This window comes from Manis javanica, chromosome 6 (genome assembly GCF_040802235.1).
Source record: "Manis javanica isolate MJ-LG chromosome 6, MJ_LKY, whole genome shotgun sequence".
In the NCBI taxonomy this organism is placed as follows: domain Eukaryota; kingdom Metazoa; phylum Chordata; class Mammalia; order Pholidota; family Manidae; genus Manis; species Manis javanica.
In genome coordinates this window covers 146879131-147167488 of record NC_133161.1, presented here as the reverse complement: position 1 = coordinate 147167488, position 288358 = coordinate 146879131, and the positions used below count along the sequence as shown (strand labels likewise).

General features: G+C 49.1%; 1 long non-coding RNA gene across 1 annotated transcript; it reads right to left on the bottom strand.

Moving 5' to 3' along the window:
* Nucleotides 1-101697: 101697 nt before the first annotated feature.
* Nucleotides 101698-243839, bottom strand: LOC108387632 (uncharacterized). The gene is made up of 5 exons (XR_005054370.2): nucleotides 243744-243839; nucleotides 242329-242512; nucleotides 226934-227067; nucleotides 150364-150480; nucleotides 101698-101839 (listed from the first exon to the last, which is right to left on the bottom strand). It is a non-coding gene; the product is annotated as an uncharacterized lncRNA (long non-coding RNA).
* Nucleotides 243840-288358: the final 44519 nt, after the last annotated feature.

The following is a 288358-nucleotide window of genomic DNA, read 5'->3' as shown; positions in this document are numbered from 1 at the left end:
CATATTTGCAATTATTTTCCAAGGTATTTAAGCCATTTTGCATTTCTCCCAACAGTGTATATAAGTTCCTGTTGCTCCAAATCCTTACCAGCACTTGGTATTGTATCTTTTTAATTTTAGTCATTTTAACAAGTATATGTTTCTCTTGTAGCATGATTTTAATTTGTTTTTCCCTAATTACTAATGATGCCAACCATCTTTTCAGGTGATTACTGTCCATGTATATATATTTTTTGTGAAGTGTCAAATCTTTTACCAACTTCTTTTTGGTTTGCTGTCTTCTTATTAAGTTGGTATAAGTTCTTCATATACTCTAAATTAAAATTCTGTGTAAGGTACAGATATTGAGCATATTTTTTTTCTTGTCTTTGGCTTACTTTTTCATTTTCCTAATGGCTTACTTTGAGAAGCAGAAGTTTTTAATTTTAAATTAGCAAATTTTCCTTTAGGGTTTATGCACATGTGTTTATGCTTTCTGTATTTTATGCAAGAAATCTCTGCCTATCTTGAAGTCATGAAGATTCTCTCCTACATTTTCTTCTACATCTTTCATCATTTTAGCTTCTATGTTTAGGTATATGATCCACATTGAGTTAAGTTTTGTGTTTTCATGAATTAAAGGTTGAGGTTTACTTTTTTCCATATAGATATCTAGTTACTTCAGCAACATTTGTTGAAAAAATTCAACTTCCCCCATTGATGTACCTTGTTACCTTTATTGAAAATCAATTTACCATGTATGTGGAGGTCTATTTCTGAATCCTCTTTTCTGTTCCATTGATCCTATAAATCTATCTTTAGATGGATACTGGTGTGTTACTATATCTGTATAGTAATATAAATATTTCAACCCTGTTCATCTTTTTCAAAAACACTAAATCTAGGGCTATTGCATTTCCATATGAATTTTAGACTCAGTTTGTCAATTTCTACGAAAAGAAGCATGCTGAGATTTTGATAGGAATTGCTTGAATCAAAAGCTTAAATTGGAAAGAATCAATATCTTAACAATATTGAGTCTTCTTATTAATGGCCATTGTTTAGGTCTTTTTAAATTTCTGCCACCGTATTTGGTGGTTTTCAGAATACTGATCATATGCATATATAGTTTCATTTATTGTTACATCTTTTCATATTTTTGACACTATTATAAATGGTATTACTTCTTATTTAACTTTCAAATATTTTATTCCTAACAAAAATATAATTTTTATTTTTATATTATACTTGTATCCTATAAACAAGCTAAATTATGTAGTCTAAGTTTCTATTGTAGAATTATTAGAATTTTCTAAATGCACTGATGTCATCTGCAAATTAAGTATTACTTTCATTTTAATCTATATTTCTTAAAAGTAACTTTATTGAGTCATAATTGATATAAAGTAAACTATATTTAAAGGGCACAATTTGATAAATTTTGACATATGTATACAACCATGAAGCTATTGCCAAGATCAAGAGCATATAGTTTATCCAGTATCCCCAAAGTCTCCCATCCAGCCTACCTCCACTCCCCACAGATTACTACCGATCTGCTTTCCATCAGATCAGTAATATAATCATGAAGAGATTGAAGATAGCCTTTCCTGGGGCCTAAAACCTGGAAGTACATAGTATGAATTTTTTTTTTTTGAGATTCACCCATACTGTTGCATGTGCCAACAGACTGTTCCTTTTTGTTGTCGAGTAATATTCTATTGTACACCACAGGATTTTCTCCTGTTTTCTTCTAGAAATCTTACAAATTAAAATGTTACAGTTTGGGTTTACACAGTTAGGACTAGGACATATTTTTGCATATAGTGCGAGATATGCATCAAAGTCCACTTTTTTTTTGCATAGGGATATCCAAATATTCTAGCATAATTTATTGAAAGAACCATACTTTTCCCACTGAATTGCAACTACAACATTGTAAAAAACATAATTGTCCATATATGTGTGGGTCTATTTCTGTACTCTGTTTTAGTTCATTCATGTGTTTGTCTATCTTCTCACCAATATCACAATACCTTGATTACTGTAGTTTTAGACTAAGACTTGAAATTGGAAAGTATTAGTTCTCCAACTTCATTTCTTTCCAAGGTTGTTTTGGCTATTTTATGTCCTTTGCATTTCCATATAGATTTTAGAATCAGATCATTAATTTCTTCAAAAAACTTTGCTGAGGTTTTGATTTGAATGGCCTTACATGTATTTTGTCAACATGCTTCACATTTTCTTATGCAGTTGTAAAGAGCATTTAAAAAACTAATTTCTACATCAATTTTTATATTACTAGAATATATAATTGATTTTTGTATATTGATCTTGTATCTTTCAACTTTGCCAAACTCACTTACGAGTTCAAGTAGCTTTTTTGTAAATAAATGATGATGTCATGTGAAAATAAAGACAATGTTTTTCTTCCTTTCTAGACTGAATATATTTTTTTCCTTTCACTTTAATTATACTCACTTAAAACTTCTAGCTGAAGAGTAGTGATAAGAACGGGCATCCTTCAGCTGTTCCTGATCTTAAGAGAAAAGCGCCAGTCTTTTTGTCATTAAGTATAGTTTTAGTCATAAGTTTTACATTGATAATTTTTATCAGGTTGCTGTATTTCCCTTATATTCTCTTAGTTTGCTCAGAGTCTTACAAGAGGTGGATATTGGATTTTGCCAAATACCTTTATATGTCTTTGTGATGATGATACAGCTTTATTTTTAGTTTGTTAATATAGTTGTACTGTTTGATTTTTAAATCTTAAATCAACCTTGCATTCATGAGATAAAAATTACTTGATCAAAATATATTTTGTTTTTTATAGATTATTGGATTTGATTTGTTTAAAAGGTAAGAATTTTTCTACCTATGTTCATAAGGTCTGATACTGGTGTGTTGTTTATTTTCTTTGTATTATCTTTTTATGGTTTACATATCAGGGTAATGCTGGCCTTGCAAAATGAGTTGGTATATATTTCCAATTTTCAATCTCCCCTTCTATTTTCTTAAATACTTTTTGGGTAATCAGTATTCTTAAATATTTGGTAGAATGAAGCCAATGAAGCTACCTAGTACTAGAGTTTCTCTGTGGGAAGATTTTTAACTACAAAGTCAGTTACTTTAATAAATACAGTGTTAGTCACATTTTCTATTCATCTCTAATGAGCTTTCATAGTTGTCTTTCATCAGATTTTTTTTCATTTAACTTGTAGAATTTATTAGCATAAAGTTATTCATAATATCCCCTTATTATCATTTTAATATCTGTAGTATCTTTCATTCCCAATATTGTTAATTTGTGTCTACTACCTTTTTGTCTGTTTAGTCTGAACTGAGGTGTACAATTTTTTTTTTGATTAGTGAAAGTACCAGCTTTGGTTTTGTTGATTTTTCTCTATTGTTGTTCTCTTGTCTATTTCATTGATTACTGCTTTGATCTTTGTTATTTCCTTTCTCTTTGTCTGAATTTAATTTGTTATTTTTTCTAGTTTCTTAAGGTCTAATTTAGATCATTTATTTGAGAACTTCTTTTCTAATAGGCATTGAGTGCTATACATTTCCAACTAAGTGCTGCTTTAGCAGCATCCCACAAATTTTAGTATGTTGCATTTTCAATTTCATTCAACTCAGCATACTTTCTAATGCCTCTTTTGATTCAACTTTGACCCATGAGTTATTTATAAGAATGCTATTTAGTTTTCAAATATTTGGGGATTTTCCAGATAAATTTCTGATCTTTTCTTCTATAACATTACTTTGGACAGATAAGTATTTTTAATTCTTTTAAGTTTTTGACACATATTTATGGCCTAAAATATGATCTATCTTGTGAAGTATCCCTTGTACACTTCAAAAGAGTTTGAATTTTGCTGTTTTGGAACAAAGTGTTATAACTCAATTTGGTCAATTTGATTGGTAGAGTTGTTCAGGTCTTTTATATTCTTACTGGTTTTCTGTGTACTTGTTCTATTAATTATTGAGAGAGTCAGTCAATAATAAAAATACTTCTTTATGCTCTCTCTGTGTAGGTCTCTCCTCTTCAACACTCTACTTGCCAGCTATAGTCTCTCTGGTCTTGGGTGCTTAGCTTCATCTCCTCAATTCAGGAAGTACCCTGGCCTCTGCCTGGATTCCCTCTCCTTGTCTGGAAACCCTCAAAGCAGAAGCTGGTGCAACTATAGGGCTCACATTATTTGTTCCATATCTCTTCACATTCGCTGTTGTTTGATGCCTGATATCCAGTGTCTTGAAACTGATGCTTCATATATTTTGTCAGCTTTTTATTGTTTCAGGTGAGAGGGTTAATTCAGTTGCTATTATTTCCACTTTGGCAGGAAGCAGACATCCTGTAGGCCATTTGTTTGTTTCTGCATGCCTTATTGCAGTGGCTCAGACATTCAGTGTTAAATAGATGTGGCAATTGTTACCATCTGTATTTCATTCCCAGTCGAAGGGGAGAAGTATTCAGTATTTACCATTAAGTATCATGTTAGCTGTAGGATTTTCACAGATGACCTTTGGGAGGTTGAGGAAATTCCCTTCTATTTTTAGTTTGCTGAGAATTAATTATTAATTTTCATAAATGGCTGTTGAATTTTTTTTCATTTTATTATTCTTAATCTACAATTACACCAAGAACATTATAGTTACTAGAATCCCCCCTTCACCAAGGCTCCCCCCAAAAACCCCATTACACTCACTGTCCATCAGCGTAGTAAGATGCTGTAGATTCACTACTTGTCTTCTCTGTGTTGCACAGCCCTCCCCATGCCCCCCCCACATTATATATGCTAATCGTAAGGTCCCCTTTCTTTTTCCCTGCCCTTATCCCTCCCTTCCCACCCCTCCTGCCCAGTCCCTTTCCCTTTGGTAACCGATAGTCCATTCTTGGGTTCTGTGATTCTGCTGCTGTTTTGTTCCTTCAGTTTTTCTTTGTTCTTATACTCCACATATGAGTGAAATCATTTGGTACTTGTCTTTCTCCACCTGGCTTAGTTCACTGAGAATAATACCCTCTAGCTCCATCCATGTTGTTGCAAATGGTAGATTTGTTTTCTTCTTATGGCTGAATAATATTCCATTGTGTATATGTACCACATCTTCTTTATGCATTCACCTACTGATGGACACTTAGGTTGCTTCCATTTCTTGGCTATTGTAAATAGTGCTGTGATAAACATAGGGGTGCATCTGTCTTTTTCAAACTGGGCTGCTGCATTCTTAGGGTAAATTCCTAGGAGTGGAATTCCTGGGTCAAATGGTATTTCTATTTTGAGCTTTTTGAGGAACCTCCATACTGCTTTCCATTCCCACCAGCAGTGTAGGATGGTTCCCCTTTCTCCACAACCTCACCAACATTTGTTGTTGTCTGTCTTTTGATGGTGGCCATCCTTACTGGTGTGAGGTGATATCTCATTGTGGTTTTAATTTGCATTTCTCTGATGACAAGCGATGTGGAGCATCTTTTCATGTGCCTGTTGGCCATCTGAATTTCTTCTTTAGAAAACTGTCTATTCAGCTACTCTGCCCATTTTTTAATTGGATTATTTGCTTTTTGTTTGTTGAGGTGCATGAGCTCTTTATATATTTTGGATGTCAAGCCTTTTTTGGATCTGTCATTTATGAATATATTCTCCCATATTGTAGGATACCTTTTTGTTCTATTGATGGTGTCCTTTGCTGTACAGAAGCTTTTCAGCTTGATATAGTCCCACTTGTTCATTTTTGCTTTTATTTCCCTTGCCCGGGGAGATATGTTCATGAAGAAATTGCTCATGTTTATGTCCAAGAGATTTTTGCCTATGTTTTTTTCTAAGAGTTTTATGGTTTCATGACTTACATTCAGGTCTTTGATCCATTTTGAATTCACTTTTGTGTATGGGGTTAGACAGTGATCCAGTTTCATTCTCTTACATGTAGCTGTCCAGTTTTGCCAGCACCATCTGTTGAAGAGACTGTCATTTCCCCATTGTATGTCCATGGCTCCTTTATCATATATTAATTGACCATATATGTTTGGGTTAATATCTGGGGTCTCTATTCTGTTCCATTGGTCTGTGGCTCTGTTCTTGTGCCAGTACCAAACTGTCTTGATTACTGTTGCTTTGTAGTAGAGCTTGAAGTTGGGGAGCAAGATCACCCCCACTTTATTCTTCCTTCTCAGGATTGCTTTGGCTCTTTGGGGTCTTTGGTGTTTCCATATGAGTTTTTGAACTATTTGTTCTAGTTTGTTGAAGAAGAATGTTGCTGGTAATTTGATAGGGATTGCATCGAATCTGTATATTTGGGCAGGATGACCATTTTGACGATATTAATTCTTCCTAGCCAAGAGCATGGGATGAGTTTCCATTTGTTAGTGTCCTCTTTAATTTCTCTTAAGAGTGTCTTATAGTTTTCAGGGTATAGGTCTGTCTTTCACTTCCTTGGTAAGGTTTATTCCTAGGTATTTTATTCTTTTTGATGCAATTGTGAATGGAATTGTTTTCCTGGTTTCTTTTTCTATTAGTTCATTGTTAGTGTATAGGAAAGCCACAGATTTCTGTGTGTTAATTTTGCATCCTGTAACTTTGCTGTATTCCGATATCAGTTCTAGTAGTTTTGGAGTGGAGTCTTTAGGGTTTTTTTATGTACAATATCATGTCATCTGCAAATAGTGACAGTTTAACTTCTTCTTTACCAATCTGGATTCCTTGTATTTCTTTGTTTTGTCTGATTGCCGTGGCTAGGACCTCCAGTACTATGTTAAATAGCAGTGGGGAGAATGGGCATCCCTGTCTTGTTCCCGATCTCAGAGGAAAAGCTTTCAGCTTCTCGCTGTTCAGTATGATGTTGGCTGTGGGTTTATCATATATGACCTTTATTATGTTGAGGTACCTGTCCTCTATATCCATTTTGTTGAGAGTTTATATCATGAATGGATGTTGAATTTTGTCAAATGCTTTTTCAGCATCTATGGAGATGATCATGTGGTTTTTGTCCTTCTTTTTGTTGATGTGGTGGATGATGTTGATGGATTTTCGGATGTTGTCCCATCCTTGCATCGCTGGGATGAATCCCACTTGGTCATGATGTATGATCCTTTTGATGTATCTTTGAATGGCTGTTGAATTTTATCAAGTGTTTTTCCCTGCAGATGTTGTGATGATCATTTTTTTATCATTTAATCTGTTATTTTGGTGAATTGCATTCATTAATCTTCAAATGATAAGCCAATTTTGTATTCATGATGTATTATCCTTTTTATCTATTGCTGGGTTCAATTTGCTAATATTTTGTCAATGACTTATAACTATATTTTGGTGGGATATTTGTCTATAGTTTTATTTTCTCATAGGCTCTTTCCTGGATTTCTGTATTAGGTGATTCTGCCTCATAAAATGAATTGGGAAGTGTTTCCTCTTGTATTTTCTGAGTTTTGTGATAATGGTATTATTTCTTCCTTAAATATTTGTTCAAATTCACCTGTGAAATCTCTGTGCTTGGAAATATTCTTTTGGGAAAGCTTTTAATTACAAATTCAATTTCTTTAATAAATAACATTTCAGATTTTCTATTTCACCTTCGATCAGTTGGTAATTTGTTTTTTAAGTTATTTTCCATTAATCTAAGCTGTTTAATTTATTAGCATAAAAATTTATACTTTTCCTTTATTTTCCTTTCACTGTCCATAGACCTAGAGTGCTTTTCTCTCTTTCATTCCTGATATTGGTAATGTATGTCTTCTCTCTCTCTCTCTTTTTTTTTTCCCCTTTTATCTCAGCTGGTATAGCTAAAGGTTTGTCAGTTGTATTGATCTTTTAAAGAAACTGGTTTTTTTTGTTTCATTGATATTCCTCAATTGTTTTCTCATTTCCTGATCTTTGCTACCCACTTATCTTCATATTTCCTTCCTTCTCCCCACTATGGGTTGAATTTGTTCATTCCTTCCTCTCCCACCTTGACTCCTTCAGATAGAAGCTGAAATAATTTATTTGAGATCTTTCTTCTTTACTAATATTTAAAGGTACAGATTTCCCTTAAGGCCCTGCTCAAGCAGTACTCCACAATTTTTAAGTCATGCTATTTGAGGTCTCATTCATACACAGCCAAATTTATACTTTTTTTGGTGCACAGTTCTACAAATTTCAAATGTATGGTCATGTAGCACCATCTGATCATATAGAATGTTTTGATCACCTCAAAAATTTCCCTTGTGCCTATTTGTACTTAATCTTTTTCTTTTTTCCCCAGGCTCTGACAGCTCCTGAGCTGTTTTCCAGCCCTATAATTTTGCTTTTCCCAGACATCTTAAAATGTTATCACAGAGCATACATCTTTTCCAAACTGCCATCTTTCACCTTGTATAATGCCTTTGAAATTCTCCCATGTTGATGTATATATGAGTACTTCCTTTTTACTGCTGCACAGTACTGTGTTATATGAATATACCACAATTTTTTTATGCATTGACCAATTGATGGACTTGTATTGTTTCTGGGTTTTGGTGATTATGAATAAAGCTGCTATAAAACTTCAGGTACAAGTTTCTACATGAATTACAATTTTTAATTTACTTGGGAAAATATTTAGGAGCAGAATTGCTGGCTATTATGTAAGTGTATATTTAGCTTAATACAAAAATACAAACTATTTTCCAAAGTACCTAAACTATTTTGCACTCCAGTGTATGAGAGAGCCACTTACTCCACATGTTCAACATCACTTGGTATTATCAGATTTTATTCATTTTAAAACTTTAGCTATTACAATAGATAGAGGTATCTCTTTGTGATTTTAATTTGTTTTTCCCTAATGTTGAGCATATTTCCAGGTGCTTATTTGCTATCATATCTCTTGTTTGGTACAAAGTTTGTTTAAATACTTCCTGCTTTTTATTGAGTTGTTTGGTTTCTTATAATTGACCTATAAGAAAATTTTACCTATTCTGTACACTGGAATTTTCTCTCAGTCCAGGGGCTTTTATTGTCATCCAACTTAATATCTTCTTAAGAGCAAAACCTTTAATTCTGATGAAGTCTAATTTATCTTTGTATTTCTTTTTAAAAATTTTATGCTTTCTTCTTCTGCATCCGTGGATGTTTTGCTGCCCTTGTCTAGCTCGGATTAGCACACAGTCTACAGGCACACACCTGATCATCTACATTTGCCCTCTTACAGCACTAAACTATGTTTTCTACCTTTATCTTGCATCTACCTACCACTTCAGCATTTTATTAAAAATAAAAATAATAATAATAATAAAGGGAGAAATGTGGGATCCACATATAAATCAAGTATAAAAATCAAACGAATATTCATATTTGACCTGATTGTTTATAGTTCATAATGCGTGATCAAAACCGAATGTTTCTGTGATGACTGCCCTTGTACTGTTCACCATGTAAGAACTTATTCACTATGTAAGAATTCGTTCACCATGTAAGAACTTGTTCGTTATGCTCCAGAAGATTGGAGACTGACGAGAATTAGGCTTGAGATGGATTAATGATTGTGCATTGAGCATTGACCCCCCCTTATACTGAATTTTATTGTTGTTAACAACCATTTGATCAATAAATATGAGAGATGCCCTCTCAAAAAAAAAAATTTTATGCTTTCTGTGTTTCACCCTATACATGTGAGGAGTGGTTTTCAGCCAACAACTCAAGAGAATTCCTATGCTGGTTTCTGGAGCTCTTCATCTGCAAAGCTTCCCCTCTCCAGTACTCTGCCTCACCAATTGCGGCCACTGGCCTCTGATACCCACCTTCTCAACCCAGTGAGACTATCAGGCTATTTCGGTCCCTCTCCACACTGGCCAGAAGGTGCTTCAGTGCAGAAACTCAGAGTGATGAGGGGCCCACCTTTTGTTTTTCTTCACTCAGAGTTTACAGTCTTGCCTGCCTTTTGTTCAGGGCCTGGAAAATGTTGTTTTACATGTTTTGTCCAGTTTTCCAGTTGCTGCCCCAGGAAGCTAAGTCTGGACTCTCTTACTCTTTCATAGCCAGAGTGGAAGTTGTGAGATTGTATGTTCATATTTCACTTTACTAGGTGCATTGCACAATTGCTTTCCATCTGCACTTTCCTAGGAATGTTTTAAGAGTTCCTTCATCCCTCACCAACACTTATTTTTGTATATTGAACAGGTGTCACTTCACAGTTGATTTTTAGTTTGCATTTACTGATTACTAGTGAGGATAGGCACATTTGTTGTAACATATTCTCTTTTTTAATGTAAACTTCCCATTTATATGCTTTAGCCATGGTAACCATATACCCTTGCTCACCTGAGATAATCCCAGGACATATTGAAGGATATGTAAATAGCATTAGATGTAGAGTATTTATTGTGTTTCTTGATATTTTGATTTAATTGTACTTTTCATGGGTTTATTCTTCCACTGACTTTCCTGCTTTCTATTTCATTAATTGCATTTCTTTTTAATTTCCTTCTTTTATGCATTATAGTTCTATTTCTTATGTGTGTGGTTAGCTTTACATTTTTTAACATGCCTGCTGACTTGAAAATTCTGAAGTTAATCAAATTTCTACTCTCTTCCTGAACAAAACAGGAAAGTTTGAACATCTTAGGTTCCAACTATTATGCTCTAACTATTTTACTTGGTATTACAGTCTATTATGTTCTCTTCCACCTTATTTTTATGAACCCCAAATCAAGCATTTTCATGATTATTCTTTTACATACTTAATGTTCACCTATGTTACCTGCATATTCACCAGTTTCTTTATTCACTATTACTTTTTGTATCTTACTCTTCGCCTCTGGGCTTAATTCCTTTCTGTAATTCTTTTTTCAGTGGGATTCTATGAATTATAAAATGTATCTTTATTTATTTATCTACTTTTGAATGACAGTTTATATCAGGATGGAAGTTTAGATTGGCAATTATTTTTCCTCATTTTAAAGATACATTCCATTATCCTCCAGCATCTATACTGACGTGAGAGGCCTGCTGCCAACGTAATCATTGTTTCTGTGTAGGTGATTCTCTCCTCTATTTATTTCTCTTTGACTTTTGTATTCAGCAGTTTTACCATGATGTGTTTGGTTATAGATTTATTTATATTTATTCTGCCCTATCATTATGCTTTTTTAATATGATTAATCAAGTTTGTTCAATTCTGGACAACTTTCTTCTTATACTTTCTCTCAGTTCTTCCCTCCTGGAACTCCTCTTAGGCTAATTATTGTGGATTTACCATTCCATTCTCTATTCTTACATTTTCCATATTTTCCATCTTTTTCTCACATTATATTCTACTTTGATTAAAGTTTTGTGATTCACCTTCTAATTCACCTACTGTGTGTTTTCTCCTGTTTCCAACATGTTTCTGTTGAGCTTTTAGTTTCAATGGCTATATTTTTCATCTGTATCTGGTATATTTTAAAAACTGTTTGTTCTGTTTTCATAGCGCTTTATGCATTAGGGTTTTTATTTCACTTTAATCATATTCTATTTTATCTCTCAGATTGCTATTCTATTATGTCAAGTTCCTAGTGCTCATTTCTTCCTGTTGGTGGTATTTGCTGATTCTCACTCATGGTAAACCATTTCCATATGTCTTCCTCTGATTTCCCTAGATCTTAGTTCCCTATTTCATTTTCTCCATAGCTGCTTCTAGTGCGGATTTTTAGGTTATAAGGGTTTAGCATCTTGCCAACCAAGTTGTGATTCTTCTTTCTTAATGACCACGCTTCCCCCCATATAGGTAATCAGATGGGAGCAAAGGGTGCCACTTTGTCTTAACTGGGTCATTTCTATCTTTGAAAACTTCAGAACTTGGTAACAACTATCTCTGTTGAACTCTGATTTTATTTTTAGCGAAGTTGTTCTTGTTTGGGCATAAAAACAAACCAAATGCTTGATAGGGGGTAGAGATTATTCCAAGGGCATGCGGGTATGTCAAGGACCTTGAGGAGAAAGAGCAGCTGAGCCTCAGGATGGACTGGAAAGCTGCCAAGGGCCCAAGCAGGGCTCACCCTGGGCGTCTGGCCTCACCTCCCTGCACATCTGCCTCGTCCTTCTCTGCCTTCTTCTGCTTGGCTCCCCTGCTTCCCTGTTCCACACCTTCACATGCACATAACCAAACACTGCTGTGGGTTTGATGATAGCCAAGCTCCCCAGGTTACTATTCTTCCTTTCAAGGGGCCAGCTCTGATCGAAACTGGTCTCTTGGTCTCCTTTCTCAACTCCTGGGGGAGAGAATCAGATTGGCTCTGCTGGGTCATTGGTCTATGGACCAATCACGGTCCTCTTACCTATGGACAAGGGATCATGGCTACATAATAGGAACAAAGTTCTGGACCATTGTCCTAAGACAGGAAGAAGTCAAAACACAGGTGACTGTGTATTGGGAAGACAGTTATTGCATCCCTGAGCAGAAATGTTATCCATTGCATCATTCCTCACAGAGTGACCTGGAGGCTCATAGATGACATCCATTAAGAGAGGTAGAAAGAGGTCTTAGCAGATGCTAAGCCTCAAATAATCATGGGGCATTTCCACATGAGAGAAGGAAGAATGACCTAGAAACAGACATGGGGAAGTAGCAGAAAGTTGACTCTCAGATCCCCACCTTGTCTAGATGCTGCAGGGTGAGTGGAGAATAAGAGCTCCCACTGAGGGGCCTACGGAGGAAGCCATGACCTCTGGGACTGGGCTTTTCTAGAGCCAGAAGCTAGGAAAAGTGTTGGTGACAACATCGAGCGTATGGAATTTTTTGTGTTCTTACATCATTAAGTCAGTATGGGTTAGAGGGGAAAGCACTGGGGAAAAATTCAATAATGGGAGGTGGCTGGCAGGGAGGGGTGAGAGATGCAAAGCAGCAGAGAGAGAATTCCCAGTTGTACCTAAGCTGAGACCACCGAGGAACCTGGTGAGAGCTGCCGACCGGCTAGATCTAGATAGATGCTCGGGGTCACTGTGTTCCATTGCCTTTGAATATGTCTATATTTTATTTCTTTTCTTTTTTTGTTCTGTTTCCCTATTTTTATCAACCCATCCTTTAAGATCTGGCTCAACTCCCACTCCCTATGTCAGGCCTTCCTGGAGCACTACAGTCCACAACCATCTCTCCTGCCTCCTGCGGTCCTTCTGTTCTGCAGCATTCTCTTGGTGATTGCCTCTGGACCACCATGTGCTGTTGTCCTGAACTACTGTATATCTCCTTTATCATCAGTTAATACCCATAGTTTGTGTTTTGTTTTACCAACGAGGCTGCAAGCTCCATGAGAGAAGAGCATATCTTGCACTTCTTTGTATCCATGGAACATAGTGGGTAGTGACCCTCACATAGCATGTGTTTAATATCTATTTATACTGACTACCTGGGTTACAACCTTTGGCATATCGCTCTGTGACGTTCAGTTTACCTAACTGCAAAGTGGAGATAGTGACATACACTCTCCGCTCATCTATCTTGTCTCTCAGAGGATACTTCTTGAGCCCCTACTTTGTGTAAGGGTGAGTTTGGGATGTGAAAGCTTATTAACAGGATCGTTGCAAGCATGAATGAGATGATGGATGAGAAAAATGCCATGAAAAACAGGAAGCACTTACAAAGGAAAGGCATTATTTAAACACTCCCATCTAGTTATTGGAGCATTAACTAAACTATTTCCTAAGCTCACTCCTGAGTCCCTATAGCACTCTGAGCATACAGTACCTATATTATAGCTCTTATCACATTATATTACAGTTATTTGTATATGTTTCCATCTCTCCCCCAGACTGTGAGTTTCAACATCGAATCCCAGCACTTAGCACAATGCCTGCCACATGATAGGACTCAGCAAATATTGTAAATAAATTAATGAATGAAAAAAATCAGCATCCAAGCATTCTCAGACTCTGAAGAAGCATGCAGAGTGTTGTCTGACGCTGACGAGGCTTCTGTCCTAAGCATCTTGTGAAAAGAGTTACAAATGAAAAAATATATATGGATTTTGCCCTGAAGGAGTTTGTAAATGGAATTGAGAAGCAGAGCATATGTATATGAAAGAGGCTTAAGTTATCAAATTACCTAAAGGCAGTTGTATTTTGAAACTATGACAAGCATTGATGGACTTCAGGAGACTAAGAGGAAGGAGGGGTTACCAAGAGGAACTTTTTGGAGAAACAGGGAAATACATATGGAGGCACTGGCAATAGAAGCAAAATTCACAGAGGCCACCACTTCATGGAGGCAGGGGGTGAGCGGACCCCTGGCTATTTGCAAGGGCATCTGAGGGCTCTAGAGCCACGGTGCTCATGGAAGATGTTCTGTCCCTCTGCTGGACACACACACGCATGCACATGCACGTGCACAGGCGTGCACCAGCCCATGCATAGGGAGCAGGGGCCCGATGTGACCCCGGAGGGAAGGCTTCATATCCAGCCTGCATCACGGAGTGGCAGCTGCTGGACAAGGTCTTATGAGTGATGAAACTCCCCATATGACCCTAAACCTTTCACCTCGCCTGAAACATAGGACTTGAGTGGACAGATTGTGCACCATCCGAGAGGCTTCCTTCAGAGAGGTCAAACCTGACGGAAAGCTGCTCCTCTCTGTGGGCTCCTGAAAAACCCTGGCCAATAAGTGGAAAACCGATCAAGACTTTTTATCTTATCGGGAGTTACCAAAAATAATCAAAGCCATCTCAGAATTACTCCAAACATACCAGGGCCTCTTCTGCATTGAAATACTTCCTAATAAGCATCTTGTTTTGCTGGTGTATTCCATTGTTCTCCTCTCTGGGGGTTTTCCATTTGCCCAAACTCTTCCTCTTATGACGTGGCCTAGCTTTCCCCCTGCAGGTGCAGAATGCTTGATCAGGAAGGCATCTTAGAGGACATCTAATCCAGCCTGCTGCTCATAAATGAGTGACCTGAGATTCAGAGAGGGCAAGTGCCTTGACAAGGAGCATGTAAGCCAGCTCTTTGAGTCTCACTCGTCTCTCCTTCCGGCGTACTTGGCCTGCACGGAGAAGGTCAAGCTGGGTAAAGGTGGACTAGCACCCCAGTTCAGAAAAAGTCCCCCCACATAGTCAACTTTTAGTCTTGAGACTGAGACTCTGGGATGCGAACATGGGTGCCTGTGATTCAGTGGATGTCTCCCCAAGCTCCAGAATCTACAGTTCAGAACCTCCAAAGTAAGGGGGAGAGTGACCACAGGGGCTGAAAATCTCATCAGTGTTTTCACGTCTGCAGGGGGTTTCAGGTAAAAATATTTGGAGTTGAGAGCAAGAGCTTGTTCTTAAGTTACGGGATCCAAGCGGCCCACCCTGGGGCCAGGGCAGGCAGAGCAGGGCAGGGGTGGGCCAGCTCTCTAGAGGTGACGGGGAAGGGCCCTGGCAATCCAATGTCCTCTTGGCGATGCTCAGCGCTCCAGCCCAAATCCATCTTTGCAAATGAACCAGGTGACGGGATTAAATGGCCCCTAATTGCAGTGCCCCGGGAGGGGCTGTGCCAGCTGTCTCTTCCACATGCCCAGCCCAGCAGATGGGAGATCAGATATCGAAGGGTCACTTCTCATGGCCCAGAAGGCAGCCCGGCTCCTGGCCACCTGGGCTGAGTGGAAGGAGGAACAGAGGGCAGATTCAGGTGCCCTAGTGGGCCTGAGAAGCTGAGTACCGAGTGCCATAGACGGGAGGCCACCGACTGGCCCCTGGGCCTCTTTGTAGTAAGGTCCGTCCCCCTCTGTGGCTGCTACTTACTTGTTCTTCTCATTCACCAAGACAGGATCTGCCTGTTGCTCCCAACCCTCCTGCCCGCTGGAACTTGCCACAAGAAATGCATTTCTGTCCCAGGAAACTGGATAACCCCAGGGGTACGCAGACATCGGCCTATTCCGGTGCCTGCCTCTGGGCCAGCCTGCTTCTCCCTGAACCCTGCAAGCAAGGATTTCTCGTCTGTCCTTCCCGGGCTCCTAGGAAGGACCCTCTGCAGGTATGTTTGGCTCTGTATTTCAGCCTCCTGGGCTTAAATGCAGTGCAGATTCTCCAAATCCACTGAGCACCAAGCAAGAAGAAAAAATGGGACTTATCTTTTCGGCTCACGCTCCCAGCTAGGGGGAACCGGCTGGGGGCTCTCCGCTGGCCAGACAGAGAAAGTTCATAGCAGGGGGAAGGGCAGGGTGGCTTCTGGCAGGCGCCTGGCCCTTCTCCTCTATGAGCTTTTCATCTGGGAACCCTGCTGCTGTCTCCCCTCAAGGCCACTCTCACCAAAATCAGCCCCCATCAAAAAGAGCTGGGCAGTTCTGTGGGCATAAGATGCATTTTCCTTTAATCATGATATTGCAAAATCAGCAAGAGCAGGTACAAGCCAAGAATAGTTCTCCATCCAGGGAAGGTGAGACGACAAGGCAAGAAGGTATGCGTGCCAGACCTCACCGAGGCTGCGGCAAGCGGGCATCTGAAGGGCCACCCAGGACCTGCAATGAGGGGATTGCAAAAGGCTCTTTTGCAGAGACATACTATTACTGAAAGTGGCAAGACCTGAAGCCCTGGCTCAGGCTGGTTTTCCTTGGTAAAGCTGGAGTCAGGGTCGTCAAGCCCTGGACTTAGAAGAGGGCCTGATGCTGGTCCAGCTCTAATGGATTGTGTTTCTTTTCTTCATATGTTTGTTCATTCATTCATTTAATAAATATAGCTTTTTAAAGGACCTACTGTGTCCTTAGAAATACGCTAAGAGCAAAGGTCACAAAGCCCATCTGCCTTTGCCCTCAGGGACATGTGTCTGTCTGCCTCAGGGAAGTCGCTACTGCATTCCTCTGAACGTCAGCCTGCTTATTCATCAGACCCACCTTGTGACACCCACCCTAGGAACTTTGTAAGGTTCCCGAGAGGCTTACATGAGATGACCATGGGAAAATTGCTCTGGAAAAGCTTACTTTTATAGATACTATAAAAGTAAGCAGTATTTGCAGTTTGCTTTAGCTCAGAGAACAATATGGCGAAGTCACCAGGGAGCTGACTTACCTCCTTCCCCACTATCTTCCTTTGCTTTCCCCTCCCCTCACTCAGGCTCTAAACAGAGACTTAGTCCAAAGAGAACCATCCTATGCTTGATGATAAAAGGACAATGGGATTTCTGGGTGGTCCTCTGGGCCCCAGACAGGAGGCGGACAGTCCGGGATGCCAAACAAACCAGGTTATTTTGGAGCGAGTCAGCAGCAGAACGATAGGCAGAGCACAAAGGACTTGGCCCATTTCTGCATCCCTGTGGTGGTCATGCCCCAGCTGAGTACATCACTCTCTAGTTGTGTCCCAATTTTAGGAAATCTGTCCCCATTTTAGAAATCTGGAATCTCAGTTTACCCTTCCTCCCTGAAAGCTACAGAAGGTTGGAAGAAAGTGGTACCTGGTTGTGTTACCATATAGACCAGAGGGCCCAAATATTAACATTTCCTGGAAAACTTGTCAAAATTCAGACACCCAATTTGTACCAGGAGAAATTCCAGTTTTGAAGGCTTGGAGTAGGGCCCTGAGAAAGAAATCTGATGCACCAGAAAGCTTGAGAACCCTCGTACAGAGGTAATCCATGTGGGCTCATATCTTGTCTGCTTTTATTATATGTTCAGGATAGAGCACAGGGTAGGCCCTCCATAAATGTTAACTGAGTAAATGAATTCATTAAAATATATCCAAATGCACTCAAGGAAAAAACAATGCATGGCCGAAGTCAGAATTTTTTGGGTGACTTGGAAGTCTTCTAGGATCCAGTTGTGTCTGATTGTCTTTCTGACTCTATTCTCAGGGTACAAAATTGAGAAACCTAGAGATGACCTTCTGTGCTTTCCATCTGGTTAGTTCTGAGTAAACAGAACCTGTAAGATTAGTTTCTCCTGTTTCTTCTGTCATCATTTATTATTACTATTGCATTATCTGTATAACATAATAGTAAATGCTTTTACTCCCATTATCTCATTTCCTCATTAGGGATCTTATGAAAGAGATAGGGAATTACTATCCCCACTTTACAAACGAACCAACTAATGCATAAAGAGGTCATATATGTCATGTACCCTGCAATCGCCCCTTTGGAAAATGGCAGGATCAGATTCCTGACTGAGAACTAAGCTTTCCAGAAGCCACTGCAGGTTTGAATCCAGGCGACCTCCTAAATGTATCATTCCAAATGTGCAAAGCAGAATGACGGAATCATTCACAAACCACCAGGATGTGTCCCTTCACCACAAAGAACTCTTTTTACCAAAGTTCATCATTTTATGTAGGATCACTAAGAGGCCAAGTAAGAAAGATCATGTGAGCAACCAGTCTCTGCCAATTAAAATGCAGGAAAATCATCTCTGAAAAGATAGTGTAAATGAACAGGAAAACGGAATTTGTTATAAAGAAATCTGGTTTGTATGTGGCATTTCAGGAGTATTCCTACCATAGGAAAGGCAGGTAAATACATACATTCATATGCCAGACTTTTGCCAGAAATCCAGTCGTGACCTGAAATAAATTGCTTTATTTTCTTCCAGAACATTCCAGCATCCAAGCAATGGCACTCAGTCAGACTAAGGGCTCATGTATTTTCCAACCAAGCAACTTGGTCTGAAAGAAGAGTTCAGTGGAATCCAACTGGATCAGCACAGCCTTAGGCTGGATCTAAATGAGGCCCAAAGAATGAAAAATGATGGCGATTTTCTAAATATTCTAAACTTCCAGATTTGGAAAATGTTATTCACTTCATATATGAGGATAATGACTGAAAATTTAGCCCAACCCATTACCCTGAATATTTTAAGCAATGCCTAAATTCATGACTTTCTTTAACCCCTGGCTTTGGCCATTTTGAGCAGAACTGATCGATTAATTCATCCTCAAGTCAACTTGATTAAATAGCCTATCAATTCAGTTTAACATCTGGCTGTTCCTGTGAATTGGCTAACTGACAAAATAGACCAATAATCTTGACAATGGTTCTTGGATCCTGTAGAAAGCTGGGGTAAGAAGTAGAAGTGACCAGCTTCGATGCTCTAAGGCGAGAGCCAGTACAGACATAGCAGAATAAAGAGGGCCTGTTCTCTGCGGGTCTCTGGGCCCCCAGAGAGATGGACCATTCTTGTCCCTGGAGAATCCTGGTTGCCCTTTGGAGCAGGCTGGCTCCCCACCAGCTCTCTGGGCACCCACCCCACCCTCAGCCTGCAGGCATCCAGGTCCCTGTCAGCTCTAACAGGGCGTGGAGATTGGTCAGGCCATTCATTGGTCCTGAAGTTTCTTCTCCTTAAACCAATTTGTTAGGTGCTTCGTGATTTACAGCCACAGTGGGAAATGGGGCTGGGTATTGATTCTGGGCCTTTTCTATTGCAAATGGGTGTCATGTTTTATGGTATGTCAGAATAATAGCAGTGGGCACTCTATCAATGTCAAATGTTAAAAATGATCAGCTATTGTGATGTAGGAGATTAAATATGAAAGCTTGATGGGTATATAAAAGTGAAATGGCAATAATAAAGGGATTTTTATGTTCGGCTCATTGCTCTCTGGAATCTACCTGGGGAGCTATTAGAGCCAATTGCGCAGATCAGTGAAATATCACCAAGGGTTAAAGGACGGGACAGGTGGGCACCCCCTCCCCCAGTACTGTTCAGCCTGACAAAGTGGAGTGGGAGAACCAAGGTGCAGAGACCAGAGCCCATCTGACCCCCACCTTTGGGAGCTCGAGTGCTACTTCAAGGATGACTGGGAAGGGAAGGTACAAGGTAACTGAGGCCAATCAGAAATGTCAGAGGTCACTACACCCCTCCTTATTCTCTCCTGCCATGTGGCTCAATCACTGAAGCCAGCCTAAAGGATTCATCCTCTTCTCTGGCGTCATGGAAACCCCATTCAATACAGACACAGTTACAACCGGAATAGCTCTCATTGGTCACCTTGTATAGTCACCCTTCCCTTTTAAAACTCAGGGAATTGAGGCCTGGAGAAGTATAGAGATATGCCCAAGGTCACGCAGCCAGTGAGTGGCAGAGCTGGACCAACCCCAGGTCCAGGCTGGAAATCTCACTGTCTGTCCTCAGCGGCCGTAAGTGTCTGATGTTATAATCCTCTCAGTCAGTGCGGCCCAATAGAAATACAATGAAAGCCCTATCCATGGCTTTAAATATCCTAGTAGCCACACTAAAAAAGTATTAAGAAATGAGTGAAATTAATTTTAATGTATTTTATTTAACCTAACATAATCAAAAGCCTTTCAACAGGTAATCAATACAAAAATTGAGATATTTTACATTCTTTGTTCCATCTAAGTCTCTAAGTGTATTTTACAATTGCAGCCCATCTCAACTTTGAGTAGTCACATTAAGTGCTCAATGGCCACCTGTACCAGGGGCAATCATATTATGTTGGCAGGGGAACATATGCATAACCTCTAGGGAGAGATGTAGGGCTTAGAGGAAAGCATGTGCACTTTGAAAAAGCAAAAGTTGGAAAAAATTTTTAAAGCCTGGTTTAAAGATGCAAAGTACAGGCAGTAAACCTTGACAGAAATCTTAGTGAGAACACATTGAAGCAGACGGCCAGTCACACAGGAGGCTTCTCAGGGAAGGATGGGGGTGTGTTAGGGTGTCTGAGGATTGGAAGGGGCCTGAGTAATTTCTTATGTTGGCCAAAAGTGAGGATGAGTTTACTGACTAAGAAACACACTAGCCCTCTGGGGTAGAGCAGCTTCTCAGAAGATGTCATTATAACATAAGTTACTAAGCTCATTTTCTGAGAGAAGAACTAAGTTCAAAGACTGCAGTCTGAGGCGGAGGTTCAATTGAGTCTTAGGCTATAGGAACACAGGTGACCCTCGGGGCACCCCGTTGCCTGAGTCACTGACTGCCCTCTCTCCAACACACAGGGGAGGGGCGATCTTGCAAGCACGTCGTTTGCAGATGGCTCCCTCTGTGCCCTGGACGTCTACTGGGTATGACCACGGGTGGGGGAGAAGCCATGGCTGCCAGCTTCAAGCTGGAGACTGGGCTGGTCAGGCTGTGGAGATCACCCCACGGCCAGTGGGCTGGGGGTCGGGAGCTGGGGGAGAGCAGAGATCCGGAGCCGTGAGCTGCCTCCGTGTCGCCATTTCTGGGAGCAAGTCAGCCATACAGTGCACACCAGCCAGCCTGCGAACTAACACCAGAGACTGACAGCTATCAAGCCAGGCAGAAGGGTAAATTAAGGTGTCCTTTTTTTTTAACTTTTCTGAGGGGCAACGGTAGTTAAAATGCTGATCTCCAAGTGACAGGTTTCTGAGCTGAGAGGGAGCTGTCACTGCAGCCATGCTCACGCCCGAGCCTCGCAGGAGGAGCCTGTCAGGGAAACCAGCAGGCCCCCTATAGACCTGCTTGCTCCCCCCCAAGGGCACCCTGGTGCAGTTAGTCCTGTCTGATCTGTCCCCTGGGACCTAGAGGGCCAGCGTGTGCCCTGCACCCATTCCCCCCTGCAGTGGAGCCAGGGAATAGCTTTCTACTTTGAGGGGGAAAAACTGCTCCCTCGCCCCTCAATTGCAGCATTAATAATTAAGTGGGTGCTTTAACGACATGCATGTCTCATTACAGAGTGACCTGGAACACACACATGAAGGCACAGACTTCCATGTATATGCACAGACACATATGCTGGAGGCCTGGCACCAAATCACTTAAAAACATTGTAAGCAAAAATTCAACATAAAATCAAACAAGGGATGTATATGTGCTTAGTTACAAGAGGACTTTATTAGCTGGTACTAATTAAAGCATGTTATAAAATCTGATAAATGTCTAAAATTACTCACTTTGGTAAACACTTTAGATGCAAGTAGTTTGTTTAGAACTAACACTTGGTGGAAAAGGTCAAGCAATTTTATTCTTGCCTGGATAGCATATTAGGTGATGTCTAGGGAGATAATTAATGATCAGCGGTTGAAGGCACATGGACCATCCTGTTTCTCTGCTCCCACCAAGACTTTCAGGCCCAGCAACTCAGGCCCGCTCCACCTCCGAGACAGCTGAGCCCACCCCCACCCTGAGCTGAGCCCATTCCACTGATGGGATATGCTGAGGCCAAATGGTGGCTCTCTCTGGTCCATCCGAGCTCGCAGACGTGTCCACGATGGACACTGCCCACCCCTCACCGATGAGAAGAATGCTCTGGTCGGCATGCTCTTCATGAGCCCTTGGTGCAGGGGTGTCCCAGGGCAGCGGCAGGCCCCATTACAAGCCTGCTGTTTGGGCCTTCCCCCCAACAGAGCTGTGAGGCCCACCAGGGGAGAGCAACTCCATCCCAGGGTAAGGAGGCCTTCGGCGGCCCTCTTGCCAGCCCCTGTCTGCTGGTTTCCTCCCCTTCACTCCTGTCTCCTCACCCCACCAGGGCAAGAACAGAGCCATGCAGTCAGCCCCACGCACAGTCCAGGTGCCGGGGCCTGACTCGGACTCCAAATGATCTAATTTCTCTGCAGCCAAGTATGTATCTTCCAGGACTGCTCTTCGCCTCGGCTTTCGCTCTGGCCAACACACTTTTGGGGGCAGGGAAATGGACTACTGACCTCCTGGGCTCCATCTCATCTGTAAACAGAGCTGTGAGGCCCACCAGGGGAGAGCAACTCCGTCCCAGGGCGAGGAGGCCAAAGGAAGTTCACTTCGTAGTCAGCCCTGAGCTTGCATCCCATGTTCTTAACCCAGGTGTACTTCCTGGAGGCAAGAAGAGGGGCTTGGCCGAGGTTGCAACGTAGAGAACCTTGTCTGCTTCATCACACAGGCCCACAGAGGATTCCTCCTCCTTTTTTATTCTTGTTCTTAAAATTTGAAGCTAAATCCACCGTGGGCCAAAGGAGGTGCTTTAAACCTCACTTGCATCGAAGTTTAAATGGGAAGACTTGACAGGGACGCTAATGCTCCTGTATTAAGTCTGCAGAAAATGACATTAAAGGTATTGGCTAAAGACACGGCTCAGTGTCTGAGCCATTTAATGAAGTGTTACACACAAGCTGACCTTGTAGAGCCAGACGCTCGCGGCTCTCTCAGCGTTTCGGGAGGCCCTGGCCACTCTGTTTGACACCTGAGCTTGACACCAACCCCAGACTCATTACTGTCCGGAGGTTCTGGGAGCCGCCAACGGGAGACCAGCCTTTGCTCGTAAAGTCCAGCGACAGAAGGAGAGGCAAAAACTGGCTCCTGATCCTCGGCTGCGCGAGGCCAAAGGTGCTGGTTTGAATGACATGTTCAGTTTTCAAAAACATGCGCGGTGGTCCCCGGGGGAGCCCGAACCGGAGGGAAGGGGGGCCCGTGCAGCGGGCAGCATGGACAGCATCGGTGGAGTGTGAAGGCCAGAGCTTCCAGCGGCATCTGATCACCGGGCGTGCTGCTGGCGCTCAGGGGTCGGGGTGGGGTCTCTGCCCCACAAAGTCCAGGACAAGGTGGCCGAGCATCCAGAGATGGAGCCCCCGGAAAAGACAGATTCCCAGGACCCTTACAGTGACCTCATTCACCCACCAAATGTTACCGAGATGCGTCACCGCCGCTCCCGTCACCTCTCTCTCCAGCCGCTCCCACCCTCGGTGCTCCAGCCCCTCTGGTCTGCCGGCTCCCGGGGCAGTTCAAGCTCCTGCCCGCCCCAGGGCCTGTGCACGTGCTTCTTCCCCTTTGCCTGCCGTGCTCTTCTGGGACTTTCATAAGGGAGCCGCTTTAAGCCCTGTGGTATCAGCTGACATCCACTCTCATCAGAGAGGCACCGTGCGGTCCGTGGAGAGCCACAAGGCTGTGGGTCTAACTGGGTACCTAATAACTAGTAATCACTGTATTTATTATGCTCGTGACCCTTTACCTTTGGTTCTGACTAAAGCATTATACCTTCCAAAGTTCTCTCAGATGTTATTCCATTTGAGGTTCCGAGCAACCCCCTAAAGCAGGCGGAAGACTTCCCGGCTACTCTCACGCAGCGACATGTAACATCAGGCCAGCAGGAGCTGGGAGTGCCTAAGGAGACCCTGCGGGACCCAGACCAGGGCCACGCCAGCTGACTCGCCCAGCAGGGCGGCCGCCATAGCTGCAAACGGTCCACATGTCTCTCCTCACTGATGAGGGGGGCCGCACACTGATAGGCCCAGCCTGGGAGGAAATGGGGGATGAATGCCCAGCATCAGGAGCAGCTGCCCCTTCACCAGCCCCTTGGGGGTGGGCATCCACGTGCACACTCACACACACACGGGGGCAGCTCTGCCCTCAGGGACCCATTACTCCAGACTGAGCCCAGGGCCCGTGAGCCGCCCTCACCAGCCCCTCTGCTCTCTGCTGTGTGTTTTCCCTACCACCTCCCTCGGCCTGCGCTCATCACCTGCTCCATCCCCCTGACTGCTTTGGTAAAGGTGGCTTGTTTAGGCAGAATCCTCTGGAGGACACGAGTCCAGGCTTTACAGGGGAGAAATTCAGGGACTCGAGGAACATCTGCTGAGCCCTCTTCCGGGCCCTCCCCTCTGTTCAGGCTCTAACAATCATGGGCACCACTGAGCGCAGGTCCTGTGCTTAGCCACATGTCCCTCCACTCCACAGCTGTCTGATGAGAGGTGCAGTCACATTCCCATGTTCCAGGCATGATGACCAGGACTAGAGAGGGAGATGGCTTGTCTAAGCTCACACGGTAATGGTGCTGGGTGGTGTGACCTGGCTGTGGACGCAGGGCTGTCTGACTCAGGGGCGCTGGCAGTCAGAGCCCCAGGAACAGTGTGCACATCATAACCTGTGGGAATGGTGCTGCCAGAGGTGGGTAGGGCACAAGCCGGGCGGCTGCACCCAGCAGTACAGGTGGGCTCCAGAGACTGGGGACTTAGCCTCCATGATATTCGATCTCCTGGCAATGTCTGCTTGTGAGTCCCAGCAGCACAGCCAGAGAAGAGAATGGGGGGACCTCAGTGACTGCTGAGCCATGTGGTACAGAACTCATGGGCACCTTCAGAAAAGAGGGACCTTCAGGTTTGCAGTCACACAGGTCTTCATGGAGAAAGTAGAGCTTGAGATGCCCAATCTCAGATGGGTTCTAATCACTCTGCACTTCACAATGACCCAGTGGTAAAGTTATTGTCATTATCATGAAAGATTGTGTGCCAGGCCACATTGTAAATATGCTACATCATTATCTCATTTCATTTGTATAATAACCCTGAAAGGTAGACGAGGGAAGAATGAAGCTCTCACCCTTCCTATGCTGTTCTGATTCCATGTCCAATGTGATGCAGTAAAAAGAATAAGGGCTTCGGGTCGAGCAGACCCACAGTGCAATCTCATAGGGCTGCTGTGAAGGTCTAGGAAGGAGTGGGGGAGAAGAGAGAGCAATAAGCAGGAAATAAACAAGGCAGAAACACATTTAAGGCACTAATGCACACTCTTAAAGTCAGACTATTGACTGCAACAAAAATGATGATTTAATTGTTCTAACTGGACTCTAAGTCTCAGGTGCAGCTTTGGGGAACTTGGTGTAGTGGGTGGACCCCCAGGCTTCAGCCCTGGACACCTGGGCTCAAATCCCAGCTCCACTGCCTTCAAGCTGTGTGACTCTGCACAAGTGGACCCACTGAACTTCAGCTGCCTTACCTCGAAAATGAGGACGACTGCAGCATCTCCTCGCAGGGCTGTCGGGAGGATCAGGGTCACGCATGCAGAGTGCTCGCAGCAATGCCTGCGCCCCGAATGCGTAATGTGTTGGCTGCTGTTAGTCTGCTTATGGAACACCTCTTCTGCACCAAATGCAGTAGGAAACACAAAAATGAACCAAGCTTAGCCTTGCCGTTGGTCAAATAATGAACGCATCCCAGAAAGGGACCACATAGCATCTCTGAAGAACAAGTAAAGCATTTACAGAGACACATCTGTAATGTCCTGACTGGGTGGGGTCCATGATGGAGAAAGAATTTGTTCTGGTGCATGAGGCAATGGGCAGGATTTTCATGGATGGGGATAAGGGATGGAAGGGCAGTGGACAGGTTTAGTGTTCTCACCCTGCCCATTGGGTGTCAGCCAGTAGGGTGCCTAATGCACCCTGGATGACACATGCCAGGAAGAGAACAGTGAAACCAGCATTGCCACTGGTCAGAGAGTAAGGCTCCAGTCTAGCCCCAGGGAAGGGCTTGCCAGCACTTGTATAAATATAAGCCCAGGCCTATCCCTGTGTGCTTTTCATGCTGGAGCCCCTCTGCAGACCCAGGCTTACCCCCCACTGCATCCAGGTCTTTCTGCAAAAGGAAGTGTTAAACCACCATGAATGGCACCCACTCTCTTGGCTTTGAGTCCACAGCTCAGGCATGATTAGAAATGGGACACAAGGAGAAAGTTTCCTCAGAGGCAGCATGAGCCAGAATCCTGGGGCCCAGTCCATATCCCACATGGCTCCCCTAGACTACGAATGCCTCTTCCCTTCTCTCCCAGCCCTTCCTCTCCTCTCTATTCTCCTGTCTTCTTCCTGCTCCCGTCTTATTTTGCTTTCCTTCCTCCCTCCTTCTCTAGCTGGGTGCTGTTTCTGGACTGTGATTAAGAACCCCACCCGCACCCCACAAACATACACACAACATCTTCCCCAACCTTCTTCATGAGGCTGAGACTCAGTTTCCCTTTTTCATGGACTGTGGATAGATAATGCAGCTGGTGGCAGCAAAGAGAGGGAAAGAAGGGCAGCCATCACCCTCGGGCCGGGAGACAGGCGCCTCTCCTGAGGAGGAAAATGAAGTCAGGCTGGAATTCACTCACGCACCTTTTGAAGGGACATGGGGAAAGTGCAGAGGTTTTTTTCTTCTTCTTCAGGAAAAAAGCTTTTAAAATAAATAGCTGACAGCGTCTCTTATTCGAGCAATTCTTCTCTGGTTATAAATGTGCCACTCTAGGGTGCTTTATTTAGAAGTTAGAAAAAAAGTGTATTCTCCAGAAGAAGCTCAGCGTCACCCAGGAGAGCAAAGCTCCTTCTGGCTCTCCTGACGCCTGGCTTCAGACAGTCGTATATTTTCCTATAATCTGATCTAGGTTACAAAAATTTTAAAAAATAAAAAAATAAAAAGAAAGAAAAAGGTATGGGGAGAGACAGCTGGTTCTCCCACACATCTGACATTTCCTTTTATGCCTGGTTTAACTTCTCATGACAGCCTGGGTTCACTCCGTTGGAGAATTTCTCTCTTCAAATGAGCTTTGTGTTTTATGTTTGAAATTTTTCTTTAGACAAACCTGGTAATTTTTCAAGTTAAAATGTGTACACTTAAAGCACTTAGGAGGTGTAAGGATCCATCTGATTGGCACATGAATCTGAGGTTACTTATGCTAAAGTCCCCATATCTAACGGCACTCTTAAAATTTTTTTGAAAAGCATGTGGCATATTTTGATTTGTTTTTAAGCAAAACTCCCCAGACTATCAGTTTCCTAAGCAATTGATTAGCATCTCCGCAGATGCCCCACTTTTTCCTGGTGACACAGAGTTGTGAGGCTGTGTTTGGAGGGAACCGGAGCTCACCTCAGAGTGGGAGGGAGAACCAGGGATGATTTGTGTCCTTCCTGTTCCCAGTAGGGAGATAGATTTCCTCCTGGCTGCTGGCATCCACTGCCCCGTAGGCCAGGGGCTCCTCGCTGGACCCACGTCTGACCCACGGACTTCTGAGCTCACGTGGCATCCTACAAGATGCAGACTTTGGAGCCCAGGAACTGAGTTTGAGCTTGACTTGCCCTTTACTGACTGAATCACCTTAGGAAGCCTGCTTGACTCTGTGCCTGTTTCTTTCATCTGTGAAAAGCAGTTAACAAAATGTGCTATGGATTATAAGGAGTGGGATAATACGTGTGAGGTACATAGTAAACAGTGCATCCTGTGTGATTTTATTGGTTGATTTAACATAGTGGGAACAGATTAACAACCCGCCCCCCTCAGGCCCTTAAGTTCCCAGCCAGGGGCAGGCAGGGCATGGGGCTGGAGCCCTCATTCCCACCACAACATACCCTAAATTCCAGACAGAAACTGTGGTCAGGGCAAATGTGCAGGCATGCCCTCCGCCAGCTGGCCCCCTAACCCTACACACTCTGAAGTTTCAGGGGCATCTCTGACCCACGTGGGCTGCATCCCTCACTCACACTGTACCTTGGGAGCTGTGCACACTGAGACCATGTAAGTGATCGCAGCCAGCAGCGCGGTAGGGGTCTGTTATCTCTAGCTACACCTGTAGTGTGGTCCCCAGTCCAGCAACGTTGGCATTAGCTGGGAGCTTGTTAGAGGACAGATTCTGACTCCCACCCAGACCGACAAAATCACATTCTGCATGTTGACAAGACTGAGGGAAGTCACATGCCCATGATAGCTGGAGTAGCACAGCCCGGGACTATAGGATGTACAGGACCACCGACTACGGCAGAGGGACAGCCTGACCTCCACAGTATCCCCCTGTGGGGCCTGGGGTCCCCAAGCCAGAGGCACGGCCAGGCAGACCCCAGCTCCCATGGCAGTAATTTGGTCACATGGTGACCTCCAGCCCCCTTTTTCTCTGACATGTGCCACCGCAGGCACCAGGTTTGAGGAGAATGGGGTAGTCAAGGCTTGGGACGAAGGACCCAAAGTTAAGCTGAGTTCTGGACGAAGAGCCTAAGCACTTGGCTAAGATTCTTCCTTCTCTCCTGCACTCAGTTTTGAATATATCCCACCACTTGATCCTCAGAGTATACCTGGATGGAGGGGGGCAGGCAGGTATCCAGAGACGTAAAAGGATCTGCTCAGTGTCATGAGTAGACGGTAGGGCGAGGAAAAGAACTGTGGCCTGGTCTGCAGAGGGATTTACAAATTTGTGTTGCTTTGATGAAACCCAGATGGAATTTGAAGGGCATCCTCGACTAAGAGATCTGTGGGTTCTAGAGATATTGGACAGAGGTTTGCAGCTCAGTCAATAACAGATCGATTGATTTAGCCGTCCAAATAGCCTCGTCCACCCCGCCAGGGCTTACAGACTCGCCTCCTGGTGTGGAGTCTACACAGCGGACGCCACTCACCAATCAGCCCTCAGCATTGACTGAGCACCCACTGTGGGCCGCACACTGTGCCAGGCCCGGCGGGCAGGGGGCGAGGGACACAGTAAACGGATGTGCTTTTGGAACTGTGAAGGCGGATGGTGTCCAAAACGCTGTCCAGTGTTCTGAGAGAGAGAATGATGTCCAGTGGGTGTCTCCTCGGGTTTCACGCCAGCAAAAATAAATTGTTCCGACACATGAATGTGTATGTTTTCTTTTGTTAGGAAATAAAAAACTATCTACCTCAATGAATACCCCCTCTTTTGCTTTGCTTGCCAGAAAACCCAGAGTAAATCTGCTCAAATGGTGTAATCGGCTCATTTCAGAAGCCTGAGGAGCATCGCCTGCTCTGCCTCCCTCCTTTCTGTTTTGCGTTTTGGTGTGAAACCACTTTGAGTATTTCTCTGAAAATAGGTAGGGCACAAAACGCTCACACGCGACTCGGAGGTGTTTTCTGTTCCGTTTTGTGACAGAAGAAAGGCATGCACGCACCTCATCAGGTTGGAAGCCCAGACTTAGCATCGAGAGGCTGGGGGCTCGGGTATTCCGATGATTCGAAGGGCGATGTTGTGCAAACATTTCACCTTTCTGGGCTTTGGTTTCCTGCATTCACAAACGGGGAGGTTAGATGAGCTCTGAAATTCTGCCAGGAGGAAAAGGGAAACTGCAGAAGGGAAATAGGCACGAGTTAGTGGAGATGCAGAGAATGAACTGCATGAATGTAACTGGGTGCTGTGTTCAAGAGGAAGCTCTCCTGAAGCCTTGGGCCAGACATGAAATCAGACATCAGTGTGTGAGTCCTGCTGGGGCCGGAGAACGGAGGGGGGAGGCTGTTCAAGTCGACGAAGGAACAGATGAAAGAAAAAGTGGCCATGAATTCCCTTCTGGCCTCTGATGCAGAGGTGGAGTCGGATGTCTGTCCCTCCACCTCCTGACCCGAGTGGGCCACCCCAGTTTCTCTGGCCAATGGGGCCTTAGCAAGCAGGACGGAACAGGGACTTGGGAAGCTCTGGGCTCTCGGCATTGGCCCTTTCTGCTTTGGGCACCCACTGGCCTGCTAGATAATGAGAGACACATGGGCCCCTCATCACCATAGCCAATCACCTGCCAATCAACCCCCAGCCAACCCACCTGCCCGCCAGTCAGCCTGGCTGACATCGGCCAAACCCAACCCAGGTCAGAATTTCCCAGAAGAATCATGACCTAAAGAAATGGCTATGGTTGTTTGAAGCCACTAAGTTTCGGGATGGTCTGCTGTGCAGCAAAAGCTACCTGATAATGCCAGTTAGGAGGGCATGGCTGTGTGAAGACCTGTGAGAACTGGAACCAGCAAATCCCAGCTGAGGAGCCTGCTGGGACTAGCAGGCAGCTGGGGCCTTTTTCTCTCCATTTGCAAGCTGGATGACGTCGCACCCTCCCAGCCTTGCGCCTGTGCCCACTCCTGGTTTGTCTTCTGATATATCACGCTTCCAGCAGGGGCAGGGAGGACGCTTCCCATCCTGCTAAAGGGAGAGGATTAGCCGTGGAGGACCAGGCAGAGGAGCGGGATGCACGGTGGATAAGTAACCCATCCTCTTACCCAGCCCGGCTTCCAGCAGAAGGAGCTGGACAGATGGAACCAGGAAAATTATCGGGTACTAATCTCCCAGCCCCTCCCTATTGCTGTCCCTCACTCGGCCAGCACCTGGCAGAGCCTGTTAAGCCGTCACACTCTCTCCCTCCCCGCCACTCCCCAGCCCTGTCCCCACTCTCCTTTTCTCTCTTTCTCAAGTTGTTACTGCACAGGCATCATGGAAAGAATCAAACAGGGACAGGTCCTATTGTTCGGCAAAGAGGCAAGAAAAAAATAATCAAAAAACCAGGGGACTTAAAAAAGACCAGAATTATTTCTCAAATAGAATGGGAAAATCTAACATGCCTTATCACTACGGAGAACAAGCACTGTGCAAACACCCAGCCCTCTGACTGGCATGCGGTTGTTTTGAATAGACGCATGACATTGTCAAGGAACCTGCCATTGTGTTGCTGAAAAGCACTTGCAACATTGCATAAAAATCAGGCATTCGTGTCACCCTCACACTAGTCAAACCTGAGGTTTCTTTCTTTCTTTCTTTCTTTTTGAAAGAAGAAAGAAGGAAAATAAGAAATGCCCTCAGAATAAGACCTTCAAAGCCAGATAAACGCTATTTTTGAAAGACATCGGAAACTGGGCACCCGAGCAAGCCACCAACGAAAGAGGCATCCTGTTTGGAAAAGATGCCGGCGGGGCAGGGGGAAGTAAGAGGTTGCTTTGGGGCTAAGAGTCGTGGCTTTTTTCAGTTAGAATTCTTCAGGCTTGACTTGTCCAGTCCTTCTAGACCTGGCCAACCCTCTGCTGTCCTCCCCTCTCCTCTCCATCACTTCCACTGTGGGCTGTTCTGTAATGTACACATGTTGTTTTCCAAGACCTCTAGCCTGTCTTTCTCATCTCTTTCATTTCTCAGGGAGGAAGTGAAGTCTCAGATCCTCGGAATCCCAAAGGATCTAAATTCATCTCCAGGGACCATGCTTGCCTCCAGCCACCCTCGCACCTCACTGGGGAACTCGGGGGTGCTGAGCAGGGCTCTTGCTCAGGGGTGAGTCTACACTGGAACAGCTGCAGCTTTCCCGGGATGCCTGGAGTGATGAGCAATGACTGTAAGTAAAGGGTGTGGTTATCGTCCAGGTGAGCTACGTCAGTTCTCTTCTGGAACTCAGAAAAGACATCAGAAACAGGCATGGTGTGTTCTGCCTGGCCATTGCGTTGAAACATTTCCAGCCTCCTAGTCTTACTGCAGGAGAGGGTGAAATGCAGGGGTCTGGGGAAAAGTTAAGCGATTTGTACGTGCCCACAAAGCCGTACTGTGTTCTAATCAATTGCTGTCCCTTGCAGTTCCACACACTCAGCCTTTAAGAAGGGGGAAGAATTTCACTCTAGTATTGATTTGCCTCCCTGTGCTTCCTATGAGGAAGGGAGACGGCTGGGCAGGCAGTTCTGGGCAGGCAGTCTGGCTGGCGGAGGCTCTGATTAGTTCAGCTGCCTCTAGGTTTCTGGCTCCTAACAAATGGCCCTTAGTCTGCGCCTGCTGCCCTCAGAGAGAAGAGGAGGAGCTTCTCCGCACCTAAGGGCTGCCCCTACAGGCGGCCAACTTCCTCTCACCAACGGAGGGGTGCCAGGAAAAGAACTGTGCGTTGGAAGGGGGGACCCTGGCTCTGCTCTCCCTGCCACGGGCTCTAGGGTTGGCCACTTAGCTGCTTTGAGTCTTAGCTTCCTCATAGGTAAAATTTATTTAATTTATTTATTTATTATTAATTTATAAATGCCCCGCTTGTTCCAGAACAGATTTAAGGTGGCTTACCTGTAAAATGAAGGGATTGGACTAGATGATCCCTCTAAGGTATCGTACTGGCCCCAAGGACGCTCTGGCAGTCCTGCCACTTGACTTCGCAAAGTCTTCAATTTAATTCCAAGGTAGAGAGATGCCAGCTGCCCCTCAAGGGGGAGTGATTCCCAGTCACGGTGGCACTGGGGAACTGGTGGGGGAGATGTATGCTTTGTGACGTGGTAATACTTTGTACTTAGGATTTTTCACATCAGCGCACTAAATTCTGGGTATTAATCAATTTCATATTTACACACCTTTCACAGCAAAAAATTTCTTGTACATTGGAGTCACTTCTAAGTAGTTCCCTACAAATAATAATTCTTTTTTAAATACACAGCAAAATAAAATAGACCCTCACCAAATCTCTCCCCGGGGAGCCTGTCTATGATGTCCCCAGCCCCACCTATTCCTCACAGGCTCCAGGAGCCTGAAGTCTGAAGAGTCCATCTGGGGCACTTTATTCTAAGAGAGACATTGACAAATGGGAGTTTGTCCTGAGGAGTGTGATGAGGAAAATCAACGTCTGGAAAGAGTATCTGATGGGGAACCGTAGATGAGGCTGGGGAGGTTTAGCTCAGAGGAGAGACTTCACAGGTTTGTAGAACTGCCGTCATGAAGAGGGGCCTGTGGTGGCCTCTGAGGAACTGTTGGAGCTGCCCAGCAGGGGCAGGTGGTGTTCGGGAGGTGGTGAGCTAGAAGCACAGCAAGTGTCCAACGTGGGCCAGGTGAGTGCTTGTGAAGGTCCTTTGGGAGGAATGAATGCGTCATTTGGCCCAATTTAGCAAACATTTGGGGAACATCTACCAGGAAGCAGTCTCTGCTAGGAGGTACGTACAGTGGGAGATACAAGAGTGGACAACACTTCACTACTAATTACGATTCTTCTGGTTACAAGCAACAGAAACCAACTAGAGATGTTAGTAAAAAAATGTGGGCATTTATTGTAAAGATGCAGGGATGACTTTTATATAAAGGTACAAAGTGTTGCTGAAGCAAGCCAGAGTCGGGTCCGCAAACCCCAGCAGCATTCACACCCTTGCTCCCTCCTGCCTGTCTTCTCACTCTCCCTCCTTCTCTTGGGAACCCGCTTGGTCTGCTTCTCCCATCCTCGTAGTTGAAAACATGGCAGTTGACATATTGCATGTCTAACTTCCTCTCTATCTAAAACCCACAGTTTTCAGGAAGGGATACTAATTGGTCCAGCTTGGATCAGTTGCCCAGGTACTTGCTATTGACAAGCATGGTTCCCGGAGAGGGCACCGCTGCCACCTATGTGTTAGACTTTAGTCCAACAGCTGCCATAAATGGGTAAAGATTTGGAAAGCAAGCCAAGAACGTTCCTTACAAAGGCACAGCTCCTGGACTCAAGGAGATTATAGTCCAATAAAGGAAAGCAGATACATAAACGATTAGCTCTAGTATAGGACCCACTATGGCACGTGCTAGAGCAGAGATGTCTGGTCCACGTGGTGCACAGGCATGGGGGTTCTGACAGACAGAAGCAGGGGCTGCCTAGGAGAAAGCTTCCCACCAGCACGGAGCGCCTCCCTCTGTTGCTGTTGGTGGTGGTGAATAGTGGTAATGAATTTTTTATTTCACAAATAATAACATAATATATTCTTCTTACTTAAAAGTTGACCATCTTTTCATAGTTAATCATGACACAGATTCTTTCATATTATGTCCATAAATTTACACTGATGTGATGTCTTGTATAAAAATATATGTGATTATTTTACATATGCTTTACGTAAGTGAATACTAGGCATATTATTTTACAACATCCGTTTTCCACTCAGTATTGCTTCTTGCAGAGCTACCCAGAGAGTATATATTAGAATTTATCCTATTCTTTTTAAGTAATGAATATCATTCTATTATATGACTATAATACAACTTACTTGACTGTAATAAAATGTATCTATTCCTCAGTTGATAGGAATCCAGGTTGTTTTCCATTTTTCACTTAAAAACAATGCTGTAATGGACATCTTTGCAGCTACCCATTTGTGCAATAGTGTAAATGTTTCTCTAAATACAGAGGAGTGAACTTGCTGGGTCATAGTATATGCGCGCTTCAAATTTAATGACGATTGAAAAGCTGGACTCCATAGCAGGCATTCCATTTTATTCTCCATCATCTTATCTCCAAAAATCACATATATTTTTTGTTTATTTATTTATTTATTTATTTATTTTCGCTATCATTAATCTACAATTACATGAAGAACACTATGTTTACCAGGCTTCCCCCCTCACCAAGTCCCCCCCCCACACCCCACCCACTACAGTCACTGTCCATCAGCATAGCAAGATGCTGTATAATCACCACCTGTCTTCTCTGTGTTGTACAGCCCTCCCCATACCCCCGCCCCACAACACTATACATGCTAATCGTAATGCCCCCTTTCTTTTACCCCCTCCCTTCTCCCTCCCTTCCCACCCATTGTCCCCAGTCCCTTTCCCTTTGGTAACTGTTAGTCCATTCTTGGTTTCTGTGCTTCTGCTACTGTTTTGTTCCTTCAGTTTTTCTTTGTTGTTATACACCACCTATGAGTGAAATCATTTGGTACTTGTCTTCCTCTGCCTGGCTTATTTCCCTGAGCATAATACCCGCTGACTCCATCCATGCTGTTGCAAATGGTAACATTTGTTTTCTTCTTATGGCTGAGTAATATTCCATTGTGTATATGTACCACATCTTCTTTATCCATTCATCTACTGATGGACACCTAGGTTGCTTCCATTTCTTGGCTATTGTAAATAGTGCTGTGATAAACATAGGGGTGCATCTGTCTTTTTCAAACTGGGCTGCTGCATTCTTAGGGTAAATTCCTAGGAGTAGAATTCCTGGGTCAAATGGTATTTCTATTTTGAGCTTTTTGAGGAACCTCCATACTGCTTTCCATTCCCACCAGCAGTGTAGGATGGTTCCCCTTTCTCCACAACCTCACCAACATTTGTTGTTGTTTGTCTTTTGGATGGTGGCGATCCTTACTGGTGTGAGGTGATATCTCATTGTGGTTTTAATTTGCATTTCTCTGATTACAAGCGATGTGGAGCATCTTTTCATGTGTCTGTTGGCCATCTGAATTTCTTCTTTAGAAAACTGTCTATTCAGCTACTCTGCCCATTTTTTAATTGGATTATTTGCTTTTTGTTTGTTGAGGTGCATGAGCTCTTTATATATTTTGGATGTCAACCCTTTTTCGGATCTGTCATTTATGAATATATTCTCCCATATTGTAGGATACCTTTTTGTTCTATTGATGGTGTCCTTTGCTGTACAGAAGCTTTTCAGCTTGATATAGTCCCACTTGTTCATTTTTGCTTTTGTTCCCTTGCCTGGGGAGATATGTTCAAGAAGAGGTCACTCATGTTTATGTCTAAGAGATTTTTGCCTATGTTTTTTTCTAAGAGTTTTATGGTTTCATGACTTACATTCAGGTCTTTGATCCATTTTGACTTTGCTTTTGTGTATTGGGTTAGGCAATGTTCCAGTTTCATTCTCCTACATGTAGCTGTCCAGTTTTGCCAGCACCATCTGTTGAAGAGACTGTCATTTCCTCATTGTATGTCCATGGCTCCTTTATCGAATATTAATTGACCATATATGTTTGGGTTAATGTTTGGAGTCTCTATTCTGTTCCACTGGCCTGTAGGATTGTTGTTGTGCCAGTACCAAATTGTCTTGATTACTGCGGCTTTATAGTAGAGCTTGAAGTTGGGGAGTGAGACCCCCCCCCCCACTTTATTCTTCCTTCTCAGGATTGCTTTAGCTATTCGGGGTCTTTGGTGTTTCCATATGAATTTTTAAACTATTTGTTCCAGTTCATTGAAGAATGCTGTTGGTAGTTTGATAGGGATTGCATCGAATCTGTATATTTGGGCAGGATGGCCATTTTGACGATATTAATTCTTCCTAGCCGGGAGCATGGGATGAGTTTCCATTTGTTAGTGTCCTCTTTAATTTCTCTTAAGAGTGTCTTATAGTTGTCAGGGTATAGGTCTTTCACTTCCTTGGTTAGGTTTATTCCTAGGTATTTTATTCTTTTTGATGCTATTGTGAATGGAATTGTTTTCCTGATTTCTCTTTCTATTAGTTCATTGTTAGTGTATAGGAATGCCACAGATTTCTGTGTGTTAATTTTGTATCCTGCAACTTTGCTGAATCCCGATATTAGTTCTAGTAGTTTTGGAGTGAAGTCTTTAGGGTTTTTTATGTACAATATCATGTCATCTGCAAAAAGTGACAGTTTAACTTCTTCTTTACCAATCTGGATTCCTTGTATTTCTTTGTTTTGTCTAATTGCCGCAATCACATATATTTTTATACAAGGCATCAAATCAATGTAAATTTATGGACATTATCTAAAAGGATCTGTGTCATGATTAACTATGAAAAAATGGTCAATTTTTAAGTAAGAAGACATATTATTTTATTGTCTGTGAAATGAAAAATGTATTGTCAGTCTCACCACTGCCACCCAGACAATCAGCCCAGGTGGGACGTGCTTTGCAATATTCACACTTTACAGATACTTACCATTCTTGTGGGTGAAAAGGGGTATATCCTTGTTGCTTTGATACCCATTCCCCTGATTACCAGTGCACTGGATATCTTCCGTTTGTCCCTTCAGATCCACTTTCCATGTTTCTCCCCTTTATTCTCTAAGAAGCTTACCTGTAAGGACAATAGGCTCTGTGTCCTTCATCTTCTGACTGGATTCAACCCATAGAAGATCCAGAGGACAGGCGGAGATGAAGTTGAGGAGCTTATTTCCTCTCCTTCTTCTCTACCAGGTCCCAGTGGGTTAGTGCAGCCTTATTCCCAAAGCCACAGTTTCTGTCTTCTCCATGTGGTCCTCTCAGGTGCCTGCTCTTTCTCTTGAACCTTCAAACCTTGAGGTGGAAACAACTCTTTGTTTATCAAACCTTCTATATATATATAGAGTTGGTGTCTGTTACTTGTTCTATCAATTACCAAGGAGAAGTTTTTACAATAAAAACTGTATTTGTGTATTTCTTTATTTCTCCCTTTATTTTGTCAACTTTTACTTTCTATATTTGAAGATCTGTTATAAGGTACATACATATTTATGATCATCAAGGTTTTTTCGGATGTACTGACTTATTATTTAATGTATTTTCCCTATTTCCAGTGATATTTTAGTCTTGAAATATGTTTTTTATGAAAGAAATATAGCCATTTGAGCTTTTTTATGCTTATTCTTGGCAGTCTACATATTTTATTTTCAATTGTCCTTGTCTCTATATGTAAATATTTTTAAACACCATACAGTTGGTGTTTAATGCCTTTTTGGAGGGGGAGAAGGTACATGATATTTCATTGTGGTAAATATATGTAACATAAAATTACTGTCCTGGGACACTATACCACTCCTGCTTTATTTATTTAAATCCAGCCAACACTTTTATAAATACTTGGTTCATTGAACTTTCCTCAAATTGCCTAGTTTTTAACCTCTGTTTCCTGCTGGGGCCTTGAGTGACAAAACCAGAATGGCTGAATATCTCTTCAGGTTTCTGTTGGCCACAGTAATGTCTTCTGTGCATTTCTTGTCCATACTTTCTGCTCTCCGTTCTATTGGGTTTTTGTCTTTTTCTTGTTAGAGTGACTCCTTAATTTGCAAGGAGTCTTCACATAACCTCAATGCTAATAATAATCTACTGTCTCTTACATATGTAGAAAATATCTTCTTCAAGTCTGTATTTTGCCTTTTGAACTTTGTTCATGGCATCTCTGTGACTTATGAATTTCAGTTTTTGATGTAGTCATATTTATTGGTCTTTTTGCTCGGTGTCAGGAGTCAGCCCAATTTCTGTACACAGCCAGATAGTAAATATTTCCAGTTTTGCAAGCTACATAATCTCTGTCACAACTACTCAACTCCATCACCGTAACACAAAGGAAGCCAGAGATAATATATAAAGAATGGATATGCCTGTGTCCCAAAATTTTTGTGATATACAAAAATAGGTGGTGGGTCAATCCCTGCTCTACCTCTTTAGCATATTTTCATTTATTAAGAAGGTCTTCCATGTTCTAAGTTCATAAAAAATATTCTATTGTCTCTTCTCATATTATGAATAGTTTAATATTTAGGGTTTGAAGTTATTTCAATGGACTTTCATGAATGTTAGAATCTAGCTCCATTTCTTTGCCTCAATGAATAGTCAATTGTCCCACCCCAACATATGTGAAATGCCACATTTATTTATGTAACAAATTTTTATTGTCAAGCATGTACTTATTTCTGTATTCACTATTCTAGTCTATCAACCTGTTTGTCTCTAAGAGTCAATACCACAGCATTTTACTGTTTTAAATACTATACACTTACTGTTTTTATCTGAGAGGGAAAATCCTTCTTTCCTTTCTCTTTCTTTTAATCATCTTTATTTTCATGATATTTATTTTTCAATATGGATTTCAAAATTAGCCTGTCAAGTTCTATGAAAAAATTGTTGGGCTCTTGATTGGGAGCACATTAAATATTTATAGACCCACTTGGAGAGAACTGACATCTTTACAATACTGAATCTTCCTTATCAGGAGCATGGTAAATGTCTTCATTTTTCCAGGTTTTTCTTTTTATGACAATACTGCCCAGAATATTCTTAGGAGGAAGAAAACGGGTTTTCCTGACTTGTCTGCCAGCTGTCAGTAACCTCAGCCTGACAGGTGAACTTTGCACTATCTCAAACTTTACATTTTTTAGGACCATCTAGGAAATCAGTGCAAAATTAGTGGATGTGTAAGAAAAGACTTTCTTATTCTAGGATTATTCTGCATCTCAAAGAAAATGTTTGCATTGGTATATACAGTTCCAGGCCAGTGGGCAAATGTTTCCTTTTATATTCATAATGGGGGAGGAAGAAATTTCCTCTACCCGTTCAGGTTCTCCTAGCTGGGTTAGGAATCAAACCGACACAAGACAGATGAACAGGAGAAGACAAGCCAAAGTTTAATTGCATATGTAAGGGGAACCGACGACATGGGTTCCAAAGACAGGCAAGCAGAACGAGGTACATTTGTCATCCTGAACCTAGCAGAAGTGGGAAGGGATCCGAGACCTCAAAGGAAAAGGGAAGCAATTCACAGGAATATGCAAAGAGTAAATGGTAGACAAAATACTTGCTGGGCCACACAGAAGCAATGGGGCACAGAGAGAAAATTCAACAGGCTTGGCCACGGGCCTCCCTGTCCACCACCTCCAGTGTGCACTGTGACACAGTTGTCTAAGGGGATGGCTCTGCTCCTGGAGCAGGTCCTCCAGCTCAATTCTCTTTATGCAGCTGTGCAGGGTGGAATTGGTAGAGGGGAGGTCCAAGTATCTTCCTGAGTCTTTCAGGCTTTGATGGTGTTCAGGTCAAAATAATCTGCTGGTCAAAGTGGCACATCTTGGGGTGGCCTGCCCCTGGTCTCTACAATAGTGTCAGGCATCACGGAGGATCTGTGATTAGGATTTTGGAGAATACAATCATGCGTGTAGAGTCATCAGCTAACTGGTGATTTAAAGACTTTCAGCAGACATGTAATGAGCAATCACCGTGAGCCAGGAACTGGGTTAGCTGTGGGGAGACAGAGGACAATCTGGTCTCTGTAATGAACTTCCAGCCCAGGACTAGAGGGCTGGACTAGAGGTCACAAACACGGGGGCAAGAAGTACTTGTCCTCTAGGGCAGTGCACAGGGCCATACTGTATCTCAGTATAGGAGACTTACGCATGAGATGCAGCCAAAGCTTTCTGAAGAGGGTGATGCCTAGTCTGAGCCTTGATGAAGAAGTTCATCCAAATCTGGCAAAAAGAAGGGGAAAGGGTACTCCAGGGAGAAAAAATCACGCATAAAAACCCAGATAAGAAGCTTCCTGGTGTTTGCAACAAAGGGGTTGTAAGCAGTTTAGCGTCACTGTGGAGCCCAGTGCTGGATGGGGTTGTGGAGAAAACAAGCAAGGGGCAGAGTCCTGGGTCCAGGGCTCCATGCAGCGTGAGCTTTTTTTCCTGTAAGTAGTCGAGAGCTATTGGGTTTTTCTTGGATCCTGGAAACAGCTTTGTCAGAGCCTGGAACAGTTTTTTTTCTTTTCTAATTTTACTTAAAATTTTTTATTAATATGTTTTTAAGCACAACTTTTTTGAAACTGGTCAACTGTTGTATAGTTGTATTATATATTATTGTGAAAACATTCTTTGCTTTCATATATGATTAACCATCTCAGTTAGATGGTAAGTTCTGTGACATCAGGCACTAAGTTTAGTGTTTCTTTTTTTTTTATTTTGGTATCATTAATATACAGTTACATGAACAATATTGTGGTTACTAGATTCCCCCCGTTACCAAGTTCCCCACACACACCCCATTACACTCACTGTCCATCAGCGTAGTAAGATGCTATAGAGTCACTATTTGTGATCTCTGTGCTGTATTGCCTTCCCCGTGCCCCCCGCCCACCTATGTTATGTGTGATAATCGTAATGCCCCTTTTTCCCCTTCTCCCTCCCCAGTCCCTTGCCCTTTGGTAACTGTTAGTCCATTCTTGGGTTCTGTGAGTCTGCCGCTGTTTTGTTCCTTCAGTTTTTCCTTTGTTCTTATGCTCCACAGATGAGTGAAATCATTTGATGCGTGGAACAGTTTTTTAAGTTCCCCACTGGCTGAATATAGGAGACAGATTCAATAGACATTAAGGCCAAAATCAAGGAGACCATTAGGGAGAGAGTTCAACAGCCCAATTCAAAGATGAAGTCAATCTCCACTAGGGAGGAAGGAAGGACAAATGACTTCGACCAGCCCTGTGGTGTGGTGGGTAAGAACAGGGGTGCCAGGCTGGTAAACCTGGGTTCTAGTCCTCCCTGGAAGTAAGGACTTGGGCAAGGCTCTTTGTTTTCTGCTCTAAGTCCAAGTTCTTCAGCTCTAACGTAGATTTAATAATAGTTATTTCACTAATTTATTGTGAGGCCTGAATGGGGTAACAAACACTGGCACACAGCAGATGTTCAATAAACATTCGTTGAGAGAACGCTGAGAAGCGAGACAGGAGCCACTGCCGTGTTTATTGCATGTGTCAAGGAATTCGTCTTTATTTTAAAGTAAAGGCAGTTAGGTTCCTCATTGGTCCTAGATGGAAAAGGTTTGGTAGACCAAGGGAAAGAAATAATAGTCTGTAGGGCACGCCACACTAACCTTTGCAGATCCCGGGCAGGGTTTGAGCAGGGGTTTGGGTTCATGCAGGAGGACCCCCGTAAGACTCCGGCACTTACAGCTCTAGAGGTAACGCACAGGCCTGGACTTGTGGGAGGGAGGGAGGGTAGCCATCCTCTCTTCTATGGACCCCTGGGGGCCACAGAGCCAGGACCATGTGGGAGTTGGGGTGGGCAGGAAATGGGTGTCTGTTTGGATGAGCAAGAATCATGAAACCAGTCTCAGCACACCCGGACCTGGATCTCGTCTCTACCACGTTACCTGTTGTTACCTTGAGCAGCGCTGGGCCTCCATCTCATTTGTAGAAAAAGAATGATACATAATAACAATAACGGTATATAGTGGCTTACTTCTCCTAATTGTAAAATGCAAAGGCATGGTGGAGGTAGAAGTACCATTAAATATAAAACGGTGTTTAAATGTGAGTTATTATTTTGCTAAGTGAAGACAGGGCCCTGGGGCAAGGCTGGGTATTTGGAAGCTGCTCCGCAACATAGCCCAGCTAGCTTCAAGTCCAGGAGAGAATTCAATTATTGCAGCGTGTAATTTTCTGTTTGCAAAGCTCATATTGTGTATGTAATTGAATCAGAATAAAGAGATTCAAGGCTGTGGGCTTGGGATAAGGCTTGGGAGCTGGACTCTGGGAAGCCAGGCCGGAGGGGGAAGCCGTGGGAGGGGGAGGGGGAGGGGGAGGGGACTGGAGGCAGTGCCAGGACACTGGGGAGCAGGGCACAGCGCCGTGTTCAGGGTCTCCTGAGCCTTGCTCTCCCCGCAGACCCAGAGGCCCTCTGGCCTGGGAGGCATCTCAAGGTGTCGGTGTCCCCGGGCTGGACATCACTTTTTTCTTTTGCTGGGATGAAAAGGCCACGCCACTCGTGTCTGAAGGCTCCTCCCTCCTTCACCTCAACACATGCTCACGCATCCTCCTCGCTGCCCATCACCTGTCCCAACAGGGCGCATTTAAAGTCAAGGACGTACCTCTTGAGAAGGGACATCAGAAGCCAGGTCAGGGTCATGGGGTGATGGGGGCCCAGGAGTGTTCATCACTGAGGGAAACTCCTCAATTCTGGGCATACCAGGTGGCTGGTCCCTCTAATTCGGGGAGAAGGTGGATTTCAGAGCAATGAACAGGGAGACTCAGGAACCCCGCAAACCGAATGTCCCCCTGTTGGATGGGGCCAGCCAACATTCTCGCGAGGCCAGGGGGCAGCACCCTCCCTGCACCGGCTGAGGAGGCTTTTCTCAAGTCTGTGCTGCTGAGAGGACGAAGGAGGGAAGGGAAGAATACCTCCCTGTTCTCTCTGCACTTGTCTGTCCCCGGGGGTCTGGTTGCTTCATGCCAGCCTGCGTGCAGCCGGTGCCCTCATGCCTGCCCCAGTCCAGGCCTCACACCCTCTCTCTCTGCCAACGTGCCATAGCCCTTCTATGCCTCTTCAATCCTGTGGGGAGTGAGTAGGATTTGGCAGCTGGTCCAAGCCGGGGAGACTAAGGGACTGAACTGAATGCCAGGTCGGGGTCCAGCCGCCTTTCCTGGGCGCTAACGAATTTGAGTCCAAGACAAAGAGGCAGGGCCCGGGAGAGGAGGAGCTTGGGGATAGGGGCGGGGCGGTGGGGAGGCAGCCGGGCTTGGAGAAAGACAAAGCAAGACAAACGCAGCACGCTCAGCCCAGTGGCCCAGAATCTCTCCCACATCTGCAGAATCAGAAACACTTATTAATAGCCAGCAAATGGCAAAGAGGAAGTGTCTCATTGTGTGCCGCTGTCACTCCGCACTCTGACGAGCACTTAAAATGTCAAGACCCCTTTCAGCAGCTATGCACAAGCAATCAGGCCCTCGCATCGGTCAGTGCGACTTCGCGGCCGCTGCATCTCAGTCCCGACAACTTATTTCCACGCTGTGTTTGGAGACAAGGCCTCTGCGAGCAAGTAAACTGCCTGGTCCTGTGGAAGCTCAGCCCGTGGGGAGGGGTCCGGGAGGCAGACCAGCCCCCACCCTGCTCTGGGAGGCGGAGACAAGGTCGTCACACACGGACATGTGGAGGATTGAATCTGGGCAGGAGGCGGTGGCTGAGCACTGAAGGCTGACCTTGTTCCAGAGAGTGGGAGAGTCAGCAGGGGAAGGAGACTCCACGTGGAACTGCAGGCCACAAAGCATGGCTTCTGGAGGGGGGATTCTGGCTGATCAGTGTCTCGTTTGAGGGCAACAGAGACAAAGAGTGATGGTGGGGCAGCATGTGGGGATGGGTGGGATGGAAGGAAGGACCCCCCCCAACACACACACACACAGGAGCAGTTAGGAAGCTGAACCAACCGTGAAAACCACTTCCCCTGAGGATTCTTACCTGCTGTCACAGTCCCTCTACGAAACATACTTTGTGCAAGGGGCAGGCCGGGCCGGGGGCTGCAGATAGAGGCATGCCCAAGATACAAGGCTTTCTCCACCATCTCTTACTGCATTAGTTTGTTAGGGAATCAGCAGCAAAGTTCCCCAGACTGGGTGCCTAAGAACAGAAATGTACTGTCTCACCGTTCTGGCGGCTAGAAGTCCAAGGTCAGGGTGTCAGCAGGCTTGGTCCCTTCCGAGGGCTGGGCGGGGGCATCCACTCTGCGCCTCTGACCCCTCTCCTGGCCGGCAGCCTTCCGCATTCCTCTGCTTGTAGAGGCACCACCCCCAGGCTGCCTTCACCATGGCGTGGCTTCTCTCTCCACGAGGGTCTGTGTCCAGGTTTCTTTTTTTCCAAGGACACCAGCCATACTGCATCAGGGACCCACCTACTCTAGGATGACCTCATCTTAGCTAATTACATCGCAACAACCCTATTTCCAAATAAGGTCACATTCAGAGGGACTGGGGGTTAAGACTTCAACAGATGAATCTGGAGGAACACAATTCAATTCATTAATTCATATCAATCAAAAAGAAAGAAAGAACTATTGAACGGGTGGGTGACCCGGAAAGTCAAGGGTTAGAAAAAGGATTCCAGCATCAACTCCCCAAGGCCCACCAACACATGTCCCTGCGATTCGTCTCCTGGGGGAGCCAGGACCTGCTTCTCAAACTCAGATCTTTTCTCGAGCCCCCCTCGCATCCGCCAGCAGGAGACAGTCCTGGAAGCTACTGCTGAAGGGAGCTTGTGGTCTCCTTAGCCTCAGGTCTCAGCTCAGGTTGGAAAGCCTTCCAACCACGAGAAAAACTCAAAAGTAAGAGAACACACCTCCAAATCCCCCATGTGTATATATATATATATTGCAGCTTTCAGAAATGACTCAGTGAATCTGAGAGAAAGTAAAATTATTTCATATTTTGCTTTATGCTCACCTGACTGGGACACAGCCCAGGGAGCTGGTTAATGTTCAAAGGAAAATTAGTCTGTTGTTCAACGTTGTCCATAATGTCCATCCGATTCAATTAGTTAATACAATCACGAAATATCAGTGCTGGAAGTGTAGAGATAATTCAATCTAAGCTCATCATTTTTTAGATGGAGAAAAAAAAAGGTGGAGAAGAGGTGAAAAGTTGCCCCCACACGTGGTCACGTGGGAACACTCAGGTCTGAGGGCCCCCGGCCCCGGGCTCTGCACTAGCGAACATTCATCAAGCACCTGCTGTAACCAGGGCCTGTGCAGGGCGCTGTCTGGAGGAGGAGGGGGTGGCAGCCTGGATGTAGTGGGACAGGAGGCAGCCCCACCCTCAGGGGCTGTCTGGTGGGAGTCACAGGGCCGCACTGCTGGGACCTCTCCATGGTCTTTTTACCTGTGCCCATGGCATCTAAGGGCAGGGGCTCCAGTCCAGCATGTGGCCTGGACTGATGTGCCTCTGAGCTGATGTGCAAACAGACCCTGCGACTCGGGCCTTGCAGGCCCCGTCTTTGAAGAAAGGAGCTAACGAAACAAAGTCTATGAGTAGGAGCAGTGGCCTGGCCCAGCCTCCCTGCTCCCTCGTGGCAGCTGACAGTCTCCCTAGCCTTCCCCCACCAGTCCCGAACTGGGCAAGGGGCCAGGTGGGTGTCTGAGAAGGTGTGGAGGCCCACCCAGCACAGCCTGGGCCCAAGCTCTGTCACCCACAGTCCCCTCCGTCTCCTCTGCACCGCCTGGGCTGGCAGGGTGGCTCCTGCGGATCTGCAGCTTCCACTCACTGCGCCACCTTCTCTCCTCCTGCCAGGCCCAGGCAGGAAGCTAATCACAAGCCAGGCCAGGAGATCAGACCCAAAGACAAAAAGGAGGCCACCCATCTTCACAGAATGCTCCAGCTTTCTGGGAGGGCCCCAAAGCACCCCCGAGCCCCCTCACCCACCCACCGAGGCCTCTGGATTTGGGAAGGGGAGTGGTGTGGCAGCAGGCAGGTGACCTCCACCTAGGCTCCCCCTGGAGACTGGGAGGGAGTTGGGCTCTCCCATCCTGATCTAAGGGGAAGGAAGCACCAGGGGGGCGGGGCTGAATTTCAGGAGTGGGTGTCACAGGGATGGGGATTTAAAAGCAAATAGAGGCATCACGCAGCGTCTTTTTAGCCATAGCCATGGCAACGGACACTGCTCGAATCAGAGCCACACGGGGCCTGCTCCCAAGGCTCCAGAAGTGTATACAGCGTGACAGCCTCCATCCCCCTCTGCTGTCACTGCTGCTGTTTTAAATTCTCCAGGGTTGTGAGCACAGCAAACCCAAAGGCTGGAGGGCATCATGCAAACACTCCTGGACATTTCCCTGTGCAAGTCCCGCTGCTTCTCCCACAGACCTGCTCGGGGAGCCCCACATGCACCCACAGCCACCCAGAGACACGCCTGTGCACCTGTCCTCACACTGACAAACACACGTGTGTGTCTTTGTTCATTCCTGCATCTGTACTGAGGATGTACTACCATTGTCAGAGGCAGGCTGGGCCCTTGAACCAGGTTCCCCGATGATTTACGGGGACATTCTCATGCAGAAGAGCCCTCACAGTTCCCTGACATCTTTTCCACACATTCACAGTCTTGACCGCAAGTGAGTTTACATTTTATCTTGACTTCGTGGATGTCTTTACACTGAGGTCTCCCATGATGTGCAACAGGTGTGTATGTCCGGACACATGTGATTGGCATATGTCTCCTAGACATGTGCTCGAGTATCCACCTAATTGCGTTCTGTGTCCGCTTCCACAGATGCAGGCTCTTGACCCAAAGCAAGCGTGTGCCCCAGCACATTCCCTTGCGTCCATGGGAATGGCTTCTCAGAGCTGCAAATTGTGTGTTACAACACACACACTCCAGCACAGACTGGCAAAGACGCGTTACAGAGCCCCCTTCACACCCTCCCGTTCTCTCTCTACCTCAGCAAAGCACAGGAGTCAGGGCCTTTCATATGCCCCACGGAGGTGAGGGAAGGCACTCCAGCACAGTCCCAGACTTGGCTTTGAGGTTCCTCAGCAGGTAAGACTGGGCAGCAATGTAATACCAGAGTCTGTGCGTTCTTAAAAAAATTTGCAAATCTCCCAAGGAGGCAGAAAAATCAAAGCCTTGTCATTTAAAAATCCCCACACACCCGAAGAAGAAATAAACACAGAGCTCGCAGAAAGGGCTGAGGCCCTCCCTCCCCAGAAGAAAATACAAACAGAAAACAAATCAAAAACCAAATCCAGACTGAAAGGAGCAATTGTCGAATGAATGGCCCCGGGCTTGCTTCTTAGCCCTCGAAACGCGCTCCCTGAACTGCATGACAGGAAGGAGAAGGACTGTGTTCAGGAGCTGGTCCGAGGGGCAGCCTGGGTTAGGCCGACCCAGGTGATGGGTCCTGGCTCCCGGGGAGCGGGGTGGCACAGTTGCAGGCTCGGGAGGGCAGCAGACCAGTAGCAGAGGCCAGAGTCTCCCAGTTAGCAGGTGGGTGACCTTGTACAGGACACCAGGCATGTGAGCCTCAGCTTTCTCACTTGTACAGCAGGATAATGCAAGGTGCCTGTGTCCAAGCCCGGTCATGAGGATCAAATGTGATGCCATAAAATCATTTCATAACTCTAGTAAGTGTTTAGAAAAAGACCAAAAAGACCTCAGGATTCTAGAACATGGGAGGTCTCCAGATTCCTGCGTTCAATCACAAGGGTGCAGAATACCCCCAAAGTATGGCCAGTGCCTCCACTCTTGGGCAAGGAAAGATGGCTAAGGAGAAAGGGGGCATGAACTTCACTGGTTCCTTTGTCCACACTTGACGGTCTTACCCCAAAACCCCTCTCCTTCCTCTTGCAGTGAAGGTCCCTCAGGAAATGAGGTTTGTGTTTCCACCTCCTCCTTGCTTGGCCCCTCCTACAGCCCCTCGCAGGACCCACAGGTCTGACGGCATCTCTGTGCCAAGTGCCGCAGTCCAGCTGCCGAGAGCAGACGCTCACCTGTGAACATGGGAGCACCCTGTGTCAGTCAGCTTGGGCGGCTGCCTGAGGCCCCGCAGGCTCGATGACTCAAACACCAGAGGCTTGTTTCCCAAGGTTCTGGAGACCAGAAGTCCAAGGTCAAGGTGCTGACAGACACAGTTCTTGGTCAGGGCCCTCCTCGGCTTGCAGACAGCCGCCTTCCCACTGTGTGCCCCTGTGGCTTTTCCTCCGTGTGCACGCAGGGACAGAACCATCTCTCTGGTGTTGTCCTCTTCCTCAGGACACCAGTCGTGTGGGATTAGGGCCTCACGTTTATGACCTCACCTAACCTTCATTTACTTCCTTACAGTCCCTCCCTGCAAATACAGTCACATGTGATTTCGGAGGGGACACGATTCAGTTCATAATGTTCCCTGTCCCTCATGCCTCTGTCACTGGTGGTGGAAACCTCAGAAAGCAGACAAGGTCAGGAGGGGGCTGCCTGGGGCAGGTGGCTTCATATGAAGAAGCACGGAGCACACGATGCCACACAAGGGCAAGGAGAAAAGCCCTCAGATTTAATTCTCAGGTTATGCATACACAGCTGGCAAATATGACTAAAGATGGGGCTGGACTCCTTGCTGCTCCAAGAGCACTCGGCCCAGCGAGCAGGTGACCGGTAGGGCCAATTACCGGCCTGCACAAAGAAGGGTGTTAGAAGCAAAAAGTAACACAACCCTTCCCTCAAAGAGAGCGACTGTGTGCACAGAATGCTGTGCGGGACTGAGCATGAGACTCAAGAAGGTGGATGTGAGCAACCTGCCTTGTCTGTTAGAACTCCTACAATTCTTTCACTCCCCGGCTCAAATACCACCTCCTCCAGAGGCCATCCCCTGCCCGCACCCCCCCAGACACACATACACATGTGTGTGCACATTTGCAACAACCACTGCCTTTCATTCTAAGGATCCAGAGGAGTTGGCACCACCTTTGTATCAGCATGCTCAGATTGGCTGTTCCTTTTTCAGTCATTTCCCACTTTTTAAGAAGTAAGCACCTTTGAAGGCAAGACCTTGTCCATCTAGTTCATAACTTTAAGTCCAGCATATAACAAATGGAGCCTGAGACTAGAGTTACCAACCTTCCCAGTTTCCCTGGGACTGGGTGTTTTCCCAGGGCAGTGGACTTTCAGCTCTAAGACCAAGATAGTATGAAGCAAACAGGAATCACTGGTCACCTTATGTGGCACATGCTGTTTGGCAAATGGCTAATAGGCAAAAACTGCAAAAGATAAGGAAAAAACCCAGGAGAGAATTATAGAATTACCCACAGGCTACAGGTGGTATTGGGAAGGACCCTGTGCAGACTCACTGAAAAGATGAGGCTTGATTGGCCTAGGAAGGAAGACGCTCAAAGTAGATATGATCCAAATATACACTATCAGGAGCTGGAAATACAAGAAGCTTTAAGAACGTCTGAATGTGTTACGGCTTACGGGCCATCATGGCAGAAGCCAGAGTGCTTGTGGCTGTCCACAGCTTTTTAAGGCTGATACGCAGGACAACACATTCCTCCAAATCTCCCTGAAGAGAGAGACCCTTGGCTCACGAGCTGAAAAGAGCTATTCCTTTCTCCACATAAATATTATCATAACAGCACAAAAAGGAATTTTAAAGAAGGAAAACAAATCATTCTAGTTGACTAACATGAGCCGTACAACTAATTTCCCTTTTGTATATTCACTTTTGGTCCTCGCATATCGTTTTTCATAATCGGAGTGACGTACAACTTTGTCTACCATTTTTTTTTAACAACCATAGGTTGTGTGGGAAACATTTCCTGTATTGTTACATAGTCTCTGTAGTCATTCCTTTTAATGCCAGTAAACAGTCTGTAACTCACTTAACAATTCCCTTAAGTTGGCCTTTAGGTTGCTTCGAGTTTTCTGATGAAGATAATCCTACGGTACATACCTATGTGCACATTTCTTATTCTTTCTTTTATAATATTTCCTTAGGATGAATTCCTACAATTGAGATAACCAAGTCAAGGGACAGAGTAGTTTTTATGTCTCATCCTTGCTGTCACCAAATATTTATTGAGTACCTACTGTGTGCCAGAGTGCCAGGCACCGGGATGCAAAGATACTGCCAGCCTGGGGCTCACTTTCCCACTAAGGTGAGGGTGCTGTGTGCATCTTTATCTGTCATCAGACTGTGAGGGGCCTGAGGGCGGGGACCAAGGATCGCTCATCTCTGAGTCCCGCAGCACCTGCCCAGAGCCTCCACCTATAGGTTCCACCAGATATTGTTGAATGCTTGATAAACATCTGGTCATGTGACAGACCGTGCCAGGGAGAGAAACTGTGTCGTTTCCCTTGGAGCTCCGAGGATTCTGGCACCTGTTTGCCCCTTTTTCCCTTCCCTAGGTTTCCTTCTCTCTGCCTCCTGTTACTCTTCCCCTCGGCTTCCAAGGCCACAGTTAGGCGCCCGCCCAGATGCCTGCCTGCTCAGCTTCCTGCCCACCCTGGAGCTGGAGCGGGGAGGGAAGCCGAGGCTGGCCAGCCGCAGGGTGGTTCCTGCCCGATTCTAATTCCTGACCCTTATTAAATTCAGGGCTGATTTGGGCTGTGTGAGCTTTCTTGGACCACCTGCTGTCTGATCAATTCCTTTTCTTTCTCACCCCCTGGTGACTAATAGCTGCTCTTTCCTTCAGAGCCTCTAAGTGTCCCTTGTCCCCACCCCACCCCCCACTCCCCGCTCAGAGGCAGTTGAGTCACGGTGCCTCCCCCCAGCTGGATTCCCTGAAACACAGATCTGGGGAGAAAGGCCAAGGGCCCAGCCAGCTCCCTTGGGGCCCAGGGTCCCTCTCCTTAGGGAGGCGTTGCTGTGAAAATGTGAAAACGAGAGTGTGGAGGGAAAGAATGGGACAAATAGAGAGGCCAGGGCCGCCAAGCAGCTCGAACAGGGGACAGAGCCTGAGCAGGACAGGGAGCCCAGGGCAGACGATAGAGCCCCAGAGCAAAGGAGGGGGGAACAGGGGAGATGGAGACTGTCAGGGCCCTGAAGAGGGGCGTCAAGGAGGCCCGCGGGTGCGGCGTGGGGAACCAAAGAGGGAAAAACCACCATGAAACATTCTCACACTTGAGAGTGTGCACACTCTGGTCATCTTCCAAGGAGAGAAAGCACCTCAGAATCCACACAACGCCCTGCCCAGGGGTCCCTTGCTTACAAGGATCAGCAAGCTGGGATTCTGGGAAAGCTGCAGCCAGGCACCTGGAGCCAGGCAGGGCACAGGATGGTAAGGTGTTCACAAGCACTCACGTGCACCCAGGCCTGAGCCTGAGGCCAGCCTGGGGATCCACTCTTCACTCTGATGGGGTCCCGCAGTCTACTGATCACCCCGGCGCCAGGGGCGGGCATCTGTACGCACCCCAGCAAAGAGGGACCAGCAGACCGGGAGTCGGAGGACCCGGTTAGTCCTGAGCCTCAGCAGTGCCCGTGCACAAGTCCGCCCAGCTCGCAGAGCCTCTGTGCTTACCCACGTCCACACCCCCAGCTCTACCGTTTGGGGTAACTGATGCAGAAACGATGACAAATAGACATGAAAGCATGTTGCAAACCGGAAAGGACTCCAAAAACAGTAGCGGTGAGTGTCCCCCTCCCTCCCAGTCAGGAGCTTGCAGGAGGGACCAGAGGGGAATGCAGGCACCCAGGTCGTGCGCCCCGCCTGTGGTGCGGGGTCTCCCCCACTTCGTGCCCTCCCGGTCTCGGCTCCCTCAGCTCCTGGGCCTGGAGATGCTGCCTCCCTCGCTCTCACCTCCGGACCTTTGCACACTGTTCCCTCTGACTGGAATGCTTCCCCACCTTCTCTTTACTGGGTGAACTCCTGCTCGGCCTTCTGATCTCAGCTAGACATGCCACTTCTTCCAAAAGGCCTCCCCAGAACCACCACACATTAGTGTCCACGCTGCGTGCTTTTACGGAACCCTGTGCTTGTAGGAAGTGTGTGCGTGTGTGTGACAGAGGGAAACGAAGAGGGCCTGCGTCTGTGCAGGAGTCGGGGGAGGTGGGTGGGAGACCCCCAGTCCCGGCTACAGCCCCCTCCGGAGCCCCAGGCCCGCTGGGGAGAAGGACCAGAGCTGAGTGTGGGCGCTCTGCCACCTGTCCACCAGCCGCCACCCTCTCCCAGCTCCGGGGGAGAATCCACGGGAGTCTGAAGCACTTTCTGGGTCACTGCCGAGCAACCGATACGTGCGGCCTTCTTCCCCCACACTTGTCTGGCGCTGAGTAAGCCCTGAAACGCCGCACCACGCTGACAGGCTCCCGCTGCATTCAGAACCAGTCTGTTGCTATGGCGGTGAGGCTGCGCAGCACAAGCCGCCTTCCTCTCGGAGCCTATGGAAGGCCCCCAGCTCACTGCGGGCACCAAGGAGCTCAGGCACCGACTGGTGCTCCTCCCTCTGTGAACAGGGGTCCTTTCCCAGAGGGGGTCTGCACGCACACGGGGCGAGGGAACTCCAGGCCCGCTCTGCCTCGGCACATGTGGAGTCATGCTGCAGGGCCAGCCTCTCTGGGTTCCACCTCCCTTTGCTGCAGCCAGGCTGCCAGGCCCTTAAGTGGGGGCCAGCAACGAGTCCCCCGCCTCGTTCAGACCTATGCACAATGTCACCCTCGGAGGCCCCCCGGCCACTTGACTTTAAAATAGCTCCCCTTCCACAGTCACCTCTCCCCCTGCCCTGCCCTCCGCCCTGGCGCTCAGTGCCATGTTATTGTGCCATCTCCCTTTGTCCAGCTGGTTGCTGTTTTATTTTTACTTGTTTATTTTTTGGTCTATCTGTTGTCTGGCTTCTTCATTAGAGTGAAAGCTGGAGAAAAGCAAGGATCTTGTTGATTGTGTTCCTACTGGGCTGGCTATTCTCCACGGGCTCCTGCCCCACTCTGGTCCGTGCGCTGCCCTGCCCCGGCCTGACCTGGGGAGCCTGTCTGCTGGGGGAGGCACCTCCTAGGCTCCTTGGATGGCCACCTCCGCGGAGGGCGTGGCCAGTGCGGCCGCAGACAGAGCTCAGAAGGCAGGGGGAGAAAAATGGGTGTTTCTTCCCCACTGTGTCCCTGCTTTGACGCCAGGTTATCTGGCAGGAGAGCCCTTCCAACGCTGCCACTGTCGCCAACCTCTCCCCCACGACCCCAGCGCCCACCGGCTCCGGGAACGTGACCTCCCCGGACTGCCCTGGTATTCCTGGTTTCAGATCTCTTGCGGTGCTTCGTTGTTTCCCATGGCTTGCCCACATCTCTGTAACTAGTCCCTCTGTCAAACCTCTTCACCTGAACCATCTGGGGTGAAAACTATCTCCTGTTGAGATTCTAATACAACTGTGGTCCAGCACAACAAACACTGCTGAATGAATGAATCAATGAACAGCAGGGGCTCCAAGCTGACCACCATTCCCTTCTCCCCACCCCCAGAAGCCCAGGTTCTGCTACAGAAGGATAGGGCAGGGGGCAAAATGGAGTTCAAGGCAGACAGGGGCTCTCTCAGTAGGACAACTCCAAATTGCCCCCAGACCAAGAGGAGCGCATGCATTTTTAAAGGTCATAAGAAAATTCCAGAGCCTCCCTCAGTGGCCTGTGTTTATGACTTATAACTCTCCGAGGCAGAAATAGCTTCCTAATGTCTGACCCAAATCCCTTTTATTATAGTTGGAAAAGTCTTTTTGAATTTGTTATTCTAGGAAACCATCATACTACATTAACACGTAGTATTCTAGAATGCTAACATATTAAATAGGAAGTGCAAAGAACACAGGCTTTGATCCCAGAAAAACTAGAGTGTTGGTTCTGATACATCGCGCTGAGCAGCTTCAGTAACACTGAACCTCCTAAGTGACCTCGGGTCATCTGTAAAGTGGGAACAATGGTGCGCCTTCCCCTGCCTGCCTCCTGCCCTGTGTTCAGGGACACCAAATGTGAAGACTACAAGCAAGAAAGCATCCCCCACCCAAACATCAGCCAACATTCTCATTGTCTTCAGAATATTTGAACCCATGGCCTTGGGATTGTTTTAAACTTCTCTTTTTCAAATCTTCCTGAAACGGAACCAAATTTTCCAACGGGTTCTTCCTGGTATTGCATACTCCCTGGGCACAGAGTGGGGAAGGGGACCTCATTTTCTCTCCCATGACCTTATATTCGTGGCCCACCTGAGCGTGGTAGGGAAATGAGTGAGGCCACTTGATTTCTTAAGAAGATGTCAATCCTGCCACCCAGTTGGTTGATCTGTGAAAGATACACGCTATTTTGTGTTGGTAACACAGAATAGCAATACTCCAAACCCTCCCCGGGAAACCGAAACTTCAATGGTCTGCTGCTGGCTGGCACGAAAAGCCCGGTGCAAGAAATAATATTCATGGAGGATTATCTGAAGGACATGCAGCCACCTACTCCTCTAGACATTCTAGATTTTATCCCTAGATCAAGCCAGACGATCAGAGAGCTGTGTATCTGGACCAAATTGCTTTAGCTCCTTGTGGAAGCAGATTTACTGACTTGTGTTTAGGTATATTGTTTTAAGTTTGCACTGGGAAAATGCTTGAAGGGAAAGCTGTAAGTCCAGCTACTATATTTAATGGAAGAATGGTGTCTTTTAAATTGACTGTTCGATCTCTAGATGTTCCTTTTTGAAGTCCCCCTTGGGAAATTTCCCTTGCTTCAGCTTCTCCAGGGAAACTGGTATCATTTTGCATTCATGAAAAATCTGTCACTGATGGCTTCCCTTTTGTCTTTGGTTGCTAGGAAGCTCAGATTTTATGGCCTGAATTTCTGTGGTCTAGCTTTTCCTAGGCCTCATATTTCTATTCCTCCTCAATTTTACTTTATCCCAATCACTTATATTTCTGTGTTGTTATAGTATATCATTATTACAAGCAACCTCCATTTCCTCTTGTAACTAAAAAAACAAACAAAAAAAGGACCAAGGGTTCAGAATAGGATGAAAAGTTGGCGAAGGGGTTTGTTTAGACCAAAGCAAAATAAACATATGTGTCTATTGAGATACAGACACCAACAGTTTTTTCATTAATTTATCACATATCCATTGTGATTAACTGATTGTTTAGCGTAATGCTAGGCCCTCAGGATATAAAAGCAAATAATATTCATTCATTTAACAAACACTTACTAGGACTTGCCAGGTGATAGAAATATAGCCGTGAACAGCGTGGGTGTAGCCCTTGCCCTCATGAAGCTTACTGATGGTGGGAGGCATGTGACTTTGCCAAAACCCACCCTAACGCGTGAGGAACATGTTAGTGAAGGAAGTCCTGGGTGGGCAACCTGATCCTATCTAGCGTCTGAGGGGCCTGCCTAGGGAAGGGATGTATAAACTGACATCTGAAGGACGATAAAGAGTCGCACAGGCAAAGAGGAGGAGGGTGGAAAGAATGGCCCCATCAGGAGAAATAACATGCACAAATGTCAGGAGACAGAAGGGGCCGTGTCATCAGGTGAGTGGATAAACAGACCAGTTTTCACCCATGAAAGGGAACACTACTCGGCCATTAAAAAGGAAAAAAATCCTACTGATACATGCAAGAAGTTGTGTGGATCTCAAAATATCATACCTAGCGAAAGAAACTACTCTCAAAAGATTACACACGGTATGATTCCATGGATGTCACATCTTTAAAAGAAAACTACAGCGATGGAGAACAGATCTGTACACATTAGGGGCCAGGGAAGTGTGACCCAAGGAAGATTCTTCAGGAGAGCTGGGGCTGGTTTGTATTCTGATTGTGATGGTGGTGTGGACATGTGCACAGGGGTTACAATTCATAGAACTGCACGCCAAAAACAGAAGTCAGCTTTACCACTTGGTAATCAAAAATAAAATAAAATTTACCGTCACAGAAGAAAAGTTGATAGCTGAAGACCTCAAGAAAAAAAATGGAGGTGGGGAGCAGGACACAGAGGATTTCAGCAGCATCTGCAACGTTTTGTTTCCTAAAAGATCTGGAGGGGAAAAAATCAGCCATGCCAAGGCAGTATTTGCACATTATCCTGATGGTAGTGGGGAGCCACTGAAGGGTTTTAAGCAAGGGAACCACGTAACAGGATTTGCATTTTAAAACAATTCCTCTGGCTGAGTATATAGAGTGGATTAAAGGGAGCCCCAAGTGGCTGTGAGGAGGCTAGTGAGAGGGTGGTTGGGAAGGTCCAGGTGGGCGCAAGTGGCTTTGAGTAGGAGGATGAAGAGGATCAGGTTCCCTGTGCACAGGTCCACAGGGAACGTGAGGGAGGAAGTCAGAGCCCAGGGGCACTGTGGAAACGTGGAGGCTGCCTCTGAGCCAGAGGCCACACCCAGCAGAGCCCCAGGGCCTCGCCTATCTCCTGATGCGCCGTACAGCCCCCTTTCTCCTCTGGTCACTTGAGGTAGAGCCCTGTGGCTGTTCCAGCTAGTTGGTCCCATCTCCCCAGGGCTGGGTAACAGCAACCTCTGAGGGACAGCCGGTGTAAGCAGGGGGCCTGGCCTGCGAGGGGAGCAGCTGCTCCCTCCGGGGTCCCTCAGCGTTTCCCTCTCATGCCCTGCCATCTCCTTCCCCTCTGGGGCCAGCTTAAGTTTGGGAGGGGCAGGGATGGGGGTCCAAGGGAGAGGAGGGAGGAGGAAAAACAAGCCGTCATAGAGCTCCTCCTCGCGTCCCGCTGAGAAACGGCTCCTGGCGCTTTATCTGCCCTGATATCGGCCACAAGGATCTTATCAAACTGTAATTACCCAGCCTGGGTCTGTGCTAATTGGTTCTCTGGAGTAAAGTTTCCTCCGATCTGTGTGTTATGGGTGCACAGCAGGAAGTGATTTCAGCCAAGGAGGCTGTCTGTGATGATGTGTCAGGAAACCTGTGGTGGCTGCAAGAACACAGGGCTGGGACCCAGTTCAGAGGGAAGAAATTGTTCCACAGGTCCCAGTTCTAACCTAAAGTGACCAGCCGCCCTCATGTCACCTAATGCCCAGGGCCCTCTTAGTGGACAGTGAGTATGAGATAATTTTCCTCCATAAAAAAAAAAAGAGAAAGAGAGAGAGTGAGGGAGAGAGAGAATGGTTGGAGGTGGGTGGGGGGAAGAAAGAAGGCAGGAAAAGGGAAGAGCAGAAAAAACCCTCTGACTCCACTGACTCCCCAGTTGCAAAATTCTTCACAATTATCTCAGTTATAAGGGCTCCAGCCACAACCTCATGTCCTTACTCCCCACGCTGTCACTTGGCTTCTGTCGTGACCCACAACAGAAATCCTGTTTGTCAAGGCCTCCAAATACCTAGAACGGAGGCATCCGAGAATTACCATCTTCAGTGTCTTAAATCCATGACTCCTCAGAGCCCACCAGCACCATCCACAGCATATCGTGGACAAGAATAAGTATGTGCTAAATGAATGAATCAGTGGGATTCAATGTGCCCCTCAATGAACCTGTCACTTTCCTGTCCCCACCCAGCTTCCCTGTGGTATCCCTTTATTTTTCTGTCACTGTCATTCCTTTCCTTCCATTCAGTCACTCTTGTGAACTTCCAGTCATTATCTTTACCCTCTCGGTCCAAAGAATATGCAGAGAACAGTCATGGCGCCTCCCCACCTACAGCTTCTCCCAAGGTCCTGACTGCAGCACCTGGGCTGTTTCTTATCATGTGACCCAGATTCTGGCTCCCACCCCCCACCCAACAGCAGCTGATGGGCCCAGGAGTGGGCACTGGAGCCAAGGCCAGCCAAGCCATAGGTTGCCTGGCAACCTACAGCACTACGTTTAACAGGTATGGGGAACCCAGGCAACCATATCCCCTCTCCCAGAAGTGTGAGGAGGCACAGATTGAGCACCTGAGTCCCTGAGCAATGGTGGTTGACCTGGAGAAGCCGAAGTCACTGAGGGAGGAAGAAAAATGATGCTAGAAATCCAGGGGGTGCAGAGAGTGAGCAGAGCTCCATAGGAGAAGAAGGGTGGCACCCAGGGTCCAGAGGGCAAGACCAGCCCTTTCTGTGGCCCAAAAAGGAAAGAGACAGAGATAGAAAGGGGAGCCGGCCCCAGGGGCCTTCCTGGGCTCCTCATGACCCCTCAGTCCAGCCCCATTCCCATCATCGGTACCCTCTCAGTATCCCCAGCACCCCTCACTTTAATCTGTGGCTCACTGTTAAGCAGTTGGAGCAGCCCCCAGCTTATCCTGATTCCTCCCCCTTAGGGTCTCTCACTCCTGTCCCTTTCATTCCAAGGCCACCAATTGGCCCCGAAAGCCCGAATCCCTGGTTCCCCTTGCTGGTTCCACTGCGCACACTCTCGGGTTTATGCTCTGTCTTCACGGCATGTTCCCGCTCAGGAGTTCTGGCGGCTTCCCAGTGCTTACCAGAGAAAGTCTGGACTCAACAGAGATTCAAGGTCCCGCATCTGTCAGTTCTCGGGGAAGCCTGTGATGTCTCCTGACATGAACGCCAAACACTAGCCAGGTGAGGCTCCTTCCCGCCCAGCTCTCCCCGTGCCTGCACGCCCTCCCCTTGGAGTCCCAGAATCACCTCTTTTTCTCCCACTTTATTTTTCCTCTTCTATCTCGTCACCTATGCTTCTCTGTTTCCCTCTTGTCTCTTCCCTCTTCTTACCCAAATTTAACTTCATCTTTCAAGGTTCAGGTCAAGTATTTCCTACCTACCCCAAACGTCTTAATTCTGTTTGAGAAATACGGATCTTGTCCTCCCCACCAAATTCCAAGCCCCTTGAGGGCACAGACTCTGTATTCTACCACTTCCGTATTTCCCATGGCACCTAGCAGTGTTCCATGTACCTAGAAGATATTGAAAATGTTCTTGTTCAGCTAATTTCATTTATAAAGTTAATGAGTGTGGGTGTGAATACACACTTCATTTGAAGAAGGGGATAATGTTGGAGTGTCAAGCAAATCATTGTGTGTGTGAGTGAGGGGGTGGGTGTGCCCTTTGGCATCCCACAAAGCCTGCTGGGATTCAGTTCTCCACTACTCGTCTGAACAGCAGCAGTCCGGCTAGTGTTTTTCTGCATATTCTTCAACAGAATGGAACTTCAGAACTCATTTTTAAAGAACTCTTTAGATTAAGGAACTCTATCACCTTCAGCTCATACAAACCGAATTAAATTCAAAAAGCACTTCCTAAGCATTTGTGGGAAATACAAAAATGATTAATATGACCTCATCTCTTCCTTCAAGATGCTCACAGTCTGCCTGGGGGATAAGACAAATGCTTGAGCAGCTCTAGTCTGGGTAGGGTCAGACCTGTGCCAGAAGAGAGGTCAAAGTGCTCTGGTGGGTCAAAGAAAGAGGAGCTGTGGAAGGAAGGCAGGAGCTGCAGAAAAGCTGGAGGAAGAGCCGTCTGGGACGGCAAAAGAATGGAACACAGTCAACGGGAGGCAGTTGGGGAGGGAGCCTTCCAGGGTGCAGTCAATGCTCAGTGCCTGATTAGCAATCTTTGTCATTTGTAGAAGAAGAAAGTTCCCTGGCCAGGAAGTCTCACCAATCCACAACCACCATGCGTGTGCTGAGCATGTTGACTCGGGCATGACAGACAAGGACAAGGCACCCTGGTGATCCATCGCTTGTCAAACTCGCTTGACAGGGAATAAACTGCCCATCTTCTCCCTCACAAAGGCACAAAAGCATAGAAGAGTGTTTTCCACCCAGTGGAAGTTTGAATATGATTATGACATTTTATTAATAAATGTTTTGCATATTCATTAAATACTGATATAAATAATGAAAACAAATTCTGTATTTTATTTTTATCTCGTTGAAAACATGGTTTCCTTTACTCCAATCCTACCTCTCACACAGGCAGACTAGATGCTTTTCTTGTTATCCACTGCCTAATTTTAGCTTTAAGACTAAGGGTATGTATTTACCAAGACAGGGAGAGAGGTTGACTGCTGTAGAGCCACCACATCGTCACTCGATTCGGTGATGGGAGAGGCCTCAGCCGGTGACATGCGGAACCATCTCGTGCCGGCTCATCAGAGCTGACCATGGGCAGCTCTTCCCGATTTCGTGTTTGGTAGTCTCAAGCTGGCAGCTTGAAATTGACCACGGGGGGAGTATTTACACCATGGAAATTGGCAAAGACTACACTAAAGGTCTTTCCTCCCCAGAAAGCTGGTTAGATACTGACAGGCACACCACTGGATCTCACCATACAGAAGAGGAAACGGAGGCAGAGAGGTGCAGCAACTAGCTCAAGGTCGCAGCGCTGGCGCTGGCCAGGTCACCTGATGTCTACGTATTATTACTCTTTTCACTGGGAGGCTGCAGCACCAGTTAGGATGTAGAGGGTGCCTCTAAATAGATAAAGATGTAGACAACAGCACAGATTATTATACAAAAGAAACAGATGCCATGGTCTTCAAGTTAATAGCTTGCCAGGGCTAAAAGAGGAACGTCCCAGCTTCTCTCTCCAGATGGCTCTTTGGCACCCCCACCCCCGCCCTGTGCTCCCCTTCTCCTGAGAGGAGGGGTTGCTGAGAGGGAAGGAGCAGGAGAGGAAACTTCCATTTCTTCCAGCATCGCATTGGAAGGAGTGACGGGAGGCATTTCTCAGCCAAGTGCCTTGATGCTTTGGACTCCGCTTTGCTCTGTAATTAGTGTCTGTTTGTCTCCTTAACTCAAACTGGTTTTTAGCAATTTAGAGCCAGGAAGCCCATGTTATTTCAGTGAAGTGATAAAAAAATAGATATGTAATTGAAATCCTGTTCGACTCCTCCGGGAACCTAGTATGTTGCTTTACTCTGTTGAATGATAAAGATTTGGGACCCTGATCACAGGCAGATGAGTGGGCTGGTTGATTAGGAGGTATCCCACAGGCAATGGCTAATCTACTAGTCTGTTAACTATCTGTTTTCTTAGGATTTGGTTTGCATAATATAATATAATAATGTGCAAGCTCTTTAAAGGTGGAAATGAGCCCAAAATGAGGCCAAAACTACCTCAGCTGGCACCTGCCCTTCCTGCTACAACAGATCAATTATCAATTAGCCACCAGTTTTCATTGAGTACTTATTGTTTGCTCAGCACTAGGTTAGGGAAGAAAAGGTGTCAGACGTCCAGTTCCTGGCCTTGAGGATCTAGCAAAGGCAATAAGATATGCCCACAGGAAATTAGTTAACACTGTAGGCAAGTAAATGCTTTGCTATTAAATGTGTGAATCGGGCCTGGGAGCTTCTGTAATGGGAACTTGGAACATGAGGGAATGGAGCCATGCAACTCTGCAGAACCCCATAGGGACCCCCTACACAAATCCTCCTTTGTAAAATCACTAAAGTGTCTCGCCCACCGTCAATGTCTGCAGCTAAATGGTATTTTTTTACACCAATGTGGAGTGCTCCCTGCCCCATCCTGGCTCCTCCCTGGCCCCCTAGAAGGGGCCTGTGAAAGTGGCTTCTGACTTCAAGTTTCCATTGCACTTCCATAAATGTACCAGGAATGGCCACCGCCCCCTGAGCTCCTGTACACGTCAGACTCTGTGCTAGGCGCTGTACGCACGGTGTTCCTATGTCACACCTCCCGCAAGTGCAGGAGCACATGCAATAGGAAACTATTTCGATGTGGAACCTTAAAAAAAAAAAGCCAACTTCCTAGAAACTAAGAGTAGAAAAGTAGTTGCCAGGGGCCAGGGGTTGGAATATAGGGAGAGGTTGGTAGGAGGGTACCAACTTTCATCCGAAAGATGAATAAGGTCAGAGGATTTAATGTAAATATGGTGACTATAGTGGATAACACTCTATTGTCTAATTGAAATTTGCTAAGAGAGTAGAACTCAAATGCTCTCACCAAAAAGAAAAATGACATAAATTAGCAAGGTGATGGACGTGTTAATGAACTAGATGGGGGAATCCTTTCACAACATACATGTCTATCAAGTCATCACGATGTACACTTTTAATCTTATTTGCCAATTATACCTCAGTAAAGCTGGGAGAAAAACAGAACTAAAGTCCAAAGAGATGCAGGGCCTTGTCCAGGTCACCCAGACAACATTCTGGCTCCAAAGTGCCTGCTCTTTTCAGGAATCCTATCCAAGTAATTCGGTGATTGCCCAATAGAGTCACATCTCATAATATACAGATGCCTGGACCCCACTCCGTAGATTCTGATCCTCACCATCTGGGCTGGAAGACGGGTATCTGAATTTTGAACCAGCTTCCCACGTGGCATGGCTCACCAGTGCGAGAGAACAGGAGTGGCCACCTACTCACATGCTGTCCCTGTCCCCTCCCTTCCCCAGTCCAAGAGCCCCTGAAGGTCAGCGACTGGTCTGAGTTCACGTCTGTCTGCAGCCATCAGCGCCATAGCCGCCGCTGCATGTATTTCCGTGGTGATGCTGAGAAGCATCACAGGGCTTTGCTCTTCTTGCGGCTCTCATGCAGGAGGGGCTTCTCATCTCTGCTACAGTTCCCGAGACTCCGCTCAGGCAGGGCCTCGGGAGGCCAGTGTGTGACATGAACAGCATGCCAGCCCCTGAGGCATCCTCCTGGTGGCCCACTAGGGGCTCCCAATCTGCCAGGTCCCCTGCCCCCCTGCCCTGTAGGGTGTGGCCTGCTCGGGGGAAGCTGGCTGAATGTCACACAGCCATGAAAAGCAGAAGGGGAACAAAGCTGCCAGCAGGCACAGTCCAGAACAGCAGGGCACTGACCACTGGCCAGTCTTCCCTGTGAGGAAGGGCCCAGCACCCGCCCCCAGCCTGTGCCCCTCCCTGCTCTGGAGGAATCATCCTGTGGAGGCGGTACACAGTGTCCAGCAGGCGATGACCCAACAGGCCACTCTGCACACGCTCACCGAAGCACGTTCCTGGGAGCACCGACATCCATAGGATGTCAACAACAGTGCTGCAACATTTGGACCAAACCAGCTTAAACAAAGACAGTTCTTCCTATGATAGGCCTTCTCAGAGATGTATTATGCTAATCTGCACTCTGATTATGTATTATTTGGCATTTCTCAAACTTCTTCTCGTTTTTTTCTGGAACTCTTTTCTTTGTTGAAATTTTTCACAAATGCTTTGAGGAATACACTGCTTGAAAAATCACAATCTGATACCATTCTCTTTGCTCCAAGCCCCATGCCCATTTTGCAGAATCCAGAAAGGAAAAACAAGATGCTGGGACCTCGCAGCTGTCTGGTTCCAGAAACAGGCCTGGGTCCAGGGATGCTGAGTTGCTCACCCGAGATGCCACATGCCCGCAAGATGGTCCTTTTAGCCAAGGTCAATGCGCCCGCTTTAGATGTCAAGCTTCTGGAAACAGCCTGTCCCCAGCACCCAGCCTGTCCCTCTGCCCAAGCATGGGAAACAAGATGAGCTTCTGCAGAACACGGAGTCCTTTGCGCTGTGCAGCTTGCCAAGCGGTTCCACAAACTGCACCCCTGAGAGTCTCTCCCTGGCCCAGGGAGGAGAACGCAGGATTCCTGGGCTTCAAGGCGCCAGAGTCTCTGAGCTTAAGGAATACATATCATCCGGCTAGTAAAATGAGAGGCCTGGGACTGGAATCCAAAGCTTCCAGGCTACTCTCCATCCACCCTTTGAAGACAAGTCATCACTGGTGCCAGGAAGCCAGTTCCCAGCTCACTGTGCGGTAAGCGAGCGCCGCACACCAGGGGCAGGGCTTGCTGACCTCGCCCTCCAGGGACAGGGAAGCAGAGGGAATGATACACTCCCCCTGGTGTGACTACGTGTCTAATTCCTTCTCGGGGCCTTCTTAAGCCCTTGGCCTCAATTACGTTCCACGACCAGCAAGTGACACAAATTAATTATCTGCCAGGAAAAGAAGGGCTTTCTTTTATCTGTTTGAAACCCATCACCTTCTCATTTCAAGGATCGGCCTCATGAATTCCAAGGAAGTACAAAGAAGATGGCTGCAGGAGGGAGGGAGGGAGGGAAAGAAGAAAGGAGGGAAGAAAGACAGGTGGAGAGGGGCAGGGAAGGGAAGGGCGTGGGGGCAGGGTGGGTAAGAGTTAGTGCAGCGTTAATGGCATTACTATGGAGAGACCCTGGCTGGGTACAAGGCAGGAGGGGCTCAAATCTGCCAAGGGAGGATGGATGCCAGGGAGGGCTCAACTATTTAGGCTGCGTGTGAAATCGTTCAGAAAGTGTAAGCTCCAGGAGGAGAGGAAACGCCTTTGTTCTGGTCACCACAGCATCCGCGGTGCCCATCACAGTGACTGGCACACACTAGATGCTCAATAAACATCTATCTGCTGAATGGATGGAGTCATGAGCAGACGCTGGTTCAGCAAATGGAGCAGGCAAAGCCGCTCAGGGTGGAGCAAGCATGTGCGTGAAGATAGCTGGGATGGCCCGCAGTTCTCCGGGACCAAGCACCGTGTGTGCGCCGAGCAGAGGAAGGCTGATGGGAGGTCGGACAGGCAGGGAGGGACTGAGGCTCTGGCTGGTCTGTGCTGGGGGGTCCTTGATCATAATGGAGGATTTTACATATAAAATCCCATTTCACCCTCACAGTCACTCTGCGGAGCATACAAGGAGGCTCGGAAGGCCTACAGAACCACAGAGAAGGAACCAGCCCCGGAGTTTGAACCCAAACCCTTCCAGTATCTGCTGGGAGTGACTCACACCCCTTAGTGGTTTTCCTTCACCACTGATTCATCTCTGGGCTGAGTTCAGAGCACAGACATGTGTTTTCATGGCAAATAATCATGGCAACTTTGCTAAAAAGAAAATCCATACGATTCATTCCAAAAGCAAGTAAGCAGCCGTTTCTTTCATCCCACACTCCCTCCAGCTCCCTGTACCCTTGTAGCTACTCTTTTTGCACGAGGTTAAACACCCTCAATAAGCCCATAGACCAGCCTGGGCCTCAAGGACTGGGCACTCACCTAGGCAAGGCCCACTGGAAAGGGTGTGGAGGGCAGTGTGTAAAAGGCATAGAGGACACAGTTTCTGGCCTCAAAGGGCCTGCACCCACCCGAGGCAGGAAGCCAGGGGGTGCCAGAATGGATGACATGGGAATAAACTGTTCTTCACACATGGGCAACAGGAAGCAGCACCGCGGAGGAGCCAAGAAGCCAGACAGACCTGGGTCCCATCCTGGCCCTGCCACATGCTGGCGCCGTGAGGTCAGCAATCATAATAATGCCAAACGCACGTACAGAGCTGTGCAGTCCGGCACATGATCTCATCTGAGCCAAAGTCCTGGGGGGTAATGTAGGAGCAGCACATGCTGCAGATCCCATTTTCTAGATGAGGAAATGGAGGATCAGAGAGTGATTTGGCTGAAGTCATCCTGAAAACCGTAGACTTCCCCTCCAACCCCACCGCCTCCCACTGGGCGGCACCGGACAGGAAAAGCCAAGTTCTCTGAGCAGCACCACAGGGCTCTTAGAAAGAACCAGACAAAAGCCAGGGTACGGGCTTTAGAGCCCCAAGGTCACGTGTCAAGGGGCCTAGGAAAGGCACACAGCCTCATTAACATAGAGGTGGGCACTCTGGGACTCCTGGGCTGCCTTCCCAGCTTCCTGCATCCTTCGCCCACTGCCCTTCTCTCCCAGGTTGCTGCCTAATTATAGAGATGTTGATGCAAATTACTTTAATAACTGGTGCTAATTTATACACATTTACATATAATTTGCAATTCATTTGCTGTCCACATTTAGTTAAATCTCACTAATTCAGACCAAAGTGGGGAAGCCTACACTGAAATAAAGGGTCTGAATTATTAAAAATTCAACAGTTTAGGGTTTACTAGTTTGAAATCAAGCATGAGAAGAAAAATAGGTATTGTCAAAAATTAAAATCTCCAACACATGGGCTCTTTGGGGCTCAAAAGCCAAACATTGATTACTTTTTATTTCTCTTTGAATTTGAGCTGAAGAAGAGAAGATAGGTAGGTAAAAGCTCCTCTCTCTCTCTCTCTCTCTCTCTCTCTCTCTCTCTCTCTCTCTCTCTCTCTCCCTCCCTCCCTCTCTCTTCCTCCCTCCATCCCTCCCTCACTGACTTTCTAGGATGGAATTCAGGAAGTTGAAGTTCATCTATGTGAGGGGATTTCATCCACTAACTGAGTTTAAACTAGTAAAATTTTCCTAGTGCAAAATTCTTGATCCCAAAAAACATGTGCACTGGAATTACTTAACTGAGACCTGAGAAATTATAAGGTAAATGGGACTTAGGTACATGTGGGCCATGTAGTTAATGATTTGGGGAGCGCAAATATCACAACTATGTCTTGAGGTATACACTAGACTGGAGAAAGAGGTCTTGTACTAAAAAATAATAAATACACACAAAGTAATGTATATATTGTCTTCGGTTGAGTGCCCCAGAAGCAGATCCCTAGTAGGGGTTTTTGCTCAAGTCGTTACTGGAGGAGCATTCCTAGGACTGAGGTAGGCAGGATGGGACAGGAGGTGTGGGGGCAGCGACGTGCAGATGCAGCCTCGGCTGGGAAGCAGCTCCAGACCAGTCCCATCAGGAAGCTCTGACCTGGGGCACCGAATGCACCGCAGAGTTAGTCCCACTTTGAGGACCTTTGTCCCGTGCCAGTTGGTTGTTGGCTGAGATCAGCTCCCAGGGGGAGGGAGTTCATCTCCCAACTCAGGTAGCCAATGCTCACGGCTGGTAAAGGGTGTCTGGGTCGGGCGCCAAAAGCATCCACTACCTTCCACTTTGGGGAGCTCTGATGCTCTTACTTCTCCCATTATGTTTACTGCAACTGGACCCCGCGGCTCCAGGACTCAGATGGAAGTCCGTCTCCACGCCAAGGGAGCGCTCACTGAAGGACCCACAGCTCCACTGCTTCCTCCCGAGGCCACTGCTGCTGCTTGGCGTCCCCTCCATCACGCATCCCAGATTCCCGCACATTTAGCCAGCACTTCTGGTGCCCACGTGATTTGCCTGGTGGGTTGACTGACTTTTTTGTCCAAGCTAGGGGCCTTCCAGTGTCAACTGATGAATGGGCTGCAGCAGAACCCCCAAGTGTAGGACATGCTGTGTCCAGACCCCAAAGCAGCCTACTTAGGTTTTACACCTCTTTCTTAGTTACAGAAGGTACAGTGACTTGTCCTGAGAGGGGTTCTCCTAGGCCATTAGTCCCCTAGAACCTCAGTGACATGGTGGAATCCTGAATCTCAAGGGTTATCCCCAGCCCTCTAGATAGCATGTATCTTTCCATGGCATTCAGTGCATCTGTCACTTCTTCGCATCGGATCCAGATAACGGCATCGATGCAGTGGACCATTCTGATGGTTTGTAGAACGTCCCGATGGTCTAGGATTCCTTGGACAGTGCGATGAGCAGAGAATTAACAAAACCCCCAGACAAGATAGTTAATATAAACTATCGTCATTCGTATGAATGCTAACTGCTTTTGATCCTTCTTGCCAATGGGTATGAAAAAAAGAATACATTCCCCAGATCCGTAACTACATACCATTTGTCCAAGACTGTATTACTGTGCTCTATAAAACATAGGATGAGTAGTTTAGCAGCTACATTCTATGGGGGTATGAAAGTTTGGGGCTACTTCTTGGTCAAATTTGCAATAGCCTGCTGTCATCTGTCATGATCCCCCTGAGTTTTTCAGGAGCCAGACTGGTGAGTTATGTGGGATTATGACAAGGAACCGCCACCTCAGAATCCTTTAAGTTGGTTAGGCTGGCACTGACCTTCGCCCTCCTCCTTGGGATGTGATATTGTTTTTGACTTACTATCTTGGTGGAGGGAGGGAATTTTGGGGGTTCTCTGGCCTTTCCTGTTGGCTAGTTCTTGCTCTCTAGGTCAAAGGACCAACTATACATTACACCTTCTGCTGATGTCCATTCCAAGTATATTTCAGCAACTGGGGAAATAGCCATCAAGTAGATATTTTGAGACACCCCTGAGCCAGATCTCCATTTGTTCTCTGGCCTCCTCTAACCTAACAGAGGTGCCATAATTATGCTTGGGGGTCCCAGGTCCAGGTATCAGTGCAGTGAGATGGTGTCTGTGCACAAGGCTCTGAGTATTCCTTTTCTCCAGTGCCAGGTTAGGCTGGTAAATAACTGTAGGTCCTTTGGGGAAAACTGGGGGGAGCACTTCCAACTACACTGTGCTGCTGTGAACACCCACAGCAGCACCGCAGGGTCCCTCCCCACAACAGCTTGGTCCCACCTCTGGACAGTGCATTCTGGGTGTGAGAACTGGCTTGGAGCTGGAAACCAGGCAAAGAATTATGACTTTCTGTTGGAAAGTCTGAACTTGGCCTGTGTCCATCCATTTTTGATCTCTTTGGAATGTATAAATATAAGAGCATCTCTTTGCTGGCTGCCCATCTATCTTGCCTCTAGGGACACCATGATCTGTACACCACTTCCAGATCTCTGCGGGCCAGGATCTCCTGGCTACCATTCCAACCTCACTGCCCATCGCAGTAATTATGCTTATCTTGCCTCTGTTAGGGATGGCTCTCCTGGCCTCTGCTATTCTGGGACATCCCCATTTCTACAGGAGAGCCCAGTTCTGTAGCAGGGTGTGCATCAGTCCTACCACTGAATGTTCTAGTGATGTTGGGTCCCTTATCACTTTAGTGATTTGCTCATCATCCAGGCCCCATGAGGGGCCCGGTTAGTGGGTGGACTTTCCAGATCACAGCACAGACCCATGCTAGCGTGCCCACTTCTCAGCCTTGATTTGCTCCCACCTGGTGCCTCTGTCATGTTTGATGACAGCCACCGCTGTAGCCAAGCCTCCAGGAGCAGTTTCAGCCGTGTATCAGGGGCAGCATGAAGGGCCCGTGCCAGGGTGTCACACCATGTCACGAGGAAGTGTCCTGTACTGGACAAGTCTCCCCATCCAGCTTTCCATTGTGGCCCTCTCCCCGTGAGGCCCTCCTGGATCCACCCCTGGTTCCGGTCACTGTATCACAGCCAGGTCCTGCAGCTCTAGATGTAATGCTAATCCCTTAGCAGGCCCACCACGTCCCTGGGCCGGCTATGCCGAGAGCTGACCCCAATCTGTGATTCTGGTGGTGAACAAGGTAGGTAGGAGCCAATCTGGGGAGGGCAAGCATTGTCTTGAAGGCCTCAGTATCATCTTCAAGCAAGTAGGGTCCCTTTCTTTTTAACAAGGGAGAGTGGGCCATTTGTGCAGCTCCAGTGGTTCAGGGAATTCTGGGTAATTAGCTCTCAAGTACCTCTATGCAGATATTCCCTCCCAAGCGTCAGGGCTCCACACCTTCCCTGCTTTTAGCATAGATGGCTCACCTTGGCAATGAATTCAGTCTTCTCTGAAGTTCTGTCCTCCACAGTGAAGCCCTGTGCCTGGTTCCTGGCTCTGCCTGCCTCTGGCTGTAGGAATGGGAGTTTCCCTTCAATGCTGCCACTTCACTTGACATTGTTAAGGAATAAAGTCGAGCCTGCCATTTTCTCTCTTCAACAAATCAGTGGTGCTTAGCAAAAGGCACCTATTCCATCATCTTTACAGTTGTTATTCTCCATTCCTTCTGCTGTGGATTGAATTATGTCTCCCCCAAAAATCATATGTTGAAGCCCTAAGCCCCAGTGTGACTGTATTTCAAGGTAGGGCTTTGAAAAAGGTAATTAAGATTAAATGAAATCATAAGAGTAGGGCCCTAATCTAATCATTTGTATCTTTATGAGAGAGAGAGAGAGAGAGTCCAGAGATGTACAGGAACAGAGAGAAGGCCACAGCTGACACAGAGAGAAGGTGGTCATCTGTGACCAGAGAGGGAGGCTCCAGGAGAAGCCAAACCTGCTGGCCCCGTGGTCCTGGCCTTCCAGCTACCAGAACTGTGAGAAGATTAGTTTCTGTTGTTTAAGCCCCGCAGTCCATGAGATTTCATGATGGCAGCTGTAGCAGACTAATACGCCCCCCAAATCACCAAGACGCTGAACAGCTACCACATCTCTTTTCCAGTTCATCTAAGTGAAGATCTAAGAGGCTCTCAGTCTTCCACCTGCCACCAACAGTGGGATCCATTGCAATCCAGTTCCAGAATCCCACACAATGGGATGCACCACAATCCAGTTTCAGAATCCCAAACTTAGTGTCTGCTTTTGTGTTTTGTTTGTTTGCTTGCTTGCTCGTTTTTGCAGGACCATTCTTGATACCAGTGTCTGAGGTCAGGCTCTCCAAAAAGCAGAGCCTAAGGTAAGGACTTTCATTCAAGTTATTTATTGGGAAAATATACTCAGGAAAGGGAGTTTGAGGGAGGCCACACAGGGCAAGGGGAAAGAGCTAAGCACAAATGTGCTCTTGGCTGAAGACTAGCCCCAGTCTGATCTCACAGGGAGCTCTGCAGTGCAGATTCTACTACGGAGTCTGTACCACCTTGAGGCAAGAGGGCTGCCCTGTTGCCCCGTGCCAGTCAGTCATTGGCTGAGGTCTGCCCCTGGGGAAGGGGAGGCAGGTGCACAACCTCCAGGATGAAGCACCTTCTGCGTGGCTAAAGGAAATTCTCCAGAAAATGGTGCAGCTCTGAACTGTTATGAGCCAACAGCTATAGCAGCTGAGAGATGAGTGCACCAGCCTGTAAAGGGCACATGGATGGGGCTCCAACAGGATAGATGAAGATAGATAGATAGATGGTAGATAGATAGATAGATGATAGATGATGATAGAAAAATAGGTAGACAGATATATGATAGATAATAGGTATAGATAAATGATAGATGATAGATACATAGATTGATAGATAGATAATAGACATAGATGATAGATGATATAGATAGATGATAGATATAGAAGATAGATGATAGATAGATGATAGATATATAGATGATAGATATAAATAGATGATACATAGATATAGATGATAGATATAGATAGATGATAATATAGATGATAGATAGATAGATGATAGATAGATAGATAGATGATATATGATAGATAGATATAGATAGATGTTAGATAGATGATAGATAGATAGATAGATAGATAGATAGATAGATAGATAGATAGATAGATAGATAGATAGATGATAGATACAGATAGACAAAGACAGGTGGTAGATCGTAGGTAGGTAGGCAGGCAGACAGGCTTTTGTAGCAGTGAGCAAAGCATAAGAAATGTGGAAAGGATCACATCAACATATCTCTGCAGATGAGAAAACATAAATGTCCTCATTATCACGTCCTTCCTAAAATGCCTCTGTGGGCAGCATGACGCTGCACACCGACAATGACGGCCAGAAAGGAGACCACGTCACCGAGGAGGTTCTCTGTTACAGGTCGAGTTGCCCAGCAATCAGACCCTGAGATGGAGATCAGCTGCGGGAAGTTCATTCATGGGCACTTCTGGGATCATCACCTTGGAAAAGGGAAGGAAGCAAGACTGGGCACAGGAGGAGCTGGGCTGCGGCAAGACCACAGGGAACGGAAGCTGGAGTAGCATCTCCCTGTGGCACCAGCTGGGATGAGGGCCCTGGCCTTGTGCACAGTAACGTGGGCCAATCATTGCATGCTGGCGGGCCCAGGAAAGGGGATGCCTTTGGACAAGGGGACTCTTTCAGGGGCGCAATTCCTAGGGAGGCTTAGCAGATAAGGGCTGCCAATCCTGGCAGCAGTGGGCAGAGTAAGTCCTTCAGTGGTTCCGAAGGTTCCGAGCTGCACAGCACAGTGCTCGCCCCATCTGCCATAAGCACCTCACCTGGTCTCAGGGAGCCGGGAGGCGTCCAGAAGGTGGCAGATGAGCTGGGCCTGGAGCGAGAGTGGACGTGAGGCTGGGGGCCGCACAGCCCTGCTCAGCTCTGCGGTGCCAGATTAGGAAGTACGCAATTAGGCTGTTCTGTGGTAACGACTTTCCCAGAAAGAAGCCATTAGGAACCATTAACTAGGATACCTGTTCTCACTCATTTGTTTTCCCTTTAAAAAACAAGCTGGAAAATATGCCTTAACCTGCCTTTCATTTGGAAGACAGTCGCAGAGCTTCGGAGCATGGCCGCCTGCTTGAAGATGAAATGGAAGAGAGCCCATCAAATATCTCTCTGCAAGGGCAGGGAAAGAAAACCAGAAGGTGGGAGGCTGATAGGAGGGTGGCTCAGGCTCAAGAAGCCACCTGCAGGGCACGAACTGGGCTGCCAGACTGTGCTGGGGTAAAGAAGAGGAGCGCCGAGAAGCGGACTCGCGGCAAGTGTCCAGGGGCGAGGCCAGGAAGAGGCGCCGCCCGGCCCCCTGCCCAGCAAGAGCCCGAGCATTAAGCCGGGTTTCAGAACCAGGCCAGGGCAGCGCCTGGAGGCTGAAGCCCATTGAAGTCCCTGTTCCAGGCGCAGGTGCAGGCACACTTCTGTCCTGGCCCTGCCTGCACCCTACCCTTCAGCACCATCGTGCTGGGGGACGTTGCTGCAGCGGGAAGGAGATTCCCAAGGAGGAGGCTGAGGAGGAAGATGAGGGAAGGAAGCTCCCGGAGGGGCTCCAGAGGTCAAGGCCGACATCGTGGATGAAGGGCAGGGACAGGAGTGAATACTGCAAGGAAGGGCAAAGGTCATTCCCAGCTCCAGGCAGAAAAGAGAGCTTAGGATAGGGAATGGGGAATGGGAAGGTAAAGAGAAGGGCTGGTTTTTCCAGCTCATTCCCTACTCACTGCTTCTCCACGTCACTTCTCAGTAGTTTTCTTAGAAAGTTAGGTGAGTCACGCAATGGGAGCCCCCCCATCTCCAGGCTCAGTGTTCCCCACTATTGCTCTCTGACTGCTACCTGAGCTGTGACCCCAGTGGACAGCAGACAAAGCTGCAGATCATTCAGCCTCCGTGGCTAATTCTGTCTTCTCCTCCCTGGCTCTTTGGTGAGGGAACTCCCGAGAAGCCAAGGGTTCATGTTCCCCATGGTCTGAACATTCTAGCAGAGACAGGCTTTGTCCGAGGATCTGTCATTCATTCATTCATTCATTCATATTTTTGTGCATTTATTAATTTCTCTAACATTATTCAAGGACCTAGTGGGCCTGGCATGTTAGAAATGAACACTCTCCAGCTCCCACGTTTTGGCCTCACATCTAGTGGGAGGGGTAGCACTGTAAGCACCTGGGCTGGAGGACGGGAAAGGTTTGGTAGGAACTGGGGGCTTTAGGGTGGAGTAGGCATTGACCAGACATTAAAGAAAATGAGAAAAGAGATTCCAGGCAGCAGAAACAGCATGCACAAAGGTACAGAGCCATGAAAATATGAGCTACATATGTAACCCAAAAACAGCCTCCCACCTTCTGGTTTTTGGGATGTCGGAATATACTCTGTCCAAGAAGTAATGGAAGGAGGCTGTGGAAGGGTAAGCTTGAGCCTATTTGTTTTAGACGCTGTCTTAGTCAGCTGGGGGCTGCCATACAAAACACCAGACTGGGTGGTTTAAACAACAAAAACTTATTTCTCATGGCTCTGGAGACTAGGCTTTAAGGATCAAAGCATTAATATGGTCAAGATGCTGCCAGGCTTTACCTCCTGGCTTGTCACACACCTGCTTGCTGTGTCCTCTCCTAAGGGAGAAGAGAGTAGTCTCACCCACTACCCCACCCAGGACCCAGGGCATCCGTGATCACGTAATTAAGTGACCACATATCCTGGTTCACCCAGAAGAGTCCCAGTTCATATTTGTGGTTCAGGTATCATTTTATTAATGCTGTCAAATTATTCTCAAGTATTAATTCACTCTCAAAAGTGTCCCAGGGTGCATGATAGAACAGAAGTCTACCTTATACATCAACTGCCGCCTTCTTTCCCGCTGAACCCAGATGCAATCTCAAAATCCTTCTCAACTCGGCCTGCTTTCTAAGCAACAACTATCGATCAGGCATTGAGATCTACTTGCCACCTTTGAAAAAAGCAAGAAATGGCCCAGTGTTGGCGGGACGATCTCAGGCACGCAGTTTGTCCTCTCTGAGCCTCTGTGCCGTCACCTGACGATGGCAATGACGGAATCACATGTCCCCAGGGCTGCTGTGAGCAGCAAGTGGGGGAGTGCATGGGAACACCAGTGGTGCTTTTTACGGTCATTTGGGAAGTCGCAGGAGACCAGGATCCTATCTGGGAAGGAGGCTGCCGATGCCCACAAGGCCTCCTGCAATTTAAACCTCCCCTCCCCCAATCCTCTCCGCCTTTGGAGACAAACAACAAGCCCCGGTCACCCCCGCCCCTCGGATCAACTCCGTCAAGAAGCAAGGCGTCTCTTTGTACCGCAGCAAACGCGCGCCTCTCACCGCCTCCCCCCTGGGACCCTCCGCGGCAACGCGCACACAGCTTTGAGGTTGCGAATGTGTTTAATGCGCCAGGGTCCCGTCTCCGTTCAAGGACAGTATTTTAAGTCCCTGCGAAGACGAGAACAAAGTTTCAAACGCGGAAAGAAACAACAGATTCTTAACAGACTTGAATGATAACACATCACAATCGCATCCAACTGCAGCAGCCAGCTCCGAAGGGAGAGTAAAGCGAGAAACAATTGATTGGGAAGCCTGGCTTCTGTCTCTGCCATGAGCCAGATGCCTCACCTTTACTTGTGACAGGCACAGAGCTAAGCATGCAGGGTATAGGATGCTGAGGACAGCAGGCAAGGTATGGAGGATGGAGGCGTGGTGTGGGGAACGACCTTTGCAAGAGGACTGCCTGGAGGAGGGGCCACCTGTCCAGATCGTAAGAACCCAGAGCGGGATGCCCTCGGCTCATCACGTGGCCCCACACTCACTGGTAAGTGTGTAGGCGTCTTTTCTCCTCTTCAAATGAGCTACATTATTTCAGAAATAAACCATAAACTTAGCTGCAGGTGCAAAGGGAACCCAGGCTTCAGGAAGGAACAACTGACTCCGTTTTCTGGGAGAATCCGGAGGAAAGAAATAAGAGGCAGATGGCTCCTGAGCCCGTGGTCTCCTCATGGATTCCAGGAGGGCCTGGACCAGACCTGGGTGGAGAAGAGGCTCAGCGTCACCGCACCCATCACCTCCTGGGCTGCAGGCACAGGGGCCTAGGACAGTCGCCCCAGTGGGAAGCCAGGCTGAGCCTGGAGGCACCTGAGATGTGGGACTTGCCTATTCTTCTGAAGGGGGCAAGGCCAGCAGGCTGGGCCCCCAAGGGAAGGGCACGTGAGAAGATCATATCACGGTGTCATCAGGCAGCTTGGGTCTCATCCCGATCCTCAGATTTGCAAAATCAGGAATACAACCCCCCTACATCCCCCAGAGGTGTCCCTGTGCTGGGGGATGGTTGGCATCGAGCGAGGAGCATCTCACTCAGTCTGTATCTCCAGGAGGCAAGCTCGACGCACGGCATACAGCACGGCGGTGGTGTCCGCCTGGCTGCTTGTGGGAACCTGGGACGCTGTACGGAAGTATCAGTGCCTGGGCGCCACTACCAGAGCCTCTGGATTCATCGGTCTGGGGAGGGGCCTGGGAAGGTGTTTCCTTAGAGTTCCCCAGGCGTGTAAAGTGGGGCCAGGGAATCTGTGAATGTGAGCCGCACAAACGAAAGGGCCAAAGAATGGACCAAAGAGGCGGAGGTGGACGCCAGCGCTCTCACTACGGCAGCAGCTGGACTTGCCCCCCGCCGCCGGGCTGTGGGCTGTTGAACCGGTCTGCTCAGGAGGCCACGGCCTCCAGCAGAAGGCTTTCTGACAGACTCAGCATCAGCAAAGGGAAACAGGCTGATGCTGAAAGAATCTTCACAAGAAACCCTGTGGCTGGGCATATTACCCTCTCCTTTCTGCCGAATTCTGTCCAGATGCCCGGCCGGTATGCAGGTATCTCCATTTCATTCTCACAACAAGCCAGGATCATAGGCAGGGTCAGTGTTCTTACCTGTGCTTCGTGAGTGACTAGAAGGCCATGCCCCCCCAGCCCCCAAGCACTTGGTTCCCTGGCGCAGAACCAGTGCCGGACTGGGCTGGCCTGGAGGCTGGGGGCTAACTGGGAGCGTGCCCTCTTCTTCCCAGCATCTACCCAGGCCTGTTTCCCATGGGGCAGGCACACACATGGACAGGGGCAGCACAGCTGGCCACCCAGTTACGCAGCTAGCAAACTCAAGAGGGTCCTATTTCCTCCACTGCAACCTTGCAGCAATGATAAGGAAACGCAGGAGCCTGAACGTTGAAACACAAATTTAATAAACACTCCTGCCATTGCCTGGAGCCGGGTGCCTGTCTAGGCTGTGACCTCTTGGACTAACTCACTGAGTGACTGCAAACTTCTTTGAGAGCCTGATGGGACAGCCTACTCCGTGCAGGGGAAGCACACACACAAACCCGGGCCCGTGTGGATGGGCACCCCAGCTCGTGGTTTTTTCCTCTCTCTCATGTGCTCACATGCACACACCCTCCTCACAATGCCCTAATATCTATGTAAATTGGATCTTTAATATCCTTCAGATAAATGGCTTCAGAAAGAACATGGATACAATAGTCTGTCTCTGCGTTAACATGATAGGCTCTGCCTCCCAAATAGGCTCAGAGAAATTAGCAGGAAGGAAGGAAGGATCAGAGGAAATAATAAACCTGCTTACCTGCTCATTAATTTAATCACCCCCCCCCCACCCTCTCTGCGCCTTGTGGTTTTAGTACCCAGAAAATAACTAGATAACTTCCAAGTCCAAGATGAAAGGGAAACTAGGTCTGGAAGCTCTAAGATTAAAGGAGAATTTTTAGGATTAGTCTTTGATTTTCTCCTTCTTGCTCTTTGTCCCTCTCTCTGATTTGTTCTTTTTATTTCAGAGGTGACTGAGGAGGCTTCCCCTCCATTCTCTCTGCCAAGCTGGTCAACCCAAGGCCTCCCCTGGCAGAACCCACAGGCCACATGGGGCCTGGGACAGAAGGCACAGCTTGAGACTGCTTGGAGGGAACTTGCCTGCCAGGGGCTCCCCAGGGGGCACTTCTGCTTAGATGATGTGTGGGTGCAGGGACGGCTCCTTCCTCATAGTTTGGTGGGATTCTCGGGTATCCTCTGTACCCCCCCTTCCTGGTAGTGCTTATGGGCTGGAGATGAGGTAGGGAAAGAGCCCAACATACTGGCCTGCAGAAGCTTAGATTGCATCACATCATGATGTCTGCCCAATCCTGGGAGCAAAACTGTGCACGTCCCCAACCTTGCTCAACAGGATGTGTTTTGAACAATCTTTACTTAAGTCACACAGATCCCTCCCAAGGTCAACCCCAACCCCTCAGTATAACCAGCAAAGATGAGGCGGGCCGCTACTGTACTTTAGCTCCAATTCAGAGAGTTTGTTCTCAAATTTCCAGTCTTTGGGAGCTCCCGGCATCTCAGGTAGTGAGTGCCTGCCTGCCTGTAGGTGCTGAGGAGCCAGGTCTGTATTCATTCCTCTTGCTGTAAAGGTATCTTTTGCATCCTTTCCAAAGTTGAGCAAGAAGAAACTGGACAAGTACATAGATACTACATTCAACCTGGAGACCGTGCAAGCGACCTGTTTTAAGGAAGAAGGGAGGGCAGATCGGCAGCAGACTCTGCTCAAATGCTGAGGAGCCCAGAGAGAGGGAGGAAAGAAATATAAACTTGCCCTGATGCCCACAATGGGTGTCACAAGAATGGCCCCCCCAGCCTGACCAAGACCCCCTCCTGCACGGGCACCTACAGCTCCCTCTTGGGTTGGACTTCCTCAAACCTGTTGTCGGTGCTAGGGTTCAGCAAAGCATGGGCGTGTGGCGTCAACAGCTGGGCTGGGCTGTAAGAAACGAAACGGGACAACTTTCTCTTCCTTCGGAAGGCTCTTTAGACATCTGAATGAAAATACTTAGGAATTTTAAAACCCCTGATACAGATGTACCCACATGGCTGATATGCCAAAAGACCTTACCCACTATTCATGTTCAAAATCATGGACCTCACATTTGGAAGGAAAACTTCTCTAGTCTAGAGCAGAAGCACCCAAGGTTTTTCATCCTAGCACCTCTTTAGAATCTTAAAAATTATTGAACACCTCAAAGAGCTTTTGTTTACATAGATTTTATCTATTGATACTTACTGCACTAGAAATTAAAGCTGAGAGAATTTAAAAATATGTATTAATTCATTTAAATGTAACACCAATAAATCCACTATAGGTTAATAGAAGAAATGCTTTTTTTTTTTAATTTCCCAAAACAAAATTAATGAGACCAATGACATTGTTTTACAGTGATACAATTTTCTTTAATGTCTGCCATGCTAGAAATTAGCTGGATTCTCTTATCTGCTTCTGAATACATCCTGTTGTGATGTTATTTTACTGAAGAATATGAAAAACATAGAGGCTCACACAGATGTATAACTGGTAACTTGATAGCCTTTTCTGATAATCATGAATACTCTTAGATATTATATCAAAACTCAACAAATGGTAGTTTTCCAAGTTAGTTGCAGGCTGGAATTAGGAACCTTTTCGTTTCTGGCTACATTTAAATCCGCTGGTCTGCCTCACACTTTGAACGGAACTTCCACGTCACGCATCGATCATTTGGAAACACTGAGTTATCCAGGCCTTGCAAAAGTCAATACTTCTCATTATATAATTTTGTAAAATCACATTCATTCATATCACCTCTGATATCATCTAAAAAGTCTTTAAATATCTGGAAGTTCACAGTGCGAGTGCCACTGTGATTCAGGTGCCACTGGATAGGTGTGGTGACAGCCCGCTCCACGGCATAGAAGTCTGCTGGGTTGCCCTGGACCAAAGCTGGACCGGGTCACGGGGCTGAGGTTGGCAACTGGGGGACTGGAGGGCAGGCAACTCCCACGGGGGAGCTGAGGAAATCTGCGGGGAAGCCATCTGCAAGAGGCGTGGTTGAGCACACGGGTGAGCCACGTGAGCAATCTCCGGGACTCTCCAGAATGGGATGCTGCCCGTTAGGAAGTGCCGCACCAGTCCGGGCAGCTTGCTCGCCAGGGTGCCAAAACAGCCCCCTGTGGGGAGGTGCCAGGCTGCTGGGATAGCCCCCATTATCATTTTATATATAAGTTGTTGGTGATTAACCTCACCATTTAGTCCTCAGGTATTACTTAGTCATGCTGCAGCTAAATTTAATGAGCAAATACAGCCAACAGTGGGTATAAGACTGTTGGGACTGTGCATCTGCTTGTTTGGGGAAAGGGTGAGAACTTCACTTGTTCAAAGAACAGCTGTTTCTTATTAGGTGGGAGGAGAATTTTTCAACATTGCACAGAAGCTCAGAAGCAGGCAAAGGGGTGGACTGTACCGCTTATCCAGTTACTGCTGCACAGCACCAAGTCCACTCGTGCTTGTGGTAGTGAGGCATTTCTTCCTTGCAAGCTGGCACAGGTTAGGTCTTGTCTCTGGGCAGCACTGGAAGGGCACTGGAGGACAGAAAAGTATTTCTTCTGGTTCCAGTGATCTCAGCTTGCTCCAGGGCACGTGGTAGCCAGCAGTGTGGGTGACACTGAGTAGCATGACACCCAGTGTCTGGCACCCCTCCATTAGCAGCTTCCCTTGGCACCCCAGAGAGTGGCTTCCCAGGAAGTGCTGCCCACAGTACATCACCCCCCATGGGCAGAGCCCTGGCACCCCAGAGAGGAGCTCCTGGCGAGTTCTTCTGGGACCTCAGCTGGCTTCCCAGCACATGCAATGTCCCTACAGACATGTCCCGGGCAAGTGAGGTCATAGAGCTGTGGCGGTCTGACCTGGAGCCCTGAGCTCTTTCACCCGGTGCTCGGAGGTTTTTGGAGAAAGAGTAGCCAAGTGGATGAAGAAAGCAAGTTCCAAGGACAGACTGCTCCGCAGTGCACCCACTTCTGACTCCTCTTCAGAGGGCACCCCAGTAAGGCTACACATCCCTTCAGAGAATGTCCCTTCACCTCTCAATGCAGGTGTGAGAGGACGGCTGCGAATAGACCTGGTGGACCTGAGACCTCTAACTAAAGTGCCTTGTGTTTTCACTGAGCCGCAAAGCTGGAGTCAGGGCGGCTGGCTGGAGGGAAGTGCCTCCTGTCCTGTTCTGCAGGGCCCTCTGGAACGCCAGGAGACACAGCAAGCTTTTCTCAGCAAGGTGGTCGGCAGGAAAGCCTGCGACACAGGCAGGTGCTGAGCTCGGGCCCCACGGTCACAGCATGGTTCTCTGGGAGCTGCTTCCATGGCCAGCCACGCTTAGCCCCCAGCTTTAAACACTGTCTCATAACTGCTCAGATGGCTAACCCGGCACGTGACGGGGCTGCTTCAGCTTCTTGGGCTGCTCTTTTTCTTCCTCAGTCTTTAGAGGAAAAGGACACTCCACGACAATACATGTTAATTGTTGTCAGTTAATCCTCAACAATAAATGCAATGGGTGACACTTACTGAAAACGTGCTTCATTCCGGCATATGCCAGCCACTGTACTAGTCATTAATTTCATTCTCAAAACTCACCATCTGAGTACAATTTGAGCCCATTTTTTAAAGATAAAGAAACTGAGTCTCAGGGAGGTTCAGTTACATTTGCACAATAGTAAATGTCCAATTCTGTGTCTCTCTGACCCCAGAGCCTGTGCTTACGCCACTTCAAAGTGAATTTTCCCAGGAGGTGAGTGAATGTGCTCCTCCTTTAATCCAGTACTTTGGGTCACAGTCAACTTTGCTGGTTTATCTTGCTTCCTTACCAGCCCAAAATTGGAGGGTTTCTTTCAGGGCCTGTGGCTCCTTGTGAAGATAGCTTTCTACGTATTCCTCACACCGTCTTACTCCAGAAGTCCTTGAATTCCTTGTCTCTGCTCATTGGCTTTCCTGACGTCAACCTGTTTGCCCACAGCTGTCCTCCACCCCTTCCAGCACACGTCTCTCCCAATGGCCCCATTCCCCACTGTGAACTCTCACCCTACCAGCATGGCGCTCCACGCAGTTCATTTGTCTGCCTCCCCCTCACCTCTCCAAGCCCATGGCTTCTTCCCCCTGCCTTGTTTCCTAGCTTCAGAGTCAGGAGTACATCCCACGGCCTCCACAGGGACTGTGTCTTATTTCTCTGTGTGTCCCTGGTGCCTGATACCCTACCTGGCACATACTAGCTGTTCAGAACATGCTGTTGAAGGAAAGAATGATGAATGGCTGCACAGATGACTTTTCAGCAGCACTTCCCTCATGCCTCCTTGAGACCCTGCTCACTGGCCCTTTCCTGAACGTCGATTTCCAAAAGGTTTGGAGTCCCCTTCTTACTGGTCTGAGCACCCCACTTCCAGGTTGTGCTAGGGTCTCCCAGGCATCTGCGTCCCTTCCAGCTTTCCTAGGGAGTGGGCAGCTGTGCCTCTCTCATCAGGATCGCCTCTCACGGGCTCTTCCCCAGCTTTCACTGCCTTGTCCCAGGTGGCCTTCCGGTCCTCCTGTGCTCAGACCACAGCAGGTCAGGTTTGCAGAATGACCACAGCCTTCAAATTCTCTACCACTGGCTCCTGTCTCCCTGCTGGCAGCCCCCAAACCTCCCTCACTTCAGAGAGACTTCTTCCTAAGCTATCATCATTTGACGACAGTCCTAACACAGCGCGCATCCACAGCTCCATTCCGCTCCCACCCCTCCGGCTCCAGCCAGGCTGGGAGCGCTCCCAGGCCCATTTAGGAATTTTGCCTTGGGTCGCATGGAGGGAAGAAGCAGACAGGTGTTAGTGTGACAAACAGCAGAGATGCCGAGACAGGCACAGTACTTGTCAACATCACACTGTCCTTGAGCAGCGTCTGGGCAGATGCCGTTTCTAGCGGACACGGCAAGGGTATTTCCAGCCCAGAAGTGTTCCTAGAGCCCTGAACGACCCCCTGGAATGCCTGTCTGTCTACCAAAGTCAGCTCCTAATCAAGAGCCCAGACCAACACTAGCCTGGGGGTGGAGGCGGATAAGGCCAACATCAAAGACACAAAAGGGGTGGCCCCTGCCTGAGGACTATCCTACCCACAGTGCAGGCGTCACCCCAGACCAGAGGCAGGGAGTCATGCCGTGGGCAAGTGTTCTGGGAAGGGAGAGCCCTAGAACCCACAGCTGTGGACTAAGCTGGCGGCGGGTTCCTGGGAGTCAGGGAGAGGCAGGGGCTGAAGGAGCTTGCATGCAGTGAGGACCTCTGTCTGGTCTGAGCCTTGAGAATTCTCCAGTGGAGAAGGCCAGACTTGTATAATGATCCCAGCTTTCAAATTCTCTTTGGATAGATGGTCTTATCCAGCCTCCCTGGCTGAGTGCTGCCTGAGAATCCCTCAAAACAGCCCTCTAGAATCTCACCAGCAGTCACTGTGAACTCCAACCCGAGACTAAATTCATTTACAATCCTTGAACCCATAGCAACAAGAATAGTGAAGAAGGACTTTGGAAGTTATCTCAAGAGGGGAATAAAGGCAAGTGAAAAGGTGCCTTTGGGAGGTGAAGGAGCAGATAAAATAGGTCACTGCTTCTTTTTATACCTCAAGTACTCAGTACATTTGCCAAACAAAACTTTTCCACCATTTATTTTATGCGACGTTTGCTGTCTCACTCAACCATAAGTCCCTTGAGGGTGAGGAGTGTCTTGGTTTTCCTTTTACCCATAGCATTTAGCACAATATCAGTATCAACACACAAACATCAACACACATAATGAATGAATGAAGAAAGGAATATTCTCTTCATTCCTCAAAACAACGGTGATGCCACTGACAGACACAGAAGATGAAGAGCCAATGTAATAAGGAAGTTGTTTAAAAAAACCCAGTTTTCATCTCAGTATAATGAGAACTTTATAGAGGCCAAGAGCGTCTGCAGATGAACCCTGTTTCATCAAGAGGTGACGACAGTGCAGATAAAGACAGTTCCCGTTTATCGCGTGTTCATCTTGTGCAAACTCACCACATCCCAGTGCCACAGGACCAGTCGCCATCCTCGTCGGCTAGTAGAGAAAACCAAGCCTCCGAGAGCTTTTACCTAACTTAGCCCAGCAACACAGCTGGGGTCAGGAGACAGGCTTTACTTCCCAGACACACCTGATCACGGAACCTCATTGCACCTGTGCCTGGAACCTCTGTGCACCTGCTGCCTCTCAAATAGCAAACTTCCCCTCCCTTGGGAGGAGCATCTGACAAGCTCCACGCCCTCAGCCGACCTCCTCTCCCCGGTGTCGTGTTGTCTCCTGGACAATCAGCCCCCTCCTCAGACTTCCTGATGGCACAGCAGCCCCTCCCCAGGTGGACAGGGCACTCCAGGGATTTTTCTGGGCCCAGGTGCTGACATCCCTTCCGACCTGTCCCCAAGGAGATGGGGGGTGGACAGTGTCTTGCCAATGGGTTTCAGCCCCCAGCAAGTTTGCTATGGATTCAATGTGACCAAAGAAAATGACAGTAAAACGTTCTTGGGGTGAAGGTAAGAGAGCTGCTGAAGACTGAGCTAGCGTTTCTGCGAGGCACTGTAGCAGAGGAGGCACTCGGGGGAGTGGAGAGAAAGTCATCGCCAGCTCCGGAAGTGGAGGAGCTGGGGAGGATGAAGGGGTGGTGCCGGGGGCCCCTCCTCTACTGAGAGCACGTTCACCTGCCACCGTGGAAATAAAGTTGGGTGTAGCCCTTTCACCCCAAGAACATTTTACAGTCATTTTCTTTGGTCACACTGAATCCGTAGTGAACTTGCCCGGGGTTGAAACCCATTGGCAAGACAGAGGAAGGCGGTTTCCTTCCAGGCAGGCCTAGACCCCCATGCCCTTTGGGGCCTGTTCTCCTCAGACTTCTGTCTCTGTACCTATGCCCGTTGCCATTGACAACCATACCTTTATCTCTAATAAACTATACCTGTGAGTGTCAGCACTTTGCTGAGTTCTGTGAGTCCTTCTAGTGAAGACTGAACCCAAGAGTGGTCTTGGGAACCCCTGACAGCAGTCCTGTTGACCCCCATTGCTCCTACCTGCTTCTCTGGACATCTTTTGTTTCAGATCTGGGCCTGGCTCACTACACGTTCCCTTGTACCTGCCCCATGGACCTCTTTGTTTCCAAGTTTGCATTGTCCATGGGTGGCCTGTGCGGCATCTGGGAATCAGCCCCAGCTGTGCCCATGGCTCATTCTCACTCCCAGAGAACCGCAGCCCAGGCCAGAGCACGCAGTCCTTCCCTCCCCAGGGAAGGGGGTCAGAGAGTGGAAGCTGAACACCTGCTGGGTAGAGGCTCCATAGACACTACCCAGGTGGGGGTGGGGGCTTGAAAGGGCAACCAAGTGACCTTCAAGTTTCTCTGAAACCCTGAAGCACTGGTTGGTAGGCGTGTCCACTGGGTTTGCATGCTCACAGTTGGAAGCAGTGCCAGGATTTTTAGGTGGAAATGTCCTCTTGAATACCCACAGAGAGGGCTGGGTAGACACATGCGGGTGGGAGAGCATATTCTCAGGATCGGGCCTTGCTTGGGAGGGGAGCGGCAAACAGGGAGCTCAGGCTGCAGGCAGGGACTTGGGGGCCCAGGAAACTAACTAGTTGGGCTGCTTTTCAAAGCTCAGCTTTGGGCTTCCAGAATTTGCTGGGGAAGTTTCTCCTTTCCTCCCTGCCAACGTCTCTTCCCCACCTGACACCAAAAGGCCCAGCCTCAAAGTCACAATTACGAGAGCTATGCAAGGATGCTAATTGCCGTATGTGACCTCCCTTCAGATAACAAGGGAATCGCTCTTCCTAATTAGCCCTGCCACCGGAAGACCAGTAAAGCCAAATGTTTATTATGGGATGAATGCACTTACTGTAAATTTTGACATATGCTGTGGAAAGATGTTGGATAAATAAGACTTCAGAGGCACGGGTTGTTTAAATAATGAATATCCACGGCTGCGGGTGGGAAGGGTGGGTGGGGAGCAAGGCAAGAAGAGAAGCCAAGGACCCTGGAGCAGAGCTCGGAGCGGAGGGACGGACGGGGCTGCCCAGGAGCAGAAGGGGCTCTCTGGGGTGAGGGCGCGGGGCTGGCTGCGGGAAGACAGGTGTGCCCAGCCTCCTCAGCTCACCGCCTGGAACCGCGGTGCACCTGCTTCCTGCAAAAACTCCCTCCCAGGCCGCACACCCACTTGCACCCATCCACGGTCTTGAGAAACGATGACAAGCAGTTTGTGAAACAAAGGCGGAGGAAGGTCGGGAGAAAAGTGCTGCCCTTCCCCCGCGGACTCTGAAGGGGAGGGTGAGAACCTGGGAGCCTGATCCTGCGCCTGGGCTTCCTGGCTGGGCCAGGATACGCAGAGGAAACCATTCCTCCCAGTCAGGTATCCAAGCTTGTCAATGTCCACCTAAGCTCCTGGGCCTCTGCAAATAGGGGGGCTCACTACGCCCACCTCCACTTCTGTCTCTCCCAACTAAATGACTCTCGTGTGGATCTTAAACACCAACTTGAAGAACTTACAGAAAACAGAGGTTTGTTTCCCATTCAGGACACCTATCCCACGTGGTCGGCAGGGGCCTCTGCTCCACTGAGAGACTCAGGGACCCAGGCTTTGGGATTTGTCCCGGCAGGGAGGTGACAACAGGGGGACATCTGTTGGCCCTCTATGCTTCAGCTCCCAAATGACACACGAGCTGCTCATACTCATCGGCCACAGCTAGCCACGCGGCCCGGCCTTTGTGCTGGACGGCTGCCACTTGGGGAGCAGTACTATTTATGCCTCAGATCATGTCCAAAGGGATGGCAGAAATAGGCAGCCCTGCCTTTCAACCAATCTTTCGCCTTCTCACACACCTGCTCAGGCACTGAATCAGAGACCTACGGGGTATCAGCCTTGGACAGCCCCTCAATTCATAGATGGGGAGACTGAGGTCAGAGAGGGCCTGTGATAGGCCTGGTTACCCAGGCAGCCGCTGCTACGCGGCCCCACAGGTGCCTTCATGCGCAGCAGGGACCCCCTGGCGCCATCCATCTAGGTTTCCACCCCACCCCACCCCTCACTCCCGTTTGCTCCCCGGCTCCCCTCCTGTAATTTTTATTTCATTATTCGCCTCCTTCATTCCAGGAACTTCCAAATGTCATTCTCTAGTTTTTCGCCTCCACAGCGCCCCTCCTTTTCTTTGTCTCCCTCCCTGGGGCTGACTTTTCTGCAGTGAAGGGCGCCTTCCTCTGCTCCCACGGAGCACCCTGACCTTTTCCTCTTCTCTGCAGGACAAAGCCGGGCCTGGCGCGCTCCTAACGGGAACTGGCTATGGAAGCCCCAGTAATTGCTCCGTCCTTATTATTGAGTCTGAGAAGCCCATCCTGGCCAGGGCAGCCCCTCCTTTTCACCCACACACTTGCTAGAATCAGGCTTCAGATGGGCTGCTAACGAGGTGACCAATTAACAAACTGCTAAATAACCCCAAAAGGCTTATTTTCCTCCCCGGGCGACCTCGTTTCCAGGCCCCTTTGTCCCTCCTTGGGAATCTGTCCACTGACAGGACCAGAATGGGACTGGCTTCAGGCCTGACCCTGTGAGAAGCTGACCCACTCCATCTGCAGTCACAAGACACCGTTACCCAACTCCTTTGCTTTGGGGGGCATGGGAGCAGGGAGGGAGCCTGCCTCTCAGGAATCCTGATACAGCTACCCCCGCATTACTGACCGCTTAGCGTGTGTTATATAATCCTCATGTGAGCTTTCACTCACTTATTCAAACAAACAGGAATGGAGGGTTTCTGCTGTGCCACCCGCCCGACCTGAGATCTGGGCCAAAGGGGCTGTGCCCCCAGCCTCGTGCATGGGTGCGGCTTCCTGCGAATTGTATGTGTCTCTCTGGTGCCCAGTCCTCACTGGAGCTGGCACTGCTGACCAGGCAGGAAACCTGACCCCACATGAGTCCTTCCCTGTTTCCCTCCTACAGGGTGTCACCTAGCCCTCCCCACTGCCTCCCCACCCATCTCCCATATGCACACATACAGGGTTGGCCAGATCCTCTGTGGTGACTTACACCCATAGGATCTCTTCCCAGAGTGGGCACTGTGAGCAGAGCTGCCCCCAGCTGCGGCAGGGTCTCTGTCGTGGGACCCTGTACGGTTGGTCCATCAGAATGCAGCTGACATGCTGACTGTGTAGGTCTCAAGTTGATTATATAGACACAGCCCCCCACCCCGCCAAAAAATATGTCCAAGACTCTACACACCCTAGGGGTGGCCCTGGTGCTAGACATATGGGAGTGAGCAAAACAGACACAGTCCTTGTTCCACAGTGGCTAGAGTCACAAACATGTGCCCAAAGAGGACCAGCCAGAAGAGCAGGTGGAATTCCATCCTGGCCTGCAGTGCGAGGTCAGCGTTATTACCAGCTCCATTTCCCAGATTAGAGAACCGAGGTACAAAGGTTTTAGACACCTGCCTGCTGGTCACTCTGGGTAGAGCCAGAGGCTGCAGGCAGAATACTCTGGCCTAGAAGCAGGAAACGGTAGTTATGAGGACAGTTTTAGTAGCAAGTGAGAGAAAACCAAGCACAAACTGACTCCAGGGAAAACGGAATTAACTGGTTCTTAGGAGGCCCAGGAGTGTTTGTCTTCAGGCACGGCTGGGTCCAGGCACTCAGATGATATCCCAAGATTGAATCTCTCCCTTCTCTTCACTATCCTTTTTTCTTTAATTGGGGTACAAGTTATACACTGTAAAGTATACAGATCTCAAGTGTCCACTTCAGCAACTTCTACCCACAAAATCACCACCCAGATCATGATACACAATTTCCAGCACCTCGTGAAGCTCTCTCGCCACACTGTAACCTAGGCCCTTAAAGGAAGCCCATGTGCTCACTTCTATCAGATTAGTGGTGGTAGCATAACTTCCTTTTTTTTTTTTTTTGAGGTATAACTGACACACATTATATTAGTTTCAGGTGTACCACATGATTTGGCATTTCTATACATCACAAACTTATCACCATAATAAGTCTAGTTAATATCCATGGCCATACATTTTCACAATTACTTTTCTTGTGTTAAGAGCTGTTAAGATTTATTAGCAACTTTGAAATAAGCAGTACAGTATTTTTAATAATAGTCACTGTGCTGCACATTCTATCCCCAGGACTTATTTTATAACAGAAGTTTGTACCTTCTGACCCCTTCACCCATTTCACCCACCCCCAAGCTCCTCTCAATAATCTCTTCTCTGTATCTGTGAGTTTGCTGTTTCTATTTGTTTGTTTGGATTCCACTGTAAGTGTGGTAACTCAGTATTTGTCCTTCTCTCTCTGACTTATGTCACTTAGCATAATGCCCTCAATATTTATCCATGTTGATGCAAATGGCAAGATTTCACTGTTTTTTATGGCTTATAATATTCCTTTGTGTGGGTGTGTATGTGAACCACATCGTCTTTATCCATCCATCTATCAATGGACACTTAGGTTGTTTCCATATCTTGGCTACTGTAAATAATGCTGCAACAGACATGGGGGTGCACGTACTTTTTCAAGTTGGTGTTTTCATTTTCTTTTGATAAATACCTAGAAGTGGAATTGTTGGATCCCATGGTAGTTCTATTTTTAATGTTTTGAGGAATCCCAGACTGTTTTCCACAGCGACTGCACCAATTTACAGTCCCACTAACAGGGCACAAGGGCTCCCTCTTCTCCACACCCTCGCCAACACCTGTTATTCCTTGTCTTTTTGATATTAGCCACTCTGACAGGTGCAAGATGATATCTCATTGTGATTTTGAAGTGCATTTCCCTGATGGTTAGTGATGTGGAGAATCTTTTCATGTCTGTTGGCCATCTGTATGTCTTCTTTGGAAAACAACATCTATTCAGACCTGCCGATTTTTTAATTGAATCTGCTTTGTTTGTTTGCTAGTGAGTTTAGTCTTTCCTATCTTGTTTTCGTATAAATCAAACCATAGAGTGGGTATTTGTGTATGGCTGGTAGCTCAGTTGGGATTATGACTGTGAAATTTATATTTCTTGGCTATCATGGGAGTTTGCTCTTTTTCATCACTGGGCAATATTCTGTTTTTATGAATCTACCACAAACAACTGTTGACAAACACATAGTTTGTTTCCAGTTTTGGCTACTATGAATAAAGCTGCTATGAGCACTTTTGTATACATACTTTGGTGGACAAAAGCACCAATTTTTGTTGGGTATACATTCTCAGGAGTAGAGTTGCCAGAAAATAGAGCATATGTATGTTCAGTCTTAAGAGATGCTTCAAAATAGTTGTCTGGAACAGTTATGCCAATTTACACCCCTGTTAGCATTTTTAGTGGGATTGTCTATCATTCACTTACTGGTTTATAGGAGTTCTTCATATATTCTAGACATTGTGGTCCTTTTTCTGATATATGAGTTGCAAGTATCTTATTCTAATTTTTGGCCTATTTCTTCTCTCTCTTAATAGTGTGTTTTTCATGAATAGAAGTTCTTCATTTTAATAAAGCCCAATTAAAGTTTATTTTACGTTCACTTTTATGTGTGTGTGGAGGTGTGGGGGGGTGTATATCTTGAAGAAAACTCTGTTTCAAAGGCATGAACACATTCTCCTTTGTTTTCTTCTAGAAGCTTGATTGTTTGAGCTTTTGTATTTAGATTTACGATTTTTTATGCATTAACTTTCTGTGAATGGCATGACATAGAGGTCAAGGTTCATTTTTTTCCCACAAGAATATCCAATTCACCCAGCACCATTTATTAAAAAGTACATCCCTTCCCCCCACTGCACTGTAGCAGGCTATTGTTATAAGTCAGATGACTGCATATGTCTCCACTATTCTTTGCTCTTTATCAGCCTCTGATGTGACCACTCTATGCGGTATCAATATAGTCAAGAATGGCCCCAGTCTTACCTGTTATCAATTTAGCAGCCCCAGGTACGAAGAATGCCGCTTTCCCGTCAGTAGGCCCAGCCCTGGACTTGGCTTTCCATGCAATCCCTGGACGGATCACTACAGTCAAATGTTGAACGGCCATATTTGGTCATACGTGCATCTGGGAAAGCAAGGAGGGTGGTAAGGGGAGGAGCCCACCTGACCTCTCAGCTGGGGTAGGAAAGGCCTGGCTCCTAAAGGAGCTTGGGACTCTGTTCCCAAAAGAGAGGGGAATGTGTTCTGGGGGGAACCAAAACAAAAACTACTTGGAGAGACTCGACAGCCTTGGAGGACCCTCGGCCTTCCTAATAGCCATTCCGCTGCATGGACGTCATCAAGTGTTCCCGGGCGCCAGGCCCGTGGGAACCACGGCAGGCGGTACAGGGACGCTTTCAGATTCTGCACACATCCTCCTCTGATGGTCGGTAAGATCGAGGAACCCGAAGAATGACCCAGCGGTATTGGGCCCCTCATGGTGCCCGGGGAGCCCTGGGAAACGCTGGGGCCGGGCTGCCACCGCACTGCCCCGGGGAGGCAGGTCCGCAGACTTGAACGACACGCCTCATTCACCAGGTGTGATTTCCAATGAGACATCGCTCCACTGGGGACTGATGACACGGGGAGGTCAGGCAGGGAGGCTGTGATTTCCAATATGCACCACCAGTCATTACTAGCAGGAAATGGATTTTTGCCGGGTAATCAAAGTCAAAGCCCTCACTTTCCCCACCCCTAAGTGCTCCCCCATGCCAGCCTCTGTCACACAGAAGGTGCCCTCACTGTAGCCTGCCCCCTGAGTCTTCTGCAAACCAAAGTGAGGCTCCCCTCCATCCCCTCCTCCCAAGGAGACAAGACACCATCCTGTCCTGGGATGGGTGGATTGTGTGCGGGCAGGTGGGGTGGTCGGGGGAGAATGTGGAGAAGGACAGAGAAGCAGAAGGGCTGAGGGCACGAGAGGGAGGTCTTCACCTGGCGGGGAGCGCTGGAGAAATAAAGCAACAATGTCAGAGGTTTAATCAACCTTTGAAGACTTCACAGTGTTTGGACAGGAGTGTGTGAATAATATTCATTTAGATTGGCACCTGTGCACACCACTGAAAGGAAAATAGCATTTTGTCGCAGTTGTGATGAGGAGCAAGCCGTCTGGGGAGACAGGCTGAGCATCTCCTGCAAACTGTGAAGATGGCTTTTCCCTTTTGTTTCCGTTCCGTGTGACCCTGTGACTCCTTGAAAATCCAGTGGCTCAGAGTCAATGCCTGACATTCCTTTTTCTGCTTCTCTAGACAGAGAAGGAACAGGAACTATCTGGCAAGGGCATTCAGACAAGATGTGGGAGGCCAGGTTTCTGGGCCGGGCCCTGCTACTGGCTGTTCTGGGACCGTGGGCAAGTGGCGTTAGGTCTGGGGGCTCAGCATCCCTGGGGGCAGCCTGCAGAGAACTGCCTGGCCCACCAGGCTTCCCATTTTGTGTCATGAGCGCAGTAGGAGAGGTACCCTGCGAACCATGGGGCATTTGAGAGTGACGCCCTTCCCCTTCTCCTGAAAGCAGCCTGAGGACATTCTGTCGCCTCACCCAACAGGACAGTCATATAAGGGGCATCGAGAGGCTGGGTGCCTATGTGAACCCTCCTCCTACTCAATACGTGGGTACCTTCTCCTCCCCTGAGTCTCGGTCCCTCTCCCAGCAGGACGTCTAGCCTTAATGTTCAAGAAGACTGCACCCCAGCCACAGGCATTTGGAAAGTTGGGGCTTGTCAGCCTTTGCCCCCGGCTTCAGGTCCAACGCCCCAGGCCCAGGGGATTCCGGCAACCAATCTCAAGTCCAAGCTGCCCCAGACACCTTAATCCTAACCCCAGGGGCACCCCAACTTTTGTAGTCCAGAACCCTCCTTCCTACCCATGGAGACTCCCACCCTCCACGGCCACAAGGCTGGTGACACGGGCTCCCAGACGCTGCAGCCTCCACCCGCCACCTGCCCCTCAGGTGTCCTTGAGACTTGTGTGGCCCTGGCCGGTGGTGCTCTCTCTCCTGCTGGCCTTTCAGTCCCCTCTGTGAGATGGAAAATCTTCCTCTGCACCCCCCTGCCTCCCTCCCCTCTCCCTCCTTCCTCTCTGTCTTTCTTTTCCTCCCCTCCTCTTCTCCCAGCCTTTGCTCGCCCACTCAGCCCTTCTCCTCCTGTCTTAGCCCTTTACCGCCCTTTCTGTCCACCCCAGCTCCGATCTCATCTATCTTCCAAGACGACCATCTCCAGGGAACCAGCACAGGCCCCACCAGCTTCTCCAGCCATGCTAGCATGCAGGACTTCCTCAACTACTGCCCCAAACGTCTCCTGCACACACGCCATACACCATGCACACACCACTGGGAGGGCACATGGTGGGAAGGCGTGTTGCACAGTGCAGACGAGCCTCCCTAGTCACCCAGGTGTGGCTGTCACCAGCCCCTGCTCTCCTTCTGCGGGCAGCCAAGTGGATCGCTGGAAGTTAGAGTAGAGGCGCCCTTAGAAATTCATTTCCAGCTCTGGAATCCATGTGATCCTAGTTGATACCAACAATATAGCTTGTTTGCTATTCAAAATAATATATTATTAGATATTAATGTCTACATAATGTTAGATATTGGATAGTATCAGTATTATAGCACCATACACTATAGTATACATATATATCATATTTATATACACACACACATATGTAACACAGAGAGCATCAATAATAATATAGTAAGTTATTCATATTATAGTACTAGCTAATATTTAATATTAGATATTAATGTCTATATAGTATTAGATATGGGATAGTGTCAATATTACAGTACCATATACTATACTATAGTAGATAGTATAGATAGAATCAATAATAATATAGTAAGGTATCCATATTGTAATACTAGCTAATATCTAATATTAGATATTAGTGTGTACTTAGAGAAAGAATAAGGCTGGAAGAGCCACAAAATTTCTTAACTAGAAGAATAAGAGGAAAGGATAGCTCTACAAGGTATTAAAAATATCTTAAAGCTATCATAATTAAAATAGCCCACTATTGGTGTGGGGGGGAGAGACAGTCCAATGGAAAAGAACAGAGACCAGAAATAGGCCTAAATACAAAAAAATATTTAGCCTCCGATAGAGGTGGCATTTCAAATCAATGGAGAGAAAGAAGAACTCCACAACTACCATCAAGGTTATCATTTAATCCTGAACCATCCAGTCTGACAGTCACTAGCCACATGTGGCTCTTGGGCACTTGAAATGTGGCTGGTCCAAAATACATGCTAGATTTTAAAGACCTGGTATAAACAACATAAAATAACTCATTTATAATTTTTAAAGTGGTTGTATGTCAAAATCATATTTTGGATACAGTGATTTAAATAATATGTGTTACTTTAATTTCTTCTACTGTTCTATTTTTTTCCATTCATAAAAGGTAAAATCAAATTCCTATTTCACTCCTTGTGCCAAAAATAAAACCCAAATAGATCAATACTTTAGTGTAAAATATGATATCTAGAAGAAAATTTGCATAATTCATTTTATTTAATTTTATTTTATGATCCTAGAGAGGAGAAGACCTTTGAAAACATGACAAAACTCAAAAGCTATTATTTTAAAAAGATGGATACATTTGATGTCATAACAAATAAAATTGTCTGCATACAAACTCCTTTAATAAGGTCAAAAGACAATAAGCTTAATACAAAAAATATTTGTAATACATAATTGCAAAAGTTTATGTAAGTAAAGCTCTTACAGATCAGTTTTTTAGAAAGATGAAAAATCTGCAGAATTAATAAAGCCTATAAACAAGCTGTTCCAAGGAAAAAAGAGTTAAAGATCATCAATACACATTTAAAAAGTGTTCAACTTCATAATTAAAGGCATGAAAATTTAAAAACAGACACATGGCTATCATTTTTTCCTAACCAACTGAGAAAACTTAAAAAACATGAGCGTGGCAAAAAACTAGGCCTCTCATTGGTAGGATGTAAATTCGGGTTACCTCTTTAGAAATTAGCTTTGGCAGTAACTATCAAAATTTTCAGGCTGACTTTACATGCCCCAGTGGGAGGAAGGAAGGATTTCTCTTTGCCCAGCAACAGCCCAGCCAACGAGAACTCAGCGCAGCAGCCCCTCTCAGCTTGCTCCTCTCCTCTCCTCTCTTCTCTGGACAGGTGTGGCTCACCAAAGGGCTGGCTTGCTTATTCCAAATTGCAATTCCTCTGATATTCCCAAATAAACTTATTTTACTGGTAAATTAACTGGCTCTTTTGTTTTTTAGGTCAAAAATGCATTTATCCTTTGACCCAGGAATTCCACCTCTAGGAATTTAACTGACAAACACTTCTAGGAATTTAACCGACAAATACAGTTGTAGAAGAAGGCATAAATACGTGTACTAGAATGTTCATTACAGTATCACAATAATGAAAGCCGACCAACAAACCTAGAAATGACTTAGATATTCATCACCAGGGATTGGGGAAGTAAATCTTCATATAGCCATGACATGAAATAGTATGCAGCCATAAAAAGAATGAGGTAGGTTTATGTATATCAATACAGAAATATCTCTAATCTGTATTAGTAAATGACAAAAGTAAATGACAAAGCCAAATATATGTATGATAGAATTGTGTGTGTAGTGTTCAAAGGCATAAACGCATATGTTGTAATCACATAAAACATTTCTGGAAGGATCTATAACTTGTTGAAGGTAGTTACCTCTCAGCAGTAGGAAGAACTCAAGAGTAGGGAAGGAAACTGGTTATCTTGTTGGTACCCTTTTTTGCTGTTTGAACTATTCTTAAAAATACCGTGTTCACCTACTTTTGGTTTTCACAGTATAAATTTTAAAATTGTCTAGTTAAACCCTTCATTTTAAAGAAGAAATTGAGATCAGAGCGGTTGGGGGTAGGCGGGCAAACAGTGCTATGACTACAGCTGCAAATGACTCCAGAACTTAGTGGCTTACAAACCTTCTTCTGGTGTTTGTAATTTTGCAGGTTAGGAGTTTGGCTTGATGGAGCAGGGTGCTCTCGCCTGGTCACTGCACTCAGCTGTGGGCTGGCCTTCTAGGCATCGGAAGGCCCAACTCGGCTGGGTGGCCAGTGACGGCTCACTGCCCTGGCCGGGCGCTCAGAGGGGCTGGAACACCTCGGCAGCGTGGCAGTCTCAGGGTAATTGGATTTCCTCCACAGTGGCTGGCTTCCCTCAAAGAGAGTCGGGCAGAAGTTGCATGACTTTTTCTGACCCAGCCTTGAATGTCACACAGCATCCATGCCACCATTTTACATTGGTCGGAGTATCGGAGTAGCCACAAACCTACCTACACTCAATAAGAGAGAAGAATGACCTTCCCCACCCCCCAACCACTGCCACCATCACCTCTCACTGGGATGTGTGTTGAAGAAATCTGTGGCCATGTTTTAAAACCACTACAGGAAGTAACTTGTGTAACGTAGTATGTAGAAAGCGGTTGCAGTCAGCGGAAAGCAAGTGGGGATTCCACGGGCTCCATCACCGCTCTGAGCTCTTCTCCTACCTCCAGTACCCGCCACCCGACCAACTCCCATGTGCCAAGCGCCCCCATGCCCGCCACTGAGCTCCCCCAGGCCCAGTGGCTGGGTCACAGGCTGCCATTCTCACACAGCCCCTCCCCCAGAAAGGTCCAAAATGGGACTTGGGCCCTGTTGTGTACAAATGTCTAATCGTTCTCAGGAGGCGTCCGCAGGAGCACACCCAGAGCCGCCAGGCCTGCGGGAGCCCCCTCCCGTCTCCTGTGTGTTCATTCCGGCTGTGCAGGGCTGGGGGCCCTGGGCCTTCTCTGCTGGCCTCCGTGACAGCTTGATTACTGAACCGGTCCTGCCTCACAACCCCCACTCGCTCTTCCCCTCCTCTGCCCCATCTCCGCTCACACCTCTTCTCCTTTTTCAAGAGCGTTGGCAGAAATTGTCAGGGAGTTGATCAGATTTATTCAATTTAGACTTAACAGACCTGGGACTCCTATTTCTCCTTCAGGTTCATAAGGGTTTTGATTCCATTTACAAGCGTATTCATTTATCAGATATTCATTTCAATTCACTTTAAACACCAGGCATGGGGAGATGGGTTCAGCGAGATGCTCACCATTTGTCGCTCTGGCATCTCAGAGAGCAGCCTGGCTGCCCGGCCCCATGCCCGCCGAGGGGTCAGGCAGGGAGTGCTTTAAGGGAACAAGGCGCCTGGCGTGTGTCTGGGGGCAGGATGGCACTCACCTGTTCCGCCTTTCCTCCAGGTCTCAGCCTCCTGGGGCTAAAGTGACACAATCCCAGTAGCATCTCCTCTGGTTCTCCCAGGAATGAAGAGCCCCATCTTTCGTCTACTGCCCACCTGCCCTTCATCGCTGTGCCTCTTCCTGTATGGCGGCCCTAAAGGCTCCAAAAGAGCAAACAGTCCTCCGAGGGGCAGGGGTGCAGGTGAGAGGGAAAGAGCAGGCCTGGGGGAGTCACAGTGAGGACCCACCGGCCCACAGACCCCTAGCCCAGGGCCCGAAAGCCCCCTCACGGCAAGGAAAACCCCTCACCCATCTCAGCCCTCCTGCAGGGATTTAAGCCCCATTTTGTCCTCCATTTGCCATCTGCCCATCATCTGCTGAAAGGAAAACAGGGGGAAAACTTTTAGTTATTTAAAAAGAGTTATTAAGCCTCTTCAGCCTCATTACTACACTTAATTTTGCCAAAACATAACTGCTGGGTCTTCAGCATGATGGACGCACGTCTCACTGTTTCCCTGTCCCATCTCCCACTGCAAAAGGACAGACACAGACTCCACAGCTCCCACCCCCAGTATGTGGCCAGGCCCCTGCTAATCACCTGCTCCCACCTGGGCCCCTGGTTCTGGGGGGTGGGGCAAAGAGAGCAGAGCCCAAGGACCCTCCGCCCTGGAGAAGGGGTGCAGGGAGAGGCGTCCAAGGGAGACGCTCCCACTGCAGGGTGGTTGTGCTCACTGCCTTTCACCGGTAGGGCCACCTGACCACCCCTCAGCCCAGTCAGGCAGCCTTCCCAGTGAGCCCCTGATGTCATTCCCCAAAGTCCCTTCTCCACATATTCTATCCAGAGCCAGTCCTGCCGGCCTGCATGACTCTTGCTCCGGAGGCACAGGAGGCCTGGCCACTCTGTCTCTGGGGCCTGAGCAGGCAGGGGACAGGTGCTGCCCTAGCGGCACCCTGCCTGCCCCAGAGCAGCTCTCCTGAGGGCCAGGCTCTGCCCTGGGCACAGACGAGTAGACCTGGGCACCAGGGGTCAGCATGCCTCTAAGCTGCCTGGGTAGCTCCGTCATCGTGCCTCTAGCTGGTCCAGCTGCTTGTGGGTTGACACTGTGACCTTACTTGGGAGGGCCTGGGACGTGAAGAGTCTCAGAATTTTTAACAAGATGACACGCACAGAGAGAAAACAGCTACATTGCTTCCCCCTTCAACCTTGAATCTGCCTCGCACATACCCCAAACACACACACACACACACACACACACACACACACACACACACACACACACACACACACACACACACACACACACACACACACACACACACACACACACACACACACACACACACACACACACACACACACACACACATGTCTTCAGAACAGACAGGCAATAGCCCGGGCTCCAGTAAAAGCCCGCGGAGGGCATCGGTGCGGGCCTTCTCTGCCGTCGGCCGTGAGCTCCGGGAGGGCTTCACCCTCTCCCCGCCTCAGGCTTCCTGGCTGGAAGGAATCCTTCCTGGCTTCCTCTCCCTTGGCTGTGAGGAAAAGCTGGGATGGAGGGAGGGGTCCTCAGTGTTGTGTACTGAGTGCCTCCGGCAGCCTCGCCCACCCCAGGGCCCGGCTGGCGAAAATTAAAGTCCTCGGAGAGGCTGCATGGGAAATGCAAACAGCTGCTCGGTCTTGCTGACCTTCTTATGGAAATAGAGAAGACAATTTTTTTCTTCTTGTCCCTGAAGCACTATATACGTGGGCTCAGAAAGAATTACAATGTAACTATTTCTCCTTTGAGACAGCTCATTCCAGAGAGGCCAAGAAGGAAAGGGGAGATGTGACCACAGGAAGAAATTTCTAGAAAGCAACATTTCAGAACACAGGGAGGCTGCAACCGATTGGAATGAGGTGGTGTGTGCTGCATCTGCCTCTGATCTCATGACCGTAAGCAAGCCATTCAACCTCACTCGCACTCAGTATGCCCATCTGTGAAATTGGCATCATAGATTTACCATCTGACTTAGAGTGGCAGGAGGGGATTTCTTGGTTTCTTTAAAACCCTCCTCACCCCCCACCATACCCATCAGAAAAATCTGCACTTTGCGGGTACTCGGTATGTATGCATATATTTATCTAGATCCTGCCTTGCTTTAAAAAGACTTGAAGTGCCTCCTGTGTTCAATAAATGTGCACAATGAATGAATCAATTAACAAGCTAATGGATGTGAAAATGCTTTGAAAAATATAAGATGAAGGAGATTTTTATTATCAGAACAGTGACAGAGGAAGGCTGAGTGGTACTTTCAAAAAGCAGAAGCCCTCCTAGGACCTTTGGCCTGAGAAGGGGCAAATTCTCCTTAACGACAGGGGGATGGGCCAGTTAACGCTGAAGGTGACACCTTTTCAGCATTCCTTTTTGAAAGGGGTTCCAACACCCCTGTTCTTAAGATGCAGCTCTGAGGCTATTGACAGTAAGTCACGAGTTCCTGTAGGACGTCCAGTTTCCAGACTCAAGCTGTAGGCCACACTAAGAGAAGTGAAGGATTTTCTCCAGATACCTTCCCACATCCACCTTAAGGGGGTAGGGAGGTACCTGCCACTCCCGACCATTCTCTGGTCTCACTTCCTGCCACCTAGACCCTCTCAATTCCTGAGGATGAGTCCACCCTGGTCTCTCTCTGAAACCCCAAAGCCATGACTGGAATGTCCATTCTGAGGGACTTCAGCCTGGACTCCAGGGACATGGGGCTGGGGGCTGGGGACAGCTGGGACAGAGAGGGGATGCTGTATGCAAGGCCCCCAGTGAGGGTCAGCTCCTTGGAGCGAGTGCAGTAGGTGGCCAGGTCAGTCAGAAGCTGTACCACAGCAGGGCACTCCAAATGACTTTATAGTTATTGTTCCTCAAAGTGGACACCCCCTTGGAGCTCACACAAAGTGAGATGAAACAGCCTGTGGGAGGTTGCAGAGAAATGGGACACAGCTGGGCTTTATTCCCCACCCAAGGGAAATGCTCCCAGCACCGCCACTCCCTTCCCCGCCCCACCTCCGTTACTGCCAGCCCGTCCCTAGACATTTTTATCTGGATGGGTTCCCTGTGTCTGCAAGACTGAAATGGACCACTTCCCCGGACTCCTGCCACCATAACTGGTGGGGTGAATCCAACACTTCAGGAGGGAAGGAGGGGTTAATTAGGGAGAAAGGGAGAGTTGCTGCCGCAGGGAGCCGAGCGTGCGCCTGTGTCTACATGAGTGTGTGTCTTTGCATGTGCAAACCAGCATTGATATCTGCGTGTTTATACTGTGTATGTGAATCTGCGTGTGTGCATATGTGTGTGCATATAAATGTGTGGGATGCAGAGTGTGTGTGTGTGTGTGTGTGTGTGTTAGAGAGAGAGACAGAGATAAAGAGGTAGGGGGAGGGAGCATCTGTCCCAGCCTCGTCTGGTTCTGGCTACAGATCTGAGCCTGGTTATTGCGCTCCAGCCAGAGCCCAGTCATTACCACCAGCTGGAGATGTCATTTGTGTCATTTGGCTTGTAGGTCTCCTGTACCAGTGAGAAGGCCCAGGAGGGAAAGTTCTTGTGGAGAAGAACAAAAGTGAGAGAGAAGCAGGAAACAGAGGAGGCAGAGGAAGGCATGACATGCTTCTTACGGAGGCAGAGACAGGGAATGTGTGGGGGTGACAGTGCCAGTAAACCGAGGCAAGCCTGGGCGGGTTAGCCGACCTCTGGGCAATGTACAGCCTGCATCTCTCTTCCATAAAGGAGAATTTCTATTGTCTTTTGAGTCATTTGAAATCCCACCTTGCCACTTTACATCTCACAAAACAGCAAAGCTTTTGGAAAAGTCCAGAACACTGGGAAAAGTTTGCGAGGGGATATTCCCCCCAAAGCCCCAAAAAGATTTCCAGGTTTAATCCAATCGGTTCTCCATTCGGCTCTGCTTTGGAGCCGCCTCTGTGCGTGGGGCTTGGAGGAAAGGAGGGTGAGGAATTGGAGGGACCCCATGTCCGCAGGCAGGGCGCAGTGTGAGCAGGTGTGTGACTCTCCCTCGGTGAGCTCTGCATCTCAGGCCACAGATTCCCTCCCTCCCCCACCTCCTGCATCCAGTCAGGACAATGGAAGAGGCCGGGTGATCGGGTGGCTGGATGGAGGATGGACAGACAGGAATTGGGTGTCAGCCAAAGACCACACACTGGGGGCAGAGGCCCCTGTGGCTTGTCACGGAGTCAGACCTGGAAACGGTATCTTCATTGCTTGACTCCACAAATCTCTCCTGCTTTTGTAAATTCCCAGCAATGGAGCATTCAAAACTGCCTCGTTAACTAAGCCTCAACTGCCAGGAATTCTTAAGTCTGACTCGGTTAGCACTGGTGAAGACTCGTAGAAAGGACAGCTTTTTACTTTGGTAATATCACACATGCGCAGAGCTCCTGTATCAAACATGGGATTAGACATGGTCTTTCATAATGTTTACCACACACTTAAGTCTGTTCTCAATTTCTTCTTCATTTTCACTTAAAGTAGCATGGAATACTGTCCCTCATTAAAAGGAGCAGGAAAATCCATTGCAAATTCAGCCACGGGGATGAAAGCGTAGTTGACTAGGAAGAGCTGTGGCTTGCACATAATTGGTGCCCTATAAATGTTGAGAAGACAAATGAATAACTGTGATACAGAAGAGGTAATCAAACACACACACACATTGCTTGTGTATTTTAAGTGTACTGGTCCTGTGGAACAGATGAGTGAACTGCACGCTCAGACCACTTGCATCAGAATAAGCACAGTTCCTGACAAATATGTGGATCCCCAGCCCCAGTCCAGACTGACACAATCCGAATCTGCGTGGGGGGGCAGGGCTCATGATCTTGTATATTCTAACAAGCATTTCAGGAGGTTCTGAGGAACAGCCAGGTGTGGGGATCACTGCCTTAGATGGCATAGGCACCGTGGGAGACCAGCCCAGGGGCACTGGCGGTGCTGCAGGACATCTGCACCAGGAGGCAGGAGATCTCAGCTCACAGATGGAGACCCGTGCGTGTTCTTGAGCAAGAACCGGCAGACACTGCTCTTCCCCTTTCTGCACCTGCAGACGGTCTGCCATAGTGGTTGAGAGCAGGTTGACAAGGCCCCTTCCAGCACAAAGCTCCTCATTTTCCTAACAGATTAGCAGGAACAGACCTACGACGGGTTCCAGGGCCCATGGGAGATGTCCTTCATGTGCCGAGGACCTTCCTCCTGGCCTCTCAGCCTCCCCAGTCCACCTGGGGAAGGGGTCTAGAGGCAGCAGGTGCCTGGATGCAGATCCTGGCAGCTGTGTCACTTACAGAGCCTCCTGGAAAAAGGCAGGGTGCTCAAGACCCAGACCCCAGGCTCCCTGCCCCTCAGGCAGCCACCTAGGTCCCCCGGAAATGGCACGGAGGGGAAGCTCTAAATCACGTGTGGATTACAGACGTTCTGTTTGCCTTTTTCCGCAGTAGATCCGATGATTTAAATTAGGTCTCAATTCTTGTTTAAATTATAGTTTACTGTTCTGCACCCCGCTCAGAAGTGAATTACCTTAAGCAGCGGTATTAATAACATGGTTATAATTAAGCCTCATTACTGCAGGCAGTTTGCTGAAACAAATTGCTTCTTCATTATTATTATAGCACCTTTGGTAAAAAGACATTTCCCCAGAATGCGACCTTGATGCTTTATATAGTAAAAGCTGAGATATGATAGAGATGTAAGGATGAATTAGCATCTTTTGCCTTCTCTATCCGGCTCATTAGGTGGAAAGGAACACAAGTCATATCCAAACAGCCTTGATGGCAATTTTAACCTGTATGAAATGGATAATGAATAGTTCTGAACTTTCCACGACATTTTTGTAATGGTGTTTTATTTATATGATGCTACTATCAAAATGAATAAATAAAGAAATATAATCCCAGGAGGACAGACAAGGAAAGACAAGAAGGTCTCACCAGACAGCCAATGGCACTGAACTTGATCTTGTTATCATCAATAGGTCTGAGAGTTCCTGGCCCAGAGCTCGGTACACTGGAGGAAAGAAAAGAGAGGAGGATCTGGCTATTTATTCTAATTTTGCTGCCTTACTCTGGCCTCAAGGCTTGGGAGAGAACAGGGCCGGGAAGGAATGACCTAGAAACTTTGCAAACCAAGTTTGAAAGACATGCAAACTTCCGAGAATGTGTGGAAGCCTTAGGAAATTTGTCATGCCCATTGGGACTGTGAGAGCTTCGGGAATGCCAGGCCGCTTCTGTCTCTGCCTCCCCCTCCCCACACGAGTGTGTACAGGGGGGCAAAGCACATGTTTGAGGGCTACAGGACTCCGCGGGGTCATTTCCTGTTTCGCTTATTAATTACTCTTTCTGGTGATAATTAAGACTCTGAAAACTAATTTTGTTTGGTGATTTACTCTTTTTTCTGTAATTAGATGTGGTGATTAGAATGTGCTTAAAAAGAGACAAACAGAGGGTCATACATGCAGGCATTCACATAACAGGAAGGAGAGCCCCTTCTAACGGGGACAGGAACCTCCAGCATGACAGGCCGAGCCTCCGCCCTGCCCATCCCACCTCCCATGGATCGGGGCCCTGGCTGCCCGCCTCCTTCCTCTGCTGCCTGAGATCCTGGCAGGGTCTAATCCATCCCTCCTGACTTTATCTCCAACTAGAGACACTCTAGTCCCTGCAGTCAGCTATGCCATACAGACACCCTTTATTGGCATGCCATGTTTCTGTCACACAGGCTGCCCCCAACAGAATGAGGGGCATAATCAGTAGAATAAATCCTCCCTCTCTCTCTCTCTCTCTCACACACACACACACACACACACACACCAGATACTCCAGGGTTGAGAACAACCCTTACAAACCAACCGCCCGTCCAAAGCCCCGGGATGGGCCTCCGAGTGACAGAGGCCCTCCTTGGGGCAGGCAGAGTTGCGGGTGCCCTGTCCCACCCAAGACTGTAAAATGCAGTCCAGGAGAACATGGACTTCCAGAGTCAGACCTGGGTCCACGCTCCAGCTCTTCCAGGTACTAGCTGCGTGGTCTTAGGCATGGGACTTGAGCATTCTGGGCCTCAGATTCTTATCGTTCGGAAGTCACCGCAGAGCCGCAGGAGTAAATGGGGAGCCCGTCTAAAGCTAAGCAGCGCTCCTGGCTCACTGCGCATGTTCAACTAGCTAAGTCATCAGCACATCTTCTGCCTGCTTCATCCCCTGCCCCCAGGGACGGATCTCTCATGCTTTGTACAAGGCGCTAACACCGCCTTCAGTAGGCCCAGGGAAAGGTCAGCGGGCCAGTCGGGGATGCTCTTTATGACACAAAAAGCCCCCAAGAAGAGCTGCACCCACTTGGAACAAGCCTCCAGGCCTCAAACTCTATATCCCTCAGTGGCAGGGCTGCTGAGCTCAGCCAGGCCAATGAATAATGATAGTAAAGGAGAGAGACACAGGAGCCCTTGTCACCTCTGTGCCACCTCACCCTCCCCGGGTTAACGTTTGTGGCTTGGTACCACTCACCCTGAATGAGTGTTCACTTAGCCACTACCTGCTAGGCGTTTGCTAGAAGCCTAGCACTGAGTGAGGCCCTGTGGGCAGCACCAGGGGACACTGACATGGTTCTTGACCTTAAAAAGCTGATGGCCTTGTGGGTGGGAGCATCTCCAGTTAGAGCAGAAGTCAGCAGATGCAAGGAGCCAGAAATACTCACCTGGAATCAGGCATGGCTTCCCTCAGCGCTTGAAACATAGGTACAATGTCAATGGAAAGGAAAAACAGTGAGACACAGAGAAGACCACCTGGACCAAGCCAAGTGGTTTGGCCCAGCAGCACCCAGCACACCCAGCCTCATAGGAGGAAGTGGGGCGGGTGGAGCTCCAGGTGTGCGGATGGTGCAGGCGTGGGGGCTTGCAGGGGGGTGGAGCTTAAAACCAAACCAAAGTCTGGACATATCCTGTAGGCCTGTGAGACTTGCTGAAGGATGGAGGAAGGTGATGGCTGTGCATGTTTGACAAAGGTCACCATGAAGCAGGGACAGCCAGGGTGGAGGCAGGTAGACCAGGCTGTGCAGAGCCCAGTCATCTCAGCAAAGTGGCTCTGGGGCCAGAGTCAGGCCAGGCCAGGCCGGCCTGGGACAGGAGCTGAACGTCGATCGGCATGGGCTCTGCTCCCTCCGGGGTGCCTCAGCTCAGCCCCTGCCCCTGGGTGGCGTGCTTGGGACCCTGGCACCTGCCTGCCTTGCTATTTTCAGATGAACGCTCAGGAGGCAGCCAGGCACTTTCCATCCTGCTCTCCACTTTGCTTCCTCTGATGAGGACCCTGCTCAGTCACCCCCTCGGGGGAAGGCACCCCAACACCAGGACACAGCCTGGTCGCTGCTTGGGTTCCAAAGCTCCTCTCAGTCCCCCCTTTGTGGCATCTCAGCACTGGAGCCCCGTCCGCAGGGTCCTTCTGCTCTCTTCCATCCTTCTCCCCTCCTTGCTGCAGCTCCCACCCCCTGGCACTCCCACTACTGGGGCATCAAGACTTCAGAGCCCTGGTTGGAGGGGCCTAGGGGGCATTTGAAGCAAAAGCCACAAGCCAAGGGCTGAACTTTCACAGCCCCTCAGTCTCTTGTCACTCCCCCACCCTGCAAAGAATGGTGCATGCAGCTGGGTGACGTGGAGGGTGCAATCAGACCAGAGGTTCCTGCACGGAAGAACCTCTGCCATTGTTAAATGAAGACATAAGCCAGCCAGGCCTCCTGTAACCTTTTCTTTGGGAGTTTAACTCCTCCTGGCCCAAGTTGTACAGAAGGCTAAATACACTCCTCACAGGCCTGGTCAGCCTTACAGAGGGGGGCCAAGACCAGCAGCCCTGCTGACCTCACACCCCACCAGCCCCCAGGGAGCCAGGCCAGTCCACCCCGAAGTGGAGGTTGCTAAGTGGAGAAGGGGGACAGAAACTTACTCTGGGGTTCTTTCTGCATTGCAAGAACCTCCCAGACCTTCTTATCTGTGGGCAGAGCACCAAGCTGCTTGGGGTAGGAAGGGGGAAGAGTCAGCAGAGAACTGAGCCATGTGGCTGGTGGCCTGGAGACGGCTCTGGTCCTTGGCAGGGCCAGGGAGGCGCTACAGCAATGACAGTGGAGAGGGAGGGATGACCGCTGACAGCCTCGGGTTCCCCAGCACAGCCCTAATTGCATGCAGTGATAGTATTAAGTGTATATAGTAAAATGCTATTCAGTGTGCATCACATTGCATTTCTACAGCAGAAAAGAGAGACCTTGTGTCGTGATGAAAATCATAGCATTATAGCACTTAACACGCTGATTTCTGCGCTGAGACCATCTCACACCCTAGGCTGAGCTAGCGGAGCCCAGAAACTGCCATATGCCTCTTGGAGTCTCAGCCACTAGCATGGTGCTGATACACATGGTAGGTTCCCAGTTAATATTTATTGAATTAATCAGTAAACAGAAGGGAAAGGGAGGAGGAAAACAGTCACATTTTTGTGCATATATTCTGTACCAGGTAAGAGCACAGGCATTTATTACCCGTGAATCTTATACCCAGAGAGCAGCGTCTTGTTGCTCTCGGGAGGGAAATGGAGCTCCAGGACATTGAAGGCGTTCGCCCAGATCACATGAATATTTGAACCAGTGGTCATTTGGCCCCAAAGCCCATTTTGACCTGTCCAAGACAGCAATCACTGGGAATGCTTTCCTGGCTCCTGAATATCCCTCTTTTAATAACAATATCTCAAACCACCTTCCAAGAGACCCCCTTCCCACTCAGTCCACGTGCTTAGGGAGGAACTGACCCAACGTCCAGCCTCAGAGGGTCCAAGGACTCACGTGGTCCTTTGGCACAGCAGATCCAGATCCCACCCTTTGTTTGGGGTATAACCGAATCCTGCTGAAGCCAGCAAAACAACCCTTTGCAAGAGAATTACTAGGAGAAGGGCTATTGCTGATACTCAGTATTGCCCCCCACCCCACTCTTCCCTGGCACATGGAACTGGAGCCAGGATGTTGCCCCTCCCAGACGCCCTGCCAGCCCAGTCTCCGAGAGCCCACAACTGGGAGGCAGCTGCACAGTGTGTGAACGGTGGGAGGGAAGCAGCAGCCCCTTTTCTCTGCTGCCTGGGGTTCAGCAAGCTCCTAGGCATCCCCTTGCGAGTCACTTACTCGGGTGCTGAGGGCGCCTGAGACCGGGGGAGGCGCACCTTCTCTGAGATCCCTACATGCAGGTTTCTGGGACGCTCACAGCTGCCCCCTCGTCCTCACTCCCCTGTCCTTCCGATGCGTGTGTGTTACTTCCTGCGTTAAACTCGCCGTTCCTCCCTGTGCCTAAAGTTGTTAGGCAGAAAGACAGAAATGAGTGGGATGGAAAGGAGGAAGCGCCCCCCAAAGATGACTCAGGGAGTTGATCAAATAGAGCCAGAAAGCCAGAAATGACTCAGAGAGTTATCAAATGAAGCCACAGTGTCTAAGAGTGACTCAGGAAATGTCCAGGGTCCCCCCAGATAAGAAGCTTCAGAGGCACGGGCACAGCACAGCCCATCCTCATCCCACCGCTCAGAAACAGCCTAGAGTGCTGACAGCTGTCAATCAAGGACCTCTCTGCCCTGCCAAAACCACGTAAAAGAAGCCTCAGAATGAGCATCTGGGCCAGTCTTATCTTAGGCAGGCCCGCTCTGCTGCTCTCTGCAGAGGCATTAAAACTTACTTTGCTTTCTTGACGTTGGTCCCTCGTCTCACTGCATCTGACAGCCTGTGACACCCAGCCGGGTCCTCTCCTTCCTAACAAAGTGGCTTCTGGTTTCCTGCCCGAACCTTGACGGACACAGGCAGGGATCCTCTCCTGCTACCCCAGACTGCCAGCAGCAAGGACGATGTTCTCCTGGTCCTGCAGGGGGCATCCTGGGCAACGGGGGAGTGAAGCCAGGGAGGGCAGCTGTGAGAGACGGAGATGAAACCAGACTGGGTGTCCTCATGTGAGCCCCTGAAGCCCGCTTTGCCTGAGCGGGGCTGGCCCAGGGCTTCTCAGCGGCCAGGCTAACAAGAGTCCTCTTTAGAATTAAAGCCATTTCCTCTTGCATGTGGCCGGGGATACTGCAGCCGAAGTTTCTGACAGCATCACCCTCCAGCGTCCAGGCCGATGCCCGGTCTTCCTCAGTAGGTGTCTATGCCAGCTTCCCGTCTGCTCTGGAGCTCCTCCGGGACCTGCAACCATCCCAAGCCCCTCCAGGTTCCACAGATCCAGGTCTGCACCGGGGGCCCCGCGAGCCTCAAGACCCCCACCTCGGCTCCCTTTTCCTGGTTGGGATGTCATTCTTCTGAGTCAGTTCAGAGCAAGAGTTTCTTTAGGCCCGTGTGTCACGATTTCAGAAGCAGCAACATTTTCCTCTCTCCATCACTGCTGTCCTTTCAAACCGTATCTCCTTTTCCCCAACTCACTGCCTCCTACCGCCCACGTTCACCCATCCCCCAGGGTGGGCTTTTATGACTGGGCATTAGGTATTCATACTTGTGTGCATTAACGTGGGACCTCTGGTCACCATTAAAATGTAAATCCCTTGGAAGAGGCAAGGTGATCCCGCTGAGCACCAGCTCAAGTAACGGAGAAAAACAGGAATTCTGGGCTCCACCTGTTCAGCTCTTGGGCTAATTTTTCTGAGCCTCAGCTCCCACTGGCACAGGGGTGGCCATGCGCCTCCCCGCCTGGGAGCTGTGCGGGGGCTGCGTCAGCGCCTTCGTTCGCTGGGAGCTGACAGTCCTTGCGACACTCGCTGACTGAGGGTTTACTGTGTGTGAGACCATTAGAGCCTTTCATGCATTAGGTCCCTTCATCCTTACAAATCCCTGTCCAAGGGCACCATGATTGTCTGCATATTACAAATAAGGAGACCTCAGTGCCCAGGAGATGTTATATTACTTTACTGAATCGAATAGGGAAATAGTAATTGAATACAGACAGGCTGATACCAAACCCCACACTCCTAATGTGTTATTTCATACGTGCCCTGGTCAGACACCTCAATCTTCTTTTTTGTTTTTGGTTTTTAGACTGTGAAAAGTAGGTCCATCTCTGGGGACCAGGAAACGGGGCTTGGCTGGGGAGAGAGGTGCTGGGGGCTGAAGGCCAGAAGACAAGCTGCCTCCGGGCTACCTCCCATCCCCCCTGCACCAGCCTAAGGGGCTCACATGTTCCCTCTCTTTTCAATTAAGTGAAATTTATTGAACAACTATTGCCCTAGATTTTTGTGGGAGACACACATATGACTGTGTAAGAGAAATGAAACTTTAATAAGATATTTTTTAGGAGAAGAAAATGTGTCTACCACATATGTTCAACAGCTGCTGATTTGTGTGTGTGTGTGTGTGTGTGTGTGTGTGTGCTATCTCACACTAACAATAAAGAATATGTAATACATATGGACACTCCTGATTCTGAGGGGCAACCCCGGGAGTGGAAGGGGTTGTGTGGGAAGAAGGGAGCTCGGGCGTGTGGCTGGCACCTGGGCCTGGCCAGGCTGGCCTCCCAGTCCTGCGTCTGCTCCAGCCTCCCGGGGGCAGAGCAGGACCAGGGCTGAGGGATGAGGTTCCTTCAGCTGATTTCTGGGCCACTAATGGTTTCCGGCCTCTTCATTTGCATTCATAATTGACAGCTCCTTAGCAGCTCATTAGGAAAGTAGGGCTCCTTGTGACCAACAAAAGAGGGGAACAAATCCCTGGGGGTGGGATTTGAGAACCTGTTTAAGAATCTCAGAAAGACAGCAGACAGATTCACAGGAACCCAGAGCATGAAGGAGTTTAGCGCTAATCGGTGGCAGGAACTACTGCTTCCGTTACTCCGCAGGGGCCCTCGAGCCTGCAGGCAGGGTGAGCAGAACTGGGCCTGGAGAACCCGGGGATCCTCGGGGGCCCAGAGCGGTCGCCTCCCTGCCTCTCTGGGCCCAGGCTGGGCCCTCAGGTCCTCTTGGCATCAGCAGGCAGTGGCTGATCCCTTACAGTATCTGAACCCCCATGCTGAGGAGGCTTTAATGGGAGGAGAAAAGTAGGCATTCGTTCTGTAACCATTTGGGGACACTAACTGTTTATTATCTGTACCCCATACACTAGGTTGTTTCCATTATGACACAATCTCCCTCTGCTTTTATTTTACAAAAAAGGAAATCAGCACAGAAAGGTTTACTAATGCATTAAAAGCCACACAGGCTTTGAAGCCAGAATTTAGGAATCCTGTTTCCCTGCAGCAGCAAAATGAACCCTTAGACAATGTGCTAAATGCACAAAGAGATGGAGGGACAGCGGATTCTACAGGCAATCCAGGTAGGTAGAGGTTGCCCTGAACTAGAGCAGCAGGTAGGCTGCCTGAAGGGGCTGGTCCTTGAGATAGTCCTCAGAGGATAAGCTACATTTTGAAAGAGCAGAAAGTGGGAGAAGGGCCAGGGGTAAGAGGAAGAGGTAAAGGGTGGGTCAAGCAGTGGTTCCACAGCAAAAAGCATCTGCATACTCTGGAAGCAGGTAAACCCTGGGGCAACTATAGCAGAAGACGTAGGTGGGTAAAAGCAGAAGACAAAGCCTTTTGTAACCAGCTTCCAGCCAAAAAGTCTCTCCCTACACCCAACCTCAACACTTCCTCCTGCAAATTAAACTCACTCTTTTTCTGTTAATCTCTAAGTTAAAGGCAAATTGCCATCGTGTGTCACTTTTTTTCCAGTGTTCTTGGTGAAAGCAGGGGTGGGGAGCTCATGCTGGGCCACAAAGAGAAGGAAGCTTAATAGGGCCAATTCCTTTCACCCCCGTGCTCAGATTAAATGCCACCTGCTCAGAATAAACTTTCCCGACCTCCCAATCCAAATCATGTCCCCCCAACACCATCGCTTCCCCCCATTATTCACCAGCACTGTCACATTCACACTCCATTTACTTCATCTGTAGCAGCTATCACTATCTGTAATTAATTGTTTGTTCGTGTATTATTTGGCTCCATATACTTTTTGTATAGCTGCTGTAAGAAATCACCATGAATTTAGTGGCTTAAAACAACTCAAATTTATTGTCTCAGAGTCCTGGAGGTCAGAAGCTCTAAACCAGTCTCACTGGGCTAAAATCAAGGTGTTGGCAGGCCTGTGTCCCTTCTGAAAATGCTAGGGAAGGATCCATTCCCTTGCCTTCCTACCTTCTAGAAACTATCTGCCATCTTTAGCTTATGGCTCCATCCTCCATCTTCAAGCCTGCAGTGTTACGTCCTCAAATGTCTCTCTGACCCCTGCTTCTGTCGTCCCGTCTCTTCTCTAATTCGGGCCCTCCTACCTCCCTCTCTCTGACTGGGACCCTTGTGATTATACTGGGTCCACCCGGATAATCCAAGATAAGGTCCTTAATTTAACTACATCTTCAAAATCCCTTTTGCCATGTAAAGTAGCATGTTCACAGGTTTAGGAAGCAGGACATGGGTGTCTTTGAAAGCCATTATTCAGACTTTCACCAGAATATAAGCAGCAGGAGGTTATAAACGTTGCCTGTCTTGTTTATTACAGGATTATCAGTGCATAATAACCAGGAATTCTGCACTATAGATGAACAAAAGAGAGAAGAAAGAGAGCAAAACATATTTGGTAGAAGGGAGAAGAGTGGCTCTTACCCTCTGTCACCCCAAGGGGAGAGTAACCGTTTAGGTTTCTTTGCCTTCCTTATCCAAATAAGAAGGCAAAATAAACCATGGCATAAAAAATATGATTGGGAAAATGGAGTAGGACAGAGGGAAAAGTTTCTGGCAGGGAGCAAGCCACGCTCCGGCCCTGGGGAATACACTCTGGGCATCCTCAGAGTTCCAACCCAAATCAGTCCACTTGGGGCCTCCTGATAATAAAGTATGCTGCTATCTCTCTGCCCCTCCTGACATGCACTGGTGGCATCTGAAAGGACAAAGGATGACCTCCTTTTCCAGCCAATTCGAAGTAACAAGGAATGGATACAAAAATCTCTAACGTTCAACCAGGAAAAATTCATAACATCTGGCATCCAATAAGAAACTACCAGGCATGCAGAGAATCAAGAAAATACCACCCACAAGGCAGAGTAAAATCAATCAATGAAAATGAAGTCAGAACTGGCATGTATGACAGAATCGGCACACGAGGATATTAAACTGGCTATTTCAACTATTTCATACATGAAAGAGATGTGAAAAACTAGAGATGTGAAAAATACAGAAAAGATACCAAATGAACTTCTAGAAATGAAAATTCCACTATATAAAATGAAAAATACAGTAGATAGGATTAATGGCAGAGTAGACATTGCAGAAGAAAATATTCGTAAACTCAAAGACATAGCGACATTACCAAACCAAAATGAAACACAGAAAGAAAAGGAAATTTAAAAAATGAACAGTAAGCTGTTGGACAACTTCAAGTACCCTAATATATATGTGTTTGGAGTCTCCAAGGTAGGAGAGGCAGAAAAAAATATTTGAATAATGACTGATAATTTTTCAAATTTGATAAAATTATAAATTGGTGTATCCAGGAATCTCAATGAACCCCAAGCACAAGAAACATGAAGAAAACTATAGCAAGTCACATCATAATCAAACTACTCAAAATTAATAAGAGAAAATTATTACCAGAAGCTACGAAGAAAGCCGTCTTACATGCAAAGGAGTAAAGATCAGCGTGACAGTAGATTTCTCACTGGAAACAAGGCAAGTGGACTAACATCATTAAAGTAGTGAAAGAAAAAAATGATCAACCTACAATTCTATACACAGCAAAAATATCTTTCAAATACAAAGACAACATAAAAACTTTTTAGATACAAAAAAGCTAGAATCATTAATCAATGGCAGACCCACACTACAAGAAATATTCCTTTAGGCAGAAGGAAAATGATACCAGATGCAAGTACAGATCTGCACAAGGAAAGGAAGAGAACCAGAAATGATAGGTAAATAGGTAAGTGTTTTCCCAGCTGTTTAAGTGTCTTTAGAAAACAATTGACTAAACAAAAATAATAGCAGTGTAGCATAGGATTTATGACATAGGCAAAATGTGTGATAATAACAGCACAAAAAGTGGGAGGGGCTAAATGGAAGTATACTGTCGGTAGGTTCTTATATTGTAGATTAAATAATATAGTATCATGGAAATTAAACTGTAATGAGGCAAATATATTGTAAGCCCTAATGTAACCAATTAAAAAACCAGTTATAACAAATGACACAGCACAGGAAATAAGATGGTATTTTAAAATATATTCAAATCATCAAAAGGAAAAAAGAAATATAGATAGGGTAAATTGAAAACAAAGAGCAATATGATAGATTTAACATAACAAAATCAGCATCACTTTAAATTTAAATTGACTTTAAATGCCACAAGTATCAAACTAGATAAAGATATAATATCTAACAATACACTTTCAACAAGGAAAGCATGCCAAATATAAAGACACAAATAGTTTAAAATAAAAGGATAAGAAAAGCTACTATGTTAATACTAATCTAAAGAATGCTGGAAACAGATGTACACTCCTGGGGAGATGGAGCAGATGTAATTTCCCATTTCCTTCCTGCTAAGTACTATTAAATATGCTGGATCTTGTATATAAAGCATAGCACAACTCTGAAAGGTAGAGAGAAGAAAGCAGATGAGAAAGGAACAGAGCCTCAGAAGTCCAGAAGATAATAACAAAAGATCCAAAATCTGTGTTCTCAGAGTCCCAGAAGAAAAGAAGAAAGAGGGTGGGGCTCAGAAAGTATTCCAAAAAATAAGAGCTGAAAACTTCCCTAATTTACCAAGAAACATAAACATATAGATGCAAGGAGCTGAGCAAATCCCAAATAGGAAATGTGAAGACACACTATAACTAAAATTCTGAAAACTAAAGACAAAAAATTCTTGAAAGCAGCCAGAAGAAATTGACACCATATCTGCAGTAGAAAAACCATTCAAATTATGGTGAATTTCCCATCAGAAACCATGAGGCCAGAAGGAAGAAGCATAATATTTTTCAAGTGTTGACAGAAAAGAACTGTCAACCCACAATCCTATTGCCCAACAGTGTATATCCTGTATCTGGCAGAACTATCCTTCAGGCATGAAAGGGGAAATAAATATATTCTCAGAACAAATAGAACTAAAAAAAAAAAATGAAATGTTTTCCAGAAGACCTAACCTAAAAGATTGCCTAAAGGAAATTTCCTCAACAGAAAGTGCATGATAAAAAAAAAAAAAAAAAAAAAAAGGAATCTTGGAACATCAGAAAGGAAGAAAACACATGTTAAGTAAAATATGAGTAAATTCAATAGGTTATTTTTCTATTAAATGCTCTAAATTATGTTTGACAGTTGAAGAAAAATTTATAATATTGTCTTAAAAATTATAACATTAGAACATAGTAGTTCTAAATATATGCAGAGGAACTATTTAAATAATTACTTTACAAATGAGGAAGATAAAGGAAAGGTGTCTATACTTCACTGGAACTGATAAAATGATGGCATTAGTAGCCTATGGTAAGCTAGGCATATATAATATAATACCTGGAGAAACTGCTATAAAAGCTATACAGATACATTCAGAAACACTATTAATAAACCAAAATAAAATTCTAAAGAAAAGTTCAAGTAACCTAAATGAAAGCAAGAAAGGGAAAACAGAGAAACAAACAACAAAAACAAGAAAAGGCCAAGCAGTAAAAATAAAATAAAGTAAAAGACCTAAGCCCTGACATATCAATAATCACATTAAATATAAATGGTATAAATATGCCAGTTTAAAGAGTGGATTCATATGCAGACCCAATTACATGCTGTCTGCAAGAGACACACATTAAGTATGATATAGGCAGGTTGAAAGTAAAGGATGAAAAAGTATACATATTACAAACATTAATTTATGGAAAGTAGGAGTAGTTATAATAATTTCAGATAAAGTAGACTTCAGAGCAAAGGAAATTATGAGATATACAGAGGGATATTACACAATGAGAGAAGAGTCAATTTACTAAGAAGACAGAGCAATTCTAAAAGGGTTTAACCCAAACAGCAGAGCTGAAAAATACATGAAGCCAAACTGGTAGTGCTGAAAGGAGAAATAGAAAAAACACAATTATAGATGAGGACTTCCAACCCGACTCTCAGCAATTGATAGAACTACTTGATAGAAAACCAGCAAGGATATAGAAGACCTCAACAGCACCATCAAATAAAAGGATCTAATTGACAGTTGTGGGGCACTCCACTCCACAACAGTAGAACACACAATTTTTAAAGTACCAGAGAAACACTATACCAAATAGACCATATCCTAGCACATAAAGCAAACCTCATTATATTTAAAATAATTGAAATCATACAAACAACATCCTCTGACACAATGGAATTAAACCACAGATCAGTAAAACAGAAATATAACAGAAAAATCTCCACATACTTAGAAACCAAACCACACATTTCTAACTAATATGTTGATTAATGAGGAAGTACAACCAGATTGGTTGTTTCAGATTCAACAGCTTCCACACAAAAAACAACAGAAGGACCACAAAGAGATGGGTAGTAAAGATGGGGACACAGTAATGACAAGAACTCCACCCCTGCAAGACTGGTTCAATATTCAGAATTTAACCAGCATAATCCACCATGTTAACAGACTAAATCAGAAAAATCATATGGTCATATCAATACATAAATAGCATTTGACAAAATTCAATGTCTGCCCATGATAAAAACAGAACAAAACAAAACAAAACTCTTGGAGAAATAAGGAGACCTTCTTCAATAAGAGAAAGAGTAATTACGAAAAGCTACAGTTGACAATTAAATGTTGACTGACTGAATGCTTTCCCCCTCATATTGGATACCAGGGAAGGATCTCTTCTCTCACCACTCTAATTCAATATAGTACTGAAAGTTTTAGCCAGTGCAACGAGGTAGGAAAAGGAAATAAAATTCATACAATTGGAAAAGAATAAATAAATCTGTCTTTATTTGTGAATGACATGATTGCCTATGTAGAAAATTCCAAGGATCTACAAAAACCATCAAAAACTAGTAAGTTCAACCAAAAAATTACAGGATGTAAGATAAACATACAAAAATCAATTATATTCCTACATAGTAGAAATAAATATATAGAAAGCAAAATTAAAAATACAATACTATTTGCAATCACTCTTAAAAAAAGAAATAGATATAAATCTGACAAAAAAATATAGAGGGCCTGTATGTTGAAAAGTACATAATGTCAATGAAATAATCAGCAAGATCTAAATAAATGGAGAAATATCAGTGTTCATGAATTGGAAGACTCAACAAAGCTGAGTAAAGATATTAATTCTCCCCAAAGTAATACATAAGTTTAATGAACTCCTATCAAAGCCTCACCTAAATTTTTTGCATAATGGTAAGATTATTCTAAAATTCATAGGGAGAAGGAACTAAAGGAACAAAGGAACTAAAATAGCTAAAACAATTCTGAAAAAGACAAAGTGGGAAGAATAAGTCTACTTGATTTTGGAACTTATATACCTATATTAACCAAGATTGTGTGGTACTGGCAAAGGAACAGACACAAAGATAAGTGGAACAGCATAGAGAATCCAGAAATAGACCCATACAAATATGTCAAATTGGTCTATGACAAAGGTTCAAAAGCAATTAAATGGAGGAAAAATAGCCTTTCAACATATGGTACTAGAGCAACTGGACACCCAAAGGCAAAAAAAGGAAAAGGAAAAGAAACACTTGAACCCAAATCTCATACTTCATACAAAAAGTAATTCAAACTGGATCACAATCTTAAACACAAATGTAAAGCTATGAAACATTCTTAAATAAGAGAAAATCTAGGAGTAGGCAATGTGTTCTTAGACTTGACACCAAAGCAAGATGGAAAAAGGAAAATTTGATAAATTAGACTTCATTGAAGTTAAAAATTTTTGTTCTGTAAAAGACCTTTGAAAAGGTTGAAAAAATAAGCTACAGTTTAAGAAAAAATATTTGCTAACCTCATGTCCAACAAAGGATTTTATCTAGAATATATAAAAGACATTCAAAACTCAACAGTAATAAAAAAAAAAACAATTAGAGAGTGAGAAAATGATACGGAGGTGTCTTATCAGTGAGGATATATAGATGTAAAGTAAGTATTTTTAAAAATCACTATCATTATCCTCTAGGGAAGTGCAAATTAAAACTACAGTGGGATATCATTACACACATTAAAGTGGATGAAATATGAAAAACAAAAACAGAAAACACGAATACCAAATGCTGGTGAGGATGTGGAGAAACAGGATCACTTGTACATTGCTAGTGACAAATGATATAGATACTCTAGAAAACTGTTTGGCAATAAATTTACAACTAACATACAGCCCAGTAATTATATTTCTGGCCATTTATCCCAGAGAAATGAAGGCTGATGTTTATATAAAAACCTGTATATGAATGTTTATAGCAACCTTATTTATAATAGCTGAAAAGTAGAAATAACAAGATTTCCTTCAATGGATGAATGGTTAAACAAACTGTGGTGAATCCACACCATGGAGGACTACTCAGCAATAAAAAGAAACAAATTTATTCCTCACAACAACCTACATGCATCTCCACAGAATTAAGGTGAGTGGAAAAGGTAAAATCCCAAAAGATTACATACTGCATGATATCATTCATGTAACATTCTTGAAATGACAAAATTACAGGAATGGAAAACAAATTGGTGGTTGCCAAAAGCTAAGGAAGAGGTAAGGATAGGAGGGAAGTGGGTATAGCTATAAAAGGGCAACATGAGAGATATTTGTGGTGATATAAATGTCTGTATCTTGATAGTGTCAATATATAAATCTTGGTTGTAATAGGGTACTATAATTTTACAAGATGTTGCCATTGTAGAAAACTTCTTAAAGAGTAGTGTGCTCGCTCTATACTAATTTTTACAATTGCATGTTACTCTACAATTATCTCAACAATTTTTTAATTAAAAATAATTTTTAAAATCCCAAATATAAAGACTGTTTATTGTATGATTCCACCTGTATGAAATGTCTTGAATGGACAAATCTGTAAGAAGTGAAAATGGCTGCCTAAGGTCAAGAGTGGGAGAAGGAAATGAAGCCATCTGCTAATGGGTATGAGGATTCAGACTAATTAACCTTCAGGCCTATATAGGTTCATTGGTGAATTCTTCCAAATACTTGCAGGAAAATAATACCAATTTTACAAAAGTCTAGAAAAGTGAAGAGAAAGGAATATTTCCCAAGTCATTCTATGAGGTCAGTGTTACCCAGACATTAAAATCACAGAAAGATATTACAAGAAAAGAAAGCAACAGATCAATATCATAGATGAAAAAAAATTCTAAACAAAATTTGAATGAGTTAAATCAAACAACATATACAAAAATATGTATTAATCATGACTAAGTCAAATTTAACACAGGAATGCAAGGTTGGTTTAACAGTCAAGCTGTATCAATGTAGTTCACCATAGGTGCAAATAAAAAAATGAAAGGACATATGATCTTTTCAATATATATAGCTAAAGCATGTGACAAAATGTAATATCTATACAGGATAGAAATTCACAGTAAAGTGGGAATAGAAGGGAACTTCTCAACCTGATAAAGGGCATTTATACAAAAGATTAATGTGCCCCACCCCATCTCCCACACACACCCACCAAGACCAAGAATAACACAAGACTGTCAACTTCTGTTCCACATTTGCCAGAGGTTCTAGCCAAGACAATAAGAATAGAAAAAGAAAGAAAATAAATCAAGATTGGAAGGAAAGAAGAAAACTTATCATTATTCACAGAAAACATGATTGTCTATGAAAAATCCCAATGCAATCTATTAAAAGCTACTAGAACTAATAAGTGAGTTTGTTAATGTTGAAGGATACATGATCAATATACAAAAATCAGTTGTTTTTATATACTAACAATGAATAATCAAAACTGGAAATTAAAAAAGCACAATATCACTTACAATAGTAACAAAAAAATAAAATACTTGGGGATAAACTTGTAAAAGATGTGAAAGACAGGTACACCAAAAACTATAAAACACAGCTGAATAAAGTTTTTAAATACATAAATAAATGGAGATGTATACTATGTTCATGGATTGGAAGACTCGCTATTATTGAAATGTTAATTCTTCCCTAATTCATCCATAATTTCTGTGTAATCCCAATCAACATATGAGCATGCTTTTTTGTAGAAGTGGAAAAATTGATTCTAAATTTTGTATGGAAATGAAAGGATTCTGGAATGGACAAAACAACTTTGGAAAAGAATCATGAAGTGGGAAGATTACGTTAAAGTTATTTTAAGAGTTACCTTAAAGAGTTGTTTTCAAGAGTTATTTTAAAGTTGCAGTAAACAACATAGTGTAGTATTGATTTAAAAACTAAAATAATAAGTCAATCAATGTAATAGAATGGGGTGCAGAAAGAAACCCAAACATATATAGACAACTGATATTTGGCAAATTTATAAAGACAATTCAATGGAAAAATAATAATGTTTCCACTAATAGCACTTAAAGTAATTGGATATCCACATGTAAAAATGGAAACTTTGATCCATTTCTTGTACCAAAAATTAACTAAAAAAGGAACATAAACTTAAATGTAAAACCTAAAAGTTTAAAACTTCTAGAAGAAAACATAAGAGAAAACTTTAATGACCTTGAGTTGGGCAAAGATTTCTTAGATACAACTACAGAAAAGAACAAATTGGTAAACTGAACTTCATCAAAATTAAAAATCATTCTTCAAAGACATTGTTGAGAGAATGAAAAGGCAAGCCACAGACTAAGAAAATATATTTGCAAATCATATTTGATGAAGAAATTATAGCCATGATATATAAATTGCCCTCAAGATTCAATAGTAAGAACATAAACAACCCTACTTAAAAATAGACAAAGATTTGATGTTACCAAAGAAGACATATAACAAAGAAGCATATGAAAAGATGCTTGGTTCATTAACCATTAGAAAAGTGCAAATTAAAATCACAATGAGATATCACCATATGTCTACTGGAATGGCTAAAATTAAGAAACCCTGCCATACCAAATGTTGCCAAGAGAGTTGATTAGAACCCCCTTACACTTCTAGGGGGAATATATAATGGCATAACTGATTTTGAAAGCAGCAAATTACCATCTACCTAATGAAAACAAATCCACCTAATAAAAAATAAATAAATATACCTAATAAAAAAAACTAAATCTATCTAATAAAAACAAATTTAAACATCTACTTAATATAGGATCCAATCATTCCTCTTATGTATTTGTCCAAGGGAAATGAACATGTATGTCCATACTAAGACTTTTACGCAAATGTTAAGAGCGCATTGTTTGTAATAGCCAAAAACTGGAAACATCCCAAATGTCTATCAACTAGTGAACAGATAAATTGTGGTGTCTTCATTTAATGAAACACTATCCGAAATGAAAAGAATGAACTTTTGATATATACTACAACACAGATGGATTTCAAAATAATTATGCTAAGTGAAAGAAGGCAGACAAAAAAAAAGAGTGCATACTGTATGTTTCCATTTATATGATTCTAGGAAATGCAAAAGACTCTATAGTGACAGCAGATCTGTGGCTGCCTGGAGATTGGGGGTGGGGGAGGCACAGGAGAAAGATTATAAAGGGGCACAAAGAAACCTTTGGGTATGATAGATATATTCATTATCTTGAATATACATATGTCAAAACTCATCAAATTGTACACTTTAAATATGTTCAGTTTATTGTATGTCAATTATATTTCAATAAAGCTTAAACATGAAAGGATCCCTAAAGAGGTACAGGAGCAGTCAGGAAGATTATTGTTCTGTCTCTTCCCTTCCCCTGATCCTAACTCCCCAGTCAAGGCTTGGGGATGATGGAGGGAGACAGAGAGAGTAAAGACGAAAGGACATTTGGTCTTGAGCCAGCCCCCAGGCAGCAAGTACCTCCTACCCATGACCTGCTTCCTCCTACCGCCCATCTCTGAAACCGATGAATATGAGAGCTGGCAAGGAGATAGATGCCTGAGAGATGATAAAGTAACATGCAATAGTCAGCAAATATTTTTGAAGACTGTTTAAGGGTTCTCTAGGGAAAGAGAACACTGTATGTACACAGATATATATATTGAGAGAGAGGTGGATTGATTGATTTTAAAGCATTGGCACATGTGATTATAGAAGCTGAGAAGCCCCAATATCTTCAATCTGCAAGATGAAGATGCGAAAGAGTCAAGCATATTAGTTCCCACGTGAGAACAGGAGACCAATGTCCCAGATGAACAGTCAGGCAGAAGTTTCCTCTTACTCAGCATTTTTGTTCTGTTGAGGTCTTCAACTGATTGCATGAGGCCCACCTCCACTGAGGAGAGCAATCTGCTTGACTCAGTCTACAATTCAAATGTTAATCTCATCCAGAAACACCCACAAAGATACACCCAAAATAACATTTGATCAGATGTCTGGGGACGCAGTTGACATAAAATTAACCATCACAAGTACTTACTGTGTTTTATATGCTGGGAGCAAAGCAGCAATCAGCAAAAGCTTTCAGGCCCTGCCCACCTGGAGTCTTCAGTCCACAGGGAGACAGACATTAAGAGCATTGTTACACTATCTCACTGTGATCAAAGAATTCTAGGAGGCCCCAGGATCTCTGCCTCCTGGTGTTATGCCCTGTAAAGCGCCTCCCCTTAAGTGTGGGCCAAACCAATGACTGCTTCCAACAAATAAAATATGGGAAAGGTAAGGGGACAGCACTTCCTCGATCATATTACTTTATCTGGAAAAGGTGAAGCAATTTTTTTCAGATGTAATTAAGGTCCCAAATCAGTTGATTTTGAATTAATCAAAAGATATTACCCTGGGTGGGCCTGACTTAATCTGGTGGAACTCTTAAAAGATGAACTAGGTCCTTCTTGACAGGGGCACTCTCCTCCTGGCCTTGAAGGAGGGAACAGGCATGTTGTGAATTATCTACGGAGGCGGGCAGCCCCTGGGAGCTGACAGCTTCAGTCTCACCACTACAAAGATCTGAATTCTGCCAAATACCTGAATGATCTGGGAAGCACCCTGAGCTCCAGATATAAACACAGCCCCGCCAACATGTCAATAGCAGCTTTGTGAGACCCCCAAGCAGAGGGCCCAGCCACGCCACCACAGAAATTCTGACCCACAGGAACTGGGAGATAATAAATATGTGCTGTTTAAAAGTGCTTAAGTTGTGGAAATTTGTTATGCAGCAATAAAAAGCTAAGGCATTCATTCACTCCAGACATATTTTAGAGAAAAGATCACCGAGGCCCAGAAAAGTGAAATGACTTGCCCAAGGTCACCAGCTGGTTAGCAACAGAGCGGCAATAATGAGCATTTCCTGATGGCTTATACCAGCAGTATGTTAAGATCTCAGGTGATGGCACAGAAGCACACACCTGGATAACAGCTATGTGATAACCTGTGAGTGTACCTGCTTTGCAGGTCAGGATCTGAAACTTAAGGAAGTAAGACGGCTGCCAAAGTTCACATGTGTAGAAAACAGAGGAACTGGGATGTGGCCCCAGACTTACTGATCTCCAACTTTGTGCTCCTAATTTCTCTGCTTCCTGCTCTATAAGTGAGCTAGAGTACAGCAAAGGGCTGGGGTGATGGCCCTGGCTCAAGCTCACCCCTCACTTACTGTGTGCTGGAGGACAGCTCCCAGAGACCCCGTGCCGGCCCAGAAATCACACACCTGAGTGTCATGCCCCCACCCCTACCTCAGCAAACAAATAACACACAAGCCCTCCAGAGAGCAAAAATACAACACTTGTTACGTCTCCCAGTTGCATAGCACCTCACCAGCTGGCACAGCAGTTTCATAGGTTCTGGCTCATCAGAGCCTCACAGTGGCCCTGTGGGATGGGCAGGGCACATGCCAACCCACAAAGTCTGCAGTCATCAAACTGGAAAGCCAGAGAGTGGACAGTGTGAGCTCCAGACTGAAAAGCAGCAGGCTTAAGACACAGGGAGAGCTGACGTTTCTGTCCAGTCTGAAGACAGGAAAGAATCTGTGTCCCACTTTGAAGACCATCAGACAGGAGGAGGTTTCCTCTACTTGGCAGAGGGCAGGGCTCTTTGGTCTATTCAGGTCTTCAACTGATTGGATAGGGCCCACCCACATTAGGGAGAGCATTTGGCCTACTCATTTATGATTCAAATCTTAGTCTCATCCAGAAACACCCTCACAGACACCCAGGATAACGTTTGATCAAATGCCTAGGCACCCAGTGGCCCAGTCAAGGTGACACATAAAGTTAATCATCACACCCACTGAGAGGACTCTTTTTGCAAAGATGTGGGAAGAGGTAAGAACAATTGGCAAAGGAATGGTGAGCAATATTGCTCGCGGTGAGCAACAGCAGGGAGCCGTGGCCATTCCTAGGCTGAGGGGACCTTGGAGGGAGCAGTTACCAGAACTTGGATTCAGTAGCTGTAGGAGATGAACATGAGCCTGGAACAGAGGCCTTTAGAGAGGGATGCAGACGACCCAGGGCCCAGCAGGGCAGGAGCAGAGGCAGTCAGTGCCTTAGGCTCACTTTCCTCCTGCCCTCCAGTCTCCAGACTGGCACCTCTCGTCGGCCAAGCCAGTGGAAAAGGGAGCGTGCTGATGCGGTGCATACAGACAGCCTCCCAGGGCCCTGAGCAGGGCAGAGGGTGGCTGTGGATGGCCAGTGTGAAATGCACAGCGCACCCATGACAGGCGGGGACGTGAAGGCACGGAGCGGTGAATTTCCTAAGGAACACGTAGCAGAGCCAGAACCCACGTGGCCAAGCCTGGGCATGAAGGACCATCTGTGGGTAATGAAGGACCCAGGCTCTGCACATCCTGCTCAAGATACCTCCCCACTGTCCTAAGACACCGACTCTTGACTCACCCACTTCCCAAGCTCACCTCCCTCCAGCCACTTATCTCCTTTCAGTTCCTCAAAGGCACCAGGCTTTTCCTGCCTCCAAGCTATTGAACAAGTTCTCCCCCCTGCCAGTGATGCCTTCTGATCACTCTTCACCTGGGTGCCTCTGACTCCTCCCCCTGCTCCTGCAGAGACACCTCCATTACCCACCCACCATTTAAACTCAGCCCCCTGCCATCCAACCTCTTACCACTCCTGTTCCTTTCCTCTTTGTCCCCAGTGGGCATGTAACTGTATTTACAAGTGCTGCTGTCTGTTTAATACCTGTCACTCCCACTAGCTTTTAAGCTCAACTGGGGTAGGAACTGCATTTGCTTTGCTCACCACTGAAAACTCAATGCTTCCCACAGTGCCTTGCGTATAGTAGGTGCTCAATAAATATCTGTTAAATGAGTGAAGCAACCAGCTCTGTAACAGAGCTTGAGTCGGAGCAACAGACAGAGCATCGATGAGAGGCACCAGCCCCAGCCTCTGTGTGGGAATCAGAGCAGATTCCCAGACCCAGGGCTTCCCTTGCCAGGAAGATACCACTTCCCAGCTGGGAAGGCAGGAGTCCCTCTCTGCCTTATTACAGGTGTTTGGGATGCTTCCACTAGAGCACCAAATCTTTGGTTTAAGGAAATTAAGCATTTTATTCCCTTGAGAAACTGAAAGCCTCCTCAAGAGGAGTAGAACTTTCAGGCTCATCAGTCTTACATCTCAGGGTGGCTGTTTCATTGGATCCTTTGATCCTTGATCAGGAAGCATGAGAGAAAGGGTACCCCGGGGGAGGCTGCTGGAGGACCACCAGTGAGGAAATGAGAGGGTAGAGGCTGCGGAGGCTACGCAGGCCCCTCCTGTACTCCCTGAGGGGATGCTGGCTCCAGCCTTGAAGGGTCATTTTACCATTTGTTGAGCATAAACTATGTGGTGGGCATGTGCCTGCTGCTTTGCATGCATTACTCCTGACCTTCACACCCCCCTAGAGAGGCAAGGCTGCTGCCCCCATTTAACCCCAGAGGCACTCAGGACCCCATGAAAGGAAAATAATTTGCCCAAAACCATATAGGCTGTAAGTTGCAGAACTGAGATTCGAACCTCGATCTGTCTGCCTCCAAAGGGCTGGGGTGATGTCAGGTTTTCTCCTCTAATTCAACAATTCCTTCCAAAAATCATGAACTAATTTGTGGAGGAAGTCATAACCTCAACCTTTCCTGTGACAAGGAGGACAGGATGGACAGCCAGATATTTCCATCAAGAACAGTGGCCACAAGCCAAGAGTCTAATATGTCTAATAATAGCAACAATAATAGTAATAATAATGGGAACAGTGATAGCAGCTGCTTATTAAGCACTATGACCAGGGCCCTATGAAGTGCTTTACACAGATCCTCTCATTTATTCCTCACCTTGATCCTGGGAGATTGGTGCCTTTATTGCCCTCATTCTAGAGAAGGACGCTGAGTAGTGTAGCGAGGTTAAGTACCTCCCCCAAAATGACACAGCTAATGTCAGGAGGCAGACCCCAGGGCTCAAGCTCTCTGCCCCGGCTCTGCCCGCTCTGTGGAGTCAGCTCCCTAACTGCATGGGGTGCTACTCTTTCTCTGGGGGAAGCCCCCACGTACCTCCCCAAACAGCTGCCCACCACCTGGGGTGCATTGTGCCCCCCTGCTCGCCTGCACCACCCCACAGCCATGTGGGCAAACACCCTGCCTCTCCCCAGGCAGGGGACGCCCAATTTGCATAACTTAATTAAATTCTGCATTCTTGTTTTCGAAGGAGCAGGCCTATGAAGGATGCTGAGTGCATGGTCTTAAGGCAAATCAACGCAGATGATGAAAGAGCCTATTTCGGTTAAGCAAATTATGAGGAGGCGGGCCATGTCCTCACTCTAATAATTTCCCGTGAATTATTTATACGGAAACTGCAATTACATTGGGCAAAACAGAGTTGTGTGCATAAAGCTCACTTAATTACCCAACCACCTGTTGGGACACAGGGTCCTGCACCAGCCCATTTCTTTCTCCAACAGGTCTTTCTGCCGGGATGGCGGGGGCTGGGGACACTAGAGGGAGGCGGGGCTGGGAGAGAAACTGCGGCTGTCAGCAGAGGACACGCAACCTCAGCCCCCGGCCTGTGTCCCCTTTCTGCCTCCTCTGGTCCAGCCTAGGATGGACTCCCCATTCCCCAAGGCCCGGGAGGGCCTGGTACATCAGAGCTTCTACCTCGTCCCTGAAGGGGAGACAGACAGGGAGGTGAGGAGTAAGAAAGCAGGAACGAGCCCCACACCCTTCCCAACAAACCCTTTAACCAAAGCAAACGAGAGGCTTTCATCAGTGCTGGTTGTTTAACTGGAAATGAGGGTTGCCATAGAAACCACCCTGTCACATAGTATTTCTTACCACTTGCCAGCGGGAGAGGCATTGATGTGGAGAGGAGAACCCCGCCTGGGTGGGGAAGGTCGGGGGAGAGGGGGTTGCATTGCTGGTGAGCCGTTTGTTGGAATGGAAGTCACCCAGGCTGGCCCCTGACCTGAGCCATCGCAGCTCAGGTGAGCCTCTCCCTCTCCTGGACCCTCGGGGTGGGAATGGGGATAAACATCTCCTTCCACTCACCCTCCTGGGAGAAAAACATTGTAAATGTCAGAAATGTGATGGAACTGTCAAAAATACATGCAATCGGCTCCATAATAAACAGTGAAACATTCGTTCTTCTTTGTTCTGTGACTGTAGAAATCATGACATTTCTTTAAGAGTTAAGTAAAAACAAAGAAAAATGGTGACTGCTGAGAGGCACTGGGCGGGGAGTCATGAGTATTTGTCCCCAGACTGGTGGAAATAGCCCTCCCTTCATGCCAACATTTGATCGAGGCCTGTCCAGGGCCCAGGCAGTAGATGTGGGGCTGGTTAAAAGGTGGGTAGAAGGTAAAGTGGGTCAAAATGCTCCAGCCTGAGGTGGGGAGGGCTTACTGAGATCAAGAGCTGCCTAGTAATTACTGGTTACTGGAAGTTGCCCAAGAATCCTGGACTGCAGGCCCATCTATCACACAGTAGTAACTATGTAACCTTGAGAAATCAATTAACAGAAAGATTTTAGCTAGCTGTGAAATTCAAACACAGTGATTGTAATACCCTGATTTACTTCACAATTAGTGATACACAGAGGTAAGTGAATAAAATAACATTGTATTTAGTAGTTTAAAGACAATAGCTCACCCATATGGGACACTGACTGGGACTAACGTATGGGACAAATGCCAAGTACTATGTTTAGTTTTATATGCATTTATCATGAATCCCAGTTTACTGAGAGACACTGAGGCTAAGGAAAGGCAAGTAATTTGCCCAGGCCACAGAGCTAGCAAACGGCAAAGCCAGCATTCAAACCCAGGTCTTTGTGGCTCAAAACTCACACTTTTATTGCTGAGAAACAAGTTTGGAGATCAAAATCCAACTTTTCTGAGAGGTGAGCCCCCAGCCCACACCACTCCTGCAGCTCATCTCCATCTAGTCTAGAACCAGCTGCTTAACAGGGATGAAATGAAGTGTTTTTTCTCCTTTAAAGATTTACCATGTATAAATGTATGAGAATATTAAAGGCAACAATTAACTTTATTGGAAACCTTATATTCTCCAGCCTCATTAGAGCTGCCAACAAGATCTATTATTAGTATTACTATGCAGATACTGTAATAAAAAGGGTATTTAAAGTGGATAGTTTGGCAATGAAATAAAATAGCTTTTCTCTCTCTTTTCTTTTTTAAGATATATGTGTGCATCAGAGATGGTTTGGAGCAAGGCAAAGCCTCATGGGACCCGGGGACTGAAGAGCCCATAAAACGTCCCTTCAGCACCACCGCAGAGGAGAGTGGGCGGGGCCCGCAGGGGGTCCTCACAGGAGGGGCCTGGCCTCCCGCTGAGATCGGCCCCAGCACCACCTGGAAGAGCAGACTTCTGCAGGGCGGAGCACCCTGCTCGTTCAAGCAGAAAGCCGCCATGCGGTCCAGCTGCTGTCCTCGCCCAGTTGTGAGTGCCTCACGAAATCCCTCGTGGGAGCTTCTGCCTTTCACGTGGTCCTCTCCTCTCAAAGGGAATGGAGGCGCAGGAAGGATCCTGCTCCCCTGCCGTCCCCTCCAGTCGCCACCCCACCTCCCTGCCCTGGGTTGTGGAAAGTCAGAAATAAGAGGAGCCTGCCCCTTTCCCTTATTTATCCTGGCTTGCTCCCTCTGCTAGCCGATAAGGGTGCCTTTCTTGAGCCCATATCTCATCTCAAAAGGCTTCCTGGACGAGGTGAGAATTTTTCCAAGGCCCTTCCAGAAGCAAATGTAGCACGGGGTAGTCGGCTTTCTGATCCCCAGGCCTTCTTACTTTCTTACCATATTGAAGCCGCCCTACCTCCCAAGCTTTCCCCCTCCCTGCAAGGTGAGTCAATAGGGGTCATCGGCACCTGATCATTGACCCGTGGGAAGCATCCCTGGACCTGCTGAATGGAAAGTGTCAGCTTAATTAAAGGCTCCGTCCTCCTGTGAGTGACCAGCTGCATGCACCCTCATCCCCTGCCCACACTTATGGGTATTACTCTTTTTATTAATGCTGATAACTACCATTTAGTACATGCTATGCATTTACTGATTCAATCTTCACAACCACCCTGTGCGTACTGCTATTCTCTCTATTTTGTAAGTGGGGAAACTGAGGTTCAGAGGCCCACCATCATCAGGCCTGCACTTGTGCAGTCACCTTCCACCCAGTCTCCCCATTTGCACTTCTGAGCCCCTGCAAGTCCCTCTACACAGAGCCACAGGCTGGGGAACCCGTCAGCCGTCTCTGCCCAGGGCCTTTGCACTGGCTGCTCCTTCCGTCTCAGTAGCGTTCCTCCCCTAGGTTACCTCTCCATCGACATTCAGGTTCCAACTCAAAGCGGGCTTACCTGACCACTTTCCCCAGCAGGCACCTGTCTGTCCTACTCTGTACACTGTACCACCACCTGCCCTGCCCAGTATGGTACGTAGTAGTAACAGTGCATAGTAGGGGCTCAGTACGTATTTCTTGAATGAATGTTGGCAAACCTGCCCAAGGAGACCTGCTCCAGAGTCGGAGCAGAGAGTCAAAGCAGGGCTGTCTTACCCTTAACCGCATGGCACGTGTGTGTGTGTGTGTGTGTGTGTGTGTATATGTGTGTGTGTATGTGTGGTCCGGGTGTTCCAGGGAAGGGAGACTGAGATGGGGGCTGCTAGGGCCGCTCACAGACGACTCACTGAGAATCCAAGTGCAAATCCCGCACAGGCCTGACTGGCAGCCTGAGCAGTAGGAAGCCAGGCTGGACAGACCCACAGCCTAGGAAGACAGGGAGCGCCAGACAGGATGGAGAGCAGAGGCTGAGGGTGGGGCCCCGCCCCTGGGCCCCTGGGCCCCTGGGCCCTGACCCTCACAGGAGGCGCAGGCTTCAGGCTGGCGGCTGAGCGCTGCTTGGCTATGAGCCCCCCTTGAGCTACTGGGCCGGCTACCAATCCCACTAGCCAATCACCGGCTCTTGTTTCTCCCTCGCACAGGGACACCCGGATAGCGCTGCAGGGAACACTGCAAGGAGGCCTCAGTTCCCACTCCCATCAGCTGGCTTCCTGGCTCGAAGGGGCCAGCCCCATGATCTTTCCAGTACCCTGGGGGACACTTTCAACCTGAAACCCCAGAGCTTGCTCTGCTGTGCCTTGGTGCTCATGAGGTTTCACACAGGCACTCCTACCCTCAAGCCAACCTGGAGGTCAGTTGCACCTTCGGTCAGTGACCTGGAGCAGGCTGTCCCGGCTTTCGCTTCCTGTTCACCTGCAGTAGCTGGAATGCTGCCAATACTCACTGAGCTCTCACCGCTGAGCAGAGTCCCAAACTGTGGGGAGGCGGAAAGGATACAGAAAACACGGTGCTTCCTCCTAGGACGCCCACGATCCTACTGGGAGAGAAGACATGCCCAGAAACACCACCTCACTGGCTAAGCACCTGGGCTACATCAGACCTGACGCAGGTCCAAATCCTGACTCAGCCGCTTCCCATCTGGGCAATTGTTCTGAACGTCGAAGGCCTGGGTTCCCCACGTGCACGTGCAGGGTAGCGCATGCCCAGTGCAGAGCACGGTTGCAGGAGTGCGTGGCGAGCGCTTCGTGAGGCGTCTGGCACCGGCACACTCAGTAAATGGCAGCAGCAGGGTTACTGGCTGGTCTAGGAAACACCCAACAAGCCACATAGTAGGAAGTACAATTAATTGATTTCAGGCTAAAACAGCTTATAAACACTGAGAAAACCACGGAGAGAAGCGCTGTTAAACCGTGTCGTGGGGGCGAACTTCTTGAAACAGGTACATTTGGAAGCTGGGAGATGACTCGGAATCAGTGATATCATCCCAGCAGAGACTTCAGAGGTGATTTCCAGGACTTCTCAACTTTCTTTTTTACATCACAGCACACAGACGACAGTAACATCTGTTCTGCACGCTGGAGCAAACAGCAGTGGCTACTCCCAGCTGGAGGGGAGCCAGCCAGGGGACCCCCACCCACTCCGGCGTCTGGAGGGCTGAGGCGCTGCCCACCCACCTCCACCCCCACCCCCACAGGTTACCTCTCTGAAGCTCACTGGCGTTGCAGTTCACCTGCAGGGCTGCTGGGATTCAGAACAAGCTCATCAGTGATGGATGAGAAAACAGGTTTGGGGAGCAACGGTGACTTGGCTGAGGTCACACAACTGGGCCAGCACCCGGTGGAAAACTGACAGCCCTGTGCTATATGGCCTGCTCTCAAACGATAGGAGGACATCAGGTCATGGGAGAAGGTCAAAGAGCTCATTTCAGGGCCGGGGAGTTAACTAGCATTAATGGAGGAGACCTGACCCAATATGTAATGATAACAGGAGCTGGGCTGAGCAGCTCCAGTAGCCCAGGCGGGCGCTAAGAGCCTCACAGGCCTCATCCCACTCCAGACTTGGAACTGCGAGGGAGCACAACATGTGTCACCTGGGATGGGAGCTGTGCCTGTCACCCTCCTGGAGCGGGAAGCAGCCTGACCCTATGGCCGGGACCTCCACAGCTAGGGCCGCAGAAGGAATGACAGTCCCTGTCCCATTTAACTAGAAAGAAGGCCCCCACCCCATTCTCCTCCCCCACCTTCCCCCCCTGCTGCAACTATGGGCACAGCCTTTAACTTGGCTCTGACACCTCGCCCACATGGATCTCCTGCTGCCCATCTCTCAGGTCAGAGGAGTGTCACTACTGCACACACTCCACCTGTTAGTTAGAGGCACTGGGCAGGACTCTCGGAGGCACCAGCCGCACAGGGAAGTGAGCCACAGATGCCCAGCTCAGGCACAGATTCAGCTGGCAGAGCCTAAGGCCTGCGTCCAGCCTCTCTCACCAGGAGCCGTTATGGCCTTGGCTCACCCACCACCCTCTTGGACTAGTCCTTGGACCCCTCCGGCCCCTTCTGGTCACACTGCCCCCTCAGTCCCCCTGGCAGCCTCTTATGCCAGCCTCAGGGCCCCTCCTCCAGGATCTCTGTGCTTGTGCCTTCTTGTGTCCCTCCCTCGGCTGGGCTGGGCTTTACCAGCAGCCCTACCCTGGGCCCCCGCAGTGCTGCAGGCCCCCCTCCCAGATGCTCCTGCCAGCTGCTGGCCTTTCCCCGCACCTCCTGCACCCAGCCATCCATCCCAATCGCGCAGTGACAACAGGAAGGCTTGCTGTGTGGGATTCCCTGCCTCCCTCCCCACCGTCCTTCCTGCCAGTTCCTCACTCACTCTGCCCAAACCTGAGGCCTTTGGTCGGTCATGTTTGTCCCCTTGAGGACGTCCCCCTATCCTGCTTCAGAGGTTTTGTGTAGGCTGCTGCCCCCACCGGGAGCACTCCCTTCCCACCCCTGACTCGTGCTGCAGGTCTCAGCTTATTTATCTCTTCTTCAGATAAGACTTCTCTGGCCATGTGGTCCAGAGAATTAACCTCTCTGCCTACCTTTCACTGTAGTATCAACCCATTATTTTCCTTCATAATACTTATAAAAGTCCAGGGTCATACATTCATTCTTCCACACCCCATTCCTGAATGGGGACTATGTCTTCCTGCTCTCTGCTGTTCTCTTGGCTGGCACAATTCTTGGCGTATAGTATTTATTAAAAATCTACTGACTGACCAACTGAGTCAGACACCCTGAATTTCAGTTGCAACCGTGCTGCTGACCAGCTACGTGGCCTTGGGACCCCAGTGCCACCTCTGCCGGGTGGCGGGTGGGGAGGAGATGGGTGAAGTCACCCCGAAGGTGCTTCCTGCTCAGCTCCTGCCCCAGCCAGGAGGAGGTGGAGAAGCCAGCAAGCAGAGGGAAAGCGCATCTCCTCTGAGGCCAGGCTCTCTCCATCCCCAGACCCAATGTCAGCAACCGTACGCAAGAGGTTTAAAAAAATACATCCACTGTATGAGAAGCAGCTCCTGCCAGCACACCCAGACTTACTGGGTGGAGCCTGAAATGCCAGCAGCTGTGGCAGAGCTCCTGAAGCCCCGGTGGGCCGTGGAGGGGGCTGAGTGGGTGTCTGTCGGGAAAGTGGCCCCAGACTATCTAGCCCGGTGCTGGCCGGTGAACAGAGGTAACCCGCATCCCTCATGCCACAGAGCTCAGCAGCCCACCGAGCGAGCTCCCTGGGATTTCAGATAGGTACAGGGCTTGTCATCATAAAAAGGGAACTGTTTAATCTGTGTTTTAAATTTTAAATGACTCCACCTGAGACTAAGTTCTCTGGCCCCTCTCATCTCCCAACCCAGCCCTCAAAGCTTCACTCAAATGCTATTTCTGTGCTGACACCCTCCTGGAGGCTGAGTCAGTCCATCGCGAGGAGTCCTACCCTTTTATTCCAGTCCTGGGCTCCCCCTCTCTACCCCTGCAACTTTCCTTGGTGCAAAGGCAGCCACAGGGGCCAGGCCGGGACACCCTGCTCACTGGGAAGGATCCTGGGCACTCAGCATGCCTGCCCCTACCCTCCCATAAAGCTCTGATGCCCTCAGGGCCCCCACACTTCGGAGGCCCGGTTTGCCTGTGCACCATACTGTTTCATCTCCTCTCTGCAGCCTGGCTCCTGGGCTTCCTTGCCATGCTGATGTCTGGGGCAGACACTGGCCGTAGGGAGTGTGCCAGGCCTAGAGGACTGAGTAGCAGTGCCAAGAGGTGCTTTCCCTCTAGTCCTCGACGCGTCCAACGTGGGCCAGACCTCACCCCTTGGCTGCTGGGGCCCATTTGGGTGGTTCCACCGGCCAGCATGGTTGCAGAAGGCTCAGGGTGGTAGACACGACTCTCCAAAGATCCTCGCTTTATCCACAGTCAGGCCCCACCGCACCCCAAACAGCAGCCAGGGACTAGGGGTTGGGGGCCTGATTCTAACCCTCTGCTGCCACGAGAGCAGATAGGTCACAGCCTCTGCTCCCTCCTCCACAGAACGAGGGCGGATGTACACTAGTCTCTTGTTCTGATATTCTAGAGGCGTGGCAGGTGCTAACAACCCCATCTCACAGAAGAGGACACTGGGGCTCAAATCAAGACTCGATGTGCCTGAGAGTCCAGAACAGCTGGCTGCAAAGCTGAGCCTGGAATGTCTCTCCAGAACCCTGCTCTCCGCTTGTCTCCATGGGCCCATATGAGCCTAGTGGCTCCCACAGGGACGGCACAGATAAAGAACATTTCCGTCATCCCAGGAGCGATGCTTCACAGACAGTGCTGGTCCGGAAGGCATCCGGGTCTGCATTTCTCCCCTCGGGTAGGCCGATCAGCTCAAGGGCAGTGTCTCGGCATCTTCCTCAGTGTTCCTCTGGTGGCTGGCACTGTGATCGAAACCTTTACCAGATGGATGTGTACTGGCAGAAAGCCTCATCACCTACCTACCCAGCTGGGACCTGGGGCTGAAGTTCAGGCTAAGGGACACTATGGGGGGCGGGGGAGATCCCACCCCTCAGAGGGCATCCGGGAGCCCAGCTGCTGGGACGGAAGGTCTCAGGAAGCCATCTCTACAGAAACAGGTGAGGTGATGCTGGCGCCAGCGGGAAGTGGGCAGAAAGAAGCACCCTCCGTCCAGCAGGGAGGCCAGCAGAGGGCGCCTCCTTCCCCACCGCTGCACGGTTCCAGGTGGGCGGCTGCCTCGTTAGCACCAGGAGCAACCCTGCTAATTCCCCAACCCAAACTTGGGATTTGCATTTTTATGAAATGCTCACACAGGAGGCAAATCTTTCCCTTAAAAAAAAAAAAATCAAGATGGATAGGGGGAGAAAAAAACTACATCCCAATACATACTAATTCAATCTAATCTTGGTCATTTCAGTTTCCATAAGGAAGTGCTTTCATAAAGCTACAAAGCTAACATCCATAACTCTCCAGTTTCCCCAGACAGGATACCTCTGCATTACGTTTCCCATTTATCTTCAGAGATGGCAAATCATCCATTTATAATGGGATCTAATAAAGCGAGCTCCCGTTGCCGTCCCAGCTGCCGGAACACGCCTCCGATCCAGAGACGCTGCTCTGGGACCCGTGGCCATTTCACCCTCTGGGGCCATTTCACCCTCTGGAGGGCCCCCGACTAGCTTTGTCTGGGTGCACAGTGCTGGGGTCACCACCATGCAATGCCACTATGATGGCATGTGCAGCGGGGAGGGGCATGGCTGTCGGAGGAGCGAGTGCCCTCCTCCCACCAGCCTGTCCACACACGCTCCGTCCCTGAGAAGCCAAGATGAAGACCAGCGGGGAAGGAGCTGGGCCTGGCCAGAGACTCACTCTTTAAGGTAGGCAGAGCTTGCTGTGGAGATGAATTTGGGAAGGAACAGGGCCCTGCAGAGCAGCTCAGCTCAGCAGAGGCTCAGCTGGGCGGGCAGGGACCACGTCCCACTGTCACAGGGCAGCTTCTGAGATGGAGCCCCACCACCAGGGGGTTCACCAAGGAATGCCTGGATGCCCGCACCCGTGCAAAGGAGGGCAGGAAGTCAGCATGGGTAGAGGGAGGAGTACAGCTTTTATGCAGACCAACAATAGCCTTGGCCAACCGGCACGGAGCTCAGGGGCCCCGAATGGGCCTTTTGGGCTGTCCCAGCTCAGCTGAGGTGGCCAGGCCTTGTTATTCCCACACCCATCTGTCACTGGGCATAGGCCTCTCCAGAAGGGAATAACCCTGGGCAGGAAGCTTTCCGGAGCAGAAGCCGTCCCTGTAGGAGCTGAGTCAGTGGGCTGATCACTTCCCCAGCTGCTGGGTCAAGTCTGTCATTGACGGAGGAGCCGGGCAGCACATTACATTGTCTACCACACTGTAGGAGATGCAGAATTTTTCCTCTAACCTTCTGGGTTCTTTTGGCTAGTTTATTAATTAAATTGGCCTAAGACAGATTAGCAGAGGAAAAACAAATTTAATTTTATAAGTACAGGAGTCCCACATAGATCTGGGAGGCTCAAAGCCAGGAGGTCCATACACCACCCCGAGCTAAGGACAGGGGGCAGGGGTTGGGGTTCCACAAGGGAGGAAGGCAATTCGCAGGAAGACAGGAAGACCAACGTGGGTAAACAGATGTTTGCCACTTGCAGAGACAGGACTCCGGGAGGAATCTGAGCCGGCAGGCCCCGCAACCGCCCCCCAGCTCACCGCACTGCACCCAGACCCGCGTTCTCCCTGGCACGGGCTCTCTCCCTGGGCCAGGCCCTCTATGTCAGTCCTCAGAGGCAGGTAAGGGGAGGGTAAGAACCTCTTCCTGAGTCTTTTGGGCCTTGATTGTCTTCAGCTCAAGATTATCCACATGTCAAGATGGCACATGTTGGGGAGGCTCATTTTGAACCCCTTCAATATCTACTGAACATTGATACCTCCCCCAGAGAATACGGTTTAATCACACTATATCTGGGCCTGCTGGGCCCAGGCCTTGGGGGGGTAGGCAATGAGCCCCACTCACTGCCTGCTCGGTCCTAGGCCCTGGCCTTTCTCTGGCCAGGGGACCTCGCAAAGGCTGCTCCCAGGGGACACTGATTCCTTGGCAGCAAATAAGTTCTGGGGGCTGGAGAAACTGCTCAGGCAAAGAAATGCAGGCGCTAGCCCTTCAAGTTGGGAGCGTGCACTGAGGATGGAAGGGCAGGGCAGCTGGGCAGGCATCCCTTGGGTCTGCTGCTCCCCCATCTGCATCACCAGTGCACGTCCCTGCAGCCCCTGCTCAAACTTCTCCAGTGACGGGGTGCTCACTACCTAACATGACAGCACATCACGTCACTGGGCAGTTCCAGCCATCAGAGTCATTTCTTAGGTTAAGCGGAAATCTGTTCACCGTCCAGCCTTGACCTAATGCATTCCATTAGAGCAGGGGCAGCCATGTTTGTCTGTACGCTTCCCTGCTCTCTGCTCAGCATCTAGAAAGGATGCCTGGCACATGTCAGGCTCAGTGAAGAGTCCTCAAATGAATGATGCTTGTATGCATGCACGGCCCCTGCGCCCCCCAGGCATTTACAACTTTTTCCTGCTCCCCTTTGCTCCCCACTTACTCCCTATGTGATAGGATCCTCATCTCCCTGAGTGTGAACGTGCACTCTCTAGTGCCTGAATGAGGCTGAGCTAAGTGCTGGGCCGCATTCATTCAACAAGCCCTTACTGAACAGCTGCAACGCATCAGGCAGTCTTCCTGGGCATCCTGGGCTCTGCCCTTCAGAAGCATAAAGTGGTAAGAGGGAGGTGGCAGACCAAAACTCCCAGCAATTATCCTGATGGCAGACAAAGGCCTGAGGCTAGGCAGGCCCGCTGGGCACAATAGTTCTTGCTCTGGGGTCACCATTCCCGACTCCCAATTCAGACCCTGAGGCCGGGCAGCCCAAGAAACGAAACCTTCGGGAAAGTCAGCCAGTCTGACATCTGGGTTCTCACGGCCCCTCTGCCAAGGAGCCAGGCCCCCGCCCCCACCCTGCCACTGTGTTTGCTTTGAATCATCTCTGCGTGCGGAGCGGGGGTGGATTAGCGCCCCTTCCTGAAATGAGGCTCCGATGCCAGGAAGCAGGAGCCCGAATCAGCACGCGAGTCAAGCCTTCTGCACGGAGCTGCGGGCTTAGCGGTGCCGATTACAGCAGCAGGTGATGGGCCGTGTTGGTCCGCTGCTGCGGAGACTGAAAATCCTGTTAGAGGGCAAAGGCGTTTTAGCTGCAGCTCCAAATTTCAAAGAATGATTGAGCTGGCACGTGGCAGGCAGGAGGCAACTGGGGACCAAAGTTATTTGACTTAACCTGAGGACCAGACCTGAAGGGGCTGCTGGGGTGGAGGACCCCAGAGGGACCCAGGTGTGCCGCACCCCCCCCACCAGCCCCCAGAAGCCCCTAGGTAAGCCTCTGTCCCCAGTGCACACACGCTGTCCCTCCCAGCATCCTCCCACTCCGGCTTGCCCATCCGTAAGCAGAAGGGGCTTCCATCTGCCTTGCATCTTGTCCCCCTCACCAATCTGTAGGCTCCTGGAGATCCGACCACGGGGTTTCCTCAATCCCACATGGCTTAGCTCCGCTTCCAGCTCATGTAAATGCTCAGTAAAGTTTGCCAAATGACGGAGTGGTTACCGCCTCAAAGCCACATCTCCCTTGTCTTGCTCTGCCCGATCTCTAGACTTCACACACACACTTGCACGCATGCTGAGCACTCCTGGAAACCCATATCTTTTAGGCAGCCACTCTGGTTCTTTGGAAGAGAAGAAGCACCTGGATAAGAGACCTGATCTGACTGCAAAGGAGACACTCAGGAAAGGAAATATTTTTAAAACCAACACAGGAAAAGAATAGGCCCTGAGTGTTTGCTTTGCCCTATTAGTTGAGATAGTGATAAGAGCACAAGATTTGGAGCCTCTTCTAGAGTTTTTGGGTCCAACATCAACCCCCACCCCCAATATTGGCCCTAATTTGCTTTCCATGGGAAGCAGCTTGATGTAGTAGAAAGAGTATTTATTTGGGCTTGAAGCCATTAGGGGTCTGCGTTCAAATCCTAGATTTTCAAGTCACCAGCTTTCTGAACCTCTGGTAAACCGGCCACCTTGTAAGCTATTTATGGGGGCAATGTAGCTAAAGAAACTTCTCAGTGGTCAGCACACAATGAACCTGAATCAGCACCCACACAATGAACCTAAGCATTACCCCCCATGACTAAGGAAACCCAGTTTCCTGAGGGAGTGAGGTCCCCAGACCTGATGTGATCTTCACAACAACCATACAGGAGGTGAGGGGTTATCATTCCCCTTTTACAGAGAGGAAACGGGCTCAGAGACGTGACTCACGGAGGAAATACCAGAGCTGGGACTGGAAGCCAGTACTGAGCCTGGAGCAGGGTGCCTGCTGGACAGGAACGAAGGACTGGAGATCCTCCCCAGGGTAAAGATGCTTTGCCCAGTTGACGAAAAGATGGAGGCAAACCCTCCGTCCTCCTTCCCTCTCTCCCTCCTTCCTTCCCTCTTTCCACCACGCAGTGATCCAACACCCGCCATGTGCTCTGCCCTCCAGTAGTGAATGTGTGGGCTCTGAAAGATGGAGACGATCTGGTCCCTGCTGAAGGCGGCGCACAGTCCAGCTGAGGACGTCACAGGAAGTGATTTCAGAGCACCGGCCACATTCCCGCGGGTGCCCGTGGTGCTCCGAGGAGTCGGCGCCGCAACCCAAGGAGAAATCTCCAGGGTCAGGAAACTGCAGTGATGAATGGAAGCTCCTAGAAGCCAGATTTCCCAGGCAGGAGCCGCACAAAGATGAACTGACTGCCTTGGAAGGAGAGTGGGGGCTCTGTCTGCACCGGTGTTGGAGGGGTACCTGGGTGATTAACTTAAGGCCCCTCCAGCCCCAAGATCCTCCACATTAATGACAGTCCCTGTTAGAGGGTCCACTATCAGAGAAGCAGGTGGATCTAGAAAGGTCAGCTCACATTCTCCAGAGAAGCGGGGGCTTCTCTGAGGAGGGTGCAAACTCACTGCCCCCAGCTCAGCTTACCACGGCTTCGGGCTTCTCATGTTACGTGAGCCGTCCTGGCTCCAGCCAAGCTTAGCAGCCAGAGGGCTACCTCGCCCTCCAATGGGAAATGAAGGAGAAGCGTGCAAAGACCCCCTGAGAACCGCTCTGTCTGCTTTCTTCTTCCGAGTCACTGAAGAACATGGGCTGGTGACATCCCAGATGCCCAGAGGCTGGGCTCCCCCTCTGCTGGGTGCCCTGCAAAGACTCAGTCCACCCCTCCTCTCCCAGCACAGCTATGTCCAACCTGCAGTGACTCCCTGCAGCTGACCTGCCTGGTCGCCTGGACAGGACTAGATGGCTGTTGCTGGAATGCCCCTCAATCCTGAGGCGATACAGTTTCCAGAGTGTGCACAGCATGGAGCAGAAAGAGGGGCTCTGACGTACACCGACAAGGGATTCCAACCCAGACTCCTGCAGGTGGCGGCTCTGCCTCTGAGCTGGGGACGTGAATTCCTCCAGCCCCAGCTCCCCTGTGGTTGTGACAGAGATGAGATCTGCCCACGTGAGTTCTCATGGAGCTTCAAGGACATGATGGCCGCAGGGCGTCTGGCACCTAAGGAGGTGGCCCCTTTCCCTTGCCCTCTGAGGCCCCTGGAAGGGGTGGGAAATGGACAGCAACGCACACTGTTACTCCCTTTCTGCCACAATCAGTCCCAGAAATGGACCCCACTGGCCCCCAGCCACCACCTCCCATGATGGGCCCTGAAGGAGAGAAGGACACAGACACAGCGAGAGGGGACGGAGATGGGATTCCCCACCCTGAGCCGGTCTTTTCTCTAAGACAGAGCCAAGCACTAGTGTCATCCTCTCCGGCCAGAGGAGCCTGACGTCTCTGACCAGGTACGATGGCTGAATGTTCTGGGGAGAGGAGGGCAGGCCTCAGGCAGCACACGTCCCCTCTGGCCAGGTGAGGGGCAGGAGCCACCTCTTCCCTATGGAGAGAGGAGACCTCATGGCCATGGGAGGCGTCTCCTGCTGGGTCCCCAGGTCTCTTCTCGGGACAGTCAACTGGATTAGCACTCCGAACCCTGAGGGACTGCCCCCTTCCCTGTAAGATCAGGTACAGAGGACCAGTCTAACGGGGAAGGCAGAAAGGAGGTGTGAGGGTTAATTTTGTGTCATCTTACTGGGCCACTGGGTGCCTAGACATTTGGTCACACACGATTCTGGGTGTGTCTGTGAGGGTGTTTCGGATGAGACTGACATCTGAAGGAGTAGCCTGAGTAAAGCAATTTGCCCTCCTCCAGGCGGGTGGGCCTCGTCCAATCAGGTGAAGGCCTGCCCCTCCCATGAGTAAGAATTTCTCCTGGTTGACTGCATTTGGAATGGGGGCTTTTTCCTGCTTTCAGACTCGGACCAAAACATGAGCGTTTCCTAGGGTTTGGGCCTGTTGGCCTCAGACAAGCTACACGGGTAGCTCTCCAGCTCGCCTGTTTACTGCAGATTTAGGACTTGTTAGCCTCCATAATCACATGCGCTGATCCCGTTTAATAAATCTCTTTCCATATATATATATACATATTTGAAAAGATACATATATAGGCACACATATGGAAATATATGAACACACACATACAAATGGAAATATATAAATACACAAGGAGAGAGAGAGATACACGTGCATACACATCGTACGGGTTCTGTTTCTCAGAGAACGCCGACTAACATAGGAAGGACCTACTCAGCCCTGGAGAAGATGTCCTAATCCCCTAAGTTGCCAGGCCACCAGAGAGAGGAGAGTGTGCAGCCCCTGGGGGCATGAAGGTACAGCCTCAGCCGCCACCCACATGTGAGCGGGGAGATGAGTTCTGTGCTTCCCAAGTACCCTTCTGTCTCTCAGAGCCCATGATTTTAAAGCAGAGGGTGTCACGCGGCCATCCTTCTCCCCGGATGTTGGCTGGGGTGGCTGCCAGCAGGTATAGGAGCCATGTGAAACCTGCCTCCTCCCTAAACTCCCTTCCTGCCCCCCCACCCCACCCACTGCACAGGAAAGAGCCTACTGTGAGTAAAGCCAGCTCCTCCGAATCCCAGCCCTGTGCGCCTGTGCTCCATAATGCTGAGACACGTGTGCAGGCGGCAAGGAGGGCGGTGCAGCCCTGGGAGACCAGGGGTTTGCAGGTGCAGAAGCCAAAAGCGAGTCTGTGGTCAGCTGAAGGGAACAGAGAGGAGCCCCAGCACCCTGACCCCACACACAGCATGGCTTGAGGGCCTCCTGGCGACAGTAGAGGCAACTTCTCTATCCCCAGGAGGAAATAATGGGAGAACGATAAACACATAAGGGCTACTTAATCTGGAGAGAAAAGGTCTGATCTTTGTGTGCTTTAAATAAAGATGTAAAAGAAGACAGCATTTTTCTCAATGAAATGTTTTTGAAATAATACTATTATGAGGAAAACATGTGGGTAAAAGGCTTTGTCCACGGCTGTGACAGCGAGTTTGGGAGGACAGAGGATCTGACTAAGGCCCGCTGGTCCCTTCCAGCTCTGCCCCATGTCTCCCAATCCTCTCCCTCTCCCCACACACCTCAGCCCCACATCCCTCTCGCTCTCGGGCCCTGCCCAGGTGTTACCGAGGGGACCTGAAATGGCCACCTGAAGGCCGTGGTTCCTCGTCTCTGGTAACTAAGGTGACAGTGGCCCTGGTGGGTAAACTGATGCTGTGCCTACAGCCGGCAGCTCACGGGGTCGGGGCTGCTGAGCAAAGTGTCGGGTGCCCTGGGCATCCAACCTCAGGAAAGGCGCTGCTGGGATTACAATTCCCATCTCATGCCCTCAGAGAGCCAAGCAGACTGTATCAAGGAAGGAGAATTCATCAGGAGCCATCAGTCCCCTTTCGTAATGGATTCCAGGTTGGCAGAGTGACCAGGAGGAGCCTGAATGTTATGGGTTGACGTGTGTCCCCTGGAATTCCTATGTAGCCATCCTAGCCCACAGTACCTGAGAATACAGCCTTAGCTGGTGACAGTGCCTTTACAGAGGTAACCAAGTTAAATGAGCTCATTAACCCAACATGCCCCGTGCTGTAGATTGAATGGCGACCCCCACTCCCGATTCTTACGTTTAAGCTCTAACCCCCAATGTGACTGTGTTTGGAGATAGGGTCCATGAGATGAAAAAGGTTAAATGAAGTTATAAGGATGGGCCTTAATGTGATAGGCCTAGTAACCTTATATAAAGGGAAAGAGACATCAGAGCTGTGCCCCTCACCCAGGAGACAGTCTGCTACCAGCTAGAGGGCTCTCACCAGACACCAAAACCTGCCAGACCTTCATCTTAAACTTCCCAGCCTCCAGAGCTAAGAAAATTAACTTGTGTAGTTTAAACCATGCAATCTGTGTATTCTATCATCACAGTTCAAGCTAACTAGCACAACTAGAGTCCTTACAGAAGGGAGAAATTTGGACATCCAGACATACACAGAGGGAAGACAATGGGAAGACATACAGGCACAAGTCGACATCTGCAGACGGAGCAGAGAGGCCTGAACAGGTTCTCTCTCCCGACCTCAGAAGGAGCCGCCCCTGCCAACTTCTTGTTTTTGGACATCCAGCCTCCAGAACCGTGAGACAATATATTTCTGTTGTTTAAGCCTCCCAGTGGTATTTTGTCACAAAAGCCCCCAAAGAATCACACAGTGGGCTGGATAAGTGAACCACAGGTCCCGGGCAGGCAGGGTGAGGTGTGCCCTCCATGCAGTCCTCTGCCCTGAGACCTCCCCACAACCTGGAGGGGGAATCAATTCTCAGACCCCAAGATCTTTCCTTCCCATTGACTATGTTCTGGTCCCCTGGAGTCCCAACTTTCCATCTCATTTAGGGGGTGGGGTCCACACAAGGCCCAATTTTGCTTTACAAGAAGAAATAATTTGTAATCAGGCAACAGTGACTCTCTGAGAGAGAAACCTGCAGAGACTGAGGCTGCCCGGTGCCAGAGAGAAGGCTGTCGCCAGGGCCCAGAGCCCGCGTTAATTCCGTGGCTCATTGGGGAGGGCATGTCCGCCCCACCGGAGGCCAGGAGGAAGACAAGGGCACTTATCAGCAGAAGCAGATGCCCCCCCAGAGGCCTGGCTGGTGCCCTTCTCCGGCTGGCATCTACCCCAGCACGATATTAAGCTGGATTGGAAGGAACTGGAGGAAAAGGTGAGCAGAGGGAAAAGGAAAGGGTGGACTTCAGAGAGGAATGGTGGCAGCCTGGCACCCACAGGCAAGTTGTCTCCCTCCCTCATTCACCACCTGCTCTCCCAGCACACAGGGATGAGGCCCTGCCATGCAGTGGCGGAGAGATGAGAGGGTGCAGAGACACCCAGGCAGGAAGAAATCTGGTGGGCATCCAGAAAAGGCTGGCATGAGAACAAGGGACAGAGACGGGAGTGAGACACACACACACACACACACACACACAGTTGCCTCCAAAGGCTGCCGACATGCTTCAGAAAGCACATCAGCCCAACTTCTCAGTCGTCTCCAGACTGTACCAGCAGCACCTTTGGGATTTGACCATTGCTAGAAATTAGCAGCAGTGTGGCAGTCTGCAACCTGAGCCATGTGCCCCTGTCAGCTGCAAGGGTCCTCCAGTCAGCCCCGAATGTGGTGGGTGGGATGGCTGGTGAGAGGAAGGCAGGGGAACGAAGCAGCCACAGCATGTAAGGGTTTCCAGAGCACAGAGTGAAATTCTGAAGGCGGCAGGCCGATTTTGGATCCTGGCAGACAAGCAAATATACAGACGAGTAGATGTCAGGGCAGCTTAACAAACAAATTCAAACCAAAACAGAACTGCCTTGAAGACAGTTACTTCACACAACAGCCCTCTCTGAAGAGAGCTTTGAATTTCAGCCATGGATCCAGAAGACAGGCCAGCATCTCAGCCAGCGGAGGCTGCGTTCTCATGAGTTGAGCAGGTCAAGTTCAGCCCAATAAACGCACTGAAGAATTTCAGGCTCAGGGTGGAATCACCAAGTGCCTGCAAAAGGCAGATGAACTTTGGAGCAGACAGGCCTCCTTTGGATCCCGGCTTCACCTCTTACTAGCTGGGGGGCATGGACTAGGTCCATGAATTCTGAGCTTGCTTTACCTTTAAAATAGGTAAGAGCGTCCACCTCATGGCTCTGCCAAGTGGGTTAAATGAGGCTCTATATCTTAAGAGTCAGGCACATTGTGAGTCCTCCACAGACATTCGCCCCATCGCCCCCTACCACTCCTTCCCACCTAATACAGCAACCCCCTAGGCAAGAGTCATGGGAAATGGCTGCCCAGGCTGTTTGAAAATATCCAACGATGGACAACTCTCTCCTGTGCCAAGAGGGCCATTCTGCTTAGACAGCTCTCATGGTCAGCATGCTATTTGCTTATTATAAAGTAAATCAAAATCAGTCTGTCTGCAATGCCTCATTGGTCTTTATTCTACTGCGCTGCACCTCATCACAAATAAGACCTATGCCCGGGAATATGTGCTCCTTCACCTTTAATAAGAGTTGCTGCCATCATCGGTACCTCACCCACCATCCATCACTTAATCCATTTACTCACTCATTCACTTAACAGGTGACGAAAGAGCTCCCCAAGGACACTAAGACAATAGGTTGGAATTCACTCTGAACCACAAATTCCCGGCTAGCTCAGACCTCAGAGAAGCTTCCTAAACTATTTTTCTTTTCCTCCAGAGGAAGTGCAAAAGGAAAGGAAGGAACTAGCTCTGGGAACGCCCAGGACGGAGGCCATGCCCTCAGAGCTTCAGAGGAAGCCAGCGATCCTATTGGAGTTCCCAGTAGGGCCTAAATCCCCCTCCGTGGCAGGAAACTGCTCTTCACTCTGAGGCGAGCCAGCTCGTTCTTATTTGCAAAGCTGTCCCTGAAGCCCCCGTAGGAAGTGTAGCACCACCACCAAGAATCATTACAGCCTCACCTGACTATTTCGGTCTCCAAAGAAACTGAGTTTGCGATGAGCAAGCCCCCTCCTCTGCCCCCTCCTCTGCCCCCTCCTCTGCCTGATAATATTCTGGCTTCCGATAATTACATTAGGTATAGAAAGTGACTTTATGGAGCTAATAATTAGACATGCTTACAAAACAGATGGGTCTGGGGATCTGGAGGGGGAGCATTTATGGACTCGGAAATGAGACATTTTGTTGTAGGAAATGGATAGTTATTTCTAGGTTTTATTGCTGTGTTTCACAGAACTCTTCTTAAATCTTGAGGCTAATGCTTTGCCTGGATGCTTTCCGTGCATTCTGTAAGACCTGGCTCATCGGTCCTGGGTGTGCTGGGAAATGGCCCTGCTTACCTAGAGGAGGAGGGACCGTCGGAATCAACAGGGGCCTGGTGGAAGCCGTGGAAGGGAACTAAGCTGGGAATGGAGGTTTCTCTCTGCCCCTCGGTCAAGCTCTTCTCAGGGTCTGCTCCCCAGACCAGCAGTCTCAGCACGAAGCATAAACCTACCAGAAATGCAAATTCTCAAGCCCTACACAGACACTCTGGGAGAGGTTCCCAGGAAGCCCCCTTCATTCCAGGTGACTGGGGCAGGTGCAGAACCGCTGATGTGGTTCAGTCCTTTCACAGTAAAGCTGAGTAACTAGGGCCCAGAGGCATGAGTGATTTGCCCCACTCACCCAGCCAATTAACAGCCGGTCAGGGCTGGGACTTCCAATCCTCCACAGTAGCTCCTCCTCAAAATACCACCTTGTCCCCTAAGAACAAGGCACATGATCTAGCTGACTGCTTCTCAAACTTTGGTATGCATAGGAATTAGATGGGGCTCTTGTTAAAATGCAGAATTGGGGACAGTAGTTTCGGGGTGCCGCCCGAGAGTCTGTATTTCTCCCAAAGCCCGAGGTGAGAGGGCACTGCTGGCCCAGAGGCCACGATGTGAACAGCAGGATGCTGGCCTCCACTGGCTGTGGGACCGTGAGCAGGCTACTTCCCGCTTCCCCATTCCTCTGTCGGCACAGCAGGATCGAGAAGGGGCTAGAGTCCTTCATGTCCCTTCGGCGAGACAAGTCCATGAAGGGGTGACTTTGCACCCCACTGCTCACCACCCTCATTCTCTTTGGAGCCTTGGGCAGTGGGCAGAGTTGCCATCTCTGCCCTCTCATCTCCCCAGGCTGTCACACTATCTTGAGGGGAGCTGGTTCTCTCCCACTTCCTCCAAAAGTCTACACGATATACAGATACTGGGATCCATGAAAAATGAAATATGCCAGCCTTCCCAAGGATGCAGAGAAAGGGGAACCCTCCTTTTTACACTGCTAGTGGGAATGCTGGTGGGAATGTAAATCATTTCAACCATTGTGGAAAGCAATATGGAGGTTCCTCAAAAAACTAAAAATAGAAATACCATTTGACCCAGGAATTCCACTCCTAGGAATTTACCCAAAGGAAACAAGATCCCAGATTCAAAAAGACATATGCACCCCTATGTTTATTGCAGCACTATTTACAATAGCCAAGAAATGGAAGCAACCTAAGTGTCCATCAGTAGATGAATGGATGAAGATGTGGTACATATACACAATGGAATATCATTCAGCCATAAGAAGAAAACAAATCCTACCATTTGCAACAACATGGATAGAGCCAGAGGGTATTATGCTCAGTGAAATAAACCAGGTGGAGAAAGACAAGTACCAAATGATTTCCTTCATTTGTGGAGTATAATGACAAAGCAAAAAACTGAAGGAGAAAAACAGCAGCAGACTCACAGACTCCAAGAAGGGACTAGCAGTTACCAAAGGGGAGGGGTGGGGGAGGGCGGCTGGGGAGGGAGGGAGAAGGGGATTGAGGGGTATTATGATTGGTGCACATGGTGTGGGGGTGTCACAGGGAAGACAGTGTAGCACAGAGAAGACAAGAAGCGACTCTGTGGCATCTTACTACACTGATGGACAGTGACTGCAGTGGGGTGGGGGTGGACTTGATAATATAGGTGAATGTAGTAACCACAATGTTTTTCATGTGAAACCTTTATAAGAGTGTATACCAATGATACCTTAATAAAAAAAATATATATATATATGCCTGCCTCTCTCCCAGGCAACTCCTGGTGAAGCTCCCAGACCCCTTCCTTGGTGGTCTGCCCCTCTTTCTCTTTGCTCACTGGCAATGAGCTCCTCGTGGCATCTGACCGAAATCCCTCTGGCTGCATGGCAGTCATTTATTTATGCACTCAGCACACACTTTTTGAGAGCCTTTTAAGGGCAAGCACTGGAGTAGACATTAGATAAACGGGCTTCATCTGTTCCTGTCTTCTTTCCCTCATCATTTGTGGCTTAAAGTGAACTAGGTCCAAAGATAAAAACCCCGCAAGGACCACTTGTTGGACTTATTGACTGAACCTCTTCTGATTTCACTCAGCTCACCTCGTCCCGTGTAACCAGGCGGCCCCACTCCACCCTCCTGATTAGCAGCCCCTCACCTCCAGCCCCCAGACGCACCCGTTTGTCCTCCGCCAGCTGCATCAGCTCTGCCTCCAGTTCCCCCTGGGATCTCATTCCCGCCCCACCAGGTCCTGCTCGCAGACAAACATGGATAATGAATAAATCTCCTTCAGGGAAGGGAGTGGGCCAGCATGTCCACGGGGAAGGCCCCACAGACACAGGCAGGACGGATGGCTGGTGGGAGCGGTGCTGTCGGCTCTAATTAACGTATTGTTCTCTGGGCTCCAGCAGGATTATGGATGAGTTCCACAAAGCGGCCCACTTAACCTGAGCATCCTGCTTCCAATCTATTACTTTCGCTACTGGCTTCAGCCTACATTTTGGCCTGGGGTGGAGGGGCTGAGTGTGGGCGAAAGGCCACAAGAACTCAATCTGAGGAGCTCCCCAAATGCACGTGGCCTGTTCCCCTCCACCTGACAGGTCAGCCTGTTGAGGCTTTGGCTCATACCCACTGGGGCGAGCAAAGAATATACACAACCCAAAGTGCCTCTAGTCTCTGATTTGAAGTCCCATCCATACAGCCTTGCAGATAAACCCAGAGAGGCTACCAGCCCGCCAGCATGTGGGAGCTGCCTCCTGACCCCTGGCTGGCAGAAAACAGTCAAAAACAAATTTAATGATGGCTCCTAAGCCAAATCTTCCATTTGCATATCCCTGAAAGTCTGTGCTGTTGCTTATTTTTTTCATGCATAAACTATTGTCTGAGGGTTGTTACATCGAAGTGCACAAATTGTACAAGACTTAGCTCTCACCCGATGAAGCTCACAATCTGGTGAAAAAGGTAAGAAACCTAAGGACATTCAAACCTAGAATGAGGCCCAGGATCAGTGCCCTGTTGGTCAAGCTTAACAGTTTAAGGGACGGTGCCGGATAGGAAAGCTCAGAATCAGAAGATCTGGGTCTAAGAACGGATTCCCCCATTACTCGCAGTGATTCTGGGCCTGGTGGAGACCCGCAGGGCTCACAGATACCTGCACTTTCCTTTCCTTCCTGGGCCTGCAGCAGGACTACATTTCCCAGCTTCCCAGTTGTTGGGTGTAGCCATGTGACTACGCTCCAATCTCTGGAGTGTGAACAGAGGAGATGCTACCACCTCCAGCCCTGGCCTGTAAAAAGCATAACACATAGGACGCTCACTTGCTTTCTCCACCCACCTGCCAAATCAAGAGACTGAGCACCTCAAGGGCAGCAGAGCCAGAGACAGAAAGAGCCCGGGTCCCAGAAATACTGAATCATGCAGGGCCTCTGGCCAACTCTCATGGAACGGCATGGCTGAGAACCGTTTATAGAGCTGACCCACTGCGATTTGGGGCTGTTTACTACAGCAGTTAGGCCAGCCAGACTAATCCACCTGTCGGGCTGGTTACCTTACCCAAACCCTGGATTCCTCATCTAAGATAAGCCTGCTAATACATGTCCTGCTTAGATTACAAGGTGGCTGTAACGACAGAAATGTCAAATGGAGGGGGAAGCACTTTTCCAATGAAACCAAGGATTAACCAATGCCAGATGCTGGTGTTTTGGCGCCCAGCTTCCCACCCCTCATGCCCTGTCATGTCAGGGGCCCCTCACACAGCCCATCCTGCACTCTAACCACAGAACGTGAGTGAGGGCTGAGGACTACATCAGGGGGTGACCATCAGAATTACCTAGCTCTAGACTAGACCTTGCAGTCTCTCTGAGAGAAGAGATTTAATTATCTTATCTACATCCCCATGCCCTCATTTCCCACCCAAAACACATCCATACAGAGAATTTTTATCTCTGCTGGGTGGGCCCAGGGCAGGTGCCAGACTGGTCCTACTGAAGCCATTATAACTCCTTCTGGGGTGAGTCAGACACCCTTCACTCATCTGTGCAGCGAAGAAGCCACAGGTGCTGTCACTCCACGCTTGATGTGTTCATTGCAAAAGTGGATAAGGATAGAGATCACCAAGACCCCCACCTCCTCAGGGCAGGAAGGAGAGGTTGAGAGTGGACACGGGTCACTGGGAAAGACACTGATGCAGCTCTAAAAGGTAATCACGCAGAAGAAAGTACACGTACACCCGTCTGCATGTGTGTGTGTGTGGGTGTGGGTGTGTGTGCATTTGTGTGTTTGCTTCAGGGCGGTGTGTGGTAGGTCTGTATGGATGCGTCTGAGGTGCCTGTGTGTCTCTGTGCATGAATATGTGTCCTGGGGTGGGAGGTGGCAGAAGAACAGAGGGAAGGGACAGGGGCCATCATTAGGCACATTAGGAGTGCCTCCAGCCTCACCTCTAGTGGGGAATTGACTGGAACTACAGGGAATGTCAGTATTGTTATGAATATGCTGTGTCTCTCCTTCCTAAACCTTTCCCCCAGACATTTAGAATGGACACATTTTCCCTCTGCTTCCTGAAGAAGTGAAAGTCATCTGTTGATTCATCTGCCCTTTCATGCATTCACTGGATACTGTTCTGAACTCCTGCACCAGGCCCTGGACTGGGCTCTGGGCTCAAGGACCCCTGGGTCCCTCTGCCTGTCCAGCCTCCCCCTTTCCAGCCCTGGTTGAAACGACCCTGACAAAGAGAATTCTCTTGGGGACAAAGGAGGCTGGGATGCCAGGTCGGTGGAGAGTTGCAGGGGGGGTGGGGAGTAGTCTGCAGCCCAGGCTGGACAGGGAGAGGACAGAGCTGGGGACAGCAAGGCCCAGATTGGGGAGAGCTGCAGGGAGCCTCTCAATTCTCAGCCCTGCAGGAGCCAGGGAGAAGCCGGTCCAGCCTGGCGGGGCTGCCGGGTTAGGAACACAGGGGGTTTGCACAGGCGCACAAATGAAAGAAAATCAGAGGAGATGAAACCATACAAATTTCGGGTAATAGACAGAAAGGAAAGAGATGTACATGTGGCCTGGGTCTTGGCTCAGAAAGGTCGATTCCAAGAAGACGCTGCTGCCCAACTTTATATTACTTTTCAGAAAGCCAGTGAGCTGAGAAATAACTCTCACCTTTTTTTTTATATTATTATTCGTTTCTTCTTCACATTGTTTTGTGCATCTCAGTTGTTCATTTCTCCCTGGCCTGATTTCATTTGGAGATTTGGCCTGGAGCCTGGAGGGGAAGGCAATCGGCCCTTCTCCTAAGAATGCATTTATTTCAAAGCCTCAGCGGCCCCTCCTGGCTCTGCCCTCTCTAGTGGGGATGGGGTGGACACTCTCGGCTAGTTCAGAGACGTCTGTGTGTTGCTCCCAGGCAGACACAAGTGTGCATACGTGTGTGTGTCTGAAAGGGTAGGCATGTGAGTCTGCACTCATGTGGGAATACACACGTGTGGCCTGTGAGTGGCAGGAGGGGTGCGGGGAGCACATACGCGGGGACATGCGTGGGCTCCAATGCCCTCTGGGGGGAGGACCCTGTGAAGCTAAGCTTTGCTGTTTCGCTTGAGTCTACAGTGGCAGTGGCTGGCTCCTTCACCTTTCCTCAAGCTTGGCGAGGCGCAGATGTTGTTTGAACCAGGGAAAATGTCAGCCCCCAGGGGGAGCCGGGCTTTAACTTGGAGTGAGCCCCTAGGAAGCGCGGCAGTGTATTCTGGGTATTGTGCCGTGGTTCCATTTGCATTTGCTCTTTCCAGTAACCAAGGACTGGTGGGTGGGTGTGAAAGCAGGGCGACACTTCCTCAGTGCCCGCTGCCCCTCCCAGCATCCCCTGCTCGCAGAGAGGCTGGCACAGGAGCAGCAAGGACAAGTGCCCCACCCAGCACAGCTCTGACATCTCCCCTCTCCCGTGGCAATCTGGAAGGGCTCCCTCCCCCGGCCCGAAGAGCCATGCAGGGCTTCAGACAGGAGATTGCAGATTGCATGGCAGAAGCTGGGTTTTCCAGCATTCCTCACGGCTCCCTGCAGGAAGCCAGGGAACAGCCACTGGTGTTGGAGACTGCATGCTCTGTGGGGTGGGTGGCATTCGTCTGAGCTTTGCTGGTGCCAGAAAAATGAAGGGTACAGTATCCTTCCCCCCTCCATCTCCAGCACCAGCCTTCACCAGCCCCACAGGTAAGGGCTCCGAGCACCTGCCCCTCCCCAGGGAAAGCCCAAAGGGCTGTGCAGAGGGCACTGCACCCAGGGCCCCATCACCCCTGGGGCCCTGGTTCACTAGGACCACCCCACTATTTCACTATTTAGGCAGAGAAGAAACTTTGGCTCAGAGAGGCTACCTCACTTATCCAGGGACACACAGCCAGTAAGCAGAAGAGCTGAGTTCTGTCTCATCACACAGGCAACTGGCATGCAGGCCTCACTCCTGGACCAGGAGAGTTGGGAGGAGACAGTTCCTAAAGAGAGGAAAAAGAAGAAATACTTCAACTGTGGGTTCCACCAGGTCACAAGCGGCCCCAGGCGCAGCCCCAGGGAAGCCCAGTGCCTGGCAGAATGGGTCCCTCAGTGGGACTGCGGATCGTTGGGGTCTAGGCCTCAGGAGAGCCCACGAAGCTGCTTTCCAGTTTAGTATTGGGTTATTGTCATCAATTCATATCTGCTGAGAGCTAAGGAGGAAGCGGGGTGTAAAGAGAAGATTCTGTGTGACTATGTTCAAGTCACTTAAACTCAGCATCTGTGAAACGATGATGCAGTGGATGACCGACTCACAGGGCAGGTGTGAAGTGTGAATATACTCATAGGTGTGGAAACACTTGACGCATTGCCTGGCATGAGACAGCGGTCAGGCTGGGTCCATTTCCCTTCTGCTTTAGTGGGCTGGGAAGCGGAAAAGCTTCATCATGTGCCCACAGGTGGACTCAAGTTATGGTCACCTCTCTGCTCAGCCCCTGGAAAGTCCTGCCTCCTGCACCACCTCTCCCATGGGAAGCTGGAGTGCCGGCTCATTCCAGGTGGTCCCGGTCTAAGTCGAGGCCCTGGTTCCCTGCCCCCACCCTCCCTGTGCCCGTTCTGCAGTCACAGAGTAGGGCAACTTCTGCTTTCCCTTTCTAGAAGGACCAGAAGCAGTTGTCTGGCTACAACAGAAAGGTTCTGGTTCGCCTTGAAGAAGACCTGAGAGACTGGACGGCCGAGGAACCCCGCCTGCTCTTCAGCAGCCTACAGCTCCGGCTCCCTGAACATGAGTTTCCCCTTTGGCAGAAATCTCCAGCATTTGTGGATAATACTAACTGACATTTTTAAGCCCTTTGCAGTGGAAAAGCGTCTTTGCAGCAGAGCATGAGGATAAGAAATGTGGGCTTGGGCAGCAAATAATCTAGGCTAGTACCAGTTCTGTGTGAAGAAGATGCACTAATACCAACCCAGAGGGATGTTGGGGGATTAAATGAAGTAATAGATGAGTTCATGTGACCCGGTAACCTAATTAGCCTAAAATGAACATAACAGCCCTCACTGGATGACCTCGCGCAAACTGCTTAAACCCTCTGCGTCTCAGTTTCCTTATCTGCAAAATGAGGCTACCAATAGTATCCGCCTCTTGGGTTAAATGAGTATTAAATGAGGATTAATGGAGGATTAAGTGAGTGAATATTAATAGCATACACAGAATAGTACCTGCTACAAGTTGAGTGTTTGATGAATTATAACTATAATCCTTACTAGGATGATCGTGCCTTCACAATGACCCTGGGAAGCGATCGTAATCTATTGCTAGTCCATTTCATAGATCAAGAAACTAAGGTCAAGGGGCCAAGTCACTGGGCCCAGCTTGAACTCGAGGCTTTCTGATGCCACGTGAGGTTTCCTGGCGCTCTTCTGGCCCCAGCGGCTTCGCAGCTTTTCCTCTCTGCGAAGACAGTCCAGGGGGCCTCTGGCCTCATTTCGTGTGCTTCTCAACCCAGCCAGAGACATCCAATCCCTCCCACCTTCCCAGGGAGCCCCCACCCTCCCGGCGGCTTGGTGAGGCCTTCCCGCAGGGAGACCGGCTCATCTGCTTTCTCCCCAGACAAGGAAGCAGCTTCGGAAGAAAGGGGCCCTCAGGGTGGCCAGAAATTCCCAAACTTCTGAGAGTAGCCATAGTAGAAGCCCTCCTCTGATCTATGCCCTTTGGCTGATTGGGAGGCTGTGGAGTCCAGCTCTCACTGCAGGGTGCCGTGTGTGTGTGTGTGGAGAGGGGGGCACGTGGGGAAACGGGGGGGCTCTCTTCCCAAACCACCTCCAGGCACTCAGGTGCAGCAGGACACGCAGAGGGTCTGAAAGCCACGTGCCTCCGCGAACCACCTGCACACATGTTCAACACACACTCACACACACACACACACAGAGGAAATGATCGAGTGCAAAGAATCCTCATGTGCTACTTTATATGGCAAATAATTGAGCCGCACCCTTGTGGTCTTGGTGAGGAGTTTCATTCATATTCATGCCTTGCGTTTCCTGTGGAAACGAACACGCCAGACATTCCAGCGCAATGGTGGGAGCGGGAATCTGAAGCACTGACTCAGCCTCTCCACTCCCCGTTCCGGCTCCTGCTCCAGGAGAGGAGATCGAGGTAGCGTCTAAGCAGCCGGAGGCCAGCGCTCCACGGTGGGGACGCGTCCTTCCTCCTGCGTCCCTGGCTCCCTTCCTCTGGCTGGAAGTGCGGGGAGCCCCACTTGCCTTGTCTAGTTATAATGGGGGGTGCTGGGAAGCTGGCTTGGAGAGTGCGTGTGTATGAATACCAAGCATGTTAATAGGTTAAAGTAAATCTAAAGTAACATTTGAAAGCAGAGAGATGAAAGCAGATCACAGGCCAAAGATCAAACAATCTAGAGCCACTTCTAAGCCTTTTACAGCTGGAGATTATTAGCATTTGAAAGTGAAGAGCATTAGAGGGAGAGAGGGGGGGAAAAGTTGGAAGGAATTTTTGTTGTGGAGATAAAAACTGAAATAAATGACAGTGGAAGGGGAGAACTAGAAAGAGGCTGACTTATTTTAAAAACCACATTAAGACCGTGGGGGTGGGGGTACCAGTGGCTGTATTTTTAGCTCATCAACCAGCATCTGGATCTGCTGAGGTCTGCAGGCTTCCCCGGCCTTCCGGCCTTCCCGCTTCCTGGAGGTCCAGGGGGAAAGGTTTCCAGGCCCTGTTGATAATCCCCTCCCCTCCTGCTCTGGGCCAGGGGGTGGTGGTGTGTTGGGGAAAGAGAGAGAGGGGTAGGCAGGGGGCTGGAGGGAGGCCCTTCCGCTTTGCTACCAGGCTCCCCAAGACCCCTGGGCCCCGCCCAGTCTCGGGGATAGCCAGTCCTCATCATGCTAGAATGCTGGAGTCAGCGGAACCGAAGGATTATCCACTTGTGGTTCTTTTTTTCTGCCATTGCGGGCGTGACCCCTCCCAAGCACAACAGATAATGCCTCATGGAATCCAGCCCCCCATTTGCCAGAGGAGGAGACTGAGGACCAGCCCCACCGCCGTCCAGGGCAGTAGACATTGCTAAATAAGAGAACATACGAAACCTTCCATCTTCCATGCTTTCAATTTTGTCAGCGCCTATTTTCCCAGAACCTAGTATGAATTAAGCACTCTGCTAGCCAGGAAACCAGCACCGAACAGGGTTGCCTATGGGGCGCTTACCATCCAGTGGGGGGGCAGATACTAAATAAACAGACTTCAGATTTCATTGTCACAATCATTTATCAGTTTCCTCCTGAAGTCACATTAAAGGGGAGATTCAAGTGGGACTTGCCAGAAGCCCACTGGGAAAAAGAAAGGGGGAAGAGATGACAACAGCACAGGGCAAACACCATCAGGGTTCTGAGAGTGAAATGCAAACGTAATGGTAGGGACTGACTGACCAGAACGGAGGAGGTATACGCCCCTTCCTGCAGGGGAGACGGCCCTGGGCAGGGAGACATGCCCCCCTCCCCAACAAGGCCTGAGGAATCAGGGTCATGGGCGTGGCAGAAGGTGGGGTGAGGCATGCGGCTGAGACAGGGGCATTGGTCAGACCTCCGGGTCCCTTAGCCTGCACACTCAGGCAAGCACCTTCTCCAGAACTGAGGGTGGAGGAGGACAGGTGAGCAGGAAGCCATCCTCTAACTGAACCGGAGAGCGCTGGGCTCAGGGACCCGTGTACATGGACAGGTGGGGGGGAAGCCGTGAGCATGAAACAGGGAAATTCGATTAAATCCCCTATGCTGAACAGGGAGAGCCTCAGATTCTTCACCAACTGAGCTTTCATAATGGCACCAGCCAGGATATGGCTTGATGCCCATCCCTCATCCCAGACTGGAGGCAGGAGAACTCATCTCTAGATAAACTGAATGGACCAAGGGGGTAAAGGGCAATCCTGAATGCCCATCCTCCAAGCAAAGCCAGCTCCTGCCCATGCACCCAGGGGTGAGGCCTGCCAGCCAGCAGGACCCACCTGTGCCCGTAAGGCTGCCAGTCAGGACTTTTATTGGCTCACATTCCTAAATATAGACAACTAAGGATTACCAACATTCTAGGGGCACCTCCACCACGGAGACCAGACAAGAGAATAGAAAGGGGGATAAAGGAACTCAGAAGAAACAAAGATAAGATCAGGAGTAGAAGAAAACTTCAAAAATATATATTATCAATATCCTCAGAGAGATAAATGCAGGTATTTCACCTGAAACTAGAGCAGGAGAAAGATAGGTCATGACGGTGATGATAGATGATAGATAGATAGATAGATAGATAGATAGATAGATAGATAGATAGATAGATAGATAGATAGATAGATAGATAGATAGATAGATAAAATATGATTATAGATATATAGACTGCCATATATAAAATCAAAGTACAAAGAAGAGCTCTTGGCTATTGAAAAATGATAGCAAAAATTCAGTAGAAGTTCTGAAAGATGAAAGAGAAAATTTCCCTAAAAGTGGAAGAGAAAAAGAGAATAAGAGAAAGACAGATAATGGTAGAAAAAAGGAGAACATAAAAGGATTGGGTCAGGAGGTCTAGCATTTGTCTACCGGGAATTCTAGAAAGGTTTAGAGAAAATGGGGGGGATAATTATCAAAGAAATAAAAAAGAAGAAAATCTCCCCAAACTGAGAGATGTTGTTTTCCAGAGTGAAGGGTCACTAGAGGTGCAGGGCGTCTGATGGTGATGTTTCATACTCCAGAGATGAGAGGCTGCTAAAAGCTTCCAGAAAGGGGGCAGCACGAGAGTCGTTCCCAGCAGACTGGGGGCAGCCTCCCTGGGTGAAAAATAAAACTAAGTTATAGATTGTTTCATATACGCTCGCCCATGTGACAAATAACAGTGATAGAGGTGTTCCAGTTCTATTGAATCACGAAGAAAAAATTATGAGAAGCACATAGACAAGAAAGCAGACCCAAAATGAGGAGAGGCATGAAACTGCCCATCGCACACCACTGTCTCAGGAGGAAACATTCCTTTCACTCACTGTTGTGTAAGAAGAGAATATTGATTTGATTTTTGTTTTAAGGGTGATATAAGCACATTACGGGAAGGCAAAGCTATGAGCTCAGACTCGTGCCATAATAGGAAGTCTGAAGACAAGGTCAAAAATTGTTCTGTCAAGAAATAGAGTTAAGAGAAGGAGACCAAGAACAGTCGCTGCCTGCCTTAGGAGGGTGGCAGTCAGTATTTACTGAGAAAGTAGGCAAGGGAACCCCCCAGAGTAACGAGAAAGTTCTGATTTTTGCTGGTAGATGAGCTACATAGGTGTGTGCAAAGGTCTAAATTTGGGGTCGGTACACTTATGATTTGCATGTTTCACTGTATGTAAACTTATCTCAAAAGGAGAAAACAAAGAGTCACCAGGAAATGCCAGAATCTAATGATCAAAAGTGTTTGGAGATGATGTATATTCACATCTGCAACTTACTTGGAAAAGCACCAAAAGATAAGATGACGTGATGGATGCGCAGAGGGACGGAACATTTGAAAGTCACCTGACAGAACAAACAGAACCAAAGGTTCATTGTAAAGTCCAGGTGGCGGGCTTATGGGTATTCACTGTAAATTCTTTCAATTTTTATAAATTTGAAACTTTCTGCAATAAAATGTTGTGAGGGGGGAAGTAAAAGTAAGAGTATATTATTTAGGTGAAAGGACCTGTCACAAGGAGAAACAGCCAGGAATTGAAAGTGGTTATCCCCGGGAGGGTGGACAGAGATGTGATCAGGGCCAGATGCCTTTCACCAAACACCTTTGACATTATTTGAACTTTAAATTCTGTATATATATTACTTTGCTTTACAAAAACTCACTTAAAAGGAAAAAGGACATGTTTATTGGCAAGTATTTTAAAACACGAGAGGAATTTGTATGGAAGTATACGTTTCGTAATTTGAGAGATGGGATGAAAGGTAAGAACAGAAGGGGCAGTGAGAGGGGTGGGGGCTCCCCAGGCTGTGAGCTGGGCGAGGCCTCTCTGAGCCCCCAGAAGGCGGGGTTCCAAGCAAACGGAGGAGCAAGGGAAAGGCCCAAGGCAGAAACGAAGAGAAGGCCAGTGGCCCTCGGTGCACGGAGGAAGGGGAGAGAGAGGAGCAGAAAGAGGACTGCGGGCCACCCACACGTTTGCACACTCCAGGTCCACACGTTTGCACGCTCCAGGTCCACACCTTTGCACACTCCAGGTCCACACGTTTGCACGCTCCAGGTCCACACGTTTGCACGCTCCAGGTCCACACCTTTGCACGCTCCAGGTCCACACGTTTGCACGCTCCAGGTCCACACGTTTGCACACTCCAGGTCCACATGTTTGCACACTCCAGGTCCAGAGCCCTGGCTGACCAGAGGGACGCACAGCAGAAGAGGGCTCACAAGCTGTCGGCATATTGTGACTGCAGCTCTTTTGTCTACACCAGTTTAGGTCTGGTCTATGTCAGCCCTATGGAAACCCAGGGAAGGTTTTCAGGTCTGAGTCACAAAGATTGGAGAGGACACAACCAGACCTTGTCGGGGCACATGGGGGAGGGGGCTTCCAGCAGGGGGGCACTTCACCAGGGCCCTGCCTCCCCTCTGCGCCACCCTGGCCCTTGGGTCTCCTGGGTCTAACCCTGGAGGTCCTGCGGTGTGCTGCTAACCGGGTCCCTGCTGCCTCACACAGCCCCACCCACACTGCAAAGACTCATGATATGTGAGGCGTTAGGGGCAAGGAGCTGGGGTGGAGACAGCATCCTAGTCAGAGGGAAAAGGAATCGTAAAAGAGAAGTGTGGGAGACATGGGAGAAATCAGGCTGAGTCACGGAGCTGGAATAGCAGAATTTCCCAGTCAGGAAAGTGGAGGGGACTGGAGCATGCGGAGCCCTTCTGGGGACAAAGAAAAGCTGGGGATTGAGGCTGGGAGACCGTGCACCCCAGGAAGGGGCTGAGTGGTGCCCGAGTGGGCCGCGGTTGCTGAGAGCGCTTCTGCAGGAGTCAGAGAGCAGCAGGAGATGCCCAGAGCCTGGGAGGCTGGCAGGTGCCTGCCCCCGGTGACAGCGGATGGCACCAAGCAGGGGTGACCAGGGCTCTGGAACAGAGCTGGCAGCTGCCACCTCGGAGGTTTCTATGCTAATGCCACTTGTCAAGCCATCAGTGCACAGGGCAGCTGGACCTGACAGGGAAGCGGCTGAGGCCTCTGGGCTTTGCTTCCCCTGAGCACCTCCCGGGTCCTCAGAGATGTCCAAGGAGAGCTCAGCCCTGACCCCAGGGCAGCTGGCCAGGGAGGAGGGAGGCTGGTGGCGTGTTAGGGCCTGCAGAGGGGAGAGGGGACCACTGGGCTCCCCAGGGCTTCACAAGGGGGAATTCCATCCACCTCAAAAAAGCCACCTGCTCTAAAGCAGGAGCCCAGCAGCCAGAATGAATGGCACAACTAGGTTTCCCCAGTGGGAGAGGAGCAGAAAATTCATTAGTTCAGCCTCAGGGACCCTGCCTGGAAGAATAGGAAAGACTCAACAAGCTTATGGGGAGAAGCATAGGGCATGGGAGATAAGGACTGGGTCCCTGTCCCGGTTAGGTGGCTCTCACTGTGTGACCTTGGTGAGCCACTGCCCTGTGGACTCCAGCGTCCTCCTCTGTGAAGCAGTGGTGATGGGGGAGGTTTTAGATGCACTCACTTACTGAGTTTATATGCTCTGAATACTTCTCACAGGCCAGGAACTGTGTGAAGTGATACAAAGATGAGTAAATACAGCCTCTGACCTCAGATAGATTGCATTCTAGTAGGGAGGATGGGACGTTCACATCTTATGGTCCAGAACTTGGGGGCAGTATCTAGGGGATCCCAGGGGAAGGGGGGACCTCATGGAACCTGAGACCAGAAAGGCGGCTGTGATCTCCACACCAGGGGGCCTAACCTGGGCTCGAGGTCTGCGAGATTCTTGAAAGCTACTTTCCAAGTTGTGTGGTGGGCAGAGTCTGTGGAGGATTCTGCTGTCTGCCTTTTTCCACAGAAGGCTGGGAGCATTGGTGGCCTAAAAAAGCCCTGAACTTGGAGTCTGGAGACCCATTTCTAGTTCCCAAGAGCTGTGTGACCCTGGGCGAGAGCTCTTCTTGTCCCTGAGTTTCCCTGTTCTCGTTGGTGAAATGGGCCCCATCCATCTTGTGCGTTCACTGTTCCTAAATGTAGAGCACACTTGCTCACCCTTTCAGGGAGGTGGGCCTCCCCAGAAGGCCGCCTGTCCCCTAAGGATGGAACCCCCAGAACGCCTGGGGTACGCATATATGCTTACTCATCACCCGCCATCCATGTACCAGCATCCCCTGCAATACGGGGGGAGGTGTCCTATGATTGGTTTATGGATGGTTCTCTCAGCATTGTGTCTGGCCATAAAATACACTCACTTAATAGTCTCCAAGGAACTGCCAGGCCTTCTAGGCTATAACTCCAAGCCCCCAGCCCTCCTGCCTGGGCTGGCACCTTGTTTGGTGAATCTGATTTGATTTTGATCTTAAATCTGCCCTAAATGCCTTACAGCAGTAGCCACAGGGAGGGTGGGAGTCAGGGAGAGGAGGATAGCTGCTGAGAATTACGACCCAGGCCCATTAGGAAGGGATGACCGCACAGCGCAGCCCCTTCTAAATCACGCCTGAGGAGACGGTCACTGAATCCAGAGCAGGCCTCCAGCCGGCAGGCAAAGAATGTGGCTGGTAGCATGGAAGTGTGGGGACCTCTCCAGCCTGGCCCGGCTGTCTGCCATGCTCGGGCCCCCAGCATCCTTGGCCCTTCCGATGGCTGCTGTGTCCTGGACTCTGTCTTTGTCAGACTTATCCAACAATTCCTCCCAGCCTCTGTCAGGTCCAAGAAGTTGGTGGCCAAGATGCAGTGTGTTGTCGGGGATGGGGACACCTACGTGGAAGTGGGGACACAAAGTCCAAGGATTACAGTTCTTCCATGGGAGGCAGGGGGCACTCCATGCTCCTGGGCAACCTCACCTCTTTTTCTCCCAGGAGGGGTGGGTCATTGACGGGAGATGGAGAAGGAGAGTAGCTGCCGGCTCCCTCTCCCTGTACTTGGGCCACACCCGCTGCAGGCCGGAGATGGGGGCCCTCGGTGCGTCTGATGGCGGAGCGCAGAGTGTGCTCCTATTGCAGGAGCTCCTGTTCGTCTTGGATAACTCAGTACGACATCCCCTCCTCTATGAAATGCTGCCCAGTCCTCCTTGGCAAAATGATCCTTCTTCCTCTTTTCTCTTGCCATTGGGTCAAAAGGTAGTTTAGCGCAGTGCTGAGGGCCTGCGCTCCAAGTCAGACTGCCTAGAGTTCATTCTAGATCCTGCCTCACACTGCGTGACCGCAGACTATTCCCTAACCTCCCTGTGCCTCAGTTTACCTAACTTTAAAGTGCAAGGTAATGAGAGCGTATGCCTCTTAGGACCCTTGTGACCTCAGAGCAGAGCCTGGTAGACACCAAGAGCTTAATACATGTGAATGGCTGCTCTTGTCATCTGTTATGTTCAGTGGTCGGGGAAGGTGGGAATGGAGAGTCTTGGGAAGTGTGTGGAATGTTCACTTCTCTTCACATCCTGCTAGACCCCATCTCCCCAATGTGTCCAAGACCTAGGATAGACAAATGAATGGCTATCACTGGGCATGAGCGTGTGGGAGATGCCAAGACCCCAAGCCCGGTCCTTGCCCTGCCATGCTTACATTCTAACTGGGCAGCCAGGGCAGCCACGGCAGGGAGAGGGGCCCATGGAGCAGACTGGCAGCAGGAACTTAGAGGCTGGACCCCAGGAGGCCACCAGCACCCAGAGTCCTGGTGGGGAGTAACGGCCATCTGGTATTAAAAAGGGTTCCGGCACCCCCCAAATATCACAGCCTTTAAAGAGCCCTTGTGGGGCGGAGGGAATGCGGGTGGCTGTGCAAAGGGCTGGAGCACCACAATGCTCTGAATCTGCCCTTGACTGTCCTAGGCTTTGACTCCTGCTTAAGATTTTCTTGGTAACTTTAGTCCCCGCATATTAACCAAAGGATCTTGCTAACAATTTGAAAAAGTCACAAAGCCATAATTGTTTTCCCCTTACAACTGGATGGGCTCTAGGAACCAGCTAATCATACCTGTTATTTTGTAAGGGGGCAAACTAAAGCTGGGGGAGTTAAAAGGGCTTTCCTAAGCCTCCTGTCTCTCTGCCCCAGGGGTCCCCTCATTACTCGTCACTGAGTCCCTATCCCCACCTTGGGTAAGGAGGAACTGAAATAATTCCCCTTTTCTTAGGAAATGGAAAGGAAGAGTTGAGGCCCAGATTGGTAAAACGGCTTATCTGAACCCACTCTGCAGGTCACCACCGAACCAGCCAAACCAGGGGTTCACCCCGACCAGGCTTCTTCCCCACAGATGAGCTCCCCCTGCCCCACTGTCAAGCAATGGCTGGTCCTCTGCCACTGCAGCCTCCCCAGACCCAGGGGCCGCACCTTGGGGAGGGCCTGGCAGGGAGGTCGTCCTCCCCAACCGCCCTTTGTCAGCTACCCGTCTATGAGGGACACACGGCAGCCGGGACGGAGCCCTGAGTGCCGGGGAGGCTCCAAGCAGGTATCAAGAGGGTTTTCATTAACACAACTGACTGTGTCTGGGCAGCCATGTGGAAAGTTGCAGTATAACTCACTGGTATCATGCGGCAGGCGAAACAAGATTTCCAGAGGCAGCCGCCTCCTCTTTCCGACCTCCGCGTGGAGTGGAATCCCACACAGGCTTCAGAAAGAAAGTGAAGGAGAAAACCCTACAAAATTGCAAAACAAAACCCTGTTTCCAGGTCTCCGGGGGAGAAGAGTGGGGCGGGCAGGGTCTGCAGTGGCTGGGGAGCATGCTGGGCTGCGCTTCACCCTCCGCGGTGGGCTCTCTGGGAAGGCATGGGCAGCCTGAACCGGAAGGCCTGGATGGGGGACCTCTGGGGTGCACTGAGCTCTCCCTACTGTTCATTACCTTGGATCCTGGACTTGGGAAACCACCTGTCGCTCCTCTCTCCTCAGACAGGACTGACTTCAAGCCTCGACCTCACGACAGCCTGGTCTTTAAAGTCTCCAGGAGGCCAATCTCTGCAACCCACCCCACCACGAATTCTGAGGTCACATCTTAAGTCTGACTCAGACTCATTCTGCTGCAGTTTAAACCAGTCCTGAATGGCCCCTGCAGCAGGACGCCACAGAGGTGGGGCCAGAGCATCCTTTACCTCCTCTGCTGGTGTCTTCACAGACTGCTCCCTGACTTCCCCTGACCTGGTCCTGGGGACAGGGCCCCGGGCCCTCTCTGGACTGCAGTGTTCTCATGTCTAAAACAGCCGAGCAAGGAGGGTGTGATATTTGAGTTTCCCATTGGCTCAAGGAGTCTACCATTTATGACTATTCACACATAATGAGCAGCATTTTGGTACAGATTACATGAAGGATGTTTTGCAGCTCTGTTAATACATACCAGGATTGTTTTCAAATTATAAAAATAATCATTCTAATTGCAGAAAGCTTACAAACCAAGAATACGCATTAAGAAAAGAGAAAACACCTGTTACCCAAGTACAAAAGATATAGTCTCTATTAACCTTTGGGATGGGTTATTTTAGTCTTCAGTCAGCACAGATCCATATAGTTTTAAATAAAACCATTGTAGGGTGATAATGTCCTACAGTCTGCACTCTGATCACTTTGGGATGCATTGTTAACATTTCTGAATATCAATATTCTTGTACAACATGGCATTTTCTTTTATTTATTCTTATACTTCTTTCCCATATTTAATATTCAGGCAAATTGCAAATGAATGATACAAATGGCTGACAAGCAGATGAAAAACATTTTGCCTCAGTGATAATCAAAGAAAAGGGAGGAGATATTATTTTTACCCATCAGATTACCATAGATTTTTTTAAAAATCTGACGAAACCTAGTTTGTTACCTGCATGGATGAAGACATGGATAATGTTTTATGTGGCTGGAAGGGTGAGAATCTATCTTATCTGGAAGATAGTTTTACATATCAAGATATAAAATGTGTATGGTTGTTCACTTGGTAATTCTATTTCTAGGAATTTATCCTATGAAAATAATCACCTCAGTTGAAAAGATGTAAGTACAAGGATGTTTGTTGGAACCTTATTCATAACTGCAAAATTCTAGCGACAACCTAAATGTCAATCAAGGGGGAATGGCTAAGATAAGAGACAGTTGAAGCAGTAAAGTAGTATGCAGTCATCAAAAATGATCTGCAGCTCTGCCTTTATTGACTTGGAAAGATGTCTTTGACATTTAGTAGCGTGAAAACACAATTCAGTAACAGAACTGCACACGAAGTCTGAGCCCATTTATGTAAAGTTATATGCACAACTCAGTGCGTGTCTTAGCTAACTAAATGCCTAAGCACTGCTGGCTGCAGATGGGAGGGGCTGAAAGGTTGCGAACTGGTTAGAACAGTGGGATGGAGGTGCGGGGAGACACCTGGGGACTCATTGAAGTTGCATTTGCTCATGAACCATCGTGTATATGTGCGTGCATGTGTGTGTGTGTGCATACGTGTGTGTGTGTGTCTTAGAAAGCATGTTTAGTTGGGACGGCAGGGAGGGAAACCGATAGCAACGATGAACAAATATTAGTGGTGATTATCTCTTCAGGGTTGGATCTGGGATGCTTAAATTTCTTCTTTGAATTTTTAGTATTATTGAAATATTTTACAAAAACAATCCATAACATTTTCTGTTAGGAAAGGGCTCACAAGCGCTGGTGTATTTCTTTATTCCGCAATATTCTGACAGCCTGGGTGTCCTGCCTGTCAAGGACCGCCGTCTGATTAATTTTTCTCCCCTTGCTGTTCCTTCCTCTGAGATTTCTAGTCATCTCTGGCCAGGGTTGGGGTGTCTCAGGAGGTGCCAGCCCCTGGGAGGCTCCAAATCAGAGTCTCCTCACCCGCACCCCCACCTCAGCCTCTCCCATCCATCACAAGGATGGCGTTCAATCATTCTATCCAGGCGGAGCAGCGACACCTGTAAGTTTCCATCTTTGGCTCGCCTTTCTCTGCCACCCTCTTCTGAGATTTGCCCTGAGATTCTGATTCGACCCCTGGGCTCTCAGCAGACACGGGAATCCCGGCCATCAGCTCTGCCCCTGACCTCAGCTCTGTTTGCCCCGGGGACACCAGCCTGGCACCTGCCCTCCCCAAGCCCTCGTCTCTGACTGCACTGCTCCCTGGCAGTTTCAAGCCGCCCTGACCACACCCCGTCTGACAACACTCTCTCCTACTTGATTGGCAGTTTGAAAAAAACGCCTGCTGTGTGCTCCTGACATGCCTGGCCACTGGGCTGGTTCCTGTAGACACAGAAGGCCCGGGTATAGATCTCTACCCTTGAAGGGGGCTCAGTGGTCAGAGGCGCAGCTGCGGGACCACTGCTCTGAAGGGAGTGGGCCGGTAAGGTTCACGACTGCCAGGCACCATGCGAGATGCTTTGCGTGCATTACCCCATTAAACCCTCACAATGACCCTCGAAGGAAGGGCTATTATCACATCCATTGTAAAGAGGAGGAAACTGAGGCATAGATAATTGCTTCCCCAAAGTCACAAGAGAACTGAGCAGGCAGATCTGGGATTTCCACTTAGGTAATCTGGCTCCAGAGGCACCAGCCTTATATTTGAGTTTCCCGTTGGCTCAAAGGGTCTACCGTTTACGTCTATTCACACATAACGAACGGCATTTTGGTACAGATTACATGAAGGATGTTTTGTGGCTCTATTAATACTTACCAGGATTGTTTTCAAATTATAAAAATAATCATTCTAATTGCAGAAAGCTTAAAAACTAAGAATAAGCATTAAGAAAAAAAACACCTGTTACCCATGCTCTACGGAAAAAATGAGACCACCTGCTGAGACCTGGGGCAGATGGTTATAGAAAGGGCTTTGGGGGTCCAGTGGGAGTAGGTCATGAATTCTTCTGGCTCTCAGACTCTCAGCTTGCATGAGACCCAGGCAGGTAACCAGTCCTGTCTGCTGCTCACCTAACTAACCTTCTGCCTTGGTGTGACACCTTGTCTGTGACATCTTGTCTGTGACTTAGACTCAGCATCCATTCTGATGGGCTGAGTTGGCTGGTTGGCCTCCAGCCCTATGTCCACATAGGCTGGGCTGGCACGCCCAGGCCCGGCCTCCCGTCATCTCAGACCCAGCAGGCCAAGCCCTGTGTCTGATCCAGTGCAGAGATGGCTCCCTTGCTTGGGGAGCTCCCTAGAGCCCCCCTGATTGGGTCCCCACTTCTCCCCAGCGCTCCCCGAGCCCCCAGGTGGTGAAGGACTGATGAACATTCCTCAGCGGCCTTCCTGCTCCCATAGGTAGGCCATATTTTCTGCAATAAAGATGTTCCAGAAAAGCTTTGCTTAAACAAAATGTTTTCAGATTGAATCCCATTCAGAATATATTAGAATTATCAGCTAATGATTCAACAGCATTAACTGGCATTGAATGTTTACAATGTGCCTGGAACTATGCTCACAATGGCCATTTAACTCCTAGCACACCTCTGTGAGGTAGGTACGGCTTTCCGCACCGCCATATAACCAGTGAAGGAACCAAGCCCAGAGAGGTTAGCTGCCCTGCCCAAGGTCACACAGCCTGAATGGCATAGCTGACTCCCGTCCTAGCACTCCACCAACCAGCCTTCGCTCCACCTTCTCAAAGGAGCACTCGGTGAATTCTCAGGCAGAGTCTCCAGGGGATGCAGTTTTTGGTTCCAACTTGTGTTTTATCAAAAGAGGACAGACCTTACTTTCTTGGTTGAGGAGCCACCAGGCTGTGGTGACAGAAAATCGGTGAACCCTGATGACAGTTCTGTGGCTGGGACAACAGAAGGTTCTCACCCCCATCCTCCTGAGGGGAAGCTCTGGAACTGCCCCCACAGATCCCCAGCCCATGCGGGGGCCTTCCTGGTCCAGCCCGTGGCTGCCTCCTGGACAGGCGGCTGGCTGGGCACACGGGCCTGAGCCACCAGGAGCCGGGGCAATCAAGAACAAGAGGGCCAAAGGACACAGCTAACACTCTATCTGTAATAGCAGCTTTGGTTGTAATAAACACTGCAGCCGAATATTCCCGCGGGGACTTCCTAATGGAGGAGATGGATACACTCCAGAGCAACCCCGGGGGTTTCACACGTTTCACACGCAGCTCTGACTAAGCTCCCTATAAAATCAATCCCGACTTTTCACCGGGCGTGACAGGGTGTTCTAATATTAATCCACTCTCCCTGTCAGTCGGCCCCAGAAAAGGCTCTAATGATCTTTAACCAGGCCTAATAACCACCACACATTCAAGCAGAGAATGCCCGGACCCAGCAGCGCCCGCCCCCCACCCCCCCATAATCCACTTGGAGATTCAAGGAGGGCAAAGGCAACCCTGTCCTCTCTCCCTGTGGGGCGGTCAGCAAGCTCACGCCCCGAGGCCGTCCTGCCGCAGGCCCCTGGGTGCTGACTGTTCCGGGCAGAGCTGCTTCTGCAAGCCTGCCTCTGACTGCTTCATCTCGGGCTTCTCCTCTGTGCTTCTGACAGCTCCCTTCCCCCTAGGGGAAGCCAGGCCTGGGCGGAGGATCCCAGCAGCCAGGGGAACAGCAGAGGGGCCAGGGCATTGGCCCTGTGCCTGGCCCTCCCAGGACCCCCACACCTGACCTGTCCAGCCGTGGACCCTCCCAGTCCTCTCCTGCCCACCTGCTGCTCCCTCCTTCCCTGGACCTTTCCCTGGACCCTCCATGCCCCCGGAGGCCCCAGACAGGGGTGGGCCTGGGACCAGAAGAGAGTGGCAGGGAAAAGAAGGCAGGTGGGGTAAGGGGGAGATGGGCAGACAGGGGGTGGCAGGGCCCCAGGTCTGAGCCCAGGGGTGCGGCATACACGGGTGACTAAGGAAGGTCTGCTCCACAAAAGCCTAAACCCACCTCTGAGGTCAAGGCCGCACAGCATTTGTCTGCGCCAAGCAGGGGCGCGGCACTGGCTCAGGGGCAGCTCCGGGAGTCTGTCTCATGCAGGAACCTATTCAGGAAGCAGCCCCGTAAGCTGCCTGGCAGCCTGGGCCTGAATGTCGCAGCAAATCCCCTTGGGCAACAGCAAGTCAGAGCTTGGAGTTTGGCCTCTGACTTCAGAAAACCACCCAAACTGGCTTGCGATGTTTAACGTGGCGCCTTGCTGCTCCAGCCTCTGGGGGCAGCTCAGCGGGGCCCCAGGGTCTCCCTGGTAGCACCCAGCTCCTGCAGCCCCGGGGGCCCTAAAGAACTGTGCAAAGCTGTGGGGAGCACAGAGGGGCCTTCACTACTTCAATGAAACTTAGTCTAATTTTTTCCCCATGACAAACATATTTTACTTAAGAAAATAGGGACAATATAAAAAAGTAAAAGGAAGGCCACGACCTGCATCACACAATTAACATTTCAATGTGTTGCCTTCCAACATTCTTTTTCCCTTAAAAGTATTAACCTAGGGTTTAACCTTGGAATTGTGCCAAGTGCCTGTACATGTTGTTTCTCCTCTAAGGGACCCCTGCGTGAGGAAAGGGAGGATTCTGGTTCGTGATTCCCTGGGTGGTCAAGGCACCTTCCTTCCTTGTCTCTTGTTTATTTTCTCTGTTATAAGAAGGAGATAATGATAGTACTGACCTCATAGGGTGGTAATAAGGACTAAATGCTTTTATATATGCAAAGTGCTTAGAATAATCCTGGCATTTGGTAAACATGAAATAAATGTGGGGGGGGGCGCTATCACTGATACAGTATTATTATTATTGTTATTATTGTTTGCACTGTCTTCCCTATGAGGAATGGGGAGTAGGGATGAGCCCCCACCCCCGGCGCCCAGCAGTCTGGGTCTAGGCACCCAGCTCTGTAACAGGTGGGCAGGCATGCCTTTGGGAAGACAGAGGTCACACGTCACCAAGCTGGGACTGTCTTTGCAGGGGTAGAAAGGGGAGGGGCCCAGCTCCCACCTTCCACGGGATTTCTGATGACTTGTGTAGCTCCGTGCTGGTAGCTGGTAGTTCAATGGCAAGCAGCTACTCCTATTTCCCCTTGGGCCCTAGAGGTCATTAATCCAACACCTCACTCTTCCGCAGAGCCTGAGCTGAACCCAGTGGGCCACTTCACTAGACCAGGGTGCCTGTTTGCAGTCCTTTATACAGCCCTTAAAACATTCTGACTTGAGACCCTCAAAATATCAGGCACCCCTGGAAAGAACCCCAGAGATTCTCTAATGGCTCACAGCAATAACAGCTCAATTATTCAACACTTGCTACATGTCAAGCCCTTTGCTAAATGTTTCCCATATATTATCTCATTTAATCCTCATAAGAAGACTAGGAGATAGGAACTATCGTTATCTCCATTTTAAAGATGAAACCGAAGCTTGGAGAGATTGAGTCGTCTGCCCAGGATTGATGTCCTGCTGCATCTGTCACCAAGGTGACATGCATTTAACTTCGGAGAGACTGCCCTTTGTTCTGGGGAGACATCACTGTAGACTGCCATTCTTCTAAGGGGAAGCCTGATGCCACTATTAACTCAGATGCTGATGAGTAAAGTGTTTGTTTTGACCCTGTAAACTGGGTGTATCTCTTATCTGTAACATTAAAAAAAAAAAAGACAAGAAAGACAAATGAGAAGGAAAAAGAACCGGAACCCAGAAAGGCGAGTCACTTTCCGTGCCCACGGAGCAAGACCCTGAGCCCAAGGCTCCCCAGGCCCCTGTCCCTCCTGGCGTACCCCGGCCGTCTTCTGCCCCCTTCCAGAGGGCACTCAGCTGATGCCAGAGACCAGGTCCCACACTGCTGGGTCCCCCACACAGCGCTGAGCACCGCCCGGGGCACATAGTAGGTGCTAACAATCTCTGACACCCAACTGGGGTTACCTTTCTGCACACGAGCTGGCAGCACACACAGAAACACAGACCCAACCCTCACTTGATGACTTCCTGTCGATCATTCATTCACGAACACAGACAGGCTCCTGCAGAAGCTGGTCAAACTGCTGGCCTGAGCTCAGCCTGGCACCCTCGCTCTGGAAAGCCACGTCTCAGCAGCCAGGCATGACTCCTGGCCTGGTGGGACTCCTGGCAGGGCTGGTGGGACCTGTGCAGTGCTGACGCCTGCTTTCCTCCGGGCCCCGCCTGATTTCTCTTTCACAGGGTGGCCGCTCCTTTCCCACTGCCTGGCAGTGGCTCTCCCTGCAACCACAGACTGGAGGCAGGCGGTTTGGGCAGGCCTCCTCCACCGGCAGCATGTCTGGGTGGTGGTAAGTATGCATTTTTTATTGAGCAAGCGAGTTAATGGGCATGTAAAACACACACGACTTGTCAGCCCGTTAGCTGCTGCCATTGCCAGGCAGCTCTCCCGCCTCAGGCTCAACTAAATTGCTCCTCGGCTTGCTCTCTTCTTCCCTCTGCCTCTCCAGGGTTTTATTTTCTCTCTCAAAGTCCCTCTCTGCCCAACCTGTACCTCCCCCTGCCTCCCCAAACAGCTAAGGGGTCCCTAGAAATATTCTTATTTATTTATTTCTAATCATTTTCCTGGGCAGCCAGTTCCAGCAAGACTTAAGTCCGCAAGGCTCGGCTGCCTCTGTTGAGTTAATACTTTGTCCTCTGTCCAGGAAGCTGAGGTTCAAGGACAATGCAGCCCAACGAGAGTTTCAACCCCAGGAAGGAAGAGGCACATAATTTAGAGCACTTGCTGGATGCCTGACACCAGTGTCTGCATGGACACGCCTTCAGTTGCACACACGTGCTCCCCTCCCCACACTGGCAGGCACATTGCCAGTGCCCTCCACCCACCCGCGCTCCCCCTGAGAGAGCCCATGGCTGCATGTGCACTATGCAGTGTACCCCTCTCTCTGTGTCTCCCGAGGTGCCTTCTCAGGCCTGCACACACACTTCTCCTACACAGACTCTCGAAAGCAGGGTCCTTACATGCACCCCCAAGTTCACCCTAAACAGTCCACTTATGCATTCTTTCCCTGCAGATGCCATGTCGGCACCTCATTTACACTGTACTTCCAGTGTGCACGTACCTCTAATAGACCATATCTGCATGCACACACCCCAGAGACACTCAGCCTCAGCAGTCCCTGACCATGTTCAGTACACCCCTGCATTCATATATGCTGCTCCCTGGGCATAGCCCCAAGGCCCATGTCTGTTGCCCACTCATATAAACCAACACTCCCACCAACCTATCTGCAGGTAGGCCTTTCATGTATATTTTAGGTACATGTGTACACACCTCATAAACACATATATACTATATCCGATTTGGTATGATTTTATCCCATAAACTCTTAACCCCTATTTGTATGTATGCTTCATGTAAACATCCCACAGTATTTTATTGTCTCTATGTTCACATCAGATGCACCCAGTAAAGATCCCAATTTTTCCCAGGCTCATGTTCCGACATCTTCTTGTGTGCATACACATCTCAAATATACCCGCTCCAGCACCCTATTCTACATGCGCGCGCATGTGTGCGCTGCAGTCATTCCAAACCTGCTTACACAGACCCTGGTGAGCAGACATACACCCAAGCTGCCATCTCCATACCCAAAGGCAGCTGTGTACGATTCCCGCTAGCACCCCGTGGCTGTATCAAATGCTCACCATCAATTGAACTTGATTAAAACTAACCTCAACTATTGGGCTTGTATCAGACTCACATTAAGTGCTGGAAATCTGCATATGGAAAACGACAGCAGTTACCCTCAAGGGGCTCCCTGTCTAGGGAGAGAAATGGACAGGGGAGCAGACAGTCATGGCAGGGCAGTCAGTGCAGTCACAGAAGTGTGTGCACACCAGCACACACCCTTGGTAGCTCCAGATTTACAGGAACTTCCTACACGCACATCTCAGTTGCCCAAATGGGCACAGCCTAGTTCGCGTGCACACATATCCCGGCCCTGTGTCTAAACCCGTAGATTTTAACCTCGTTCACCTCGATGGAGCACAGCGGCCTAAAACATCCCCATCAGGCTCCTCCCTGAAGCTGAACCTGCAGACTGGGCGAGTCCTCCCCTAGCACTGGCCATTGCTGGGCTGCATCCCCCTGCTGGGCTGCTGGCTGAGTGCCTGGGCCAGCAACGACAGGGCCTGGAGCCCAGGGAGTGGCCTTCTGCAGCTGTCCAGCTCCGTGTGCAGCCTGACACAGGCCGTGCAGTTAGGCTCCTGGCCCTGGAGTCTCCTTCAGAGGCCACTCTCCCACGGGCTCCCCGTCACCTGGGTGGCTGGCATCAGCCCTTCTCTGACGGAGCTACTTTGGTAAGTGAATCCAGTTCAGTCTGAATTCCTAGCCCTTTACTGTCTGGAGCAGAGGTCGGGAAATCAGGCCAAATCCTACCCACCATCTGTTTTTGTAAATAAAGTTTTATTGGAATGTAGCCACTCCCCTTTGTTAAAATATTTCCAGGGCTGCTTGCAGGCTACAGTGAGGGTTCATAGTTCCAACTCAGACAGAGGCTAGTCAAACCTAAAATATTTACTAGACGGCCCTTTACAGAGAAGGCTGGCCAGCCTGGCACCAAGCATGGAGGTGGCAATCGTCCTCTGGTCTTCTCTGGTTAGAACAGCGTGTGCTTGAAGAGGCACTAAGGGAAACTGCAGGTGCAGAGGCAGAAGACAAGGAAGGAAAGGCACCCAAACCACTTCCTCATTCATCCCGCAGATGCCCGTCACAGCCCCTCATCTGCCCGCACTCCGCCGGGCACTGGGCTACGGCAGCAAATGGAACTCGGCTCCCGTCCTCCTGAAGCAAACCATCTACAGGGGGACACTAACCCACAACTTACACAGTGGAATTGTGACAAATACCGGGAAGGGAAAAGAACTGCGAAGAACTGTGATAGGTGAGCTCAGATATGTGAGGTGACGGTACGGTGGGAGGATTGGACAGGCCCTCCGGACACCCCACGGAGGGACCTGGGAACAGGACAGCGCAGGGCAGAGAGGGCGCCTGTCTCAGTGAGGAGAGGAGCTTGCAGCCCTCAGCACTGCCCTTCGAAGTGCCACCGAAGGCTGTCACGCCACATTACTGATAAGGAAAACCATGGTTAGGGGGGATGGAGGGCCTGATGCTCGTGGTCAGGCTACATGACCTCCGAGCCAAGTGTGAGGCTCACCGCAGCTTCTCAAGATGGTGCCGCACTAAGCTTTGCCAACGCCCCTCCCTCCCTCCGCATCCTCCGCTCCCCGCGGCAGACGTAAGGAGCGACGTCTGCTGACCTGGCATTGGGTGGGCGATGCACAGCTCCTTTCACAGGGAGCTTCTCTGGTCATCGAGGAGCACGCATGCACTACATCCTATTGGCCTGCAAGCAAGTTCCACACTGACTGGCTTCTAGGAAGCCCCTGAAACCCCCTCCTTCCCTCCTCATACTGGACCCCAGCCTTCTTCCCCTTGCTCTCTCCGCCCAAGTTCTAAACTTTCCCATCCCTCCCTGAGGCACCCAGCGCCTCTTCTCTCAGGCCTCTCGGTGGGGGGCAGGGGGCACCCACAGGGTCATGCCTGACCCCAGCTTGCGGAGGCTTTCAGCGAGGATGTCTGAGTTTGGCCTCGCCCTCAATCCAGGATTCTTGGGGCCCACTCCCCACTCAATCCGTCCCACCACAGGCTTAGCCCCCAGCTCAGGACAGCAGGCATGGGCGAGTGCAGGAGAACAGAGAAACCGGCGTCAAGAAGGAGGTCAGACCCGAAAAACAAAAGGAAGGAAGCAAAATGGAAGACAAAATAGAAGGGCGGGTGGGGAGTGCCTTCAGAGCTCTGTTTCTAAGTGGTCTGACAATCACATGAGAAGTGTTTGGTGGGGGAGCCCACCTTCCAGAATCCCCGCTGATGGTGAAGCATAAAAAAACCTGAAGAGCAAATATTTACTCAGAATTAATGCAGAGCAGATCCCTTCAAGCAACGCCGGGGCTGTTTCTCGAGTCTTACCTTAATGTCTTGTGTGGCACAGGGGCCCAGGCAGGCACTAGACCTGGCGTAATATGCTAAACAAATCTAATGGTGTGCTTTATGTCCCCCCTCAGCAGAACTCTTAATTACGTACCTTGCAAATGCTCAGAGAAAGTCGATTAGCCGGAGCAGCTGTTTGCTGCTGGAGCAGCACCCCCCGCCCCCAGAAGCCTTTGCAAGGAGACTGTGATGGGCCCCCAGGCTGGGCCAGGCCGTGGGCAGGAGTCTGGGAAGCTCACAGGTGAGAGGCTGTTGCCAGATCTGAATCTGCCCCCCTGCGGATGTCTGTGCCCTTGACAGCCCAATGGGAGGAGTGAGATAGCAGTGAAGAGGTGGAGGGAGTGGGGGCCAGGCCAGCTCTGTGGCTGCATGGGCTGAGGCAGGTCCTTTGAAAGGCTTCTCTGCTAAGGTGATGGCTGCCCATGTCCTCCTCCTGCAACCCAGACTCATGCCTGGACCCCTCACCTGTGCGGGCCGGCAACGGGCTGCTTAGTAGAATGACTCACTACTGCCTGCTATTTGCTCCTAACAAACTGCAGGAACACATGGATCAGTTTCGCTGTCACTCAGTAGGGTCTCCCGGAGGACTGGGGCCTCCTGCATGGAGGAAGAGAAGTCAGGGAAATCCGGAGCCTGGGGCTTTAACTGGGGGGAGCAGACCGGCAGAGAGCATTAGCAGGTGCCGCGTATAAGGGCGGAAACCGCGCTGAAGTGATGACACGGGGACTGGGCAGGGGAGGCTATCCTGCCCACAGGCAGCGCACCGACATGACAGGAACTGGACACTGGTCCGGGACTGAAGCACCACTGAGGCCACCTGTCCACTGAACTCCGGTCAGAGATGCTGGCGTGTGCGTGTGCATGAGTGTGCGCCTGCGGAGGCCTCTGCCTAGGACGTGAAGGTCCTTCTCTGCCATACCTCTGGCCCAGTCATCTTGAGCAGCCCAGTATCTGGCAGGCTGCCTGCAATGGAATTCAGTTCTCAGGAGCTGGGTCCTCCTGCACCACTCCCCAGCAACTCCTACAACCCTTCCTAGCCTGGTTTCTCAGTATGTGAAAAACTAGCCTTGAATTGATCACTAATAATATTCGAATCTGAATGTGTTGAGTGGCCGTTTTACTTATCACAAAGAGATTGCATAAATTCATGAGGATCACATCACTAAGTAGATGGAGCTGGGATTCAAGCCTGGGCATCCTAATTCTCTCTGCCATGTGCACAGGCTCTCTGTCAGTCTTGTGATATAAGACAGTTGTCCAGAATTGGCTGAGCTTGGCAGAGAGCAGGACGGAGCCCGTCCATGCACTTCCCAGTTGATTGTGATAAACTGGAGCTTAAGACAAAGCTTTAGGCGCCGGTTACGGGAGCAGCAGGGGGAGGTCGTCTGTTAACTGCAGCAGTCAGCATGAGGTCATGGCCTAGGCTGCGGGAAAGGAAGAGGAAAGCTTCAGCAATGACGACGAAGCTCTGACAACACAGGGCTCCTCCGCGAGCTTCCCAGGGGCCTCTGTGCCGTGTTCCCCCAAACATCTGTTCTGCACCAGTCCATGAGACGCACCTCATGAGCACCTTCTGGGCACCAGCCATGGGGATAACGTGACTGAACACCACGGTCCTGCCTTCGTGTAGCGGGGAGCCTACAAGGGCTGGTGTCACACAAGGAAATGCAAGCACCTTGAGCTTAAAGCTGAAATGAGTGGGGGTGGATATCTGTTAGGCTAAAGCTGAGACAAATAGGCCCCAAAATGTGTAAGGTGGGAACTCAAGACCTCTGTCCCTCCCTCATGTAGCAAGACAAAACCAACTCCCCTGCTTGGTGAAGCAGGCCTCCTCCTTTCTTTCAGAGACAGGCTAAAAGCAGCTGTCGCTGTCTCCAGCATGCATCCGCCAGGTCCCTGGGGGTCGCCATGGCAGTCAGCCAACGGGAAGGGAGCCAGGAGTGTGGGGAAGGTTTCTCAGGGCCAGACGTGGGAGCAGGACAGGCCATGTCCACTCACGTTCCAGTGACTGGCCCTCAGCCCCATGCCACCCCTAACTGCACGGAAGGGCACAGTGCCCCGGAGGCCGTGGATCTGGTGAGGACTGGCAGGCTGTCCCACTGGGCTACTGAGGGCCTGCACCTCACTTTGCTCCCTCTGCTTGAAGCACCTCACCCGGCCCAACTTCCCCTCCCTCTACACGGCACATTGTGACTTTACGAACAATGGCACACAGGCTCAATTGCACTGTGTTGCTCTCCTCCTGTACCTATAGCCCCCTGCCATTCTCGAAAAGCCCTGTATATACAATCATCACTAATAGCACAACTTGTACAGTGGCGTCTTGGAAAGGGTGGAGGCCTCTGATCACATGTGGGCAGTCTGGGCCGGCAGCAGGCAAGGGCAGAAAGGAAGACATCAGGAGCGGACTCCAGAACTGAGTCGGGGATAGGACTTCAGAAGCGCAAGAAACCCGCAGAACAGAGGGCCGCCAGAGAGTCCTCGAAACGGCGGGGTGGAGGGACTCTCCGGAGGTGGGCGGGATGGAGACGCAGATTCTCTTATGCAGAAATTAAAATCTGGAGGAAACTTGGGGAAACTAAGGAAGACCGTAACACAAAGCACTTCTGAAATGCTCATCGGATCAAAGACTTACAGACACTATTGATTCCCCCGTACCAGGCACTTGCCTCAAGACAGCCCCAGCAGGTAGGCGGCGGCGTGTCCAATTGACAGACAAGAAAATCATCTCAGAGAAAGTCTCACAGCCCAACAAAAGGGAGCTGGATTCAAATTCAGACATGTTCTCGACCAGGACACTCTGCTGCCTCCTGCCTGAAGGAGAGGAGCTGGTGGGGGGGGGGTCAGGGTACAGAGCTGGGGGGCGCTTGGGATGGAGGTGGGCCAGCAGGAGGCGCATTTGCTAAGAGGGAGGCTGGGCTCCCTGGAGAGATGGCAGCAGGCCAAGGAGGGCAAGGGGGCACCCCAGGCCCTGGGGGGAAGGCCGGTGAGTCCAGCTCGCCAGCCTGCCCAGAGGAAGAAGGGAGAAGCCGGCTCACCCAGACGGGGGCCGCTCCTCTCTGCTGGGGCAGAAGGAGCTCTTGGCAATGCTCGACTTGCGAAGCCTCCGGGGAGAAAAACCAGGGAGCTGGTGAGAGCAGCTCCCCACGGCACCCGGGGAGGGGGTGGGGACGCAGAGCCTTCCAGCAGGGAGGGAAATCAGGAGTGAGCGAATCAGGACCAGATGGAGTCAGCGTTCCGGCAAGTGCATGTGGTTTTGGAAATGAAGGAGAAACGTGGATTGAGGCCAAATCCAGCCCTCAGGGTTTCACAAACCTGCAGCCTCTAGGGACACACTCAGACTGGGGTCTCCAGGCGGGGAGCATCTTAGAGATCATCCTGTCCACGCTGCTCATTGTACACTTGGGGGGACAGACCTGGAGAAAGCCGGCGAGCAGAAGGGCTGGGAGCAGATCCCAGCGCCACCTCCCTCAGCACCGAGACCCGGGAGTCATGCAGGGGGCAGGCTCCAGAGGGCCACCTGCCCCCACCCTCGCTCTCAGCAATTCTGTGGAGCCCCACTGACCAGGAGGCACTGGACCCTTGGGGGCTGCTGGAGAGCCGGTGTTCTGTGCATCCTTCTCCCCCTCCCTTGGCAGGGGTCCCTATTCCAGGGCCTCTGAGCGCGTTAGTAGCTATGTGACCTTGGTAAGACACTCGGCCTCTCTAACTCAATTTCTTCACCAGTAAAACGACATAGTAGGACGAGAAAATCTTTAAGTCGCAGTGCTTTTCCTGAAGAGGTTTCAGATCATTTGCCGACCTTCTCTGTGCCTTCAAGGGCTACAGTGTCAGTATAAAGGCTGCGGTTGGGAGACGTCACCAAGACTGACATAGGGGATGAGAAGACCTCCCCTAACACTGGGGGCCCACAAACCACAGCTCCAAACATTTTAAAGGCACACATTAAGATCACAAACTGTCCCATAAAACAGGCTCACCACCCCCCGAATACACCTTCATGATGGCAAAGTCAAAAATATAAGTGTAAAACCATGGGTTTCTTTAATTATGATGGAAGTTGGTAACTACCAAAGATGGATGAATTTAATTATTATTGCACACGTTTGGGTGAGTAAAAAAACAAAGATAAAATAGTTAAAAACTATTGTATGTGTACTCCAAAATTGTTTTTCTTGCCTTTATTTAAACAGAATCCCTAATTATGTTGTTATAATCAAGATGTTTACATAATTTGCATTCTATTGAGATCAATGCCAACGTAGGCATCTCTTGAGTCATTGTAGTTCTTAGATACTTTTTTCATTAATTTCAATTTGGAGAAACTTCTCTGCTGAGGCAGGAGAAATTGGAAATGACAAATAAAATTCTTAAAGCCACAGTTCCATGTATTCAGAACTGCGCATTGAATTTTACTTATTTTCAAACCTTATAGTGTGGTCACTTGTGATAAACTATCACTTCAAAAAATACTATAAAATAGTTTATTTTCATCACTCTTTCTCATAGCAATATCCACATCCTTACAGTAATGAGGAGACTATCATAACTGGTACATGTTGTATCTAGATCTATATATGTACAAATTTAAGAGAAATACAAGCTGTCTAATATTGCAAAATGTTTCCGAGTTCCCACATGCAACTATTGCAAATGCCACACTAATTAGTGGATACCTCCACGAATTTGAATTTGAACACAAAGAAAACAAGAAAATGGATGTTCAGCAGTATGCATGCTTCATTATGAAAGAATCTATTGCATTGTGCTATCTGAGAGGTAGGATTTGACAAGTTAATTAATTGGTCTTATACCTAAGGACTTCCATTGCTTAAATCCCTACCCCGCCACCACTGCCAGAAGCTTGTCTCCGGGATGTGGGTACCAGCATGACCCACAAAGCTCCAGGGCACCTAACTCAGCCGCCTTTTGTTTCAGGAACATGGGGCAGGAGTTTTGGAGAAGCACGTCCCTGGGGCCTGAGCAGTATTAGGCATGGGAGTGGACGTTTAGGGTGGCAGGTCCTTCCAAGCTGACGTGGGGCCTTTGAAAGTGCACGGCCCAGGAAAAGCCCTCCTCCTGCCTAGAGGGGAGTGCTCCTGGAAATGGTGAGCCAGAAGGCATGGGGCTGGCAGGCCACCTGATGCTGCCCACAGGCCACAATCCCTCAATCACTCCCGGCTCTTCCCGAGAGCACACCTCAGCCACCCGTGCCCGCCCCCTCTTGTCCATCACTCACCACTCAGACACCCTTTGTGGCTTTGTTCTTGTCGCTGCTTCTGCCTGGAACGCCTTTCCTCCTCTTTGTTTAGATACTTTATTAAATGCGTTATTAAACAGTTGCCACTCCATGGGGCATAAATACAATTTCTTTTTTTCTAGCCACTCCTCCCATCACATTCTCTGGATTCTCTCATTAACAGACACCCTAGCTTTCTGGTCACTTTCCCAGATCCAGATCCTCTGGTGCTGGGGGCAGGGAGGGTGTTAGGAGAGGTGTCTGGGGTCATTGTTCATGACCTTCCCCCCTGGCCCGAGAGGAAGGCCTCGGTCTCTAAGGGCTCAGCCTGGATGTATGTCCTGTGTGTCCTGGCTGCACGCGCTCTCCATGTGCACGGACCCAGGGTTGTCTTGGACTGGTGTTGGCCTTACCTGCCCCCTTGGTGCTGAGCATCATAGCAGGGAGGGGCAGCCATGGCTACCTCAGGCTCCTGCCAGTGGTCTGCACCCCAACATCCTCTCTGGGGGGGCCGTCTCTTTGTGCCATGCACAGCCCCACAGCAGCCACCCCTCCTCCACACCTTACTCTACTGCATCCATGAGATCTCCTGGGTGTTTACTGCCCTCCTAGAGTGACGAGAACTAGGATGGGGGGAGACTCCCCCTTTTCTTTCCCAGCTCACTAAACTGTGGTGCTTTCTGGCCTCGGCTCGAGCGGCTTCAACAAGCCGGTCTGTTCCTCCACCCAGAGATTTCGAGGAAAGAAGCAAGCAAGGGGCTCGAGGAAACCTTCCCACCCTCACCTCCAGCCAAGCACCTGGGAGTGAGATGACACTCTCCCCCTGAGGGCGCCCCCCACACCCCAGCTCCAGGAGCCACTCCCCCGGTGCCTCCCTCACCTGGCTCTGGGGAGGGAGGGAACATTCACAGCGGTCCCCACCAAACCAGGGGCGGGCCCCTCTCTCTCCTCCCACAGGCTGGGGCGGTGGGCACCAGGCTGTGGTGGGGATGGGGTGACAGGGCCATCCACCTCTTAATAAGACCCGAGGAAGCCCCAGCTGTTGGCGTCTCTCTTCAGTACTCGGGTCTCTCACCATCTGTACCCAGCTGCTGGTCTCACTGGCAATTCAACCTCCACGTACACTTGCCTGGTGGAAGACCTGGGAGGTCAGCTAGGGTGCCCCCTCTGTGAGGTCTGCCTTGGACCCCAGCAGGCGGCCTCCCCCCTGGGTCCCCACAATGGTTTGGATGAACTTTTGGTCCATTGTAGGGTCCTTAGCTGTTTGCAATCGCCGTCCTTGACACGCCTGTGCGTGCTAAGGGACAGGGAACGAATTCTGCATCTCCGCACCCCCGGCCCTGCCTCCAGGCTGGCATCTCACAGGCCCATGTTATAAGCTTGTGGAAGGAAGAAATGAAGTAAATGCACTCAACTCAGAAATGATGAATGAGTCAGCGAGGAAGTAAAGAAGAGACTAATAAGTGAGCGACGAAGGAGTGCGGGGACAAACCCAGTGCCTTACAGGCCCCCTTCCTGCTCTCCCGCCGCCCACATTGCTCCCAGGAAGCCCGTTTGCAGACGGCGCCCAGCCCATCAGAGGCCAGGTGAGCAGGCTGCCCGGCCCTCGGTGCTGGAGCTCAGGAGGTCAGCTAGGAGGCAGCAGCCTCACCGTGGGAGATCGCTGCCTATTCTAGACAGATTAACTAGGTAATACTCTGCATCAGTGTAAAATTCTCCATCAAACCATGAAGACTGGCATTTAAAACAGTCAAGGCGCAAGAAGGGGAAGAGAAAACAGAGAAAGCAAGGACCGTGCTTTTTCCTGGCAGGTGACGTAAGGTTTCCCAGCCTCTGCAAGCAGCGAGGAGTCCCGGCTGGGACCAGCCGAAGGCCAGGCTCGCTGCTGCGCTCCGGAGCTTCCTGCCTCCTCACCTGCTCACATTCAGGCCCTTCCTGTGGGGACTCAGTTAGGTGATGCTGAGGTTGTCAGAGGGAAGAACAGGATAGACTCTCCACGGACGAGCAGGCCGCGTCACTTCCTGGTGCCCCAGCTCTGTGAGCGAGCCCCCCCTGCACTAACTCCAGAGCATCCTTTACTAACAGAACCCAGAGTCCAGCCCCCACACACTCCCAGCGGTGCCTAGGGGTCCCCCTAGTGGCCTCATCATTGAACGGAACAGAGACCACGCCTGAGTCCAGCTGGATGTTAAGAACACCTTTTCCTGATCACATTTATTGGGCACTTCCCAAAGCCAGGGTCAAGGTAGTGGAGGAGGGAGCTTTTGTGGGGAACACAGGCCTAGTTTACAGGGAACCTGTGAGCCTAAAAGATGCAACTGTGTTTCTTTTACCTTCCTGGCACCCACCTGGTGCTTGGCAAATACTGCAACAGGTACTTGCATTCGGGAATGAAAAGTGAAGGAACACAGCCAGGGATACAGGCACCTTTATATACACCCATCAAACTGGCAGCTGCTTATCCCAGCCCCTTGGGGCTTGGTCCTGGAGCCCCCAGAGGACAGGGAGAAAAGAGGCAACTCCCCAGGGACTGTTCCACACTGAGGGGGCACGCTGGCTGCTGTGCCCTGCACAAATGCACAGATAAACAGCTAGATCTTATCAAGCATGCAACATTCAGGAGCCACATTTGGAAAAGACAGTGACAAGCCACAGCACCACAGCAGACAGCTCTGGGTTAGCCAGCCTGCACTCCCACCCTCCATCCCCTGTGTGGGTGCACACATCCACCCAGGGCCCCTCTGCTCTAGCCCTGTGCCTGAGCTGATACTGCATTTTGGGCGGCAGACTCGCTTGGCAGAAACCAGATGCCAGCACATCCCTCCCTGTCCCCTGGGGATCTCAGGACCAGCTGCAGCAGCCAGGCAGCCTTGGGACCCTGCAGCCCCACCAGCCCCCACTCCCAGAGCCCATCAGCACAACTCCCCATCGCCCAGTCCCCTCTCCCACCCCATCTCCCTCCTCACTGCTTATGCCTGTGTAGGCAGGAGGCAAAGCAATGTGAATACATTAACATTTCCTTAATTCTATCTGTGCCTCCAAAACTCTGAGTCACAACTGGGTGGGTTTTCATGCCTGGTGAACTGTCAGCCTCATTCAGAAATGCCATTTTCTACTTTACTCCTGGATTGGCAAGGGGACAAGGGGTGGGGCCTGGGGGGTACGCGGCAGCACACACAACCCGTGCTGACCCTTGACTAATGGTGACAAGATCAGGGCACAGGCAGTTGCTAAGAGGAGGAGCTGTACAGGGTCCTGCAAAGAACCCTAAGAGCGATCCGGACCTTCGTATGGCAGTTTGTACATTTTACAAAATGCACTCACCTACATTATTTTGTCACTCATATACCCACTCTGCACATGTGAAAACTGAGGCACAGCCATTTGAAACATCTGGCTTGGGTGTCACACAGCTGCTAAGGGCAGAGTCAAGTCTAACACCCTTATCTTCTGACGCCAAGAACATACTGTGCCACCTGGCCTGGCAGCTGCTAGAAAACTCCAGGTAAAGTCATCAGCCCCCCCAGAGTTGGCGAGTTAAGGTTGGAGCTTGTAGTGGAGGTCACGTGTGGGAGATCAGACACGCCTCTTTTCCAGAAGTGTCTTGAGAGAAGCGAAGCTGGATGTCGTAGAGCACACCTTCTCCAGTTGACCACTCATCCCCACTCCCACTGCACTACACTGGCCAGTTCACACAGGTACATTCCCTGCCTGGCTCTAGAACTCGCCCCTCACCCGACAGGTCACCTGCAGACAGTTCTGCATTTACAGAAAGGAGGCGGCACCACGGAGTGTGACGTCTGGGACGTTGGCCAGCCCCGTGTGCTCAGAAATGGTGCGCTCCTTTCAGCACGTGTTAAAGTCTCTGTAAAGGTGGTCTGCTAGGCACCCGGTGGATAGAAAAACGACTCAGTCACCCTTTTCCTCCAGCAATGTGTTCAGTCATAGGGAGCAGACACAATAACGATGTCATAAGCCAGCAGTGTGGGTTCAGATGCCATAGAAACATGGGGACCTGCAGGGCAGGGAGCAGAGGAGACAGGATGTGAAGGTGGTAGGTGGTGCTAGAAGAGGAGGTGAAAGCACAGAAACAAAGCCCCTTTCTGCCCTGATGTCTCGGCAACGCGAGCAAGCAGGCATCCTGGCTCTCCCGCACCCAGGGCTCCCCCTGGGCCCTGGACCCTGCTCTAGTGACTCCCACCTGGATGTGCCTGGGCTTCTGATATCACGATTCTGTGCTTTGCCTTACCAGCTCAAGCCCCTGGCCACAGTGGCTATGCTCAACTCAGTGTCTGTCCCCCTGGCTAAGCGTCAGGGAAACTCAGAGGCTACCAGATTCTCCCATGAGTCAGTCCTGCTTGAACGCGAGGAATGCTGAACATGGGCAGCAAGGTCTGGATGGGGAGGAGGGGGAGTCCGAGCTGAGGTGCGGCCAGGATGACAGCGGCTCCCAGGGTCAGCTATGTTCTCAGAAACTCAAGAGAAGAGAAAGAGCTGGGCCTTGTCCTCAGCCTGAGCTGGCCAGTGGACACCTGGACACTGCGAACCGTCTAAGACACCCGGATTCACTTCTTTGCGAACACTCTTGGCCGAGGGAATGTGTCTGAGACATCCAGGCCCTGACCCAGTAGTGGGGTTGCCTACAGTGGGACATTTCTAGAGGAGTATGTCTCTGTCACTTGGGAGATTTCAGAAGCTGTGTATTCCAAATAATAAATAAATAAATAAACTGCAAATAAATAGATTCAATCAGAGTGAATTCCAGTTTATCTGGAGAAGAATATCCATTCATTTATTCACTGGCATTCATTTCACAAATACGAAGCCCTGGTTATATAAGCTAAGCACTGTACCTCTCATTCTTAATTACTGCACTAAGTATGTTCTCGACGGTACAGGAAAAGGTAGGGGCCACCCTGGGGACTGTGCACAACTCAGGCATGCCACAGAAGTGTCTCACATGCACCTGGCATCTGATAGTGAATTGAAGCTGAGAAACCAAATACTAAAGGCTGGCTGGGCACTTTCCGTCCCAGCCCACACTGCCCCCCAGCCATGGGTCTCTCTCTGGGGCCTGGGCCTGGGCCTGGGCCTGGAGCCCACGGGCTGGGTGCCCCACCATGATAAGGTTCGAGGCCTAGAAACTGCATGTAACTGGTGTCACCAAACTCACTTATTCAAAGCACAGCCCCTCCACTGACCTTTGGGGCTTCAGGAACTTGATGATCAGAAGCCTCACATGCACACACACACCACCTGGTCACCACATCCGTGCCAGAGCCCCAGCACTGTTCCCTGTCCTACTCCTCATCCAGAAACAGACAATACTTTCCCCCTACACATACTATATCCCCTTTTCATCTCAAGAGGGGCCAAAAGCTCACTTCCCTGGGGGTGCTAGTGTCCGAGGGCAGCCCCAAGCACCTCAGCTGGAGTCCCTTCTGGTGAAATGCCTTAGAGTAAGATGGCATTTGGGGGTTTTATAGAGCTGCAAGGAAATTTAGGGATCCTGTATCTCAGTGGATTTTATAGATTTAGGAGGCTGAAGTTCAGACGTGAAGAAGAATTTTCCCAAGGACTCACAACCAGTGAATGACTGCACCAGCTATTGCTGCTTAACAAATCACCCCAAAACTTTGCATCTAAAAGCAACATCCATTTGTTTAGTGCCCAGTTCTGTGGACTAGACATGTAAACTGGGTTCATGTATGCCTCATGCAATCTGGGACCACCTGCAGATCAGCTAGGTGGCTCTGCCTCTGGGGATTGGCTGGCAACTGGGTAATGGAGACAACTGGGCCAGCTGGCTGGTCCTGGGGAGCATCAGGGTCCCAAGAGCCTGAACAGAGGCAGGCAAGCCTTTTGAGGAGGAGGCTGGAAGCGGCACGTCATTGTTTCTGCGGCATTCTGTTGGCTTAAGTAAGTCACTGGAAAGCCCAGAGTCAAGGAGGACAGAAATGGACTCCGCCTCTTCGTGAGAAGGGCTCAATGTCACCTTGCAAAGGATGGGGAGCAGTGAAGGATTGTAGCCACTTTTTGCAATCCTCAGCCAGGACTGGAACCCATGTCTCCTGACTCTGTGCCTGAGGTACAGCACCTCCTTCGGACCAATGTGCCCACCCCTTACCCACTGTCCTTTCAGTTTCCTCCTCTACAATTCAGAACATTTTTCTGTGCTAGAAGAAAAAAAATCCATCATAGGACAATGCATCAGGTCCTGCTCTTCTGTGTCCTTGGGGTACAGTGAGGACTGACAGCAGGAACACAGTTTCTGTAGAACTATGCCAACACCCCCTAACACACTCCTCACCTCCGATGCCAACTCCTCCAGGATTCTCCCCTCCACCTCAGCTCGCCAAGGCCTCCACCCCAAATCCCGTGTTTCCGAAACTCTCCCCCATTACTGGGAGCTCTCTACCACTCCACAGTCCTGGAGGGAGAGAGGGCAGCCAGTTTTCCAACACTGAACAAGCCAGCCCCTGGAGCCACTTCTGAGACACCACCGGTGTGTCATGCTAGCTTCTTTTCTGGGGGAGAACAGAAGCTATTTTTCTCTCTTTTCTTCCCCTGATGGAGAGAACCAAGACCCCTTTTTGAATTCAACATTCTCTTCTCTGGCATTAAAAAAAAAAAAAATTAAAAACAAATCTGTCACAATCCCCACCCTGCCTTCCTAGTTACATTCTTTAATTCTGTTGTCTCTATGTGGGGGAGTCTTCTATTAATAGGGACACCAGGAGGCTTAGCAGCTCAGGCGGAAGACCACCTCGGCGAGGGCTGCAGAGGGCTGACGCCTGAGCCGCGAGCAGGAATCAAACCGGGCTTCATTAGGAAAACATGACTTCCCTATTAACGTCCCTGTCCGCCTGATGCTGCCGCTCGGGGGAAAAAAAATGCCAAGAAGCTTATTTGTTTTGCAATTACGGATGAAATAAAAAATTACTTGGTCTAATTGGACCTCTTTTACTAAAAGAAGCGTGTAAAATAACCCCCGTTTCATTAGCAACTCAAAACGCACCACTTGGTGTGCGCTACATATGTTTAAGTGAAATGTGGAGGGTCAATTTGCTATGTAAATTTCCACAAATTTGGCTAAACTAAAACGATTAACCTAATGTGTATGCAAATTAACTTAATTGATAAGGACTTTTCTCTGGGAACTTTCAAAGGGGGGGGAGTATATTCCCATTCTAACAATCCTCCGAAGTGTTCTGTCACCCAATAACGAAATGATATCTTGACAAATTAAAGAGAATATAATGAAATCGGATTAATTAATGCCAAGACCAATTAGCACATGCAAAGAAACAAATCTCACTAGTAGATAAATCCAGCAATAATTTGAATGAGATTTTTGAAAGCTTTCCTTATTTGTCAATGTGTGTGTGCATGCATGCGTGTGTGTGCGTGTGTGTGTGTGTGTGTGTGTGTGTGTGTGTGTGTGTGTTCAATCCCATCATTGAGGTGTTCCCTTTTGTTTAGGATATAGAATGTAAGAGACTAGAAGGCACCATACAGTCTGCAGCCTCGGCTTTAACTGGTTAGGAAACTGAGCCTCAGAAAGGTGAGTCTGTTTGTACAAGTCGGCAGAGGTACCCCGTCTTTTCTCTCCAGCCCCTATCTGCCAGCCGCCCCCTCTGATGTAGGAAAGCCTCCCACTGTTCCTGCCTGGGAAGGCCCTGCTCTGTGGACGAGCACGCCAGCTCCCCTTCTTCCCAGGAGCCGGTTGGTTTCTGGGCCCGCAGGCAGGGAAACGATTCCAAAAGGCCTTTCGGCCCTGGGACTGCCTGACCGTGCAGTCTGCACTGGGATGTTTACCCTATTAGAGCACGCTCAGCAGGAGAATACACCTACAGATTTAAGAATCCAGGGGATTTCCATCTTCAGTCTCTTTCTTGATTCAGGCCCCCTTTCTCACACCAACAGCAATCAGCAGGCAAGCCACAGAGCCTACCCGCAGGCACACAGGTCTTACCGGGAAGCCCTGTGCAACAGTGAATTCTCCAGACTGGTCACTTGGCTGCGAAAGTCTCAACCCATTTCTCTCCTTCCCCCACTCCCTTTAGCCAAAGACTCTGGGCTAACAGGCAGAGCTCTGGCTTGTGTTTCCAATTTTTTTTATTTTTTCTTGTTATTCCAGAAAGCTGTTGTTGAAATCAAAGTCCGAATTGCTTCCTGTGAGATCCTCAGACAGTGGAAGAGGGGCAGGAAAGACCTAATGGGGCTGGAGCACCAGGGAGCCGGCAAACCCCAACCAGGCAGCCAGAGGCGGCAGGACCAACACAAACCCAGCCGACCGGCCGGGTCCAGGGGCTCCTGCCTGGGGCCGCCGCCCTCCATCAGCTCCCAACTTCGGGTTCCGCTCTTGCCCAGGCACAGGCAGGGCTATCGCGGGGTAGCCTGGAGGAATAAAAGCAGGAGAGAAGATGCTGGCTGGAGAGTCCGGAGGCCCCCCAGCAGGCTGCCGACTTTGGCCAAACCACTTCTCTCTGGCCATCAGGTTCTCCCTCTGAAAACAAGGGCTTAACCTCAAAAACAAGTTAACAATCTCTTCGGCACTGACTCTGCATCTCAGGCTTCTGGGTACAGTTTTAGGCTCAAGAAAATTCGTGAGTATATATATATATATATATGTAGTGCTTAGAAGAGGGCCTGGCACCTAGTAAGTGGTCAGTAAATACTAGCTTGTTATTGTTTTTATCCTGCCAAGTGGTTCACCCCTGCTCGACCGCTCTAGTGCTGTGGATCTCTAAACAGGGTGCGCTGGGAAACCTGGGACAGCCAGTGGGCGTGGGGCAGGGCTCTGCCTGCAGGGCTCACCAATCACCTCCGTGTAACTAATCCCACTCGGACTGATTTCAAGCTGTCAACCTAATGTAAAGCAGCTCACAAAATCCCTGAAAATTTAACGACTGGTTTTAGCAAGCCAGTGTGGGACGGCCCCGGAGCACCACTGAAGTGCAGTGCCTTTCACTCTCGTTCTATTGAAACAAGGGCCCGTTTCCCACATTGCACCAGTAGAGACTAGATGTTAATTAATTATAATGTAGTTGTGGCCATCCCCCACACAGAACTCTCAGGGGCCACGGCACATCTCCCCATCCACCCACTCCCACCTCCTCCTCTCAACCCACCAAGCAGAGCAGTCCGTGTGCATTTGGAAACCTAAACGCATGTCATCACTAATCTAAGCCAAGCATCATTGAGAAAGCAAATCTGCTGAAAGGAAACATTTATTCATTTTTAAACTTTGATGATGTACATATTAATCAGTGTTGGGTATTAGCCACTCCGTGGACTCAGGTGAGTCACCTCATTGTCATTCCCTCTGTCCCCCGACTTTAACACCAGCCTCAATTCTGACAGTCATGGCCTATCTTGTTGGAATTGCTTCACCTAGATCCTAAACTTGACATTCCTCCTGTTTCCAAAAAGTTGGTTATTTACCGACTGAAAATGAAGAATTAAAAGAAGAAAAATAAAACACCTTTCCCAGCGGGGGCCATAAAAGGCTCATGAAGTCATAAAAACACTTACTGGCAGGTCTGTATGGAATACCCTCTGTGAGTCATCTGTCTTCTGCTGGCAATAAAGGCACACAGCAAATTAACCATGAGGGAGGCCCGCTCGCTTGCCCTGTAATTAGACGGAGCTGCAAGATGCTTCCTTTCCAACTTCACGTGGGAGGATCTGTTCTGGCTCCAGGTGGCCCTGCCTCCCGGCCCAGCCAGCCTGGGCCCGTGGTTTGGCTACTGAGCACATGACCTGCACCCGGGGCTGGGAGGCAGGGACAGGACTGCAGGCTTCCATCCAGGCTGCCTCCCCTCAGGGCCCTTACAGTCTACTTAAGAGATGCAGGCCGAGTGTGAGGATTCGTAAGTTTCCCAAACCGGCCGAGATGCTGCTTTCCCATCCTGCCGTTCGCCACTTGCTCTCAAGCATTCCATACACTGACCACATTATAAAGGCTCTCCCCTAAGTTTATCATCCACCTTCTGGCCTCCATACCTTTGCAGGTGCTGTTCCCTCTGCCTGGAATGGCCCCATCCCTTCAACATCTCGGCTTACAGATGCAGTGCCAATAACATACCTTCCATGACATCCCTCTCAACAAGCCTCTAGGCACATTAGCTAGCGCTCCTCTCCCTGTGTGCTGTTGGGCAAACTTTTCCTTTGTACTAATCGCAGCAATTATAAATCCTTGTGTTGAAATCTTTCTCCTCACCCCAGATTGTGACTTTGAAGCAGGGCAAAAGCTGACTAGGGCCTTGGAATCCCATCGTTACCCCATCCCCAGTCTTTGCTCTTGGTGCCGCTCAGCAAATGTTAGCTGGAAATGCTCAGCAAATGTTAGCTGGAAGAACAAACTGCCACGAGAACCTGTACCCACTAGTCTATGGTGTCTTTAGCAGAAGGGGTGAGAGCTGGACGTAGATTCTCAGCCACAGCCACGCAGGGAGTGGATCGCAGGGAGGGGATCGCAGGGAGGGTAGGTGGCGCTTGCAGGCCTGGCGCCTGCATGTGGCAGAAGCCACTCCATCACTGGCCTGTGCTCTTGGCCCTGAGGTCCTTTGTCTCCACTTGGTACCACGCTGTACTTCAGACAACACCTCAATTCGGGCTCTGGGCTGGGTGGGAAGAAGGACACAAGAGGCGGCCGGGAAAGACCCTGACAATCACTTAAGACAAGAGCTCAGCTCCCAAGGGCGCAGTCCGGCATGGGAATTAGCCCTATGCTGAAAATAAATCTGCTGGAAGCAGGATCAATCGATGGTGAGAATAAAAGCATGGGCGGTGCTGATGCTGGTTTCCTGAGCCCAGGGTGTAGGGGGCCGGAACGTGCTTCCCCAGGTCGCTGCTGGGTGGGCACAGGGCAAAGGGTCCCAGGGGAAAGGTGAAGATTCACAGGCTGGTGCCTGGAGTCTGAACGTGTGGGCCTTTGGGGCACGGAGGAGGGTTGCATCAGAGGCCAGATGCCCACATGAGCATTTTCACCATGGCGGGTACTTGCCCTTTAGAAAGTCCTGTTGCAAGAGCTTGCCCTGCACTTCCTGTAGGACCAGTGAGTCAGAAAGCCTTTCAGTCATGCAACAATTCATTGTTTTCCATGTGCCAGGTGCTGCTCCAGCGCTGAAGAGGTCGTGATAAACCAAATAGTCCCACCCCTCAAGGAGCTTACAGTCCAGGAGCTGGGGGAAGGGGAGCGGGTGGACACACAAGTGATTCATGATGACTGCTGAGAATGACTGTATGGGGTCCTGTTCCAATCCAAGAGGCCGGGGAAGAATACTCTGAGGAAGTGGCATTCACGCTGAGACCAGGAGGCGGCGTGGCGGTTGACCCAGTAGGAACGTCCCGACCTGGGAGAGAGCTGCACAGGTGAAAGTCTCCCCAGCAGCGGGAAGTGCAGGGGTGACCAGCATGGCTACAAGGTGGGCGGGGATGGTGGCCGCACTGCCACCTGCTTAGATGAAACACACCGAGTCAGGAGATGACCTTGGCTAATTAACACATGAATACTGAGTGCCTGCCATGTAAGACAGGTGGCTGCAGAAGCTGGTGGCTCTCCGGTCACCTGCAGACCACGCCATGGATTTGGACTTTCCAAGGGGATGAGTGGGGACTGAAGTGCCACCCACTCTCCACACACCAAGCCTTGCAAGAGAGGGCGTCTCGTTCACAGCTTCACAAGGTGTCATCTGTCCAGCCCACAGAACTGTGCCCACCCAGGGAGAGTGCTATTTCAAAGTCACCCACAGAAGCCGCTCGGCACCTGATGAGTACGTTGGGCCAGATGTCTCCATGGCCCACCGGTGAGGCGAGCCTTCCACAAGCCCTCTGAAGCGGTGGGCAGTTGCCTTACGGTGGGTCAGGTGTGAGGAAGTGGACACAAAGCCTTCCTTCCTGTGAGTGCCCCACCTCCATTACCCTCCCCACCCCTCCTAAGCTCGGCGGAGGGCAGGGAGCTGACGGGGGTCCCGATTGGAGCATGCATGGCCATGGCTGCCACTGTGATGCCCGCTCTGGGCAGCCAGCCCATGTGGGTGGGGTCTTGCTGGCTCTATGCTCCACACCGCCTTTCTTTCAGAGGACCACGCAGGGAGGACATATCGTTTGCACAAAGTGTCTTTGCCGGGGGCCAGCAGCTCTCCAGAGCGGATCCCCAGCTGGCTGGCAGTTGGACTCCCAGTGCTGGGAGGAATGAGGGCACTCTGTCAGATCCCACACATCACAGTGCAGAGGCGGGCACAGCAGGCACAAGTGGCCCAGGGCTCTGCCTCCAGCCCTGGAGCCTAGGGAAGAATGGTGGCTTCTCCTCCCCTGCTCCATGGTCCTGCAGTGGCCACAGCCCAGCGCCAGCCTCCCTCCTTAGCAGCACACCCGGAAGCTCAAACTTCTAACACCAGCTTGGCAAGCTAGGCGCTTCAGAGCTGCCCACGGGTTTGGTGGCTGGCACTGCCGTAGTACTGACAGTTCCCATCTACTGGCTCTACCGGTCGTGGTCTTTGTACAAGTATGTACGAAGCCGGGGATGCATCCCTGAGCACACGGCCCTGCCTTGGTGACTTGCTTAAAAACGGTGTGACATTTGGTAACTATGCCACATGGGAGCCTTAGTTTCCTCCCCTGGCAAAAAAGAGGTGGTACTTTTACTGCAAGGGATTGTGGGAGGAATAATAAGAAAAGGATGGAAGAAATAATTCAGTGCCTAGTGCAAAGTGAACCCTCACTACAGGTAACTAATATTCAGTACGATGTCTTAGGCTTCACTGTGCACCAGTCCTCTGCCATAGGATTTACAGACATGCCGTTCGTCCTTCGCTGCTGCTGGGCCACCTACGTGGTATCAGCCCCATTTACACCCCGAGAGGACAGCCCAGTGAGAAGGATTCAATTCCAGTCTGCCGAACTCCAAAGCACTTGACTGTACTGCCCGTTACGCCTGGGACCCCGGGTGCCCATCTGCTTTCTGGGGCAGCATTTTGTCACTCAAGTCCCCTCAGCAGGTCCTGAGAGAGGGCCCTCAGAAGTGGGGATGGAGCCCCTGATGAACCTCAGGCTCCCCAATCACTCTGTAGGACAAGAGCTGTTACCTCAAAATGTCTCCAGTAGACCTGGGGCACTCACTTTGTGTCTAAACGAAGGGAGAGGCGAGGGGAAGTCTGGACTTGGAAACTGGGATTCAGAGTCAGAAGTCTCAGCCCACCAACTGTTAGCCACATGACCTTGAGCAACATACGAAAATGTCTCTGATACTCACTTCCCCATCTGTAAAATGGGCTCACATAATAACTGCCTTCTCAGAGGTGCTCTGAGGATAAGACTAGATACTTACGATATCTAACAAAGAGGAGAAATAGAAACAGAAAGTAGGCTTTCTCCACCATAAAGTGATATTCAGTGATAAAGAATTATCTTTGGGGACACTTACTTAGAAGAAGTTGGTTTAATTTAACACATTAAAGTATTAACTGAGCATTGAGTGCCTGCTATATCGAAGGCACATACTCAGATTCAAAGGCAATACCGAAGAAATCGCGCTGTGCTTTTCAGGGCGCTCCGGAGCACGTGGACCCGAGTTCAGGGCAGGGCAGAACCTCCTGGAGAGATGTCTGCACTGTGCTTTCAAGAAGAGAATGAGCAGAATGTTCTTGAGGGGGCAGGCGCTCCAGCAGAACACAGGCTGACCAGAGGCAGATGCGGAGCACCCAGAAGCAGGCAGCGTCCAGGGCGGCTGGACCAGCGTACACACAGGAGGGCACGGGGGTGAGGCTCTGAAGCTGGGTTATTGTCCCCTCTTGACAGAGGGAGAAACCAAGGCACAGGATGGTTACAGTGTCCCGCAGCACGTAGGTAGAGTTGCAGTCCACCAGGGGTCTGGCTCCAAGGGCCATGCTCTTAATTATATGCGGCCCAATCTCGGACTCTCGTTAGGGGAAGAAAATGAACGCGCACCCAGTGGGATGAGATGGAAAAGTCATCTTTTTGAGGCGCTGGAGGAGTCAACAAACAGGTGAGTGAGCCCATGCTGGGCACCGGTCACCGCAAGTCTGCCTCAATGTCTCCGAGGCCTCTTCAAGCCGTGTGTCTGGGTCCCCCATACTCTCTGGCCCCATGGGCTCCAGGCCAGCAGGAGCAGCCTGGGCCGGGCTCGGGTGGGCAGACGATATTTCTCTGACAGCCTCATTAGTGCTCCAGCCCCCAGAAGCCGCAGCCCCCCTGGGAGGTTCCCAGGACCCTGGGCCACACGGCTGGGTGTCCGGAGGCTCCCCTTGGGATGGCAGCCTTCCTGGAACCTTTGGTCTCTGCTGTGCCGGTCAGGTGCAGCCCTGCAGCATCTCTGTGCGCCTTAGCGAGGAGAGCCAGATTCGTTCTCCCAAGAGCATGCAGCACCCTGCCTCAGTTTCCAGGGGTGGTGGTGCAAAGACAGGGCACATAATGGGAAGAACTTGGAGAAAGAACAATGAAGATCTGATTCCAGGCTATGTCACTCACAAGCTGTGCAACCTGGAGAAAAATCTCTGGAGGCCTCAGCTTCCTCATCTGCAAAATGGGGGCAAATAGTATCTCCCACCCAGAACAGAGAAGTGTAAGGTCTAAACAAGGTTGATAAATGCCTATCCCAAGAGCCCTCTGTAAACGCCAGGCCTCTTTCCTAACCACTCTTGCAGGCCAGTGTTTAGAGAACCCTTTACTGGCATTTACCCTTTGCCAGAGCACCAGCCCAGGTAAACACAGGTAGTCCCAGGCCTTGCCCCCAAAGGCACAAACAGAGAGGCCACCTAGCTACCTCAGAAGTTAACTCTGTCACCAGCTTCTAGAGCAGCCCTTTGATGCAGATCTGACCCGGCCTGTGGCCTCATTGTTTATGAAGAAGGTGCTGAAAGATTCATAAAGGACATCCGTGTGGGACACAGTAAGAGGAAGGCAAGAACGTGGCCACACCTGGGGCAGAACATCTGCGAGAATCGGTTACAGACCCATCACGTTAACTGAGACGTGAGCAGGACCTCCAAACACACTGGCCAGCCAGCTGCTTGGAACACCCTGGAGAGGAGGGACAGCCTCATGGCGGGCAGGGCACCCAGAGCACAAAACCCCTTGCACACATTGGTTCACTGACCCTCACAGGTGAGGGAACTGGGGCCTGAGGGGTTAAATAACCTGCCTGTTGCCACACAGCATCACAGACCTCGGAAAATAAGGCGGCATTTGAGCTGAGCCTTGAAAGATGGGTACAGTTTCTACGAGCAGGAAGCCGGCCCCAGAGGCCCTCGGTGCAGGGCCATAACACGCACGGGGGACGTAAGATGAGCAGAGACAGGGAGGCTGGAGACAAGCCAGGCATCACTCAGTACAGGGGCTTGCTGGGAGCATGTGTCTCCTCGGGAAACTTCGTGGGGTCTAAGAAACTTGCTCAAGGGCACACGGCTAATGGGTGTTAGAGAGTGTAAATCTATCTCTGGCTTTTTGACTAACCCCAGGTGTGACCCCTGCATGACCTGAAGAAACAAGGTGATCAGTGAGATGGAAAAGGCAAAAAAATAACCAGAAATACAAAGTTCGGAGAAGAGACAGAGGTGTGACGTGCTGGAATCGTTACCGACCCTGGGGACTAGAGGCTCTGATCCTTCCGCCCCAGAGGATGGGAGGAGGCGAGACGGCTGACAGTGGCCAGGCCTGCTCCTCACTGCCAGCTACGTCAGGCCGGACCCCGCAGTCTGGCCTTCGGAGCCTCCACACCCACGGACCCCACCCTCTCTCCTCCGCCTCATCTCCTCTGTTCCTCTCGATGCCTGTGCCTCAGATGGGGTTCCCACTGACCCCCAGATCTCCCAACCCTTCCTCCAGCTACTCTCCTTTGCTGGCCAACCCCTCCTCCTCTTTCTTCATTTACAAAAGGCACCTAATACCAACTACCTCACAAGGTTGTCTCCGAAGTCAGTGCAATGACTCCTCCTTGGAGACCATAGACATTGCTCAAACATACTGAACACCTGCTACATGCCAGACACGGGCCAAGGGCTGGGACCCTGGGAGGGACGACACTGACTCCTTGCCCTTAGGGGGCCAGTGGTCTGGCAGGGGACAACCCAGTACATAATCCACTTGGGTGCACTGCCACCTCCACAGTGCAGCAGAGGAATCAGGGAAGGCTTCCTGGAGAAAGTGTCAGCAAGGCTGAGACTTGGAGGATTAGCAGAACTTTGCTAAGGCCAAAAGGGTTCAAAGCAAAAGATTTTGCAAAGGTTCGCAGGCAACTAAGAGCATGACATTTGGAGAAACTATCTGTAGTTCAGTATAGATGAGGTGTGGAGTCTCTAGGGGCAGAGGGGAGGGGCTGGCCAGAGGAGAGGCCAAAGGGGAAGGCAGGGGCTACATTCAAAAGGCTTGAAGACAGGTGTCTTTAACCTCACTGTGCACCATGGAGCCCTTGGGCAGCCTGGCAAAGAAGCCTTTGGACCTCTTCCCAGAAAAATGTCTTCAAATGCATAAAATAAAATACATAGGATTACATAGGAAATAAATTAAATTGAAGTGCAGTTATAAAAATATTTTTAAAAACTAATTTGTGATATAGTAATATATGAGCTTTTTATTAATGCAGTAAATAATAAGTTCTCATGGCAGGTCTAATTACATAATTTTGAAGTAGTGCTGGGAGAAAACAATATTTCAAGATTAAATGTAATAACTGTAATATGATATAAAAATATCTGTGATTTCCATTGGTGACAGAGTCACAGATACTGCCAACTGGCTGGGAATCTGAAGCAATGGATGGTGCCTCCAGTCATCACTGAAGGAAACGTTAAACTCCAGTTAGACGCTAGCGAAGTGAAAGACTCTATGTTGCTCATCTGTGGGCAAGATGCCCTGCTTTAGAGACCGGCTATGCAGGGTTTCCTTGCTCCTCAACTCTTGAAAGGTCCTTGCAGTGAGCACAGCCCCCTCTGCCCTCGTCTCCTGCCACGCCTGCTAGATCACGCCTTTTCAGCTACCGCACTGGCCTCTTGCTGTCCTGAACAGAGCATCACGTAGCTGCCACAGGGCCTCTGCACACATCTGCACCTCTTGGACCTCTGTTCCTAGAAATACACGTGCTTCCCTCCCTCGCCCTCTTCTTTAGGGCTCCACTCAGATGTCATCTTATCAGAGCAGCCTTCCCCAGGCACCCTGTGAAAAGAGCAATACCCACTCCCGGCCCCCGCCCACCCCCACCCCCATGCCCACACCCTCTGTTCTCTGGCTTATTTTCCCCAGTCACACTCGTTCTAACCGACGTGAGTGTGGCTCTGGGTCTCAGCTTTCTCATTCCACTAAAACAGAAGTTCCAAAACAGCATGTGTCTTTCCATTCCGTTGTCTCCCCGGCACTTGGAGAAGCTCACACCAGGAGACTCTTCGTCCCTGCTCCCTCCTGCACATCCAGGCCCTCCAAGGCCCACCAGTGCCAGACGGGTACCCCACCATCTCTGGGACCCACACTCAGGAGACAAGGCTACTGAGGGTGGATGCGTTTCTGCATCTCCCCACTGCGCCTGGGTGCTGGGCAGGCGTTCATTCCATGAGGAGGTAAAACCTCACATACCAGCAGGCCCAGGCGGCTATGGGAATGAAGGAGGCAGGCGGGAAGAAATGGGAAACTCCATTTCCTAGTGGGCTGAAGAGTGGACCTCCAAAGGTACATCCACATCAAAATCCCCAGAATCTATGGATGTTACTTTATTTGGGAAAAGCATCTCCGCAGGTGTAATAAAGTCAAGGGTTCTGAGATAAAGAGGTCATCGTCTACCTCTGAGATAAAGAGGTCAGCGTGCGCCCTAAATGCCAGCATGGGTGTCCTCAGAAGAGAGAGGTGGAGGGAGATAACAGCATCACACACAGGAGAAGGTGATGTAAAGACAGACACAGAGATTGCAATGATGTAGTCACAAGCCCATCAATGCCAGCACAGCCACCTTCTAGAAGCTAGAAGAGGTAAAGAACTGATTCTCTCCTTGAGCCCCGAGAGGAAATGCAGCCTGGCTGGATCTTAGGTTCTGGCTTCCAGAACTGTGAGGGAATAAATGTCTGTTGTTTGAAGTCACCCAGTGGGTGGTAATTTGTTATAGCAGCCACAGGAGACTAATGCACCATTTGTAGGTATGCCACAGGGACACACAGGCCTAAGACTAGGTTTTCCTTTATTGTTTTCCCCAGAAGAAGCTGGAAATTCAGCCCCATGTTTAATCTCCTGATTTCAAATATGGTTAGGTTCTTGGCTGCACGCACTGACGCCAGCTCTGGTTAATGTGGGCAGGGGTCCTCTCTGCTGAAATTGCTTGCTGAGCTCACAGGGTTAGGAGAGGCTAAGAAACCAAACCTGCAAAACTGGCAGGACCCGAGGAGACAGGGCTGGCTGTTTCCTTAGGACACAGATGCCCCTAGCCACTTAGTGCCACATCACTGGGGGCCATTGGACTCTACCACTGAAATCCCATTGGAAAACATGCTGAGTAGGCTTCAAGTCCAGGCCGTCGAGCCCAGAGCCTGCACTATTCACCAACACGAGGAACATGTCCAGGGATCCCCCACGATAAGACAAACCCATTGGACTGGGCATTTCCAGTGGAGCAGAGGCCCTCAGCTTGCTTGTCAGGGACCCACAGTGAGAAATGCAGTTTAGATCACAGATCAGCTTATGAACATTCCACATATAAACTTAAAACAGCACTTATTTTACTGTGTGGGATTGGAGCTGGCAGCCTTCTTTTCTCTTCTATGATTTTTCTCTTTTCTGTCTATTCTATCCCATTCCATCCCATCCTACTTATTCCATTCCATTTTTATTCTCAGTCAGAGTGACGTTTATTTATGAAAGTACAAGAAAATATCCCCCAGCCATTGAAAGACGCAGAAAATATAACACTTAAGAATTCACTTAGAGATAGATTTCCCCAAAATCAGAATTTAAGAATGGGCAACTTGGAATCCCTTCTAACCTGATTTTAAGACCCATGAAGGGACCATAAACCATGGTTTTAAAAACACTGCACTAAAGAACTGTTTCTATTTTTTTATAAAACAGGATTTGGGACAAACAGAAAATGCAAGCTGGACACAGTCCATGGCCTGCCAGTTTTTGGACTCTATTAAAATCTTGACGTATTGATCAGATGGATTGATTCCACTGTAGGAGGAGAAGATGGGGGAAGAACCTCTTTGGCTCAGATTTTTAATGACAGCATTAACTCTCATCATCTAGTACCGGGCCTGGCACACAAAGGTGCTCAATAAATACTGAAGTGCAGCTGACAACAGATGCTTTTCCTCAATTCCCTTGTCCTGGGCAGGTCCTAGTGGAGACTGGGTGTGGCCATGGGTAGAAAGGGACCCACATCCACAGGTGGGCGGGAGTCAGAGGCCTGCCTAGCTCTGCCCCTGCCTGTCTCTCCCTCCCAGGCTCCACTTCCCACCATCCCCCTCCACACCTAGGCAGGGACTGCTCTGTGCTCACATCAGCCAGTACTGTGCTCCCTGCCTCCCACCCGCCCTTCCCTCATCTCTCATTTGGCAGTGCTATTTGTTAAACCGGAGAAGCACGAGAAACAGGGCTGGTGGGAGAGCAGGACAGGGGGAGGCAGAGAGGAAAGACGAGCGTTTGCAACTTTGCCTCTAATGTCTTCGTTAATTGAACTCATCAGCTAAAATCATTTGTGGAAATTTTTTTAAAGGAGAGAGAGAGAGAGAGAGAGAGAAAAGGAACTGATCATATGCAGAAGAAATAACTCAGATGTGAAAATCCTTCAGACTGGGAGATTGCACTATTTATTCACCCAAGTGTCCTGCTGTGTCTCTGAAATGCAGTGATTTAATGAGGTGCTGCAAAGGTATTTGTTATTAAGAAATTCTGTCTCTGCTTATTCTCCTCTGTGTGATTAGGACGGAGCCTGGTGGAAGCTCCTTACTGGTACACTGTTAAAGATTTAGGAGGCTGTTGCTCTCCCCACTGCACCCTTCTTAGAAGAGCCTTTAGAAATGGTTCCAAAATTAAATATTGTACAAGCCGATCAGCCTTGTTTAACACAGATGCTGAGTGAGATTTTAAAAAGAAATTAGAAAAGCATTTGTGTTAACAGATGTTCTCCCTTTTCTCTGGGAGCTGAGATGACTGGGGCTGGGTCCCTCCAGAGCCACGAAAGAGCCAGGAGGGATAAGCCCCAAATTCACAGGGGCAGGGGCCTGGCGGGCCTGGGGGTATACCTGGGTCCTGGTTCCTCTGTTGGTGAGCATCTGGGGCCCTGCAGGCAGGAGCAAAGCAGCCTGTAGGTGTGGCAGGCTCCCCCCGGAAGCTCCCGGATCCTGCCGGAGCCTCTCCCAAGGCCAGGGCCTTCAGGAGGTGTTCACAGGAAACCTGCAGCTCCACAAACACCATGCCCAGAGCTCTGGGGAAACCAGAGCAGAAGTCTCTGTCCCCAGCCTCATCCAGTCATCGAGCCTAGTGATACACAGTCCTCCTGGGGCCTCTGATCCTTGACCCTTTGCCCAGGTAAGACCTGCTCCGATGCAGCCCCCTCCCCATAAGTCAGACACCCCACCTCCTTACAGGGGCTCCGTTTCCTCCTTTTCCTGCTACCTGGGCTCATTCTTGGTAAGTTCTGACTGATGTCTTAAGTCTCTGCAACAGACTTTTTGCTCTGTCCTCAGTTAAAATAAATGGGGGCCATCTCTTGTATGAGTCAAACCACCCAGTGTTGGCCAGTCAAGGTTTCTCAAAGCGCTGAGGCCCACCTGCTCCCCACCACCTCCCTCGGGGCCCAGGGGTGGCAGTACTAGTAACTGGCAGATCTGGAATTAGGACAGGCCCCCCAAATTTAGTTAACTGTCCCATCTGATGAGCCTCAGGTGTGGAGACCAGGTCGTCGAGGCCCTTGGTGGGCGTGGTTGTCACTGGGGTAACACAGGCAAAGGGAGACGGCAACTCGCTCGAGACCCCACAGAGCGTCAGAGGCCGGGGCAGGCGTGCCCTCGGCCCCAAGGCCCAGGCAGGCGGGTCTCCCATCCGCCAGCCCACCGCACCATCCACAGGGTCTCTTCAGTGCCTGCTGTGTGCTGGGCTCTAGGCGAAGCACTGAGACTGTAGGGGGAGCAGGCCCGACCCTCAGAGAGGCCCCCATTTGTCAGAAGAAGTGGATATTGATCAAGTTATTGCAGTCATACTGACAAAAGGATTTCTGGGAAGGAGCTGGGGGCTCACGGGAGCACGTAAGCTGAGACAGACCAAGCCTGGAGGGCACCCAAGGTAAGGCAACACACAAACGTGCCTTTCAGCACAGCCAAGAAACCGACTACAGATCCGGGGGCAGCCGCCGCCTGGCCCTCGTGCCCTGGGGCACCGTGGCCACATCCCGTTAGTCCTCCTCCGCAGGCCCTCCCGCTGACCTTGCCCCATGAGCTGTGCCGCGCTGCCCTTGGTGCCCCCGTCCCTGCCCCTAAACATGGATGACAGAGTAATGACCTCCACCCCCACCATGACCACCATGACCAGCCATTTCTTCTCTGAGGTCCCAGAGAAGACACGCAAAAATGAGAACGAGGCAACTTCCTAATTTAACCCCCTGGATGCAGCCAGGCCTCCCTCTGCCCACAAACGAAGAGAGGCGCCCATAGTCACAAAACAGCCTCTTCTCATTGTTTGCCATTTAAAGGCTTTGACGTGGCCGGAGCAGCTGGCAGAGGGAGGTGGCAGGCTGGATGAGGGCACTGGGAGGAGCCCCGCGCTGCCATGTGGCCGCGGAGTGGGCCCGGGCCGCGCTGCCCACTGCTCTGGAGCTCTGTGGCAGCACCTGCAAGGCGGGGCGTGAGTCCAGCGCAGCCAAACCTGGGAGCTCGGTTCTGCTGCCCGGCCGCCTCCCCCAGCAGGTCCCACCGTGGAGTTCAGCCGGTTGCAGCCCACACCCCTTTCCACACCTATGTCAGAGCTGCATTCACCTCCTTCTTCAGCTCTAAAATGTCCCATTGTGCATTAGGATCCCCTGGGGAGTTTTAAATAGACACATCTCCGAGTGCCCCCTCCAGAGATTCTGGCTCAGCTGGTCTTGGTAAGGGCCCAGGCACCAGCTGGGTGTATTTCGGGCACTTCAGTGGCTAAACAAAGACCCAGAACACTGTCCAGTGAGCTAGCTGGACTAGAATTACTCCCCGGAGGCAGGGAGACCTTCCAGGCTTGCCCTCCGCGGGTCCTACTTTCCAGTGTTCCAAACTCCAGCAGTGATGCCCAGGGTAAGGAAGGATCAGCTAGCAGGATGGCCTTCAGGCGCTCTGTGCCCTTCATGTGACCTACGTTACCTCTTCTCTCCATCCCTCTCTGCTCCAAGGGCCCCACCGTGAGGTCTCCCACAGTCCCCAGACCCCAGGCAAAGCCGTCCGCATCCCCCCACAGGTACCCCGTTTATGTCTGTGCGGCCCTTACTGCCTCTGTCTTGTCTCCCAGTTAGTTGTTGACTCATCAGCCTTCCTCTCTAGATAGCACCTTCTTTAAGAGAGGAACTGGGTCCCATCCACCCTCCTATCCTTACACCGAAGCCTGGCATGGCGCTTTCAACATAACAGGGTTCAGAGTGGTTAGCTGGGGAAACAAGAGCAACACCCCGAAAATGGCTAGAGAATAACATAAAGTTTATATATTTCAGAGAGGCCACAGCTAGGGGCAAAACAGTCCCCACCCAGGGGCAGAAGGGGCAGTCCTGGCCCCAGCTCTGTGACTTTGGGGCAAACCTGTACACTCTCTGGGCCTCAGGTGTTTTGTGCATCAAAGCAGGTGGCTGGACTCCGCCCTCTCTGGGCTGCTTCACACTGTTTCTCTCATTCTGAACCCCTAGCTAGCTCCAGGCATCCAGAGCCGCAGCCCTGACTCCATGTGACTTGAAGAACCAGCTCATGAGCAAACTCAGCCTGGGACGGGACTGGAAAAGGACCAGGACACGTGGGGACAGTGGTTTCCCTTCCCTTTGGCAAATAGGTGTACATACGTTGACATGCTCGTCTATGTCACATCTTCCTTTGTCCGTCCAAAAACTCTACCCTCATACTTTACAAAACCCAGGAAGGCACCAAAGCCCTGCCAGTCCTGTCTTTGAAGTAGGACCAAAATAGATTAGTACCAAAATACTATGCATGCTAGGTAGCATTATATTAAAATGTCCCATGCTGCAAACTCCTCCACAGCTTAAGTGTCCTGCCTTTATCTGGAGGGGGAATAAAAAAGAAAAACCAAATGTGTTTTTCGGCCAGTCAAGATCTGCTGGGTCAACTTCCCTCCCAGCTGGGGATTCCTAGAGCTGCAGGCTGGGGGATATGGTGCTGGAAGCCGGTGTAGAAAGTAAGGAGCTGTTGCAAAGGCTGCCGTTGCTTCCCAATAGCTGCTCCCTCCTGTTTTCTTAAGATTAGAACCAAAGTCCTGACTTTGAACTAGGACCCCAGCTAAAAGATGACATTTTCAAGCCTCCCATGTAACTAGTATGAGCATAGACTAAATTCTGGCCAGTGAAACAGAAGAGTTGTATGAAACTCCAGAAAGTCTCCTGAAACAGAAGGGCCTCCTGTTCGAGCTGCTGGATGTAATGGCTGGCGCTCCAGGAGCCATCTCGGACCATGAGGTGGACTTGGGAAGGAGACCTCACACAGCAAAGTGACAAGATAGAGTCTTGGTCCCTAACCCTATGGTGCTGTCATAACTTCTGACCTATTTCACACCTGAGTTGCTTGTTTCAGATTTATTTTACATCAGGAATGAGGTCACTGTTTTGGGGAGCAGGGGGTGTCTGTTACAGCCGAACCTAGTCCTAACTGATCCTGCAGAGAAAGCAGTCAGGACACTGGACTGGGAGGGAAATTAAGGTGTAGGTTCTCCATTAATTTCCGCCATTAGGTTGGGTCAGTCCCTAAATTCTCTGGGCCAAAGCTTCTTGATCTGTAAAATGGGTCCACATTGGAAAGGGACTGAATTACATAGCCTCAGAATCCATTCAGTTTCCAGCCCTCTAAGATGACGTGGGATTGACCCATTGGGAAGCTGGCTCACGAGAGCCCAGTGTACCAGTGAGGACATCTTCAGTCCCCAGGGATGCCAAGAACAGGTGAGGTGGTACCATGGGGGTACTCAGGAAATCCAAGACCAGACTTTGGAATCTGAGAAACCTGGTTTCAAATCCCAGGGCCACAGTTTACTGACTCGGCAGTCACCTGTGCAAAGTCACCTGTCCTCATCCTTAACATGGGGCAAACAATAGCAGATGTCACAGGGATGTTGGCTGGGCTCCTTGAAGTGTAAACTCCCGTCCCCCAGGGCAGCAAAGTGACACAGTTAATCCATGTAGATTGTCCAAAGCGAACTGGACACCTGGAGAAAAGGACAGATACCCTGGGTGAATGTCCTCTATCCTCACGGGCCGCCAGCATGGGGCCCCATCCCCACGGGCCCTCGCTAAGCCACGGGACTGGAGACAGACAGCCCAGTTTCATTTCGCTCCAGAATGGCAACAACGGTTGGGGAGATCACCAGAGGAGAAAGATGAAATCGAGACGCTGAAATTTGGGTTTGTGAGCACTTCAGCAAGAAAACAAGTATCTTTATTGGCTCTGGACAGTCTGCCAATCAGCCACGAAATTACCAGCTTCTTTCCCCTCCCATCAGGGCCTTGGCGACCGCACACAAAAGTTGCTGAAGGAACTCTGGGACCCAGAGAATAAAAAGCCTCTCTGAGAGCACAGGCTGGTTAGCAGTGTACTGGTAGCTTCAGCATCATTTCCCAACTCTGCAGCCACACAAAGGCGTTTCTGTCCCTATCTGCGAGTTCAATCATTTCTCTTTCCTACACCTTGCATTCATAATGTATCCCCCCAACATGGGTTTGGGCTGGGCGCTGGCCTCATGTCAGCTGCCCTCTCCAGGGCCCTGGGCTGGAAAACCATTTATTAGACAATTTAGTATCTTCTGAGGATACAGAAGCATAAGGCGGGCTGACTGACCTCCTCGGAACGTACCTCCTGTACCCACCTTGCCCTTCAGGACCCTGTGCCCCGTTTGATTCATTTATTATTCCACACAGCACCTACTAATGGCAGACGCTGTCCTGGGCACTCGAAGGCCTGACCGTACCCCCAGTTGCCCGGCGCTGAGGAGCCGCATCTATGTACACAGAGGGGGAGAGAGTGGGATTCATGGAGACAAGTGTGCTTGACCACAACCTGGAGAGTGCCAGCTCTGTGCCCACGGAGGCTCCCTCTTAATATGTCCAGCACTTGGGAATACGTGCACATAAGAAGTGCTCAGTGATATTTGATGAATATCAAGCGAAAGAATAAATGAGCATTAGAACTCAGAAGTACAGGGAAAAGAGATTTTTTGTTAGGTTTTACCTTTCTCGGCATGAGGGTGGGGGAGAAGGCAGGGGGGCGCAGGATACAGGAGGGAGGCAGATGTGGGGTTTTGCAGAAAGGCAGGGATGAAGGGAGAAAGTCCTCCCCGGGAGGAAGAGCCCTGCAGAGGCGGGAAGGGCACAGAGCGCTTGGGGGCTCGGCGCCCCTAAAGGGGTTTGGGAGCAGGAAGCGTGCCAGGGAAGCAGGTCGGCCCCAGCCATCCACAGCCTCTGTCGTGCGCCAGGCCCGGAGTGCGAGTGGCCTCAGACAAACCTAAACTTCGGTCCCAGCTCTACCTCTTATCAGCCACGTGACCTTGGCCAACCCAGTTCACCTTGCTGAGCCTCAGCTTCCTCTTTCGTAAAGCACGGCTGCTGCGAATGCCTGCCCCCCGGCACCACTGTGAGGAGGACAGGGGTGGTGACACGCGTGGGGCACGAGGGGCAGCCGTGGCTCTGGGTCTTGGGTGGAAGCGCCACCTGATTTTCACAGGGACCCTGGCCACTAGGATCCACGTAGCTCCGAGACTGTGCAGAGAATTGAGCTCATCGTGGGCACCCCCGAACCCCTTGGCTTTCTCCCACACCAGCAACCCTCCCATGACCCCATCCCCACAGGAAGAGCTAAGCCAGCCAGGTGAGAGGCACTGGGCACAAAAGGCTGCGAGAAGCCAGGTGCAGCTGACACTGCCAGAGAAAAGTCAGGAGAGGCACCCCGAATGGCAGCCGTGAGGGCGCGTGACCGGGACACTCTCCTTAGTGGGCAGCACACACTTCCCTCCTCAATGGGCTCCGTCTCATGCAGTTTCCCTCCTTCCTCATCTTCCCCTTCCCCTACATCAGCCCGGTCACAGACAGCTTTCTCTCTGATTCCAATCAGCTCTCGTTACCCCGGTTTGCACCCCTTCCCCAGGGTACCTGTCCCAGTGCTGAGTTCAGAGTCAATTCTGAAGGGACAGATCTGGAATGGACCCTTTTCCCAAGCTTCGTTTGCAGAGGAGACCCAGAAAGGCAATGAGACCTACCCAAAGTCACACACTGCGTCAGCAGTGGAGGGAGTGGGAACTCAACATGCATGTGTTGGTTGATTGTTCCTGCCTATGTAAGTTAGGAAGCTTCTAGCTGCAAGTAATAAAATGCCTGACCCCAAAGAGTATATTTATTATCTCATATAACAAGAAGCCTTGTTATGTCAGTTGCTCTGTATCAAGAACTAGTTCTTTCTCTCTCTCTGCTCTGCCATCTCAGCATGATGGCAACAGTCATTAGGCTCATCTCCTCATGGTCATAAAGTGGCTGCAGCAGCTCTCAGCATCATGTGCTCACAAAATAATACCGCTCGAGAAATAGAACTCCCTCCTTTGTGCGCATTTTAGGGTGAGAAATCCAAGAAATCCTGCTGGCTTTATCATGTCTCATTGGTTAGGATCGCAAAGAATGGATGGAATGTGACTGCCTGGCTGCGTACATGATTCACTCTCCGGGTCTGGGAGAAGTTGGCTTTTCCTGAAGTGCCTGGGCACAGAAGATCTGGACAAAGTAAAGATTCTGCCAACAAAGAAGAATGTGGGGACTGACGGGGATGCAGGCAACAATAGCTGGACATGTGGCCTAGGTGTGACGCTGATCCTCAGTTTCCTGGGGACAGTGAGGGGACAGATTTCACTGTAATGCAAGGGTCCATCAGCTTTTGCTACAGCCTACATCTCTGTTTCATTCCTCTTTGCCAAGAACTCAGGCACAGAGCTAAAGAGCTACATGGCCAGGATGGAATCCTTACTAGCAGCTTATCCCAGGGCCTCGACTCCCTCAGCCACTGAGAGCAGGAGCTGTTGCCTACTCAACTCTGCACCCCAACACTTAGCATCAAGCCCAACACATAGCAGAGACTCAAAAAATGTTGCTGAGCAAATGAATAAGATCTGCAAGCCTAGGATAATTATGCTTATCTTACGGGACTGTAATTGGAATCCAGTGTAATAATGCAGAAAAAGGCATTTTGTTAAAAGTGCAAGGAGGTGTTAATGTTTTCATTATTTCCCTCTTCTCCTTCCTGTCCACCTCAAAAAATCTGACTCCATATAGCAAGTTCCACATAGAAAAGGCTGAGTTGAGAAGAGAACATTAGGAAACTAGTCCAAGGTCAAGGTTGGTATTCGTCCTCTCAGGAAATACCACACACTGGGTGCCTGAACCGACAGAAATCCAGCTTTTCAGCTCTGGGTGCTGGAAGCCCACGACCATGGTGCCATCAGGGCCAGTCCCTGGGAAAAGCTCACGTCCTGTCTTGCATGTGGCCACCTTCTTGCTGCGTCTTTACATGACCTTTTCTCTGTGTGCTTGTGGAGAGAGATCAGGGGTGTCTCTTCTTATAAGAAAGCCAGTCTTACTGGATTAGGGTCTCATCCTCAAGAGTTTATTTAAAATTTACTTCCCTAAAGGCCTTATCTCAAAATGTAGTCACTCTGGGGGGTTAGGACTTCAACAGATGAATTTTGGGGAGAGGGGACACCACTCAGTCTATATGGTCTGTGAAGTATTCTGGAATTTCTCCTCTGGTTTTGAGACCTGTCCCCATGATCGAGGTTGTAGCAGAATGTCAAGGGACAGTGGCATCTGCCCCAGTTCCATTCTCAGTTCCCTGTCCGCGACCCTGCTACTCTTGGAGCACCCCGAGGCTCACCCATCTCCAGTTCTAGGCATTAGCATTTGCTCCTGGTTTTTTCTCTGCCTGAGCCATATGCACAAAGGTTAACACCCCACACAGACTCCTGTTTCTGATCTCGCAACCTTGCCTCCTGCTAAAGTTAAAGGATCTGCACACCCCTCCTCCGATTCTGCACACCCCTCGGCACCACTCACCAAGATAGGTTACACTGCTGCAGTTACTAACAGTTCCAAAACCTTGGTCATTTAAGGCAATGAACAACCTGATTTCTCGCTAATCTACATGCCCAGTGCTGTTAGGCAGGAGGCTTGACTCCACAGAGTCATTCAGGGACCTGGGCTGATGTAGTTTCCCCCAGATTGGGACATCACTATCTCAGGATTTTCTAAAGAGAAAAACAAAGCAAACAACAGCAATAAAGTGGACAACAATAAAGTGGAGAAATATATACACCCACTCTTGAGTGCTCACACGTCATTTCCAGTTATACATCACTGGCCAGAACTCACCACATGACACTGATGAATTCTTTCATGTGAATGGGAAAGGGAAAGATTTGGAACCACTGGTGAGCACTAGTACGATCTATCAGACTCACCCACCTTCAGGTAAGAGAGACTCTCTAACAATCACAGCCATCCCCAGCCAGGAGATCCCCGATAATCCCTTCTCCTTCCCCTCTAGAGAACGTAATATGTACTTACACATTCTCAACATGCACACCCAGCCATGGCAAAGAGACACTGCTATTTCTGAGTCAATATTTTCAGCATTTGTCTAAGATCCACATCAGTGAAAAGGAGTGACTCTCTGACTTGCGTCTGCCCAAACACTGAACGTGTGCCTGCCTGCCTAGACAGACAGACTGCCCTGACCCCTCCTACAGCAAGGTGTCCAGGACCGACACCATCAGCCCACCACTGCCCCCAAGCTGTGATGGTCTGAGCTGGGGAGCACTTATGAGGACCCAGTGTTTCCCCTCCTCCCGGGGCCGCAGTCCCACCCAAGGATAAATAATCCAGGACAAGACATGTTGCCGCACGGCTGCCGGCCAGGATTTAGTGTGCACATCGTTCATGCTCCTCTCGCCACAAGAAAAATTACAAATTGATCCACAGGACCCGACTCCCTGCTCATACTTCTCCTGGGCTGCGCTGATGTTTCTCTCTGTAAGTAATGGCTGAGCTGATGACAGCAGGATTTAAGTCTGGGGTGGGCAGTAAACTGAGAGTGTAAGAGTGGGCTGGAGGGGCAGGATGAGCGGAAGGGCTGGGCTCTGACCACGATGCAGCCTGCTGGGCGTCTTCGCCTAGAGCTCCCACGGAGGAGAAAGGCAAGCACCTCGCAGCTCAGTGGGCAGGGTCCTTGCCTTCTGTCTCCTTTAATGTGAGAACCCAGCATACTAATATGAGCCACCAGTTTTTGAGCCCATATTGTGTGCTAAGCACTGCTCTAAGTGCTTTACATGCAATGCTTCATTCGGATTAATTAGAAGTGGGCTCAGCTTGGAGTGACAGTAAACCCAAAATAACAATGGTTTAAGTAAGATAGATATTTATTTTAGCTCCAAGGTAGGCTGCCCAGGGCCAGTATGCACATCACAGGGTTTGGAATCCAGCTTCCTTCTATCCTGTTGCTCTGCCTGCATGGCCTTCGCTTCCAAAACCACTCTCTGCTCCAAGATGCGTGTTCCAGCTCCAGCCACTATACACGAATTCCTGCCTGCAGGGTGGGAGTTGGGGAAGGGTAAGAGCATGCTCCCTCTTTTTAAGGGCACTTCCTAGAATCTGCACATCCTGCTTCTACTTGCATTGCATTGGCTGATCTTAGTCATGTGGGCGCACTGGCAAGGGAGGCTGGGAAATGTAGTCTTGATCCCAGGCGGCCACATACTCAACTGACACTGGGGATCTACGGCGGTAGGAGAAGGAGAGAAAAGTGATGAGGGACCACTAGCAGCATCAGCCACATCACTCATCTCACAGCTTTTGGAGGTAGTGCTGCTATGAAATGCCTTATACAGATGAGGAAACTCACATACAAACTTCGTGCATGAAATTCCCCAGTCAAAATCATTCTTATGCTTCAAGTTACTTATTGAACATTAATGACATTCCACCTTGTGTTAATATTAAGTGTTTCTCTCTCAGGCCACACAAGAGACTATGACCTTATTCAAGGCAGGACTATATGTTTAATTCTTCTCTCTCCCTGGTGCCTAATATATCATGCCTGGTATAAGGGGACATTTGGCAAACAAATGTTTGTTTCATTAGATAAAATATAGTCCTTTCCTTTGTTCTGTCATTATCACCCTTATTATCAAAAGCCTATTAATTAGCTGTTACATGCATTTAGCAGTCTTAAGATAAACAGACATGGCAAGCACTGCCCAGGAACGTCTAGTCTAAATTTGGGAGAATTTAACATGGAAAGAATAGCAATGTACCTCCTTCCCCATCCTCTTATGTGGAGAAGAGAGACCCTACTCCCCAGTTGGAGGAATCCTCTGTGGGCTTTCTAGCCAGGAGGATAGAAACTCCTACCTTCCCAGAGGACAAAAACAGGACAGCACCCACGAATAAGAACCGCTGCTCAGCATCCTTCGCAGCCCACCCCCCACCCCATCCCCTGCCCTGCACAGGAGCTGACGAGGCCGAGCAGTTCAGAAAGAGTTCATCTCAAGTGACTCCCTCATCACCCCACTCTCAGCCCATTCTTTGCGGCATTTGCAATTTCTCTGCTCCGGGGGTCAAGTCTCCAGTGTGCCCTCCCTGAGTAATTGTGAAATTATTATGGTTGGTGATTTTAATTTAAATTGGATGGAGAAATGTCATACTGCGGTCGACTCATTTGCTATGGATTTTCACTTAACCAAATTGATTAGTCAACCAACTAGACTTAACTTGAGAGTTGTAATCATTCATTATTAGATCTCATTTTTCCCAACGCACCCAGATGATGTCAAGAAATTAAAACGGCCGCAAAAACTTCAGCAGTGTCTTCTCTTCGAGGCGTGGGGTCTGTCTGAAAGCCCCAAGACGGACTAGGCTGTGGAGATCTATGGGCAGCTGCAGGGGCCAACCTGTCCTAGAAGAATGGCCGAAAGAAATGAGGAGGGAGTTCATGGAGGCAAACCAGGCAGTCATAAAGTGGGCTCTCCCTCCTCCCTCTCCCAGGCACCAAACTTCTACTCATCCTTCAAGAACCATCTCAAATGCTCACTCTTCTTTGAAGCCTTCCATGACTTCTCAGGCAGAGGACTTCCCCATCTTTTCCACGCCTGTGTACACTCTACTGTAGGAATTAGTATGTTTCCATGTATGATTGTTTAAATATATCTTCTCTTCTAAACTAAAGCTCCTTAAGGCCAGAGTCTGGTTTTATTCAATATTGTGTCCTAACTCCTACAGCTGCGCTTAGCACATAATGGGCGCTCAGTGTTTCTCTGTGGGCTGAGTAAGTCGCCTAAAGGACAATGCATGTGTTTAAGCACTGGGATGCATCCTATGGACTAAACGGAATGAGCCATGATGCATTCTTCACAGGGATTCTTGTAACTGTACAAGAGGGGGAGAGAGAAGCCCCAACAGGTCTGAATCCGGCTCAGAGGCTGGGGTGGACACTGTGCTGAGATGACTTAGCTCCCCACTCTGACTGCCAGGAAGCTAACGTGCTGATCACTTGCTTCAACAACACCAAAGGAGACTTCCAGAAAAAAAGCGACAGTCCCTCTGCTTCTGCTTTAGATAGACTAGCCCTGGACCTTACTTAGAAGGATCCCGCAGACTGAAATTGGGTCCCCTTTGGCCAGAGCGGGCTCCTTGGGCCTGGAACTTTTGCGGTTGCTCAGCAGGGTCCTGTGCTTGACTAAATGCTGGCTGCTCTCACTGCCTGGAAATTCTTCATCATTTTTGAACAAAGGGGCCCACATTTTCATTTTGCACTGGGGGCCCACACAAATCACGTAGCTGACCTGTGTATGGTAGAGGGACCTGAAACTATGTCACATGAGAAACAGCTCAAGAACCAAGGGTGCTTTGCCCGCAGAAGGGACACCTGGGTGGGGACCTTGTAACTATCCTCAAATGCCTACAGACACTCATGTGGGAGAAGATCAAGACTGCTTCTGTGCTTGCCCAGAGGACAGAACCCCAACTACTGGGTGGATGTTCACTTGGGGTTGGGGCTGACAGGCAAGGGGCAGGGGGCACTTTGCATTGACTTGAACTATTTGAAAAAGACACCCAGAGATGATGCACAGTCAGTGCATGGCCAGAAGCATTTAAGCCAAGACTGGATTGGCATAGCATGTTGTAGAGGCAGACGGTGAAGCATCAGATGGCGGCTGGACTGCGGGTCATGAAATCCCTTCCAAGGCTTTGATCCTGTGCTCCCTAGGCAGGCAATCTCCTTTCTAAAGCAGGGTAGGGGCAACTGGAAGGAAGTGGAGTAGCAGGGAGGGAAGGGCACACAGTCTACTGCCTGGAGTCAGCAGAGGAGGACCTATGACCTTTGGTTAATAGTGGCTGCGGCCAGAGGTGAAAGGAGATGGCTCACAGTGGGCCTCCCTCTCAGGCCTTCTCAGCAGTCTTCCTTTCTGCCGCACACACGGAGGAGGCTAAGCTTGCGTGGGCAATGTTACCTGGGCAACCAGTCAGCACCTCCTGCCCTCCCCACAGCCAACAAATGCCCCTGCCCCACATGGATTAATCACGCCCCCCCCTGGGGTGCCTGGGGGCTGAGGAGGGCTAGGAGTGGCTAAAGAGGAGTTAAGCCCATGATCAACCCTTAAAGTTGTCCTAAGTGGCTTTGATCCAGGAAGATCCAGGGAGTTTCAACACATGAAAAATAAGTTCCGGGCCAACTGCTTCCTTCCTGGCTCCTGGAATCATTTTTCCAGCCATGCTGTTTGCACACCCCATGGGAGCTATTCATTAATGAGGGTGAGAAATGCCTAAATTATGCCTCTGGTTCATGTCCAACTCATTCAGAAGGTAAGGAAGTGGGATAACTCACTCCTGCATCATTTCGATGATTATCATGGAGTCATTTCCCCTGCAGCACAGAGAGGCTGTTGACAAGAGACCAAAACTGCTTCTGCATCCCGCACGTGCCCCTGCACCCCTTTTCATCAGTGTTTCTTCATCAGTGGACCCTCTGTTCCCCATCCCTCAGCCCCAGCCTGGGCACCCGATCTCACCTGTCTGTCTAGTCATGAGATCAGGAACACCGGCCCCTTCCGTTGCTCCCTGCAAGCGTTTTCGCTCACACTGGCTGCTCCCCGGGATTGGCAACAGGTCTCCCCCTCTCTTCCCCTGTCCCACCCCACCCCCCACCACCTCCAGCTTCAGATGGGCTCAGAGAACTGCCACCATCTCAGGAAGAGCAGAAGGCAGAGAGGAAGGGGCGCTAACATCGCCAAAAAGCTTTTAGCAGAGACCATCATTTCCCTCCAAGAATCAATGCATTTTAATTCATACGAAGATATTTGTCTGCTGCTCCGTTCCTTCGAGGCGTAGAGACACGTTTAACAAAACAAGTCAGCCTCGCATAGAGACAGACGCGCCAGCTTCTCCCTGAAATTACTGGAAGTTCATTTTCAAAAGCTGTCCTGTTTTCTGGGAATCAATGCATATCAACTAAAATCAATAGCTTCTCCGTGCGGATGGGCTGAGACACCAAACTGATCCAGCGTTCCAGTGCATTTGTATCCAAATCTAGACGTTCTCTACAAGTCAATGAATTTAAGCATCTGCCAGTGTCTTTTCACTTAAAACTAATCTGTTTGCTGATCGGACTGCACATTTCCAGAGTGCCTAGTAATATACTCTGTGTGTTTACCAGATCCAATGTACATTAACTCAAATAAAAATATTTCCACTTAACTTAAAATTGAGTTTGTCCCAACTTCAGCGAAGCTCATGGGAATTAACTAGCCAATCAGCCTACTAGCCTTGCTCCCCTAGAGAACAGGCCTGGTCTCCGTCTGGCCCCAAGGGTGTGGTCCCTCCGGGGCTGGTACATTCTGGAACAGGGTGCTTCCTGCTTCTGCAGACCATGAACTCCAGAATCAGAAGGGGCACCATATATGTTTGCTCTGACCCTCTGCCTCCCAAGCCCTAGATTCCCCTCAAGCCATTCTGCAGAGGGAATCCCTCTTCAGCTCCCAGCAGTCACATAGCAGAGCCCCTGGCAGTCCCTCGTTCCTGTATGGCATGATGGCCAACCCAGGGCTGTTCTCTGTAGACCCACTTACAGAGTACCTACTCCGTGCCACAGGGAGGCTCCACAGGGAGGCTCCACAGGGAGGCAGGGGCAAAGACAGTGCCTGCAGGCTGGGGGCAGCGGTCCCAGCGGCGGAGGGGCCTTGATCCAGGCTCAGATGATCAGCCAGCAAAGGTTTCCCCAGCACCTCCCTGTCTAGATTCTGTGCTAAGCACGGGACACGGTGACGGTCACGGCAGACAAAGCCGTTGCCTGCCAGAGAAACCTCAAGTAAATTCACAGGAGAAACCAAATACTAACCACGTGTGTGTACAAAGGACTGCAAAGGGAAAAGTCCAGGAAGCACCAAAAACGGGCTGGGGGAGGGAGGCAGTGCACAAGAGCTACACACTCTCCCCACCAGCCCCCACGCCGGCCCTTGCACCTTCCCTTACGATCATTCATTTAAACCCCACAAGTCTGTAAGGGAGAACTGGGAACCCCATTCTGCAGGTGAGGAAGCTGCAGCTCGCAGGGTGCTTACCAGCTCTGCGACCTAACTGGTGACACCTGTCCTGTGACTGCAAACAGGCAAGCGGCAGAGCCACGACTCCAGCCCAGGACTAGCAGACCCAGGCCCCGGGCAGCCCCGCTGGCCACCTGCCCCTCACATGCAAAGTGAATTCATAGCCCAAGCCACTGGGTGTTCCCAGGGGCAGCCCAGCCCCAGAGAGGAAGTGTGAGTCTGGAATTAGGAGAGGGGGAGAGCCCCGAGGGCTCAGGTCTGTATCAGGGAAGGCTTCCCAGAGAAGGTGGCTCTGGAACCAAGCCAGAGAAATTCTAAGGAAGGGGCAGGTCCCACACGAGAGGCACTGTGGGAGCAAATTCAGGAGGTGGGAATACATACTGCTTTGGGGAGCAGGGGGCAGGGTGAGGAGCCCAGGCCAGGCTCACATCCCGGCTCTGTGCGGAGCATCCACAGGACAGCTGGATCGGGAGCATGCAACCAGGCTCTAGAGCACCCTGACTGTCACCCTGAGGGTGTGCTCTCTGACTGCATCTCAGGTTCCAAAGTTGCCGCTGGTCCTGAAGAAGCCGGGGCAGGAACACACTCCAGGTACCAGGCCAACCCGGCCTGGTCCTCCTCTGATCCCCCAGGGTCCCTCTTCCCCACCCACCCCTGGCACTAGCGGCTCGGGGGATGCTGCAGAGAGAGGCTGGTCTCCAGCTCTGGGAGGCCTCAAGGCATCACCATGGAGACGCTGCAGACCGCCAGCCGCATGAAAGGAGCTGTGAGCTCCGTGGCCCACCTGGGACGCAGAGCTAACGAAGAGGTGGCAAAAGTGTTTCATTTTCTCCCTTCTTCTTGCTCTCTCTCAAAAAGAAGAGGCGACTTACACAGGCAAACAAACCGTACCCTGCCCCAGAAGGAAGGGGCTAAGCCCGCCCCTCCATGGCACCTGGCCTCCTCCTGGGAGAGGCAGGGAGAAGCCTGCGTCCAGGGGTCTATGGCAGGAAGATCCTGGGAGAGAAAAGGATGGAGGGACCGAGAGGAGACGTAGGCTTGCTCCCCTCTTCTCTGACCCAACTGAGGGGGCACGCTCAGCACCATGCCAATGGATATACATTAATACCTTCAGATTCACTCACTCTGGAGTTTGAAAACACAGGAAACCTCTCTAATTGCCTACAAGGCCTGGATCCTTTGTGTTGCGGTAAATAATGCAAACTGGGTACACGGGCTGCTTTCAACACCATCCCCACTCAACTGCTGCATCACGGCTCAAGCTCCCCAGTGTGGCCAGTCCCCCCTTAGAAGCCCAGGGAATCCCTGCCTGTGTATATAAGGGGCAGGGATACCCTCAGACTGGCGAGGGGGGAAGGAGGAGAGGAGGGATGGAGGTGCCAGGATGCCCAGAGACAGGGCTGGGGGCAGGAAGCAGGAAGGCCGAGCTGGGAAGGGGAGACCGGGCAGCCCCAGCGAGCAAGCAGTCTGCAGGCCCGGCCCTGTGTGCTCTGCCGCAGGGGGCTGAGAAGCGTGGAGGCGGAGGCGGAGGAGGCGGAGAGGTGAGAAACCCGGCGTCTCCAGGCCTGCCCACACCGCAGGCTGCTCTGCCGTGCGCGATGCCTCATCTCACAGTCATTAGAGGGCCCCCAGGAAGGATGGAAGCCGGACACCCCGAAGGGGGTGGAAATGAAGAGAAGGGATGCACACGGACGTACATGTGCCCGAACATCTTGGGAAAGAACAGCCCCAGCCTGCATCTGCCCAGCTCCAAGTTCCCAGAATCCCAGGAGTGGCCGATGGGCTACTGCCCCTCCGAAAGCCTCACGAGCAGTACCCAGTGGGCAAAGTCTCTGTGTCTGACCTGTTCCTCTTTCTCTGCCTTCCTTGGAGCAAGAAGAAAATCAACGTCCTCTCCAGTCTGGCTCAGCCCTTTCTAGCCAACAGCAGTAACCTGGGAGGCAGGGAAGGGAGCAGTCCCGGGAGCACCCACTGGAGGAGAAGCGTCTGCTGCAAGACTGCGGACCCACCCCGACAGCCCTGTGCTCAGCGCCTGCAACGGCTCCCTTCCTGCCCGTGATAGCAGGCAAGGTCCTTCCACGGAGGCTCTACAGAACCGGCAGGCAACCACTCCAGCCCACTGCCCTTCGAAACGCACCTGGCGCATGCCTCTCACCATCCCTGATCCGGCCACACACCTCCTTTTCTCTGCCCCAGACACACCAGACGCCCGTGGGCCTCAGGCCGCTGCACTGCTGCTTCCTCCGGCAGAACACCCTCTTCAGATGTCTTCGCACCTCACTCCCTCAGGCCTGTGTCCAGACATGACCTTTTCAGTGAGTCTTCTGGGTCACCCGACTAAACTCAGCACCACATGCTCCCCACCCCTCTTCCCTGTTTTACTTTGTCTCAGCTCTTAACCACCGTCTTTATTTACTTACTCGCCTAGTTTATTGTCTGTTTCCCCCGCTATAAAGGCAGAGGTTTCGACTGTGTTGTTCTCGGTTGTACCCTCAGCACCTAGAAGCATCTTAGCAAATGTAGGTCCTCAATAACTATTTACTGGGTGAAAAGAAACATCTCTAAGCCTGCTCCCCACGTGCCACTCCAGTGCCCCTCCTAAATACCTCTGAAGACACTGACCTTCCTGGGAAATTACTTGTCCTTTGGCTCCAGACTGAGACGGACGGGAGAAAGATGGAGGGGAATAGAACGGGGCTTTTCTTCTGTCAGGTCCAGAGACAGCAAATATGGGTGAGGGGAGACGTTGGCGGGCGGTAATCCCACTGAATTCCCCGATGGCACCATGGCCACGTGCAGAAAGCAAATTCATCTGGGCCACTAAGCACCTCCTTTAGCGAGGGCACACCCCCGCACACACCTCAGTTTCCTCCCCAAGTCTTTGAGGTTTGAGGAGTGTGGTCCCTGTGCCAGCCCCTCTGGCCCTGCGGTCTTCGCAGCAGCCTCAGGGGGTACGGGTGTGGCTGCCTAGTTTTGGAAGGCATCCTTACTGCCTATACAGCTCTTCGATTTCTACCTACAGTTGGGCTGGGCGACTAGAAAAGCAAGAGCAAATGGGAGAAAAATGAGCCCCCGGACAGCAGGCTGCTACTGGGCAGAGCGCAGGCTGGTTCAGCCAAGTTGACTGCCCGCTGGAGCAAAAGCCTTTTGAATGTTTGGATTCGTAATGAGCACCACAAGCTCAAGCCAAAGACTCCCGGGCGTGGGTGGAATCCCAGTTCACCCACTCCTCGCCTGGGCTGCTGGCGCTAAGGGCCAGGACACACATTTTTCTGGCAGACTAGCCAAGTGCCCACAAACCTGTAAAGGTGGCCCGGGGCTGGGAGGCACTGGACAGAGGCAGCCTGGCTGCAGTGGGCACTCCTGGCCCAGCTGGGCTAGCAGGGCACTATTTATAATTGAGCTTACGGCGTGTGGCTCTCACTGGCACTGTCGGTTGGAGCCATTTGATGTCGTCAAGCCTTTGGAAAAAGGAAGAGGACGGGAGGGAAGACGCAAAGGCAGGGGAAACAAAGGGAGTTTCGTGGTGGGACTTCAAAGAGCCAAGTGTTTGAAAAGATCTCTGCTAAGGTGCCGACCTACTTTGCATGCGGAGAAGCCATCTCACTGTACAGGGGCAGAGTCCCGCCCAGAGTGGCCGCAGCGCCACTCAGCAGAGCCGGGGCCGCGCTGCAGAACCGCGCTTTAGTGCTGTAATCAGAGGCCATTTAGGAGCCATGATTTGAGTAATTATATAAGATTTCAGCCTCTCTTCTTCCAGGGCCACCTCTGGATGATGGGGCTGCTGGAGTGGAACAGCCGTGGCTGAAAGAGCGGGTGCCAGGCCAGCAGAGAAGCCGAGGGAAACCTCTGCACTCAGAGCACCTGGTCGCACCCGAGGCCCGGGGCCGACCTTGGCTCTGATGCCTCCCAGCAGTGTGACCTTGGGCTCAGGACCTGGCCTTTCAGAGACCTGCTTTTCTCCTCATGTTTTCACCTAGATGATGAATCAGGTGACAGCCACAAGTGAACCCTCCTAGTCCAGTGCTGGCACATAGTAGGTGCTCAGTAATGGTGGTTCTCCCTGTTTTCTAGAATGAATCTGGAAGAGTCATGCCATCCTGCTCACAGACTCCCTGGACCGATTGGTGCCAACCCCGCGTCCAGCACGTGGTGACTAGGGCTGAAGGAGTCAGGGTCTACCGGGAGAGGGGCCGGCCCAGCAGCCAGAGGGGCCCAGCTGGGAGAGGGCCCCAGGCAGTCTGAAATGAGAGCAGAGGGGACGCACGGGGCGCAGGCCCAGAGTAACAGGGACACATGCTTGGAGGAACAGGGGCTGAGAGCAGGTGAGGATGCTCAGCCGACCGACTAGACCCCACTGGTCTAAAGGGACAACACTCTGAACCGGTGCCCGACACAGAGAAGAGAGTAAGGTGTGGGGCGTGTTCTAGGACAGTTACAACGCTCAAGAGAGATGAGCTGGGCTGAGCTAGAGGTCGGGAGGGATTTGAGAAGGAAAACCTCCTACAAAGTCAGGCTAAGTATTTTTTGTCATTAAAATAATTAATGGTATTAAAATTTTTTTCATTGTATAATCCTCATGGCGATCCTATGAGGTTGGTGCAGTTAGGAATTACTATTCCCGTTTGACAGAAGGGGCGACTGAGGTGCAGAGAATCACACAGCTGGTCTAGATGGGGGGGCTCTGTGTCCGGACCAAGAGTCTGGTTTCTCAGTTGTTTTCTAGTGCCTCCAAAGCCTTTGTATTCATTCAGGAAATATGTGAGAAGCTAGTACTGCGGGTGGCAGGCTCTGTCCCAGGCCCTGGAGATACAGCAGTGAACACAAGTCTCCTGCCCTCCTGGCCCTGCTGGGTCAGCATCGTGCGTTTGTCAGCACCACGCCCACCCCTTCCCCAGCATAGTGTGGGACTAGTTCAGGAATGGACTCAGGGGACACAAATAAACCCGTTTAATCTCAGTCAAATTCAAGCATCTAAGGCTAGGTCAATCTCTTTTGAAGATCTAATCATTTCATGAATTCCAAACAAAGATGAAATTAATTATGGATTATCCTTTGGCTTTAAGTGACCCTCCAAATGCAGTTATTGAAATCTCCCCCAGCTAAGGAGCTATTCTGGTCTTCCTGCCCTTGGGCAGCGGGACTTGAGTGCCCACAGCCTCCTCCAGGTCCCCTGATGGGGGCACCGCTGACTGATGCGGCAGCAGGTGGGGGGCTCCCTTTGCCTGTCACCCCGTAGCTTTTCATCTGTATGTCGTCTGATCCAAAGACAGAAGGGCCAGAGCTCAGCCACTCTCTGCCCCTCCCAATTCAGGGAGGACTAAGCCCCTAGACAAAGAAGCTCCAACATCTAACCTCAGGGCAAATGTGCGGGAGTCTTGGAAGCTGAGAAATGCATGTGTCCTTTAATCTGCAGTTTCATTCAAAGATTTATCATACAAAACCCTTACACATTCTGCCCAAAGACAAATGCATATGGATGTTCCTTTCAGCATTGTTTATATAATTTTTAAAAATGGAAGCTTGTAAATATCTGCAAATGAGGGAATCATGACTTTACACAATGGCACAGCCATACTGCAGAATACTACACGTTCACTAAGAAGAATGAAGTAGAGAAGTAGGCACTGCCAGGAAAGATCTCCAAGACACATTCAGTTAAAAAGAAAGCCCCCCCAAAGTATGCTCAGTATCATCTTATATTTAAAATAACAAAACAAAAATGTGTGTGTGTGTGTGTGTGTGTGCACAATTTCAAATAATATATATGAAACTCTAGTGTAGTATCGGGCACATAATAGGTTCTAGTTACATTTTGCTATTATTTCCAAATACATTTTTTAAAGTTGGGGGGATAAGGAAGGGTCTACACCAGGTGCCCACAGTGGTGACCGCTGGGGGCAGGAGGTGGATGGGGGCGGCTCTGAGGTGCAGCGGCCACAGTGAACTATGTCCAGTCTGTTGTTCCACTATTTTACATCAGGCATAATTTTTGCAGCTTTCAAAACATAAAAGGGGGAGGAAGACATAGAGCTTCTTTTCCCCAGATACCGCCAGAGAAGCCTTCCGTGATCCTGCGGCCGGCAGCCATTGGAGGGCCCTCTGGTCCACTCTTGGTGCCTCCTGCACTGTGGCAGCCATGCTGTGCAAAGGACATGAGAATGCCTCACCGTGGCTCAGCTGCACCAACTGGGGTGCTCAGCGTCCCCCTGGACGCTGGGTCTCCAAGGGGCCAGGGGGTCAGAATGCACAGCTCTCCGTCCGCCGTGGACCTGCGACCACCTGTCCGTTCGGGCACGGGCTCTGGGTTTCTGCCTCTGTCTTGACCTTCCTTTAGGTGTGGCTCTGGTTCTTCCGGACACACCCATCCCCTCTCACAAACACCGCTCTCAGCACAGGAAGGAAAGCAGAGCTTTGTGACCCCTGCCCTTTGGCCTAGGTGTTGCTGTGCCACAGGATGATGGGAGGGCCGGGCCGTTCTGAGGGACTGTGGGCTGTGGCCCTCGGCCATGACTCACTGGCTCTAGTCCACCCAGCGCCCGGACCTCTCCACCTGGAGAATGCTGGGAGGCGGAGGTGGGCTCGGGATGGGAAGGGGGCAGCCCCACAGGGCTGCCCCCTGTTGCCCTGGGGGGATCTCATCCTCCAGCCCCGGCCACACCACCGCACCCATCAGCTCCACTCATCAGGACAGAATCGGAGCCAAGGCGGCATGCCCAGCCACCAGGCAGAGTCGCCAGCAGCCCAGACCCTCGGCAGGCCCAGAAATGGGTGAAACAGGGCCGCCAGGTGCCCTTGGGGATGCGCTTGGAGGGCAGCAAGGAGGAGGATCTGAGGCCGCCGGTGGGCGGATCCCAGCGCCAGCCACTGGTGGCCCTGCTGGGTGAGAAGGAACAGGCACTGGCCTGGGCATGTGGCGACAGCCACCCTTCGAGGACCTTCCCAAGCAGGGAAAACCCAGCCTTTTGCACCCTGTAGTGAGAGGAACAGTTGGCTTTTATTCATTACAAACAAAAACCCAAAGTTTTCAACATTTACAAAAAATGTTCTGTCACCATCATCGGGGCTCAGAGTGAGTTACGGCAGGAAGATACAATGTCCCCATTCGATAGAGATGAGAAAGAGAGGTCCCCAGACACCCAGGCTCAGCGGCTGGCCGGAAGCCAGAACGACCACCTCTCCCGGCTCCCGGCCTCTCTCTATCAGTCAGGATCTGGCCTCGGGTGAGTGTGCCTTACCTGACACCCCCAGACAGATCACCTCGCCAGGATCACCCACACCGTTGCCCAAAAGCACCGGACACATGCCAAGTGGGTCAAGTCATAAGACATCTTTAGAAAAGGAAGTGAGCATTTCCCAAAGGCTTAGAATCACAGACTGATTTTTGATCCTCCTGTTTTACATGTCAGGGATCTGGGATCTGGAGAGCTGGCATGACTTGTCCTGGGCCACACGACAGAACTAGTATGGCTCTCCAAGACCCAGGCACTGGCCGTGAGCTCGGCCCTCTCAGGGGGAGCCCAGCCCTTGCCCCTACCTCCTGGCAGAGCCTGGGCAGGGCCAGGCTGGGTGACATTTCCTGGCCAGTCAGACTGGAGCCTATGGGAGGATTTCATGGGAGAGGCAGCTTGCACTGTCCTGTCTCTCCTCACACGCATTGGCCTGAAGGTTACAAGCACCCCAGCGTGCTCTGAACCCCATCCCCTCCAGGCAGAACCTGCCCAGCAGAGCTGGGACGTGGGCACCAGGAGGAGGGGAATACACCCGTGACTTCTGCCCCACAAGCTGGGTGCCCCACAGGCAGGGCCAGAATTTGGGGTTCCCACTGCAGCCTCTGTTTAATCGGTTCCTCCCTATATTAACCTGAACTGAGACATGATGGCAGGGATAGCACTGGGATAGGAGGCCAGAGACCTGCGTCCAGGCCCCACCCGGATCCAACTCCAGGGAGGCCTTGGGCGAGTCCCCTGCACGCCCTGGGGGTTGTGGCCCCATCCTGGAGGCGAGCATAGACCAGGTCACCTGTAAGGGCCCTGCAGCTCTGCCATTTAGGAAGAAGGGAATGGTGGGAGTCAAAAATGGAAAGTCAGGAAGAGATCTGGTTGAATAACTGCCGTGACAACACTCCTTAAACACAGACCGCGTTCTAGGAACCCGGCTCGGGGCTTCACACGTATTCTTTCTTTTGATCCTCATGACAATCTTTCAGATACTGTAATTAACCTCATTTTATAAATGATGCAACTGAGGCTCAGAGAGATCACGTAGCTGTCCAAGTTGTACAGTTTGCAGTCAGTGAGGCTAGAATTGTCTGGTTTCCCCCTCACTTTCCACCCATGTGCACACGTGCACATGTACCCACGTGCAGGCACGCATCACCCGCCCCCACACTCTGCCTGCAGCCAGGACACTCCAGCGGTGGCTGCTGCGCTGAGTAGGGCGGCTGCTGCGCTGAGTAGGGCCTGCCTCATACACGCAGTTTCGAGGATCAGTCAGGCTCCCTCTCCCTCTTCTGACGTCAGTGAAGCCCTAACTTCCCAGCACCTTCTTAGTGTTAAAGATTCTCATCAAACCACAAGTCCCAGTTTTTTGCTCCAGAGAAAACGGCTCCATTCCCTCTTCTCCTTCATCCCCTCCTTGCCCTTTGATCCCAGATCCACCCCCTCGGCGCCTTAGACTCCTGCTCAGTCCTCATCCCAGGCTCAGGAGCCTCTTCCCCAGGTTCCCCACACAACAGGGGTTCTGAATCCTTCCCAGCTGCTCAACCCCTGCTTCTGGGCTCTCGGGGGTCCCTCTGTGCTGATGCCCCCAGCCTCCCTTACTGCTACGGAGGGGCCACCTCCTTCCTCAGCACCTCCTCAAACACGGAGACATCCGGCTGCTGCAGGGGCTGAGCCAGGGGCCGAGTGATGGGTGCGGGGACGTGCACACGCCAGCCACGTGTGGGATCATCACAGGAAGGCAGAGCGCACCTCCTGGGGGCTCTGCAGCAAGGGGCTGATGCTGTCCCAGAGGGATCAGAGGGCCTAGAGGTTCAGGCCCACCGGGGGTGCTCAGCCTGGGAAAGGGCAGGTTGGCCCGGGGCACGAGAGAGAGGAGCAAACGAATAGCCAGGGAATGGAGGAATGGAGGCAAGGGAATTGGAAGGGAAAAAGCTGTGGGACTTGCTGGTTAATTATAACCCGTTAGACCAGAAGGAGCAGGAGACACAGAGGCTTAGGGAGACCCGGGTGGTGGGAGGGTGGTGAGCTGCACAGACACAGGGCTGTTGGGAGAAAGGTGGGGCAGGGGTGGGGTGGGGAAGGAGAGTGTGGAAAGTCCTGTTTCAAACACTGGTTCTGAAATAATAGGGGGATTTCCACATGGAAATGTCTGTGGATGGTTAGACAAGTGCGGCCAGAACCACAGGGACATTGCTGGGTGGGAGACAGAAAGACCTCCATGTGCACGGGGCCCTAGGCTGCCGGAGGGGGGACCCAAGTACACTCTGGGCTGCCCCTACCATGGCAAGTGGGGTCAGCATGCGGCGGAGGCAACTTGTTGAATGAAGCAAGTGATGCCATCCTGAAAGTGACCCTGTAAAGACGGGCACCTGAGGGGGCAGGGGGCGTAGGGCCTGCAGGCAGCCACCAGGTGGTCAACAGCCCTGGCGCTGCAGGGGCACAGGGAAGGGCAAAGGGGCGGTGCCACGCCATAGGAAATGAAGAAATGCCTGTGACCTTCCTGCAGAGGCCCAGAGGGGATGAGTGTGGAGGTGGGGTACTGGGCGGACAGGAGAACGCGGGGCAAGGCGGCTAGTCAATGCTAGCTATAAGAGGTAGTGTGAAAGGTCAGGATCGGTCCCTGCTTCCAGTCAACAAAGTTTCCCAGATGCCGTGACATGCTGGGTGCTTAGCTGGGCGGAGGGACCCGGGACTCTGAGGTAGAGGCCTTGACCTAGGCAAGAGCACGCTCTTGGGCAGGGCATGTGTGCACTTCTGAGAATGGCAGCCCAGGCCTGGGGAGGTCAGGGGCCACGTGGCCCTAGAGCTTAGGGTCACAGGATGCAGCTACCCCTCCCTGCCAGCACCCAGCCCTTCCTCGGCTTTCATCAGAACTTCCAGACATGTGCATCAGCTTCCTGGGACCTCTAGGCAGCCCAGAGCCTGGGCCGGGAGAGGGGCCCAACGCTCCATGGCTTCTCTTTGTCCTTCCTGGCAGGAGGGTTCTCTGAACACTGTGTGATGACCCCCTTCCAACACACATACACAGTCACACAGTCACATAGCAGAGCATTTCTGCCTCCTGCCAAGGTCACATAGCAAGACACTCTTGGCTCAGTGAGGAGTTGCCAACGTGCCTTTGAGCAGCTATTCCCCAGGTGGGTGGGGACCAAGGGACCAACCCCCAGGGCAGCTGTTTTTGCCCAGAACCCCCAGAGCTGAGGCCCCCTCCTACAAGGCACCTTCCCTTCCCCTGCCTTTCCCAAAATCAATCCTGACATCTCCTTAAATCGAAGTCAGCCACAATGGAAGGGTGGTGCGGAATTTTGTTTACCAATCCTGGCATCTAATTAAAATTAGCTGATGGTTCTTCTGGTTGGTTTTTTGTTCTGACTGTTTTTAAGGCAGAGCTGCTAGATCAGTGCAGCCACTAGTAAGCTGTCAAATCAAATTTTCAAAAGCAAATTGCTTTTATAATTAATTTAATTATTATTACGGCTCCCAGTTTTGTGTTGCCTTAATGAACACAATCAGGTTTCACCCTCCGCTTTTTCCCCCCACAGGCACTCAGCACCCCCTCGCTTCCCCAGACCCACCTTCCACCTCTCCAATCCAATGTGGGCAAATGGAAAAGAAAGAAGGGCAGACACATCCCCGGGCCCCTCCCCGGACTCCCCGGGCCCCTCCCGGCTCACACCCTCACCCTCAGAGTGAGTAATTAAAGCTCTGCTCCCTGTTATGGGGTAAACGGTGCATGTTTTAATTACCCCTGAGCCTACCCAGGCATCCTCACACCCCCGCCCAAGTCTGTGAACCCGTGGGGGGCGGTGGGGGGCAGTTAGGAGGTAGAGAGAGAGTGTGTGTGTGCTTCTGTGACAGTGACAGCAGTCTGTCACCCAGGGTCTGGAACTCACTGGGGAACTGTCAGTTACTAAGGAAACTAGGAGGAAGAGAGGAAGACAGAGAGGCGGGTAGATCCAATTCTGGGTGACAAGTGTGAGGCACAGAGCCTGCCGTCCCCTCTGTGCGTCCTTTCCTACGGGGAGAGGCCTTAGGGGTGCACAGGGGCAGGTAACCGAGGAGGCGCCGCCTGGGGATGACGCCCCGTCAGGGGCCCAGGCAGGTCAGGGGCCCAGAGGCCCAGAGGGAGGGGCGGCCAAGGGCCAGGACAGTGTCCAGAAGCAGCTTGTGTGCGTGTGTGCACGTGCCTCTGTGTGTGTGTGCACACGTGCGTGTGTGTCTGTGTATTTTCCGTTTTCTGTCTTTCGGGTGTTTCCTTTTTCCTTTTGTTTTCCTCCTTCCTTGGTTTGCAATTTAGCTCATTTCTAGCTTTTCCTTTTTGTTGTTGTTTTGGTTCTTCTGTGCCGCCCCTCAGCCTCTCTCTCTCCCTGCTCCTCGTCTGCTTCTCCTTCTCCCACTCCGCGCCCTCCCCGAGTCTTCTCTGTTGGCCGCGGTCTGTCTCCCTCCCGCGGCCCCTGTCTGCCCTGCTCCGTGTTTCTCAGGCTCTGGCCCAGACTCGTCCCTGGGAACCACAAGGGCGGGAGGCCTGGGGGCGGCCAGCATCCATACAGCAGGGCCTCCCCGGCCAGGCGCGGCCTGGTTCCTGCTGCCCAAGGAGACACGGCGCCGGGCAAGGCGGGGTCCTGGGCCGTGCCTGCTGAGAGCATCGGGGCAAGCTCTCCGATGATGCCACTGGGATGGGTGCCCAGGGGCCGCGGCACCCAAGTCCCGTTGTTTCTGAAACAGGAGCAGAGACCAGGATGGAGGGGTGAGAAGTGCGGGCAGGGCCAGGAACCAGCCCAGGAAGATGAGGGAGTCGGGGGACGGCGGTCCGGGGCTGGCTTCGCAGGGCAGGCCGTGAAGATGCCCGCTGCACCGGAGGGCAGGGCTACCGCCCGGGCTGGCCAGAGGGGTGGGGCCTGCCCCCGGCAGGAATAGCCCCAGTGGTGGGGCGGTGAGGTGCCTTCCTCTCCAGAACCAGGGTCCTGGGAACGCCTCCGGAGGTATTGGGTCCCTTTGCGCCCCCACCCCCACCCCCGCCCAGGCATCCACCCTCCCACCTGCACGGACCCAAACGGGAGGCAACTCAGGGCCCTACACCAGGGGGCGCGCTCTGGCCAGACACGTGACCTCGGCCTGGAGGCACTTCCAGGACGCCAAGGTGCCCTTGGAGCCAGAATCCCCGCAGGAGCCCAGGGCCGAGGTGTGAGGCCTGGGGCCTGCGGAAGCTGCCCGGACGATGCACCGGCTATGGGCTGATGTGGCGCCGTCCAGCACCTCCAGGTAAATGCTCCCGCCAAGGCCTCTGTGTAGAGCAAGCCTGCCACCTGGTGGTGAGGCTACCCAACTACACGCCCGGGCTCCCGAGGGGTCCGGCCCCACGTGGCCCCCAGCGCTGACCCCCGAAGGCGGTGCTGCCTTGTTGCAGCCCCTCTGGGCCCTTCTGACAGAGGAACAGCAGCAGAAAAGCCGAAGGCAGGAATGGGGTTGGGTCCAGGGTCTGATCAGGGGGCCCAGGGGCAAGGCCTGAATGGAGCGCCTTGAGAAAAAGCATTTCAGGCCTCCAGGCTGGTCCACCCACCGCCTCCCGGGATGCGGACGAGGAAACCGTGGCACGAAGACCCAGAGCCCGATTCCACTCCCGGGGCACCACCGCCCGTCACCCAGATGGTGGTTCTTCCCATGGCCCAGAGCCCCTGATGCGGGCGCGGGGACAGACAGGCCGCGGGGTCCAGCTTGCAGGAGCTCACGCGGGGACAGAGGTACAGCAGCGGGCATCGACGACAGGAAGCTCCGGAGGCCACCGGCCAGTGGCGCGGGGCCGGCTTTCGGGTCGCCTGGTCCGGCGGCCTCCACACAGACACGTTCATATGAAAATTTACGTTTTACGACTACCTTGATAGAGACGCTATAAAAGTATTTTCTTCAACCTAAAAGTTCACTGCTTTTCTTCTGACTGAAAAGGAAATTTAAGTATTTTTGTGCGCCCAGTGGATACATCGGCTCTGAGTCCAACCCCCTCATCTTGCTGGTGAGAGACTGAAATCCAGAAGAGGTAAGGGCCTCCCCAGCGACACACAGCAGGCGGCACTAGAGCCACAAGCGGGTCCCCCGGCTCCCAGGCTGGGGCTTCCTCCACTGCCCGCTTAACCTTCCTCAGCAGAGAAAAGCCCCGGCCACGTACACCGCAGACCAAGGAAGAGCCCCAGCCCAGCAGGGCCCCGCAGTCGCCCACCATGTGGCAGCCCTGGCTGGGCTCTGCCCGCTCCTCCCCACCGCCTGAGGCAGAAGCCTTCCTTCCGCCAGTCCTGGCCCTGCAGCCAACTTACCACCACCACAGCTCTTTGGCCTGCTGTCTTATTAATTCCTAATTTCCAATTTGCAAGAAGAAAGAGCCTTAAACCTCCATCTCACCAGCCTGGCAATCACACAGATGATCCAAGCATCTCTGGACAGCCTTTAATTTATTTCCCAGCGCACGCGGGCACCGCTGAGAGACTTGATGGCACCAGCTTAAACATAATAAATTACTCAAGTACCAGAGATTAGTTAATAAAGCTCCAGGCTCCCTCCCAGCCCCTGCTGACTTGGGGCTGGGACACCAAAGATTCCTTTGAAGATGCCCAGTGTGGGGGAGTGGGGCTCAGCGGTAAGTGTCCCCAGGCCCAAGCCAGACGTCCAACCCTTGATGCCAGGCAGAAGTTGTGACGTGGGTTGAGAAGCAAGGGCCTCAGAAAACTCCAGAAAAAATGGACTCAGGCATGTTCTACTCCAGGTCTCAGTGTATCAATGCAAGTCATAATCTAATATCTAATGTTCCGACTCTTGCTTAGGCAGCGCTGGGAAGCCCAGGCCCAGTACCTGCCCAGGAAGGAAGGAAGGTGCCCGTTGCCTTAGGAGCCAAGCAGAGAGAATGGAGATGCTTTTCTTGAAGACACAAAGGGTCCGGGATAGTCTTTAAGCATCTGAAGGCCCATCCCTGCTCCTCACCCCAGTTATCTGCCAGGTGTGTCTTCACTGGGCCTCGCATCCATTCCAGGTGCCACCTTCTCATGCCCAGCACCTCACCCTGCAGTGGTTCCCCAGCAGTTCTGCCCCACCCACACGCACAGCCCACCGCGCCCCACATCAGTCACTCCTCTGTCTGCACACATCTCGTGCTCTTCCATTGCCTGCCTAACAAAATCTGGCTCCGTACCTGGAATTCACTGTCTTCCTCTCATGGCTGCAAAAGTAGGGGGCTGGAAAGATGCTCGAGGAGGAGGGTGGAGCTGGCCTTCCAGGCCACCTCAGAACCTGGATTCTCATCTGCTTGGCTGGCTCAGCAACATCCTGAAAGAGACAAAGAAATGGATGAGTACTCCGAATCGGGCCCTAGCCCACGGCACTGGGAGAAGGGCGTCAGTGCAGAGGGGCGTCAAAAAAGTGCCAAGCATTGGCCCGCACCCTGAACTGTCTCTGGGATCTCCGTCACCCTCAGGCACCTTCCCCACCCCGGCCTCAGCCCAGACAGCCAGGCCTAGAGATGGCGAGGAAGAGAAGCCAAACCACCGCACCCTCCTCCGCTCTCCTTTGCTGCCTCTGACACCAAAAGCAGAGCTCCTGGCTCCCGGGTCCCCTGGCCACTCCCAGCCCCCACGCGGATCCGCGTGGTCCCAGGTCAGAGCCGTGAGCAGGAGCTGGTCTTCGTCCCCAGCCCCGTGGATCCGTGCTCCAGAGGCCAAAGAAATTGGGACGCACAGTCACCTTTGTTCCCAGGCACTAGTATTACTCATTATTATCAGTAATAAAAATCTCTCCAGTATCTCTAATTCTTTCCTTCCATAATGCTCAAAATACTGCCTACACATGCTCTTGTTTATGCAGAGAGGGCCTCCCTTCACACAATAGACACTGGCTGAATATGGTATAAATTGAATCACATTATAAACGCACCAGGGGAATCCTAACATGAATACTTTTTATAAAGTGAATAATCATCCCCTAATTTACCATTACTGTAAACCCAGTTGTTCATGTAGCAAGTTTGTTTGATGTGAGCACAACCTGAGTGTGTACACACACACACATGCATGTGCACCCGGGGGGGCGGGGTGGGGGTGGAAGCCACAATGCCTAGTATGATGCCAGCACAAATTAGCACAATAAAAACGTTCTGATAGTGATATCGGAGAACCAAAGCACCAAGGATCAACTCAGAGCATTGATCCCACGGAAGGAAGAGAGAAGCCAAGGCCCCAGAAGGAGCAATGTCTCACGGGGGTCACCCATCTCCCCAGAGGTCATTTCCAGGTCTTTACAAGACCATCAGGGTCACAAGGAGAGAGTGGAGGAGAAAAATGAGGGGTGACTGGCTGGCAAGCAGGACTGATCCTGAGGAGTGTTAGGGTTCCTATCAGTTCCTGCAGGCTCTGGGGTGGAGCGAGCCGTGAGACGCGTTAGACGGGATGCCCTGATTTCAAGCCAGCATCTCAGGGGAGTGAGATCTCAGGGGAGGCTCCCCTGAGCCCCTGATGACAGAGTCCTGGGGTCCAGGAGCAGGCCCTGCTTCTACCTGAGGGGCGCAGCCCCCCCTGACCTCCTTCTCCAGGCCTTCTTATCCTGGCCTGCCCCCTCCAGGCACACATCTGTGGACAGGCCTCCAGAGACTTCCCTGCGGACACCAGGGTTTGGGCAGGTCTAAAACCCATGGTCCAAAATTCTTTCTTTCTTACTTTCTGTTAAAGAAGAGTTGATATACAATCTTATATTGGTTTCAAGTATATAACACAGTAATTCAACACTTCCCCACATTATTAAATCGTGACCCGAACTAGTGCAGTACTATCTGACAACATAGAAAGATGTTTCAGAATCATTGGCTATATTCTCCATGCTGTACTACCATCCCTGTGACCATTTTATATTATGATTGAGGATTTTTGTGCACCTTTATCCCCCTCGCCCTCCCCACACACCCCAACTCCTCCCCCATGGTAGCCACCAGTCACTTCTCAGTGTCTTTAATCTACTGCTGTTTTGCTCATTTTGTTTTGTTTTGTTTCTAGATTCCACAAATAAGTGAAATCATATGATATTTGTCTTTCTCCGCCTGACTTATTTCACTGAGCATCATATCCTCTAGATCCACCTGTGTTGTCACAAATGGCAGGATTTCTTTTTTTTTAATAGCTGAATAATATTCCATTGTGTATATGTACCACATCTTCTTTATCCATTCATCTACTGATGGACACTTAGGTTGCTTCTATATCTTGATTATTATAAGCAATGTGGCAATAAATGGGTACATATCATTTCAAATCAGGGATTTTGTTTCTTTGGGTAAATTCCTAGAAGTGGAATTACTGAGTCATATGGTATTTTTATTTTTAGTCTTTTGAGGAACCTCCATACTGCTTTCTACAGTGGCTGTACCAACTGACATTCCCACCAACAGTGTAGGAGGGCTCCCTTTTCTCCACATCCTTGCCAACATTTGTTATTTCTTGTCTTTTGGATAGTGGCCATTCTGACTGGTGTGAAGAGACATCTCATTGTGGTTTTGATTTGCATTTCCCTGGTGATTAGTGATGTGGAGCATCTTTTCATGTGCTGTTGGCACATGTATTTCTTCTTTGAAAAAATGTCTGTTCAGGTCCTCCACTCATTTTTTAATAGGATTATTTGTCTTGTTGGTGTTGAGTTGTATGAGTTCTATATTTTGGATGTTAACCACTTATGGGATAAATCATTTATGAATATATTCTCCCATATTGTAGGATGCCTTTTTGTTCTTCTGATGGTGTCCTTTGCTATACACTTTTTAGTTTGATGTAGTCCCACCTGTTCACTTTTTATTTTGTTTCCCTTGCCCAAGATGTGTCCAGAAAAAAATTGCTCATGCTTATGTTCAAGAGATTTTTGCCTATGTTTTCTTCTAAGTTTTATGGTTTCATGACTTATATTTAGGTCTTTGATCCATTTCAAGTTTACTTTTGTATATGAAGTTAGACAATAATCCAGTTTCATTCTTTTAGATGTAACTGTCCAGTTTTCCCAACACCAGTTATTGAATAGACTGTCATTTCCCCATTGTATAATCATGGCTTCTCTTTCATACATAAATTGACCATATATGCATGAGTTTGTAACTGGGCTCTCTATTCTGTTCCATTGATCTATGGATCTGTTCTTGTGCCAGTACCAAATTGTCTTGATTACTGTGACTTCATAGTAGTTCTTGAAATCAAGGAACATAATCCCCCTGGCTTTGTTCTTTCTTTTCAGGATTGCTTTGGCTATTCAAGGTCTTTTGTGGCTCCATATTAATTTTAGGATTATTTTCTCTAGTTCCTTGAAAAATGCCATTGGTATTTTGATAGGGATTGCATTGAATCTGTAAATTGCTTTGGGTAGGATGGCCATTTTGATGATATAAATTCTTCCTATCCATGAGCATGGGATGTATTTCCATTTATTGGTGTGTCCTTTAGTTTCTCTTATCAATGTCCTATAGTTTCCAGAGTGCAGGTCTTTTACCTCCTTGGTTGGGTTTATTCCTAGGTATTTTATTCTTTTTGATGCAATTGTAAATGGAATTGTTTTCTTGAGTTCTCTTTCCACTAGTTCATCATTAGTGTATAAGAATGCAACAGATCTCTGTGTATCCTCCAACTTTGCTGAATTATTAGTTATTAGTTCTAATAGTTTCTTGGTAGAGTCTTTGGGATTTTTCTATATAGAGCATCATGTTGTCAGCAAATAGTGACAGTTTTACCTTTTCCTTATCAATTTGGATGTCTTTTATCTCTTTATCTTGTTTGATTGGCATGGCTAGGACTTCCAGCAGCCATGTTGAATAGAAGTGGTAAGAGTGGATATCCTTGTCTTGTTGCTGATTTTAGGGGAAAAGCTTTCATATTAGCTGTGGGTTTGCTGTATGTGCCCTTTATTATGTTGAGGATGTTCCCTCTATACCCATTTTGTTGAGAGTTTTTATCATGAATATTTGATGAATTTTGTTGAATGCCTTTTCAGCATCAACTGAGATGATCGTGTGGTTTTTATCCTTTTTGTTCATGTGGTGTATCACATTGATTGATTTATGAATATTATACCATCCTTGCAATGCTGGAATAAATCCTTCTTGGTCATGACAGATGACCCTTTTGAAGTATTTTTTATTTCAATTTGCTATGCAAAATATTTTGTTGAGGATTTTTGCATCCATGCTTATCAGGGATATTGATCTATAATTTTCTTCTTCTGTAGCATAGTTGTCTGGTTTTGGTATTAGTGATGCTGGCCTCACTGAATGAGTTTGGAGGTATTCCCTCCTCTTCTACTTTTTGGAATACTTTAGAGTATTGCCCCTCTTTAAAAGTTTGGTAGAATTCAGCTGTGAAGCCATCTGGACCTGGGATTTTGTTTGTTGGGAGTTTTTTGATTACCAGTTCAGTTTCATTGCTGGTAATTGGTCTGTTCATATTTTCTGCTTCTTCCTGGGTCAGTCTTGGAAGACAGACTTTTTTAGGAATTTTCCCATTTCTCCTATGTTGTCCCATTTATTGGCATATAATTTTTTATAGAATTCTCTAATAATTCTTTGTACTTCTGTGGTGTCAGTTGTAACTATCCCCTTCTCATTTCTGATTTATTTTTGTCCTCTTTTTTTCTTGATAAGTCTGGTGAAGGGTTTGTCTATTTTGTTTATCTTCTCAAAGAACCAGCTGTTGGTTTCACTGATTTTTTCTATTATTTTATTTTTCCCTATTTTATTTATTTCTTCTCTGATCTTTATTATGTCCCTCCTTCTACTGACTTTAGGTTTCATTTGTTCTTCTATTTCTAGTTTCTTTAGTTGTGAGTTTAAACTGTTTATTCGGAACTGTTCTTGTTTCTTGAGGTAGCCCTGTATTGTATGTACTTCCCTCTCAGAACTGCTTTTGTGGATCCCACAAATTTTGGACTTTTGTCATTTTGTTTTCATTTGTCTCCTTGTATTGTGTGTTTTCTACTTTGATTTGTTTATTGATCCATTGATTATAGAAGCATGTTGTTTAGCCTCCATGTGGTTGTGGGTTTCTTTGTTTTCTTCATGTAGTTTATTTCTAGTTTCATACCATTGTGATCTGAGATGTTGCTTGATACAATTTCAATCTTTTTTAATTTACTGAGGCTCTTTTTGTGGCCTAGTATGTGATCTATGCTGGAGAACATTCCATGTATGCTTGAGAAAAATGTGTATCCCGCTGCTTTTGGGTGGAGTGGTCTATATATATTTGTTAAGTCCATCTGATCTAATGTGCTGTTCAGTGCCTCTGTTTCCTTATTTATTTTTTGTCGGGATGATATGTCCACTGATGTAAGTCGGGTGTTAAGGTCTCCTAATATGACTGAGTTGTAGTCTTTTTCTCCCTTTAGTCCTGTGAATTTTTGTTTTGCATATTTAGGTGTTCCTCTGTTGGGTGCATAGGTATTTATAATGGTTATATCCTCTTGTTGGACTGACCCCTTTATCATTATGTGATGTCCTTCTTTGTCTTATTACTTCCTTTGTCTTGAAGTCTGTTTTGTCTGATATTAGTACCGCTACTCCTGGTTTTTATCCCTATTATTTGCGTGATGTATCTTTTTCTATCCCTTCACTCTCAGTCTGCGTACATCTTTGCATCTGAAATGAGTCTCTCATAGGCAGCATATAGATGGGTCTTGTTTCTTTATCCATTCTGCCACCCTGTGTCTCTTGATTGGTGCATTCTGTCAATTTATATTTAACCAAAGTACGTTCTTTAGGATTTTCTGCTAACTTCACTCCTCTGGACCCTGGAAAAGCCCTTGGCCTCCCCAAGATGGGGCCCTTTTAACCCCATATCCCAGGAATATCTAGATTCTATGCCTCCCCCTGCCACTACTAACAACCCTTTCTTTTTGCATGGGCTTTAAAATTGGTTAGGCACCATCCTGTACCATCTCATTCAATCCTCACCACAACACTGAGAGGCAGAAATGATTTCGCTTTATTTTTCCAGTAAGGGCAATGCTCAGAGAGCTTAAGACACTCCCCCAAATCACACCAGGTCTTCTGAATAGAAGCCCACTACTCTGCTGCTCTCCCCTAGTGGTGAGGCTTTCTGGAGAGGAGTTAGACCAGATCATCTCTGAGGTCCCTTTCCACATAGAATCCTAACATTGTAGGACTAGACACGGCTCGGAGATTAGCAACTAACCCAAAAAGACTACCTAGAATAGGTGAGTTTAGAGTGAGGTGCAAAAAAGAGGGACATGCCTAGTTGGTAGAAGAGAAGAAAAGAATCATTTGCTGTATCTTATCAAAGAAGTGCCCAAGACATTGATCCCCTCTTTCCCTCCATGTCCTAAGAAAACTAAGAAAAAGAAAAAGAAATGGTGACAGATGGGAGACAGAAAAGCCACATTTCTTGCTAACAAGACTAAGCCACCGGATGTGGCTGAGTGAGAGGGCCAACGGGCCTCCTGGACCCCCAGGTCAGGTGACAGGCTCTGCACGTGGAGGTCATGACAGGGGTCTGCCCAAGTGCGATGGCTGTCACCGGTGGGCAGATGGCAACTTGGGCTTTCCACAGTCAGTCTGACCTTTAGCAGAGGAGAGCTGAGTAATCGGCCCTCATGCACTCCCCCCGGATCACCACCTGGGTGTCTGCTCCCCTTCCCTGGGGCAGGGAGAGTCTAACGGGAGAGCAAGAAGCCAAGAGATGCACCAACTGAGCTCCCTCCTCAGGGAAGGAGTGACTGGGCATGAAGCATGCCCTCTGACCCAGGGGCCTGCATCCCCTCCTCGCAGTGCCCACCCTCACCTCCAGAGACCTCAGAGGTGGAGGACAGGGCCACTGCTGCCTCTTCTGCCTCATCAAACTGCTGTCACCTCCACATTCACTGCCCTGGACTGGAAGCTGCAGGCGCTGGGGGAAACGGTTTCTCACTGTCTGGGGCGTGCACAGTGGGGTGTTCTGGAAACTTCTTTCTGACTGGTGAACTAGAGCTTATGACTTGTAAGGAGGTTACAAAAGATCTAGAGAACCTGGTTTAGGTGCAAGTGTATTTCTACAGTGACCCAGGTCCATGCCCATGTTCCAGGACCCCTGGCTGCTCCAATGTCAGATGTTATGCAACTATGCAAACTAGACCTAGTAATTATGTCACAGAGTTGTGAACATGGTACAAGATGTTGCAGAGTTCTAACCTTTGACATTACAATACCACACACCTGCCACAGGTTTGCGGCAAATAGCCTTGCTGCTATCAGTGGTAAACTAGATATATAAACTAAAGTGGATTCCAGATCACCCCTTTTTAAATATCACTTTTATCACTCGTGCTGCAGTGAGACTTCTTGGGTAAGATGGGGGTGGTGGTGGAGTTAGAACCATAAGGTACTAACTCAGTACCCACAGCCAGTTTCATCTACGCCTGGAATCTATATAAATCTAAAAGCCAACTATCTTAGAAAGAAAAGGTATATGGAAATAATGTATGCAAAATAACCTTGTAAGCTAAATGTGAGTTTATATGCCAGATATAGTTTACTGCATTCTCATTATTATGGAGTTAGGAAAGAAAGCGCCTTTACTTTCAGTCTGGGGCTTGGATGAAAGAGAAGGTCCCTCGGACCATTCCCATCCATGGCTGACTCAGATAATCCCTAGATTTGTCCCGCACCATCTAGTAGTCAGTGATGTCACCCCTCTAGCTGTTGCCCATGTCTGAAGTGTAGCCCAGATATGAGCTGAGGCCTCCCCACTCCCAAAACACAGATAAACTGGACCAGACTTGTCAATTCTCAGCCTGTGGGAATCCTGAGCTTCTTTAATTTCCATGGGTTTCCCACAGCCAGGTAAGTCCTGGTCCCCCTGTCTTTTCTCCTTACCCCCATAGCAGCCATCCCTATTCTGCTCCGTGCCACACAGGGTCCACAAAAGGGTCCACAAAAACGCTGTGTGCGCCAAGCCATTTCCTGAATTTAGAAATGTTCCTGGAAACGTATGGTGTCCAAGAGAGGGGCCGCGGCAGACAGCGCAGTCTTTTGAGATCTCCCTGGCTCCCCACTGCCCTCCACTTCTCTGTCCTCCTGAGAAACCAGCTCATTCCTCTCCTGTCTGCACAGAACAGTTTCACCAATGCCCAGCTGCACTGGAATGTCAGCTTCTTTCCTTCCGAAAACCAAGAAAATCAAATTTCCCCCAAGTGACACAGCCATGAAAGAGCTATCAACACAACCTAACCGTAAGCACTGTGAGATCAGGAGCTGGGTTTTGAGATGCACGGTAACTAGCCCAGAGCTCAGTCTAACGACTACCATCATTCCAAAGCCGATTCTTATTATTCACAGTAGCTGAGGCCACCTCAAACACTGAATCAGCAAATACTGAACCATCACTCCTGGGGGGACACAGAGTTTGAGCCTCTATCATATCACATTTTCACCAACTGATCAGTACATAACCTTGTTCTGTGTGCATTTCTGTTTAAAGACACCTTATTTAATACAAATTGTTGATTCATTAACATGGAACTCATGGCCAACGGCACCGAAACTCACACGTGAAGGGAGCTTCTCTGACATATGTATTTTCTCCACAAAGCACATCACAGTCTTCTTACATTCAGGACACTAGACAGCCCTGTGCTGTACGGGGCCGTCATAAAGAGCACAGGCACTAACAAAAAGGCAGGGAAAGGTGCCACTAAACAGGCCATGAACAGGGTACTTGTTTACAGTCTGAGATGTAAACCCAGAAGGCAGGTGTTGCCCTGTCCACCCTCAGGTGGGGAGGGACATGTGTGCATTGAGCAACTCAAAGTTTTTGCCACCCTGCACACGTCTGTGAATAGCCGTGAAAGCACCACAAGTATCAGTTCTGGGGTTACAGATCTCAGCAAGTAGGTAGATTTGCAAATACGAAATCCAGAGATAATAAGGAGGGACTGTGCATGCACACTGTGGAGTATTAGTCAGCAGTTAAACAGGAATGAAGGATGGGTACACACAACAACCCAGGGGAATCTCAGGGGTGCTGTGCTGAGCGAAAGAAGCTGCTCTCAAAAGATTACACACGGAGTGATTCCATTTATATGACATTCTTGAAAAGACAAGACTTACAGCCATAGGGAACAGAATGCCGGGAGTGGGGGGCAGGGAGTGAGGCTCTCCAAAGAGACAGCTTGACAGTCTTTGGGGGTGAGGGGACTGTCCTGTGCCCTCACTGTTGTGGTGGTAAGACAATCTATACCCATGTTAAAGTCATAAAGCTGGACCTCAAGAGACAAAATTAATTTTACTCTATGATGATTCAAGAAATAACAATAAATAAATAAATAAATACCGCACTGATGAGTAACCAGAGAGGCAACGCCCCTGGCTCCAAACTGGACTGTCTTGCTCAGAGGAATAGGGCCCCACAGGAAGGTGGCCCTGGCCACTGGCAGCCTTTCTGTCTTCCTGGCAGCCTTAATGGAGGGAGGGGATTTGCCACCTGTGGGCATGCGTTGTGCCCCATGCCCCATGCAAGTGGCTCCAGCATCCTACTAGCCACCAACAGCGGTGAGCCGCACGGTGCAGGGGCTCCTCCTCAGCTGCCCCTGCACCCGCTCCTCTGCAAGAGGACCCACGCCTGCAGGGCCCCCAGGGCATTGACTTTAGATCCACATGCAGAGATTCCCCCTCAGAAGTTAGCGTTGCCCCTAGCAACCAGCTCTCTCTCCAAACCACCTTGAATACCGACAGCCTTAGGAAGGCCGTTCCTCAGAACCGATTTCTAAAAGATCTCCTATCACTATGTGAACAAAACATTTTTAAACAGAAAATCTAACAATGTTTTAAAGCAAAGACTCCAACTATTTTCATCATATTCTGCCCGTGTGTTTGCTGAGGGGCGTGAGGGGGACTTTCTGTTCTTTCCAAAGAAAGAAAGAGAAATGATGGTGGCAGGTCATGAAATGTTACCTGTTCTGAGAGACCTATAGGGGGTAAAATAGAGATCATGTGTTATCTCTGTCAAATCTCCTGACACAGATCTAGGCACACAGTAGGTGCTTAGTAAGTGCAGGTGAAATCAAGACAAATCCCCAGGTAGAAAAACAAGTTGTATGTTGTAATTATCAACACACACACATACACGTTTGCTGACCATCACCTATTGTGGCAGGCTACCGGTGGCCAGTAAAGAACCTGCCACAATAAATGAGTAAGATATGGCTCACACCTTCTGGCGGCTACAAGTCTGGTAAAGAGAAAGATATGCATAAATAATTGTATTATCAGGCAGAGACACTGATGCTAGGATAAAATTAAAGGAGCATGCTATGGGGATATGGGCAAGGGGACAGTGCCTCAGTCTGGAATCTCAACTCAGTGAACAAAAAGAAACAGCCAGTGCTTGGGGTCCACAGGAGTGGAAGGCCCTGGGTGTGTCCAGAGACCCAGTGGGTGTTGATAGGAAAGCCTGCTCTTCTGCAGTCCTTTGTCCTGCCCTGCCTTCAGGAAGGAGGTCTCAAGTTCGGAAATAGCTCTGGCTTGAATCTCAGCTCTGCTGTTTACTAGCCTGAGATTTTCTGAGCTGTAGCTTCCTCATTCATAAAATGGGAATAATCATACTCACCTCAAAGCTGGTCATGAGGGCTAAAGGGGGGGAATTGTGACTGTAACTGTTGTTGAATAAATCCTGTGTCCCCTTTTCAGCTCAACCATCTTCTAATCCTCAAAAACACCCATCCATCCATCCACGCGCCCACCCGTCCAGCCACGCAATATGGTTTAAGCACCTGCTCCGTTCCAGGCAATATGCAATACACTGATAATACTGATTTTAGTACACTAAGCTCCCTACCCTCCAGTTACCTACAGGTAAGTGAGTGTGGGAAGACAAACAAATATGAAACACACACGGCAGGAAGTACACAGAAGAGCGAACAACCCCTTAAATCTACAGAGTGCTTTTTATTCTTAGGGACTTCTACACGCAGTAGCTCCACTGAAGTCTCCTAACAACCTCAGGAGATATATAAGTGCTCTCTCCTACATATGAGGAAATGGAGGCAACTTAGCAGCAGCATGGCTAAAAATGCTGGTAGTTGGTGGGGTAGGAACAAGCCCTGTTCTGTGATATTACAGTTGCGTAGAACAGAAGAGGTTTCCAGGGGGAGGACCGAAAGATCTGTATTGGCATTCTTTTGAAATAGGGTGATGAATAAAGAAGCTATAACTAGCTGTAAACAAAGTATCAGAAACTACAGGGACGCAGGACAGGGAACCAAAGGCACTAACTACCCCAAGCGTGAACCTGGGTAAGAGTTGGTTCAGGAGCACAGGCGGTTTGCCGTCTGCGTTGAAGCGTGGTCGCTGAATCATATCAACGTGCTCACATCTTTCTTTCAATCTTGATAGAATTTCTGCAGTTGCTCGGCATCACCATAGAACCCCTGGAACTCTGGCACAGTACACCGTCTACATGCTGAATCTCACATCTACTGCATTTCTCACATTTATGTTATCTTTCTTTGGGACATAAGGACGGTCTCTGGCTTCCACCCTCTCAGTCCCCACACTACATTTATTGGAGGCAGATACTCCCAGTCATTTGCCCAGAGTGACCCAGCCAGCAGGTGGAAAACATGGAAGCTGAGCTCAGGTCTTGAGATGTCAGTTCTGGGGCCCCGTCCGTCACATGAGGCTGCTCTCTGTACCACACACCAGAGGCAGCAAAGGACTCCTGCGTTCCCTTGTGCCCCACCTGGGTCTGAGCTGCCTGGAGGAATTTCCCATCCTGATCTGAACCTTTTCTCCTCTTTTCCTCTCTTCCACCAGGACCATATTGACAAATCTTGGAGTACATTTCTCCAGGTCCCTTGATTCAGAGGAGTGAGGTGGGGGTGTCCTCCCCCTACCCGTGTCCGATCAGCAAGGGAGAGATGTGGAGTGGAGTGTCCTCCTCAAGGCCCCAAGAGGCTGCCTAATCCACTGCTGGCTGTTCCAGGGAGCAGAATGCCCCCCTGGCCTTTCCGGAATTACAGCGCCTTCTGCCACGGGATGAGGCTGCCAACCAGCTGGACTACGAGTGGGGCTTAGTGTACTGGAACAGTATTGCACTTCGGAGCTCTGCCACCTCCTAGATGGATGGTCTAGGCAGGTCCCTTAGCTTCCCTGGACCCCAGTTTTCTCATCATGAATCAGGGACGATGCTGATGATGGTGATACCCACACTCCAGCATTGCTGCGAGGCACAGGCGGGTAGAACCATGCCAATACATTTTGTCAACCCTCCGGGCAAGTGAATGCTTACTCTTATTGTCTTTGTTATTATTGTTGACAGATGAGGGACGAGGAGGAAGGTGTGAGTGTCCACTGAGATATCAGTTCTGGGAACTTCCAGAAACCCCCTGGGATGGAGAGAGCAGGAAAGTTTTGCACAAAGTAAAATCATGGAGCCCCACAGCCAGGGGCAGCAGGAAATTTTGGTCTTTGGGCTTGCTTTTTTTTTTTTTTTTTTTTAATCCTAGAAAAACTGTACAATAGCTGTAGAAAGAAGAGTAGATAAAATGGAGGAATAAATGGGACATTTTGCCAGCTGGGCAAGAGAATGCTGATTGAGTACAATCAATGCCTCCAGCCCGCTAACGAGACCCAATCAGGCGGCGCGATTAGAGATATTCTTCAGGGAAAGGAGCCTGACAGCTGCAGACAAGCTTCTGCTTTTCTAGAAGGAGAGAGAAGAGCGGGAGGGCCAGGCAGAGCGGCGTGAAAGAAGGGGGAGGCAGGGGAGTGAAGAGGGGGAATCAGCGAAGCACTGGCGCCCACCCAGCCCTTTCCTAAAGAAGTCACAGGAGAGAGAGGAGGCTAAAGGCTCTGCAGAGAACTCACTGCGGCCTCCATTCTTAGACAGATTTTCATGGTCGTTCCCACTAAATTCCCTCCTCCTGCCGGACGAAGGAGTCTCGGGCTCCGGGGCAGTGTGCCCTGGGGTAGGCGGGGCTCCCAGCCCTCACAGGGATGACAGCTCACATCTGCACAGCCCGTGACCGGTGACAGCGTTCCCGCCGGTACAAAATCTCATGTTGGCCTCACACAAACCTTTGAAAGCAGGTATTGTAAAATCGCCCCCATTTGAGGGTGACTTTCATACAGTTCATTTCAACACGAATTTCCTGAGCGTCTACTCTGCATTGGTGTTAGATTTGAATGAAGCAGTGCCTGCTCTCAGGGAGTTCACCGTCCAGGAAGAGAGCTGCCCATCATGTCAATGTTGTCTGGAGGCTATTCCTTTCAATGGAATGACAACGAATAGACGCAGGAAGAATTATTCAGTTAAAAAAATCATTATTTTGCAAATATCTAAAAAAATAATTGATTCAGGTAAGAATGATCAGAGGATGCTAAAACTGTGGGGTGAAAATGTGATGAGGACTGAGATATTTGTGATCTCAAAGTATCTCCCCATAGGTTACTTATGAATTACAAAGGGGGACATGATAAGCTTACAGCAGAGAAACCTGGAAGGCAACAGTTGAATCGGTGTAAACAAGACCAAGGGTGAGACGCACAGGACCGTGTGTCTTGCAATATGTGGCCATGCCTGCCAAAAATATTTACTCTGAAATTAACCATGAAGAAACCCTCACTGTCTGCACCGAGGGGCCTCCCATGTAATGACTGGCCTGCACTCTTCAAAACTGTCAAGGTCATGAAAGATAAAGGCAGGCAGAAAACAAGTTCCATGTTAGAGATTGAAGAGGCTGTGCACCTGAACACAATATCTGATACTGGATCGGGCCCAAAAAGAATTGTTCTAAAAGACATCTGGGGGATAATATGGTGACATCTGAATACACATTGAAGAAACAGAGCAGAAACCTGTCTGGAGTGAGTAACTGAGTGAGTGTCAGGATTCCACTGCCTACTTGGAGCCCACACAATGTCATCTAAAAGACTTCTCATAAGAATTCTTGGTTCCCCAAACCTGAAACTACTGTATTTCCCATGTGGGTTGATGTCACCCTGCCCAGTTGCTCAAGCCAGACACATAGAAGACATCTTGTGAATGTCACCCCCATGGCCTAGCTATCAGCGATCCCAGCTGACGTGGCCCTCCAAGTGTACTCCCGCTTGACCCACTGCCTCTCATCTCTGGTCCAGGCCATTACCGTCTCATGGGAGGGCTACAGCAATAACCTCCTCATATCCCCCACAAGTCCTTTTCAGCACAGGGGCTAAAAAAATTTATTTCACTTGTGAATCAATACATTGCCACTACCCTCTTAAGCCTCTCCAAAGTTCCTATTGAGCTTGGAATAAAAATCTGAAATCTCCTATCTCTTCCCTGACATAAACCCTTACATCCTTTAGCAGAGCTGAGATTTCTGGAAATCAGACCCTGAGTGGTACCCTGCAAGTGGCTGAGTTACTACACAAATTGTATTCCCAGCTCACAAGGTGTCTTCTGGTCAAGTTAGGGCACAGGCTGAGAAGAAACGGGATCCTGAACATTGCAACGGGGACATATGAGGAGATCCCAGTGAAGCCAAGGACCTTATACCCTGAAGTCGGCTAAGACTCTGAAAAAGCAGCCATTCCAGGCCTACCTCAGGAGGCTTGCCCTTCTTTCCCGGAAGAACTTATAACGGCCTCCCCTGCGGAAGCCACCTTGCAAGGCACTACGGACTCTACTCAGGACCCCGTCAACCCTCTTTGCTTCTAAACCCATAACTACAGTCAGGTCTCAACAGGCCCAAGGGTGAGGTACAAGGTGTCAGCTATAAAGAGGTTAACTAAACATCAAAAGAACTGCATTATTCCTTCAATTTTCACAGGTAGAAATTTGGGGAATATGGGCACAAAATTTTGGAAATGGATATTAAATATGGGATCAAAGTGGAAAGAACATAAAGTTGGGTCAGGCCCAGTTCACCAACACAGACTCACTAAGCAGAGATTCTCGATTCAATTTCAGCTTGACGGCTCGGGGAGGGCTCTAGCAGCAGGCTACCTGAAATCAGACGGAAACGCCACAACCGCCCTGGTCTACGGCAAAGGAAGGTACTGCGGAGAGAGGGCTGCTCAACTGTTTATACACAGCAAGTAAGAATTTAGGACTTCCCATTTACACCCATTTACCAAGGTAACTGTATTTGGGGGGAAGATAAGTAAGCACATCTTTCAGGAATTAGTAGACTTTGGCTCTGAATCGGTACTAATTCCTGGAAGCCCAAAGTGTCCCTACGGTAGCAGTCAGAGCAGGAGACTTGCAAGCTGGATCACCAGAGCGGCCTCTGGTTCAGACCCCTCTCACTGTGGGCAGACGAGCCTCTCAGTCCCAGTGGATCCATGAATGCCCCTGGGGTTATTTCTCCATCTCTGGAATGCACAGCTGGAATACATACGCAACAGCCGGCCGAACCCCCACATGGGTTTCCTGCTAGAATGGGAAGGCCAAATGGAAGCCACTCAGACTGCCTGTGCCTCTAGAAATAGGAAACCAAAAGTAATCCAGCATTCCTGGAGGAAATCAAAGATTAATGCTACGATTAAAGCCCCCAAGGGTGCAGGTGTGGTGATTCCCACCGCATCCCCATTTAACTCACCTATGCAGACAACAGATGGATCTCGGAGAATGACACTGGATTATCATCCACATAGTCAGGCGCTGACTCCAGTTGCAATTGCTGTTCCATATGTGGTTTTGTTACGTCAGCAAATTAATAGATCCCGTGGTACCTGGTGAGCAGCTACTGAGCTAGAAAAGGCTTTTTTTCTCTCTCTCTATACCTGTTAGTAAGGACAACAAGAAGCAGTTTTCTTTCAGCCGCCAACACCGACCACACACCTTCATTGTCCTACCCCTGAGGAGGGTGTATGTATGACTTATGCTATACATATATATATATTTGGCATAACTTAGTTCACAAGGGAATTTGATCACCTTTCCCTACACAGAACATCACACTGGTCAATTATATTGATGACATTATGCCTACTGGACCTGGTGATCAGTGGGGCAGAGTAGCAACTACTTTAGACATATTCACAAGACATTTGCAGGTCAGAAGGTGGGAAATAAACCCCATAAAAATTCAAAGACTTTCTACCTCAGTAAAATTCCTAAGGGTCCAGTGGTGAAGGGCGTGTGTACATACCCCTTCTAAAGTAACAGAATTGTCGCACCTGATCCCTCCTATCACTAAAAAATGCACAGCACCTAGGAATCCTCTCTAGATTCTGGAGATAACGCATTTCCCACTTGGGATGCTGCTCCAGCTCATACACCGAGTGACGCAAAAATGTGCTGGGTTTGAGTGGGACCCAGAACAAGACAAGGGCTCAGGCAGCAGGACTAGGCTGCCATCCAAGCTGCTCTGCCAGCTGGGCCACATGAGCCAATAGATGCAATGGTACTTGAGGTGTCAGCAGAGGATAGAAATTCTGTTTGGAACCTTTAGTGGCCCTTACAGGACTCTTAGGATCATGAAGCAAAGCCCTGCCATCTTCTGGGAATAATGACTATGCTTTGAGTAAACAGCTTTTGGCTTGCTACTGGGTCTCTGTAGAGACTGAACCCCTAACCATGGGCCACCAAGTCACAAAGCAGGTGACCTGAGCTGGCTGTCATGAGCTGGATGTTGTCTGACTCACCAAGCCATGAACTTGGTGTGCAAATAAGCACTCCATTATCAAATAGAAAAGGCATATATGAGATCAGACAAGAGATCCTCAAGGCACAAGTAAGTTGCACAAGCAAGTAGCCCAAGTTGCCAGGGCCCCTACCTACTCCTTTATTTCTATCTTTTCCCAAAACTGCACCTGTGGCCCCCTGGGGTGTTCTCTATGGCCAGCTAACTGAGGAAGAGAAAGCTCAACCTCGTTTACAGGTGGGGTTTTTTTTGCATAATACACAGGCACCACCTGAAAATGGACAGGTGGGCAATATACAACCCCTTTCTAGAACATCCCAAAAGGAAGGTAGAAATCCTCCCAGCAGGCAGAAATTTGAGCACTGTACCTGATTATCCATGTTGCCTGGAAGTAGGAATGGTCAAAGTTGCAAGTCTATACCAATTCACAGGCTACAGCCCGTGGCTGGCTAGTCAGGGACCTGGAAGAAACACAATTGGAAAATGAATGACAAGGAGGTCTGGGAAAGAGGCTGTGAATAGACCTCTCTGAATGCACAACCATGTAAAGATATTCGTGTCCTATGTGAGTGCTCACCAAAAGATGACCTCAGCAGAAGATGATTTTAATAATCTAGTCAATAGGATCACTACTTTGGGGATACAAGTCAGCTTCTTTCCCTGTCACTGTCTAATGGGCTCATAAACCAAGTGGCCATCATGCATGGAAAGAGATGATGCATGGGAGTAGTAACATGGACTTCCATTCAGCAAGGCCGGCCTTACCAAAGCCGCTGCGGAACAACCATCTCCAAATGGCATAGACCAACATGGAGTCTTTGATCTGGCACCATTCACCAGGATAACCGGCCAGCTACCTGGTGGCAGATTGATTACACTGGACCACCTTCATCATGGAAGGAGGATGCTTTGTTCTCACGGGAACAGACCCTTACTCTGAGTACGGATCTACCTTCCCTGCTCCCAGGGTTTCTGACAAAACTACCATTCATGGATTTATAAAATGCTTTGTGTGCCATCATGGTATTCTACATGGCATTGCTTCTCATCAAGGAACTGACTTCATAGCAAATTAAGTGCAGTAATGGGTGCATGCTCATTCATCGGTGTTACCATGTTCTCCATCACCCTGAAGCATCTGTCTTAACAGAATAGTGGAATGGCCTTTTGAAGACTCAGTTAAGGTGTCAGTTTGGTGGCAATGCATTGCGGGGTTGATGCAAGTTTCTCCAGAAGGGTGAATATGCTCTAAGTCAGCATCCAGTGGTCCTAGGAATCAAGAAATGGAAATGGGAGTGGTTCCATTAATTATTACCCCTAGTGAGCCACTAAATGTTTAGTGGATCCCCTAGATCCAGTAAATGCTGGCTTCCTCTCTCTGAGACTTTAGACTTTGCTTATCTAAAGATCTTAGTTTCAAAGAGAAGAGCTTCTGCCAGGAGACACAACCATCTAATATCAGGTGTGTTGATAATGGTTAACTTTACATCTCAGTATTTAAGATATAAGACAAAAAAGGCGACTGAATACCATCCACTTGGTAATGTCTTCTGGAAAACATGTTGGCATGTTTGTGGTGTTCCCAGGATAGATATGACACGTCAGGCAGAAGTGTGGCTTTGTTCTTGTCTTTATTGGGAACATTGAGTATGGGTTAAGACGTGTATGGGTGCCAACTTAGCGAGGGGTGGTCTGTGATGGTCTTCGGGATGTGACAACCTGACTGGGCTGCAGTCCCCAGGTATTCAAGAGAACACTAATCTAGATGGTGGTATAAAGATATCAAGTAGAAATTATTGAAGTCCATACTCAGTTGACTTTAAGTAAAAAAGAGTATCCTAGATAATCTGAGCAGGTCTGATTTAATCCATTGGAAGGCCTTAAAAGCAGAGCTGAGGCTTGCCCAAGACGAGAAGAAATTCTACCTGTAGACAAGAACTGCGGCCCGTGCTTGAAGTTCTGGGCCGCCTCTCCTGACGGCTTCCCCTGGACATCCCAGGCTTGGCTAGCCAGTCCCCGCAATCACGTATGCCAACTCCTTAGAGTAATGCTTTTCCTACAAAGCTACTTGTTCAGCTCCTCGGACTGAGCCTTGACTGACAGAATTGGGGGCCAGGGGGTTTTCAATGACACTGAACATGAAACAGCCCTAACCTTCAGCAGCAAAATGGATAAATTACCAAAATAATTGCAAGAACTGAGACAATGAGGGGCTTGGACTGCAGGGATCTGTGGTAACAGCTAACTGATCATGAAGAAATATAAAGTTACCATGGTATTGTGCTGCTTATAATTTTTTTTTTCTCTAATCAAGGGCTGGCAAGAAGGCTGCCATCAGCTGCCAAAATGGAAATCTGGCATTTTCATTCCACATTTCATCCCATTTTCAGATTAGCAGATCCAGAGCCCACAGAGGAAGCAGAGTCTATGCCGTTTTGTGGAAAGGTCCTACTATGTCACTAGAAGTATATACAGTGTGTACTACCACAGGCGCTCCCAAAGAGACAGGAGGATATTTCCCAGGATGATTGTACCCTAGGGAAAAGGAACCTAGATACAGAATTTGAGCTGATTCTGATACCAGGGGACTCAAAATGCCACCGTGACCCTCTGATTAGAGTAGGGGTTCGTGGAGGGCACATAATACATGAAACCTGGCCCTTAGCTCATCCACAGTGCCTATCAAGCCATCCTGTGGTTTCTTTTGGCATCTAGCAGAAGCCATTTATTGATTCCCTGGTCTGTGGTAGGCACAAACAGTCTAGTGGAAGTCCTGGGGCCACTCTCACCCCGGGGCCAAGATAATATATCAGAAACAGTGCCGCAGCTGGGGTCATTGCAGAAGTCACCGTCACCACCAAAGCATCACAAGGTGTGGGGGTGATGGTCCGCATCACATCCCTTTCCAATTACCTATCTTAGCCCCGTGAAAACCTGACCGATTGTGGCAGATGATGGCACATGACTGTAGGCTTAACCAGGTGGTATCCCAGTTGCAGCTGATGTGGGAGATGTAGTATCTACACAGACTAGACCAGCCCAGTCTGGAATATAGCTACTGACGTGGCAAATGTATTCTTTTTTTTTTTTAAGGGAATAGATTTATTTATTTGTTTGTTTGTTTGTTTTGGTATCATTAATCTACAATTACATGAAGAACATTATGTTTACTAGACTCCCCCCTTCACCAAGTCCCCCCCACAAATAGATTTCTTTTTTAACTCTGTACCTAGCACTGTGCTAGGAACTAAATACATTTTTTTAAATTTTATTTTGGTATCATTAATATACAGTTACATGAAGGACATTATGTTTACTAGGTTCCCCCCTTCACCAAGTCCCCCCCACATACCCGTTCACAGTCACTGTCCATCAACATAGTGAGATGCTGTAAAATTACTACTTATCTTCTCTCTGTTGCACAGCCCTCCCTGTACACTCCCCCACACTATACATGTTAATTGTAAGGCCCCCTTTCTTTTTTCCTGCCCTAATCCCCCCCTTCCCACCTGTCCTCCCCAGTCCCTTTCCCTTTGGTAACTGTTAGTCCATTCTTGGGTTCTGTGATTCTGCTGCTGTTTTGTTCCTTCAGTTTTCTTTTGTTCTTATACTCCACAGATGAGTGAAATCATTTGGTACTTGTCTTTCTCCACCTGGCTTATTTCACTGAGCATAATACCCTCTAGCTCCATCCATGTTGTTGCAAATGGTAGGATCTGTTTTTTTCTTACGGCTGAGTAGTATTCCATTGTGTATATGTACCACATCTTCTTTATCCATTCATCTACTGATGGACACTTAGGTTGCTTCCATATCTTGGCTATTGTAAATAGTGCAGCGATAAACATAGGGGTGCATCTGTCTTTCAAACTGGAGTGCTGCATTCTTAGGGTAAATTCCTAGAAGTGGAATTCCTGGGTCAAATGGTATTTCTATTTTGAGCATTTTGAGGAACCTCCATACTGCTTTCCACAATGGTTGAACTAATTTACATGCCCACCAGCAGTGTAGGAGGGTTCCCCTTTCTCCACAACCTCGCCAACATTTGTTGTTGTTTGTCTTTTGGATGATAGCCATCCTTACTGGTGTGAGATGATATCTCTTTGTGGTTTTAATTTGCATTTCTCTGATGACAAGTGATGTGGAGCATCTTTTCATGTATCTGTTGGCCATCTGAATTTCTTCTTTAGAGAACTGTCTATTCAGCTCCTCTGCCCATTTTTTAATTGGATCAGGCAAATGTATTCTTGATCCCCAACAGTAGGCAAGATTTTTTAAAAAACAGTTTGCATTTACATGGTGAGGGCAGCAGTACACAGGCACAATATTTTGCAAGGCCTATGTCACCTCTGCCGTGCTGTAGACATTCTGCAGACTTCCGCGGTGGTCCATATATTGATGATCATACTTGGTAAGTTGAGGTAGCAAGCATTCTAGATGAGTACTTTTTCAAACAATCTGTGAAGGGCCAGGGTTTTTTTTTTTCCTCAATTCATCATAGACTGACAATTTTGTAAACTTCAATAAAAAATGAATTACTAGAAAAATGAAATAAAAAATTGAGACATACAAAACAATTTTTAAATGGTTAGATTCAATATATACATAACTACATTTCAATAAATAGAATCAGAAAAAAAATATATAACATAGAGGAAAAAATCACAAAAACTATACACATGTTCACTGAAAGTGTATATCAGATTATTGATATAAAAATTACTATTACACTCAAAACTTTTTATCAGTTTTCACTTATAACTAAAGTTATATATCTCACTTATAACTACATATATATAACTATAAATATATATATATATATATATATATATATTTCACTTATAACTAAAGTGAAATATTGATTCCCCTACATTAAATACCTTTAAGCATACTTGTTTTTTGCTTGTAAAATTACATAAACTAGTTTGGATTGATGGTAATCCTGCTTGCAATGAATAACACATATTGAAACCATTCCTGTGACTTACTTAAATAACACTCACAGTACAGGAACCAGTCTTACACAGGCAGGTGGCCAAGAATGAACGAAGAGATTTTTTAATCACTTCAAGTAAACTCACGGTATTTATTTTTAACTTTTCTCCAAAAAAATGAAACAAGTGATGCTATATTTTCAAAATCATTCTTCATTAGCCAGGCCCAATACTTAATCCTATAAAATTATACTTAAACTTAGATTATTGTTTAATAAAAGAAACATTCTCATGTTTTTACATATGGGGACTACCTTTGACAAACAGACCTCATTATATAACATATACACAGCTTGTGTGAGTTTCAGTAACACCCACACTGGTATAACCTGGTAAACAAGAAAAAAATCCTCTAATCATGAACTTAGATGTCATAGCAATGTCAAACTGCCACAAGATTTTCTAAAATTCTGTATTTCTCTCAATTTCTGCACTTACTTGAGTGCAGAACAGTAACAAGCACTTCCCAAATTGGCACCAGCCTGCAAACCACACTTCCAGCAGCACAACTATAGATGGCCTCGGAAGAAAAATGAGTGCGACAAATAGAAAAATTCCATGAAGATTGAGGATCCTGCCATTCAGTGAAGTTTTTTGGATTCTGGTGGTCTGTGATCAAGACATATTCTCTAAAATAAATGACAAGTTCTTGTATCTTATATACCTCCTGCCACTAAGAGAGAGGCATGAATTTGGTATATAAACTGCACTTGGGAATACCACTGTTTTTATTGAGGTATAGTTGATAGATAATATTGGTCTCAGGTGTACAATATAGTGACTCAACAATTATATACATTATGAAGTAATATAACTACACGCCATGATAAGTGTAATTACCATCTGTCACCACACAAAGATACTGCAATACTATTGATTATATTCCCTATGCTGTACTTTTCATCCCCGTGACTTATGTATTTTATAATTGGAAGTTTGTGCCTCTTTATCCCCTTTCCCTATTTCACCCATCTTCCCATGCCCCTGTCCTATGGCAATCACCAGTTTGATCTCTGAATTGATGAGCCTATTTCTACTTTGTTTGGTTTATTTTTTGATTCCACACGTAAGTGAAATTGTATGGTGTTTGTCTTTCTCTGACTTGGTTCACTCAGCACAATACCCTCTAGGTCCATTACCAGGAGACTTAGAAGGCTTCAACATGAACAGCCTCGGCAGCGTGCCTAGGCTTCAGGTGCAAGATGTCATGCCACGCAGACCATATGTGCCAGAGGCAGAGAGATGAAGATGTAGTGCATAAGGGTGTTGTTCAGTGCAACTTTTTGCAAGCACCATCTGGAGAGACCTCATGCTATAGGGCCCTAGCAGGGACAGAACCCATGCGAAATCAAGGAACTCTGTTACCAGAGCTACCCATTACAGGGTGAGTATTATCAGATCCACCGAGTTCTAAGGGTGAGAGGGCAAAGCAATCCATCAAACAGTGCAAATGGATTTTGGATTGAGGTGGAGCAGATTCAGAAGATACAAGTATAGATACGCCAGACTTCCACGTGTCCTGCGTATATTCACTGATTCCTCTACCCCAGTTTGCACTTATTACCTAATGGGGCAGAGGAGTTCCTATGACTGTCTAAGGGGGGAAAAAGTTCTATGAAACTTTGCACTTGATATGTACAATATATTAGCACTAGCCAAAAGTTGCAGTTGCAGTAAGGCCCTACTTAAGAGTGACTACAAGAAATTTTCCCAGTGGTAAATATTCCCAGTGGGCAGACAAGGAACATTATGCTCCATCACTTACTGTAAGTGGAAGAAAAGAAGGCTGAGCTGTACGTACACATGACCCCTGGGTAGCAGATGGCATGGCTGGAGGGAGCCTGGAAGGATCACAATTGGAAGGGGAGGGTCGAGGAGGTCTGGTGAAGAGACACATGAATAAACCTATGGGGATGGGCACAGAGCATGCAGATCTTCCTGTCTCCTCATGCTCAGCAGGCGTCATGCCTTAGGGAAGCAGCCATCAACCACCAGGTAGGCTTGTCCTGAGAAGTCGGCCAGCCCACCTCCTCAGCCAACCAGTGCTGATACAGTGATCTCATGAACTGACGGTGTGGCAAGGATGGAAACCACATGTCCCAAAGCGCAGGACCCCTCTCATCATGACTGATTTAGCTACTTCCTCTAATGACTGCCTGGCATGCCGGCAGCAGGGACCATCCTGAATCCATGATAAGGCCCAATTTCTCAGGAAGACCAGCCAGCCACTTGGAGAGCCTCGATTACATCAGAGCCCTTGCACCCTGGAGCATATCAATTTGTCTTTGCCAGAACCGATACTCTTGATATGCGTTTACCTTCCCTGCCTACAACGCTGGCCCTGCCCTCTAAGGGCTTACAGTATACCTCACCTACCGACTTGGTCTCCCATCCAACACTGCCTTGGTCCAAAGCTCCTATTTTATGTCAAAGGAGATGCACCAGTGGGCACATGCCCATGCTCATGGGATGCACTAGCCTCCCATCACCCAGAAATGTCCAGTCTAATCAAATAGTAGACGGTCTTCAATGCTCCAGATAAGATGCCAGTTAGGGGTCAATACCCTGGGACTGAGGTACTGTCCTCCAGGAAACATTAAAGGTGTGGAAATAATGACTTACCTATGGTGCTAGACCCCAATAGCTAGAAATTATGGAAGTGGGAATCAAGGGTAGAAGCGGGAGTGGTCACTCTCACCATCATTCCCACTGACCCACACAGAGAGTCTGTCCCTCCTAACTCCACAATATCACACATTGTGCAGGCTAGAGGTCCTGGTCCCCAGGGGCAGAATACTTGAGTCAGGGCTCCTGGTAAGGGTTCCACTGAACTGAAAGGCTGTGACAATCACCTGGCCATTATGACTTCCTCATGTCAATGGATGAATGGGCAGAGACAACTGTTCAGTTAATGGCTGGGAAACCTACCCTGATGACCATCGGGAATTAGAGTTGCTGCTACACAGCAGGGGCAGGAGGAGTATGTTTAGAACCCAGAGCATTTACAGGTATGCCACTTGGTTCTTTCGTACCCAGAAATAATACTTAACATGCAAATAGAGAAACCACAGCCCACCAAGGGCTCTTAAAGGCTCAGATGCCTCACAGATGAAAGGCTTTGTGTCCTGACCGAGGCCAGTCAGAATCCTAGGGAAGTCTAGGGTGGTTGGTAGGAGAGGAAAATGACGAATATCAGGTACAACTGTGGGACCAGCTAAGGGACAGTAGCTTTCTTTACCAACCTCTGACCTTGAGTCATTTCATAGATTGTGACTCGCCTCCAACTCTGAAAGGTAATCTACAACTTATTGAACTTGTATCTCCACTCAGGTAAGAAAGAAGACATCTTCTTTCATTATAATGTGGAGGTTTGAGCATAAGTCAAGCAGGGGAGGTTTCAGCATAAGTCAAGCATGGAAACAATAAACATCGAGCACAGCTTGTCTTCCGGACAGAACATGGGAGGAGGGTCACGGGGAGTGGGCTAACATTTGCCTAACGTCACATGGAGAAGAAGCGGAAGAGAAGACCTCAAACCTAGGGCTTCTCATCCTAAATGCCAAACTTCTCCTGCATCTTACTATTTCCTTTACTGAGTAAAAGCCACAGAGTGAGCCTCTGGGAGAGATGCATACACCACGGTTGCTACCCTCAGGACTAATTTAAACTTGCCTTTAAGCATATATTTTCAAGTAAAGAATAACACAAGGCAGCCAGAACTATCTGCCAAAGAAATGAATTATACAGTCAGACAGTGCTTCAAAAGCTCCCAAGGGAAAAATACTTCCCCAGGCAAGGCTAGATGAGCAGAGCCCACCTGTTGAGCTTGACCCTGGCTTTATCAATACCCACTGTCTTGGAAGCAGGGGCTGGGCAGATGCAGCACCCCATAATTTGAGGTGGCCTTTTGCCAGTTATGAAGGTAGGAGGATATTTCTGTGCTGTATGAATGCCCGTATTCTCTGGATGTCACACTCCCTAGTTAGGGCTTGCTCAGTGGATCTAAGTCCCAAGTAGCTGTGGTGACGTGGATGGAGGCTACTCTTGGAACTGACAGCATGGGCTTCTTCTCACCAAGGCCAGCTTGCTTTTACACCTGCTGAGCGACTAAGCTGCCCAGAGCAGAGACCAACACTGACCCCCTCTGTGGCCCCTTTCCGAGCGAGACTAGTGGCGACTCGCTATTTTGGAAACCCCTCCATCACTGTGTGGACAGGGACACATCCTCACTGGGGTAGACACATAATCTGGGGTTAGCTGTGCCGTCCTCGTTTGCAGCGCTCCGGCCAGCACCACCCACCGTGGGCTTACAAGGCCCCTTAGTCACCAGTACGCCATTCCGCACAACATCGCTTCTAATCAAGGAATTCATTTCTCAGACAAAGTAGTGCGGCAATGGGCTCAAGGCCATGGGATTTACTCTTATGACACCTCCTCACCCAGAAACAACAGGCCCAAAAGAATGCTGGGATGTGCTGCTGGACTCTCAGCTGTGGTTCCAGCTGGGCAGCAGCCTTCTGAAATGCTGGGGTCTATCTTACAGAATGCGATATGCACTTAGACTCAGCGAGCAGTACATGGGGCTCCTCCTTCCATCACCAGTAGGCAGAGATCTGAGACTCAAGGGCTCTTGGTTGGAGTGGCTCCTCTCACTAGGGCACCTAAAACCTCACAGAATTTCTGCTTCCTACCCCTGCAACGCTGAGCTCTGCTTGTTTGGAGGTCATGGTTCCCAAAGGAGAAAAGCTTCCACCCATGGTGCCATTGAATTAGAAGTTGGGGCTCCCCCCACCCCCGGCCACCCTGAAGTCCTTGAACCACTGAAGCAACACGTGGAAGAGAGGAACTGCTGTGTGTGTGTTACTTTATTTTCTGTCCTCTTTCCCTTATTATGTCATACGAGTTGCTGGAGCTTAATTTTGCAATTACTCTTTAAGGAAGAAAGTCCTCAGACGATGAAACTCTCCTTCGAGGAGAGGATCGGCTCGGCCTGGAGACGTGGTGGGACTGTCTCCCAGGGACGGCACGGTGGCTGCGGGAACATGGCGCTCCCCTCGAGCAGAGGATGAGCGTGCTCCCTTCATTAGAGCATGGGTGCCTCCCATTAGCTGGAAGAACAGTTTGTTTATGGTCGCAGGAAGTTCAGGTCTGCGTAGAAAGGAGGGCGAGGATGCTGAGGACCGAAAGGTACAGCCTGGAACAGCCGAACGATTGTCTGTCCAGTGGGAGCCCGTCCTTCCAACCCCCACTTTGCAGTCCTGGGGCTGCTGCTGCACCTCCTGCCCCCTGTCCGGCCCCGTCCGTGGGAGCTGCTGGAGGAAGCCCACCGAGCCGGGGGAAGAGGAGAGAACATAGCGCCCTGTTTGCATCCATTGCTGCCAGACTTGTTTCCCAGCATGACCGTTTGTTTCAAGGCAGCAGTTGAATGCAGGTTTGAAGCTTTTCCAGTACAGCCTCACCGTGCCATCTCAGAGACAGCGATTCCAGGCGGCTGGACCACCGCACCCCCCACAAGGATGGGGTCCTAACACGGGGCCCCTCCCCCAAGCTCCTTTCCTTTCCTCAGAGGTTTGCCTCAGCCCCGGGGGTCCCCTTTCAAGAGTCTAGGTTTTAATAACTTCAGCCTCTTCCCTTTGGTCCCCCACTTCCAGGAGTGATAGGTGCACGGCTCCCTCCACACTCTACTGTCCCGTTTTGCATTTGTGGGTAGTGAACTATTAGCAGTTCTTTATGTGAATGTCTATGTCTATCGTTTTCAAATTACCTGGTACGGCTTCGTCTCCTAATTAGACCCTGACTGACACATCTCCCGAGGAGATCTCTGCAAGGAGGTGGCAGACAGGTGGAAGCCCCACCTGTGGACCAGCCTCCACAAGATATGCTCCCGCGACATCAGGGCAGCCTGTCTCTCCTCGTTCATTACGTGGCTTCAGCTTCTCTGGCAGCTGCATATTCCAGGAATCATGACAAGAGCATCTCTTTGGACTAAAGGTTAGTGATGAGAGATGGAGCTAGAGATAGAAGTTATTGAATGGACCACAGACAGTTTTACTTTATGCTGTTGAGGGGATAGATTTGGAAAGATTTTAAGCTGAGGAGTGACATGGAAACAGCAGTATTTCAGGAGCTACATCTGGAAGCCATATTCTTCCATATTCGCTCCATACAGAAGACTGTTCTTCCAGCCCCAAACTCACCCCCTTTAACCTTCTTGCTGAGGAAAATACATCCCAAAATCTACAGAACCCTTCCTCTTGCTGCCCTGCTAGCTCTCCTCCGAGGGCAAAACTGGCACCTTTCAGCCACCCCAAGGAGGCATTCTCCACCCTCACCATCATTACCACCACCCACCAGCATTGCAGTTTGTAGGTTACCAGAGGATGGGGGAGGTTGGCCAAGGTGATCAAAGACTGAGAAGGGGGAAGGTAGAGCCTGCTGGGAGAGGAGGCTGGGAGAACTGGTAGAGAAGGGAGAAGTTCATAAAAGGAGAAATGAGAGGCCTCAATAAGAGCAGGCTGTCTTCATCGGTAAGCGAACATAACGAATCCATTCAAAACTGCAGAGCTAAACAGAGAGCAGAAAGTGCTCAAGACCTCTTCTCAGCAGAAAGTTCTACCCTATTTGAGAATAACTTGGTCAGCAGTTTGACTGTAAATCTAGTGGAAATAAGAAGACTCATAAGACAGCTGCTTGGACTGAATGTCTGTGTCCCCCCGAAATTCATATGTTGAAATCCTGCCCCTCAAGGTGATGGTATTAGGAAGTAGGTGGGCTTATTAGGTCGTGAGGGTGGAGCCCTCCAGAATGGGATTGGCGCCCTTAAGACAGAGGCCCGGGAGAGCTCCCTTGCTCTTCCACCACGTGGGGACACAGCAAGGAGTCATCGTACGCAGCCCAGAGGGGGACCTTCCCCAGAACACAGCCATGCTGGCACCGCGTCTGGGATGCCCAGTCTCCACATCTGTGAGAAGTAAACGGCTTTTGTTTACAAGCCACTCGGCCTGTGGCACTTGTGCAACAGCTAGAATGAACTAAGATAACAACTTTGTCCTTAATTTACCATTTTATTGTAAAACAAGTGAGTGGTGACACTGAGGAAAGGCTGGTGATAGGAAGAACAAAGGTGTCACTTAAGGGCCCCCCCATCTAAGGACAGCCAAGGACAGAAGGAAGAGCTTTTCAACAAGCCCCCTACCTACCCCCTGGACCTCAAACCTCTCACCATCCAGTGAGTATCTGAATGAGTCCACACGATGCTAGGTGCTGCACTCCTGGTGTCAAACCAGACGATGGTGTGTCTGCCTCCATGGGGTTTACAGTCCGGGATTAAGGTACGTACAGGACACAAGGTGTTAAGTGCTCTAAGAGAAAAAGCAGTGTAGGAATATAAAAGACTAAGAAATTCTAATAAGCAGTAGGTGGGGAGGGAACCAGGAAAATCTACACAAGAAATGTGGCCCTGGATCTGGGTGTAGACATGTAGGTAGAATTTGAACAGGTAGGAGAGAAAGAAAGGAGGGCAGAGGCATTATAGGCAGGAAGCACAGCGTAAGCAAAGGCCCAGAAATGGGAGGCAGGGGGAGGTGGAGAAGAAAAAACAGAAGTATTTGGCTGGAGCATAACGTAGCCAGTAGGGTCTTCACCCCTGCATCTCCATCCCCCCAGGCACTTCTGGAGCTAACCTACCCTTCTAGTGTTTCCACCTCTTGCTACGTCCACTTTGAAGCCTCAGCCCCCAGGGAACACCCAATCAGAACAGAGGGATTTATGGGAAGTAACACTCCCTTCCTTAGATCAATGGCCAAAGATCAGTAGCTATAATGCAGAAAATAGATCCATATTCATTAGAATTGAATTGAGCAAATGATATTATTAAAACTCCCTTGGAAATCTACAGAAGGGAATTAAAGAGAAAGTTGTGCTAATGTCCCCGGTCTGCCTGGCCACCGGCATGCAATGCTCCTGCTCATTCCCAAAGGAAATTTCAAAGGCCCTTTAGGGGCATAGCTGTGCTGGCCACTCAGAGGCAGAGGGTATGAGGATGGAAGAGAGGTTTGCCTCCACGTGGGTTTGGAGATCTAGGAAGTAGACCTGACTCAGTGAGTTCATGGGTCACCTCCAGCGCTAGAACCCTGTAATGTCCGGGTTCTTCCCTGAGAGGATGGGGAGCCCAGAGGTGTTTCAGAGATGCCAAGGGCCACCCTTAACTTAGAAAAGAGCCTTGGCCCCTGAAGACCAGCCTCCCCCCTTGTCCCCTCGCGTGTCCCAAGAGCCTCTGGTCATTCTCAGAGTCAGACCCTCCCAGTCCCTACCCGTGATGTATTCCACAAAACAAGAAAAAACCCAAGATTCGCAAGGAAGCCTTGGGCTAACGCAGCCATGAAAAGAGGAGAAAGCCCAAAGGGAAGGTCCTGTGTCAACTGTGCCCCTTACCAGCTGCAGGACAAGGACACGATCCCTGGAGGCTCCGTTTCTTTATCTGTAGAATAAGGACAGTGATATACTAATTTCTACCTCCGAGATTAATTCCCACAATTCGTGGTGAAAGTATGTTCGAACTACGGAAGGCTCCTGAAAGCCCTTACTGCACTGTCCTAAAGGCTCAGAGGTGCTCGGCAGTGGCAAGCACCTTACTGATGGGAGCTGTCGGTGAGTCCCAGGAGGTCTATCATGCAGGACTCACTGCAAGATGCAGCACCAGAGCCACAGAGGGAAATGGTAAGATCTGGGTGGTCTGGGACCTGGCTTGCCCTGAAGCAGGTGGGATGGTGTTATTGGCCTCTTGGCAGCTTTAGTCCTCATGTTGCCCGACTCCAGGAGGCTCTTTCAGCTGTGACTGGACCCCTTTGAGGCACCACTGCAGGGCTTACCCTTCACATACCATGCATGGTGCCCCTGGAGTTGGGCAAAGAGAGGGCCTTGCCTCCCTCTTACCGCCTCTCCCAAGCCTCCTTTCAGCCTGGATCCTCACAACTAAAGGAACCAGATTCTATGCCGGACATCCCCTCCTATTCCCTTCCTGAAACCTCACGCGCTTCCTTGTCCTCCGGGCCTGCTGGGAGATTTCATGGCGGGTGGGGGGGGCGGTAAGGGGAGCATTTACTTTATATCGTCTCATGCTTGGAACCCGGACTCAGGCCCAGGGTGGTACCTCACTCTCTTCTACCCAAGACCTCTCAGGCGTCTCCCTGGGGGAAAAACTAATCAGGGCGTCGGCTCAGGGAAAATGTGGTTGGCTGATTGTTGGGTTTTCCATCTTTATTATTCATGTCTTTTTCTTCACCACTGATGTCACGTGAAAATCATGCAGGCCCCTGACCAAGGTGTTTCCCAGGCCCCTACAGGATGGGCGTGAAGGGGGGCCACACACTGGGAGGAGAGAGGGGTCATCTTGTCCCTGCCCCTGCATCTCCTTGGAAGCCCATGGGTCTCCTCCCATGACAGGGTCCTGGTGTGGACACCTCACAAACTTCCTCACCAGCCAAGCAGGAGTTTCTCCCGGTGCCTCATCCAGATCCCAGTGATTTTGCATGTAATATAGGGCAAATGACTCTACGTCTAGATTTAATCTCTTCCACTCCAACTTCCTGCAATTCTCAGGACCCCATTAACTACCCTGAGTCTCCTTCCTTCCTCTGGGTTGTATTTATCTCTTTCTGGGACACAGGCAAGCAGTTTGGAGAGGCAGTATGGGTAGAAATGACCACAGAACTAGAGGGAATGTTAAGGGGCCCAACAACCATCCGACACAGGCTCATGGAGCATCTGCCACATTGTGGGAACTGTGCAAGACACACAGAAAGATGGGCTCCGGCTGGTGAGCCGTTCCAGCAGGCCAGCTTCTGAGGACAGAGCAGCCGCCCTGCAGGTCACTTCCATGCTGTCTGCCTATCTTCGTGGAATTCATTCCAGGCTGTCCTGTGGGTGGCATGATGATTTGGATAAAAGGCCTAACCCCCTGCTGGACTGCAAATGCCTTAAGGCCGAGAGGAGTCCAGATAAGCATTCTGCACGTGTTTGTTGAATTAAATTACATTAAAACTGGGTCCATGTCTGGCTGGTTAGCCAGAGACGGGTAAGATTCCTCAAGGGAGGAACAACCTAAGACAGGCACAGTCGCAGGGGGGCCATCAGGTGAGAAATTGGGGATCAACAGAAGTGAGGCTTAGAACCTCACCCCCCCTGTTTTGAGAGAAATCTTCTGCATCCGTGGATGTCTTGTTGCCCTTGTCTAGCTTGGATTAATACTTAGCTTATAGGCACACACCTGATCATCTACATTTGCTCTCTTACAGCACTAAACTATGTTTTCTACCTTTATCTTGCATCTACCTACCACTTCAGCATTTTATTAAAAAATAAATAAATAAATAAAAGAAGGGAGATATGTGGGATTCACATATAAATCAAGTATAAAAATCAAACGAATAATCATATCTGACCTGATTGTTTATAGTTCATAATGCGTTATCAAAACCGAAAGTTTCTGTGATATAATTGCCCTTGCCCTGTTCACCATGTAAGAACTTACTCACTGTGTAAGAACTTGTTCATTATGCTTCAGAAGATTGGAGACTGTTGAGAATTAGGCTTGGGGTTGATTAATGATTGTGCATTGACCCCCCTATACAGAATTTTATTGTTGTTAACAACCATTTGATCAATAAATATGAGAGATGCCCTCTCAGAAAAAAAAACTGGGTCCATGTCCCATTATTATCTCTTTAGGTGGCGAGAGCAGCCGCCCTGCAGGTCACTTCCATGCTGTCTGCCTATCTTCGTGGAATTCATTCCAGGCTGTCCTGTGGGTGGCATGATGATTTGGATAAAAGGCCTAACCCCCTAAAGGATTCTCTGCCATTAAACACACATGCACACACTCATATGCACACATGCACATGTGCACAGACGCATGCGTACACACGCATGCCCAGAGGACTCTTGGCTCTGTGCCGCTGGCTTGAAAACCGAGGCTTCGAGAGACAATTAAATATTGATATCTTTACATCTGAGTATTGTCTTTTCAAATCCAAACAGCTCCAACAGGAGCCATCACTGGCACTTATTTAACTCCTTAAAAACATCCATGAGGGGTTTTATCCTTTTAAAATTAAGTTGTTAAGAACAGAGAGAATGCAACAGGCTGTGGGTGGGGGTGGGCTAACTCCCCTGAAGCAAGCCTGTGGGAAACCCCAGTCCGCTCTCTACACTCTCCCTGAGACCTGGCTCTCCTGGATGCAGGGCCCAGCACCCAGAACACACCTGTCCTATGGTCTGAAAGGACAAAGAGATGCTCTCCTGCCAGCCTCCCTAACAGGCACCTGCAATCAGAGGCTTGGCAGAGTCCTGCAAATTGCCTGTGCATAACAGTGTCCTCACTGAGTGGGTCAGCCCAGCAGGGGTGCTGGCCAGGAGGGATCGGGTGCTCGCGGCCAGACCCTAGCTCTCTGCCCCAGCACCGCCACGGTGAGGGTGCTTCTAGACCAGGCCACTCGGAGTCTTCTCACTACCCTACCTTCCCTGGCCTCTGTCCCATGCACATGCTTGCCTCTTTGCCTGTAATCTGTCCTGAACAGCGTACCCTATAGGACCTCAAAGGTCAGGTCTGAGAGGGAGGGAGAAAAGCCCTTTTCCAGAAGCTGTTTGAGCTAAGGGTAGGTAAGAGAACTTTAAATGAGTCAAATCTTACCCTCTGAGTCACTGACATGTGTATTTGTCTCTAATTCTCCACCTGTGCACAAGACTTATATCCTTGCACTCTCCACAAAACCCTGTCTAGGACCTTCAGCACTGTGAGTGCTACTAAATGAATGCTTCCTGCATAGAGCTGAATTCCAAAATCACAGGGCTGGGAAAGCATCTTTGAAGAGATTCAAGCAGTCAACTGCACGGGCTGATCATGATTCACGTGCCAGGCACTGAAAAGACCCTGGCATGGGGATTCTAGCCTAATCCTGTGAGTTCCTTGAAATCACAGGCAAATCATGCTCAGATTCTTTTCTGTGGGGAGAGGGCCACGGCTTTGACCAGCTTCTACCTGGGATTATGAGCTCTCCGTAAAACAAGTGCCGGTGACTCCTGGTCCACGGGAAATGCAGAGATGTGATGACCCTCAGGAACAAGATGAACACAGCCCACCACGGTGGTCTGAGGGCATGAAAAGAGCCCAGTATTCAGAGGGCAGGACCCTGAGATCAGGGCCACTTCCTTTGAAGGTAGATACTACTAGTCCGATTTCACTAATGAGGAAAATGAGGCTCAGAGAGGTTGGGCTGCCTGACCAAAGTCACACGTCAATAGAGGCAAAATTGAAAGCTAAGTCCCTGATTCCAGACTCAGTGCTGTCTGGTCTCCCCACCTCCCTGCAGTTGCCTCCGCATTTGGAAGCCCAGCCTCAAGACCCCTCATGACCTCCCAGGCTTTGGGGGGCAGAGGAGTGGAGGCCCCGCAAAGGCGGCCTGAATTCTGATCAGTCATGGAGGGGGCTTGGCGGCTAGGCCTCTGGCTGCCCTGTGTGCTCGTCTTCAGCGGACTTCGTAGAGTCTATTTACCACATCTAAGACCCATTTCCTTCCCTTCAGTTGCTTTGAAGATAATTGAAATTACTTGCATTGTCTGCCTGGGAATGTAAAAAGCCCACTAATGCTGCAATCGATGCATCCTGCTCAATGCTGTGCCTCTGCTGGCCCGCCCTGGGCACCCACTGATGGGCCTTCAGTGACGGCTTCGACAGATCATCCCGGCCAGCTACTTTGTTAATCAGAAAGGGGCTGGGGGCGGTGGGGGCCTGCCCGATAATGGCAGGCAGATTGAGTTGTTAAGCCCAAATGAAATATTTAGCAGCACCATTTTCAGGATTCAGCTGGCTGGAACCATACTCTCAGCACTGCTTGGGGTGGGGTGGGGGAGGGCGCCCCACTTGAGCTCTCCAAGCTGGGGCGCTGATGAGCCCATTCCAGCCTGCAGTGAGGGAGGGGGCCCGGGCAGCAGCTCAGGCTGAAAAAATGCCGCAAAGAGGAGGGAGGCAGGACCGGGCAGGACGTGACCTCCCAGCTGGCACCACTCCCGGGCAGTCTGGGACTGCAGCAGGAGGGCATGGTGCCAAACTCTGTAAGACCTGTACTTGCAGCTCCTGGGGGGCATGAAAGAGGGGGACACCAGCAGGGAGAAGCTCCCACTGTCTGCGTCCATCCACCCTCTCCCCTTAGCACGGGAAGTTTAACAAGGACACACAGGCCTTAGTCGACACTCAGGGTTGTGAGTTAGGGGAATAGGAGCAGGGCATTCGCCCCGTTCTCCCTGTCTCAGCTACTCTCATGGGAGCACAGCATTCTAGTCCTACATACTCTATACCATGCCATCCTGACCTCACTTCTAAAATCATAGAGTCTCAGCATTAGATGGGGCTTCGTAGATCACATGTTGATTCAACATTCACTGAGCACCTTACCTACCACAGTCAGGTAGAGGACACCGGAGGCCATCTAGCCCACCCCACCCCCAATACTTTAATCCCCTCTATAGCACCCCCTTCCCAAATTGACAATGCTTGAATGACTTCATGGATGGGGAATACATTATTTCCTACTGACACTCATTCTAACCAACCTGTTAGAAATAAGCCCTTCTAATCACACCAAAATCTGTATCCCTTCAGCTTCTGGTTATATACCCTTGGCCCTTGTTCCCTTCCCTACCCCATCTTCCAGTCATTGCCAGAGGCGCAGTAGAGTCCCTCAGATACCTGAAACCAGCTTCCAGGTTCCTTCCAACCCAGCGGCATGACCAAAATCTATCCACTGATCTGAGGCACAAGGCGGACTGTGCAGGGCTCAACCCCTGGGTGTCAAGTGGCTTCATCTTTTCGTGAGTCCTCCTCACAGTTATCTGACTCCTTTTCTACTTGATCTCCACGTCTAGCACAAAGTGGCAGTCACAAAACTCCCTCATAAAAGCAGGTTACAAGATTCCTGTTCTTGTCTATGCTAGACTGGCTCGTAGCAGACAAATTCTCCTGCTAATAAAAACTTTAAAACACAAAAAACAAAAGCAACTCTTTAAAAATCATCAGAGAGCTGCCAAGGCAGCCAGGGCTTAGGGGCCAAAATCCCCAAAAGAAGAGAAATGAATTGAGAAGCACCCCACATTCATGGTTGCTTTTTCCACTCGAGGCATTCACTGATTCCTGAGCAGACCAGCAGAGACTAAGAAGACAAGTGTGAAGTAGCATCTAAGACACTGTGAAGCTAAGCCGAGCTTGTCATAGACTCATGAGGCTGAGGAGACATAAATTGGGGTTCAGAGCTACAAAGGCATCCAGTATATAAAGGTTAAGATCCTGGAGAGAAGGTCAAAGAGGTGAGCCCAATATTTAATGTCAATCTCCCTCAAGGCATTTGTGCTATAAGCAGAAGCCCGGGAGCTAAGAAGCCTAACCAAAAAGTAGCTAAAAGGCTTGGAAGTTAAAAAGAGCAGATTGTTTTAGCTCTAGGGTCCTCGCATCCAAGATGTCAGAAGTGAGCTAAGGCTGGGTGCGCTGTGCCCCGTCTCTAACAGGACCTCCATCCTAATGGGAACAAAGAAAAGAAGCAACGAGAAGAGGTCGTGCAAAAAGGGCCCCCTCCAAGCGCAGCCCAAGGACAAGGCTGGGGAGAAGTTCATCATTCAAAACAGTACAGCCCACGGCCGTCAGGGACATTTCCAAAGTGAGTGTCTTTGACACCCATATGCTTCCCAAGCTGTATGTCTGTCAAACTACATAACTGCGTGAAGTGTGCGTGGACAGCAATACAGTCAGGAATCATTCTCAAGAGGCCCGGAAGACCCAAACACTCCCATCCAATTTAGACCCAAGGATGCTGCCCCATGACCTCTGCCAAAGCCCATGTAAGGAGCTGGGTCCTTAAGGACCGAAGAAAATCTGTCTTCTGAAAAAAAAGTAAATGGAAATTATTCTTTAAAAAAAGAGACTGTAGTAGTCTTACAGTGGTAGAGAGACAAAAATGAAAGCCTGGTAAACATTCCAGGATTCCACTGGGGCCCACGAAGTGCTGCACGTATACAGAAGACGCGAGTAGGGCAAATACCAAGCCTCGCAGAGCGGAGCCCAGCTTCAAGCACAGGTGATCTTTCCCCATTTTAACTGACTAAGCAACTCCTAACTAGAAGAGGCCAACATCATCTAAAGACCACAATTTTCAGAACAATGGATGGCCTTCAGTAAAAAATGACTAGGCATTCTAGGACACAGAATGACATGACTAAGAACCGAAATAAAGATCAGATCCTAGGAACAAATTTACAGTTGAACCAAATATTAGTGTTTTCAGGTACAGACTTTAACTATGATCAATATCTCTGAGGAAAAAGATCCAAATGGGAAATTTTCAGAAAAAAAAAAAAGAAAAGAACTAAAATACAATTCTAGAATGAAAAATATATAAACCAATAGCTTGGGTTTAATAAGAGATTAGACACTGCTGAGGGGAGGAATAAGTTGGAATGATAGGTTGGAAGACAATAACCAGACTGATAACAAGAGAGGATATTTTTTAAAGATAGAAATGTAGAAAAGAGTATGAGACATATGGGCCATGGTGAAAAGATGTAACATATGTGAAACTGAATCCCAGAAAAGGAGAGAAAAACAATGTAACATTAAGAATATTTGAAGAATAGTGGCTGTGAATTTTCTAAAACTGAAGAAAGACATTAAGCCACAGATTTTCAGAGAACCTCAAGCAGCATAAATGCATACCTAGGAATATCACAGCAAAACTGTTGAAAACCCAGAACCAAGAGAAACATTTAAAGCAGCCATGGAAAACCCCCAGCACTTTCAAATGAGTAGCAATAAAACATGGATAATGTCTTAGTAGAAATGATCAAAGTAGCAAAAGTAATGATTTTCTATTTATTGTAATAAATCAAAGGTACATGTTCTAATGTCAGGAGCAGCCATGAAAACAAGAGCAAAACACTGTACAACTATGCAATAACTGAAATAATAAACCATAATTAACTCAAAAGAAGAAAATAAAGGACAAAAGGAACATTACAAATAAAAAATGATGCAAATACAAAATATAGTGTGTTTAAGGCCAAATATGCCAGTAAAAGGCATGCGTGTAGATATACTAAATGCTTCTATTGGGAACAAAAATCGTCTGATCAGTTTTTAACTTTCAGATAAGTTTTTAGTACCTATTATTTATTCATATTATTCTGAAAACAAATATAAGGTTCTAGATTGGGGCGGACTATCACTACTTATTACTTACAGCAATAACTGCATCAGTTACCTGTGCCCAATTCTCCCCTTTAAGGGTGTGTAATGGGAGCCAGATGGTTAGGCCTGTACATGCAAAGGGGTCCTGGCACCACAAGAGAGGAACCCCAAAACTGTGACTCTGAGTATTATATAGGAAAAGTCGTACAGTGCCCTCTTCCCCTCCTAAGAAAAGAAAGGGAATCTTATCTGCGGAATACAAACAAATTATCTCAGGAATTATCTCAGAGAAATAACAGTCTTTATCCCAGAATGCAAGTGTTTGGCTCTGGGGTAGACAAGCTCTCTTACCCTTTGAATGGGAGCAGATGTTTCCATTACAAAGGATAAAAGCAGCTCCAGGTTTATCACCCTTCAAATGTGGAGAGCAAATGTGTCTGGGGGGAAAGACACATTCTCTGTTATTATAGCAGGTTAATTGTCTTTGCTTAGAAAGACTTAGAAAACTTCAGCCATAAAGAAACATGAAAATATTAATATTGCATTCCCAACAACTATGATGAAAGAAAACAATATGCTGCTTACAAGTGATGCATCTTAAATAAAAGACCAAAGAAGGGTAAAAGTAAAAGACTAGGAAAAGATATACTACGGGAACACTAATCAAAAGAAGAAAGCTAGTATGGCCATACTTTTGTCAAAGTAGACTTTAAGGCAAGAAGAATTACCAAAGATAAAGACAGACATGTCCTAATGATAAAAGGATCAATCTTTCGGGGAGTGACAAAAATTCTGAATGTACATGCACTTTCACAACATGACCTCAAAATGTAAAAAGCAACTTTGGAGCAAGGAAAAATGAAGAATTTCTTACATTTTTCTCAGCAACTAGTAGAATGAGCACACAAAAATACCATAAAGGATATAGAAGATTTGAAATACACACTTAATAAGCCTGAGCCAATTAAAACTATATTTAACTAGTTAAAAATACATAAAACAATTCATTTAATATCCACTTGCAATAACATGTACCAGATACACTCTTCCACCTAAAACAACCAAAGACTTGAACAAAATTTATGAAACAATGATTCTCAAGTCTTTGAACAGCATGCAACTAAAAAGAGTGATCCCTGAGAGACGGGAAGTTAAGGAGGTGAGTGAGCCCTGCAACTGCCCCAACTTACTACCTGGAGAAAGTTTCCAGGCTGTAGTACAAGGATAGGAAGCCCAGGTGGAACTCAGCCATCCCCTTAAATTGAGGAGATAGATGCCAAAGTCTGGGGAGGTCAAGGTAACCAGACTTTCCTGTACCACAGCCCACTTTATTGTTTGAGTGTTCTTTTTTAAATTTCTGTGCTTCATTTTATAGTTTCTATTGCTATGTCTTCAAATTCACCAATCTTTTCTCATATAATGTCTAAATTACATAATCCTATATATTTTTTATCTCAAACATTGCAGTCTTTCATTCTTAGAAATTCAAATTGAATATTTTTTCTGTCTTTCATGTCTCTACTTACAATATCGTTAAATCTTTCCTCTAGCTTTTTGAGCATATGGAATACAATCATAGTACCTGTTTACGTGCCCTTTTCTACTGATTCTACCATTTGGATCGGTTTAGATTAATTGAAAATTTTTTTCTTTATAGGTAAAATTCTCCTGCTTCTTTATACCTGATGATTTTTTATTAGATGCCAAGCATTGTAAGTTTTATCCTGTTAGGTGCTGGATATTTTTGTATTCCTATAAATATTCCTTAGCTTTGTTCTGGGATACAGGTTTGTTATTTGGAGACAGGTTGACTTTTATGAAGGCTGTTTTTAGCCTTTATTAGGCAGGGCCAGAGCAGCATTTAGGGTTAATTTTCCCCGCTATTGAGGCAAAACCCTTCTGGTTTCTGTACCTGATCTTCCATTAATTGGATAGTGGAAATGGACGCTATTCCCAGCTCTATATGAGTGCCAGAGATGGTCCCATACCATCTTTTCAGGAGTTTATTACCCTGATCTCAGGTAGTCTCTTCAAATGCATGCCCTTGGCAGTACCCCTCTGAATATTTAAGGGGGACCCTCTGAAGGTCTGTGGAGTTCACTCTCCCTCTCTTCTGTCCTCCTCCTCCCCTAACAACTTCTTCCTCTCCTGAAGTTATACTACCATAAGTCTAAAATGTACACTATAGACCCTTAAGAAACCACTAAAATGGCAAAACAAAGTGCTATAGCTAAACGCAACAAAAGTAATAAAATGGAATCATAACAAATATTAATCCAAATAATAGCCGACATCTTAGACAAATCGAATACAGTAACATATGTAAAAAAAATAATATGTCATGACCAGGAATGCAAGATTGGTTTAACATTCAAAAATCAATGTCATTCATTGCATCAACAGACCAAAAAAGACAAACCATATAATCATCTCAATAGATGCAGAAAAGCGTTTGACAAAAGTCATTGACCATTCCTTATAAAACTCTCAGAAAACTAGGAATCAAACAGAACTTCCTCAACCTAATAAAGATCATCTACAAAAAAGTACAGCTAATATACTTAGAGAAAAATTCAGGTGCACATGACTTCTCCAGGGAATTTTACCATACATTTTTTTACCCCTCACCCCCATTCTACCATACATTTAAGAAATATACCTACATAAGCTCTGCTAGAGAATAGAAAAAAAGTTTAAACTTCCAACTTGTATTATGAAACCAGTACAGTCTTGATACCATAATCTGATAAGAACATGACAATAAGAAAAACTGCAGATCTCTCATGAACATAAATGCAAGTTTCCTTGACAAATATTAGCAAATTGAATCTAGTGGTATATATAAAAAGAATAATACACCACAATCAACTTGGCTTATTCCCAGGAAAGCAAAGTGTATTTACTATTTGAAAATCAATCAATGTAATTGATTGTAATTCCCCAAATAACAGAATAAAGGAGAAAGAAATTAAATGATCACCTCAATAGAAGTAGAAAAGCCATTTGATAAAATTCAACACTGATTCATTGTTTAAAATTAGAAGGAAAAGAAAAGCTTAGCAAATTGGTCACAGAAGGAAACTTCCTTAAGTTTAAAAGGATAACTCCAAACATCATTATTAATGGTAAATATTGAAAGACTTACTCCTGATACCAGGAATGAGGAAATGATACCCACTAATACCATCCTATTCAACATTATAACAAAGGTCCTACCCATACAATATGGGAAAGGAAAGAGGGGATATAATATCTGAAAATAGAGTTGTAAGTTTGCAAAGGATGGTTGTGCATTTGAAAATACAAAAGAATGTACAGATAAACAGAGTTAAAAAAATAATTTAGCCAAGTTAAGGAAGGTTACAGTTCAACATGCAAAATTAATTGTATTTTTATATTCAACCAACAAAGTTAAAAAATATTTTTTAAAGGTGCCATATTCAATAGCATCAAAAACACTAAGTACTTAAAAACAAACCCAACAAAAGATGTACAAGACCTCTAGACAAAAACCTACACATTTTATCAAGATAAATTTAAGGGAGACTTAAGTGAGTGGGGAGCTAGGACACACTTATGGACTGGAAAAATCAATATTGTAAATAAAATACTGTAAAAAGAATTCCCCCTAAATTGATATAAAATTCACAATGCCATCCTAATCAAAATCTCAGCATGTTTTTTATTTTGTGGAGATTGACAGACTCAATCTAAAACTTAGACGAAAATGCAAAGTATAAAAATAGCAAAGACAATATTGAAAAGAATAACAAATTTGGAGGACCTAAATTACCAGACATTTAGTATATTACAAAGCTCCAGCAATTAAGACCCTGTGGAATTGGAACAAGGTAGCAAGTATACCAAAAAACAAAGTAGAGAAGGCAAAAACACTCATGCACGCTGTCATTCCACCTCTAACAAAGGTGTTATGACAGAACAGTGGGAAAGGAACAATCTTCTCAATAAGCAGAGCTCAATCAATGGGATATTTATATGGGAAAAACAAATTTTGATCCCTACCTCACACTCTACACAAAAATTAAGATGTAATGTAATCAAAATAGTGAAAGATGAAACAATAAAGCTTCTAAAACATAGGGGAATATATTAATGACCTTGAGGTAGGCAAATATTTCTTAAAACAAGGCACAAGATGTAGCAACTACAAAGAAAATATTGATAATGAAACTACATTAAAATTTAAAACTTCTGTTTATCAAATTATACCTTAAAAGAGTGAAAAGGCAACTCACATAGTAGAAGGTATAATATCTATTTGACCAAAAACCTCACATACAGAATATATAAAAGACTCCTAAGTAATTAAATAAATACTCAGTAAGCAACACCACAGAATAACCAATGAAAAGATGAAAAGGTATTTCACAAAGAGAATATCTATGTGTCTAGCAGGCATATGAAAAGGCATCCAATTTCTTTAGTTATTAGGGAAATGCAAATTAAAGGCACAGTGAGTTACTGCTACACACTCAACAGAATAGAACACATTTAAAACACTGATAATAACCAAGGGTCAGCAAGAATGTGGAGTAAATGGAACTTTCACAGGCTGTTGGTAAAGTATAAATTGATATAACCACAAGTCTGCTCCTAAGTATACTCCTAGTAGAAATGTGTGTATACATGTACCAAGAGACATGCCTGATAGCAACACAATGGGATCAGCTGAGGGAGTAGGGAGCGGAGCACCCATTAATAGGAAAATGTGTAAATTAATTGATATATAGTCATACAGTGGAAACTATACAACAAAGAAAATGGACGCATTATAGTTACACACAATAGCATGAAGGTACCTTATAAATTAATGTGGAACCAAAGAAGTCATAAACAATAGACCATGTACTATATGATTCTATTTGTGTAAAATTCAAAAGCAGACAAAATTCCCCTACAGTGATGCAAGTCAGAACAGTCATGTTTGGAGGACTTAGTGACTAAGAAGCACGAGAGACATTTTGAGTCACAGGTAATAGTCTGTTTCTTGATCTTGATAGTAGCTGATTACATGACAGTGAAAATTCGTTGAGCTCTACACCTACAATCTGTACACTTCTCTGTATACATTTTTGCCTTCGATTTTTCAAATGCTAACTGAAAATAAATAAATCAACCAAGATTACAAACATCATCTGTAGCATGATTTTATATGTGTGAACGTGCATAAAGAATACGTGCCAAACATACATAACGCCTTCTGCCACAGTGCTGACAATAATTATGTCTAGGTGTTGGCTTATAAGCAATTTTCACTTTCTCCTTTATACCTTTTTGTATTGCCTGAATATTTTCAATAAGAATATATTACTTCCATAAAGGCTAAAAATAATAAAGCTTTACATAAAGTTCTACCTTTCAGACGGTAAAACGGTACTGTGGTTATATTTAAAGAGGAAGAGCCCTAATCTCCTACAAGTGCATAATTGAAGCATTTACATATGAAATAATATGATGTCTAGCAGGGAGCACGCAGAAGCAGAGAATATAGATTTTTTTAATGTCCATATGTTGGTAATTGTTGAGGCTGAATTATGGTCCACAGGGGTTCATTATATTCTTTCTTGCACCTATGTATGTTTGAATAATAAAAAGATGAAAAGCAAACATTCTTCCATAAGCAAAGAACTTACGCACGGCAGGTATTATCAGAGCAAAAGCAATGCATAGTCTGTATGTAGCCAGAGAGAGGGCGACTTATTAGGGAAAACTCTCTCAGCGCCGGTTGGAGGGCAGCTGAGCTCCATAAGGAGTGGAGCACAGGGACTGTGTTCACGCTGCGTGGAAGGTCCACCAGGATCCAAGCCTTGGTCAAGAGTCCAACTCACAGAACCACTGCCCCAAGGAAACGGGACCATTCATGGGGCCCCGACCTCCCAGCAGCCTAGAGAGGACCCAGGCCTGATGGGGCTCCGATAGCTGACTCTAACTCAGAGGTTCCTCTAAAGGAGAAAAGGAGGTGAGGTGACTTTTTTCATGGGAAATAGGACCTACCTTAGATATTTCTTGCCCTTTCAGCCTAGGATGGAAGTTTCGGGGACAGGAATTGGTGGGGAGGTGGAAGAAAGAGAAAAGACATCCTAACGTGCCTCACACGGAAAGGCAGTGGTGCCCTGAGTTCTGGCCAGAGCTCGAGGCCGTTAGCGCTCCCCGTGGTGGCCCACAGATCCCAGGTCGGACACTGTCTGGATGGCTCTTATCCTGACTTCCATCTGCTCCTCACCTATGCCTGACCAGCGCCGGTACGGGTACGGCCATGCCTCAATCCATATCCTTGGCCAGTCTGGCCTTGACGCTGTAGGGTGCACCATCTTTTCTATAACCTCTTTTAACTAATGCATAAAATTATCACCAGCTGAATTTTCAACAAATCTCATGTTCAAGTCAAAGATGTCAGATAGGAGGAGTCGGTAAGGCAACTGACTTCAATGGGGAAGAGACCGCCACGTTTCTTCACAAGAATCAGAATTAGGCTGTTCCTAAAAATTTATGTTTCACTTTGGTTTTTAATCTGAGGGCAACCTAGAATATCAAGGACAGCAAACGTCCTCTAGAACAATGCCATCCAACAGAAATGCAGTGCAAGCCACGAATGTGAGCCACATATATAATTTTAAACGTTCTTGTAGCCAATTTTAAAAAGTAAAAAGGAAGTATGGGAAATTAATATATTTTATTAAACCAAATGTACCCAAAATATTATTATTTCAACACATAATAAACATAAATAAAAAATATTAATAACGTATTTTACATTTTTCATGTGCCGCATCTTCAAAATCCAGTGTATATTTTATACATTTAGGGCACATTCAATTCAGGTGAGCCATAGTCTAGAGCTCAATAGCCACATGCGGCGAGGGCCTATCTTATTGGACAAGCACAGCTCTAGCAGCAGAAAGGAATGTATATCCCTCGTGGCCACTAGAGACTGTGATAGCTGAGAGGCTGGGCTTTCAATCACCAGCTGCCCTAAGTCCCCCAAAGCACCAGCCATGCCCCAGCCCCAGAGAACTTAAATAAGCTTGAAACTGCAAGAAGCAATAACTGATAATAATCATGGATTTGGTAAAATGTTATCAAACTGTTCCCAGTCTCTATTTTTTCATCCTGAACCATGATACTTGGCTATTCCAATAAAGTCAAGTAATGAATATATTCAACTGTAAGTATAAATGTTTGCTAATATATGTTAAAGGTCATTACAAGTCTGGTGGTTCCAGACACATGACTCTCTGGTCGTGGCTACCAAAGTACCACAAGAACATAGAATCACATTCCTATCAGCAGAACTTACAGAACTAATCCTGGAAAATGAAGAGAGTTCACTGAAATACTGACATGGTACATCTGGGAAGAAAATCATGACATGATGCAAGTTAACTTCAGTTTCCAAGTAGGGAGCACCATGTTGCAGCAAAGAAGGGTGGGCTTCGGAGCCACACTCTTTGACCTTGAGATGTCCTTTTTGAGACTGGATTCCCTCATCTGTAAAGTGGTATAATATCTGTTTCCCAGCTACTGTAAGGATTAAATTAGGTAAAACAGTGCCTAGCAAGTGCCTTACTCAGAGAAGATGCAAAAATGCATCACTTCATTTTTGTAATCAATAAGTATTTGCTCAGCATGTAGCAGACACTGAATAACCAAAGCACGCATGGGGGATCAGTGACAGCAAGGCCCTGAGCACCCTCCAAGGGCTGCCCTTTCTCAGAGAGCCCCCACCCAGCTCTGCAGACCACGACTGCGCCTGCTGCTTGCGTCCCACGCACGAAATCGCCAGAGCAACACATTGGTCTCAGGAGTTCAGCCTTGTCCGATCTGTTTCACCATTAATCTGGCTTTTGACATTGTACTCCAGGAAATGCGGGGAAAGTTCCTGAGGGCCTGGAGAGATGTGGGCATGTGTCCTGCTTCCCCAAAGGTGTAGAATCTATGGAAGCTCAACATTATAGGCAGTAAAATGATGGCTATCGAGAGACAGTTACCAAATCCGGTCTGTGGCTTCCTGGGTCCCCTGTATTTCCGTCTCCCCTGCCACAGCTTTAGAGGACCTTTCTCCTTCCAACCCGTCCGCTGCTGAGCAGGGGACCCAGTACTGAGATGAGCAAACAATTTCTAGAGAGCTGCAGCTAAACAGTGTGTGACCTGCGGCGTCAGCAGGAGTGTGGGTGCAGAGAGGGGGCAGCTGCCAGGCCACGGGAGTGCGCTCCTTAGAGCCGTGGGCCTCGGGGCTGCGTAGCAATGGCGGTGCCGACGCACACACCTTTTGGTTTTAGTCCTGTCCCAGCCCACTTGGTGCCTCCGTGAGAGCCTCCATCCACCCTCAGCTCCTTCCCTCCCCAGGCACCTGGATTCCCGCTGATCTGCAGCCCGCCTGCAGGAGGCAGGCAGGCCGTGACCCTGGGCTTCCCCAGGCCTGCCCCCCTTCAGCAATCCCCAAGTCAGCAACATCTCCCAGGGCTCTGCCCATCAAACCATCAACAAGGACTTAGTACGTCCCAGGCGCCCCACTGGACATCAGGACATCACCGTGAGGGAGGCCTGGGAGCGGACAGCCCAGATCCTAGGGAGCTGGACTACCGTTTACGGAGTCCCACCACGTCTAAACACCGGGCCTGACATACGTTGCCTAATTTAGCCTTCAGCACAGTTCTGGGAGACAGAAGTTACTATCCCCATTTCATAGACCCGAAAATCAAAGGCCATCCCCCCGGGCGCGGCAGAGCCGCATTAGAAACCAAGTCTGTCTGACTTCACTGCTTTTGCACTACAAATAGTCTCCAAACTTGGCATGAACGTGTCCGGGACCCCAGCAAGGGAACACGCCTGGGTCACTCAACAGCATGTTCTGTGGGGGCGGTTCTAGTAGAATTCTGCTCCCTGTGGACAACTCACTCAGTCAAACCCCCCCCCGACCATTGTGATTCTGCCCCCTGTGCTGTCTCAGGCACAAGAAACACTTATGCCGGAAACTCACCCTGCGCCTGGGGGGAAGCCTTCGGGAACCTGCCCCTCCCCCACACTACGGAGCAGGGCCAGAGCAGCCCCAGGCCAGCTGCAAGCTAGACACCCCCCCACCCTGCCCACGCAAGTCTTCCTGGAGCTGAGCAGCTTACCGTTGGAAGGCACTCTCAAAGGCATCCTACCCCGTTCCCCAAGGCCAGTCGGAATCCTCCCCACAGGGACTCCAAATATTTCTCACTCTCCTTCCTATCTTAAGAAATTTCCAGCCTCTGCTAAACGGCCTTCATCCAGTGACCAGGAACTCGTCACCCCCCCAGAGAGCCAGTGAGGCCCTTGGTCAGCTCAGCTGGAGAAGCTCTTTCTGGCCCTGGGCCCGAGGCCATCTTCCTGGGGTTCTACTCGAGTCTTTCTGCTGCCCTTGGGGATGTGACAGAGCAGCATGGCCTCTTGCTTGCAATAGCCCTTGGGAGGTAGTTACAATGCGCCCGTAAGGCTTTTGACCTGCAGATCAAACATCTTCGTTTCCCTCAACCGTTCCTATGAGACATGGTTTTACCTTCCATCCCATTGCAACCACCTTGCAGTGAATGTGCGCCACCTGGCAGCTCTCTGCAGTGAACCCTAAAAAGGGGTCATTATTTGCGGCAATTCTCTCCTCTCTCCTCTCTCTCTCCCTCTGCTTCTCTTTGTCCCAGGTCATCACAGAGAAGAAGTCAGATCAGATCCTGGGCCTCAGCCCCAGACAATCCCATGGGGCTCCGGTGGCCAATTTATTAGCATCTCTATCAGACACACCTGGGGGCTCTCCACCCCCAGGTCCCCAATTACCTCACTGAGCCTTTTTGCTACCAGCCATTGCTAGAGGAGATGGGCACACACACACAGGCATGTCAGGTCGCCAGGACTTGGTCTGAGCCCTGAAAACCTCCACAGCTCTTTGGGTGCCAGCTCTGGGACAACCTGCCTCTTCAGTCCACCTGTGTTACCTTCATCCCAGTACAACGGGACAACCCAGGGCAAGTCCTCATCAACAGGCGCTGGAGCTGGGAGGGGACGCTATTTTCAAAGACACTCCTCAGCCCCCTGCCCCAGGACTCTTCTTTCTTGGGTCACCCTAAGTGGAACACCAGAGACAGGCTAGACAGTGAGAGGGGACCCACAACCAGGAATGCCGAGCAAATCAGCCTAGCGCCCAGGGAGGCTGTCCCTTGCGCAAAGCTGAGGGGGCAGCAGGGCACTCTATCACCCAGCACATTTGGGGACTGTCCCTCAGATACAGAAGCCCTGCCTGGCCCTGCAGACCCACATCACTCCTGCTCCGCACCGTTGCCCAGCCTGCGTGACAGCATGAGGGGCAGGAGTGCCGGGGAGCGCACAGCCCACTCCTCCCACAGCCCGGCTCAGGCACCACCCCAGCCCGGCTCACTTTGCAGAGGAAACATGCAGTGGGTGCGTGGGGGCATCTCAGTGGGCAGGAGAGTCCCTGGAACCGCCACCTGTCCTGCTTGTTTTCTATGCTACCTAAGATCTGTCCCTCTCCGCAAGACCTTACCTGGTCATGGAGAGTTCAGCCCCACTGCAGGCAGCCCAGAGAAGGGCACAGGCTGGCCAGGGAGTTAACCACCCAGTAAAGGCTGGTGGAGGAATCCCATAGAGGAAGCGGAGTCTTCGAGGACACACATGGGATAGCTGATCAATCACTGGAGCCAATAGATTTGCTCTGCTGATTCCAATTATGTTGGTCCTAATAGGGCTGTGGTGGCAAACACTCCTGTGGGCAGTACCCTCAGACCCATGCACCTCCCTCCCTCACTCCTCAAGCCCAGACAGTGCCCCCCAACTCCAAGCCCAGCGGCCCAGGGAACCCTGTAAGGCGAGGGCCAGCCCTCCTCGCTTGATTGTCTCCCATTCTCGGTCTTTCTGCAGCCCCAGATTGCCCTCTTATTCCACCTGGTTCCAAGCGCCCTCTCCTCCTTCCTCAGCTAAAAGCCCCTGGGAAAGGTTCTAATGCCCTCATTCATACCCATGTGCTACCTTTTAAAGAGCAAGCACATTAAGCTAAAGGAGTAGCATTCGGATGATGGCATCTCGGCATCAGGACACGGGTAGGGGGAGCCTTTCTAGCTCAGAAAGCCGGAGTAGGTGCTTCTAAGATCCAGGGGTCTCACTGGAGGCAACGGCTTCCTCTGATTCCAGGAGGGTGTTACTACCCCCTGGAGCTGGGAATCTCAGTAAACAATAGCAAAAGGAGACGACTGCACTCAGCTTCCCCTACTCCCGGCGTGATCTGCAGGCAGGGCCCACACAGATGACCCAGCAAAGCCAATCCCCGGCGAACCACAGTTCACTGCATGATCCTGGGAAGCTCTCTTCGCCTCCATGGCCTTGTTTTCTCCTCTGTAAGGCAGGGGCTTGGACCAGATGTCTCCCAAGCCCCCTCCCTTGCTGACATCCTGGTCACCTGGGTCCCTGGGCTGCAGCTGACCCTGCCTCTCGGTAGGGAAGCTTGTCCTCATCCCCCCCACGCCTCTCCCTCTGGTGACCTGCACCGCCACCCTCATCAGGAAAAGAAGATTCAGAAAGTGATGCTTAAAGACCCCTGTTTTTTTCTGGCCCTTTCTCTTCAGGCACTCAGGAAATGCCTAGATGGACAAGAAACAGGGTGGTAGGTAGAGGACACTCCAGAAGGTCAATTAGGTATGAAAAGCTAAGAGAGAGGGAATGCCAGAGCTCGAACCCGACACCCGGACGCAATCAGGCGCTGCCCTGGCCGAGTCCCCAGTCCCGAGCCCACCCAAGGGAGACCCAGACACAGCCACAGCCGGTCCTTCCTCCCCAGGCTGGGCTGCACCAGCAGTTACTGCTAAGGACTGGAGCTGGCTTGGCAGGACAGTTAGCAAGGGGACTCAAGCTTCTCTCCAGGGGCTAGACGTGCTGCTGAGGCCCGGCTGGCATACCATGAGACAGGGGACCCTGAAATAACCGACACGCCCCCTTGCCTGCCCCTGCTCAGAGCCCCTGCCAGCTGAGGGCCCAGTTTCCAAGGCTGGGTGCCCATGTGGGTCACGGTCAGCCTCTCTGCTCCCACCCCCACCCCTCTGTGCACACACATGTAGATCCCTATTTATGCATGTGGGAGACGCAAGCAGGCCAGAGAAACAGCCATTTCTATGCTAACTGCCCACATGTGGCCTGAGGGCTGGGAAATGAAACTGTCAAAGTGCTCAGAAATCAGGCGAGCCGCAGTCCCGGAGCCCTAAAGGCTGCGAAGAGCTGCGGCCGCCTGGGTCTGACCTGGTTTGAGCCCTGGCCCTGGGCACGGAGGCCCACCGAGCTGCGGGAGGGGATGCGGGCCCTGAGGCCCAGCGTGCCTCCCCTCAGGGCGCTGCTGTGCACACTGGCCGCACCCCAGCTCCCTGAGAGGCGGCAGGGACGCCCAGGGCAAGAGCACCACCTGGCCCCGGGAGATGGGGCTTGGCCAGCCGGGTCATGCCCGCTCTGGGCCTCGGCTTCCCCCTGAGGAAGGTTACCCACGTGACCACCGGGATCCCCCCCCCACACCGCGGCCCTCGTTAAGTAGAGTGTGGGGCTGAAGCACTTCCTCTCCTAACTGACGATAAAAACCTCTGTCCGAAGGAGCGCAAAGACGGTGACAGCGCTTCAGGTAGGAAGACAAACCAGCCGGTGGAACCTTGAAACACAGAAAAGAGGCAAAGGAGGTCCTCCGACCGGAATGGAAGGTTTGACCCAGGGTAGAAACTTAAACCTCGCTGTGTGGCTGAGCCCCCCCCCGAAACAGAGAGAAAGGAGGTGTCCTGAGCTCAGGCCCCAACCCTCTTGTGAACAACACCAGGAATGGAAAAAGCACGAGTCACCGCTGCCCTCGGCTGCTCGCCCAGCATCAGGCTTGTGGTCCGGCCCCTTCCTGCACAGCCATGGCCTTGGCAAAGGGGTGGGAGGGGGGCCTGCAGATCCAGCTTTGTACATAAGGGGTGTTGGAGTGAAATAAGCACTAAGGGTAGTCTTACCAGATAGATGTCGAAAAACTAGGACATGCAGCCCAGGGGAGGAGGGGGTGGCATAACTGGGTGGAAACAAAACCCACCCATTTGATTCAGTGATTAAGAAAAAAAGAACTACAGGCCAATTTTATGTGGCATGTGAGAACCTGGTCTCTTTTAGTGCTTCTGGCTGAACCTCCTGGTGGCCGCGCCCGGCCACCAGTACATAGTGCACGGATTTCCCCTCCTCGTCTCTTGTATAATAAGGGATTATTGTGTGATGCAGTAACAGACTCCACATTTCCTCCATGCCCATTGTCTCATTTAAATTTTGTTGCATTTTAGTAATGAGAAAACTGAGGCTCAGAGAGGTTAAAAGACTTAGCCCAGCTTAGACATTCAGCACTCAGACTTGAACCCAGCTCTCTAGTGTCTACATCCAGAACTCCTCGCAGGGGCAGAGCTGGCGGGCTGCGAAGGGAAGAGTGGGGCAAGCCCGGCAGCTGCATCAGTGCCCTCCCTGGTGACGGGAGGGCGGCAGGGCCCGTGCTGATGGGGGCCCAGGAGCCCACAGCATGGCGGGAGAGCTTTCCCGCAAATGGAGCCAGCTGCCAGCACGCTCATTACCCAGCCCTATTCCATTTCATGATAAATGGGGCCCCTGGAGGGCCAGGCGTGATGGGGTGGGGTGACATGGAGAGTGAAGACTATTACGGGATTTTAACCTTTGTCTTCTCTTTCCGGGCCTCTGGAACAGCTGTTCGACAAAATGGATCTGTGCAGACAATCATTTTTGCTGCATTACTTAATATACAGTTGCTCTCGGCAAGAGATATAATTGACTTGCTTAACTAATCAATCTTTCTATAAGCATAGCTGCTTTCCTGTCCCACTGGGGAGGGGAGCCGGGAAAGGGGAGGAGGAGAGAGTGCAAGGAGCAACCTCGGGCAGGAACTGCAGAGCTCTGGCACCCGCTGAGGCTTCTGAGGAGCTCGGGGCCAGAACTGCAGCCAAGCTCCCCACCCAGTTTCCTTCCTGGGCCATGCATGGCATGTGGTGGCCCGGAGTGAGGATGGCGCCACAGGAAATGGAAGCCCAGGTGCCAAGTCACAGGAGCTGTGGCCCAGGTGATCCAAGGGTCACCCTCAGGTGCCTTGGGAGTGACTGGCTGTGTGTTTAGAAATAAGAGTGTCAGTGACCCGGGGCTTCATAACACTCAGGAAGTGGTGGGGAAAACCTCCCCTGGGCTGAGCATGCAAAGATCCAGCCTCCCCCATGCTTCCCCCACTCCCCTTCCCCAGCGCAGTTTCCCTTTTCTGGGGGGCTGAGCAGAGGCACCCAGAAAACCACTCCGAAGGCCCAGGGCACACTGCCCTCAGTCTGACATGGCCTGCGTCTGACTCGCCCCCGCTCTCCATTCACAGAGGAAACTTCAGCCTCCTCCCTTCCCTCTCCTAATCCTTCTCCTCTGATGCCCATCACTACCCACAGCTGCACACACACACTCACCACCCCCCCCCCCCAAGCAATGATGAATCTGGGGCTATCATTGCAAACGCCCAGGAAACAGCTGGAGAAAGAGACACAAAGTAGACAGGGTGGCTGAGTTAAAAATGCTGGTGCCCAGGCCACCATGCCCCACCCCACCCCCTCCACCGCCAACACTCCAACCCTGATAAATTCACCTCCTGGAGGTCAGACTCAATTATCACCGCGCTGAGTGAGATGTCCCTTGTCTGGCCTCCCACCCACATTGCGGAGAAAGTGAAGGTTCCTACGGGCAGGATTCTCACCTGGCCCTGGTCGGCTTGCTCGCTGCACATGTGTGGGCAATACTATGTAACTGACTCTGTGTAAAGAGCTCCACCCAGTGCTGTGGGCTGCACGGCTGCAGGAGAGCAGAGGCTGGAGTGGTGGCAGCGCTGAGGACAGAGACTGAGATGGCTGCAGGGGGCGGAGAGGCCCAGAGGCAGGGACTGGCTTGCTGTACGCAGACCCGCTCTGAGTGGATGGGATTCTAGCACTTGACCTGCCACCAAGGGAAGAAAGTTAGGTATAAAACCTTCACCCCAGGAACTTTCCACTGTCATTTTTTCAGTCTCACTGAATCCATAGTGAACTTGCCCAGGGCTGAAACCCACTGGCCGGACACACGTGCATCCAGCTCGGCACCTTACATGCCATCTGTGTGTGCACCCATGTCCCCAGCCCCGCAGGCTGCCTTGTCCAGGTAAGGACTTTGACTTGAGCATCGGATTTCTCCGGTGCCTCGTACTCTGTCTGAAATCTAGCCGGCGGTCATGAAGGATTCATGTGGAATCATCAAGTCAAAGACATAATGTCTCTGTTTCAAGACAGTGGGTTCCTGAGCGGAAGTATCTCTCTGACCCCCAAGACCCATCTTTCATCTCATTCAATGTTTTTATCAATGGCATGGATGAAGTTTGAGGAAGAATGATTACCTAATTTGTATAAGACAAAGTTTGAAAAAATTAATTGCACGGCAGACCCAGAATCTGACTGTCTGAAGAGGCTGGAACACAAGCCAAAACCACACAGATGGAATCTAGGAGCTAAGAGTAAAGTTCTGTACTTAAGTTCTAAGAACTGATTAGACAAGTATAAGATAAATAAGCTCTGGCTTGGCAGAGATCCATGAGTAAAAGATCTTGGGGTCTGAGCTGACCACAAGCTCAATATGGTGGTACAGCTGCTGGGAAGAGAAAGATCTGACAGGTGCACAATTAGAAGGGAAAAACAATAGCCCCTCTGCAGTCTACCCTGAAGGAGCCCACCTGGACCACTGGGCTTTGCTCTTCTGGCTCATTTTAAGAGGAGCAGGAGAGAGTGACTAGGATACCAAAGAGTCTAGAAACAGTGGCAAAGACTCTGAGAATGTTTCACCCAGAACAAATGGCAGGTCCTTTCAATCATGAGACAGGCTATTCCTTGGAAGACAAAGGAGTCCAAATTCACTTGGTAGTGTAGAGGTTAACAAGGCAGGCTCAAGAGCCAGAACAGCCTGGTTCAAATCCCAGCTCTGCCATTTACCAGGTGGGTGACCTACAGCAAGTTTCTTGACTTCTCTGTATCCCAGTTTCCTCATCTATAAAGTAGGCATAATGGTTCTTAGCTTCTGGGCTAAATGAGTTAAGACATGCAAAGATCTTCAAACAGAGAGAGGCAAAGTAAACTCTCAACAAACAACAGTTGTTACTGTGCTGCAACAAGACCACGACAGATGTATAGAAGTTACCACAAGGCTCACTTCAATGGTGCAAGAGCTTCTAACAGCCAGAACTGCTGCCCGTGCGGGGTGGGGGGTGAAAGATTCACACGACTCCATTCAGGGTCCCTTTCAACTCTAAGATTCTCAGAGTCTCCAGGAAGTGCCCCTGATTTCCTCATCCCCTTGGGGACTGAGCATTCTTTTTCCCTTTTATAGAGGGAATGCAAGGAATGGGGCACCACTGAGATCTCAGCCTCTGGAGAGACTATACTCTGCAGAGCAGAGTGCACTGCAGAGCCTCTGAGCACCCCACATACACCACCCCCACTGGGACAGACAGGAGCTCACCCCAGCAGTCTGGGCAGTGGGCCCCAAGCTCTGAGTGTCCCCCAAGGAGGGAGGAGGCACCCTCCTGGTGAGCACCAGAAAAGACCAGGTGCGTGGGGGGCACAGAGGGGAGAAGTGAGATTCAATCATGAGGATCACCAAGCTCCCTGGCAAACAGGGGCCTCGCAGCCAGGTCTGAGGGTGACAACCCCGGAGGTCCAGGCAAAAGGCCTTGCTTTCTCCTCTTGCTTCAGCCTTGACGACAGCTGCCGCGTTATTTCAGCAGGAAGGCAGCCTCGCCCTGGCCTGGGCCCCACTGAGAATGCTGGCCCAGCAGGAGGTGTGACTGAATGACTGAGCCAGAAGCGGGGCCTGGGGGGAGTGGCGGGACAGCCCGGAGGGTTTCCTTCTGAGACAATGCCATCTCAGGCCCTGCTTTGCTTTGGGCCTTAGCTGGGAATTCACAGTCACGACTTTACCACTTTCTCCCTGGGTGACCTTGAGCAGAGTCATTTCATCTCTCTCAGCTTCCACTTCCAAACCTGACGGGCTGTGCTGGTGGACCTCAAATGCCCCTTCCTGTTCAAACCCCGCTTGTCAGGAAACCTCATGGTTTGGGGTTATTGAACCCTCCCAACAACCCACTGAGGTAGGAAGGCCAGATTCTGTGGTCCAGAGAAGAGGCTTGGAACCTTAGCCTAACTCCCCAGTGTCACAGAGCTGGGAAGCAAAGGACATAGGAGCTATACCCAAGTCTGCCGGACCCCAAAGGGTGGTGCATTTCTTTTCCCACCTAGGCTGTCTTTCTCCTATCCTGGCTGGCACCCCACCCACATGCTCCTACCCCAAGTCCTGCTGGGTCTCCTCTCCAGTAAGGGAGTTCTGGGGATGCACGGTTAGCTGAGTGGGGTCAGGAAGGGGGACAGAGACTGCTGAGGGTTAGGGCCAGCTCCTCCCAAGACAGAAGCATGGAATCAGCCTTCCTGAAGAGGCTGCTTCCTAGCCCAGCAAGAAGATTGATCGTGGTTTGATGCTGCAAATGCACATCATTGTTTTGGCACATTAGCATCAAGCCTTCCTCTGCAAATGGATGTGATTTTTACAGCATTGTTTATGGAGCTGAATATTCAGATTGATTCCCTTTCCCGGGGCTCTTGGGGAAAGAAAAACACACCATCCTCCCCAGCCCGCCCACTGGGAAACTCCCCTGCTCTGCCAGGCAAACAGGCGGGTGGCCCGGTCTCTCTGATCCTGCAGGCCCCTGCTCAGGTCCCCAGGTGCCGGGGGCTGGGTCCCAGGGCCTCAGATTGCCTCCCAATCCTCATCCGTGTACTCTCCTGAAACCTACAAGCCTGTGATTAGGAAAACAAGACAAAACAAATATAACAAAACAAAACAAACAGAAGAAAAGGCAGTCCCTCGGCCATTTCGCAGTGGCTGGGTCCTCCGCAGAGCAGCTAATCTCCTGGTAATCTCTGAGCAGGTGTCTTCCCATTAGGCCAACAGACCCAGCCCTCTGTCCTTTATTCACTAACGGAGCAGTGACAGGCTTCTTCCTTCCCTGGGGCTCCAAGACATGTTTAAAAGGGGGCGCTGTCCACACGTCCCAGGCCCAGCTGGCCCTGACCGCCTGCTTTTCCCCAGTAGATGACAGCACGCCTCAGCAAACGCCATTCCCAGCCCAAAGCTCAGAGCTCCCTGTGGGGCTCGGCTCAGAGAGAACCTGAGCGGTCACCCAGTGCAGCTGCCACCACTGACTCGTAGGCCTGAGCATCTGCTCCCCAACCTTGAACTGCACAGCAAAAGTTCCCATTTACACACTACAGAATGTCCTGGGGCCAAACACACTGAGCTCCTCTTACAGGTCCCCGAAACATGCTCATGTCCGACGGGCCTACAGTGAAGCTGGGTCACTCACTATATTTAACCCAAAGTTCTCCAAACTTTTTAAACCGAGGATTTCTTCCTTCCCACGGTGATCGTTGACACTTAGGAACTAGGGTTCGATGGAACACAATTGTGGAAACTATGGACTAGCTGATTCTCTGGCCGTTTATGATTTTATAATCTAAAGTTCTGGTATATCATTTAATGCAGCCAAAGAGGTATACAGCCTCTCTGGTCTCCTGTGCCCCATCTGGGGTGACTGAAGATTTCCCCTGGGCAGTTCTCTGTCGACAGGGAAGAGGGTTCAAGGTCTATAGTCCTGCATCCCGACACTTCCACCCCCTGGTCCCACAGCAGGACAGCTGCCACGGGGTTTCAGTTCTGCCTCTGCTGCTTGTAAAGCCCTCTGAGCCCTGGTGTGGCATGCAGAACCCCAAGAGCCCCGTGCAGACCTGCACCCCCTGTGCCACCCCTCTCCCGGAGGGCAGGCGCCCACTCATGCAAGTAGATTACTAAGCAGTTGAGTCTGAGTTCAACAAAAGGAAGGCTCCCCTCAGTGAGCCTGGCCTGGGAGCTGCCTCCAGGATACGGAGGCCAGCACCCTGTTTCTACTCTTTTAATTGCCTTTTCTTACTTTCTTTCAAAACTGACTGCCTCTGGGTATGTTTTGGGATTAAGGTGGGCCAAGCAGGATCAAGCCACAACTCATCATGTGAAGGAAAGAAACGTCTCAGGGGTAGATGCATGGATCTAATAGCCTTAAAGTAAAAAGTGCCTAGCCAGCTTCCGGCCCCCACTCACCAGGTCAATACTCTGCCTCGCTGACAGTCATGCAGCCATGCATTCCTCCAGTAACAGGCACTTACTGTACACCTACCGCGTGTGGGCCTGTGTGGTGCTGGGAATGAGATAGCAGCCTTGCACTAAGGCACAACCGGATGGGGACAATAGTATTCCTGTCAGGGCCCCGGCCTTGGACTGGAGTATCCTACTCCTATTTGGTGGGGAACACCCAAGGAGACACGATGACTACTTATTTCATTCAAGGGGACATCAGAGGCCTAGTTAGAAGATTTTTCCAGCAGTTCTTTACTGAAGCTGTCCCTAATTTTGAGGCAAAGAACACCAGTTAGGAGAAGAACCCATCCTAAATGGAGATAAAGTACCTGAATGAGGTGTATCAGCCAGTCCAGAGGGTGGTCAGCCAGGAGAAAAACATGGAGACCTGCACTGTGTGTGGGCACTCACCGTCTCCTGTTCGCTCCTGCCCCTGGCAAAAATAAATCAAATAAAAAATAAAAAGGAAAGACTTGGAAGAAAGTCAGAGAGTCATCCTGCCAAATTCATTCAACAAGTACAAAGTGATTACTCTGCACCTGGACATAGTTCTGGATGCCAGGCAGATATCAGAGGACAACGACTCCCCTTTTACAGGGCTTACATTCTTGCAGAGAGAGGCAAACACTAAACAATAGACATGATTTTTTTTAAGTAAATAAATCAATACGTGAGAAGGTAATGGGATTGCAGACGCAGGGAGGTTTTGCAGTTTTAAGTAAATGGTCAGCGTGGGTTGCTGAGAAGGTGAGATCTGAAAAAAGATTGAAAGGAAAGGGGAGAGGTAGCCAAGCAGATACCCGGAAAAAGAGGTTTGAGATGAGGGAACAGAGCAAAGGCCCCAGGGCAGGACCTGGGGGCAGCAAAGAGGTCACTGTTGCTGGGTCAGCATAAGGCACAGTGAGAGTAGCAGAATACAAGGAGGGGGCTGGGGGGGCCGCTGCAGGAACTTGAAGAGGAATAGGGAGCCACCGCAGGGTTTGAGCAGAGGAGGGGCATGGCCTTTCTAAGCCTCCTGAAGAGCCGTTCTAGTTTCTGTGTTGGGGATGGGAGCAAGAATCAGGAGCCCTGTTGAGAGGCTCCTAAGTGAGGCAGGTGTGAGGTGAGTGGCCTCCAACTGGGTGGGAGCAAAAGAGGTAATGTGCGAATTAGTCAGATTCCATTTATTTTTTAGAAGTAAATCCCAAAGTAGAGTGTCTCCTGGCAGATCTTTTGGCCTAAGCAACTGGAAGACTGGAGTCATCATCCACGGAGACAGACGAAGCTGCAGATGGGACAGATCTGGGACAGGGAGCAGGGGAGGTCAGGAGTCCTGTTTGGCCGTGTTGAATCTGGAAGCCTATCAGAATTCAAGCAAATGCGGGGTTTTGTACTACTAAGTAGGGCAGTGAGGCTTCTTGAGGCTGTTGTACACACAAGCCTCAAGGGCAGGAAGGAAGTAAACATTGGAACCATCAGTGTGGAGCCAGTATCTCGAGAAGCCAGACCAGGTGAGCTCCCCAGGAGAAGGAGTGTATTGAGAAGAGGACTATGGAGTCCGGCCTGGGCTCACGGGAAGCTCAACACGAGGACACCTACAAGAATAGATCAGAAAGCAAAGGGGCTGAGACAGGGTCATCGGCAAGATAGGAAAAACCATGAGACTGTCACATGTGGGAATCAAGAGAAGAGCATTCCCACCCGGACCCAGGTGTCACCGAGAGGTCATGCAAATGCAGGCGAAACACTGTCCACAGGGTTAGCAATAAGGAGGTCACCAGTGGCCTCCATCAGAGCAGTTCAGGGCTACAGGTTGTTGGTGGGTGAAAGGCCTTCCTGGGTGGAGACAGCTCTTTCAAGGAGGGTTCGATGTTGGCAGAAACAAAGATACAGGCAGTAGCTTGGAAGAGAGGACGGATCAAGAGAGGATTTTCTTAACATCAGAGAATAGCATGTTTATGTGCACATGGGAACGGTCCAGCACCCCAGATGAGAACTGGAAACGTGTTAGAGAGGGAAGAACTGCTGGAGGGGAGAGGGAAAGGGACTAGGACACGCATGTGGAAGAGCTGGGTTCAGGTAGGAACGCAGACACTCATCCCAGCGGCCTGTGGGACGGGCCCAGGGCAGAATGAGAGGGGGCAGACGCTGGGGTGTGGGCAGGGGCTGGGCAGGGGCTGGTGGAAGACCTCTCTTGATTGCTTAGGTTTTCTCAATGAAGTAGGAAGCAAAGTCATCCACTGAGAACAAGGAAGGCGGAGGTGCCATATGAGAGACCTCAGGGCATGCTGTCAAAACGACTCCATGCTGGGACATAGGATATCTGCTGAGCTTTCGCTTCATGCCTGCAGAGGTTAGTTAGTACATTCCCTTTAAAGGGGAAGAAATGAGCATCTGGATGGTTTGGCAAATAGCTGTGGTCATCTGGCTGGGAAATGTTAAAGCCAGATTCAGTTCCAGCCTGACTCACTCCAAAGACTTTGCTCCTAACTGGGGTGGGAGTGGAAGACAGGAGCAGGGGGCGGTATGTAGAAGGGACACTTTCCTTCCTCATGGCAGTGAGGAGCCCAGAGAAGAGGGCTGGCTTGGGGGCCTCAAAGACTCACGTACGGATAAAGTGACAGCTCCTGTGGCCAGGATTCTCACCTGGCCTTGGTCAGCTAGCTCACTACACAGATGCGGGCAATACATTGCTATCAACTCTATATAAAGAGCTCTGCCCAATACTCTGGGTGACACGGTGGCATGGCTGCAGGAGAACAGAGATTGGAGTGATGGCAGCTCCAAGGACAGAGACTGAGACGGCTGTTGGGGACAGAGGAACCTGGAGGCAGAGACGGGCTTGCTGCGTGCAGACTCGCTCTGAGTGGACGGGATTCTAGTGATTGACCTGCCATTGTGGGAATAAAATTGAGTCTAAACCCTTTCACCCCAAGAATGTTCCATTGTCACTTTTTGGTCTCTTTTTGTCTCTGAATCCATGGTGAACTTGTCTGGGGCTGAAACCCACTAGCAAGACATTACAAATCAGTGAATTCATCAGTAAGATGCTCAGATGTTTCCCACACCCAACAGGCTCCTTTTCTGGGCTCTTATTATGTTTTGCACATTTATTTATCTACTAAAGAAAACTCCTCATGGTCTACTAGAATCCACTATAATGTGCCTCAGGCCTTCCTCCATTATATCAGCCAGATTCAGGACGTGAGGAGCGTGGGTTTCTGTATTAGTTCCCCATTGCTGCTGTGACAAATCACGACAAACTCAGTAGCCTGAAGCAATACGAATGCATTATCTCACAGTTCTGGAGGTCAGAAGTCCGCACGAGGTCTCACTGGCTAAGATCAAGGTGTTCACTGGGCTCTGCTCCCTGCTGGAGGCCCTGGGGAAGAATCCATTTTCCTGCCTTTTCCAGCTACTAGAAGCCACATGCATTTCTTGGCTTGTGGTCCCTTACTCCATATTCAAGCCAGTGATGCTTTCCACATGGACTCCCCCCAACTTCCTCGTCTGCATCCCTCTTCCACTTTTAGGGCCCCTGGAATTACACGGGGCCCACCTGGACAGTTCAGGCTACTCTCCCTCGCTCAAGCTCAGCTGGTTAATTCGATATTCAGTTTCCAGGGATCAGAGCGCAGGTCGGGGGAGGCAGATTAGCATGCCTTCCACGATGAGTCTACATGTCTAGCTCCTGGTCTGCCCGAGCCACATCTCTGGAACACTAGTTTACAGGCCCTCGTTGTCTTCTTTCATTCAAGAATCTGGGCTTCAGGAACCAGCTCTGAGCTGGGAGTCATTCTTCTGCTTCCCCCTCCAATGTTTATTTTAATAGCAGTTATGTTCTTTTGCCCAGAAATGCCACAGAAAGTCTGAAATGAAAAATTATTCTGTATCTCATTCAATATCACTTCTGTGCACTAGGGGGGCTCAGGAGGATGTTGGGAGTGGAGTGGGGCTGGAGAGAGGGATCCCTGCATTTCCAGGCCTCTCTTCCCCACTCCCTTCTTGCCCAGGATGTAATAGATAAGTGGGGTGCACCCCCTGAGACTCTGGGGGCTTTCCTGACAAACCTTGTTAGCAGGGCTATTTAAACCATTCTAATCACTCCCGAAACACCCCATTAGGTTTCCCAGGGAGGGGTGCTGAGGGAAGGGACAAGGAGAAACTGAGGCCAGACCCGCATTTGCTCCTGCGGCCTCTTCTGCCATTTGCTTCAAACAAGAAGGCAGGGGAGGGAGCCGAGGGCAAGAGAGAGAATAAACAGGTAGTGTCGGATCCTGCCATTAGAAATGCAAAATTCATTAGAAAAACATTGATTGCAAAGAACTGATTCTGTAGTGATTTGATTGTCAGGCATACAATACATCCAAGGAAAATCATTATGATTCAGATTTCGTTAAAAAGAAGACAGTGGAGCAAGGATGTGCCACGTGGCTGCCTGTTGTCGGGGACCCACGCCTAGCCTGGGAGCACCCCACCAGGGGACCAGGTCTGCGTGTCCTCAAGCGTCTAG